We start from the raw sequence: 284,942 nt of genomic DNA, 5'->3' as shown, positions 1-284,942 counted from the left end.
GTCGTCAACAGGCTCATCACAGCTATCTGCCAATCACCCATTCCCACCACCCTTCTGAGTAATACCCCTCCCCACCTTCTCACTATATAGAAGGGTCTGGTAACTTTCATAGAAGGGTCTGGAACTTTCTTTCAGTGTATCTGAAGAAGTGTGCATGCACACGAAAGCTCATACCAAGAACTAACTTAATTGGTCTTTAAGGTGCTACTGGAAGGATTTTTTTTTGTTTTCCCTGAACAGGGCTGCCTTCAGATGTCTTATTTCCTTGACATCTGATGGGAGGGCGTTCCACAGAGTGGGTGCCACCACCGAGAAGGCCCTCTGTCTGGTTCCCTGTAACCTCACTTCTCACAGGGAGGGAGCCACCAGAAGGCCCTCGGCGCTGGACCTCAGTGTCCAGGCAGGACAATGAAGGCGCTCCTTCAGGTATACTGGACCGAGGCCGTTTAGGGCTTTCGAGGTCAGCACCAACACTTTGAATTATGCTCGGAACAATAATAATGATAACAAAGCAAAATGAATGTTACAGTCATAGCTGTCAACGTTTCCCTTTTTTTAAAGGGAAATTCCCTTATTCCAAATAGAATTCCTCGCAAGAAAAGGGAAAAGTTGGCAGATATGGTTACAGTTAGAAACAAGTCAATGAGAGACTGAGAAGACAACAGTGCTTCTAGGCATGTACAGAGATCTCTATATAGGACAAAGGCTCTCCTGTGATTTGGGTAATCACCACCGGATTGCAGCAGCGGTAGATTAGGCCACACCAAAGCCAGATCTCTCCATCTTGGCCCATTTTCTAGGCCAGCCATCCAGGAAAGGACATAGGCTCAGCTCTGACTGGTTTTTCAAGCGATAAATCTCTCTGTGGCAGAGTCAATGTTGAGTGCTTGAAAAGTCTCTTAGCCAGAGATGGAAGGACCTTGGAGCAACCGTAGGGCATTTAAGGCAGGGATGAATGTGTGCAGGATGGGCCCAGACAGGTTTTCCCAATGGAGGGAATTTGCCATGGGAATGTCCCTGCCCACAGAATGTCTGTCTAGGGGACATGAACCTTCTGACGCAGCATCACAAAACCATGCAAGCTTGTTGTCACAGCAGGCAGGCAGTCATCTGGGACTCCAGACAGAAGAGTTGGACACCCCTGAAGACCTCTGCTTCGTTTTATGCATTTTTCAAAACACATACACGTATGCATGTTTCTAGCCCTCATTGAGGCTCCTTCTCAAGTTGAAAGCAGCAACCTAACCCGAACTATGGAGAGGTGATATGCTGTTGTTGTTGTTTAGTCGTGTCCGACTTTTCGTGACCCCCTGGACCACAGCACACCAGGCACTCCTATCTTCCACTGCCTCCCGCAGTTTGGTCAGACTCATGCTAGTAGCTTCAAGAACACTGTCCAACCATCTCGTCCTCCATCGTCCCCTTCTCCTTGTGCCCTCCATTTTTCCCAGCATCAGGGTCTTTTCCAGGGAGTCTTCTCTTCTCATGAGGTGGCCAAAGTCTTGGAGCCTCAGCTTCAGGATCTGTCCTTCCAGTGAGCACTCAGGGCTGATTTCCTTCAGAATGGAGAGGTTTGAGCTTCTTGCAGTCCATGGGACTCTCAAGAGTCTCCTCCAGCACCATAACTCAAAAGCATCCATTCTTCGGCGATCAGCCTTCTTGATGGTCCAGCTCTCACTTCCATACATCACTACTGGGAAAACCAGAGCTTGAACTATACGGACCTTTGTTGGCAAGGTGATGTCTCTGCTAGCCATATTTGCTAGCCGAGGTGATATGCTAGCCATATTTTAATATCCGAAGGCCGTTCCATGGATGATGGAGAGGAGGCCTGTTTGCTGCCTGGTCCAGAGGGTAGGACCACAGATTCAAAAGGCAAGGAAGGGAAATACAGCGAGTATCTGGAAAAGCAGTGCCCTCAAATTGATACCTGGACTTTGTCTTGACTAAGTTCTGCAAAATAAATCGGGGCATGAGAATGTAAGATAAAGAGAAAAATAGAGAAGAGGAATCGAGAAAGAAACAGTTGACTGAGTTTACAACCGGACCCACGCTGAGGATGAAGGAAGTCAAATAGAAATGAATAAGAACTGAAATAGAGATGTATCTGTAACATCTGCTTTGCACTTGTAGCTGTAGTATCTTTTTGTTGGTTTGTTTTGTGAGTGTTGTCTGTGTTGGTGTCGGTATAATAAATCAAAAATAAAGAAAGAAAGATTAAAAAAAAATAAGGCAAGGAAGGAGATCCCAGCTCCACATCTGGGAGAAGTTTCTAACAGACCTTCACTGGCAGAACAGACACCTTGGGGAAAGCGGAGGAGGTTTTTAAACAGAGGTTGGAAGGCTGTCTGCCAGGGATGCCTTTGTTGTGATTCGTGCATTGCAGAGGGCTGAACTCTTCCAACTCTATGATTCTACTCCATGAAAACCATAGACCGAGTCATCTCCAGAAAATGTTGCTCACCACATGTATCCACAGTGTTAATGAACCACATTATCCCGAACTCTCTGGAACTCTGCCCCTGCAACCCTGAAGCCCAGATGTTTTCTACTACAACTCCCATCAGCCCCAGTCAGCACAATCATGGGACTTGTAGTCCAGAACATGTGTGCTATTCCGACACACTGGCCCTTTAAGAACAGGCCAGCCTCCCAGCTGGTCCCAATTTCCCCTGCAGCATACCTGTCTTTGGTGCACCTGCTGGAGAATCGTATAAGACCGCATAAATTTAATAATAATAATAATAATTTATTTATACCCCGTCCATCTGACTGGGTTTCCATAGCCACTCTGGGCAGCTTCCAACAAAGTATTAAAATACAGAGGTCTGTTAAATATTAAAAGCTTCCCTAGACAGGGCTGCCTTCAGATGTCTTCTAAAAGTCTGGTAGTTGTTCTTCTCTTTGACATCTGTAGGGCATTCCACAGGGAGGGTGCCACCACCAAGAAGGCCCTCTGCCTTGTTCCCTGTAACTTGGCTTCTCGCAGGGAGGGAACCGCCAGAAGGCCCTCGGAGCTGGACCTCAGTGTTCAGCAGAACAATGGGGGTGGAGACGCTCCTCCAACGACTGAGGTCATTGAGGGCTTTCAAGGTCAGCACCAACACTTTGAATTGTGCTCGGAAACGTACTGGGAGCCAATGTAGGTCTTTCAAGACCGGTGTTATATGGTCTCGGCGGCCGCTCCCAGTCACCAATCTAGCTGCCGCATTCTGGATTAGTTGTAGTTTCCGGGTCATCTTCAAAGGCAGCTCCACGTAGAGCGCATTGCAGTAGTCCAAGCAGGAGATAACCAGAGCATGCACCACTCTGGCGAAACAGTCTGCGGGCAGGGAGGGTCTCATCCTGCGTACCAGATGGAGCTGGGAGACAGATGCCCTGGACACAGAACTGACCTGCGCCTCCATGGACAGCTGGGAGTCCAAAATGACAATAGTAAAATACAACAGTCTATTAAACATTAAAAACTTCCCTAAACAGGGCTGCTTTCAGATGTCTTCAAAAAGACAGTTCGTGGGCCGGACTGAAAAGGCGATTGGGCCGCATCCGGCCCCTGGGTCTTAGGTTGCCCACCCCTGATCTAGCCTCTTCTGGGCAGGTCTTCCGGCCTTCTCCAAGAAACGGAGAAGGTTCTTCAAAAAGGGATGTGATTTATGAGAAGTTGGGTGGGTGGTTTAGGCCAAAATGAAAGGAGAAGGGAAGGAGCTCAGGATGGCTTCGTCTTTTTGGGGATTCAGGTCTCATGCTGCCTTCTTCCTGTGGAAAGATGAGCCAGTTTGGTTTTCTGGGGATGCAGTTTCTCCCAGAAACTGATTCCCTTCCAGGAATCGGCTCCAGCGGTGGGAGAGGTTTCTCCCAACGTCTTAATGGAGCACATTGAGTCTGCCTTCGGCTACTGGGGAAACCCCTGGCACTGAGCGTTGTGCAGAGAGGCTGGGCCAAGCCAGTCTGGAAATACCCTTCTAGGAGGGAGGCAGCGCAGTGCTCCGTCGGCAGGCCTACAACATGTGCTTTCCGGCTGTCAAGGAAGCAGGGAGTGTTTTGGAAGGGGATTGCCTGCTCTGCTTCAGTCGGATGTCGCAAGGAGATGGTTTATGGCACAACAGAGCCGGGAGGGGGGGGGAAGAGGAGGGAGGAGGAAAAAACCCTCCAGCTGGTGCCTGTTTGCTATGAATGACCATTTCCACAACCCAAAAGGACAGCGGTTGCCAGGATAGGTTTCCCTAGGTGGCGGAAGGCAGGAAAAGGAAAACAAATCTGCTCTTGGAAAGGCGCCAGCCTGCTGGGTTGATTAAATTTCAGCGCCTTTGCAAGGGCTGAAATATCGACGCAGGCGCCTTTCAGAGATCTGGAGATATCAAGGATACCATCACTTAAACAATGCATTAAGCAACAGGCGATTAAATAGCCAGAGTTGGTCAATCGTCTGCCGAAGGAGTAATTAAAATTAAAATCGCCTTGGACGTTGCTTGTGTGATGGGAATTCTGAGGTCTTAGTTATATGTTAAATGTTCATAAGTGTACCGACCAAGATCAGCACAGGAAGACCGACCTGGAACCATTTTTGATTCCCAAACTGACCAAATGTCAAGGTCAAAGGAAAATGGAAAAGACTCCCCATTGTCTTTTCCTTCACAAAATCCTGTCTTAAGGGTATGTCTGTGTTTGAATAGGGTGTGAGCCTGTGACCTGGCCCAGGAACTAAGTATTTATCATTACAAAAGACTGGCCAGGCTCCCCAGGGTATCCAATCAAGTGAGCATTAACAGGTAACCTGCCAGACAGGAGATAAACAACACACTCAGATTTCTGCTGTAGACCACCCTTTTCTGTGATGTAGGTATGATGTATCTGGGGATGTATCTTGAGCTACCCCTCCTTCTGTGGGGAGTGCTCTTGGACTCCAGGGCGGGCAATTTAAAATGTCTATTTAAGGACAAGCACACCTTTGTTCTGGGTCCTGCTCCTTTCCTGCGTGTGAGGGGAGCACCCTGTTGCAACAGTTAATAAAGATCAGGCTTACTAGCTGCTTTGCTTCTCAATATTCTCTGGTTGACCTCTGTTATTTTCCCCGACTGATGGAGAACCTACAAAGGACTCTATAAGGGCTCTTGTGTCCCCCATAAGGGAATAAGGGCAGATTTTTGTTTATTACAGATAGATAGATGATAGATAGATAGATGATAGATAGATAGATAGATAGATAGATAGATAGATAGATAGATAGATGATAGATAGATAGATGATAGATGATAGGGTTTTTTCAGGTGGGCACCATTGCCATTGTAAGAAAATGGGGGGAGGCATTAATGGTGAGTTCTGGCCCCCTTTTTTCTAAAAAAATAGCACCAAATAGATATAATCATTACCGTATTTTTTGCTCTATAAGACTCACTTTTCCCCTCCTAAAATAAGGGGAAATGTGTGTGCGTCTTATGGAGCGAATGCAGGCTGCGCAGCTATCCCAGAAGCCTGAACAGCAAGAGGCATTGCTGCTTTCACTGCGCAGCGATCCCTCTTGCTGTTCTGGCTTCTGGGATTCAGAATATTTTTATTCTTGTTTTCCTCCTCCAAAAACTAGGTGCGTCTTGTGGTCTGGTGTGTCTTATAGAGCGAAAAATACGGTATATAATGAGTCTGGCTGGGGCAACCCAGTGAGGTGGCCGGCATGTAAATCATAAAATTTTGTTGTTGTTGTTGTTAACCTGCCAATCCACTGTGCTCAGCAATACCAGTTTGATCTTCCAAACCACTTAACAGCAGTCATGACTGGTGTCGCAGAGCATAGCTATGAAAGTTTGCAAGGAAATTCAAGACTGGGGAGGGGGAGTCTTGGAGGTTTCCCATCAATCCGCTCCTGCTGGAGCGGGGCCTTCCTAGTGACGTTTCCAGGGGTGCAGGAGAAGCCGACATAGGTAGAAGAGTGACTAGTGGGGTGCCACAGGGTTCTGTCTTGGGCCGGGTCTTATTCAACATCTTTATCAATGACTTGGATGATGGACTCAAGGGCATCCTGATCAAATTTGCAGATGACCCCAAACTGGGAGGGGTGGCTAACACCCCAGAGGACAGGGTCACACTTCAAAACGACCTTGACAGATTAGAGAACTGGACCAAAACAAACAAGATGAATTTTAACAGGGAGAAATGTAAAGTATTGCACTTGGGCAAAAAAAATGAGAGGCACAAATACAAGATGGGTGACACCTGGCTTGAGAGCAGTACATGTGAAAAGGATCTAGGAGTCTTGGTTGACCACAAACTTGACATGAGCCAACAGTGTGACGCGGCAGCTAAAAAAGCCAATGCAATTCTGGGCTGTATCAATAGGAGTATAGCATCTAGATCAAGGGAAGTAATAGTGCCACTGTATTCTGCTCTGGTCAGACCTCACCTGGAGTACTGTGTCCAGTTCTGGGCACCACAGTTCAAGAAGGACACTTACAAACTGGAAAGTGTCCAGAGGAGGGCAACCAAAATGGTCAAAGGCCTGGAAACGATGCCTTATGAGGAATGACTAAGGGAGCTGGGCATGTTTAGCCTGGAGAAGAGGAGGTTAAGGGGTGATATGATAGCCATGTTCAAATATATAAAAGGATGTCACATAGAGGAGGGAGAAAGGTTGTTTTCTGCTGCTCCAGAGAAGCGGACACGTAGCAATGGATCCAAACTACAAGAAAGAAGATTCCACCTAAACATTAGGAAGAACTTCCTGACAGTAAGAGCTGTTTGACAGTGGAATTTGCTGCCAAGGAGTGTGGTGGAGTCTCCTTCTTTGGAGGTCTTTAAGCAGAGGCTTGACAACCATATGTCAGGAGTGCTCTGATGGTGTTTCCTGCTTGGCAGGGGGTTGGACTCGATGGCCCTTGGGGTCTCTTCCAACTCGATAATTCTATGATTCTACCCTGACCGCCCTTGCGACACTGCCAGAGGTCTCCCAGCCCACGCTTCCGGAACGGCGCACCGCGTCACGGATGCCCTGAAAACCGAGGACACCTCCAATACCCCCCTTGTGGTGCCGGGCTGCTGGCCTTGAGTGGGCGGGGGTGATACCGAGAGCGAAACCCTCTGTATGATGACCAGTGACCCTTGTGCATTGCCGCTGCGTCTAAAGATAGGGCAGCGTGTTTGCTAAGGGTTTACACATTGACAGAACTCCAGGCGGGCACAGAAAAACCAGCCGTGAAATTGTGAGTAAGCACCGCGGTACCGAAACCCTGATGACCCCCCCGGTTATTCACCGTCTGAACCTGACTGTCTGTCTGCAAGCAGCAGCTGCTGTCTTTGACCCATTCCTAGTCCTGAGTTTTTTGGCAAATGTTCTTTTATTTTTTAAACCACAAACAGGATCTGGGAGGTCCGGGGGCCGGGAAACATGGAGGCGGGCGCGAGATAAGGGTTCAGTTGCTGGGAAATTAAAATCTTGCTTCTTGTTATCAAGCGTCCTTGGGTTGGGACGGGTTTGTAGTCAAAATAGGGGGGTGGGAATATAAGAAAAACCAGACTGAGCTTTGCTGTTGCTCTGTGCTTGCTAGGAAGGGGTAAACAGAAGGATTCTGGGAAGTGAGAGGCCATATTGTCATGCTTGGGTCTGGTCTATGGCTGAGCAGGCCCTGGAGGATTCTGGGAAATGAGAAGCCATATTGTCATGTTTGGGTCTGGTCTATGGCTGAGCAGGCCCCAGAAGATTCTGGGAAGTGAGAGGCCATATTGTCATGTTTGGGGCTGGTCTATGGCTGAGCAGGCCCTGGAGGATTCTGGGAATTGAGGCCATATTGTCATGCTTGGGTCTGGTCTATGGCTGAGCAGGCCCCAAAGGATTCTGGGAATTGAGGCCATATTGTCATGTTTGGGTCTGGTCTGTGGCTGAGCAGGCCCCAGAGGATTCTGGGAAGTGAGAAGCAACCTTAATAGTCACAAAGAATTATGGGAAAGGAAAAGGCCCTGCTGGCGACCAGGAAACGGATCGTTTCAGTTCCTTTGCGAATCCCGGCTCAGTTCTCCTTTCTGGGCACTTGCATAACATCTTCTCAAATGTCAGCGCGGAGAGTTAGGCGAGTGGAGGAGGGAATCTCCCACAAAAGAAGTTGTTGACTTCCTCTCTGAGCTGGGAGAGGAAGTTGGCCGTGCGCACAGGAAATTGCGCTCGCAGCATGTGTGTGTGTGTGTGTTATTGCCTTCAAACTTCTGCCGAATTTCAGCGACTCCCAAGCAAAACAAAACAAAACAAACAGCCCCGGAGAAGAAGTTGCGGGCAGAGTGCGCACAAGATGGGGGAGATACCGGGTTCAGATCTTACCGCTGACGCTCACTCGCTCAGTGGCGTCAAGGCAGTTGGGCCACGCAGTCAAAACAGCACGCATGACCCCCTCAGAGCAGCCCCTTCGGTTGCCTGGTGCCCTCTGGACTACAACTCCCATCTTCAACCCCCTCCTGGTTGCTGATCACCATGACAGCTAAAGAATATGCAATCGTTAACCTGTGAGGGAACTGCCCTCGGAGCTGGACCTCAGGCCCTCGGAGCTGGACCTCAGTGTCTGAGCTGGACGATGGAGGTGGAGACGCTCCTTCAGGTCTACTGGGCCTTTGAGGCCATTTAGGGCTTTCAAGGTCAGCACCAACACTTTGAATTGTGCTCTGAAACGTCCTGGGAACCAATGAAGATCTTCCAGGACTGGTGTTATGTGGTCTCGGCAGCCGCCCCCAGTCCCCAGTCTAGCTGCCGCATTCTGGATTAGTTGTAGTTTCCGGGTCACCTTCAAAGGGAGCCCCACGTAGAGCACATTGTAGTAGTCCAAGCGGGAGATAACCAGAGCATGCACCACTCTGGCATAAGAACTGAGGCAGGGTGGAGAGAGAGAGAGAGACAGCCCCAAGTTCAGGCAAAGGAGAAGAAGTTAGGGCAGACTGCAGAGGGACGGACTGATCTGGCTCTCCTGAAATCTACGTGATGCTGCCTGGGCGCTGCTTCCTCTAGCTGAACACCTCCTTCTCTAAGACATTATCTGGAAGTGCTCTTCTCACACCCACAGGTCTCTCCGCGCTGGGAAAGCACCCCTGCCGTGCAGATGCCAGTGTCTGGCCCTCCGTGAGACATACACATCTGACTCATCCCATCCTGCTTGGCTGGGGTGACACGGGGCCAGGGCAGCCTGAGGAATTGTTTGGGGACGGTTCTGCAGATACACTTGGATGAAGAAGAAGAAGAAGAAGAAGAGTTTGGATTTGATATCCTGCCTTTCACTCCCCTTCAGGAGTCTCAAAGCGGCTCACATTCTCCTTTCCCTTCCTCCCCCACAACAAACACTCTGTGGGGTGAGTGGGGCTGAGAGACTTCAAAGAAGTGTGACTGGCCCAAGGTCACCCAGCAGCTGCATGTGGAGGAGCGGAGACGCGAACCCGGTTCCCCAGATTACGTGACTACCGCTCTTAACCACTACACCACACTGCCGTGGTGAGAACAAGACTGTTTGGCGGGAGGCAGAGGGAGCCACGTTTTGGCTTTTCTAGATGCTGAAGCTGAGGCTCCAAGACTTTGGCCACCTCAGGAGAAGAGAAGACTCCCTGGAAAAGACCCTGGTGTTGGGTTCCAAGTTGTTTGAGTACTAAGGCATTTGAGCAGGTACAGGCAAACTCGGCCCCCCAGATGTTTTGGAACTACAATTCCCATCCTCCCTAGCTAACAGGACCATTGGTCAGGTATGATGGGGATTGTAGTCTCAAAACATCTGGAGGGCCGGAGTTTGCCTATGCCTGCGTTTGAGAATGAAGGTACCACTGTATGCATTTAAGGCAAGGCCTTATATTTAAATGCAGACTCTTATATTTGCAGAGCAATGACAGACCTAGACAGCATCTTAAAAAGTAGAGACATCACCTTGCCAACAAAGGTCCGTATAGTTAAAGCTATGGTTTTCCCAGTAGTGATGTATGGAAGTGAGAGCTGGACCATCAAGAAGGCTGATCGCCAAAGAATGGATGCTTTTGAATTCTGGTGCTGGAGGAGACTCTTGAGAGTCCCATGGACTGCAAGAAGAGCCAACCTCTCCATTCTGAAGGAAATCAGCCCTGAGTGCTCACTGGAAGGACAGATCCTGAAGCTGAGGCTCCAAGACTTTGGCCACCTCATGAGAAGAGAAGACTCCCTGGAAAAGACCCTGATGCTGGGAAAGATGGAGGGCAGAAGGAGAAGGGGATTGCAGAGGACGAGATGGTGGGACAGTGTTCTCGAAGCTACCAGCATGAGTTTGACCAAACTGCGGGAGGCAGTGGAAGACAGGAGGGCCTGGCGTGCTCCGGTTCAGGGGGGTCACGAAGAGTCGGACACGACTAAACGACTAAACAACAACACCCCTCCGAAGGAGCCTTGGCAAGAAAAAACACACATCAGAGTTGTTAAAGCCAGAGCGGACAGGAATGTGACAATCCGGGAGTAGTGCCAAGTCCCCACCATGGCCTCGAGCTAAAGTCAGGACAATGAGCCTGACCGTTCCCCGATACCATACACAATTCTTCTTCGGCGATCACTTGTAGCCAAGTTTTAACATGGTTTTAACTGTGAGTCCGTAAGTGACTGTGGAGGCCAATTCTGGACCCACACGTCCTTCCACAGTGGGGACATGGGTTTCCGGGTGGGAGCTGATCCCGGTGTGGATTTGCCAAGTGTGCCTTCCTCCTAGCACGTTTCTCCCTTGCGTCCTGAGTTCGAGTGTCTTAAAATCCCAGGACACCTTTGGTCAAGGCTGTTCTCCAACTGGAGTGCTCACAGGCCAGTGTTTCCCAATTGTTGGTGTTTATACTACATTTTTAAAGCTTTGCCTTGAGAGAGTTTTAAACCTCTTTTGCTGATCACTAGCATTACACTTTCCATTTTTAAGTTTGGAATAGAGTAGTTGCTTTGGAAGACGATTATCAGGCATCCGCACAACACGACCAGTCCAACAAAGTAGATGTTGAAGAATCATTTCTTTGACACTAGTGATCTTTGCTTCTTCCAATACACTGGTATTAGTTCGCCTGTCTTCCCAAGTGATGAGTCAAATTCTTTGGAGACACTGTTGATGACCTTAAAACCCCAAACCTCCCTCTTTTGTCCTAATCCTACGGCACAAGTGAAACCAACTATTAAATGCATGCTTAAATGAAATACCATTATTTTTAATGAAAAAACTCCACATTTTCTGTGAATGGGTACCGACTGACCAATCAGGATGGTTAGATTTTGACAGACAGCCAATCAGATGTTCCAAACAGCTCCCTCTAGTGTCTGGGACATGCAATCGGCAGGGAATCACTGCAATGCTGGAAAGGCAGCCCAGCCTTTTGAATGGTTGATTGAGCGCCGCCCTGCTGGGCAGACAATGGAATTGGATTCATAAAATTCTCATAATTCTCATAAAATCAATGCTTTAAGTAATTCGCTCCATTCCAATGGCATCTTACTCCGAATTGGAAGGCAGATCTTAGGCATGGCCTTCATCCATAATCCTACAGGCGTATGGTCATGTCAGCGATGCGGGTGGCGCTGTGGTGTAAACCACTGAACCTCTTGGGCTTGCCGATCAAAAGGTCGGCAGTTTGAATCCCCGCGACGGGGTGAGCTCCCGTTGCTCAGTCCCTGCTCCTGCCAACCTAGCAGTTCGAAAGCACACCAGTGTGAGTAGATAAATAGATACCACTGTGACGGGAAGGTAAACAGCGTTTCCATGCGCTCTGGCTTCCATCATGGTGTCCCGTTGCACCAGAAGTGGTTTAGTCCTGCTGGCTGCAAGACCCGGAAAGCTGTCTGTGGACAAATGCTGCTCCCTCGGCCTGAGAGCGAGATGAGCGCCACAACCCCATAGTCACCTTTGACTGGACTTAAGGGGTCCTTTACCTGTACCTTTACCTTTTATGGTCATGTCACGTACAACTCACTCCTTCCCAGGAGGAAGTGGAGTAAGGAACAGGAGGTGTTAGAGAGCAACAATGAACCAGACAGAAATCCCAAACTCAGGAAAATCCAGAGGACAGAGAGAAGTGTACAGTGGTACCTCGGGTTAAGTACTTAATCCGTTCCGGAGGTCCGTTCTTAACCTGAAACTGTTCTTAACCTGAAGCACCACTTTAGCTAATGGGGCCTCCCACTGCCACCACACAATTTCTGTTCTCATCCTGAAGCAAAGTTCTTAACCCGAGGTATTATTTCTGGGTTAGCAGGTACCACTGTAAATTGTTTTATTGTTCTTTGGGAAGATGGTACTTAATTTCATTTAAAGCCTACTAAATATTGTTCCAGAGTAGATTCCAATGTATAGTTAGCAGAGTGAAAACTTAAACACATTGCAGGATTCCCAAAAATAGACCAGAGACAATATTTCATCCAGCAGAGCTTTACTGAAGGCAAATGAGCATAAAGGTCACAAATCCAGTGCTATCAGGATTGGCCCTGTCCATAAGAAATCCCGTTGCAGCAGACTTAAATTAAACTTACAATAACTTATAATAAGTCTAGAACTTTAACACCATATACAGAAAACCAGAACATAAGAGATATAGAAAGCGAAAGAGAGGGAGACTCAGGCTCCTTCTGGCCCTACTGTTATAGTCAGCATGACTTGCAGAAGAGATAACAGAACCAGTTTAAACCAACTGTACTCAACTCAACAACCTATGGGTAGGCAAACTAAGACCAAGGGGCTGGATCCGGCCCAATCGCCTTCTAAATCCGGCCCATGGATCAGCGTGTTTTTACATGAGTAGAATGTGTCCTTTTATTTAAAATGCATCTCTGGGTTATTTGTGGGGCATAGCAATTCGTTCATTATTATTTTTTTCAAAATATAGTCCGGCCCCCCACAAGGTCCAAGGGACAGTGGACCGGCCCCCTGCTGAAAAAGTTTGCTGACCCAAACAATCATGAACCTTATACTTGTTTCTCCCACAGAGAGAAGCTTCCAGTAGCTTCCAGAACCCTCTTGAATTAATCAGAATAGGAAAGACCTCTACACATCAGATCAAAACTTTCTGCACTAAGAAATGCAAACGGGAACTTCAAAGGTGTCAGGAAATAGGGGTGATTGACAGGAGTTTAAAGATCAGCACCAACACTTTGAATTGTGCTCGGAAACGTACTGGGAGCCAATGCAGATCTCTCAGGACCGGTGTTATGTGGTCTTGGCAGCTGCTCCCAGTCCCCAGTCTAGCTGCCACATTCTGGATTAGTTGCAGTTTCCGGGTCACCTTCAAAGGTAGCCCCACGTTGAGCAGTAGTCCAAGCGAGAGATAACCAGAGCATGCATCACTCTGGCCAGACAGTCTGCGGGCAGGGAGGGTCTCATCCTGCATAGCAGATGGAGCTGGTAGACAGCTGCCCTGGACACAGAATGGACCTGCGCCTCCATGGACAGCTGTGAGTCCAAAATGACTCCCAGGTTTAGTCGGGAATCTCCCTTCTTGTTGTTTGAAGCCACTGATTCAGGTCCTGCCCTCTGGAGCAGCGGAAAGCAGCATATCTTAATGCACACACAATTCTGCCTGGATGCTGAGGTCCAGCTCCGAGGGCCTTCTGGCGGTTCCCTCCCTGCGAGAAGCCAAGTTACAGGGAACCAGGCAGAGGGCCTTCTCGGTGGTGGCACCCGCCCTGTGGAACGCCCTCCCACCAGATATCAAGGAAATAAACAACTGACTTTTAGAGGACATCTGAAGGCAGCCCTGTTCAGGGAATTTTTTAATGTGTGGCATTTTAATGTATTTTTAATCTTTGTTGGAAGCCACCCAGAGTGGCTGGGGAAACTCAGTCAGAGGGGTACAAATAAATTATTATTATTTAATTTATTATTATTATTTTATTAAAGCAGCAAAAACAGTCTGCCGTGAGATTGCAAGCTCCGTGGGGGCAGAGCGCTGGGCTTTGCTCTCAGAGGACACTTCTACGGCAGCCTTCGCCAACCCGGTGCCCTCCGGGTCACCTGATCCAATGGGGGTGCTGTGGCGAGGCCTGGGTTTCTGCAGCCCAAGGTGCGTCAAACCCTGTGCAGGGAGCGTATTCAACACCAGCAACTCACGGTGCTGCTGAGACCGTGACTCGCCGGTGTGTGTGTGTGTGTGTGTATTTGCGACCGCTGTCTTTGTGCTTGTGGAGGGGTGGAAAGGAGGGGTTGACTCATCCCAGCTGCTCCGAAGAACCAAACAAAGCAAAAACCGAACCTGGAATGTGCTGAGAACAGGATGAGGGTGTGCTTGCGGGTGACTCATAAGCGCAGAGACGTCAGGCCTGGGAAGCAGGGGTGTGCCTCTGATGAGTGTGCAGAAAGCACAGAGTTTGTGCAGAAAGCACCGAGTTTGTTTTTCGCAAGCTGCGGATCGCCAAGCACTTTGGTTCCAACCCCCGTCCTCCACAAATCATCTCAGAAGCAGCACCTAATTCCCCAAATTAGGTGCTCAAGGCACTTGTACAGGCTTAGAGATGTGGCTTGTTATTATTGCTTGGTAGGTTCTAGAGCATGGGTAGGCAAACTAAGGCCCGGGGGCTGGATCAGGCCCAATTGCCTTCTCAATTCAGCCTGTGCACGGTCTGGGAATCAGCGTGTTTTTACATGAATAGAATGTGTGCTTTTATTTAAAATGCATCTCTGGGTTATTTGTGGGGCCTGCCTGGTGTTTTTACATGGGTAGAATGTGTGCTTTTATTTAAAAATGCACCTCTGGGTTACTGTATTTTTCGCTCTATAAGACGCACCAGACCACAAGACGCACCTAGTTTTTGGAGGAGGAAAAGAAGAAAACAAATATTCTGAATCTCAGAAGCCAGAACAGCAAGAGGGATCGCTGCGCAGTGAAAGCAGCAATCCCTCTTGCTGTTCTGGCTTCTGGGATAGCTGCACAGCCTGCATTCGCTCCATAAGACGCACACACATTTCCCCTTACTTTTTAGGAGGGAAAAAGTGAGTCTTATAGAGCAAAAAATACGGTATTTGTAGGGCATAGGAATTTGTTCATCCCCCCCCCCAAAATATAGTCTGGCCCCCCACATGGTCTGAGGGATGGTGGACCGGCCCACCGCTGAAAAAGGTTCCTGACCCCTGTATTTGACTCTTGCCACAGCAAGCGTGCTTCACCTGCTGTGTTACTGCCTATATTTGCAGCCATTTACAGCGCAGGTTCCCTGGTAAGGTGGTGGAGGAGAGGGAAGCAACGTTCCTGCATGCAGAAGAACTCAAACCACTTTTAACTCTGGAAATGGACCTCCACCCCTCAGTGAAAAAATAGGCTGTGCTGGTCCTGATTACTCCTCCCTCTTCCCGCGGTTTTGCAGCACTCGTATCTAAAAAGGAAGGTGCAGCTAGAGGCAGCTGTGTCTACTCACTAGTAACTCTGCATATGGGGCAAGCTTCTCCCCCCCATGGGCGATCTGCATGTTAGCCAGATGGAACCTTTGGCACGGGTTCCGGTAAGTGCAGAGAGCGCTGCCCGTGGCATGGAAAGGGCACTAGGTTCTTTCTCTTTAGTATTTCCTGATTAAGAAAACCACACCGACTAATATGATCTGATTGCACGATGCGTCAGCGTGGGAAGCCTGGGCCGAAATCACGTTCTCAAGGTGAACCCGGTGCCCCCGTTATGTAAGCGCCGCAGACAAAGACGGCGGCAATTAGCAGTTTAATAACATGCCATTAGCAATAATAATCCTCACATAATCTAGAGAGGGCTGTTTTCCACAACCGGAGAGGCAGCTTTTGCCGTCGTGTCTACATGGGTGCGAGTTTCCCGCGGTGGTTAATTTAGACATCCTTTAAGTAACAAAATACAAATCGTTTCCAAATGTGTGGGCCTCCCGCCTGACGTTTTGCCGGCTTCCCTTGTCCTGGAAGGACCTAGTGCTGGCTGTGGACATGCTCAGAGGCACTCTTGCTGTGCGCCTTTACGGCACCCGATGGCTAAAGGAAGCCTGGCGATTCAGTGGCGTGCTGCGAACTCATGCCTGAATCTGTAGTCAGGAAAGGGAAGTGATAACACAGTATCGGGCATGAGAGTCAGGGCTTCGCGTTTGGTTGCTGTTTTCGGAAAGGCCTCTGTGGTTTGACATAAGCGGAAAAGGGGTCATGAGGAATCCTGGATGCTTCTCACAGCTCAGAAGACAGAGCGATGCCATTGCAAATGCAGCACAACGGGAAACAGCCCGAAATCTCACACTGTGTGCTTGGCACCGCTCATCCCGGGGCAAAGCTGTAACAGTGACAATTGCGCCCCATTTGAGATTTTGACAGGGACCTGAAACCCCAGACACTTCCTACGTATTATTTATAATTCCTTTATTACACATACAAAACTGGGGCCATCGTTTTCAAGACAAGCCACCTTTGCGCCGTGAGTCTGGCAAATCTGGAACCGGACTTGATAATCAAATAACGCTGATATTCTTTAGTTGGACTTTGTTGTTTTAATGTGCAAATGTGCTTATTCTGCATGCCTGTTTTATGGTTTCGGTTTTTGTCTCTTAATTTTAATCTGTTGCTGTAACTCTCCTTTTTTATGCACATCTTGAAATGAAAATTTTTAAATCCCTACAAAAATGTAAGAGAGACAGAATGGTTTAAATTAGGGGAGCTCACCCCGTCGTGGGGATTCGAACCGCCAACCTTCTGATCAGCAAGTTCTAGGCTCTGTGGTTTAACCCACAGAGCCACCTGCGTCCCATTCCTGGAAAGTTGGAGGGCTGGATTTAGAAGGCAACTGGGGCCGCATCCGGCCCCCGGGCCTTAGGTTGCCTACCCCTGGTCTAATATCTATGAATCTAAGATGAACTCTGCTGGTTCAGAGCAAATCTGCAGCCTGAGACAGGCTGACCTGGAAGGCAAAGGCCCCATTTATATACCCTCCAACATTTCTCTTATGAAAATGGGGGTGTCCTTTTATTATTATTATTATTATTATTATTACCCCACCCATCTGACTGGTCGCCCCAGTCACTCTGGATGGTTTCCAACAGATATAAAACGTAATAAAAATGAAACATGTGTTATAAGAATTTAAGATCACAAATATATAAATTAAATATTCATAAATTTACTAGGCAAACGCATACACAAAAGTATGTAACCGCGTGTCTGAAATAGTACGGGAGAACAATCCTGAAATCATTTTGACTCTCCCAAATTGACCTCAAATGTTTCTCTGCAAGGAGGAAGGACATGGGAAAACCTCTCCATTGTCTTTTGTTTACCTGTCTTTAGGGCATATTTGTGGATGAATAGGGTGGGCCTGTGACCTGGACTCAGGAACTAAAAGTATTTACCATCACAAAAGAATGGCCAGGCTGCCCAGGTAAAGCAATCAGTGACCACTGTCAGGTATCCTGGCAGACAGGATTTCTGCTGTAGACTGTCTCCTTCTGTGATGTATGTATGATGTTTTGGGGGGTGGTCTTGGGCTACAGGGTGGGCAATTTCAAAAATCTATATAAGGGCTTGCACACCATTGTTCTGGGTTCCTCCTCCCTCCTGCGTGGGGCGCGGGTGAGGAGCCTGTTGCAAAAGTTTAATAAACATCCAATGAGCATTGGGACACAGTTGGTTTTTTTATCTTGTATTTTAATCCTCCCCCCCCCCCCGAGATCTGGTGATGAAAAGCGGTATATAAATTTAATAAGTAAATAAAGAAATGGCCACCAACTGGGATGGCTTTTAAATTGTTGTTGTTTAGCTGTTTAGTCGTGTCCTCTCTTTGTGACCCCCTGGACCAGAGCACGCCAGGCACTCCCGTCTTCCACTGCCTTCCGTAGTTTGGTCAAACTCATGCTAGTAGCTTCGAGAACACTGTCCCACCATCTCGTCCTCTGTCATCCCCTTCTCCTTGTGCCCTCCATCTTTCCCAGCATCAGGGTCTTTTCCAGGGAGTCTTCTCTTCTCATGAGGTGGCCAAAGTCTTGGAGCCTCAGCTTCAGGATCTGTCCTTCCAGTGAGCACTCAGGGCTGATTTCCTTCAGAATGGAGAGGTTGGATCTTCTTGCAGTCCATGGGACTCTCCAGAGTCTCCTCCAGCACCAGAATTCAAAAGCATCCATTCTCCGGCAATCAGCCTTCTTTGTGGTCCAGCTCTCACTTCCATACATCACTACTGGGAAAACCATGGCTTTAACTATATGGACCTTTGTTGGCAAGGGCTTTTAAATAGGATTAGACAAATTAACGGAGGATGAAAGCGCTATTAATGGCCGCTAACCGTGATCTCACTGGATTGTAAGCGATGGAGAAAAATATCTCTTTGCAAACTTAAAAGTGATTTCTCTCCAGGCTTCGCACTGTGAGAGCTTGTCCCCAGACTAAATAGCTGGAAGAAATAAACACATAGCCCGCGCTACAGAATGGGAGCTCAGCCTTACAGAAAACTGATTTATGAGTCGCTTTTCTGGGAATTGCATACCCGAAAAGGAGTGTGTGTTATTGACGCTCAAAATCAACCAAAGAAATTGTATTATTTCAAGTGCTTCCAGCTGCAGATTCTCTGCTGGCGATGGGAGGAGTGTAAAGGAGACTTATGTGTGAGGAAAAGGAGAATCTCCTCCAAACTTCTCACAAGATGCAAAGGAAGATCCTTGAGAAGAACACAAAGACACACAAAGTCACACACACACACAGGAGAAACACAGCCAGCTCAGCACTGCCCCCTTCAGGTCAAGAGGGTACAGCAGCCTGTTTCTGGGTCAACCTGGGCGGTGTGCCAGGTTCACTTCCCAGAATCCTTCGGGGCGATCAAGCCTCTTTTATTTCCCAGAATCCTTCAGGACTTGCTCAGTCAGAGAACAGGACCGAACTTTGCACGAGATATAAAAGGAATGCGTGGCCTCCTTTTCCTGTTAATCATAAACCAGACAATATTCGTACACGTTGAGACTATTAAGGTCCCGGTGATGGATATCAACAAGATAAGCCGATGCTGAACAAACCGTACGCTTTGAACGTTAAACTTGTACGTGCAGCACAACACAAGTGTGCATCGCACAAGGGCGTTGCTGCATTTGCACGGGGCTCACTTACAAAAAGTATCACTGCACGTAAGACGCAGACCCTCCAAGTGTCCCTGTTTTCCAGGGACAGTCCTGGATTCACAGAAAAACCACCCTGGTTTCTGATTTGATCCTGGACCCTGCTTTTCCTTAGGGCATCGCTATTCTCATCGGAGAAATGTTGGAGGGTATGGAGTTATACGACTCCGCGAGCCGAGGAAATAAGTAACTATACAACCTTTAGAAGACATCTGAAGGCAACCCTGTAGAGGGAAGGTTTTTATTTTTTTAAAAAATTAGTTTAATGTTTGATTATCTGTTTTATATACAGTGGTACCTCGGGTTAAGTACTTAATTCGTTCGGGAGGTCCGTTCTTAACCTGAAACTGTTCTTAACCTGTACCTGAAGCACCACTTTAGCTAATGGGGCCTCCTGCTGCCACCGCACGATTTCTCTTCTCATCCTGAAGCAAAGCTCTTAACCGGAGGTACTATTTCTGGGTTAGCGGAGTCTGTAACCAGAAGCGTATGTAACCTGAAGCGTATGTAACCTGAGGTACCACTGTACTACAAAAGCCATCCTGGTTTCTGATTTGATTCCGGAATATCCTGCTTTTCCTTTGTCCTCCCCTGCATGTCTCAGAGAACCAGTGCTTTTTTTAAAAAAAAAAAATGTTTAGGGGTACTGATGTAAACAAAATCTCCTTTTCCCTTATGGGGTATCCAAGAGCCCCTATAAAGTCATTAAGTGGGTTCCCTATCAGTAATGGGTTCCCTATCAGTAGGAGCACACTATTGGTGCTGGAGGAGACTCTTGAGAGTCCCACGGACTGCAAGAAGATCAAACCTCTCCATTCTGAAAGAAATCAGCCCCGAGTGCTCACTGTATATATCCCAAGGTACCACTGTATGCTGAAAGCTACCCAGAATAGCGGACACAGGTGGCGCTGTGGGTTAAACCACAGAGCCTAGGACTTGCCGATCAGAAGATTAGCGGTTTGAATCCCCACAACGGGGTGAGCTCCTGTTGCTCAGTCCCTGTTCCTGCCAACCTAGCAGTTCGAAAGCAAGTCAAAGTGCAAGTAGATAAATAGGTATCGCTCCAGCGGGAAGGTAAACGGCAGTTCCGTGCGCTGCGCTGGTTCGCCAGAAGCGGCTTAGTCATGCTGGCCACATGACCCGGAAGCTGTACGCCGGCTCCCTCGGCCAGTAAAGCGAGATGAGCGCCGCAACCCCAGAGTCGGCCACGACTGGACCTGATGGTCAGGGGTCCCTTTACCTTCACTTATTATTAGCAGATTGTTAAGGTCCTCCGTGGGGTATACCAGAAAGGTCCTGTAGGTATGAGGGTCCTAGGCCGTATAGGGCTTTAAAAGCCCTCCTGAACAGCCGTCCTTTTAACGACAATGGTGGGTCCCAAACAGCCCCAGAGTGGACTGACAGCAGGCTTTAATCTAGGCAGGCCCCTTTGCCCCCGTGCCAACTTGGCCGGCGATCTCGGAAGCCGCGTTTGGCACCGTTTCGGGAACGAGCCGTCGGAAAGCCCAAACCAGGCTCTTTTCCCAGCTTGCTGACACAGCTCTGGCCCTGTGGCTTGGCAGGAGGTGCCTTTTTCCAATAGCTCACAGGCGCTTTTGGCTCGCGGGCCCAACGAGCTCGAAAAGGGGAGGCCAGGAAGCAGCCTAGAGAGGTGCAGCCGAGCCGTTTGGGGACAGGCTGTTCCCTTGCGGTTTCCTCTGCAACCCGCGGCCAGAGACGGGTGTTGGTGGTGCAGAAGGGTGTGAGGTGGGTGGGTGGAGGAATGAGACATCACTGCAACCAGGGGGGAGGACCCAGGAGACGGCTGGCAGGCTGGACAATTTTGTCTCTTAGCAGCAAGAGGCGTTCCTTCTTGAAATATATATATATAGAGAGAGAGAAAGGATCTTCCAGTTGTGATGCAACAGCTGCTTTTCCGGCCATAGCTCCTGGGACTGAACGTCCCCTTCTTGCTCTGCCTGCCTGCCTGGAAAAAAACTATTGCAAAACCTTCCTCCTGGGGAACTCGAAGATGGACTGGGTGGGGCAGTGAGAGGACAGAACAGCAGAGAAGACTGCATCCTCGTTTTTCCACCAGTTGGTCCCTTACCTTTCCCGCCCCGACCTGGCCACAGTGATCCATGCGACGGTCACCTCCAGGCTTGACTACTGTAATTCGCTCTACGTGGGGCTGCCCTTGAAGCTGTCCCAGAAACTCCAGCGGGTGCAGAATGCCGTGGCAAGGCTCCTTACCATGGGAGCATATTCACCCAGTGCTTTTCCAGCTGCACTGGCTCCCGGTCGAGCACAGGGTCAGGTTTAAGGTGCTGGTTTTGACCTTTAAAGCCCTTCACGGCCTAGGACCCTTGTACCTATGGGACCGCCTCTCCCGGTATGCCCCACGGAGGACCTTAAGGTCCATAAATAGCAATGCCCTAGAGGTCCCAGGCCCTAAGGAAGCTAGATTAGCCTCAACCAGAGCCAGGGCCTTTTCAGTGATGGCTCCGGCCCGGTGGAACGCTCTGTCTCATGAGACCAGGGCCCTGCGGGATCTGATTTCTTTCCGCAGCGCCTGTAAGACAGAGTTGTTCCGCCTGGCCTTTGACTTGGAATCAACTTGATCCCCTCCCCCCCTTCCCTTTTTCCTTTCTCCTCCTCTGATGGAACTCCTATTTGGGGACTTCCCTGGCTTTTTTCTGGCCCACGTAGGACCAGTCTGGAAAGTTAGCCTTGGTGAAGATCTGACGTTTTCATCCCCCAAAAAGGTTTTTGATTTGAGTTTCTACTGAAATGAGACTGTATTTTAATGTTTTAATGTTGTATTTTAATCTTGTTTTTAAGTTGCATTTCAATCAATCTGTTTTTATATCGGGTGTTAGCCGCCCTGAGCCCGGTCTTGGCTGGGGAGGGCGGGGTATAAATAAAATTTATTATTATTATTCTCCCCATGGCCAAATACCTCTAAGAACTTACAAGTTCGGATAGACTGCCTCTGGACCTGGAGGTTCCATGAGAACCTAAAGAAGCTGAGGTTTGGGAACAGAAATGTGGACCTTGATGTGTAATAAGGGATGTGTGGAGCTTGGAATTCCCTTTCCCACCTCTCGCCCTGGCCAAATACCTCAAAGAACGGGCACAGGCAAACCCGGCCCTCCAGATGTTTTGGGACTACAACTCCCATCATCCCTGGCTAACAGGACCAGTGGTCAGGGATGATGGGAATTGTAGTCTCAAAAACATCTGGAGGGCCAAGTTTGCCTATGCCTGTCGAAGAACCTACAAGTTCAGATAGACTGCCTCTGGACCTGGAGGTTCCATAAGGACATAAGAGCCTTCTGGTTCAGGCCAGTGGCCCACCAAGTCCTGCATTCTCACAGTGGCCAAGCGCCCCTAAGAACCTCCGGATGTAGATAGACTGCCCCAGGACCTGGAGGTTCCATAAGAGGAGTCTTGCTGCCAGATTACCGTATTTTTCGCCCTATAGGACGCACCGTCCCATAAGGCGCACCTAGTTTTTTCGGGGGAAATAAAGGGGAAAAAATTATTTTCCCCCCCCAGGCGCGGGGCTGGGGAGGCCCGAGCTTCCCCCGACCCCAGCCCCCAAACAGGCAGCTCTCTGCAAGCCGTGGGAGCCCAGCGCTGGCTCCCGCTGCTTGCGGAGAGGTCTGCAAAGCCTGGAGAGCGAGAGGGGTCGGTGCACACCGACCCCTCTCGCTCTCCAGGCTTCAGCGAAAGCCTGCATTCGCCCCATAGGACGCACACACATTCCCCCTTCATTTTTGGAGGGGGAAAAGTGCGTCCTATAGGGCGAAAAATATGGTAGGTCAGTGACCCATCTAAGGCCAGTGACCATGGCCAACTGGCTGGCCTGGGAAACCTGCAAGCAGGATTCAAACACAGGACCCCTCTCCCGTCCTGCGGCTTCCAGCACCTGGCACTCAGATCCATTGCTGCCTCAGTCTGCGTAGACAGAGCACAGCTATTGTGGCTCACAGCCATTGATAGACTTGACTCAGGTAGGTAGCCGTGTTCGTCTGATGCAGTCGAAATATATTTAAAAAATGTCCAATAGCACCTTAGAGACCAAAGAAGTTTGTTCTGGGTATAAGCTTTTGTGTGCATGCACACTTCTTCAGACACAAATAAAATTTTTTATTGATAGACTGAGTCAGTTGAGGTTTGGGAACAGAAATAGGACAGGGATGTGGGGCTTGGAACTCCCCTTCCCACCTCTCCCTCTCATTTTACTGCTTCAGAACATTGGCCAGACCAGCTAAATGGAACCTCCTTGGACTGCAGCAGTCTACCAGATGGAAGCCCATCACTGTCATTTGATGCTTGTGAACTTCAGTGGTGGGTGGGTGTATCCCAGCCATTCGCTGCTGGAAACGTTAACACACAGAGATAAATGCAGTTTGGTTTCATCCCATGAGGGCACCTACCTCCGGGGGTGAAGTCAAATGGCTGTGTTAGCATCACTGAGGCTGAGAGGCAGCGATTGTCCCAGGGTCACAGCCACAGCTTCATGGCCGAGTGGAGATTTGAACCCCGTCTCCCAGGTCCTAGCCCAACGCTCTAACCACTATGCCACACTGGTTCTCATCAAGAAACTGGCTCTCAGCCTTGTTGAGCAATGCCCAGAGTTCCACGGGTTCCCCTGCTCTGATCTAAACGAAAGCAACCAAGCTGGGAATTTAGAGAAGCAAAATGAACACTTTATTATTATTATGAACAAAATGGATTGGGGAAATAAATCACAAAGGAATCCTTTGCTGCTGTACAAAGTAACAGAACTGCCTTGCCTTGGTCACCAAGACTGGCAGCGTGGAAGAGAACGAAGCTATTTGAAAAGGTTAATGGGTTGGATCCGGACCTAGTCTTTCTTAGAGTAGGCCCATCGAAATCAATGGAATGTAAGCTGGTCCTGGTTTCTGCCAGTGGGTCTGCAAAACAGGACAGCTAGTGCAGAAGAGTGAACTCAGAAGGAAGTCCCACTGAAACCAGCAGGAATTACGCCCAGGTAAACCTGTGAAGGACTGCAGCCTGAAGTCTGGACCAAACTCCTTTTTTTTTCTTTTAATCTTGATAATCATAAAAGGACACACGCTAGAAAACTAAAGACAGAAACTGAGAAAGTCTTCCACAACAGGGGATAGGCCAGGTCTTCTCTGCGGTGGCAAATTCTCCTTCTTGCACGAAAACAGGGAGCAAAACCAACGAGAAATGGAAAAGGACACGCTCCCAAAGGGCAGAAAAAAATTAAATGGTGAGCGGAGAGAATGCAGCGATGAAAACCAGACAAGATTGCAGTCCCTCCCGGATTCATGTGTGAAGAGACATGCTTGCAGGGTCTCTTCTCCTGCGAGAAATAATTTAATCCTGCCAGGGGCACCCAATTTATGGACAGCAGGGTAGAGACAGGTTGAACTAAGACTACTGGGTCAGATTTCTCCTTTTGTATTCGTTAGGAAAGGAAAATCCACAGGCGGGAGTTCTGCACATGGTTTCAGGAAATCTCCTTTGCAAAATTATGCATTTGATCAATCTACAAACTTACACACAGATTCGCACAGGCCCATCTTCCAGAAAAAAAGTCAAGGTGTGAGATTTAAAGGAGGAAATCAAAAGGGAACCGCAGATCCTTTCCGGGAGGGAGGTTTCTTTGTGGAGAGGACACCGCAATGGCAGGCGGAAAGGTTTGCCTAAGGAACCTGCAGAACTGTGGGGGGGTTAGCCTTGCAGATTTGTTCCTTATGGGTGGTCCTCAAGCATCTCTCTCCCGAAAGAAAGAAAAAAAGAGCAAAAATATTGACTGGCCAGCTCCAAAAAAAGACCCGCAGATTCCGAGGCCCCGCAGATCAGGAGAATTTTAATTTGTCGTACTTCCACAGCATCCTTCTCTGACAAGTGAACTGTTTCTAAGCGAAAAGGTTTCTGTGCATCTAAGTTGAGCTCCGGGCGTTTCGGTTAGAAGTTGTGGAAGATGTGAAATCAACGCGGACCCAGATGGAAACAAGTCCTGTCGGGAACCTGAACAGAGGACTCAACGTGAAGACCTGGGCAGACTGGGAGGACTTTGCAAAGGAAGGAAGGAAGCAGAAGAGGTAGGACAAGGAGGCTCCCTGCTCCTTGTCCGTCTGTGTTGACAGGACTGCCTCCTTCTGGTCATGTGGGGAACTGACTCTGACCCAGCGGTCCAAACCAAAACGTCCGGCAGGAACAGTTTGCAGGCGGCCCTAAAGGACGCCCTGGGAGGGGGCCTTTCCCGTGATCTTGTTGGAGCACTCCAGGAGGGCGTTGTGGATGTCTTTGGCGCAAGAGATCTGGGACTTGATCATGCTGAGGTACTGGGTGTAGGGCAGGCTCTCCGCCTGGACCGCGTCCGGCTTGGTGGCTGTTGGCACGAGGGTCGGGGAGTGCTTGGCGCTGTCAAAGCTCTGGGAGAGGCACTCGTAGGCCAGGCGCTGAGGAAGGGGAGCGGATCGGAAGGAGAGAGAGTTAGGAACTTGGCCTCGCTGAATTGGGCTGGGTATTCCAGCATCCTTTCCCCCCGAAACTGTGACCCAAGGAATAAGGCAGAGCAAAGCGCTTCCCCTTGACAGTGGCGTAGCGTGGGTTGTCAGCACCCGGGGCAAGGCAAGTAATTTGTGCCCCCTAACCCGTGGATTTGCGCCCCCTAACCCTAACCCCCAGATGTTGCGCCCGGTGCGGCCGGCCCCCCCCTGCACCCCCACGCTACGCCACTGCCCCTTGATGCTAGTCCCTGGCGCCTGCTACCAAGGGGTAGACTGCCTCTGTATATGGAGGACCCATTTAGTACTCAAGGATAATAGCAGCTGATCAGTCTCTCTGTCTAACCAGGGACCCGGGGGCTTCATTTAGACTGTGAGAAAAAGGTCTGGGGAAAAGCTGGGCTTTTAAGTTTTCAAAAAATGGATAAGAGCATCACACTCCTGGGCAGCTATCTCAGATGGTGGCAAATACCCCACAGGAATATCGGTGTGGCTGCAGGAGCAGGGAGACATTTCCCCGCTTATGGTGGGAATGCCGCCCCCCCCCCGACATTTTAGAAGAAATATATACAGTCATACCTCGGGTTACAGACACTTCATGTTGCGTTTTTTTGGGTTACGGACACGCCAAAACCCAGAAGTATCGGAATGGGCTACTTCCGAGTTTTGGCAGTTGCCCTTTGCGCAGAAGCACTGAATCGCAACCCGCTCGTGCGCAGACACGGCACTGCGGGTTGCGAACGTGCCTCCCGCACGGATCACTTTCGCGACCCGAGTGTCCACTGTAAACACATTCCCCATTCAAGTCTCCCCACAACTTTCCCTTTTGAATCAGAGAGTTTTAGTGTTAGGAGGACCCCAAAATGCCATCTAGTCCAACCGCCTGGAATGCAATTTAATTTGCAGGGCAATCAAACAGCAGCTTTCCAACCTAATAAACTTCTTAACGTAGCTGCAACGAGTATCTCTTTGGCCCAGAAATGGAAAGCACTACAGGACTTAAAACCTTGCGTTGCGGTAAAAGAATATGTAGACTCTGGCTACTGCAGAGAAAACAACTTGCACATCGTGCGTTTCTAAGGGTATGGAGATCCCAGAACACTCTTACGTCACTTATGGGATCTTATTTCCTACGTGCCCAATGCAGATATGCAAAACTCTCCTGAGCCTTCATGACGTTTCTTGCTCCTCTTATTTTTGCTCGTTTTATCTGCTGTTTATTTGAAGAACACAACCTCTGTACGGCTCCTCTGTTTTGTAACCTCAATTGTGGGGTTTATTTGCGCTTCTGAATTTACATCAGTACAGAACTGCACAAAATAAATAAACCCAAGTCACAACCTGCAGCACCAAGCAGAGATGGATTCCGTCTCCCACCTCGGAGCGAAATCCAGACTTCCGGGCTGCAACACCAAAGCCGGATTTTTGCGCCCCACTCCCAACCCTGCTGCTTCTTTGCCTGACGAAAGAGATCTGGAGGACTTGGAAAGCCTGCTCGCTATTTTCCAGCACTGGGGTTGCTCCTAATAACGACGCTGCCCAGCTGTGAATTTGGGATTTAATTTCTTACTGTCTGACCTTTGCTTTGTACGTGCCTGTTTATTTGTCTTTCAGTGCTCCCAAGCGAATGAACTTGCGGCGATGAATCTCGCCAATTAATGATGTGCTGTGCAAAAGAAAAAGGAGGGAGCGTTTCATAAGGCCTGATCCTGCTGCCAATATGGGACATTCTTGGGACACTCACCAGGCACAACTCCAGCTGGTCACACAAGGCGTAGAATTCCTCGAGGCTCTTGTCCACTCTCTGCACGGGGCCGTCGTTGCTTTTCCTAGAAGGAGAGGAAAGCCGATCTTTGATTTGCATTTAGGGGAGAGGGTGAGGGGAGGAAGAAGCAGGGCAAGGGGGTAGGGGCAAAAACTCACTGTCCACTGTCGATGTTGGTGTTCTGGATGAAATTCTGGGCAGCCACTTTCATCAAACTCTGCAAACGGAAGAGGCAGAGAGTACAGTATATCAGATTACAAATCGGGGGCGATAGACAGCTGTGGCAGGAAGAGGGCATATCTACCAAAGACCCACACGCACACCCCTCTGGAGCCTGGCCAGGTGTGCAAATATCATCGTACCATACGCTAGTGATTTCTTAAAACGGTGCAAAGTATTGGTTTTAGCATGAAGCAAACAAGCACGTTTTTGAGACCAAACGCCTGATCTGGGCTCGAAAGGGCAGTTTGCCTGGCAACTTCTCAGCGGCTCTGTGACGCTGGGAATCAAGATGGTTAGATAACCAAACCGCTAATTGGGAATGAATTAAGGCTGTGGGCCTAGCCACCTGCTCAGTGGCTCTGTGACAGCAGCCTGAGAGGGTGTTTATTGGAACAAAGAGTGGCTATTTTGGCTGGACCCCCAACACCCCGCGTGGCAAACGGCATGGGTGGATGGGAGCAACATCTGGAGGGCCACAGGTTCTCAGCAGCACCACTGGACTCCCGGGTAGGGTCTGACAAGAGCAGAACAGAGTGTGTTGACATCATCATCATCATCATCATCATTATTATTATTATTATTATTATTATTATTATTATTATTTCTGTATACTGCCCTTCATCCATAGATCTCAGGGCAGTTCACAACATTAAAATACAACAGGACACCCATTAATCTGAACCTTTTATTGAGGGTGAAAGAGGAGAGCGCAAAATATGGTCTGAAGCTCAACATCAAAAAAACGAAGATCATGGCCACTGGGCCCATCACCTCCTGGCAAATAGAAGGGGAAGAAATGGAGGCAGTGAGAGATTTTACTTTCTTGGGCTCCATGATCACTGCAGATGGCGACAGCAGTCACAAAATTAAAAGACGCCTGCTCCTTGGGAGAAAGGCGATGACAAACCTAGACAGCATCTTAAAAAGCAGAGACATCACCTTGCCGACAAAAATCCGTATAGTTCAAGCTATGGTTTTGCCAGTAGTGATGTACTGAAGTGAAAGCTGGACCATAAAGAAGGCTGATCGCCGAAGAATGGATGCTTTGGAATTCTGGTGCTGGGGGAGACTCTGGAGAGTCCCATGGACTGCAAGAAGATCAAACCTCTCCATTCTGAAGGAATGCTCTGGTCCAGGGGGTCACGAAGAGTCGGACACCACTAAACGACTAAACAACTAAACAAAAACAGGCTTCTGCTGATGCAGCCTAGAATTGCATTTCCTTTTTATCGCTGCTGCATCACAGTGTTGGTTCATGCTAAGCGTGCAATCTACTAAGACCATACCCCTGCCCAATCCTTTTGGCAAGCCCTGCTGCCAAGCCAGTTGTCCCCAATCCTTTCATTTGGGCACCTGCTTATTCCTTTTGGATATCTTTTTATTATATGTATGTAACAACTGCAGCATGGATGCTAATAGCCCAGAGAGGAATGGCAAACCAAACTGTTAGACTATGCTGAAATGGCAAAACTGACCGGAAAGCTCAGGGACCAAGAAGAGAAAAACTTCCAAGAAAGAATGAGAAAAGTTTCTAATTTATTTAGGAGACCACTGTAAGCAGATGAAAATGCGAGCAGGGTTTTAATCTTGCTCGTAATGTAACAAATACTATGGACAATATGGATAGATATAAAGTAGAGATTACGAAATAATATGCAGTTGAAAATGTTGACACGAGGACCCATGGAGGGGATGGGGGAAGTCTCGAGATTGTACTCTGAATCTTCAGGTTACAGACGCTTCAGTTTACAGACTCTGCTAACCCAGAAATAGTGCCTCAGGTTAAGAACTTTGCTTCAGGATGAGAACAGAAATCGTGTGGCCCCATTAGCTAAAGTGGTGCTTCAGAACAGTTTCAGGTTAAGAACAGACCTCCGGAATGAATTACGTTCTTAACCCGAGGTGCCACTGTAATCTCTTTATACGGATGTGTATTTGGTATGGTTATAAATTTATATTTGTAAAACCAAATAAAAATGTTTTTTTTTAAAAAAGGAAATGTTTTTATTATTACGCAGCTTCCTATTATGTTCCACAGAAACCGAGCCCCAGGGCACATTAAATTCTACCCCAAGGCCACAGCGAGTCAGAAATAGCTGGCTGGGAGCAAGCAGCGATTCCGAGAGCTGCGGTTTCGTTTCCAGGACCTCACGTGGTCAGGAAACGCGAGGGCAAGCTCAAAGGTATCAAAACAAAACACACACAAAACCACCCAATCCTGGAAACCTGCCTGCCGATGCCTCCGGGTCCAAGCCGAAGCCTGTTCCGTTTCTCGTTCTAGGGATATTGACACAGGGATAAAGGTGCCCTCACCCCACCCCCGGGGGCTCATCCTGCCACGCTGATTCATTTACCAGAAGCCTTGGACACGAGCCCTGGGGGCGGTGAAGCATCCCTTCCCCACCACTGGACTCCTGGTTTTTTTGTTCCTCCGGCTCTCTTCGCCCCCGCGCCACACAGACCAAAGGAGGGGAGGAAAAAAGTTACCGCTTCAGCAATTCATATATTTGGGCCAAGGACTGACGCTTCATTCTTTCGGAAAGAGCCAAGAGTCGTTTCAAAACGCGGGGATAAAGATAAAAATAAAAAAAGTCTGACTCGGCAAAGGGCTTTCCGGGAAAAACAAAGCAAAAAGCGAAACCACATGTTTGCGAAACAGAAAGGGAAGGGAGGGCTGTGGAAGAGAGACCGGAGCAGGGGAGGCAGGAGGAGCTTGCCTCAGTTCCCAAGAGGGGAGCGATGCCTAGGGGTTAGAGCTGCGGTTTCTCAAAGGTGGGCAGCTAGCTGCTCTGCAGCTTAGGTCAAGCGGTCTGGAAGAGAAGATGTAGGTAGTTGGCTTTGGAACTGGGGAGGGAGAACAGAAGGGCCTCGCTGGGCTATCAGCTCACAACAGCCATTGCATTTCACGCTGCCCTACCTGCCCCACATTTGAAGAACCAGTGTGGTGTGATGGACTCAGGAGAGGGCTCAAATCCCCCACTAAGCAATGAAGATGACCGGCAGTGACCGGCAGTGACTGCCCCGCTCAGGCTAGCCTAAGTTTCCACCAACGGTGTCTCCGAAAAATTTGACACATCACTTGGGAAGACGGGCAAACTAATACCAGTGTACAGTGGTACCTCGGGTTACAGACGCTTCAGGTTACAGACTCTGCTAACCCAGAAATAGTACCTTGGGTTATGAACTTTGCTTCAGGATGAGAACAGAAATCGTGCTCTGGCAGTGCGGCAGCAGCAGCAGGAAGCCCCATTAGTTAAAGTGGTGCTTCAGGTTAAGCACAGTTTCAGGTTCAGCACAGACCTCCGGAACGAATTAAGTACTTAACCCGAGGTATCACTGTACTGGAAAAAGCAAAGATCACAAGTGTTGGAGCAATGATTCTTCAACATCAACTTCACTGGACTGGTCGCGTTGTGCGGATGCCTGATGATTGTCTTCCAAAGCAACTACCGTATTTTTCACTCTATAAGACGCACCAGACCACAAGACGCACCTAGTTTTTGGAGGAGGAAAACAAGAAAAAAATATTCTGAATCTCATAAGCCAGAACAGCAAGAGGGATCGCTGCGCAGCGAAAGCAGCAATTCTTCTTGCTGTTCTGGCTTCTGGGATAGCTGTGCAGCCTGCATTCACTCCATAAGACGCACACACATTTCCCCTTACTTTTTAGGAGGGGAAAAGTGAGTCTTATAGAGCAAAAAATACGGTTCTCTATTCCGAACTTAAAAATGGAAAGCGTAATGCGGGTGGTCAACAAAAGAGGTTTAAAGACTGTCTCAAGGCAAATCTAAAAAAATGTAGTGATGGGAAGTTTTGCTTCTGCACATGACTCTGGCAAACCGCTCTAAGCTGAATGTTCAGTTCACATTAAGTTCATGAAAACATTGTACCCAGACCTGTTCTTAATGCATGGTTGACCACATGTACGGATGAATGCTATATCAATCACTAGTAATAGTTTAAGTCTTTCTATATCAATCACTAGTAATAGTCTAATAAGGAGGTTTTCACGCCTGTCCAATTCTGTGTTCCCTTTCCCAACCTTTAATCTATTGATGATTAATGCTTATATGCAACCTTTGCATTGTATTTGTGTTAACCAATCAGCAACAAGCACATATGTGGCAATGCTGTAATATTCAATAAAAGGGACTCCCCGAGACTTGCTCGAGAGATGCCTCCCATATGACACTTGCCATTCGTCTGTCGTTTATTTCAACCCAACATTGTAGTATATACCGTATTTTTCGCTCTATAGGACGCACTTTTCCCCCTCCAAAAATGAAGGGGAAATCTGGGTGTGTCCTATGGGGCGAATGCAGGCTTTCGCTGAAGCGTGGAGAGCGAGAGGGGTCAGTGCGCACCGACCCCTCTCGCTCTCCAGGCTTCGGGAACACATCCGCACCCTAGGCAGCCCTGTGGGAGTTCCCGCAGGGCTGTCTAGGTTGCGGATAGCAGCCTGCTTCCCAGAGCGTCGGGCGCCCTGAAAGCAGAGTGCCTGGCGCTTCGGGAACACATCCACAGCCTAGGCAGCCCACGCTGCGGATAGCAGCCGGCCGCCCGGCGGGCGGGGTGCCCTGAAGCAGAGCGCCCCACGCGCAGGACAGACATACACAGCATGGGGAGCCCTGCAGGAGTTCCCCGCAGGGCTCCCCACACTGTGGATAGCAGCCTGCCGCCCGGCGCGCGGGGCGCCCTGAAGCAGAGCGCCCCTCGCGCCGGGCAGACATCGGCCAGCCCCACAAGCTCGGGGGACAGCAGGGAGGCGCAGTGCCGCCATCCCGTGTTCCTCGACCTGGTTCGGTTTCCCCGACCTGCTTTTGGGGGGAAATAAAGGAATTTTTTTTCCCTTTATTCCCCCCCCAAAAAACTAGGTGCGTCCTATGGGACGGAGAGTCCTACGGGATGAAAAATACGGTACACCTGGGTTTGGCAGAGATGACGAGCAGAATCCGAAACCAGGGAAGAGAAACAGCGGAGGAAGATTGGAGAAAATTCAAGGACTATCTAAAGAAATATAGCAAAATTAATGAGTGTTAAAATGACGTGGGATTAGAAATTATGTGGTTAGTAGCGGTAACTGTTAATTTAAGGAGAATAAGCAATATTAAAAGTAAGCTAAAAAGTGAGGGAAGGATTTGCTGGAAATAAATCTGAAATTGGAATACAGAAAGGGGAGGCAAGAGGAAGTCGGGAAAGTAAGGTATAAGAAATTAAGAATTGAACTTATATGTGTTTTTTGTTTTCTATGTTCTGCGTTGTGTTTTCTATGTCTTTTGTTTTGTTACGATAAAAAATTTGTTGAAATCTTAATAAAAATTTTATATATATAAAAAAGAAACATACGGTACACCGACAAAATAAAATAAAAAAACATATGTTCCCGCTCTTAGGGACTAGAAACCCACCTAAGTAAACGCACAGAGCTTAAGCCCCGCCCACCCGCTTTGCCCCGCCCCTCCGTCTCCACGGGAACGGCCCAGTAGCCCCGCCCCTTTCTCTGGCCCCGCCCCTCACCTGCAGGCTCTCCTTGAGCTGCGGCAGCAGGAGGCGAAAGCGCTGCACGGGGTCGAAGTCCTGCGCCTGCGCGGGAGGCTGGAGCCCGCCGGGAGCCTGGCCGACCGTTAGAGAAGCCGCTCCGGCCGCGGCCTGCGCCGAGCCCGGGTGCCCGCCTGCCGCCGCCGCCGCGCCGCCGCCCGAAGGAGGCCCCACCTGCGCCTGCAGGAGCGTCAGCTGCGCCGGCTGCGCTTGAGGCGGCTGCTGAGGCGCCGCCATCTTGACTCCCCCTCAGCGTAGTTCCTCTCGACTACCTCTCCCGGCATGCAGCGCGGGGCGCAGGCGCGGGAGGGGAGGATCCCGGCATGCATTGCGCACGAGAACTCTCCTGATTGGCGGCGGCGGGCGCTATGTGCCCCACAATGCATTGCGACCAGGACTCCATTTCCCGACATGCCATTCGGGACGGCTCCTTTCTGTGTGAGGGAAGGGCGGCTATTTCGCGCTATGGCAGTTCCCCTCACACTTGTAGGTCCCAAACAATGGATTTCCCGCGCGCATAAGCAGCCCGCGACGTTTTCCCTTTTGACCGGAAGTGGCTTGAAGAAGCAGCCAGGACTACATTTCCCAGCGGGCTCCGCGGCGGAGTTATTAAGCCCCGCCCCCCGTTGACTGGCATAGCCTGTTGCTCCTGAGGGGGGTTCGCGATGGCGCCAACTATCCAGACTCAGGCGCAGCGGGAAGAGCCCGGGCACAGGTAGGGGTGACGTCACTGCCCTCTCCCGGACGCCTGGGTCCCCTGTGGAAGAGGGGAGGGGGAAGTGGGGAGGGGTCTCCTGCTCCCTCTCCCCCCCCGCCCCCCCAAAGGGTTCTCAGAGGGGGAGGGGCTGAGCCCGGACTCCTGGGTCCCTCTGCCAGGCGCCTGGTTCTTAAGTCCCTTTGAGTCGTTTCCGTTAAAAACTGAGGAATAAAGTGAGAAATAAAGCAGTAAACAGAAAGTAAGAATAGTATTTAGGTCTCATTTTAATTCGTCTCAAAAACTGCTTTTAACGCTGTGTTTTGATGCTGAAAACCCCCTTGGGACCTTGGGGTGAGAGACAGGTAAGGAACAATGCCACTCATAATATGGACAAGCTGAAAGGTGGGCAGAGAGGGGCGACCAAGACGATCAAGGGTCCGGAAACCAAGCCTGATGAGGAACGGTCGAAGGAGCTGGGTAGGTTTAGCTTAGAAAAGAGGAGGCTGGAGGGAGATACTATGGCCATCTTCAAATACAGGTGAAACTTGAAAAATTAGAATATTGTGGAAAAGTTCATTGATTTCATGAATGCCATAATCATCACAATTATAACAAATAAAGGCTTGACATATCTCGCTTTGCATGTCATGAGTCCATCTCATATATTAGTTTCACCTTTTAAGTGCAATTACTGAAATAAATGAACTTTTCCACAATATTCTAATTTTTCGAGTTTCACCTGTATCTTAAAGGCTGACACCTGGAAGGTGGTGCAAACTTGTTTCCTCCTGCTCTGGGGGGCGGGGGGGGGGCGGGTAGGGCCTGAACCAATGAATTCAAAAGGAGATTCTGACTAAACCATTCCACCAAGTCTCATTTCTTAGGTGCCGGCATCTCTCTGCTAAAGTATCAGTAACCCCATCTCTCTTTTTCTTCAGGCCCAACTCCCACCGGGCGCTTCCTGAGAGGTAAGGATCACCCCCTCGCCATCCCTCACCTCTTGCTTGGAGCGTGGCAAGTGGTCTCACCTCCCTTTCTCTCTTTTCCCTCTGCAGGTCGGGGGTGGTGTGTCGCGTCAAGTATTGCAACAGTCTCCCCGATATCCCCTTCGACCCCAAGTTCATCACATACCCATTTGACCAGAACAGGTGAGCAAGGAGAGGCTCAGATGTGAGGCTGTCATTTTCTGCACATTAGCACGTCCACAGTGGATCCTCCGGGGTCTTAAACAGACCAGACTGACTTTTCTGCAGCGCATGGCGAGTTAATTCTGAAGTTAAATCTGCAGGTTATCAGGCTGCAAAGCGTCGAATGGTTATGACCTCTTAAGTCTGCATGTGAAAATAGATCATAGAAGATGTGCAATGCTTATGTGAAAAGTTACACAGAGGAAACAAAAGTGAATGGGCAGTCATTAGTTGCTAAAATAGTTTTTTTATTTTACAAAATCTCTTTTAAGTAGGTGCTGTTTTATCTGCTCACATTTTTATATTGCCAAGTTTTATCCTTCTTTCTGTTAGTTTACTGATAGCTGCTTTAGGCATCATTTATGGAAAGGCAAGATCCATTCAGCATTTTGGAAAGGTGCCCCCATTAAATTGGATTGCAGATTGAAAGAATGGTTATTTTTGTGGAAACCACATATTGCCAGTTCATATTCTCTCCTGTGTCAGAGAGAAAGGAGAATGCGCCCACTAATCTCTTTCAGCTTCTGCCTTCTGGAAGAAGGTACAGGGTTATAAAGACTAGGACTAGCCGCCTGAGAAACAGTTTCTATCCAAATGCGATTTTAGTTCTAAACACAGTGTAAGGTAGTCTCTGTGGGAGTATATTGTATTTAATTATGGGGTATCAGAGTTTTTAGGGGGTCAACCAGGCTGGGATAGTTGGGATAGCAGGCTTGTTGGTTTTTGAATGTCTGATGTAGATTTTTTTCAATTTCGTTGTTCTGTATGGGACAATGACAATAAAGATTATCGTATTGTAAATTAGTGTTCAGAGGCATATTTTTGCAGATTAAAACTCATAATTAGAACTGCCCTTTAGCTGGAGAACAGTGCGGGCTTTTTTATGACTTACCCATGCAAAATTGGAAAATGCTTGTCCTTGTAAATTTTGAAATAATTATCGTCCTTTGAAATTCTGCTTATTCATTTTCCGCTGCTTGACCTGCCTCTTGCTGCTGTCACCTTCCAGGTTTGTACAGTACAAAGCCACCTCTCTCGAGAAGCAGCACAAACATGACCTCCTGACTGAGCCCGACCTGGGGGTCACCATAGATCTAATCAACCCCGATACATATCGCATCGACCCCAACGGTGAGAGGAGTCGCGGGACCGGGGAATGCTAATAACCGTGCGCGACGTGGGTGGCACTGTAGTCTAAACCACACAGCCTCTTGGGGTTGCTGATCAGAAGGTCGGCGGTTCGAATCCCTGTGACGGGGTGAACTCCCGTTGCTCGGTCCCAGCTCCTGCCAACCTAGCAGTTTGAAAGCTCACCAGTGCAAGTAGATAAATAGGTACCTCTCTGGTGGGAAGGTAAACGGCATTTCCATGCGCTTTGGTTTCCGTCACAGTTGCGCCAGAAGCGGTTTAGTCATGCTGGCCACATGACCCGGAAAGCTGTCTGCGGACAAACGCCGGCTCCCTCTGAAAGCGAGATGAGCACCGCAACCCATTAGTCGCCTTTGACTGGACTTAACCATCCAGGGGTCCTTTACCTTTTTAATAAGGCAGTTGTGGGTTCCGATTGTGGAGATGTGACTGATACATTTTGGATTCCCATTACGCAACCTGCTTGATGTCACACACAAATACTTAGTGTATTAGGATGCCAGTTTTTAAATGTGGTTGCCCATCCGTCTGTTTCGGGAGGCAATAGAGGAGTGAAGTCAAACCGAAGTTCAAGATACAGATAGGTAGCCGTGTTGGTCTGCCATAGTCAAAACAAAAAAAATTCCTTCCAGTAGCACCTTAAAGACCAACTAAGTTAGTTCTTGGTATGAGCTTTCGTGTGCATGCACACTTCTTCAGATACCGTTGGAAAGGTTAGAGAGTTTCTTGTTTTTCTGTTTTTTCAGTAGCTCCAGTTGAGAGTGGTAAATGTTTTGTTTTTCCTTTTGGAACTCTTGCCAAGCTTGGTGGTTCCTGATAGAGTTGTCCAATACAAGGAGTTCCTCCTTTATTAGCTTCTGTTTAGAGTAGAGAACGCTGATCAGATGTTTGAGCAGCTTCTTAGAGAAAGTGTTGCATAGTTTTCTTGCATATTCAGTGGGATACGTGGATTGTAGAGGGTTCTTAATTCTAAGACCCTTGGGTATAATGTCCAGGTCCTTGCATTTAGTAAGAAAGAAGATATCAGTCTGTACCTGTGCAAGTTTCTTGGTGAGGTTGGTGGACTTCCATTTCATGCGGCTCAATGTGGTGCCTTCCATAGTTCCAGTTACAGATAGGTAGCCGTCTTGGTCTGCCATAGTCAAAACAAAAAAAATTCCTTCCAGTAGCACCTTAAAGACCAACTAAGTTAGTTCTTGGTATGAGCTTTCGTGTGCATGCACACTTCTTCAGATACCTGAAGTTCAAGAATTACCTACAGCACCTACTTTGGCTACAGAGACCGATATGGGAGAGACATGTTTTGTTGCAGCCGGGGCAGTTGAAGACGTCCAGTTGTGCTGCTGCAGATGCACCATGATGTTTCTTCTCTCTTCGCTTCTCCCAGCGGTCATTTCTCCTATGCTCATTACATGAGCTGACTGTCTCCAGTCACTGCGGTTGTCTGCAAGGAATTCCCCACAAGGCCTGGGTTGATGTCCATGGCAAAAAAAGCCCACTTTACGATTGGTACATCTTAATGTGACTGCATCAGGCTCTCATGGATGTGCTGAAGACAATCAGAACTCCAGGAAGTCTGGCCAGAGGCGGATCCCCAGGATTTGGCTGAAATAGCTAGACCAGGCTAGGTGTGTAAATAAGGGGTAACAGCCTTCGGCCTCTAACCACTGCTGCACCTTCTTTGGCTTCTTGCAGTTCTTCTAGATCCCGCCGACGAGAAGTTGCTGGAGGAAGAGATCCAAGCGCCAACCAGTTCCAAGAGGTAATGGTTTTCACCCGGGCCGGGATTCTAAACCCGAAAGCACTCCTTCCAACTGCAGGCGCCTGCGAGAAAAGCCTTTTCTGCTCTCCGTTGTGTCCCTTATCTCGCTTCCGATCGCTTGCCCATCAGCGGCTTTGTTTGAACACCCACTTCCCTCTTTAAAAAAAAAAGAAGCATGATCTGCTTTTCTCCCCTGGGCAATTTGGCTCCAGGGACCACACATGCACACCATAAGACACACAGACATTTCCCCTTAATTTTAGGAAGAAAAAAGTGTGTCTTATGGAGCAAAAAATACAGTATATATTAGGTGGGAAAAATACTCTTAGAATCATAGAATTCTAGAGTTGGAAGGGAACCCTGAGGGTCATCTGGCTCAACCCCCTGCAATGCAGGAATTCTGTCCGCAAGCATCCCTGGGTGGGCTGGAACCACCAACCTTCTGGTTAACAGCCAGTTGCACTGACCTGTTGCACAGCAGGAGGGCTCTTCATTGCCAATAATAATAATAGTAATAAAATTTATTTATACCCTGCCCTCCCCAGACAGAGCTGGGCTCAGGGTGGCTAACACCAGTAAAATTACAGTAAAAACATAATGGGGGGGGACCAATTTAAACTACAGGTTAAAATACAATTTAAAATGCAGCCTCGTTTTAATATTAGCCCATAGATCAAAACCATAAGGGGAGGGAAACCTAAGGGTCAGACTGAGTCCAAGCCAAAGGCCAGGCGGAACAGCTCTGTCTTGCAGGCCCTGCAGAAAGATGTCAAGTCCCACAGGGCCCTGGTCTCTTGTGACAGAGCCTTCCACCAAGTCGGGGCCAGTACTGAAGAAGTCCTATGAAGTAGCTCAGTGAAATGAAGCAACTTGTACATTTCTGTTGCCAGTAGGAGTGGCCAAGGATAACCCAGCAGCTTTTCCTTCCTAGGTCTTTCTCACAGGTGTTGCAGACCATCTTGAGGGCTGGGAACGTGGCTGTGGGAATTGGAGGCTTGCAGTACTCAGAAATGCCTCTGGAGGGAGACAAGAGACGGGGATTCTTCCTAAAAAAAAATAAAAATCTCTTTCTCTTTACAGATCCCAGCAGCATGCCAAGGTGGTGCCATGGATGAGGAAGACTGAATACATCTCCACAGAGTTCAACCGCTACGGCGTCTCCAACGAGAAGCCGGAGGTTAAGTGAGTAGAAATTAAACATATTTTTAAAAGCTGCTGTTTCAACATAAAAAAACAATAGTGACGAACGTGATAAATCTTTGAGTTTCTGGACCAGGCTTTCAAAGCTTCCAGAGATCTGTTTCAGCCAGTTTCCCACAGTTCCTCCAGAGGACCGCTGTGGCCTTCCTTTACCTGGGTAAACGACTCCTTTCTGATACATATTTCTTTCCTGGTTCTCAATCAGGATTGGCGTGTCTGTCAAGCAACAGTTCACAGAGGAAGAGATCTACAAGGACAGAGATAGCCAGATTGCGGCCATCGAGAAGACCTTTGAGGATGCTCAGAAGTCGGTGAGCTGCCCGGGGTGGTTCCTTTTTTTGGGAAGTGAAACCGCTGTCCTCTCACTTTTGTAAAGGGGATGATGATAATTGACAGATTGATGGACTCATCCTGAGGTTCCAGGGCGGGTTAAGTATTAAAACACAATAGGTAAAGGGACCCCTGACCATTAGGTCCCGTCGTGGCCGACTCTGGGGTTGCGGTGCTCATCTCGATTTATTGTCCGAGGAAGCTGGCGTACAGCTTCCGGTTCATGAGGCCAGCAGGACTAAGCCGCTTCTGGTGAACCAGAGCAGCACACAGAAACACCGTTTACCTTCCCGCCGGAGCAGTACCTATTTATCTACTGGCACTTTAACGCGCTTTCGAACTGCTAGGTTGGCAGGAGCAGGGACCGAGCAATGGGATCTCACCCCGTTGTGGGGATTCAAACCGCCAACCTTCTGATCGGCAGGTCCTAGGCTCTGTGGTTTAACCCACAATACTATTAATATTAAATAATATTAATTAATACTATTAATATTAAAACACAATACTCAGAGCTTGAAGCTGCTCACCTAGCCAGGAAATGCAGAGGTGAGCAGCAGCATAAATATATTTGCTGTGTCCCTTTGGGAGGACAATGCTTTTCGGGGATTTGGGGGCGCAGTTCTGAGAAGCTTATTGGTGTCCTTGCCTCCGCTGGCCTCACCCACATTTCTCACTTCCAAATTCTACCTCCAGATCGCTCAGCACTACAGCAAGCCTCGGGTCACACCGGTGGAGGTCATGCCTGTCTTCCCTGACTTCAAGGTGAGATCGAAAGAAGGGACAGTTGGATTATTTTATTTTGATTATTATTATTCTTTATAATCACTCTTTCCTCCAGGGACATCGAATAACACAAAAAAATCAGTCAAAAATCTAACTATAACATACATCAAAATCATCCTCCATTAGTTATGCATAACAGTATATTCTTTTGTCCCTATTCATTTATCCTAATTTTTCCCTCTCCCTTCCTCCCTCCCCTTGTTCTCTCTTCAAATCTTTAACCATGTGCACAGATTAATCATTCTAATTTGGATGCTTCGGTTGGCTCCCCCCTGTGCTATCCAATTCCTATAACTTGCCCATTTATTCAAAATCTTTTGACCTTTGTTATCCCTTGTTTCTTCCCTCATTACCTCTTCAAATACATCAGATTGTATATGTTCAAAACCATAGTCATTCCATTTTTCCATTGTCCATTTATCCTTTTCTTTCCATCCTGGTGCAATAACAAGCATACCAGCTAAGATCATAATTTTATTTTTTTATTTTTTTCACTTCCATGTGCCTTTATTCCTTTTTTTAAAAAAATAATATTTATTAAAGTTTCAAAAAATTACAAAAATAAAAAAGAGAAAAAGAAAAACAGAAAATACAAAATACAAAAAAATTAAAACAATTAAAAACAAGTCAATCCTCCTCACACCTCTCTTTTTTGTATTCTAGTTCAATTAGTTATTTCAGCAAATCCTTTCCATCTTTGTTTTAATCTTAATAATTTATCTTAATATATTGTAACTTACATTCTGACCTGTTGACAATCCATTTTTACTTAATCCTTTATAACATTACTGCTAAAACCACATAACTTCATTTCAGCATCCTTCTAACATTCCTTAGTTTTACAATGTTTCTGTAGATAGTCTTTAAATTTCTTCCAATCTTCTTCTACCGACTCTTCTCCCTGGTTTCGGATTCTGCCAGCTAAGATCATAATTTTATACCAATCTTGCTCTTTTCTTTCTATTTTACTATTCCTCAGTATTCCTGAGATAAGCATTTCTCTATATACCGTATTTTTTGCTCTATAAGACTCACTTTTTCCCTCCTGAAAAGTAAGGGGAAATGTGTGTGCGTCTTATGGAGTGAATGCAGGCTGTGCAGCTATCCCAGAAGCCAGAACAGCAAGAGGGATTGCTGCTTTCGCTGCCCAGTGATCCCTCTTGCTGTTTTGGCTTCTGAGATTCAGAATATTTTTTTTTCCTGTTTTCCTCCTCCAAAACCTAAGTGCGTCTTGTGGTCTGGTGCGTCTTATAGAGCGAAAAATATGGTATGCGCATATACCCCTAACTCTTGACCGCAGTGCCAGCACTTAGGACTCAATCCTTTAACTATGTATGGGGGCAGGTGGGTCTAAGATGTTTGGGGCTTTGTATATAGCAGCCCTGCTCTCGCCACTAGGCCTCTCTCTACCTGCTCTGTTCCTATGGTTTTTCGGCTGCGAAGCTTCATTTCCTGTTCATTTGCGAAGGGTCCGGAGGCAGGGAGAGCGAGATTAGAGAGGTGGTGGGCTCTTGGCAAAGATGGATGAACCACCGAGCACTTATTTAGGCCGGATTTTTAACATTTAGTGGTCACAGATTGCTCAGGTGGGCGTTCCTTTTCTCAGCCGAAGTATATTAAAGATCCCAACAGAACAACTATGCAACAAGGCAGGAGGGATGCCTTATGTCCATTAAGTATAGAAGCAGGATTGGTTTTGAGGATCTGATCAAAGACTTTGCATTTGGAAAAAGTAGGGGAAAACTTTTTGGATACAAATAAAGCGGAAGTACAGATGTACCTTGGTTCTCAGACAGAATGCGTCCCGGGAGTCTTGTTCGACTTCCGGAACTGTTCGAAAACCAAGACGTGGCTTCTTGCATCCTGCAGCCAATCAGAAGCCGCGCCGGATGTTCGGCTTCTGAAAATCATTCGAAAACCGGAATGCTCACTTCTGGTTTTCGATCATTCGGGAGCTGAAACGTATGAGTTCCAAGGCGTTTGGCAACCAAGGTAGAACTGTATACAAAAATGAACATTATTTTCCATGTTGCCGTGGGTTTTGTCTCGTTTCCAGAAATAAAATATTATCTTGTGGTTTATAATTGCATATATTTGGGGTTAGATAGATATGGGGGCAGCAAAATATTTTAAGTGCTTTGGGGATATAAAGGTCTTAATCAGGGCCTCTCTGCCTAAGAGGAGAGTAAGACTCAGGGGGTGGAGTAGTAGTCACAGAGCCCCTTCGCCCTGGTTCTCGCATCCACTCCCTGTTTTTCCACGCAGAAGCCCCTCATTTATTCTCCTCGGACCGCACAGTCAGGCCCGTTTGGGGCGAACCCTGGAGCATAGCTGTCAACTTTTCCCTTTTCTTGCGAGGAATCCTATTCGGAATAAGGGAAGTTCCCTTAAAAATGGGAAACGTTGACAGCTATGTCCTGGAGGGGTGGGGATGAGGCACTTCTAGGCCCTGCCAGCTGTGTGGGGTTCTTGCCGTGCCGTAAGCTGTTCTTCTTCCGCCCTTTGCCAGATGTGGATCAACCCCTGCGCCCAGGTCATCTTCGACTCTGACCCAGCACCCAAGGACACCAGTGGGTCAGCCGCCCTCGAGATGATGTCCCAGGCCATGATTAGGTAAGGAAAAGCAGCTCTCTTCACGGGAGACGGGAATTATTCCAAGCCTCACTTGGAGAAGCTGTGCTGGGGGTTGAACCTGAGGCCTTCTGCATGCTGGGCAGGTGTCCTGCCACCAAACCATAGCTGTCAACTGTCCCTTATTTGGCGGGAAAGTCCCTTATCCCAGCGCCGTGTCCCGCTGCTGTCCCTTATTGATGATGTCCCTTAAATTTCCCGGGTTTCAAAGGAAGCAGCTCCTCTTCCTCCCTCCCTCCCTGCCGGCCAGGGAGGAGGGAGGCTCCAACTGGGTTGCTTGGCTGCGTTGCTCACCCAATAAGGAGTCTAAGAACGACTGGGGGGGTGGAGCTTGCATGCCTTGTGCCCATCAAATCGGCTGCGTTGCCTGGGGACTCGCCTTTGCTCAGCGCTTCCCAGCGGAGAGGTGACGGTGGTTTTCCTTGCTGCATCCCCTTTGCCGGGTTGCTGCGCTGTGGAACCACCGCTTGAGGCTTCGTCTGGCTGCTGGCTGGGCTTTCTGCCTTTGGCTCGGAGGGGCTCAGAAGTTGAACATACCTGTGCCCCTTGGAAAATCCCTTATTTTTGGCTGCTGATCCCTTATTTTCAAGGTTGGTGGTCCCTTATTTTCAAATCTGTAATTTGACAGCTATGCACCAAACTCCAGTCTCTCCATGACAAACTGGTTTGCTACTGGATTCCATGCAAGAGATAACCTTCCTTCCTTCCTTCCTCTCTCTCTCTCTCTCTCTCTCTCTCTCTTTCCCCCACCCCCCACTCCAGGGGCATGATGGACGAGGAAGGGAACCAGTTTGTGGCCTACTTCCTCCCTGTGGACGACACGATGCGCAAACGCAAACGGGACCAAGACGAAGAGATGGACTACGCTCCCGAGGATGTGTACGTGTGCCAACTGGGAGGGCGCACGTGTTGTCTGGTTAAGAAAGCTAAACATTACAGGGAAACTTTTTTAAAAAAAAATCCCCGCGCTTGGAAAACCAGCATGTCAGGCGTGTTTCCTGCCCAAGCCGTCTCCCTGACACACTACCTTTTTCATGCGGGGACTTGTTTGCTCAAAATTCATCTTAAAAAGAGATAAGCCTGTTTACAAATTATAAGGGAGGGGAAAAGGTCAATTATTATTTCATCCAAAGTGGCCAGGAAGTCTAGAGTGGACTGCAGGGTATCATAGCCCCATGAAATGGAAGGCTCTTTTGCAGGTACAGAGATTGTGCTTGCAAATCTGTCAGAGGCATTTTCAAATACAGTGGTGCCTCGCAAGACGAAAAGAATCCGTTCCGCGAGTCTCTTCGTCTTGCGAAGCAAGCCCATTAGCGGATTAGCGCTATTAGCGGCTTAGCGGATCAGCTGATAAGCGGCTTAGCGGATCAGCTGATAAGCGGCTTAGCAGCTTGGGGAAAAAGGGGGGGGGGAGGAACTCACAAGACATTTTCGTCTTGCGAAGCAAGCCCATAGGAAATTCGTTTTGCGAAGCACCTCCAAAACGGAAAGCCCTTTCATCTAGCGGGTTTTCCATCTTGCGAGGCATTCGTCTTGCGGGGCACCACTGTAACATCAGAGGAACTCCAGGCAGGGGCGTGTGGCTCAGCCTGTGGTCTTCGTGAACTTCAAAACTCTCAAAGTCTAAAGGATCATAGGAAAAGAGGTTCTCGATTTCTGGATAGTCTTCAGTAACCATGCTGCTGCTTTCAACTCTGTTTGCAGTTTCAGTAGCCTTTTTCATAGAAGACTTTTTTTTTCCTTTTGGGAAGTTGCTCTTTGTTGTTGTTAAAGGCCTGTTCAAATTTCCTAGAACCTCCCTGACAGGCTGGAATGCTGCTGGATTTATGTCCGCTGTCCTTCCGACAAGTGGAGTCTTGGGCCAAGACCTTTCAGCAAAACTCTTTGACGGTGCAGATACCAATTGCACCCGACCCTTAGAAGAAGCAACCGCGCCAATGTCATCATTCTCTCTTTCTATGTACCATAGTTTTCTCTCTATACCAGACCACAAGACGCACCTAGTTTTTGGAGGAGGAAAACAAGGAAAAAAATATTCTGAATCTCAGAAGCCAGAACAGCAAGAGGGATCGCTGCGCAGCGAAAGCAGCAATCCCTCTTGCTGTTCTGGCTTCTGGGATAGCGGCGCAGCCTGCATTCGCTCCATAAGACGCACACACATCTCCCCTTACTTTTTAGGAGGGAAAAAGTGAGTCTTATAGAGCAAAAAATACGGTAAATTTGTGTTGCCATCATAGAATCATAGAGCTGGAAGAGACCCCAAGGGCCATCGAGTCCAACCCCCTGCCAAGCAGGAAACACCATCAGAGCACTCCTGACATATGGTTGTCAAGCCTCTGCTTAAAGACCTCCAAAGAAGGAGACTCCACCACACTCCTTGGCAGCAAATTCCACTGTCAAACAGCTCTTGCTGTCAGGAAGTTCTTCCTAATGTTTAGGTGGAATCTTCTTTCTTGTAGTTTGGATCCATTGCTCCATGTCCGCTTCTCTGGAGCAGCAGAAAACAACCTTTCTCCCTCCTCTATGTGACATCCTTTTATATATTTGAACATGGCTATCATATCACCCCTTAACCTCCTCTTCTCCAGGCTAAACATGCCCAGCTCCCTTAGCCTCTCTTAAGGCATCGTTTCCAGGCCTTTGACCATTTTGGTTGCCCTCCTCTGGACACGTTCCAGTTTGTCAGTGTCCTTCTTGAACTGTGGTGCCCAGAACTGGACACAGTACTCCAGGTGAGGTCTGACCAGAGCAGAATACAGTGGCACTATTACTTCCCTTGAACTAGATGCTATACTCCTATTGATGCAGCCCAGAATTGCATGGGCTTTTTTAGCTGCCGCGTCACACTGTTGGCTCATCTCAAGTTTGTGGTCAACCAAGACTCCTAGATCCTTTTCACATGTACTGCTCTCAAGCCAGGTGTCACCCATCTTGTATTTGTGCCTCTCATTTTTTTTGCCCAAGTGCAATACTTTACATTTCTCCCTGTTAAAATTCATCTTGTTTGTTTTGGCCCAGTTCTCTAATCACTTTGACATCCAAGGATTGCTGCCTAAAGGAATCAAAGAACACTAAAAGCGATAACACCACCAACCTTGGGGAGGACCTTCTGACAGCAAGGGCTGTTCAGCAGAAGAACGGCCTCCGATTCTCCTTCCTTGGAGGTTTTTAAACAAGAGATTGGATGGCAATGCTTTGAGAATTCAGCTGTGATTCCTGCGTTGGACTAGATTACAGTTCTGTGCTTACATTTTGAATGAGCCTGGCTAGAACCGTTTGCCCTCTCAGCCGATGGGATTATTGGAAGGGGACAGGAGAACACCTCGGAATGAATATGGGGCTGCACCAAAGCCCTCACCCTTTTCTTTCTATCCTTCTCCTCCAGGTATGAGTACAAGATCGCCCGGGAATACAACTGGAACGTCAAGAACAAAGCCAGCAAGGGCTACGAGGAAAACTACTTCTTCATCTTCCGGGAGGGCGACGGAGTCTATTACAACGAACTGGAGACCAGGTGAGGCAGAGGGAGAAAGTGAAGCCTTTTGGGGGGGGAGTGTGCTGGTGGCCAGGGAGGCCTCCAAGTAAAAGGTTCTGGGGCTATTGGGGGGCACGGTGTTGGTGATGGTGCTATGGCCAGCTGCAGCCGCCCAGCCTTTTTCCTTTCTCCACTGAGCACATGGTTAACCTGTGGAACTCCCTGCCACAGGAGACAGGGATGGCCACCAACGAAGACGGCTTTCAAACAGGATTAGGCACTTTTATTTATGTATTTCTTGTTTCTTGTTTGCTCCCTTTGTATACTGCCTTTCATCTGAAGATGAAAGTTTGTGGCGTAAAAATGCAAAAGGGAAGCACAAAATAGATAACGAAAACAAAGACAAAAGCAAAACAAAAACAAATGATGAAGGAAGAGAAAGATATCGGTGGCTACTTGCCATGATAGCTATAATAATAATATTTTTTTTATTTATATCCCGTCCTCCCCATCCGAAGCCGGGCTCAGAGCGGCTAACAACAATAAAAGTAACACAGCATTCTAAAATCAATTCATTTTAAAATCAATTCAGAATCAAATTAATGGCAATCATTGGGCTAGAGTTTTATGAGGATCACCAAAGGAGGGGGTCAGGCTGTGTCTTGGCCCAAAGGTCAGACGGAACAGCTCTGTCTTGCCCTGCGGAAATATGTCAAGTCCCGCAGGGCCCTAGTCTCTTGTGACAGAGCGTTCCACCAGATCGGGGCCATATCCGAAAAGGCCCTGGCTCTGGTTGAGGCCAGCCTAACCTCCCTGTGGCCCGGGACCTCCAAGATGTTTTTGTTTGAAGACTATAAGGTCCTCCATGGGACGTACCAGGAGAGGCGGTCGTGTAGGTACGAGGGTCCTAGGCCGTATAGGGCCTCTGCTTCCCTGGTCAGAGGCGGTAAATGCTTCTGAACGCCAGTTTCTGGAAATGGCAGGAGGGGAGAGTTGCTACTGTACTCAAATCCTGCTTGCGGCTTTCCCATAATGGCACGTTAGGATCTCATGGAACCTCCAGGTCCAGAGGCAGTCTATCTAGACTTAGAATCATAGAGTTGGAAGAGGCCACAAGGGCCATCGAGTCCAACCCCCTGCCAAGCAGGAAACACCACCAGAGCACTCCTGACATATGGTTGGGGTATTTGGCCACTGTGAGACTAGATGGGCCTGATCCAGCAACCTCTTCTTACTCCTTTCCCTCCAGTACATGTTGCATCTGAGCTGTAAGTCCTGCGTGGCACGGGGTGGGCTGGATGACCTTTGGGGGTCCCTCCCAATAATTTGAATTTATGAAATAAGGGCTTCCCCAGAGATACCCCATTGTGTTCCCTCTGCTGGCTGCCACTATGACCCCGCTAAGCGGTGCAGGCGGCCCCGGCATGCAACCAGCCCCTCGCCGCCACCATGCCACCGGCACCCGAGGGCTGTATCCTGCCGCCAGGGCGTGTGTGAATGCGCAGAGGGAGTCGGGCCCCTGCTCCCTCCTTAACCTCTCCCTCCCCGTCGCAGAGTGCGGCTGAGCAAGCGGCGAGCCAAGGCCGGGGTCCAGTCGGGAACCAACGCCGTTCTGGTGGTGAAGCACCGAGATATGAACGAGAAGGAGCTGGAGGCCCAGGTAAGGCTGGCGTGGAGAGACCCAGGGGACCCAGGAATCCTGGCTCTCAGCTTCCACCCCATCTCTATTTTCTTACTTTTTAAATTTTTTATTAGTTTTTCAACATAATCATTTTCAACAATAACTAAACGTACTTTTACATCTTATACATTTTTTTTTTACTTCCATCAATCACATCTGAATTTTTTCCAATCTATTCATTTGATTTACATTTCTTATTTTCACTATTACACTTAGGTCTCATATCTAATATCTCTCTTCTTTCTCTTCTTTGTAACTCTTCGTACATTTCTCCTTACAAAACTTCTAGCGTAATTTGTTGATTACAGTTGCTCTTCAAATAATTCGTATATTTCTTCCAATCTTCTGTAAATCTCGGGTCAGGCAGGTTTCGAATCCTTTTTGTCATTTAATCCAATTCTGCGTAGCCCATTAATTTTGTCTGCCATTCTTCTTTCATCAGAATTTCTTCTTGCTTCCATTTCTGGGCTCACAATACTCTTGTTGCATATAAAAACAATTTTACATCCTGTCGATTAATATCCTTACCTATAACTCCAAGTAGAAATGCTTCTGCTTTTTTTAGAAATGTATATTCCAACATCTTTTTCAACTCATTATGTATCATTTCCCAGAAGTTTTTTACTTTCTTACATTCCCACCACATATGATAGACTTAGGTGGAAGGCCCTGCCTCTTTGTTCTGACCTGCCTCTGACTCCAGCCCTGGCAGGAAGGCCAGTGGAGTTGCTGGAAGCCAGCGGGGGGCGAGTTCTCCTTCCCCAAATGCCCCCTAACTCCCAGCTCTGTCCCCTGCAGGAAGCCCGCAAGGCCCAGCTGGAAAACCACGAGCCGGAAGAGGAGGAGGAGGAGGAGATGGACCTGGGCAAAGAGGCCCAAGGCTCAGGTAGGTGCCAGCTTGGCAAAATCTCTCCATGGTGCCCCCTCTGCTCGCTGCTGAAGATGCCTGTGTGGCCAGGCGGCCACATTGCGGAATTTGCAGCCTCTGCTTTAAAGAACTCCCCCTGCATTTTGGTACCTGGTGGAACATTCCAAAGCAGCTCCATTGCTGTTGCCTCATTGGCTGGCGCAGCGGCATCCATGTTTCTTAAAGGGGGAGGTCCTGCCTTCCATCATGACCCTCTTCGTTTAAAGGGATGGGAACCGTATACAGTCATACCTTGAGTTACAGATGCTTCAGGGTGTTTTTTGGGGGGTTACGGACCGCCAAAACCCAGAAGTACTGGAACCGGTTACTTCCGGGTTTTGGCGGTCGCGCATGTGCAGAAGCGCTAAATCGCACTTTGCACATGCGCAGAAGCACAAAATTGCACTTTGTACATGTGCAGAGGCGCCAAATCACAACGTGCGTGCGCAGACGCGCCACTGTGGGTTGCGAACATGCATCCTGCACGGATCACGTTCGCAACCCGAGCGTCCGCTGTATGTTGTGTTTACAGAAATATTGTGAAGAAGTGGACTCACTAGCAGGGTTTGAGTAAACACTTAACAATTAAGAAAACGAGCCTGAAAGTCAAGATGTAATAGTGGGGAAATAATAAAGGGCAAGATGTAATATGGAAAAGTATGGTACAAAACGATAAGATTGTAACAATATCAAATTAAAAGATTATAAAATTAAGGTTGAATAAAACAGGCAGGAGAAGTAAATAAGGAACCAGAAGAGGAAGTTGAGGGAAGACATGGGCGAGGGGAAAGGGATTTATATATACTTTTTGTGATAAAAATGAGTGTGTTGAATATAAAACTGTACAACTTAATAAAAAACTATTTAAAAGATAATAAACGGATGTTCCCAGCCCGTCCTCCCGCTTTAGGGTCCCCAGATGTTGTTGGACTACAACTCCCATCATCCCTGAGCTCTGGCCTTGCTAGCTAGGGGTGATGGGAGTTGTAGTTCAACAACATCTGGGGACCCACAGGTTGAGAAAGGCTGAGCTAGAGCATTGGGCATGGAGAGAGCAGGGTTCAAATCCTACCAGTTGCCCATGAAGCTTACCCTATGGCCCCCGCGGGGGGTGGGGGAGTAGCCACTGCCTCTCTCTCTGCCCTTACCCTACCTCAAAGGGTTGTTGTTGGATTAAATGAGGGGGAAGAGTCACGTACTGCCACCTTGAGCCCCTTCGAGAGAAACGCAATCGGTCCCCCTGAAAAGCCAAGCTTTCCCCCTTTTTCCCCCTGCCCTCCATGTGCTCACCTCTCTCCTTTTTCCACTCGCCCTAGACGAGGAGCCGGAGAAAGGCAGCGAGAGCGAGAAGGAGGCCAGCGAGGCGGAGGAGGGCGAGGAGGAGGAGGAAGGGCGCTCGGCCAGCGAGAGCGAACGGGAGGCCAGCGAAGGCGAGGGGGCTCCGGCCGAGGAGAGCGAGGAGGACGAGCGGGCAGCCCGAGACAAGGAGGAGATCTTCGGCAGCGACGACGACGAGGACGAGGACTCAGAGCAGGAGGGGGGCCAGCGCGACGAAGGCGAGAGCGGCAGCGAGGAGGACGACGAGGAGGAGGAAGACGAGGAAGGGGGTGGCCGGCGCCAGCAGCGCCGCGCCAGCAGCCAGAGCCCCCTCCAGAGCGGCAGCGAGGACCGCTCCAACCACGAGGAGGAGGAGGAAGAGGAAGGGGAGGCCAGCGCCAGCGAGGCCCCGTCCGAGTCCAGCGAGGAGGGCAGCGACAGCGACTGAGCAGGCCCTTTCGGAAGTCAACTTCACCCCTCTCCTGTGGGGAGCACACCTGGGAATGGACGGTACTTACCTTGGCTGGCTGGCTGTTATGTCCCAGTTAAGCCCAGAGGATTCTGGGAATTTTCTTTCCTCCCAGCGAAAGAGGCGGATCGGAGGGCTGCCTCCAAGCCACCCGTTTGTGCCGATCTTCCGCCTCCGCCAGAGAACTCTTTGCCGCAAACCTTCTGCAGGAACGACTGGCGTTTGGGGTGTGCGGTGGGACACAGACTCAGTCGCATTTGGTTCTTCGGCTCCCCTTCTTGTGTTGTTCTCCCCGCTTTCCCGCTGTACATAATGCGCCACGCGGCAGCTCTCTCTCTCACCCACCCCAAAATAAAGTTTTTTGCTTCCTGAATCTCCACTCTCTCATTAATCAGGGCCACTTGCAACATCGTTGGAGCAAGTGTACTTATTTACAGCCATACCTCATGTTACGCTTGCTTCAGGTGGAGCGTTTCCAGGTTGCGTCCCGTGGCGACCCGGAAGTAACGGAACCGGTTACTTCCGGGTTTCGTTGCATGCGTGCAAAACGACATCACGAGCATGCGGATAAGCGGCGAATCGTGACCCGTGCATGCGCAGATGCGGACTGCGTTCTGTTCAGGTTGCAAACGGGCCTCCGGAATGGATCCCGTTTGCAACCAGAGGTACCACACTATTTCGGAAAATATTTGCCTTCCGCTCTTTCGTAAAAATTCATCAAATCGGGATACAGCAATAAAACCATCCTCTAAAGCAGGCATCTCCCAGCCTGCGGCCCTCCAGATGTGTTGGGACTACAACTCTCATGATCCCTAGCTAGCAGGACCAGTGGTCAGGGATGATGGGAATTGTAGTCCCAAAACATCTGGAGGGCCGCAGACTCGGGGATGCCTGTTCTAAAGTCATAAAAAGTTAAATGCAGACCATCAGAAAACCATTGTGGAAGGTTGTTGTCCTGAATTGCCTGCATAGGAATAGAAAGGAATTCAGCCGGTGTATTACCAGTTGGCACAGAAGGCACCTGCTGAATATCCAGTGGCAGAGAGTTCCACAGGACTGGGCCAACAGCACCAAAGCGTTTCTTGTTAAGTGACTCTCGCGAACTTGGGGAATGCAAACAACACTCCTGTGGATCTCGGTGATTGAGATGGGATCTATGAGGATTCGTGCGATTCCTGAGGCACCCTGGACCTAGGTTGTTCAGGGCTTTGTAAACTTGGATGAAGGAGGGGAGGGGTTGCTTGTCAAGCTTGCCCAATGACACCAATCGGGAGCGGGAGAGCTGGTAAGACTTGGGGACAGCATTCGAGATGCTTTGGGCAGGATTGGAGAACCCAGAACAAAACTCGTGGCTTCAGCTGAAATCGGTGTGAAGTTCTGCATTTGGGCCAGAAGAGTCAGGCTAGCAAGTGTCTAGGTAGCAGCACTTGTGGAAATGATCTAGGGCAGGGGTTCTCAAAGGGTGGGGCAGGAGAGGATGGCAATGGGGCAGGAAGGTTCAAGGATAATCAAGGAAACATTTAAACATTTCCGTTATATAGTATAAAAAAAATGTTTCCCTTTGCAGAATATGGATAGGTACCTTTTCAACCCTAGAGGAGTTTTCCAATGTATTTCTTTTCCATAAAAAAAAAAAAATGGTGCAAATTTTAATTCTGAAAGTTTGGCCCAGAGGGGGGGGGGGGAGTTTGAGGACCACTGATTTAGGGGATTTTTTTTTTTTAAGGAGAGCACAATCTGAACAGGGGGAAGCAGTGTAATGCGACTAATTTCTCTGCTCTGCAAGGCCTGTATTGCATATTTTGCAAATAGCTGGAGATGTTTTGGGAACAGCTGAAGAATATTCAGAACCTGGCAATTTGGGGAAGACTTGGAAAGGGGCTAGGAGAACCAGATGGTGTTCTGGCTCCAGGTTCAAGTAAAAATGTCTGTGTTCCTTTGACGGTGAAGACAATCCTAGCTTTTAAGAAATTTGGTTGATTCACCTATTTACACCTTCCGTCTGCGTGGAAGGAGTCCTGACGATGTAACCTGGTCATTTCAAGAGCTGCTTGTCCCCGCAGCAGGGCAACCCTGGAGTCCGAGGCATCTCTCCCAATTTTTCCCATGGACGATTTTGTCCATCTTCTTCGTAAACCGCTTTGAGGGCTTTTGAATTTTACGAAATATGAGTAGATAAATCCCGCATGGGCGTGGTCTCATTTCCAGTTTTATCCTCTCCCACCCTCTTTGAGTCTCTGCCCCGCTCTGCCATCGCAAAGAACCCCAAGGCCATGGCGCGCCGGCCTTTTGCGCTTGATGGTGGAAGAAAAAGTGGGGCGCGTTAGGAAGGAAGGAATCTAAAAGGGGGGTGGGTGGGGTGCAAACTGGGGGTCGGGTCTCCCCCCCCCTCCGGCGGACACGCGCCTTGGAGAGCGCCCTCGCCCCGCCCAGGCAGCCCAGAAGGACCCAGGAGTCCGGGCTGGCGAGGGACCCTTTGGGAACGCAGAGCGGCTGGACCAGTTCTGGCGCCATCACCGTGGGCTACAGAAAGCCTGCCTTTCCAATATGATGGCGCAAGAATTGGTCCAGCCGCTCTGCGTTCCCAAAGGGTCCCCCGCCAGCCCGGACTCCTGGGTCCTTCTGGGCTGTCTGGGCGGGGCGAGGGCGCTCTCCAAGGCGCGTGCCCGCCCGAGGTTTCTCTTCGTCTCCTCCGGCGGCAGGTGGCGGCGCTGCGCCAGGCAGGCAGGCGGCGCGCTCTCGCTGCCTTCGCGTCTCTCGTTGCTTCCCGGACGCCACCCAGGAAGCGGTCTCGATCGGGGCAGGGCGAGCGCGCCTGGACGCGCGGGGCTTCCGGGGAGCCGGAGATCCAGCGGCCTGGGGAGGCGGAGAGGTTCCGGGGCTCGCCGTGCGCCTCCAGAACCTCGGAGAGGAAGGATACCTCCGGGGTCGCCGGCCGGTAAGGGGCGCGCAGCAGAGCGCACGGTGCGCTAGGGCGCGTTGGAGAGGCCTGGGAGGTGGATGGAGGCGCGGGGGTTCCCTTTTGGGAGCTCTGAGCATGTGCAGAGTGCCTCCCACGGGCGAGGCCCTTGGGTGGATGGAGCCACGGTGAGGCGGAGATGAGGAATGCGGGGTGTGAGCAGGAAGGTGCGCCGGGTTTCGGGGTGCGCCTCTGGGGCGCCCTGCGCCAAGCCTCGCTGCTGCATTTGAAACGCCGATCCCAGCTGCGGAAAGGCGGAAAGGGTCCGGCGCTCTGCACACGCCCAGAGGCCCACAGGTGAGCTGATTCCCCCAGCCTCACTCAGGTACCCTAAAGAAAGGAGTTCTGCGGCATGGAGGTTGAAGTTTCGGGTTAGGGTTCAAATCTCCCACTTGGCCCTGAAGCTCCCTGGAAGATTTTGAGTGCCAGTCGCCGCCTCGCAGGGTCTTTGCGGGGATAAAATGAGTGGGAGAACCGCTTTGCTGCCTTGCGTCCTTGGAAGAAAAGGTGTCAAATTATTGTCTTTCTCCTCTTCTGATGATATCTAAGGCAGCATCTGAGTTCGTTTATCCTCTCCTGCTATTCGCCTTTCCTAGCAGACCTAGAAAGCAACCTCTTGTGAAGGCAAAAGGGGGAGAAAATGTAAGCAATGTGGCAGAAAGGTGGTCTGTAAATGGATTATTGAGGAGGTGGGGACACTTCCACCTGTTGCTGTCTCTTTGTTCCCAATCAGTGGTCTTCTCTCTGTCCTGCGCAGGTGCTCCGTGTGAGGAAGGAGAGAGACGCCTCGCCCCCCCTTCCATCACCTGATTAATGGATGAGCTGAGCAGGGCAAGGAACCCCATTTGCAACTGTAAGCTCACCCCAAGTTGGGATGGTCTGATGAGGAGTAGGGGGCTGCGATGGGCAGCAGAGGGATTTCGTCTCTTTGTTGCATTTATACCCTACCTTTTCCTCTGAGGTATCATACGTGGTTCTGCCCTTCCTTCATTTAATCCCACGATGACGACCCTGTGAGGTAGGTGAGGTTGAGAAGCAGCGGCTGGCGCCCAAAGTCACACCCAGTGAGTTTCATGGCTGTCCCAGGCCCTCGTCCGATACCATAAAGGTAAAACTAAAGGGACCCCTGACCGTTAGGTCCAGTCGCGGACTCCTCTGGGGTTGCACGCTCATCTCGCTTTACTGGCCAAGAGAGCCGGCATACAGCTTCCGGGTCATGTGGCCAGCATGACTAAGCCGCTTCTGGCGAACCAGAGCAGTGCGCGGAAACACCGTTTACCTTCCCGCTGGAGTGGTACCTATTTATCTACTTGCAATTTGACGTGCTTTCGAACTGCTAGGTTGGCAGGAGCAGGGACCGAGCAACAGGAGCTCACCCTGTCACGGGGATTCGAACCGCCAACCTTCTGATCGGCAAGTCCCAGGCTCTGTGGTTTAACCCACAGCGCCACCTGCATCCCTAGTCCGATACTCTAGTTCCATCAAAATAAATAAATTCTCCAGTAGCACCTTAGAGACCAACTAAGTTTGTTCTGGGTATAAGCTTTCGTGTGCACCCACACTTCTTCAGATACTCTAGCCCAGGCATAGGCAAACTCTGGCCCTCCAGACGTTGCGAGACTACAATTCTCATCATCCCTGTCCTGTTAGCTAGGGGTGATGGGAATTGTAGTTCCAAAACATCTGGAGGGCCGGAGTTTGCCTATGCCTGCTCTAGCCCCGTGTTTCTCAAACGTGGGTCCCCATCTGGTCTTGGACTACAACTCCCATCATCCCTCGCTGGCAGGACCAGCGGTCGGGGATGATGGGCGTTGTAGTCCAACACCATTTGAATACCCACACCCACTATGCAATACTGACTCTTTGGAGCAGGGAGGGGGCAGTGTTGAAATAAGCTTGAGCCAGAGAAGTTGGCGAAGGGGGAATGAAATGTGGGGCAGAAGAGAGAGAGACAGGTGAGCTTGCGGTTTGCATTTGTGAAGGGAAGCTGGACTCCAGCTGTGGGCTAAGGCAGCAACAGCAGCCTCCTTTCAGTTGGTTGGCATGCTAGCTTTGGGTCCTGATGGGACCTGGACTCCCAGCGTTGTAACAAGAGCTCTGCAGGATCCAGCCAGTGGCCCCATTTAGTCCAGCAGCCTGTTTTCACAGTGGCAGTGCAGGATTAAACCCTTTGGACCAAGAGATTTACAGAAGATTGGAAGAAGTATATGAACTATCTGAAGAGCAATTGCAACCAACAAATTACGCTAGTAGGACTACAAGAAGTTTTATAAGGAGGAATATACAAAGTGTTACAACGTAGAAAAAGATAGAGATATTGGTTATGAGTTTTAAATGTAATAGGGAAAATGAGAAATGCATACTAAGAAATAAGAGTGGAAAATTTTAAGACAGGACTGATGGAAGTAAAAAAATTGAATGGCCTTCTCTGTGGTGGTCCCTAAGCGGTGGGACTCCCTCCCCACAGAGATGCACCTGACGCCTTCATTGCACAGCTTCCAGAGGATGCTGAAAGCACAACTTTATACCCTGGCTTTTCCACCCTCAAATTGGTTGCACGTTGTCTTAAATCATTAAAAACGCAGCAGTTTTTAATGACCTTATGGTGGAGGTCAATCAATCAAATCTATCCATCAACATGTGGCACCGATGACCTGATGACTTCTCCAGCGTTCGAAATTCCCCAGGCGCGTATCTCTGCTGGCACAGGTTCACTTACAACTACGTGGAGGTTTCTCCACAATTACCAAACCTCTGCCTTAGTCCAGAGTTAATGTCATTTCCAGTTCCACTGTGTGTTTCTCCTTCTTTATTGGGAGATGTGAACTGTTGTAAGAGTGAGCGACAGTCGAGCAATGCGGTTGAGAGCACATCACAGAATCGTAGTGTCGGAAGGTATCTTGGGAGTCATCTAGTCCAACCTGCTGGCGAATAGACATTTGTGGTGTTGTGGCAACTGTAACCTAGGTTTAAGGTTACAGGGAACCAGGCAGAGGGCCTTCTCGGTGGTGGCACCTGCCTTGTGGAACGTCCTCTCACCAGATGTCAAAGAGAAGAACTACCAGACTTTTAGAAGACATCTGAAGGCAGCCCTGTTTAGGGAAGCTTTTAACGTTTGATGCATTACTGTATTTTAATATTCTGTTGGAAGCCGCCCAGAGTGGCTGGGGAAGCCCAGCCAGATGGGCGGGGTATAAATAATAAATTATTATTATTATTATTATTATTATTATTATTATTATTATTATTATTAGTTGCCTAGCTTATCTTACCCGAGTATCTAACACGGGCTCTTTCTTCCCTTGCCCAGGTCCTGCTTCCCACGCCAACGCCGCCACCATGTGCTTCCCTCGGCGCATCCATGTCCACCTCTCTGTGCGCCTGCAAGATGCTCCTTCCCTCTAGCTCCTCCCCCCGTGGGGCCATGTCGCAGGAGGGTGGTGCCCGGCCGAAAGCCAAGCAAGATGCGGCTCCTGGCACCCGTCCCGCCAGCCGCTGGAGAGCCCGAGCGAGCCGATCCCTGGAGAGGCAGAGCCTTTCGCCGCCGGAAGCAGAAGCAGATGGAGGAGGCTCTTCTGGGTCGTCAGAGCCCGTCGGCAAAGCGGTGGGCCGCTCCTTGCGCCAGAAGCTTCAGGCGGCAGTGGGGCAGTGCTTCCCTCTCAAGAGCGCCTCCCGCTCGCCGGACCTCTCGGCGCAGCGCAAGATCCACCTGCGGGAGCTGATGCTCGACACCTGCCCCTTCCCTCCCGGCTCAGAGCTTGCGCGCACCTGGAACCTCATCAAGCAGCACACGGCGCCCGTCTCCGAGCAAGAGGCCCTGGCAGCGCCACCGCCGTGCTCCGATGACGAGGACGACCGCCTGCGGGAGCGGCGGCGCATCAGCATCGAGCAAGGCGTTGAGCCGCCGCCGGACGCCCTGATCCACACCTTCGAAGTGACAGCACAGGTTAACAACCCCCTCTACAAGCTGGGGCCCAAGCTGGCGCATGGCATGAGCGAGCTGGCCGGCGCCGGGTGGGCGGCGCTGGCGGCGACGGACGAGGAGGACGAAGAGGAGGAGGAAGAGGAGGTGGCCGCGGGCTCCTCTTCCTGCGCCGTGGGGCTGCCGCCCGACGTGCGCATCCACACCCAGATCGACTACATCCACTGCCTTGTTCCCGACTTGCTCCAGCTGACGCAGCTGCCCTGCTACTGGGGCGTGATGGACCGCTACGAGGCGGAGGCTCTGCTGGACGGGAAGCCCGAGGGGACGTTCCTGCTGCGCGACTCGGCGCAGGAGGACTACCTGTTCTCGGTGAGCTTCCGCCGCTACGGCCGCTCCCTGCACGCTCGCATCGAGCAGTGGAACCACAACTTCAGCTTCGACGTGCACGACCCCAGCGTCTTCCACGCGCCCACTGTGACCGGGCTCCTGGAGCACTACAAAGACCCCAGTGTCTGCATGTTCTTCGAGCCCCTGCTCTCCGTCCCCGTCAACCGGACCTTCCCCTTCGGGCTGCAACACCTCTGCCGTGCCGTCGTCACCTGCTGCACCACCTACGACGGCATCGGCCGCCTGCCCATCCCCAACACCCTCAAGGCGTATCTCAAGGAGTACCACTACAAACAGAGGGTGCGCGTCCGGAGGCTGGACGCCTGGTGGAGCTGACCGGGGAGTCCGTGGCTCCCATTTCCAGCTGGTTAGCTCTCTCTCTCTCTCTCCCACCACTGCCCGTTTGACTCGGATACTTCTGTCCCCTCTGCCCCCAGCAGACGTTTTAATCCATCCTGCTCCAGGGTCGCGAGCGTGGGCGCTTTCCTCCGCGAACCGGGTTTCGTTCCCGCGGCCAAATTGCATGGCTCGCTCTCGAGAGATCTGGGAACCTACAGGGAGGACATCTCTTGTATCTGCAGAAGAGTGGAGAAGCCGGACTTTGGCGGCAGCTAGGAAGGGACCTTGGAAGCAGCCTTATAGAGTCTACACTGACTGGCAGCCGTGTCTGGCCGGGGTTTCGGGCAGGGGATGTTCTGAGCTGGACATAAAGGTGCCGCTTGGGATCGAACCTTCTGCAGGCAAAGCAGGTGTTCTGCCAGCTGGAGGACCCCTGCCTCCCCGTCCCCTGGCCTGTTCCGGCCCAAGCACCCATGCCCCCAGTTTGGGTGCTGCTTTGGCACTGGCCAGAGGTCAGTCCCTTTGCTGTTTCCTACTCCACCAAGTGTTTATGTGTCTGTCAAGTGCATTAACCGGGTTCTGGGTGTGACCTTTGCCTTTCGAGAAACTTCCAGCCACATGCAGAGTGCCCTCACCTCCTCTTTCCCCAGGAAGCTGTGGTTCCTGTATCGCTGCGGGTGGGGCTAGATGACCCTGGAGTGTCCCTTCCAGATCTGCGGTTCTGTGACCCAGTTGGCTTACACACACTCTTCTTCCCGAGCTCACACCACTGCCGAATGGGAACCGGGTGAGGTGGGGTTAGGGTTTTGAGTCAGCGACTGACCGTTGTGGGTGGCAGGGGATAAATTAAAAAAGCACAAAACTTGAAACACGAGTTGCTTCTTCCAAGACAGGCTTTCGAACAAATTCCACGCAGGACGGGAATGGACCGAGACTCTTTTATTTGGCAAGAGTCCTCCTCTTGACTTCGTCTTTAATCCATCCCCACAAGCCCGAATCCTGGGCTGCTGCTTTTGCCCCCAATGCAAGGGGGGCAGAGGGGTTGAGGAATTTGGAGGCGCTGCTCTCAGGTCTTCTTTGGAGGGCCAAGGCAGCAGCTTTTGGCCAATCCAGCCAATTTGCCACCGGACGTTTCCTCCTGCCAATGTGGATCAGCTGAGTGGCGATGCTTTTAGAAGAATGGACTGCCCAGGTGGTGTTTTTTGGGTGGAGGGGCAGGTCGAGTGAAATCTAGGTCTTGCACTCCCCTCTACTGCCAGAAAAGGACTGCTGCTACTGTCTGTCTATCTGACTGTGTGTGTGTGTCTTATTAAACAGCTTTCTTTTTTTGTCTATACCTGCTTGCAAATGACGCTTCCCTAGCATCGCATCCTGGGAATGGTGTAGGGAGGGAGATGCAGGTGGCTCAGATCCCTGGATCTTGAGGAGGCATATGCACTCAGAAAACACAGAGCCGGTGCTTGTTAATGCACAATGTAAGAAGCTGCCGAATCAGGTCAACTGCCCATACAACCTCTCTTTAAAATCAGAACCAGTGAAGGCGGTGAAGGTCCTGTGTGAGGGCCTGGAGGCGGTTGGAGGATGGATGGCGGCTAACAGATTGAGGTTGAATCCTGACAAGACAGAAGTACTGTTTTGGGGGGACAGGAGGCGGACGGGTGTGGGGGACTCCCTGGTCCTGAATGGGGCAACTGTGCCCCTGAAGGACCAGGTGCGCAACCTGGGAGTCATTTTGGACTCACAGCTGTCCATGGAAGCACAGGTTAATTCTGTGTCCAGGGCAGCTGTCTACCAGCTCCATCTGGTACGCAGGATGAGACCCTCCTTGCCCGCGGACTGTCTCTCCAGAGTGGTGCATGCTCTAGTTATCTCCCGCTTGGACTACTGCAATGCGCTCTACGTGGGTCTACCTTTGAAGGTGACCCAGGAACTACAATTAATCCAGAATGCAGCAGCTAGACTGGTGACTGGGAGCAGCCACCAAGAGCACATAACAGCTGTCATTGGCTCCCTGGAAGTTTCCAAGCACAATTCAAAGTGTTGGTGCTGACCTTGAAAGCCCTAAACGGCCTCAAAGGCCCAGTATACCCGAAGGAGTGTCTCCACCCCCATTGTTCAGCCCAGACACTGAGGTCCAGCTCCAAGGGCCTTCTGGCAGTTCCCTCGCTGCGAGAAGCCAAATTACTGGGAACCAGGCAGAGGGCCTTCTCAGTAGTGGCACCCGCCCTGTGGAACACCCTCCTATCAGATGTCAAAGAGATAAACAACTACCTGACGTTTAGAAAACATCTGAAAGCAGCCCTGTTCAGGGAAGCTTTTAATGTGTGACATTTTAATGTATTTTTAATCTTTGTTGGAAGCTGCCCAGAGTGGCTAGGGAGACACAGCCAGATGGGTGGGGTACAAATAATAAAATTATTATTATTATTATTATTCTGCAGTCTGGCATCCTGTTACCACGGCGGGCAACCAGATTCTGCTTCTGGGAAACCTGTGAGCAGGATCCGAGCACAAGGGCAACTCTCCCCTCATGTGGTTTCCATCGAGTGGTACTCTGGAGCATCGCTGCCACAGACTGTGGAGGCAGAGTAGAGCCATTCTGGCTAGCAGCCCCTGATGGCCCTCTCCATGAATTTGTCCAATTCTCATTCAAAGTCGTTCCGGTTGGTCCCTATCTCTGTGGGAGGGAGTTCCATAGACTGTGCCCAAGCTGGGACACAGCACCTTGCAGGGAAAAGGCACTTGAAATGGATGCTGGAACCAACGAACACCCTGCTTTGCAGCTGTTTTAGACCCAGAGACCACATGCAGTCCTAAACATCTGGGTGGGGGGCAGCGGCTGGCAAAGGGACATGGAAGGGAACTGGGTGAGGGGCTTACGGAGGGGTGCTGGGGTGGAGAACAGGGGAGCATGCCAGAGGGCACAGTGGCTGCCTTAGGAGCAATGGCGGGAGATGGAGAGGGCAGGCTTGGTGCGCAGAGTTTGGCGCATGGGCTCTTGCGCTTTACACTGAGTCAGAGCCTTGGCCAGCTCAGTGCCGTCTACGCTGAGTGGCGGAAGGCTTCCAAGCTGGGAGTCTCTTGCCGACTCTTAACTGGAGGCGCTGGCGCGGACTGAATCCTTCTGCAAGCTGGTCCGATGCTCCGGCGCTGAGCTGTGGCCCTCCCGCCCCAGGCTATGAAAAGACCAGGCAAGCAAGCGTTGGAGGGCCCCGTGAAGTCGCAGGGGGGAGGATGAGAAGAGATGGGTTACCGTGGGGCTCTGAAGCTGCACCCGGTCCGGAGGAAGCCCAGAAGCTGCCTGGCTCACGGCTGTCACAGGTGAATCAAAGGCGCACCCAAGAACCCTTTGCCCCCGAGTGTTGAGGGCGAGCCTGGAGAAGGCTGAGCGCGGATGCGAGCGCCACCTCCAAACATCTGAAGGTTTGCCGCATGCAGCAAAGTTAGGATAGAATCAGGGTTGGAAGGGACCACGTGGGTCATTCAGTCCAACCGCTGCAATGCAGGAATCTGGGACTTGAACCCAGAACCCAGAGGTTACGATTCTCACGCTCTGACAGAGCTGTTTTGTTCTCTTCTGCTCCAGAGGGGAAGACCCGAACCAGCGGATTCAAGTGGCAGGGAAGGAGATTCCAACTAGCCCAATGGTTACCATTACAGTGGTACCTCGGGTTAAGTACTTAATTCGTTCCAGAGGTGTGTTCTTAACCTGAAACTGTTCTTAACCTGAAGCACCACTTTAGCTAATGGGGCCTCCCGCTGTTGCTGCGCCGCCACTGCACGATTTCTGTTCTCATCCTGAAGCAAAGTTCTTAACCCAAGGTACTATTTCTGGGTTAGTGAAGTCTGTAACCTGAAGCGTATGTAACCTGAGGTACCACTGTAATTTGATTCTGAATTGATTTTTAGAATGAACTGATTTTAGAATGTACTGTATTTTTCGCTGTATAAGATGCACCAGGCCATAAGACGCAACAAGTTTTTGGAGGGGCAAAACAGGAAAAAAAATATTCTGAATCCCAGAAGCCAGAACACCAAAAGCGATCACTACGCAGCGAAAGCAGCAATCCCTCGTGCTGCTCTGGCTTCTGGAATAGCTGTGCAGCCTGCATTTGCTCCATAAGACACGCACACATTTCACCTTACTTTTTAGGAGGGAAAAAGTGAGTCATAGAGGAAAAAATACGGTATTTCAATTAACTGACTGTGATTTTACGTAAACTGTTACTTTTACTGTTGTTAGCTGCTCTGAGCCCGGCTTCGGCTGGGGAGGACGGGATATAAATAAAATGTTATTTTATTATTAACAGTGGAGCACACTTCTCGGAAGGTGAACTGTCCTCCGTTGGAGGTTTTCAAGGCAGAAACTGAATTATTTGATTCCTGCATTGAAGCGGGTGGACTGGATGACTCTAGGGGTCCCGTCGATCTCTGCAATTCTGTGACTGGTGTTGGGTTCCTGATCCCACCAAGATCCCTGCTGGGTTTGAGGACGCTTCGCCCCTCCACCCCCAACAACCGAACGAGAAGGTTCATTGCAACAGCATTTGCTGCTCAAACCAAATGAAATTCTGGAGGAAAAGCCAAGAATCCCTTTGACTGGGTCTTGCCCTCTTGTGAGGAGACACGGCTGTCAAGAACCAAGGAGGGAAACCCAGACGGTTCACTCAGGTCCGTCTTCCTTCTAGAGCAGCGGTTCTCAGCCTGCGGGTCCCCAGATGTTGTTGGACTACAACTCCCATCATCCCTGAGCTCTGGCCTTTCTAGATAGGGGTGATGGGAGTTGTAGTCCAACAACATCTGGGGACCCACAGTTTGAGGCCCGCTGTCTAGAGCATGGGTAGGCAACCTAAGGCCCGGGGGCCGGATCCAGCCCAATACCCTTTTAAATCCGGCCCACGGATGGTCCGGGAATCAGTGTGTTTTTACATGAGCAGAATGTGTGCTTTTATTTAAAATGCATCTCTGGGTTATTTGTGGGGCCTGCCTGGTGTTTATACATGAGCAGAATGTGTGCTTTTCTTTAAAATGCACCTCTAGGTTTATTTGTGGGGCCTGCCTGGTGTTTTTACATGAGCAGAATGTGTGCTTTTATTGAGACTGCACCTCTGGGTTATTTGTGGGGCATAGGAATTCGTTCATTACTATTATTTTTTCAAAATATAGACCGGCCCCTCACAAGTGGACTGGCCCCCTGCTGAAAAAGTTTGCTGACCCCTGTTCTAGAGGGTGCACAACCCAGCAGAAAGATCTCCCAATTTACAGGGGGTTGGAAATCCTATCCGATCCTACGTTTCCCACGAGGTCCGTTGACTAGGAACGAATAGGAGTTGTGCGGATCAGGGCTGCAAGCCTTCAAGAGAGTTGCCTCTGGTTGTAAGTTCTCCCAAGGGGTCTTTAAGGAGGAAGGTGTGTTTTGCCTGCGTAGCCCAGCAACCCGCCATCCCGGCCTCTTCCATGGGTGCAAAATGGTGCTTGGGTCCCGTCCCCCCCTTTTGACATGAACTCAACTGCAATGGTTTTAACCCTTCACCCCCCGGTCGGTGAAAAAGGCTTTGATAGTCCTGCTACCCATAAGAAGGAATTCAGGTGCCCACACCCCCTCCCTATGTCAACCCGCCGCCCTCCCCACACAAAAAAACCCCCAAACCAAAATAAAAATAAAAAAACCCAAACGTTTTAAAAGAAATTAATACAAAATAAGCACAGCTTTATCATAGAGGTTAATAAAAAAAGAGCTAATACTTAAATTCTGTATGCCTTTTACAAAGCAAAAAACTGGAAAGAGGGAAAAAAGCGGTAAAGGAGTCCAACAAAGCAATCTAAAGTCAGAATTTGGATATTTTTTTTTTGTAAAACATTTTGTGGTTTTTTTTTTTAAATAACGTATTCATGGTTACCAGCCATAGTCATAACAAAAGTTATTCATAATAAAATGTATCTAAAATAACATTTCTATCTGAAACAGGAACCTTGTCTCTCTAATTTTTTTGTTGGTTTTTTTTTAAAGAAATAGTTCTCTCAGGTCTGCTCTTCTGGGTTTTTCTGTATGCTACTGTTCTGTATACATTTTTTTCGGGGGTGGGGTGGGGTAGGGAGGGAAAGGCCTTTTTTCCCAATATTTAAAACAGGTCTCGGAGGGCGAGAGAGGGGAGAGGAAGAGGAGAACGATGGAAAGGTCCTCTGTACCTAAGAGCCTGCCAAGGTCAGCTTTTGGAGAACGGGGAAAGGGGTTGGGGGGTTTTTTTGCCCATCATGCGAAAAACAGTGGCTTTGGGGAAGAAAGGCACACTCACGCACCCAACTCGCATGCACACGCACAAACAAAGTCGGGGCGCAAGGGAAACTAGCAAGGCGACCCTCCCGCAGACCCCCCACCCATCTGACAAGCTGCCTTGGGCATCCTGAACCTTTGAAGAGCCTCCCCCCAGCGCCAAGCGTGGATGGGGGTCTTGAAAAACCCTTAGGATGTCTGTTTCACCCTCTGCCTGCACAGAAAGGCCTCCCATTAGTTGTTTTCTTATTTTAAAAAAAGAACAGCCAGCGTCTCAGCCCCTCTGAAGGCGGCAAAAATCACGCCCCCCCCCCCCCGTTCTGCAGCTGTTTCGATGCAGATTGCTGGCCCCAAATGGCTGGTGGCGGGAGGTTTGGAAGTCCGGAGGGTCCCAACGCAGCCGTTTGCCCCCCTGTAGTGTTCTGTGTAAATGCCAGCATGGAGAAACCGTCTACCCGCCTGGCGTTAAAAAGGAGAAGCCTTCTGGTCCCGTTGGGATTCCTGCCCAGGAGGTCTTTCGGCTCCCCAACCCTGTTGGAGGGGGTGGCGGTGGGGATCTCTCAGATCCCTCAGCCACCAATTGCCTCCCGGGCCAGCGGGTGTGAGGCTCTCGGCTTGGCTCCTGCAAATTCATCAGCACCGTGAACCCAACCGCCTGCACCCAGGAGTGCCGCCAATCACTCGTAAGCACCAGAAAACCGCCGCAGAACTTGGGGCGGTGGTCGTCCCGCCCCCCCCCCCCAGTGCTCAGGGACCCACCATGGCTTTTGCTGTGACCCACTCAATCTTTCCACCACACCCCCCACATAAACCCGTCTCAGGGAAGACAGACAAGACCACTGTGCACCCCCAAATGTTAGGAAAATGAACGGCCGAGCTTCCGAGACCCGCCAACAGAACTGCTCCTCCTCTTCCACCAGCCTTCGGACGTTCCCCCCCCCCCGCCTTGCAATTATGGGAGGGAGAAGAGAAAATTCACCTTGCGCCGGACACAAGGAACCCATAGCAGCTGAACCCAGAAAAGAACTTTGATCCTAAACCACAAAACTGCCGTCTGACCCCCCCAAACCCATTTGAACTGCTTCAACGAAAGTAGGTCCGGCTCCCCAACCAACGCCCTGCACACCCGAGAAGCGGCCGCCGACGAAGGGGTCCAAAACCCCAGCGCCCAAAGGGCCACGACACTCTCACTCTAGGGGTGGCGGTGGGGCAGCACAGAAGTCTCTTCTCAACTGCCACCTGCTACTCTCCTGCCCAGTTCCCCAAAGGCCGTCTTCTCCAACCAAGTGCGCCCCCTCGACCCGTTTCGGCAACAACAACTCGCACCGGGTCGGGAGAGGGCACTTGGGTCCGGGGAAGGCCGCCCTAAGAGGTAGCATATGGACATCGTTTCATTTATATATCTATATATATATTTATATGTATGTATGTATAAAAAGAACCAGGGGGCAAGCCTGCAAAGCTGAGCACTCCGGTGTGGGGCTGCGCCGCCCCCCCGCTGCATCCTGCCCTTCTCCACCTGCTCTCGGGAAAGGGGTGGGGGGAGTATTAGAGGCACTTAAAAAAACTGTGTCAGTCACCTGCAGCACCAATGCCTTCCTTCCCTCCCCACTAAGACTCTTCCTCCTCCTCCTCCTCTTCCTCCTCCAGTGCCAGGTACGGAAAGCTGTCAGCTGGGTTAGCTCAGACGGAAACCAGCTCGCCCAGGTAACCCCACGATGCCCCTCCCGTGTCCTGGCCGCTGATGGGGCAGGCATCAAAAACATCCGAAATCCAGGTACCAGTCTCATCACCGTGGCTGGTCTGTTTCAAGAGGAGGAGAGGAAGGAGGAGGAGGAGGAAGAAGAAGGAGAGGCGGTCGGAGGGGGGCGAGGGAGATGAGGGAAAGAAAAAACGAGAAAAGCCCCAAAGGGAAAGGGGGCGACATGACCCAAATTCAGCCTCCTCCGCCCACCTGCCAGTTAAACTTCTAGGAGCCTCCTGCCCACCTGCTCCCTTGCGCACGTCGACGTATTAAAAACCAATAGCTGAAGTTATAATAATAATAAAAAGTAGGGGGAAAAAATATTAGAACACAGTAAGACGGTGAGATTGTAGTGACAGCTTTTTCTCCCCCTCCGTCTCCCTTCCGGTGGCTGGGAACTGCTGGAGGTGGTTTCGTGGGGGAAGGGGTTCGCCCCTCCCCCCCACAGCAAACACACCCCTGGGAGATGAGGGGCTTATAACAAAAAACAAAAACAAGGGGTGGGGAAGGGGAAAAAAAAATAAACAGCCACCCTAAAGCTTCTCAGGAACATCAGCAGATGCAGCTTCTTTCAAATGGTGGAAGTCTTGTCGGTGCCATCTGCAGAGAGAGAGAGAAAGAGAGCGCAGAATTATAGCAGGTGGAGGAATAGATGGGAAAGTACGTTGGTTCCCAGTTTCTGAGCACAATTCAAAGTGTTGGTGCTGACCTAGAAAGCCGTAAATGGCCTCAAATGCCCAGTATACCTGAAGGAGCGTCTCCACCCCCATCGTTCTGCCCGGACACTGAGATCCAGCTCCAAGGGTCTTCTGGCGGTTCCCTTATTGCAAGAAGTGAAATTACAGGGAACCAGGCAGAGGGCCTTCTTGGTGGTGGCGCCATCCCTGTGCAACGCCCTCCCATCAGATGTCAAGGAAATAAACAACGATCTGACTTTTAGAAGACATCTGGAGGGAGCCCTGTTTAGGGAAGATTTTTAATGTTTAAGGTTCTATTGTGCTTTTTTATTTGCAATGCAACAAGCTTTATTAATAGATTTTATTGTGCTTTTAATATTTCTAAAATATTTTAATATTAACTGTCTCAAACTATGTAAAAGGAAAGGTGGAAATCTGGATGTAATAAAAGCAGGAGCTGGTGTGGTGCAGCGGTTAGAGTATTGGATCGGAGCCTGAGAGACCAGCGTTCGAATCCCGCCCCCCTTGGCCATGAAGCCCCCCCCCCCCAGGTGACCTTAGGGTCCAGTCGCTGCCTCTCAGCCTAGCCTTCCCTGCAGGGTTGCTGTGGGGATTGAATGAGGCGTAAGCCGCCTTGAAGTCGCTGGAGAAAAAGGTGGGCTAGAAATGCAGTGAATAAATGAATGAAAGTCAAAGAAGCCCCTCACCGCCCAGTGCGTGCTCCGTCATGCTGAGACACAGGGACTCCAGCGTAGGGTTGATCTCCAGGTCTGTTCCAGGGAGCTGGCAATCTGGAGGGGGGAAACGAAATCGCAGGCGGTCACTGCCCATTCTGACCCAGGTTCACAGAATCAAAGAGACGTAGAGCTGGAAGGGATACTCCAGGGTCATCTAGCCCAACCCCCGGCAACGGAGGGCTCTTTTGCCCAACGCGGGACTTGAACCCACAATCCTGCGATTAAGAGTCTCACGCTCGGCCCCGACTCAGGTATCCAGTCTTGTATGCTTGGTCAGTGGGAAAGTCAGTGGGCAAGGACAGTGCTCCCCCTTGCCTCCACAAAGGTTTAAGTCAGGGGTCAGCAAACTTTTTCAGCAGGGGGCTGGACTTTATTTTGAAAAAGAAAATGAACGAATTCCTGCCCCACAAATAACCCAGAGATGCATTTTAAAGAAAAGCACACATTCTACTCATGTAAAAACACCAGGCAGGCCCCACAAATAACCCAGAGATGCATTTTAAAGAAAAGCACACATTCTACTCATGTAAAAACACCAGGCAGGCCCCACAAATAACCCAGAGATGCATTTTAAAGAAAAGCACACATTCTACTCATGTAAAAACACCAGGCAGGCCCCACAAATAACCCAGAGATGCATTTTAAAGAAAAGCACACATTCTACTCATGTAAAAACACCAGGCAGGCCCCACAAATAACCCAGAGATGCATTTTAAAGAAAAGCACACATTCTACTCATGTAAAAACAAGCTGATTCCCGGACCGTCTGCAGGCTGGATTCAGAAGGCGATTGGGCCGGATTTGGCCCCCAGGCCTTAGTTTAACCTACCCATAGTTTAAGTCCTGCAGTGAGATCTTGCAGCAGCTGCTCTATGAGCTGCCGGTAGTTACCCAGAAGCAAGGAAAAAGCAGTCTGCATGTGCCCAGTGGCACTCATTGCCTGCATTCCAGCCCTGTGCCTGTTTTGTTTGTGGCTAAATTTTTCTGAGAAGAACCAAATGGCTAAGCAAATGCCCCTTTCTTGACACTGAAGGCAAGAATCTGGCTGACTCACCCTGTGGGAACATGAGGATGGCCTGGGGGGATGTGTGGACGGGGAGCGAATGGGTCCGCTGGACAGAACTGCGACTCTGGCCCGGCATGCTGTTGCTGCCCCCGGGGTTGGCAAACCACAGGTTCTTGGAGGGGAAAAGAGAGTTTGATTTAAACAGGGGGGCAAAGCGGAGAAACAAAACACACACACATACACAAACACCAAAAACCACCCCTCCCAGTAGGTGAGTTACTGCCATGGAGCCGAGGGAGAGGGGTGAAGTCTGGCATGTCCCAAATACCGTATTTTTCGCCCCATTGGACGCACCGGACCATAGGACGCACCGGACCATAGGAGGGGGAGAACAGGGAAATTTTTTTTTTCTTGTTCTCCCCCTCTAAAACAAGGTGCGTTCAAGGTAAATTCACCAGAGCTTGTGGGGCTGGCGGTGGGGGGAAGCACTGCTTTCCCCCACTGCCAGCCTCAAAGATCCCTGAAGCCTTTGGAGCGCAGCGCCCCGCTGCCCTGCAGAGGCTTTGCGCGCAGCCATCCCCAAGCTAGAGCAGCGAGACGGAGCCCTCCGTCTCGCTGTTCTGGCTTGGGAACAACCTTGCTAGCTTCCGCAGGACAGCGGGGTGAAGGCACCCCGCAGCCCTGGAGAGGCTGTGCGCGCAGCTGTCCCCAAGCTAGAGCAGCGAGACGGAGCGCTCCGCAGTGCTCCGTCTTCCTGTTCTGGCTTTGGGCTTAGCGGCGCAGCCTGCATTCACTCTATAGGGCGCACACACATTTCCCCTTAATTTTTGGAGGGGAAAATGTGCGTCCTATAGAACAAAAAATACGGTAAGTCTCGCCTGCAGGTTTCTGTTTGGGGCACCTGCCTGGTCACTGCGAGACCAGGGTGCTGACCCGGCTGGGCACTTCTTCTGATCTGGCCACAGTGATCCACGCAACGGTGACCTCCAGGCTTGATTATTGTAACTCGCTCTATGCCCTTGAAGCTGCCCTTGCAAGCAGCCCTTGAAGCTGCCCTTGAAGCTGACCCAGAAACTCCACTGGGTGCAGAATGCCGTGGTGCGGTTCCTTACAGGGTCCTCGCCACGGGATCTCATTCACCCAGTGCTTTACCAACTGCACTGGCTCCCGGTGGAGTACAGGGTCAGGTTCAAGGTGCTGGTTTTGACCTTTAAAGCCCTATGCGGCCTAGGACCCATGTACCTAAGGGACCGCCTCTCCTGGTATGCCCCATGGAGGACCTTAAGGTACACAAATGACAATATTTTGGATGTCCCAAGTTGCAAGGTGGTTAGATCGGTCTCAACTAGGGCCAGGGCCTTTTCAGTACTGGCCCCGACTTGGTGGAACGCTCTGTCCCAAGAGACCAGGGCCCTGCGGGACTTGACATCTTTCCGCTGGGCCTGCGAGACAGAGCTGCTCCGCCTGGCCTTTGGTTTGGACTCAGTCTGACCCTTATGTCTTCCCTCCCCTTAGGGTTTTGATCTATGGGCTAATATTAAAATGAGGCTGCATTTTAAATTGTATTTTTAACCTGTACTTTAATGGGGGCTGCTCCATCTCCCTCGTCTCTACAACGCAGCTTTCGGCAACCTGGTGCCCTCTAGGTGTCTGGGGCTACAGTTGCCGCCTGTGGGGCCACAGACAGGAAGGAGGCGAGTTGTAGTCCAGAATACCTGGAGGGTACTTGGCTGGCTACCCCTGCGATAGGCTGTCAGCCAAGCCCCTGGGGTTGCACCGGAGTACAACACAGTCGAGACCTTCCTTCCACAAACATCTTTTTCGCAAGCTGCTGTCAGCAAAAGGCAACTCCACGCATTTTGCTCACTGCTTATGTCCCTGTAAGATTATTTCCACAACAGAGCACGTTGAATGTCCCTGGTAAGAAATCCTGTTTTCAAAACACACCAAGCGGCACAAGTAAGGCGGCTTAGAATGCCCCCCTCTGAGGGAGCCCTTTTGGGTTAATGGAGAGGTGGCCAGGCTGCCTTTCAGAGGCATCCTGTTACCTTAAATAAAGGTAAAGGGACCCCTGACCATTAGGTCAAGTCGCGGACGACTTTGGGATTGCGGCGCTCATCACGCTTTACTGGCCGAGGGAGCCGGCGTACAGCTTCCGGGTCATGTGGCCAACATGACTAAGCCACTTCTGGCGAACCAGAGCATTGCACAGAAACACTGTTTACCTTCCCGCCGGAGCGGTACCTATTTATCTACTTGCAACTTTGACGTGCTTTCGAACTGCTAGGTTGGCAGGAGCAGGGACCGAGCAACGGGAGCTCACCCTGTCATTGCGGGGATTCGAACCGCCGACCTTCTGATCGGCAAGCCCTAGGCTCTGTGGTTTAACCCACAGTGCCACCGTGTCCCTTCCTGTTACCTTAGCGCAGGGCTATAAAGGGAGCCCTCCCTCCCTCCCATCCCTTTCTTACCTGCCGCCCTTGGCTCCCAAGGTTCGGGCTGGTGAGGGCATGCCGCGGGGAGACTCCGCCGATCCCCACAGGGCTCAGGATCCCCAGGCGGCTGGGAGGAATGGCGCGGGGGGGCATCTGGAACTGCCGCTGTCCTCGGCGGGCCACCCCCACCCCCACAGATCCAGCTATGGGGAGAGAATTGGAACCAAAGGCCCATCTACAAGAGTACCAAAGCAGGGAGTGGGGGAAAGAGAGAGAGAGAAGTCAGTACCATCACTTGGGAATACAGGTAGAATTTCACAATAAGGCTGGCCACCGTTACCGTAGCTCTAGTGGTCCCCAAATGTTTTCTGGCCACTAGCCCCCTTGGTTCCAGAATATCACCCCGAGTGCCCCCTACCCCACGCTAGAAAGAGCATCATTCAGAATAGCGGTTCACATGACCCACTGATAACAACACAATAAAATTCAAAACGCTAACCATTAATTGCACATTTATTCAATACAGTGGTACCTTGGGTTAAGAACTTAATTCGTTCCGGAGGTCCAACTGTTCTTAACCTGAAGCACCACTTTAGCTAATGGGTCCTCCTACTGCTGCCGCGCGATTTCTGTTCTCATCCTGAAGCAAAGTTCTTAACCCGAGGTACTATTTCTGGGTTAGCGGAGTCTGTAACCTGAAGGGTATGTAACCCGAGGTACCACTGTACCTGATTCAAACCATTTAGTTTAAGTAATTCAACAAAGCTGATGAACCCGATCCAGTGATTAAAAACTTCAAATCTGATAGCCATTTGCACCCCCAGTGCTTCCCTGCCTTGCAGGCCTAAGATAGCAGGGCCCGGACTGACTCCAGCTACAAAAGCTGAGGCTGCTGAACAGACTCTTTTGGGTTTGGTTTTTCATTGGGGAGCCAGTTGCTGCTGTTTTTGATATTAATTTTTTTGTATCTGTATTTCAAACCTTACTACGAATTATGTGGAAATTGTTTCATTTGGTTGTATACTTTTTGAGGTTTCGTTTATGGTTTAGGAGCGCTATTGCCAGGTTTGCAATTATGTAAATCTTGTTGATGCTGTAAGCTGCCTTCAGCGTGGTTTTGTCTAATGAAAAGCGGCATACAAAGAAAATTGTGTATGGATGTACCACCCACTTTGAGAACCACTGCTGTAGTATAAAGCAGCCCTGGGCACCCTGGGGAAGGGACATAGCTCAGAGGTAGAGCATCTGCCTTGCATGCAGAAGGACTTGGGTTCAATCCCTGACAACCTCTTCTGGTAGGCCCGGGATAATAATAAAATAAAATAATTCATTATTTATTATTTATACCCCGCCCATCTGGCTGGGTCTCCCCAGCCACTCTAGGCTGCTCCCAACAGAATATTAAAAACACGATAAAACACCAAACATTAAAAACTTCCCTAAAAAAGGGCTGCCTTCAGATGTCCTCTAAAAGTTAGATAGTTGTTTATCGCTTTGACATCTGCTGGAAGGGCGTTCCACAGGGCGGGCGCCACTACCGAGAAGGCCCTCTGCCTGGTTCCCTGTAACCTCACTTCTCGCAATGAGGGAACTGCCAGAAAGCCCTCGGATCTGGACCTCAGTGTCTGGGAGGCTGAACGATGGAGATGGAGACGCTCCTTCGGGTATACTGGGTCTTTGAGGCCATTTAGGGGTTTAACAGGTCAGCACCAACACTTTGAATTGTGTTCAGAAACGCCCTCGGAGCCAATGTAGCTCTTTCAAGACCAGTGTTATGGGGTCTCAGCGGCCGCTCCCAGTCACCAGTCTAGCTGCCGCACTCTGGATTAGTTGTAGTTTCTGGGTCACCTTCAAAGGTAGCCCCACGTAGAGCACATTGCAGTAGTCCGAGCGGGAGATAACCAGAGCATGCACCACTCTGGCCAGACAGTGTGGGAGAGACTCTCTTGCCTGAAATCCTGGAGAACCACTGCCAGTCAGTGTGGACAATACTGAGCTCAATGGACCAATGGTTCTTTAGTGGTGTCCGACTCTTTGTGACCCCCTGGACCAGAGCACGCCAGGCACTCCTGTCTTCCACTGCATGGTCAAACTCATGCTGGTACCTTCGAGAACACGAGAACACCACCTCGTCCTCTGTCATCCCCTTCTTCTTATGCCCTCCATCTTTCCCAACATCAGGGTCTTTTCCAGGGAGTCTTCTCTTCTCAGGAGGTGGCCAAAGTCTTGGAGCCTCAGCTTCAGGATCTGTCCTTCCAGTGAGCACTCAGGGCTGATTTCCTTCAGAATGGAGAGGTTGGATCTTCTTGCAGTCCATGGGACTCTCAAGAGTCTCCTCCAGCACCAGAATTCAAAAGCATCAATTCTTCGGCGATCAGCCTTCTTTATGGTCCAGCTCTTACTTCCATACATCACTACTGGGAAAACCATAGCTTTAACTATACGGACCTTTGTTGGCAAGGTGATGTCTCTGCTTTTTAAGATGCTGTCTAGGTTTGCCATAGCCTTTCTCCCAAGGAGCAGGCGTCTTTTAATTTCATGATGATATTATTATTATTATTATTATTATTATTATTATTATTATTATTATTATTATTATTTTCCCCACTCCTCACACAGACCAGACACACACAACCCGCGCAAAAGGTAAACCGCATTCCTAAAAGACGAGCAGGAGGCATCAGAAAGCAAGCCCACGAAACCACTCTCCTGTGTTTTGAATAGGGTTGTCAACCGATCAATGGCTTTGATCAAAACTGTTAAAGAGCCAGGCAGTTGAGATTTACATATTATTACCAACTCCACAATAGGGGATTGCTTTCATAGGATGCTGACTTAAGCGACGACAGTTTCCCTTAAGCATGAAAGGAATAATTTGATGAGATGTTGCCCCTCCTTTTCAGGCAAGGTGGAAAGTCATTTGTATTGTTTCAGAGAATTCATTAAGCCGCAATGCCCCAACCCTTTTAAGCGTTCCCGAACTTAGGCAGCTGCTTCCAAGACAGCTCTGACAGTGTTGTGGCTCTATTTTCATCAGCAAGCGAGAGAAAGGTATGTTTTGTCATAATAGCAGTTAGTACCTCAGCTGCTTGCAAGGCACTAAAGGAAAGTGTTGCTCTTCTGAGCAGAAGTGTTTGCTTGCAAGCTGCTTTGCGTTGCCTTTGGCAAGAAAGAGCCACCAACAAATTTAATAAATAGTAAGATAATAACAATGCTTTTGAATTATGGTGATTTGAATTAATAATAAAGATGCTTTTGAATTATGGAGCTGGAGGAGACTCTTGAGAGTCCCATGGACTGCAAGAAGATCCAACCTCTCCATTCTGAAGGAAATCAGCCCTGAGTGCTCACTGGAAGGACAGATCCTGAAGCTGAGGCTCCAAGACTTTGGCCACCTCCTGAGAAGAGAAGACTCCCTGGAAAAGACCCTGATGCTGGGAAAGATGGAGGGCACAAGGAGAAGGGGACGACAGTGGACAAGATGGTGGGACAGTGTTCTTGAAGCTACCAGCATGAGTTTGACCAAACTGCGGGAGGCAGTGGAAGACAGGAGTGTTGTTTTTATTATTATTTTATTATTGTTATTGTTTTTATTATTGGTTGTTAGCCGCCCTGAGCCCGGTCTTGGCTGGGGAGGGCGGGCTAGAAATAAATTTATTATTAATAATAATAATAATAATAATAATATTATTATTATTATTTGCTCTGGTCCGTAGGGTCACAAAGAGTCGGACACGATTAAACGACAACAACAAGATAATAACAACAGCCGCATAAAACCCTAGCTTCCAGCCTTAGAACCCTCTGTGGCAGGAGGCTGCCCTGCCCAACCCAGGACCCTCCTGGCCTAATCCTGTCCCTTGAACTCACCCTTTCTGCGGACGGTAGCCTTGCATGTCCAGCACGGCCTTCCTGGGAAACGTCCGGAGCAGCTTTAGCACCTGCTGCTTCCAGGACAGGAGCCTTTTCTTCTGCGTCTCTGTGAAAGCCTGGAGGGAGAGCACAGGAGGGCAGGCGTGAGTTGGGATGGGCAGAGCGGGCGGACATGGGGCCCTAACCCTCTCCGGGAAGCCCAACGCCTACCTCGTGCATCAGGCATTTCTCTATCAGCTGAAGGTAGCTGGTGATGTTCTCCTCGTCCGGTCGGGAGACCAGCAACTGCGTACACACTGCAGGGGAAAGTGGAAGAAAGGAACTGAAAATAAAACTGCTGCTGTCGTAACGCCGTTAACACAGATCTACGGGGCAACCACAACTGGAAAACTGTGTGCGGCTGCGGTCGCCTCGCCTCAAAAAGGATACTGCAGTCAGGAAAAGGTTCAGTGATCCACACGACAGTCACCTCCAGACTGGATTACTGTAACTCACTCTATGTGGGGCTGCCCTTGAGACTGACCCAGAAACTCCAGCAGGTGCAGAATGCCGCGGCAAGGCTACTTACGGGGTTCTACTTACGCTTTAAAGGTTAAAACCAGCACCTTAAACCTGTTCCTGTACTCCACCGGGAGCCAGTGCAGCTGGTATAGCAATGGATGAATGTGATCCCATGGCGAGGACCCCATAAGGAATCTCGCCGCGGCATTCTGCACCCGCTGAAGTTTCTAGGTCAGTCTCAAGGGCAGCCCCACATGGAGTGAGTTACAATAATCTAGTCTGGAGGTGACCGTCGCATGGATCACAGTGGCTAGGTCAGGGCAAGAGAGGTAAGAAGCCCTGCTGCTAAGTTTCAGATCACCCACCCATCGCACAGGTCTTTGGAAACACGAGTGGTCTGCATGTCCATTTTAACTTCGGGGGCCCTGGGGCAAGAGGCCCTGCAGGCCGACAGACTAAAGCAGTGTTAGCACGGAGACCCGGCCATTTCCAAAGACCAACCCTAAACCTAAGAGGGACTGTGAGGTGTTAAGAGGGTTCACTGGGCGGCGCAAATCCTATCGCTTCAGGCCTGGTGGCAACCCGGAGCCCTCACCTTTGCCCATCACCCGGGTGAACTGCCCTGCAATGTCCCCCTCGGCGATGGGCGCCGCCCCCGACTCCCCGTCGCAAGGGGAGCCTGTCGGGGGCAGGAAGGTGTCGGTGGCCGGGTCCTTGTCCTCGGAAGGGTTGCCGCTCTTGTCCAGACACAGCTTGGTGGCTCCGCGCTGCTCCGCTGGCAGCTGCTGCTGCTGCTGGCTCTCCTTGGACGCTGCCATGGCCTGCAGGGCGTGGAAGGCCTTGATGGGGGTGATGATGATCTGCTGCAGCTCCTGGAGGGCGTTCCACAAGTTCCCACCTTCCAAGATGTCCTGGGGGGGAGGGGAGGGAGAGAAAAAGGAGAACTTGAAGAGGGGATTTTTTCCGCAGCTCAAGACTTGGCGGGGGAAATGGAGGAGGAGCGGCTGGAAGCATTAAGGGAAATGAGCTTATGTCGAAGTTAATTTGGATTTTTGTACTTGTGGACTAGAGTATTGTTTAGGGACTTTCGATGGGAAGCATATTGTTTATTAGTGTGTATACATTCGTATTGTTAATTGTTTTTTATTTTTTTTAATATGTTTTCATTATTTTTATTATGTAGTTTGTGCTTTGACTAATTTTTATTGTGTATTTTGTGCTTCATATATTGTAACTTTATGTTGTGAACCACCCTGAGACCTACCGCTGTATACAAATTATTATTATTATTATTATTAGTGCTTTTTTTCTGAAACAAATGTTTAGGAGTGATCTCATTTTCCTACTCATATTGAAATACTGCCCCCTCAATGAGGCCAAACTTAGATTCACAAAATGTTGAGGGGTACGTGTACCCCTGCGTACCCCGTAAAAAACACTGATGATGGTGATGATGATTACCGTATTTTTTGCTGTATAAGACTCACTTTTCCCCTCCTAAAAAGAAAGGGGAAATGTGTGTGCGTCTTATGGAGCGAATCCAGGCTGCGCAGCTATCCCAGAAGCCAGAACAGCAAGAGGGATTGCTGCTTTCACTGCGCAGTGATCCCTCTTGCTGTTCTGGCTTCTGAGATTCAGAATATTTTTTTCTTGTTTTCCTCCTCCAAAAACTAGGTGCGTCTTGTGGTCTGGTGCGTCTTAAAGAGCGAAAAATACGGTATTTAGTTACACTGTTATTCTAAATCAGATTTTGGACGCACTTAGCTCCTATTTTAGACACCCTGTCTTTCCCACAGCTTCAGGATACTAAAATGACTATTCTGTTCCATTTCATACAGGAAACTCGCACCCAAGAGGGGGTTATGTTCTGGGGATGGAACCTACACATAGGACCATCCCCTTGGAAGCACCCCATAACCACAAGCAAGACAGAGAGCTATTAAGGGAAAACCCTGTGCAAAAAGAGCTTTTGAGTTCTCCGCCTTCCATGCATTTAAATCTGTATGATTTCAACCACATCAAGCTGAAATCACACGGGTTAAAGTGTGCATCAGCTGTGTTACCGTTAAACTTACAAGACCCTCGGAAGCCCAGCCCTGCCTCTCAGCAGCAAAGTCTCCACCTTCAACTGGCTCTCTTACCTTCTCCAGAGACTTCAGGACGCTCTGCCTCTCCCGCAGCTTCTGGATGCTCAAGGCGATTTTGTGCCTCGCTCCTTTGGTGACGTTCTGGTCAGGGAAAAGAGGGACAGCTGAAATACCCACCAGCAGAGGCAGCTCCCGCCCAGCCCACGGAGGAAGAAGCGTGTTTGAAAATGCACAGCAGCCCTCCAAGAATGGATGGTCTCAAGACAATTTGAAAAGAAAGACAGATGTTAATCAATTAAGTTAATTTTATTTGAAAGTAGTATTGGAAAACTGCAACGGTGACCTATATGGAAACTCAGCTAGGGGGATTCAAGGAAGTCGTTTAACAATGATAACAAAATTGGGCTTTTAAGAGTGAGAATGTTTGTTTGTTTGTTTTTTATATTGTAATGTTTTCTTATTTGTTTGTTATAAATTTGGAAAATTAATTAAAAATTGGAAAAAGGGGGGGGGGGGAGAATGGATGGTCTCAAGCAATATCCACCTTTACAAAACAGCCACAGAAGCTCTAAGCATGTGTGAGAATAACAGTGTCATGTTGCATAAAAAAACTCCTACGCCTCTAAGATTTCCTTTGGGGGTGGCAGTCCTCAAAGTTGTAAGGAAAGGCTTAAAGGCCTGTGGGGATGGGAAGTTATTCAAATTTAACAAATAATAGTAATAATAATAATAATAATAATAACAACAATAATAATAATAATAATAATGGACGCGGGTGGCCTGTAGCTTAAACCACAGAGCCTAGGACTTGCTGATCAGAAGGTGGGCAGTTCAAATCCCCGCGACGGGGTGAGCTCCCGTTGCTCGGTCCCTGCTCCTGCCCACCTAGCAGTTCGAAAGCACGTCAAAAGTGCAAGTAGATAAATAGGTACCGCTCCGGCGGGAAGGTAAACGGCGTTTCCGTGCGCTGCTCTGGTTCGCCAGAAGCAGCTTAGTCATGCTGGCCACATGACCCAGAAGCTGTACGCCGGCTTCCTCGGACAATAAAGCGAGATGAGCGCCGCAACCCCAGAGTCAGCCACGACTGGACCTAATGGTCAGGGGTCCCTTTACCTTTACCTTTAATAATAATAATGGCTTCTCAGAAACCCAAAGGGCCCCTGGTAAGAGGTCTTCCAACAACTCTAGACATGCTTTCCCCCCCCAGAACCCCCCCCACTTGCAAAGCAGTCGCCCCCAGGACTCTGGTTTAAGCACCTTGTGCAGTACCTGCGACTCCAGGTGTTGCTCTGTGAGGGTCATCATCTCTTCGTAGGTCATCTGGGAGAAGAGGGCTGCATATTTGTGGAGGCGAAGACTCTTCAGCCACGAGGGGACATCTGGGGAGAGCGGTAGAGAGGTTAAGACACCTTTAGGGGACAGCCTTGTGAGTGAAGCAATGTCACGGAGTGTGGAATCTAGGCAAACTGTTTGGGTCAGGCCCTTGCGGCGCAACAGAAGCGAAGTTGCCAGAACCATGTGTATTAATAAAACTTATAGACCATGTCGTTTTATGCTGATTGAAAACTGAAAGGTTAAGGGGTGATATGATAGCCATGTTCAAAAATATAAAAGGATGTCACATAGAGGAGGGAGAAAGGTTGTTTTCTGCTGCTCCAGAGAAGCGGACGCGGAGCAATGGATCCAAACTACAAGAAAGAAGATTCCACCTAAACATTAGGAAGAACTTCCTGACAGTAAGAGCTGTTTGACAGTGGAATTTGCTGCCAAGGAGTGTGGTGGAGTCTCCTTCTTTGGAGGTCTTTAAGCAGAGGCTTGACAACCATATGTCAGGAGTGCTCTGATGGTGTTTCCTGCTTGGCAGGGGGTTGGACTCGATGGCCCTGGTGGTCTCTTCCAACTCTATGATTCTACGCTTCTAAAATATTTTAACGTCTTTCGGGGGGTGTTTTCTTGTGCTGAAAGCCGTCTTGGTCTCCCTTTTGAGAGGAGTAGAATAAACTCCCGCCGGCCTCATCCTGCACGGCCAATGGTCAGGGATGACGAGACACCTGAAGGGCAACAAGTTGGGGAAGGCTGTCCAGCACAGCTGAAGAGTAGTAAAAAACTGAGTGCCAGGGAACTGTCCTAGGAATGAGGCATCTCAGAATGGGGAGTGTTCTTACCACCCTTGGTCAGGGCTATGTCTATTGGCATAGCAGTGTCTTTTAAACAAAAGGACGTTTCCCAGGTAACAGGGTCTACAGGAGGGGCCAAGGCTAAGCATATGTTTTCAACTCCCATTGGGACCACCAAGTCTCTGACTGCTGCAGACTCAGCAGCCTCAACCTGGGGCTGAACAGGCAAGAGGTGTGTCTGTATTTAACTTACACACAGACACACAAATGTACAGGCCAGGCAACTGATTCCTCCTGAGCTTCCTGGGCATGAGAACATGGCAAGCCAAGAGGGACTGAAGAGAATGGGCATTTGTGCCATTTTACAAAGTTTTTTGGAGGGAGAATGGACTGCTCAAAGACGCAGCTACACATACACGTCTGAGGACTCCTTTTGCAGAATCCTCAAATCCCGTTATCAGGGCTGGTGCTCAGCAGCTCTTTCCGATATTTTGAATTACTATAACTGCATTGTTTTGATGATTTCGTAAGAATTGCAGAACTGTAGCGCTGGAAGGGACCACAAAGGTCATCCAGTCCAACCCCCGGCAATGGAAGAGTCCTTTGCCCAACATGGGGCTCAAACCCACGAGCCTGAGTGTCTCATGCTCTACCGGTTTGGCTCTACTTCTATACCTGAAGGAGCGTCTCCACCCCCATCGTCCAGCCCAGACACTGAGGTCCAGCTCCGGAGGGCCTTCTGGCGGTTCCCTCATTGTGAGAAGTGAGGTTATAGGAGACCAGGCAGAGGGCCTTCTTGGTGGTGGCTCCCGCCCTGTGGAATCCCCTCCCACCAGATGTGAAGGAAATAAGCAGCTATCTTATTTTTAAAAGACATCTGAAGGCAGCCCTATTCAGGAAAGTTTTTAATATTTAACGCTGTACTGTTTTTAACACTTGATTGGGAGCCGCCCAGAGTGGCTGGGCTGGGCCAGATGGGCGGGGTATAAATAAAAAAATATTATTGTTATTATTTCTGTGTTTGATATTACAGCAGCTGCAATGTTTTTAATGCTACGGCGATTGTTGTGAGCCGCTTTGAGCTCAACATTGCTGTTGGAAAAGCGGAATACAGTCATACCTCAAATTGAAGTAGCTTTTCAGGTTGCGCTCCGCAGTGACCCGGAAGTAATGGAGTCAAAATGATGTCACGCAACATGCGCGGAAGCGCCAAATTGCAACCCACGCACTCGCAGACGTGGGATGCGTTCGCTTCTGGATGCAAATGGGGCTCCGGAACAGATCCCATTCGCATCCAGAGGTACCACTGTACAAATATTAAATCGAATCAAGCTGATTTGGTAGAACGGGGTTTCCAGCAGTTTGGGGTCTGGCATTCATCTTTGAGACCAGCCTCTGACCCAGGAGGACAGAACCACAGTCCACCAAAGTGGCCATCGAGTCCAGCCGCACCCTCCCCCTCCCCGAAGTACCTTTCATGCCGCTGCCCTCCTCCTGGAAGGTGTTTCGGCTGCCAGACTGCTCCTCCGTCTGCTCGCTGCCCGATGAGGCCACGCTGCTCTGGGGCGAGAGGGGAGCGTGCTCCCCGCCGGGGATGAAGGCTGGCCGGGCGCCCATCTCGTCCACGCTCATCCACTCGCTGGGGACCTGCTGGCTGGTGGGGATGAGGGACATGGAGCGCTTCAGCGGGCTGGGGTGGATTTGGCAGGGGAGAGCTGGAAGGAGGGAAGAGATGGTTAGGACCTGCCGACAATGGCCCCACACTTGGCCGCAAAATCATCAGGAAGCCTTCAGCAGCTTAGGAGAGATTTCAGGACGAAGGAAAGTTTACAAATTCTGAACCTGTTGAGTGGCTGTACGACCCAGAATGTAGGTTCATTTGGTGAACCTGACCGGAAGGAAGTTTGAGCAGGAATACACCGAGAACCACCAATTTGTCTTCTGAGGTCCTTCTTCGTGTGCCCCCTGTACGGGAGGTTCGGAGGGTGGCAGCAGCTTTTCAGTGGTGGCTCCCCATTTGTGGAATGCTCTCCCCAGGGAAGCTCACCTGGCACCATCAATGTATATCGAGCACAATTCAAAGTGTTGGTGCTGACCTTTAAAGCCCTAAACGGCTTCGGCCCTGTATTTCTGAAGGAGAGTCTCCACCCCCATCATCCAGCCTGGACACTGAGGTGAGATTACGGGGAACCAGGCAGAGGGCCTTCTCGGCAGTGGTGCCGCCCTGTGGAATGCCCTCCTGCCAGATGTCAGAGATAAACAACTATACGTCTTTCAGAAGACATCTGAAGGCAGACCTGTATAGGGAAGTTTTTAATGTCTGATGTTTTATTATGTTTTCATATCTGCTGGAAGCCCACCCAGATAGGTGGGGTATAATAATAATAATAATAATAATAATAATAATAATAATAATAATGTATTCAGGCACCAGGCAAATTGATTACTTTTTAACCAGGCCTTTGGTTTTTAACTATCTATGGTATTTTAGTGTAGGTGGAATGTTTTCATGTATTTTCTTTTCTGGTAAGTTGCTTTGAGTTGACATGGCAAAACAAGCAACTAATACATTTAATAATAATAATAATGTTCAGGCAAGGAACTGGAATGACCCAACTGGCTGACTAGGCCTCAAGGATCACCCAACCAAAAAGGTTTCACACAGTCCTTTGCAGTGCCTACAATTCTGAAATGTTTTCCTAGCTCTGGCATGAGGATAGGAAAGGAAGACACACAGCTTTTGATATCAACAGACAGATTCCTCCTAGAGATGAGAAAGCTCCCTCTGGCTTGAGATAGATAGCTCAGTTTATCTCCAAGCCGTTTCACCAAAAATTGGGAAATATTTTGGTTAATTTCCAAGCTAATCAGAATTGGTTAACTGCTTCCAGGGGGAAACCTTTTAGAGCAGCAGAAATATTTTTGCAGAAAGGCTGCTCCTGAGGGAACTGCTGCGGTGGGGCAAGAACCTACCTTAGTGAATTGGGAAGGTCTTCTATGTCCCAAGACACAGATTTTAGATTTTTTTGCAAAAAAACACCCCCTCCATCACCCTCCCAAGCAAGATGGCACCTGTTTCACAGACCCTCCTCGCCCTTCCGCCCTGCCTTCCGCACCTGTGTTTGCGTTGCTCCCGATACTGTTGATGGCTGACGGCACGGATCCAGAGGAATGGAAGGACATGTGCCCATTTTCCCGCGGCGGCTTCTCCTGCCAGCCGTGCCCCAGGTCTCCGAGGCCCGTGTCCACGGGGCCCTGCCACTCGTCCGAGCCCTGGCGCGAGTGGTAGGCCGTGTCGGGGCGCCCCCTGCTCTGGCCCGAGTAGCCGCTGGAGAGGCGTTCCTCCAGGTGGTTGAGCCACAGGGCCAGGGAGTTGCGGTCGTCCAGCGTGGTGGCCGGGTGGATGAGGGCGTAGGAGAGGAGCTGCCGGCTCTCCTCGATGAAGAGGTTGCTCTCGATGGAGTAGGCCAGCACCTTCTGCAAGAGCTTCATGTACTCGGACTTGGCATCCGTGTTGCCAGGCTGGAGGAGAGGCAGGTGGGAGAGGAGCAGGGAGACTACTTTGTCCTTGGGCTCTTGGTGCCACTGACTGATGACAGCTGTTGCGGTAAGAGAGAGAGGCAAGTCAAGAGAATATCTGGTGCATGATTGATTGATTTCGGTTGATTTGATTGACATCCTAAAAAGGTAAAGGTACCCCTGCCCGTACGGGCCAGTCTTGACAGACTCTGGGGTTGTGCGCCCATCTCACTTAAGAGGCCAGGGGCCAGCGCGAGCCAGAGCCGCACACGGAAACGCCGTTTACCTTCCCGCTGGTAAGCGGTCATCCTATGCCCTCTTAAAATGTGTCAGGGGGGTTATTGCTGTTTTCATTTTGATTATGTGCTTTGTTCCATTTTATTTATGCATACATACATACATACATACAGTGTACCTCGGGTTACATACACTTCAGGCTACATACACTTCAGGTTACAGACTCTGCTAACCCAGAAATAGTGCTTCAGGTTAAGAATTTTGCTTCAGGATGAGAACAGAAATTGTGCTCCAGTGGCACAGAGGCAGCAGGAGGCCCCATTAGTTAAAGTGGTGCTTCAGGTTAAGAACAGTTTCAGGTTATGTACGGACCTCCAGAACGAATGAAGTACTTAACCCAAGGTACCACTGTACACACATACATACATACTTTTCAAGTTTATACATTTCGCTAGTTTTATACATTTCACTCATTTTGACATTTCAAAACTTGACTTCCATCCCCCTCTTTCTGCGATTCCTTAAACTTGTTTTTATTATCTTCTGCATATCCAAATTAACTTAATTTATTCAATTATTCAACTTCTTTAAATATATACTCTTATAAAATTGCAGGTTGCTACAATGACCCTGTCAATGTTTTTATCTGTTTCTATTTTATCTGTAAATATTCAATAAACCATTTCCATTCTTTTATTAAAAAAACTGTTATCTTGATTTTCCGGTAACTTTCACTATTTCTGCATATTTCCACTGTATCCATTCTTCCTTTACTGGGACTGCTGCTTCTTTCCATTTTGGGGCCAGTAACATTCTTGCCGCTGTAGTTGCATACATGAATAAGTTTCTGCAAGTTTCTATAGTTTCTATACATTTTAGGTAGTTCTGTCCCTATAATTCCCAAAAGAAAAGCTTCTGGTTGTTGTTTTCTTTTTAACAAAGGTTACTTTAAACATCCTTTTCATTTCATTATATATCATTTCCAAGAAATGAATTGATTATGTACTTTGTGGTTTTATATTCAGATTTTAGCTTTCTTTATCTCCTGCCCTCAGGAAGAAGATATAGAAGCATGATTAGTCACACCAACAGGGTAAAGAACAGCTTCTATCCGTGGGCTGTTAGGCTGCTGAATGAAAAGATAACAACAAGGCAACGGGTTTGGTGGGTGTGCGTCAGTAAACGAGGGAAATTAAGACTAAGAGAGCTGAGTGGGAGGGGGTGCTCGTGTAATCTCAATGTATACAAATTGTACAGGTGACAATAAAGTATTTCAATTTTTTCAATTTCAATTTTAGCCTGTGAACCGCCCTAAGACTTGCAGTATAGGGCGGTATACAAATTACTGCATTTTTTGCTCTATAAGACTCACTTTCTCCTTCCTAAAAAGTAAGGGGAAGTGTGTGCGCGTCTTATGGAGCGAATGCAGGCTGCGCAGCTATCCCAGAAGCCAGAACAGCAAGAGGGATTGCTGCTTTCACTGCACAGCGATCCCTCTTGCTGTTCTGGCTTCTGAGATTCAGAATATTTTTTTTCTTGTTTTCCTCCTCCAAAAACTAGGTCCATCTTGTGGTCTGGTGCATCTTATAGAGCGAAAAATACGGTACATAAACAACAATGACGAGCCACTTCCAGGCACTCCAGTGTAAGCCTCTGTGAATTGAAGCAAGACCCTCCACACCAGATAGCCTGATGGCTTAGCTCAGAGGGCATCATGGGAGGGGCGTTTAAAGCCACCCCACCCCACCTCTTGCCCCTGGAAGCCTTGCAAGCAGCTGCGGGAGAAGGACACCGAGCAACATCAGTTGCTCTAGGAATAAGGAGAAACTGTGAAGCTCCCTTATTATGTTTTGCTATTGAATGCTGCACGTTGTTTAATCATTCCGGTTACACTTAAGGTACAGTGGTACCTCCAGTTGTGGACAGGATCTGTTCCAGAGCTCTGGTCAGATCCCGAGGTTTCTGCAACCGGAGGGACCACTTCTGCACATGTGCGCACGGCGAAACCTGGGAAAATACTTCCAGGTTAGCCACGTTCGCATCCTGAAGGATACGCAACCGGAGGTGTGCCTATCTAGAGGTACCACTGTACTAAAATGTGGGGGTTTTTAAGTTATTATATTTTTGTTTTGCTGTGCTCTTGTAAAATTGGTTATTGTACTTTTGTGTTGTGAACTGCCCTGAGAAGGATAGTATACAAATTTGATAAAGAAAACCATAATAATACAGGCAGCCCCCTGTTTACGCAGGGGTTATGTTCCGAGGCCCTGAGCACATCGGTAAAATTGTGTATAACTGAAACCCACTGAAATAGCCTGCAAACACCCCGTTCTGCACCCTCCCTTTCAGTGACGTCTTTATGACGTTTCCAGGTCACGTCTGGGTTCAGCACAATACGCACAATCACAATCATACTGAATGTGCATAAACAAGTGGCTGCTTGTAGTAAGTTTTCGTAGTGTTTGTTTGAAAGGCATTCCTGTTTTTCTTTGTTGTCAGCTGCTTTGAGCACCATTTTTTGTGTGTGGAAAGGCAGCATACAAATAAAACGAACGAATGAATCAATTTACATAGCACCACGGTGGTGTTTTTCAGACAGTGATGCTGGAAGCCACAGGTGAGGAAAGAGTGCTCGGATCCTGCCAACGCGTTCTCCAATGGGCCATCTGGTTGGCCACTGTGAGAACAGGATGCTGAACTAGATAGGCCATTGGCCTGATCCTGCAGGTTCATCTTACATCCTTATATTTGAACGAAAGCACCTTCAATTGTTTCTGGAGTGTGTAGAGCAGGCACCCCCAAACTTGGTCCTCCAGATGTGTTGGGACTACAATTCCCATCATCCCTGACCACTGGGCCTGTTAGCTAGGGATGATGGGAGTTGTAGTCCCGAAACATCTGGAGGGCTGAGTTTGGGGGTGCCTGGTGCAGACAGAGCTGCCGTTCCACAGAACAGGAGCAGGTACAGTAAAAGCCCTGCTCTTGGTTACTTCGGAGCAGGCTTCCGAGATTTTCAGAACTTGCAGGAAAATCAGGCTCTTCTTTAGGACCACCTTCCCCAAGTCGAAGCCCTCCAAATGTTTTGGACTACAGCTCCCAGCAGCCACCTGGCTGGGGTTGCTGGGAGTTGTAGTCCAAAGCATCTGGAGGGCTTTATCTTGGGGGGTGGGGGTTGATTGAGGGTGCTCTGAATTGTCTCCTGGCTTTATGTCAGCAGCTTCCGAAAGAGATTCAGTGAATTCAACCTCATTCCTTTTGCCTTAATCTTGGGCTACACTATTATTACAGAGCTGTAGGAGTTGCATTTTGCCTCACAGATAAAAGGGAGGAGCTTGTGTGTGTGTCAGTTGCAAGGGTGGGGGTGGTGAAGGGGGTGCGTGCGCTTGGGGAATGGAGCTTAACTGAGTGGCATGGAGTTCTCACAGCTTAGCAAGATCCAGCCGAACTTGTGAGGACATTTGGTCCTTATCAGGCGTTTGGCAAAAGGAGGCAGATGCCACGGGCTGATCACCCCCAAAGTGCATGCATTATGCACTCCTAATCTGCAAATTATCCGAGATTAGTTATAGGAGGTCTACTTTTCCTCAGTGTTCAGTCACGAGTAAACTGAGGCGGGGGGAGCTCCTTGACCCATTTGCAATTTTTAGGCGAGCACTTAAATGCAAAGTGTGAATCAGGGAGAACGTGCATTTGCAAACATGTGCACCGGAGAGGCCCACTCACAGAGCCGGAATTAGCTGCAGCTAAACCATATGCTCTGAGCAAACGCAGGTCTTCTATCTATCACAGTGTGCGAAGTGGTGCGAGGGGATGAATCACAGAGCTTCATGAATAAGGAATGGATACATAATTTTATCTCCTCCTTTAATATCAGAATGCCGAGTCACCCAACAAAAAACGACTGGCAATAGGTTGAGACCTGTCAGAAGTACCGTATTTTTCGCTCTATAGGACGCAATTTTTCCCTTCCAAAAATGAAGGGGAATTGTGTGTGCGTCCTATGGAGCGAATGCAGGCTCCTTGGCTTCAGCGATAGCAACACAAAGCCTCCAAAGTGATGAGGGAGCGCTCCCTCTGCGCTCCGGAGGCTACGCGTTGCTTTCGCTGAAGCCTGGAGAGTGAGAGGGGTCGGTGAGCACTGAAGCCTTTGGAGTGCAGCGGAACTCGCACAGTGCTCCAAAGGCTTCAGGTTCCTTTTGCTGAAGCCAGGAGAGGAAGACTCTCCTGGCTTCAGCAGAGAGGGAGAGCTGCGCAGCGCCCCTTCAGCGAAGCGGGAGGAGAAATGGAAGGGGCTCCGTTTCTCCTGCCGCTTCACTGAAGGGGCACTGAGCAGAGAGGGGAGATTTTTTTTCTCTTGTTCTCCCCCTCTAAAACAAGGTGCGTCCTATGGTCGGTGCATCCTATAGAGCGAAAAATACGGCACTTTTAACACAATACACAATTAATCTATGGAATTTGCTGCTTCGAAACAGCCATTAGCCATGGGGAGTTTTCTGAAGAACTGGACCTCTTCTTTGTGAATCTGCTAAACACCAGCTCTGAGACACCACAGCTAACTGGAGCCGTGCTCACATGAATACCAGGTGATCAGGGTTCGAAATTAGCCAGGCGCCAGGCGCGTTTTGTGACAGGTAACTTGCCTTTCGCGAGGAAGCAGAGATACCCGGACAGCTGGTTTAGCGCGTAACATCACCATCTGGCTGGCAACACTTTCTTCATCGCTCTGCCCCTCAGTCTTTTTGGTTGCCCTTTTCTGAACCTATCCCATCTCTACAAAACCCTTTTGGAGGTGAGCGACCAGAGCGTGCCCAACCCAATTAAGGACCCGTGGCAATAATGCCACATAAGCAGATGGTCTGGATCCATTCGGACTGTGAGGATGTTAGACGTAAGTTCCAGAGGGAAAAAAGAGCTGACCTACCTGCACTGTTGGCCTCTGACTCCAGAACGTGGATCTCTGTGCAATCTGCCAACGAGTGCTCCAGGCACAGCTGCAGAAAGCGGGCTTGAGTGCGAGAGATACGCTTGAGGAGAGACAGCAGGGCCACCGTCTGCTCACATTCATTCCAACCTTTGAACCAGCCAGCAAGGATGCCCACCTGGTCCCGGAACATCATGGTGGCTGGCACCTCGGGTTCGGTGGCAACTCACCCACAATGGGGTCAAGGAAGCACCAGGGTTTGGGGTGGGGTAGGGGGGAGGGACCCCTCACATGGTTTCAACCTCAAGTCTGGAGGCTCGGCAGAAGGCCACAAACCAGAACACCGACTTTCCCGTTAGCAGAGAAGCAGAATGGCATGGAAAGGGAGGCTTAGCTGTTCCGAAGATCTTTGGGTTCTTTGGGGATTATTCCACTTCAGCAGGATGTCTCAGAACCCCCCTGTAAGACAGAAAGAGAGTCAAGGATGAGGATCTTTGCATCCCTCCCTATTTGTCTGCACAAAGCATGATTTAGCACTTCTGCGCATGTGCAACTGCCGAAACCTGGAAGTAACCCATTCCGGTACTTCCGGGTTTTGGCAGGTCCGTAACCCGAAAAAAAACGCAACCTGAAGCGTCTGTAACCCAAGGTATGACTGTATATACTTTGATGATACTGCAGGAGCCATACAACTTGAACACCCGAGGCAAGAAACAACAGCACCTGAAAGTGACTTGGCCTGAAGGCCTTGAAAGGAGTCAAAAGCAAGATGAAAAGCATGAGTTACCTCAAAGACACATGTAACTCCCCCTGCCAAAAAACCCCATACCTATTACATAACTGAATGCCTGGGAATTCAAAAGAATGCCAGTGTTGCTGGATAAAAGCTCCGTTAGGAGACTCTTCCTGCTTATCAGTGCAGAGGAAAGAACCAATTACGGATAATTTTACTATCTGCCTTTCGAATGATAAAAAGCACAAGCAGAAAAATCCAACGAATTTCCTAAAAAACTACGGTAACTGGCATGAACACAAAATGCTGTATCCGTGAGCAGAGCACAGCACAGCTTTCCCCACCGTGTGGGCACTGCCTCGGGTTTAAACAGTTGTGAACTCTTCGAGAGAGAAGCCTGTTTCTATTAAAGCCCTTATATAAAGAGAGAGCATCTGTCTTTAAGAGAGAGAGAGAGAGAGAGAGAGAGAGAGAGAGAGAGAGAGAGAGAGAGAGAGAGACTGAGGAAATGGCTGTCTGGATCCCTCTATCCTCTGGACACTATAATTAGAGCCAACCAAAGCAAATGCCGTCCCCAAGAAAAGCCACCAGGAGAAGTCTGGAGGAGCAGCAAGGCAGCTGGCCCTAATTATACCTTCAGAGGAGGAAGGAGGCACATCAAATGCCACACACAGCTACGTAATGTGGAGGAGGGAGCCGCTTGGGTCTGCAGGTAGAGACCCAAAGCTGGGCAAGGGGCTGTGCCAACAGCTGGCAAAGCCATCCGGACGCTGGTCAGGGAGCAAGACAGGTTGAACTCTTCTCTGTGCTGTGACACCTTGGAGATGGCACATCCTGATGCCATCAAATGAAGGTGGTGGGGTTAATACTAATACTACTACTACTAATAATAATTTATTTATACCCCGTCCATCTGGCTGGATTTCCCCAGCCACTCTGGGCAGCTTCCAACAGAACACCAAAATACAATAACCAATTAAACATTAAAAGCTTCCCTAAACACGAGTTGCCTTCAGATGTCTTCTAAAAGTCTGGTAGTTGTTTTTTCTTTGACATCTGGTGGGAGGGTGTTCCACAGGGTGGGTGCCACCACTGAGAAGGCCCTCTGTCGCCTGATTCCCTGTAACTTGGCTTCTTGCAGCGAGGGAACCACCAGAAGGCCCTCGGCGCTGGACCTTAGTGTCCGGGTAGAACGATGGAGGTGGAGATGCTCCTTCAGGTATACTGGACCGAGGCCATTTAGAGCTTTAAAGGTCAGCACCAATAATTTGAATTGTGCCTGGAAACGTACTGGGAGCCAGTTTAGGTCTTTCAAGACTGGTGTTATGTGGTCTCGGCGGCCACTCCCAGTCACCAGTCTAGCTGCCACGTTCTGGATTAGTTGTAGTTTCTGGGTCACCTTCGGAGTTAGAACGAACAGCCTGCGTGAGGGCTTTCTGTTGATGGCAGTGGAGGGGGCTACCATCAGTGGGGATTCAGCCTGCATCACTATCATCCAGCCACGCTTCTGAACAAGAAGTTCTGTACTGGGGCAGTGGCGCTGTACTCATCTCCTGGTGCCAGGGCCGGCCCGCCCATTAGCTGTGATTAGGCAGTTACCTCAGGTGGCAGGCTGGGGAGAACTCAGAGGAGCGCACTGCTCGCCGCCTCCTGTGCTTGTTGCTTTGGATGCCACTGGCTCAGGGAAATGCTGGCAAGCGGTGGTGGGTGCCATTTTCTGTTTTGCCTCTTGTGGCGAAATGTCCGGCCCTGGCTGGTGGAGCTTCTTTTGGCCCAGGCAAAGAGAGACCTCTGCCTCGTCCAAACCCAATGCAGTGGGTTGTGGGGCTGGAATGCAGCCCAAGAGAATGAAAGTGAAGCTGAAGCCTAATTCTACTTTGCGGCCCTCAATGGCCTCCGCCCAGTATACCTGAAGGATATACTGCCATTGTTCAGCCTGGACACTGAGGTCCAGCTTTAAGGGTCGTCTGGCAGTTCCCCCACCGTGAGAAGCAAAGTTACAGGGAACCAGGCCGAGGGCCTTCTCAGCAGTGGCGCCCTCCTTGTGGAACACCCTCCCATCAATAGACATTATATAATGTCTATTGTCTATTAATGTCTATTATATAATAGACATTACAAATTTCCAGATATTGGGTTGCCTTCAGATGTCTTCTAAAAGTCAGATAGTTGTTTATCTGACTTTTAGAAGACATCTGAAGGCAATCCCATATTGGGAAATTTTTTAATGTCTATATGTTCTACATTTTTTAATGTGCTGTAAGTCTCCCAGAGTGGCTGGGGAAACCCAGACAGATGGGCAGGGTATGAATAATAAAATAATTGTTGTTGTTGCAGGCACTGTCCACCAAGAGGGAAAACATTATCAACACTCAACCAGGGCTCTGACCGGCTTTGCAATCCAGACAGGATTCGGAAACCCCCAAAGTTTCTGAACATATGATGGCAACAGCCCCAAGCTTAAAGAACGTAAGGGGGGTCTTGGTGGATCAGATTGAAAGGTCTATCTAGTTCTAGTCCAACATCCTGTTCTGGCAGTCGCCACCCAGGAATTCCAAAGGGAAGCCCACAAGGAGGACCAGGGTGCAACAGCACTCTCATCTGCAACTCCCAGCGAATGGCATTCAGAGGCATGTTCTCCCCCTGGTCCTGGAGATCATTTGTACTAGTCATCGTGACTAGTAGCCATGGGGCTAGCTTCAGCATCCAATTTCTCCCCGAACCACAACCCTGTAGAGCAGTGGTTCCAGATTAGCTAAGCACTGTGGACCGCCAGTTGTTCAAAAGCCAAGCCATGGGCCCTCTACTTTTGAAAATGTTGGCATCTCTATGGTAGGTTTTGCTATGTGGATGGTGGCACAGATCTCCTGGAGTCTGTGGACCATCAACTGGGAGCCACTCCTGTAGAGCAATTGTGCCTAAAACTTTCGATACTAGCTACAGGTGGTGACTATTTTAGGCACGTCCAACTGAAGCACGATTGCTAAAGCACGGCTACTTTGGGACATGGAAGAGGGCAGAAAGGGGGCATAATGGGGGCCAGGGACAGACATCCCCATCCCACGCGAAATGGTCGCTGCCTGTACTAGGAGTTTTGCTTTTGGTTTACAATGGTACCTCGGGTTAAGTACTTAATTCATTCTGGAGCTCTGTACTTAACCCGAAACTGTTCTTAACCTGAAGCACCACTTTAGCTAATGGGGCCTCCTGCTGCTGCTACGCCGCCAGAGCACAATTTCTGTTCTCAACCTGAAGCAAAGTTCTTAACCAGAAGCACTATTTCTGGGTTAGCAGAGTATGTAACCTGACGCGTATGTAACCTGAAGCATATGTAACCTGAGGTACCACTGTATAAGATATGATACAATAATCTTTATTGTCATTATCCCATACAGAACAACAAAATTGAAAAATCTACATAAAACATTCAAAACCCAACAAGCCTGCTATTCCAACCTAGTTAGCCCCCTAAAAACTCTGATACCCCATTTTTAAATACAATATACACCCATAGAGACTCCTTACACTGTGTTTAAAACCAAAATTGCATTTGGGTAGAAACTGTTTCTCAGGCGGCTAGTCCTAGTCTTTATAACCCTGTACCTTCTTCCTGAAGGCAGAAGCTGAAAGAGATCATTTCCGGGGTGTGCACTATCCTGCGCTATCTCTTTCTTATGGCACCTGGAAGCATAGATTTGATCCAAGGTGGGTGCTAGTGGCAGCTTTTCTCTCTGAACCCCAAAGCGGTAATGTTGAAACTGAAGTCTGCTACCCCAACAAACTGGCAACCCATTGAATGGAGGCAGCAGGATGCACCCTATGCGGCGTGTGGCTACCTGCCCCGATCCTGAAACATCCAGGTATCTTAAAAGGCCAGCACGTCCCTGGTTCTCACAGTTGAGCAATCAAAACGTGGGAACAGGGCTGCCAAGAGCTACAAAAAGGACTTTTACACCAGAATGCAAAAGGCCCGATTCAAAATGAGGTTTCAGGGCTCAGGAGGATGTGTGGCACCATTTCGTGCATGAGAGGCCAGTGACGCTACAGCTCTTGATCACAGCAACAGGTGGGACTTGAGAGGAAGAGTCAGGTCTGTATTGGCACACTTGTAGCTGACCCAAACTGTGCTAAAGAATAAAGCAGTGAAGGTGATCGCCTCATTAGGAAGAAAGAACACTGGCCGGGAAGGGAGAATCTTGATGGCTTTCCCTGCTTTACTATCTGTAGTTTGGCTAGCTTTAGCTTTCACATACTGCTCAGCCAGAAAGGAGCCCACACAAAAAAGAGCAATAAGGTTTACCCTGAATTAGGGCTCATCCACACTCTTGCTTGACTTGTCAGACCCGTGGAAAGTCCAAAAAAAGCAATTCTGCTTAGCCAAGCTTCAATTCAGCAGGTAAGACTGAACTTTCGCAAGGCACAGCCGTGGAACAACGAGAAAAGCTCTTGAACCCGGAGGAATTAATCGGTACACAATATGATCAAAATATGGTTCAAGCAAAAGTGTGGACAAGCCTTTATTTGTTCACGTGACCCTTTCTAGGTGATTTCCAGAGGGGATGGGGCAATCCAGTCCAGTGGGCAACATGCAAATAATAAAATTATAACTATTAAATTATTACCTACCTACCTGTGCTTTAGTTAAAAAAAAACCCCATCAAAGTTTGGGTTTTTTTAATAAAGTATTTATATACCACTTTATCATGTAAAGAAAAATATCAAAGCGGTATACAGCAATAATACATAAAATATATAATAAATTTAAACAATTAGCCATTGTGCAAATTTATAAAGAACTCTGCGGTATCCTCCCCACAAAGTTACCAGTGCCCTGGTAACCAAAAAGCTTTGCCTGAGCCTAGCCCAATACTGATGTACACACACAAGCCAATTACTCTCTATGGTAGCGCATGCAAGCAAACGGCTTCACAGCTGAAGTGTGCAGAGGAAGGACAAGTGAATGGAAAGCCCAGAAGATAAACAAACTTGCCAATCCCAGCCTGTCATGTAATGCAGCCTGCAAAGCAGCTCATGGAACGACAAACTGGATGATGGCCCTCAGCGCCTACGTCGTCTCATGCACCCCAATTTCCAAGCCCCTCACAAAACTCCCAGAAGTTAAAAACCCAACTAATTGTGAAGTGCAAAGTTTACTCTTTAAGCAGAGGCTTGACAACCATATGTCAGGAGTGCTCTGATGGTGTTTCCTGCTTGGCAGGGGGTTGGACTTGATGGCCCTTGTGGTCTCTTCCAACTCTATGATTCTCTACTCCCTTGGCACTAGTTGGGTCTTCTTGCATTCAGGTAAGAGACACACCCACCTTAAAACAGGGTCCAGAACAAGTTTCCAAAAGACAGTTCAGAATGAGACTTATGGGTCATTTTATAATCTAAGGACAGTCAACAGCAGCGCATCACAAAATATATTTCGAGTCAGATAAGCTTTTCCCCAATAAAGCCTTTTGACAGGCCCTTACATATTCACAGCTGTCATGGACACAGAATTTGGGACCACGTTACTAGTGATCTAGAGCATTACAGTAACAGATGACCTCTCCATCCAAGTTTCTTAATCTGCTTTTGCTCTCTGGTTGCAGTTTCTAGGCAGGCCGAAGAATGGCAGAATCTCAGCCTTCTTATCTCTTGTCCTGACAAATCTGGTTACAGAGTGTTAAATGCAAGATAGGAAGCCTGAGGGGAAAACACAAAGGATGGAACCACAAGCTTCAACCAACCAATAAGGCAAGAAACTTTTGACAACAGGGTTGCCAGTATATATCATGCTTGGTGTTAATAGTTTGTACTGTCACCAGTGACTCCCACAATTGCAGACAAGGCTCCTCGAAAGGTTTACTTGTAACATGTGTGAAAGAAAGAAGCATGCCTACAATTTTCAATCAAGAAAAAAAAGTGCACCCATCACCAAAAGTTTGGGAAACTTTGGCCTGGTCATACCAGTCATTAAAGTTCCCTCTTTGCAATATTAACCTGAAGACCCGAAAATAAATGTTCTAAAAAGCACAATTACAGTATAGTACAAAAAGAGAGAGAGAGACTTTCTTCCATACACAAACCCTTTCCGCCAGTGATCCCAAGGTATACAAAGAAAACAGCAAGATGTATTGGAGGAGAAGTTAAGCGATTATTTCAGGAGTTAATATTTCACACCTCAGGTGTTGCCATCAGTTTATCTCCTTCAGGCAGGGCAAAACAGCTTTCCACTTCTATACAGGGAGACCAGCATTGTAGTTTATTGATTTAGCAACACAAATAGAAAGCTCTCTTAGAAACCATTCAGAACAAATGGCTGAAAAGAAAGATGGGAGGAAGCCCCAGTACGTTGAGCCTTGAAGTTCAGAAAGTACAAGACTCAAATTGAAAGTGTACCAGAAAATTACACCAAGCCCATCAGGGTCATGTGACCAGGAAGAGCTAAATGTGCAACCACCACAAGGTACCAATAAGCCTGCCAAATCCCACCCCCAATGTGTTCAATTCTTGCAGAGAGATGCTCAAGTTCTGCACCAATAGCACACGTTGACCCCTCTGAGGAGTTGAAGGGTCACCATTCAGCCTAAGTCAGAGCATCCATTTATCTAAATGCCCAGAGGAAAACTGGGATTTCTATACGGTAAACGTCTTTCCAACCACCTTACAGGTGTCATAAAAGCAACCAATGAGTTTTCATCTCATTGGGCCTTCTGGCAGTTCCCTCATTGCAAGAAGCAAGGCTACAGGGAACCAGGCAGAGGGCCTTCTCAGTAGTGGCGCCCACCCTGTGGAACGCCCTTCCAGCAGATGTCAAAGCGATAAACAACTACCTGACATTCAGAAGACATCTTAAGGCAGCCCTGTTCAGGAAGTTTTTAACGTGTGATATTTTACTGTATTTTTGGTTTCTATGGAAGCCGCCCAGAGTGGCTGGGGAGGCCCAGCCAGATGGGCGGGGTATAAATAATAAATTATTATTATTATTATTATCTATTGGAGGGGAGAAAGAACACAAGCTTTTGGACTGGGATCATCAGGAAGCAGTCTGAACATACATTTTGCTGCAACAGTTTAAACCTGTGCCTAGGGATAAGAATGTTCCGGCTCTCTTGGAGAAGCCTTTCAAAACTCTCAGGAAACAAACTGACCTGGGAAGAAATTTCCCAATAAGACCCTTAGGTGAACAATGGGCGCAGCTGCTTCATTATGATGTGCCCATTTGGTCTAAGGAGTGGCGAGGAGAGGAGAAAATGATGAAAGGCACTTTAAGATCCTTCCAAGTTGTGTTCCAGATGAGAGAAGACAAGGGAAGCTGCTTCTCTGGAGGTGGGGAGGAGGCTTGCTGAATGTGGAAAGTTCCTGGGCCAGGAGAGAGGTAAAGCACTAGATAAGCGTATCATTGGCTGGATAACTGGATTAATAGTTAATGCCCAAACCAAGCGAGGGAGCCTTAAATGTTACTTACTGTAGAAAGAAGGGATTTTAAGTGCAAGGGGCTACTAATGATTATCAGCACAACTCCAGGGCTTTGGGGAGGAAAATGTGTGTGAGGAAAATGCCTAGATTTAAAGAGGGGAATGTTGACTTCTGGTCAAAAGGTGGAACTGATGATGGAATGGGGTGGGGAGAAAAGGATGGATGATCTAGGTTAGGAAGGAAGGAGGGTATTCAGTCTCACCTAAAACAAAACACCCAGTATTGGGGCTGGGGTGGAGCTAAGAATGGATACCACAAATTGAGATTGAGAGAGGTGGAAATGACAGCCAGCTGTTGAGAGATGCTCTAGCGCTAGATTTTAAGCACTGAGTGAGCAGCAGGACCGGAGCCTGTCAAGGTCCTCCCTCTAATTTCTATGACTCCAGAACTCACCTTAGTGATTGAAGGTGGAGGAGTCCTAAGAGATGGAATACAAACAATGGAGGAGAAAGCACGAGAACACAGCTAGATCAGAGCAAAGGCACACCCAGCCCAGCATCCCTCAGGAAACAGGGCCTGAAAGCAACATCACCATCACCAATCCAACCCTGCCAATCTCCAGGATCTGGTCTGTTGAAGTGCACTGAACCCTTAGCACAGGAGGTTCCCCCTTACCCATCACAGGTCCTTGGATGTTGAAATACCCCAGTTGGTAGAACATGGGACTCGTAATTTCAAGGCCATGGGTTTGAGCTCCATATTGGGCAACAGATTCCTGCACTGTGGGAGTTGGACAGCATGACCCTCATGGTCCCTTCCAACTCAACAATTCTATGAGCCCCACCTGCACCCAGATATGTCCAACCCTCTCTTAAACCCAGCTTTAAAATTGGGGTGGGAGGGAGAGAAGAGTATTAAATATATTAAGAGTATTAAATAAATTACTGTAAATATATTAAATTTGGGAAAGTGATAAAAGGGCGTGCAACAGGAGCTGGAATGTGAGGGGTGGGTGAGAGACAAGGAGGGAGAACAGGGGTTCAGGCCCCCCATAGTGCGTATATAACATAACATACATGCATATCTCTATACTGGGGGTGGCGAATAGAAAGGGATTTAACACCTTAAACTGGGAAAAGGGTAGGTGGGGGTGATGGGGAGCTGGAATGTGATGAGGTGGGCAAGGGGGGGGGAGGGAAAACTGGGGCTCAGTACCCCCCCCACCAAATTTGCACATGAATGCCTCTATATGTGGGGGCAAAGGGGAGGAGGGTTTATACCTTAAACTGGGAAAGGGGTGGGTGGGGGTGATGGGGAGCCGGGGCTGGAATGTGATGGGGTGGGCATGTGGGGAGGAGGGAAAATGGGCTCAGTACCCCCCCCCCCGCACGCCAAATTTGCACATGACTGCCTCTATATGTGGGGGCAAAGAGAAGGGGATTTAACACCTTAAACTGGGAAAGGGGTGGGTGGGGCTGGAATGTGATGAGGCGGGCATGTGGGGAGGAGGGGAAACGGGCTCAGTACCCCCCACCCCCTGCCAAATTTGCACGAATACCTCTATATGTGGGAGTAAAGAGAAGGGGACTTAACACTTTAAACTGGGGAAGGGGTGGGTGGGGGTGATTGGGGAGCTGGAATGTGATGGGGTGTGCGAGTGGGGAGGAGGGAAAGCTGGGGCTCAGTACCCTCACCCCCACCCAATTTGCACATATGTGGGGGCAAAGGGGAGGAGGATTTATACCTTAAATTGGGGAAGGGGTGGGTGGGGGTGATGGGGAGCTGGAATGTGATGGGATGGGCAAGTGGAGAGAAGGGAAAACTGGGGCTCAGTACCCTGACCCCCACCCAATTTGCACATATGTGGGGGCAAAGGGGAGGAGGATGTATACCTTAAACTGGGGAAGGGGTGGGTGGGGGTGATGGGGAGCAGGGCCCCTCCCAGCCCCCCCTAAAGTGTGTCTATTTCCACATCTTTACACTGGAGGGGTGGGTGGGGGGCTTGGGAAGGGGCGTGTCCTCTGTCCAGCCCCTCCCACTGGGGAGGGGGAGGGGCCCTCAGGGCGGGGAGGGGGTGGGGGAGGGGGCGAGGCCCGCGGCTCCCCCTCAGGGCCCGCTCCCCCTCCGCCGCCGTCGTCGTCCCCACCGCTCCCCGGCGCCTCACTCACCGTCTCTGCGGCCCACTGCGGCCCCTCCGGGGAGAGGCAGAGGGAGGCGGGCAGGCAGGGCCGGCGCAAACACGCAAACACACGCACAGCGCCAGATACCACACACTCCAGAGGGCGGCGCGCGACGTCACAACGCACGGCGACGTCAGCGCGCCCGCGCCGGGACCCGCCCTCCGCTCCCCGTCCCTCTTCCCCCGCTCCAGTCCGCGGCGCCGTCGCCCCGCTACGTCACCTCCTCCCCACCTCCCTCGCCTCTCTATTGGCTAGGGCTGCCGCGCGTCAAGCGCCGACGGGCAGCTGCCCCAGCCAGTCAGCGGCTTCCTCAGAGTTGTCGGGCGGGGAGCGTGAACTCCCACCTCCTCCAATAGGAGAGCGGAGCTTTCCAACCCCTTAATCGGGGGGAGGGAGAGAGATCAGCCCCACCCCACGCTTTTTCTGCCGCCAATCAGCGGCGGGGGAAGGCGGGCTTTGAGCTCCCGAGCCGCCAATGAGCTGGCGGGAAAGGGCGGTGGGGTGGAGACGGAGGCGTGGCTTCCGAGATAACGCTCCGCCCCCTGCGCTCCCTTTTCCCGCCCAAAGCGTCTCCTCAGGCAACGACATTCCCTCGCTTTCAATTTTCTGAGGAATTTAAACCGCCCCTCACAAATATGGATCTACTCGGTCCGATAAACAATACATTTTAGGCCCATATTCCGAACAATAGTGTATCAAGCACTACGTGCCCGTGCGTGTGTTCCATTTATATATTGAAAAAATAAATGAAATAATAGTTTTGGGTTCTGAGAGACCAAATGTTACCCGACATAAATTTATTCGTTCTTTTACTTCTGAAAATAAAGAAGAATGTTAAACTGGCCGTTGCCCTCAAAGGGAATAAAACCTGTTCATATATCCAGTCATAACTAGAAATGGGAAAATTTTCCACAAGTGGACTGACAGCATAGTTTGTAAACTAATACAAAGTTTATATGTATTGCATAAAACGCATAAAACAGAATAAAATGCATTTCACCTTCAAAATAATGAGTAAAAGCTCGTAAATTTTCCCCACAAACTTCATCACAGTTTGGCAAACGGCCTTAACTGGAAAAATCACACAAATTAAAAAATGTCCCAAGGGCCCAAAAAAACAACAATGAAAGAAACGTGATAATTTCTATGATATATGGTATGGTTTTATTGTATATACAAAGAATGAAGCACATGAAAGTGAATTAACCCCCAGTTTACAGCACAGTTTGTCGAGTATAGACCGGATAGGGTTTTATTTCATTTTATTTCCCACAGTCCATTTCCTGTAACAGAAAGTAAACAATACAATAAGGCGAAACACGTCTACGTTAGTGGAAAAGTCTATTACGGCTTGCAGGCTATTAGTACACGGCTAAGCTCCTAATATTGAAAATAGATTTTATATACAGTATTTATTTTTCGGATGAGCTCTTAGATCCTAATAACTTTCATTTGCTTCAGCTTTTATATGCCGGAGACGCTTGTCCTTTTCCCTTTCCTGTGTTTGTTCATATTTTGAAATGCAATAAAAACGCAATCTGAAATAAAAGGAAATAAAAATAGAATTCTATGATTCTACGTCCACAACAAGCAAAGAGGGATTTGTAAAGAAACCCCACAATTCTCTTTGCCAAGGCTCTTAAAAAATCCCTGTTTGACAATGGCATGAACTCGCCATCCTAGGAGCTTTTTAAGCAAAGATTGGACAATAATAATAATAATAATTTTATTATTTATAGCCCACCCATCTGGCTGGGTTTCCCCAGCCACTCTGGCTGGCCATCTGCCATGTTGATCCAGTTGAGATTCCTACATTTCAGGGGGTTGGACTGGATGACCCTTGGGGTCCCTTCCAACTCTGCCATTTTATGATTCTGTGACCTAAGAAGTGGGGAAAGACCCAGCTCAAGGGTGTTTCCAAAGTCCGTGTCCTCCAATGGAAGTCGGTAATTTAGCAGCCATGGCTCAACCTGGGAATATAACAGGTGGACTAAAGCTCAGAACGAGCCCAGGCTTGCAAAAGAGGTTAAAAATAATAAGAAAATTGTTGCTGTTTTTTCCCCCCTGGCTGTGTCTGAAGCAAGAGGAAGACCATGCAAGTAGTAGGTCCTCTGCATGAAGATGGAAATTTTCTATTGGGTAGATAAATAGGTACCGCTCCGGCGGGAAGGTAAATGACATTTCCATGCGCTGCTCTGGTTCACCAGAAGCTGCTTAGTTCTGCTGGCCACATGACCCAGAAGCTGTACGCTGGCTCCCTCGGCCAATAAAGTGAGATGAGTGACGCAACCCCAGAGTCGGTCACGACTGGACCTAATGGTCAGGGGTCCCTTTACCTTATCAAAGCTAGATCACTCAGTCTCCTTCGGATGTTATTAGGCTGGTAACTGAATCCCCCTGTTCACGCTTACTTTCTGCTTGTGTCTGTCCTGTTGAAAGGCCCAGCCTGCTTTGAGTCTGATCCTGAACCCTCTAGGATCTTTCTTGCCCTCTGCCTGTGGCTTCCCCTTTCGTAACTGCAAATGGAAACCTTTAACTTCTCTCTGGACTCCTCCCTACCACCAGCAATGACTTCCGCCCCAGCGGCACACACTCTGCAGCTGTCAGGAGTGTGTGCCTGGCGGTGTTTCGCAAGTGCTGATGTTGAGCAGAGTGTGTCCTAACTAAAGCAAGAGCACAGAGATCTGCACATCCTGTCAGAAGGGCCAGCGGCTGAACCCAGAGCTGCAGCATTTCAGCTGACACGGAGAGACCTAAGGCAGAATGGTTAGCTGAAACAATTCTTAACGTGGGTCAGAAACAGTGGGTAGTGGGTGGTGGGCAGATTCTGCGCCATACTTGTGTTGAGCTGCTTTGAAAGTTTGCTTGTTGAAAATCTGACCTCTTTCCTTGCCACTCAGCCCTTCCTCCTTGTTATTATGCAAATAAGATGTCCAAAATATAGTGTTTCTAGCCTTTTCTTGTTCCAAAATTCTGCCTCCGTCCTTGAAGCTCTTGTTGTGGCTTGGAAGCCACATCTTGACAGTTGGCAGACATGAGCTTCCTGTGTGGTGTGTGCAAGCCTGAGTGGCAGATCAACCTTTCAAAATGAAGGGACCTTCTGGTGTGGCGTTTGATAGAAGAATGAACACACTTAAAACAACAGCAAAAAATATAGATTGTGGATTATGAGAAAAGGTGCTGAGCCTTGTAGGACCCCTTCAGCAATGGGAAGAGCTGCCGAAGGGCAAGACCTTCTCTCAAAGTGCTTGAGAAAAGTTGGGACAAGTTTCTGCTTGGGATAGTTTTCTGTTATAAGAGACCCTGTTTGTGAAGAAGTGAGCTGAGATATGGGTGGACAGCACCCTAATAGAGACCCAGAGGTTTATCCACTGTGGCACCAAACTGTGTTTTGCAAGTGCTGTTAAGCAAGTGTTTTGCAGAGGGAGCTGGGAAAGTTGAGTAATCCAAACAAGCCAACACACAGAATAAGTATGGGAAGAAAATATGAATCCCTGTGACACAAATGTGGTGGGTAAATAACAAAAGGAATGAGCTGGGTCCTCTCTCCAGCAGAGAGCGCCAACAGTAGCAAAGCTTAAACTCACAAAGTTAAGCAGCACTGTAAAGTGTTAGGACTGTAGACTGTTAAACTTTTTGCATAAGTCATTTAGTCCCTTTGCAAACTGCTTCCCTCTTTCTGCCTCTCTTGCAATGAACCGACCACACTGTTAAGTAAGTTTAAAATGCTTTACTAACAAAACATTACAAAGATCAGGTTCATGCATTTATCTAAGCAGCAGCAGGAAAGACACAGGCAGAATACTCTTGGGTGGAAAATACAGAAAGATAGCTTCAGACATGTGCTCTAAGCTTGGAGCTTTCTTACGCAGGTCTTCCTTGCTCAGATACATCGTGCAGAGAGGGGGAGAAATGAACAGGAAGAGAAGGCTTCTCTTCCTTCCTCATCAAAGAAGAGGGGGGCATGAGTCTAGGAAATGCAGCTCTATTGCCTTAACCCCTTCATGCACTGACTAGCAGGTCATACATAGTTAAGTCTGATTGTAGTTTCCCACAATTAGTTCTAGAGGAGATGAGACTATGCCATGGTCATCAGGGCAATGAAATAACAAGGAGAATGGCCTGCTTGATTGGAGGAGAAAACCCACATTGCTTTTTCCATTGCAGTCAGATTCTCTGGTTGTGTGTGACGTGGACCCAGAGCTGAAGGAGAAACTGAAGAAGTTCCGGTTCCGGAAGGAGACTAACAATGCAGCCATAATGAGTGAGTTTGCTATAGCGCATGCCATCTCCCTATTTTCCCCCTAAGATTGGGGGCTATGGTATTAGGGCTTGGCACACCTGCCATAGGAACATAGGAAGCTGGAATCAGACCACCTAGCATGGTAAACTAACTGACAGCTGTCTAAACTGAGTGACAATGGCTCTTCTCCCTTTCTGGCAGTGTTCTCTCCCAGTTCTACTTGGAACTGCGATTGGCATTTAACTACTCCTAAATAAATAAATAAAGGGACGCAGGTGGCGCTGTGGGTTAAACCACTGAACCTAGGACTTGCCGATCAGAAGGTCGGCAGTTCGAATCCCCGCAATGGGGTGAGCTCCCGTTGCTCGGTCACAGCTCCTGCCAACCTAGCAGTTCGAAAGCACGTCAAAGTGCAAATAGATAAATAGGTACCGCTCCGGCGGGAAGGTAAACAGCATTTCCGTGCGCTGCTCTGGTTCGCCAGAAGCAGCTTAGTCATGCTGGCCACATGACCCGGAAGCTGTACGCCGGCTCCCTCGGCCAATAAAGCGAGATGAGCACCACAACCCCAGAGTCGGCCATGAGTGGACCTAATGGTCAGGGGTCCCTTTACCTTTACCTTTAAATAAATAAATGAATAAAAATTGGGATCTTCTGCATACACAGCAGATGCTCTACTACTGAGCTACAGCTCTTTCCCACCCAGTGCAAAACAGATGGGCTGCCCCACATCTCACAAGTGAGGATGGCAGTCCCCTAAGCAGGCATCATAAACAGCTTAGTACAAGGTGGTACCTAAACACTGGTGCATTTCAAGCCTTTGTGCTTCGTCAGGGAGTGCTTTAAAAAAGAAAATAGAAATGAACGCAGTTCTCTGACAATGCGGTGTTTGTTTTTTCTAACCTGAGAAGCCTGAGGCATACCAGATTGAAATGTGCTGGGGATCTGTGCACCTTTGTGCACATCTGTGGCTTTGATGCTGATGGAACTTCTCTTGGCAGCTGCATAGGCAATTCTTAACTGCGGTTAATCAGGTGTCACTGATAAACTAGAAGGGGGTGTGAAACGAGCTGTTGGCTGTAGTCCTTCTGCATACCATTAGGCCACTACTTAAGGGCCATTTCAGTCTCACCAGCAGTTCTCTGGCTCACAACTCCCCCCACCTGCCCCGCAAGGTAATTTGTGAAGGTGAAGGAGCTTGGGATTGGCTTTGATGTATTTATTTATTCGGTGCTCTTGTATCATGCTTTAAGTCACCCAAGTGACCTCAAAGCAGTTTCCATACCAACAAATAAAACAAAAATCATTAAAAATTCACGGGACACAATTAAAATATCAATAACGAAACCACAAAAGATCAGTGCTATAATGCAGAACAGACTCAAGGCACAAAACAGTCTAACCTATGGCCTCTGGAAGCTGGAGAAAAACAAACGACTTTTCAGTAAGCAGCAGCAGCAAAAACCCATCAGTATCACGGGAACATAGGGATATCGGACGCTGCCTTATACGGAGTTAGGCCATAGGACAGATTTCAGGACAGATGAGAGAAAGTCCTTCCTTCATGCAGCATATAGTTAAACGGTGCAACTCCCTCCCAGAGTCGGCGCTGATGGCCACCAATCTAAAAAAGTAAAGGTAAAGGACCCCTGACAGTTAAGTTCAGTCGCAGACGACTCTGGAGTTGCGGCGCTCATCTTGCTCTATAGGCTGAGGGAGCCGGCGTTTGTCTGCAGTTTTTCCAGGTCATGTGGCCAGCATGGTTGACAGGAGCTGGGACCAAGCAACAGGAGCTCACCCAGTCACAAGGATTTGAACCGCCGACCTTCCGATTGGCAAGCCCAAGAGGCTCAGGGGTTTAGACCACAGCGCCACCCACGTCCCTGGCCACCAATCTAGATGGCTTTAAAAGAGGATTAGACAAATTCATGGAGGAGAATGCTGTATGGAGGAGAATGCTGGCTCTTGTGCTCAAATCCTGCTTGCGGGTTTTCCATAATGTGAATCTGGCTTGGCCAGTGTGACTAGATGGGTCCTTGGCCTGATCCAGCCCACTTCTCTTATATCCAGCTTGTTAAGTTGTGGGTAAACATATCAGACAACAGCGATTCTTCAAGCAGCTCTTGTTTATTCACAGGCCAGAACTGAACTGAACTGAAGGGTTCAGCCAGCCTGCTTATATAGAGGTCCGCTACAACGCAACAGTAGCCACTTTCTGTAACTATCCAATCACTGAACGTCACCTTCAATCCCTTATTTGCATATGTGGACCTGAGTGAAAACTATCTACAGTAACCCCCTGCTGGCCCAGGGTGAGAACTTCAGTACATAACACATCTAGCTCAGTATTTTCTACAGTGGCTGGCAGTGGTTCTCCAGGGAACTTCCGCATGCAAGGCAGATCTTTCTAAGAATGGAGGTGAAATCCCCTTACTAGGTTTTTGTCTCCTCTCTCCTCAGTGAAGGTGGACAAAGACAGGCAACTGGTGGTGCTGGAGGAAGAATTCCAGGTATGTAAAACCTTTCCACTTCTTTTTCCTATTTAAAATGAGAATCATTCCTCCTGCTTTTATTTCTTTTAAGCACCCTGATTCAGGTCAAGTTTTAAAAAGTACCCCTCATTCGAATTCAGAGGCTGCAAACGAAGGCTGATAGGCTTCAGGTTGAAGCAACACAAAGGTGTTTTTATACCGTATTTGCCTGAATATAAGCCACATCTTTAAAATTGAAGGGGGTGGGGGAAGAAAAAACCCCTCAAATATAAGCCACTCCCTTCCTTGCTGGTCCTGGCTACAATGGGGGGGGGGGGAGCTGCAATGCGTTTCCGATGGCCTTTCCCCTTCTTCGCTCTCTCTCTTCCTGGCCTTGGGGGAGAAGATGGTGCCGCTTCCCCACGCTCCTGGTGCTGTTTGCTCCACGCTCCTGGCTGCAGACTGTAATGTGGTGAATATAAGCTGCACTTTAACTTTGCACGGTCAGAATTTGTGGGGAAAGTGCGGCTTATATTCAGGCCAATACTGTACAACGTGCGCGCGCACACACACAAATTCCAGCCTTCCCCAACCTGGTGCCTTCCAGATTCCAAGCATATTGGACTTCAGTGTTGTTATGTACTGAGTTGAATAGGATTCAGAATGCAGCAGTCTGATTGGTCCTAGAACAATAGGATTCAGAATGCAGCAGTCTGATTGGTCCTAGAACAATAGGATTCAGAATGCAGCAGTCTGATTGGTCCTAGAACAATAGGATCCAGAATGCAGCAGTCTGATTGGTCCTAGAACAATAGGATTCAGAATGCAGCAGTCTGATTGGTCCTAGAACAATAGGATCCAGAATGCAGCAGTCTGATTGGTCCTAGAACAATAGGATCCAGAATGCAGCAGTCTGATTGGTCCGCAGGAGCCACCCAATCCAATTCCAGGTGGAAGTGACTCCGCAACCTGATTGGCCTACAGGAGAATCCCAGAATTAGCCAATCACGTGGGGCCCTTTGTGTAAATAATGTATACAAAGCAGACATTTGGGGGGGACTTCCATTCCTCACTACTATGAGCTGAATAAAGAGCATGAAATCCACACTCGACTCTGAGTATATTTCAAGTGTGCTGACTGAGGCTGATGGGAGTTGTGGTCCAAAACATCTGGAAGGCACCGGGTTGAGGAAGGCTGGTGTGCTACACCCCCATCGCAGGTGTTCTGCTGCACAGACCAGGGCAAATGGCTCCAGGTGACTCATATATGTGACGCCCAACCACACAGTGTAGGGAGAGGCAAGCAACCCTCTGAGGTCACATGCAGGCTTACATGAACTGAGGAAAGTTCTCCCTAGCTACCAGGTGTGGCGATCAGTTAGATTCTGACTATGGGGAGAAGGCTTCAGATTTCATCGCAACACTTATCTAATCGTTTACCTGCAGTGTTCGTACGCTGTATAAAAACAGCAGATTTCCCCCCCCCCCTACAAAGCCAGCAAGTGATTGAGCTGCAGACTTTGTTGTGACTATAAAGTGAAGGCATTACAGAGTGGGGTTTTTTTTTTTCCTGGAGAAAAGCGTAATTGTCTCCACTACAGACAAATGTAAGGCTTGAACAAGCTACTCTGCCCAATCATAGTCTTGTTGTTGGGAGGAGGTGGAAAGCAGGGATGTTGAACACTAAATAAAGACCGTGCGGAAGCAGAAACCTGCTTTTTTATATTGCAGGAGAGTGGAACTGTAATCAACCGGTTCTCTCACACACATATAATAATAATAATAATAAATTTTATTTATATCCCGCCCTCCCCAGCCGAAGCCGGGCTCAGGGCGGCTAACAACACCAAAATAGTGCGACATTATAAAAGCATTATAAAAATTAATTAAAATCAAGATTGATGGCAGCCATAAAGTTTTGTAAAGGTTGCCAAAGGAGGGAGTCAGGCTGCGCCCTAACCAAAGGCCTGGCGGAACAGATCTGTCTTGCAGGCCCTACGGAAAGATGTCAAGTCCTGCAGGGCCCTTGTCTCTTGTGACAGAGCATTCCACCAGGTTGGAGCCGCAGCCGAAAAGGCCCTGGCTCTAGTTGAGGCCAGCCTAACCTCTCTGTGGCCTGGGACCTTCAAGGTGTTTTTGTTTGAAGACCGTAGGTTCCTCTGTGGGGCATACCAGGAGAGGCGGTCCCGTAGGTATGAGGTACGTAGGTAAATGTGTGTGCACACACTTACTTTTCACTTCACTTCACTTCAGCCTGCGACAGCAACTGAATTCCCAACTCTTCCAGCAACTGCCTGGAATCTGACATGGAGAGACATCTCCTTTTCCCCAAAGAAATTGCGTCAGCTCCTCCATTCCACCTTCCTGCATTCTTGACATGAATTTTGTCGGTACATTACAAATTACGAGGCTGGGTTAAAAGCAAATTGAATTTCAGATCAAGTTTAATATCTCAGGGGAGCGATGTGCTGATGGCGTCATTTGCTTTCATATTTAATTCAACACGTTATGCAAGAACCCTCACACGCATTAGCGAAATGTTAATCAAATGGCAGCGCGGAATATCCACTCCGCTGTGTTTTAGGGAAGCAGGAAAACTAGCGGCGGGGGTTTCAAGGGAAAATCTCTTCCCATTTATTAAAATATGAAACGACTGGCAAGTTTTGCTTGTCAAAATGGAAGCCCAGCAGCGCACACTTTCCAAGAAAGGAACTGATGCCTAATAACATTCCACTGAAATAATCCAGGAGGGTCCTAGCCTGGGAATGGAAGCTTCTAAACAGAGTCAGCTTGTTAGGGGATCCTAGAGCCACAGCTTGCTGAAAACAATGGACTGGAGGGTGAGTTTGTCCAAATGTCAATTAGTGCTCCCTTCTCAGTTCACATCACGTAGTTCTTGTGCCTGCTGGCGTCATCTGGCAGCGCTTCCAGATGGTCACTGTTTTGGGGTAGGATCCAGTGACGTCATCAGGGCCGTTGTAAGCATATCGTAGGCGAAAAAACCAAGTGGCTTTTAAAATACAGCCAATTAGCCAAATGGAAAAACTCCTACCAGGCACCTTGCGGCGACCAGCCGAAGCCCATAGCAAAGTCCGAATCCCAACCCAGAGGGCGGGTGGGTGGGAAAACCGCAGCAGCTGTAAGGAAAGAAAGGGGCGAGCTAGGGCTGCCCCGACCTTAAATGCGCGTGGTGCAAAGCTCCCTCTGCCCCCCCCCCAGTGTTTCCCAGAATTTTTTAGGGAAGACAGCGCTGCAGGCAGGGCTGGAGGAAGTGGACAGCAGCTGGAGGGCAGCTTCTCTGGTGGAGAAGAGGCAGAGGCTGGACGCAGTGCCTCCTGGCTCAGCTGGCAGCTTCATGCCACGGTGGCTACGGCAGACGGAGGCTCCAGTGCGGCGCTGCTTCAGCGTGGCATGGCGGAGGTGGGCAAGGGCAGTGAGCTGGTGCTGGGAGGCGCCGCATCCAGCCTCCACCTCTTTCCTGGCGCCCTCCAGAACTTGGTGCTCCACGCCACCAGCCTCTATGGGTAAGATGCCACTGGATGTCACGACAAAACCAGGGTGCTCAATTACAGTTGACTTGGCACCTTTGCACAGCAAACTCACTCCCTCCCCCTCGGCCCCCAAACCAAACTTTTTGCGATAAGGAAAGTTAAAGAGAATTGCATGGGATAACAATTGCTTGGTGCAGCTATACTCGCCTCACAAACAAATCAGAACGGACACTCAATAAATAGCCAACTTCACTTAACCTTCCTGCACCCTTGGTGCGAACAAATAAGGATGAATAAGGCTCAATCAACAGGCCGCCAACAAGTGACTTTACCCTTAGCTTTTCAGGCTCTGAGGAGGCCTCGTTTATATCCACCTTCCAGCCTTGCCCTCCCTCTCGCTGCTCTTGAGCACCAAAGTCTGCAATCTCATGCATCAGGAGTGTGGAACCCATTGCTCTCTAGAAGGTGCTGGACTTCAATGCCTACCAGCCCCAGTTAGCACGGCTTGGGGTGAAGAATGGTGGGAGATGTAGTCCTGCAACATCTGGAGGGTCACAGATTTCCCCATCTCTGCTATATGCATTTATCTGGAAATAAATTGAATTCAATGGGATTTCTGAGTGTGCATGCATAGGATTATTCACAAGGCTGGTGAAGGAGGGCCAGCTTCTGCACCTTTAACAAACAGACTTCCAGTCTCCCCCTTGCTTCAATTTATTCCCATTGGTACAAGGTGCCCAAGACTCGGCTGCATCAAAGGACACAGCAGTCTTGAACAGGAAGGCTGTCGATCCTTCCAGCCATCTTGTTTGTACGTATGTGGCAGCAAGCTCTGCTTAATTCTGATCCTTTGCCAGTTCATTACAGGGCTTGTGGTGCCTGCTTGGCTGCAGCAAAGAGGATTAGATAATGGGCTAATTCAGAAGAAAAGAACTTGTGAGCCCTTCCTCCCTTTAGCAGCAGAGATGAAAAGGCAGTGGGAAGCAGCAGTCTTCGGTGAGGGAGGTGTGCATGCTCCTTCCTTTTCCTCCAATCATCATCATCATCATCATCATCATCATCATCATCTATTTTTTGTACCCCGCCCATCTGGCTGGGTTTCCCCAGCCACTCTGGGCGGCTTCCAACAGAGATTAAAAATACAGTGCTACCTCGGGTTAAGTACTTAATTCGTTCCGGAGGTCTGTTCTTAACCTGAAACTGTTCTTAACCTGAAGCACCACTTTAGCTAATGGGGCCTCCCGCTGTCGCCGCACGATTTCTGTTCTCATCCTGAAGCAAAGTTCTTAACCTGAGGTACTATTTCTGGGTTAGCAGAGTCTGTAACCTGAAGCGTCTGTAACCTGAAGTGTATGTAACCTGAGGTACCTTGAGGACACCTTGCGGGGCTGTTCCTCTCCTATACACCCAGATAGAGCAGTGTTTCCCAACCGGTGTTCCGCGGCACACTAGTGTGCCGCGAGATGTTGCCTGGTGTGCCGCGAGCGAGTCCAAAAAAGGTTGGGAAACACTGGTTTCTCTTTCAAAAAGGAAACGTGGGTTAAAGCGGTGACGCCGCCTCCCACTCACTTTCCTGCTCTGGCTTCCCTAACAGTTTTCCGAGTTGCGTCACTGGATCCAGCCCCCTTTTCCACATGTGACACGGGGCTGGAGGGAGGGAAAGAGGGCTTTACGTCGCGCACAAAGGCAGCCTCCTAGAAGTGCTCTGGGCCGGCGCCGTTTCACCGAAGGCGCCGGAGGACCCCCACCCTCAGCTCCTTCAGAAAGGAAGCCCCGCCCCTCGGCTCCCTACGCCGCCAGGCAGCTCAGCTGACTGACGAGGACGTTCTGCGGCGGCGGCCGCCGCACAACCACCGCAGTTGCTGGCAGCGTCCGCAGCGCAATAAGTAACAGCGCCTGGTGCTGCCAACTCTTTCTCTCTCTCTCCCGCCCCGCCCCCAAGCTCTCGCACGCCCCGCGTCAACATCGCCGCGCGCAGCTTCCCGAGCTTGAGGCCAGCCGCTGCACGCACGCGCCGGCTCGTAATCGGCTCCGGTTGTTGCCTTTCTCCGCCGAGGTCGGTGGACCCCGAGCCTAGGCTTCCTTCCCGCACCCCGCTTTCCGAAGACCGCACACCAGTTGGGCCAGTACATATTCCCCTCCCGTGACTAGAGCGGAATAGCCCTTTCTCTTCTTCCCCAACCCTTGTTGTTGGAGGAGTCCCTCAGTCCCTCGCTTTGCTGCCTCCTCCCCCCCCCCCCAAAGCTTGGAGGTTCCCCGGCAAGGGGGAGGGAAAAAAACAACCCCGCTGACGTCACGGGGCTGTAATGGTGGTGTGCCTCGAGATTTTTTTCATCAAACAAGTGTGCCTTTGCCCAAAAAAGGTTGGGAAACACTGAGATAGAGGACAGAAACCTTTCAGCTACCACTGAGCCACAGAGCCTTTGTGCAATGTCAGAAGTGACAAGCAAAATTCAGCATCGCCGTGGGGGGTGGCAATCTGGGTGCAGCTGCCTGGAATGCTGGGTGGGAGCAATGGCTAAGCAGAGTGCCACCCTTGGCATTCGGTGCCAGAGATTGGAATGTCACCTGTCACCTGTACACACCTTTCAACCTGCGCACAGGCATAGCATCTGAGCTCCACCCTTGACAGGGAATAGCCAGAGAGGAATGGCGGAGGAGATGCTGTACTGCATAGACCTGGGTTCAAATCCCTACTCTTCTGCAAAGCGCATTGAACACTACCCGCCTGGGTTTTTCCAGATGACCTATTTATTCAGCATTCATCCTTAAGTGTCTTATTGTTTCCCAAGGGTTTATATACCACTTGATTGTAATGAAACCTCAAAGAGGCGCTGACAGAAAGAATAAAACAATAAAATTATCAGTAATAAATAGTTATAAAACAACGATTTGAACCATTCCAAACAGAATTGAAATCAACGATAAGCTAAAAGCTGGATTAAAACAAACGCCAGCGTTCTGTATCTGGATAGGCTTGCTTAAACAAAAATGTTTAATTGTTTGGCACCTGTTTTGGCAGGCGCCCAAATGAGTGCAGTGAAGGCACCTGCCTGGTGACGACAGGCAGGGAGTTCCAAAGTGTGGGTGCCACACTAAAATATCAATGTGTAAGAAGTGCAGAATGAGTATTATGTGACACTTGTACCAGTGCCTGATCCTTGGATCCATAGGTGCCACCTCCCTGGGTCCCTGAGTGCCCGAGCACTCACAAATTCTCTATGAAGAAGCCGGGCACCCACAAATTTTGGTGCCAGGGCCATGCACGCTACATGGCACCCACAGTCCTGGGGCCAAGCTGGCACTCCCGCATGGATCAATGAGCTCAAGTGGGCACATATAGGATAAAGTGATCTCCTCTGAAGGAGTGGGTATGTAGCTTGCAGGTCCTTCTGGATCCCTTGCTGTTACTTGAGGCTCAGGTGGCCTCAGTGGTGTGGAGTGCCTTCCATCAGCTTCAGCTTGTGGCCCATCTGCGCCCTTATCTGTTGTCTAGGCTCCACTCCTGTTGTCTATCCTCTAGGTTAGATTACTGCAATGCATTATATGTGGGGCTGCTTCTCCAGAGTTCAGGAACTTTAGCTAGCGCAGAATTTGGGGCAAGATGGACTGAGCATATCACACTAATCCTGGCTCTGACTGCATTGGCTGCTGATTAGTTTCTGGGCCCAATTCAAAGTGTTGGTTTTGACCTATGAGGCGGGGTAGGCAACCTAAGGCCCATAGGCCACAAGCGGCCCCCGGAGGTCGTTTAACTGGCCCACAAACTGCCCCCAAATTGAACTGCCCGCTCAGCGAGTCCCCGTGCACTGCGCTAAACCGGCGCAGTGCAGCACGGGGGCTTGCTTCCGCAGCGCCAGAAATCGCGTCTGTGCAGACACTGGAAATCGCATCTGCGCAGATGCTGGAAATTGCAGGTGTGTGCGTTCACACACACACACACACAATCCGGCCCACAGTGGGATTTCCACTGGAGTGAACCAGCCCAGGCAAAGCAAACCTTACCAACCCCTGCTATAAGGTCTTAAACAACTCAGGACTGCAAAACTTCAAGAATTGCCTTTCCTTATGTGAACCAACCCCTGACCCTGCAATCATCATCTGAGGCCCTTCCTCGTGTGCCTCCACAACAGATCTAGAGGGTGGTAAAATGAGAAGGGGCCTTTTCTGTGGTGACTCCCTGCTTGTGGAGTGTTCTCCCCATGGAGGCTCACTTGGAGCCATCATTACATATCTTTAGGCTGAAATGTCTTGCTTCAACCAGGCCTTGGGCTGACTGACATTCACCCTGATAGGCTTGTGGGGAGTTTATTTCCCTTCCTGTTAATCACTCGCTCGTCCTACACTATTCAATTTGCCCATCACTTTCCAAACTGCAAACAGCCACAGTTTTTGAAAAAGTGAATTGTTGTGCAGGGGGTGGGGGTGGGATCTCATCCCTTCCTACGCAGCTACTCCCCTTGGGAAGACCCTTGCCTACAAAACTGACGCCTGATTTTTGTGATCTTCTTTAGGACATTTCTCCAGAGGAGCTGAGAAGCGAACTGCCAGAACGCCAGCCTCGATATCCTAAGTGTTGTTTGAGTGTGTTTGTGAGAGGGGGATGGGATGGGGGACAACTGCAATTCCTTTCGCATTCAAAGGCATAATACCCATTTTGAGGCAGTTGCATGATATAATTCACACGCAACTGGAGCAGGAACCAAAGATGCTTTTGGACTAATAAGGCCAGTCCTGGGTGACCTGAGCTCTTTTTCACACATGGTGTGGACACAAACCTTTTACGACTGGGCTGTCAACAGCTACTAACTGTGATGGCTCTACTCTGCCACCAGAGTCAGAGGCAGCAATGCTGGGATCCACAGGAGGGGAGAGTTGCTCTTTTCCTCACGTTCTGCTACCTGGATTCCCACGGGTGACCACATTGAGAACAGGGTGCTGGGTTAGATGGGTCGTTGATCCTGCAGGCTCTTCTTATGTCCTTATGCTGCGTTCTTAGGACAGGAAGTAGCCCAGTGCCTACTGGGAAAATAATAATAATAATAATAGCAATAAATTTTATTTATACCCTGCCCTCCCCGGCCAGAGCCGGGCTCAGGGCAGCTAACACCGGTAAAATCACAGTAAAAAACATGATGGGAGGGGGAAAAACAATTTAAAATGCAGGTTAAAATGCAATTTAAAATGCAGCCTCATTTTAAAAGTAGCTGATAAATCAAGACCATAAGGGGAGGGAAACATAAGGGTCAGACTGAGTCCAAACCAAAGGCCAGGTGGAACAGCTCTGTCTTCCAGGCCCTGTGGAAAGATGTCAAGTCCCGCAGGGCCCTGGTCTCTTGTGACAGAGCGTTCCACCAAGTCGGGGCCAGTACTGAAAAGGCCCTGGCCCTAGTTGAGTCCAATCTAACCGCCTTGCGACTTGGGACCTTCAAAATGTTGTCATTTGTGGACCTTAAGGTCCTCCGCGGGGCAAACCAGGAGAGGCGGTCCCGTAGGTACGTGGCTCCTAGGCTGCATAGGGTTTTAAAGGTCAAACCCAGCACCTTAAACCTGACCCTGTACTCCACCAGGAGCCAGTGCAGTTGATAAAGCACTGGATGAAAAGGAGAGAGAGAAAAAAGAAAGGGGGGGGGACACTGGGGAATGAGATTTGTGGATTTCCGCATCCAGGGAGCTCCAGAGCCTAAGGTGTCCTCACAGAAGAAGCTCTTTTCCACCCCTTTGCCAGTTGGAGACAAGCTGGTCCAGTTTCTTCCCCCCCTCCCCAATGTCTACCTTGCCATGAGATGCCCAGTTGCTTCCTTGACTGTGCCTGTGTGTGTTTACATTTGTAGTTTACAGCTATAAATACGTCCACGATGATGGCCGGGTCTCATACCCTCTCTGCTTCATCTTCTCCAGCCCAGTCGGTGAGAACCAGTGACTTCCTCAACTGAGGGTGACCAAGGGGTGGGATTCTCGGCTTCCTGTCCAAAGAGTTGAGCTTGGTGTATGTCGAGAACAAATGTGAAGCGTTGAGGGCGGTGGGATGGGGGGAGGCCTGTAGGGTTCGATTCTGAGTTGGTGCAGCACCAAAGGGCCAGGTTTCAGGGCCCTGGGCCTCCCCGTAACAACAGCCAAGCTGATGGGCATTGTAACCACAAACGTTCTGGATGAGGCCAGGTTGGGGGAAGCTATTACTGTATAACTGGCATTACTGTGATAATGGCCGTGTTCACACCATGCATTTTTAATAAAAGTTGTTATTAAAATTTGTAAGGACAAAAAGGGGAAACTTTTGCACAGAAACAATAGTAAACCTTGGGGGGAAAGCATAATAATAATAATAATAATAATAATAATAATAATAATTTTATTTATACCCCGCCCTCCCCAGCTAGAGCTGGGCTCAGGGCGGCTAACACCAGTAAAATTACAGTAAAAACAAGTTGTTGTTGTTTAGTCGTGTCCGACTCTTCGTGACCTCCTGGAACAGAGCACTCCAGGCACTCCAGTTTGGTCAAACTCATGTTGGTAGCTTCGCGAACACTGTCCCCTTCTCCTTGTGGCCTCCATCTTTCCCAACATCAGGGTCTTTTCCAGGGAGTCTTCTCTTCTCCTGAGGTGGCCAAAGTCTTGGAGCCTCAGCTTCAGGATCTGTCCTTCCAGTGAGCACTCAGGGCTGATTTCCTTCAGAATGGAGAGGTTTGATCTTCTTGCAGTCCATGGGACTCTCAAGAGTCTCCTCCAGCACCAGAATTCAAAAGCATCCATTCTTTGGCGATCAGCCTTCTTTATGGTCCAGCTCTCACTTCCATACATCCCTACTGAGAAAACCATACCTTTAAATATACGGACCTTTGTTGGCAAGGTGATGTCTCTACTTTTTAACATGCTGTTTAGGTTTGTCATTGCTTTTCTCCCAAGAAGCAGGCGTCTTTTCATTTCATGACTGCTGTCACCATCTGAGTAAAAACATAATAGAGGGGGGGGGGGGGAACCAATTTAAAATACTGGTTAAAATGCAATTTAAAATGCAGCCTCATTTTAAAAGTAGCCCATAGATCAAAACCATAAGGGGAGGGAAACATAAGAGTCAGACTGAGTCCAAACCAAAGGCCAGGCGGAACAGCTCTGTAACATGAGGTTCAGCAGGAGGAGGTGGAGCAATGGCCATATTTCCCATGCGAGTGGGAACTTAGGAATTCACGTATAGGTTTGCGAAATGAAAAATTAAAGGAATGAAAGAACGAAGAGATAGCTCAGTCGTGGGTTCGAGTTCTGCATTGGGCAAAAGATTCCTGCATTGCGGGCAGTTGGGCTACATCCTTTCCAGCTCTGGTTCTATGATCATAGATTCCCTTGCTTCCTAGTTTGTTGTAGTCCAGGAGAAACACAAAGATAAAGAGAATCCATCTATCTAAACATACCGTATTTTTTGCTCTATAAGACTCACTTTTTCCATCCTAAAAAGTAAGGGGAAATGTGTGTGCGTCTTATGGAGCGAATGCAGGCTGCACAGCTATCACAGAAGCCAGAACAGCAAGAGGGATTGCTGCTTTCACTGCGCAGCGATCCCTCTTGCTGTTCTGGCTTCTGAGAGTCAGAATATTTTTTTTCTTGTTTTCCTCCTCCAAAAACTAGGTGCGTCTTGTGGTCTGGTGCGTCTTATAGAGCGAAAAATATGGTACTTTCGCAAGTCCACACCTTGGAACAAACAGGATGGACCATACGGCCATGGGCTTCTTCATTTTGAAATAAAATCATGCCATATTGCAAAACCATTGGCACAGAGAGTTGTTAGGAGACCCTGATTCCCTTCCCAGAGCGGTTTAATACTTAACCCCTCTTTGCAGGGAACAGAATTACAGTCCTGGGAGGGCAACAGGGGGCTTCTCTCAACACCCTCAAAAAAAAAAACCCTACAGCTGTCAGAAATTCTCTGGGGGAAGTCATCTCTGTTTAAAGTTGTATAATGGTGCTTCAAATGTATGGTGAGATCGCGGCCAATGTCTTTGAACATTCCAAAGTGCTTTAAAAACGAGTCATTTGAATGATTGAACGCCAGTCATTTGCTAGGTTTCCCCCCACCCTACCGGTGGAAAAACCCAACAAATCCCACTTCTGTCGCAGAGAGATAAGGCAGTGCCCTTTAGCACCTGTCTGCCTTGGGTTCAAATCCCAACGTCGCCGTAGCAGGAACTTGTTTTGTGGCCTTGGGGAAGTCCGCCTCTCTCCACCTCAGCCAGTCCTTAACTCCCTGACCCGCTGTGGATCACAGCGCCCATTGTGAACGAGAAAATGAACAGTCATTGCAACTAAAGGAGCTGCCTTCTCCTTTCCCCTTGCAGGGTGCAAGCCGGAGCAGCAGATGATGTACGCCGGGAGCAAAAACAGACTGGTGCAGGCAGCTGAGCTCACCAAGGTATTCCAGGCACACTTCTTACCTCTGGTTTTGTCCATAGCTGTCATGCGTCCCTTATTTGGTGGGACAGTCCCTTATCCCAGCGCCATGTCCCGCTGCTGTCCCTTATTGATGATGTCCCTTAAATAAGCTACTGAAGGTAATGGGGCCCTTTCTATATCCAGCTGACCTTTGTCAACAACAAATTGTTGCTGTTTTTTGTGTTGAATATGCTATATGGTAATTTATGGACCTACTGTAATAGGTATCTAAAGCCATTTGCACGCAACAAAATATGTATTTTATAAAAGTAATTGTTGATCCCTTATTTTGGCTGCTGATCCCTCATTTTCGAGGCTGCTGGTCCCTTATTTTCAAATCTGTAAGTTGACAGCTATGGTTTTGTCCCTGATCGTCTTGGCATTGTTTTTGGCCTCTCTTCCTGCCAGAAACAACCCCCTCCCCAGCCTCTTGGGATTCTAGAGAGCAGCCTGGTTGCCTGGCGCAACCCGGAGAACGTGCATGTAACCTTAAACCCCCCAGGAGAAGTGGAAGAGGATGAGGCAACTGTGCTTTCTCGCTTACATCTTCCTCTCCCCCTTTCCCCATGCCTATATGTGGCTTTTTGGTCCTGGGCAGCGGGGGATTCTTGTTTTGGGTGCCAGAACCGGGGTTCAGTTTCTAGACCAGGGGTAGGCAACCTAAGGCCCAGGGGTCGGATGCGGCCCAATCGCCTTCTCAATCTGGCCCATGGACGGTCCGGGAATCAGCGTGTTTTTACATGAGTAGAATGTGTGCATTTATTTAAAATGCATAATAATAATAATAATAATAATAATAATAATAATAATAATAATACTTTATACCCCGCCCATCTGGCTAAGTTTCCCCAGCCACTCTGGGCGGCTCCCAATCAAGTGTTAAAAACAATACAGCATCAGACATTAAAAACTTCCCTAAACAGGGCTGCCTTCAGATGTCTTTTAAAAATAAGATAGCTGCTTATTTCCTTGACATCTGATGGGAGGGTGTTCCACAGGGCGGGCGCCACTACCGAGAAGGCCCTCTGCCTTGTTCCCTGTAACTTGGCTTCTCGCAGCGAGGGAACCGCCAGAAGGCCCTCGGAGCTGGACCTCAGTGTCCGGGCAGAACGATGGGGGTAGAGATGCTCCTTCAGGTCTACTGGACCAAAGCTGTTCAGGGCTTTAAAGGTCAGCACCAAGGCTTTGAATTGTGCTCGGAAACGTCTTGGGAGCCAATGTAGGTCTTTCAAACCCAGTGTTATGTGGTCCCGGTGGCCACTCCCAGTGCATCTCTGGGTTATTTGTGGGGCATAGGAATTCATTCATTATTTCCCCCCCAAAATATAGTCTGGCCGCCCACATGGTCTGAGGGACAGTGGGCTGGCCCACGGCTGAAAAAGGTTGCTGACCCCTGATCTAGACCAACCCTTGAAGCCAAGGAAAGATAGACCGCCACGTCTTTCAAAATGTGCAATATATTAAATAATAAAATCCTCACCTTAGCCCAGTAGTAGGGCACCTGCTTTGCATGCAGAAGTCATAGAAACATAGAATTGTAGAGCTAGAAGGGACTCCCAAGGGTCATCTAGTCCAACCCCCCAATGCAGAAATCCCAGCCCCAGGTTCAGTTCCCAGATTCTCTGAGTAGGACTGGGAGGAGACCTCTGCCTGAAGCCTGGAAGCCGCTGTTACTCAGCATTGACATTACTGAGACCAATGGTCAGACTGGGTGTAAGGTAGAATTAACGTATTTTTCGCCCTATAGGACGCACCAGCCCAGAGGACGCGCCAAGTTTTTTTGGGGGGAAATAAAGGGAAAAAAAATTTTCCCCCAGGCTCTTCTCCCCACCGCTCGCCTGCAGACCATGTCCAAGGACAGTGGGAAGACACGCTGCGCCTCCTCGCTGTCCCCGGAGCTTGCGGGGCTGGCGGCGGGGAGAAGCGCTCTTCTCCCCACTGCCCGCCTGCAGACCAGGTCCGGGGACAGCGAGATGGCGGCGTTCCGCCTCCCCGCTGTCTCCCGACCTTGTGGGGCTGGCGCTGCGGCTCTCCTGAAGCCTGGAGAGCAAGAGAGGTTGGTGCGCACCGACCGCTCTCGCTCTCCAGGCTTCAGCGAAAGCCTGCATTCGCCCCATAGGAGGCACACACATTTCCCCTTCATTTTTGGAGGGGAAAAAGTGCGAAATAGGGCGAAAAATACGGTATGTCCCTACTCTGCCCCAGCCAGCTCCTTGGCTACCTGGGAAAGGCAGGGAAGGATGCTTGGCCACATTCTCAGCCTAGGCAGATCGCCTTCTCCACCTGACTGCTGCTCTGTTTCCCCCCAGGTCTTTGAGATTCGGTCCACAGACGACCTGACGGAGCAATGGCTGAAAGAGCGCCTGGCCTTTTTCCGCTGATTGGTAGGGTATTCCTGGAGGGCTGGACCTTCAGTAAACTCCCCACTCATAGCAAGCCCTGTAATCTCACCCGCGCCCCCCCCATTTCACCCTAGAGATACCACTGCACCGTGGGTGTATGTGGAATATAGGGAAATGTAGCTGACCTATTGTCTCCATGACCAGAGCCACTGGCTTCCCCCTGCAGAGGAATTAAAATGAAATAAAGTGATTGGGCCTAATTCTTCTTTTCTTTTTGCATTGCGCTGAGCCTGTGTTCTTTATGCTTGAATTGTGATCTTCTAGGGAGGGACATCTGGCCGCTAGCTAGCCTTGGGCCTCCTCCAGGATCATTGAGCATTTATGCTGATTTGCTTGCACAAAGCTTACCCAATGCCTGGTTTTCAGTTGAGCATTTGTTCTGATTTGCTCGCAGGGAGGTTATACAACAATGAGCATTTGTCTTGGTTGCAGCCTTACTTGTTTGTGTGTGTGGAAGTTATATGTTTTCCTGTTAACCAGTTTTATGTGGAGGTTATATGTTTTCCTGTTAACCAGTCATTCAGCTTACACTTTTAGTGGATTTTTTTTAAAAAAAAACACTGGCTCAAGCAACAGAGCACTTTAATCCACTGCACATACCTAAATTTTTGGTATGCAATTGAATGCCTCCCACAAAATACTGACAGGTTTATCTCATTTTGGTCATGTGCACACCACACATTAAAGCACATTTATAACAGTCATGAATCCACAGCACTCTTAATAAACTACACTTCCCATGATCCTTTGGGGCGGAGCCATGTGCTTCAAATGCACTTTAAATGCATAGCTTGCCTTTCTCCCCCACCACAGTGCAACCTTTCACCACCTGGTGGCGCCTTCTGTCCATTAGATGGGTGCCGGGTGGGACAGTCAGATGTTTCCTGTCAAGTTCTATTATATCAGGGGTCGCCAGGCTTTCAATATGAGGTCTCACGTCTCAAATAGCTGGGGAGACGGATGACGTTCACAAGTGCAGCTTTTCAAATTGCAGAAGGGCTGTGGCAACAGAAACTGCACACCTGCTGAGAGGATTTCACCACAGGCTTGCCACATCGTCACAGGTGCCTCGGGAACAGAAACATCAGAGCAGTTCCTAAAGCACCATCTTATCGCCACCCACCCAAATCTCTGTCTTACTTGACTTATTTCCTGCCCAGTGCAGAGGTAAGAAAGAAGGTGCTTTTTAGAAGCTGTGTAATGAAATGATCCTACACGTATCAATTTGTGTTGTGTGATTGTCCTCACAGTGGCTAAATTAGGTGACTGCGTGGCCAAAGTACTGGAAAAAGGCAAATACATTTCCTTCTCTTGACTTTGTAGTTAATTCATGTGTTACTTTAAACCACCAGAGGGCATGATTTTGTCTAGTAATCTAGCCAGCTCTTGCTTGTAACCTCTCTATCTAAGTTAGCTCCAACCTTAAAACAGGAGCCATTATGTTTGCTGCTCTCTCCGGAGAAGATGTCTGCTATTTTCTTTTTATCATCTTCACTCATGCTGGTAAATAGTTCCTGCATGAATAAAGCCTTTGAACTCCAGAAACTGTAAGCAATCATTCCAATCTAATCCACCCAAACTGCAAGATCTGATAACCCAAAGTAGGTCCAGAAAAAGGCAACTGAAAGAACTACATTTTAAACATGTCTTTTAGGAAAGCATGCTTGGAGCTGTCCAATTCCTCCCCACCACCGGAAAAAGTGGCTGCTTGGACCATCTGATCTGGATCAGGGCTGTGTGGAGGGGTGTGTGAAAGCCTTTCTGCCCTGCATGATCCTCCCCACTCCAAAGTCACCTCCCCAGCTGCTCTGGGCCCCTAAAGGTGCTATTTCCAATAACTTCCTCTTGGTCAGACTTGGCTGGGCAGCCATCCATTCTGCTTGAGCCTGCTCCTTCTGGCTCTCTCTGCTTGCTTGCTTGCCTGCTTCCTTCTTTCTTAGTCTCACAGGACTTCCCCATCGCCCTCAGTCCTGGGTCTCATCCTGCTCCCTGCACCTTCCGCCGGCTCAGCATCTTGGCGACACCTTCCAGCCGTGCCGTGAAGCTGATAGCTGATACGACAAATAAAAAGGAAAACACTTCTTTTATTTCATGCGCCATTAATTCAGGGAATTCATCGCTGCAAGATGGGGCTGTGGCAACAAGCCTAGATTAGGCCTATTCATAGAGGTGCCGAGGTCTCCCAATGGCTATTAACCTTGATGGCTAAGTTAGGCACACATTCCCCTTCAATAAGGAACCGTGCGCTGCTCAAAAGATTCTGAGGGACATCTCATTGACCACTGCACCGAGGATGCGTGCTGGACCAGGTCAGCTTCTCCTGGAAATGAGTAGAGGAGCTGGGCGGAGGGAGAAGGGAGAAGAGCAAAGAAGATGAGTCGGAGAAGAAAGGTTTTAAGGAGAAATATTAGGCTGGTGAGAGATATTAAGCCACTGTAGTGCTATTACTACCCCCAAAAGATGGGAGACAGATTGTCCCCGGCAGGAAAACTCTGCATTTCAGAGATATATCACCCCCTGGAGACCTCCATGAGGGAGAGCGATGGCCCCCCCGAGGGATTCATATCCTCCAGAGATCGGGGGTAATTATTGCTTCGTTTATATAGATGGAACGAGCTTCCCTCCATCTACCCGCCAAATTAATCTGGAAGGCGATTAAGCAGCCTGCCATGGGTAGTGCTTTCTGCTGAGCGGTTTGCTCTTCGAAGGACAAAAGGATGGAAGAGGAGAAAGGGGGGGTATGATTGTGTGTAAGTAACATTACTTAACATTGATCTGCGGTCTGGCTGATCAGCCGTTGGGGCAGGACCTGAGCCGACGACGACTTGCTCCAGGAAACTGGGTCTGGATATTTGCACACTGTTCACAAGCTGCATCGCATTCGCCCGAGGGAAAGAAGCAGGTTTCTGGACCTGGGAGGCGTGGAGCACAGCTTACGAAAGCCATTTGGGTTGCTAAAAGCTGGGAGTGCCAGAAGGACCTGTGCAACTGCCCACGACAATGCCGGATTCTGCATACAACCAGTACATAGCTGTCAACTTTCAGATTTGAAAATAAGGGATCAGCAGTCTCGAAAAATAGGGACGCAGGTGGTGCTGTGGGTTAAACCACAGAGCCTAGGACTTGCTGATCAGAAGGTTGGCGGTTCGAATCCCCGCAACGGGGTGAGCTCCCGTTGCTCGGTCCCTGCTCCAGCCAACCAAGCAGTTCGAAAGCAAGTGCAAGTAGATAACTAGGTACTGCTCCGGCGGGAAGGTAAATGGTGTTTCCGTGTGCTGCTCTGGTTCACCAGAAGCAGCTTAGTCTTGCTGGCCACATGACCCGGAAGTTGTACGCCGGCTCCCTCGGCCAGTAAAGCGAGATGAGCACCGCAATCCCAGAGTCGGCCATGACTGGACCTAATGGTCAGGGGTCCCTTTACCTTTACCTTTTAGTCTCGAAAATAACGGATTAGCAGACTCACCTGTCCTGGGGACAGTCCACGGGATATCTAACAATCCGTGATAGCAGCGGGAAGCAGTGGAAAATGGCGCTGGAATAAGGGAATTTCCTGCAAAAAAAGGGAAGGTTGACAGCTGTGGACCAGTATAAAGTAAGCAGCACATAAACGGCACACAAAACACTAAAAAAAAACCATTCTACGTTCTAAATCTTATATTAATAATCCAAAAATTGAGAGAGCTATGTACAATATCTACTACAGAAGCCACAAACAGAAAACTCATTCAAATGGTGTCCAAAAGGAAGATACGGTCTTTAAATGTTCCTTTAGCCAGGCTCCTGTAGATATCAACAAAGGTAAGCTGGATCAAACAGAGTGTCGGTGGTTACGCTCAAGGGTTAAATATCAACGAGGATAAGTTTGATCAAACGAAGTGTCGGTGATGTTGCGCACGATTCTGTATACAAGCCACAGGGCCTGGGGACAATTTGGACCCTAATCCTGGCACCTCAGCTGCCAATTTAGTGAGAAAGAAAATGAAAAGAAGGTTGTACGAATAGCTTGCTGGGTCAGGGCAATAGCCCGTCTAGTCCAGCATCCTGTTCTCACAGTGGCCAACCACATGCCTGTGGAAAATCTATAAACAGGATCCGAGCGCAAGGGCAACTCTCCCCTCTTGTGGTCTCCAGCAACAGGTATTCAGAAGCAATACTGCCAGAGCACAGCTATCGCAGCAAGTAGCCATCAATTTTACTTTCTTGGGCTCCATGATCACTGCAGATGGTGACAGCAGTCACGAAATTAAAAGACGCCTGCTCCTTGGGAGAAAGGCGATGGCAAACCTAGACAGCATCTTCAAAAGCAGAGACATCACATTGCCGTCAAAGGTCCATATAGTTAAAGCCATGGTTTTCCCAGTAGTGATGTACGTAAGTGGGAGCTGGACCATAAAGAAGGCTGATCGCCTTGATGCTTTTGAATTCTGGTGCTGGAGGAGACTCTTGAGAGTCCCATGGACTGCAAGAAGATCAAACCTCTCCATTCTGAAGGAAATCAGCCCTGAGTGCTCACTGGAAGGACAGATCATGAAGTTGAGGCTCCAAGACTTTGGCCACCTCATGAGAAGAGAAGACTCCCTGGAAAAGACCCTGATGTTGGGAAAGATGGAGGGCACAAGGAGAAGTGGACGACAGAGGATGAAATGGTGGGACAGTGTTCTCGAAGCTACCAGCATGAGTCTGACCAAACTGTGGGAGGCAGTGGAAGACAGGAGTGCCTGGCGTGCTCTGGTCCAGGGGGTCATGAAGAGGCGGACACAACTAAACGACTAAACAACAACAAGCCATCAATAGCTCTCTCCTCCACGAATTTGTCCAACAACCCTCTTTTAAATTCATCCTAGTTGTGGGGCCATCACTGCCTCCTGGGGGAGCGACTTTAACTTTGCGGACGTCCTTCCTTTTATCTGCCGTGCATCTTCCAACATCCAGCTTCCTTGGAAGTCCACCAAAATCATTCTTTCTCATTTTTTCTCTCCACCCTGCGAGGAACTCTTCCATTAATTTATCCCTGGCAATGTCAGCTTGGATCAAGTCACTGTCATATCGTGTGAAGTCTTTATGTCAAACCATGTGAACCATGGAGAGCGGCAGATCTGATGAGCCTCATACCCTCGCGAAGATGACAGTCGGGTTATTGGATGGCTGCTCTGTGGGGCCAAAAGGAGGGGGCATGTTTGATTTACGGGGCAACCATCAGGCAACATGACGCTTCTGAACATTTTTAACCTCTTCGGAATACATATTTTCTAATTGTTATTTGTCCTTCAGGGTGGGATGCAGTAGAAATTTCCTTTGAAACTCTTTGAGTAGGCAGTAACAGGGAGAAGGAGTGCCAGCTTGGCACTGCGACCGTGGGTGCCCAGGGCCGCGGGTGCCATGTAGTGTGCATGGCCCTGGCACCAAAATTTGTGGGTGCCCAGCCCCTTCATGGGGAATTTTGTGGGTGCTCGGGCACCCAGGGCCCCAGGGAGTTGGCACGTATGATGGGAGAGCAGATACAGTCCATCAGTAGGGACAGCAGTCTGGGGTGACTGCATACATCAGTCTCAGCAACCCATAACCTGCAAGTGCCTGAAGGAATGACCAAAAGTGACCATGGTCAGAAGCATTTAAGCTTCTGAAACGCCAGTTCCTAGGAATCACTGGCTTAGAGAGCCAGTGTGGTGTAGTGGTTAAGAGCAGTGGACTCGTAATCTGGTGAACCGGGTTCGCGTCTCCGCTCCTCCACATGCAGCTGCTAGGTGACCTTGGGCTAGTCATACTTCATTGAAGTCTCTCAGCCCCACTCACCTCACAGAGTGTTTGTTGTGGGGGAGGAAGTGAAAGGAGAATGTTAGCCGCTTTGAGACTCCTTCGGGTAGTGATAAAGCGGGATATCAAATCCAAACTCTTCTTAGGAACATCAGGAGAGCTTGCTGGATCAGGCCCACCTGGTCCAGCATCCTGTTCTCTTTTCTTTATATACATAATTTTTTTTTTAACAAATCATTTTCAACAATAATTAAACATACTTTTATATTAAAGCAGAGACATCACCTTGCCAATGAAGGTCCATATATTTAAAGCCATGGTTTTCCCCGTAGTGGTGTATGGAAGTGAGAGCTGGACCATAAAGAAGGCTGATTGCCGAAGAATGGATGCTTTTGGATTCTGGTGCTGGAGGAGACTCTTGAGAGTCCCATGGACTGCAAGAAGATCAAACCTATCCATTCTGAAGGAAATCAGCCCTGAGTGCTCACTGGAAGGACAGATCCTGAAGCGGAGGCTCCAAGAGTTTGGCCACCTCAGGAGAAGAGAAGACTCCCTGGAAAAGTGGGAAGACAAGCAAACTAATACCAGTGTACCGGAAGAAGCAAAGATCACCAGTGTCGAAGCAATGATTCTTCAACATCAACTTCATTGGACTGGTCATGTTGTGTGGATGCCTGATGATCGTCTTCCAAAGCAACTACTCTATTCCGAACTTAAAAATGGGAAGCGTAATGCTGGTGGTCAACAAAACAGGTTTAAAGACACTCTGTAGGCAAATCTTTAAAAAATGTAGCATAAACACCAACAATTGGGAAACACTGGCCTGCGAGCGCTCCAGTTGGAGAACAGCCTTGACCAAAGGTGTCCTGGGCTTTGAAGACACTTGAACTCAGGACACAAGGGAGAATCGTGCTAAGAGGAAGGCACGCTTGGCAAATCCACACCTGGCAAATCCACTGCTGCCCAGAAACCAATGTCCCCAATGTGGAAGGACGTGTGGGTCCAGAATTGGCCTCCACAGTCACTTACAGACCCACTGTTAAAAGCATGTTTATGGAGGACGGTCTTGCTCGGCTTCTTGCCAAAGAAGAAGAAGATTTTTGGGGGTCAGGGATTTTTGCAGGTTATGGGTTTCATATACCGGTACTAATAGTAACACCTTCAACTTGGTTATGTAGCAAACCAGCAGGCAGCGCAGATCTTTGAGCCCAGCAGTTATACGCTGCAGCTTTCAAATGCAGAGTTCAGGCTGGCCGGTGTGGAGCCAGCCGAGCCAAAGACTCCTTGGAGAGATCTAAAAGGGCAGGCCTCACCTTCTCTCCCAGCAAAGGCAGGCAGAAAACAGAGCCGCCTCTCTCCGCAGAAGGGAACCGGGGACTTGCAGTTGTGGCCTGCGGGCAGCAGGGGGCATGGTTACCCAGCCCATGGCTTTAAAGGGAAGAGGGGCTGGGCTTTCTGTTGATTAGGATTACTGTTTGTCAACGTGGAGGAGGGAAAAAAAGGAATTAAGGGTGATTTATTTATTTATTTTGCTAGCTGCAGGAGCTAATGCCTAGAGGAGGAGGAGGAGGAGGAGGAGGAGGGGGGAAGCCATAGATCCCTTTCTAAAAAGAAAGCATTGCTCAGGCCTGCTGAAAGGATATGGAACAAGGAATGCTATTATTATTATTATTATTATTATTATTATTATTATTATTATTATTATTATTATTATTATTTATCATCATCATCATCAATTTATATTATGATTACACTTCTATTGGGATGCGGGTGGCGCTGTGGTCTAAACCACTGAGCCTAGGGCTTGCTGATCAGAAGGTCGGTGGTTCGAATCCCTGCGACGGGGTGAGCTCCCGTTGCTCGGTCCCTGCTCCTGCCAACCTAGCAGTTCGAAAGCATGTCAAGTGCAAGTAGATAAATAGGTACCACTGCAGCAGCAAGGTAAACGGTGTTTCCGTGCGCTGCTCTGGTTCGCCAGAAGCGGCTTAGTCCTGCTGGCCACATGACCCGGAAGCTGTATGCCGGCTCCCTCGGCCAGTAAAGCGAGATGTGCGCCGCAGCCTCAGAGTCATCTACAACTGGACTAGATGGGCCGTGGGCCTGATCCGGTAGGCTCTTCTTATGTTCTTAGCACTGCAGCTGGAAGGAAGGAAAGAAGGAAAGAAGGAAAGAAGGAAAGAAGGAAAGAAGGAAAGAAAGAAAGAAAGAAAGAAAGAAAGAAAGAAAGAAAGAAAGACTGTGTTCTGCATGTGCAGTTCTGCATTTTAATATCAGAGCCCCATCATGACTGACAGGATAGCCCTTGTCAGATATCCAAAGGCCTGTCCCAAGGAAAATGCAGCAAGCTTGTTTTCTGTTGCACCTGCACTGCAGCTTTTGTTTTTTCCAATCTAGGGACTCAGGTGCGTGCAGGTAGATTCCTAAGCACCTGCAACGCACCCCACACTTCGAGAAGAGCGCCGGCCTGTGCATTTTACAAGCATTCATGAAAAATGAGATTTTGCAAAGCCTGGGAATGCACACGCACTTGAAGATGTGGAGGTGTGGAATTAATGCTAGATATATATGTATTTGTCTGCGAGTGAGTGCGTGTGTGTGTGAGTGAAAGAGAGAGGGAAGGCAAGCAATCTTGCTCTTGCAAATCAGAAGATTAAGAGATCTGAATGTACGGATGCAAATAAGGCAAGCAAGCCGGAATCCTGCCTTGTTCAGAATCCACTTCTCCCGTGAATCGGTTGGGCTTAACCCTTCGTTCCTCATCCCCAGCGAAAACAAAGCCTGGCTGAGAGAGTGATTCAATTAAGATAGCTGGTCCCACCTCTCCATCTGTGAAGGTAGCTGGCATACAACTGAACGTTTTTTATGGGGGGTGGCGGCGGATGCTGATAGGAACACAAGCGTCATCGTTACAAACAAGACAGTCATCTGCACAACGATTGCGGCAGGAGGAGACGACCACACCAGGCCGCAGATAAAAGGAATTTGGTGCTGTTCCTGCATTACAGGGGGTCGGACTACATGACCATAGGGGGAACCTTACAACTCTACGGTTCTGTGAATCGAAGAGAAGAATTGGTTAACGTCCAGTGGTTCCTCCAGGTGGCCACTTTATTGAGCATTCGTTCTGATTCGCTTTCGCGGGGGTGAAATTGCATGTCCGGGCACCGTGACACACCTCCCCATGCATCAGCGTTAAATGGTCACTCGTGACCACGATTGTTTGGGTTCAGATTAGGCCACAACTTTATTGATTGCAGATGTAAGTGGCTTTGGCTCAGGCACTGGGTTAAGCCATGGGTAGGCAAACTAAGGCCTGGGGGCCGGATCCAGCCCAATCCCCTTCTCAATCCAGCCCACGGACGGTCCGGGAATCAATGTGTTTTTACATGAGTAGAATGTGTCCTTTTATTTAAAATGCATCTCTGGGTTATTTGTGGGGCCTGCCTGGTGTTTTGACATGAGTAGAATGTGTGCTTTTATTTAAAATGCATCTCTGGGTTATTTTGGGGGCATAGGAATTCATTCATTTTCTTTTTCAAAATATAGTCTGGCTCCCCACAAGGTCTGAGGGACAGTGGACCGGCTCCCTGCTGAAAAAGTTTGCTGACCCCTGTCCTATAAGAACAGACGAAGAGTTGCTGGATCAGGCAGATGATGATTTTTAAAGCCATTTAGGATGGGGGCCATCACAGCCTCCTGTGGGAGTAAGTGCCGTAATTGAACCATGTGCTACCGAAACTGACCCAACCGGTAGTGGAGCAGCTGTAAGTGATGGCCCAGCTGGAGGCAACGAGGGAATCCCCACAACTGTGCCCCTGAAGGACCAGGTGCGCAGCCTGGGAGTCATTTTGGACTCACAGCTGTCCATGGAGGCACAGGTTAACTCTGTGTCCAGGGCAGCTGTCTACCAGCTCCACCTGGTACGCAGGCTAAGACCCTACCTCCCCGCGGACTGTCTCGCCAGAGTGGTGCATGCTCTAGTTATCTCACGCTTGGACTACTGCAACGCGCTCTACGTGGGGCTACCTTTGAAGGTGACCCGGAAACTGCAATTAATCCAGAATGCGGCAGCTAGACTGGTGACTGGGAGTGGCCACCGGGACCACATAACACCGGTTCTGAGAGATCTGCACTGGCTCCCAGTACGTTTCCGAGCACGATTCAAAGTGTTGGTGCTGACCTTTAAAGCCCTAAACGGCCTCGGTCCTGTATACCTGAAGGAGCGTCTCCACCCCCATCGTTCAGCCCGGACACTGAGATCCAGTGCCGAGGGCCTTCTGGCGGTTCCGTCATTGCGAGAAGTGAGGCTACAGGGAACCAGACAGAGGGCCTTCTCGGTAGTGGCGCCCGCCCTGTGGAACGCCCTCCCATCAGATGTCAAAGAGATAAAGAATTACCTGACATTCAGAAAACATCTTAAGGCAGCCCTGTTCAGGGAAGTTTTTAATATGTAATGCTGTACTGTTTTTAACACTGATTGGGAGCCGCCCAGAGTGGCTGGGGAAACTCAGCCAGATGGGCGGGGTATAAATAATAAATTATTATTATTATTATTATTATCTGGAGCCAGGGCAGGATCAGGCCCCTGACTCGGCCCAGCTGGTGTTTGCTGCTGGGGAACCTCTGCAGGCTGGGACTCTTCAGGATCAGGCCTCAGACTTGGTTCAGAAGATGCCTGAGGCAAAGGATCTGGTGCAAATTGAGTCTCCTCTGGTTCCGAGTCCCAGGCCATCACACATGGAACAGAACTTGCACACCAAGTTCCTTAACTGTAATTCCTGCATTGCAGGGGGTTGATGACCCTTGGGGTCCCTTCCGTGAATCTATGACCGTTCTCTTGAAATTGAAACGTGCCTTGTGTTTCCAAGCATTCCTGAATGCTTAGCTTTGGAGTGTGCTGAACAGGGCACCCCTTCTCCAGAGTGACCTTAGGAGCCCATTCTCAGCGGCTGAGTCACCTGCTTGCATTCTGTCTCTCTCCAAAGGGGGGAAGACCTCTTGCCAGGGGCTAAATCACTCCTCTTTTCATGCTGGTTGGGCAGACAGGGACCCTGGGGGGGTATTAAACCACTGCACCTCTGCCCCACACTTCTGAATGCATTTCCCCATACATTTAAAGCACTTGGTGCCACTCTGGGGAATCTTGGGAACTGTAGCTTACCCCTCGCAGGGCTACAGTTCCCCAACACCCTGAACAAACTGCAGCCCCGAGTTGCAATCCAAGCAGGGCTATGGCAAAAGACTCCTGCCAGATGAAATCTTTATAAATCAGCTTTCTCCTGTTCCCCGTAGCAGTATTTCCAGCCCCCCAGGGACGTGGATGGTGCTGTGGTCTAAAACACTGAGCCTAGTGCTTGCTGATCAGAAAGTCGGCGGTTCGAATCCCTGTGACGGAGTGAGCTCCATTTGCTCTGTCCCAGCTCCTGCCAACCTAGCAGTTCAAAAGCATACCAGTGCAAGTAGATAAATAGGTACCACTGCAGCGGGAAGGTAAACAGTGTTTCCGTGCGCTCTGGTTTCCGTCACGGTGTCCTGTTGCTCCAGAAGCGGTTTAGTCCTGTTGGCCACATGACTCTCCGGAAACCTCTCTGTGGACAAATGCCAGCTCCCTTGGCCTGAAAGTGAGATGAGCGCCGTAACCCCAGAGTCGCCTTTGACTGGCCTAACCGTCCAGGGGTCCTTTACCTTTTTACCTTTATTTCCCAAAAGCATTGTGTGTGTGCGCACACACACACACACACACAGTGCTTTTTTCTTTAATAATGTTTAGTGACACTCTCATTTTCCTGTTGTTGTTGTTTAGTCATTTAGTCGTGTCCGACTCTTTGTGACCCCCTGGACCAGAGCACGCCAGGCACTCCTGTCTTCCACTGCCTCCCGCAGTTTGGTCAAACTCATATTAGCAGCTTCGAGAACACTGCCCAACCATCTCATCCTCTGTTGTCCCCTTCTCCCTGTGCCCTCCATCTTTCCCAACATCAATACTGCCCCTCAATGAGGCCAAACTAAGAGTCACAAAATGTTTAGGGGTATGTGTCCTCCTGAAAAAGCAGTGTGTTTGTGTGTGTGAAATCCATTCCCCGCCTCCTGGCCTAGGAACCCCCCCTCCTCCTTCCCCAAATCCTCTTGTCTTCGAAACCTACATGTGTTTTTCTTCCCTCTTCTCTCTCTCCTCTTTCTCTCTCCCCTCCCATTTTATTTTTTTTAAAACCACAGTGGCTATGGATGGTGCATCTCCATGGAAACAGGCTTGCTCCTGATGGTGGCTCAAGCCATCATAAATGTCTCCTGTTCTTTCCGAGTTAGCCCCTTCCCTCCCATCTCTCTCGCTCTCCATCTCTCCACCTTATCCCCAGTCCATCTGCTACAGATTTTGTGTGTATGTGCATGAAACGCGGGGAGGAGGGCTGGGCGTGCGGGGCAAGGAACTACTTAAATTTCCGAAGGCAAATAGATTTTCTCCAGCTCCGCCCAGACAACCTGTTTCCCCTGCTGGCCACTCGGACACCCTCTTCCACGGCCCACCATATCCTGTATCCAAAAGATGGGGGGTGCTTGGTTTGGATCAAGCCGTCGTCACCCAGCTCAGATTCAGAAAATTCAAGGCAGGGGAAAGAAAATCCTACAAGTCCTGGACATGCCATGAAGCTTCTGTGTTGGAAGATTTGGGGGCAGGTCAAAGAAAGGACATCTCTTTAGCTGAGATTCCTTCATTGCAGGGCGTTGGACTAGATGACCCTGGGCCTTGGATTTGTTGCAGGAATTTATATATAGGTGGGGGGGGTTGCTCCTCCAGCAGATATCATGCACATGCAGCCCACTACCAAAATCAGCACAATCGCTTTTGTGACTTGTCCCCACAAAACACTTCATCACAGTTTCTTCCTATCTATTCCAAGGGCCTTTGCTGCACGATACCAAATGTAGGAATTCACTGATAAATGCATCTATGTACTGGCTCACTGGGGAAACTTCAGTTACAGATAGGTAGCCGTGTTGGTCTGCCATAGTCAAAACACAAATTTTTTCCTTCCAGTAGCACCTTAAAGACCAACTAAGTTAGTTCTTGGTATGAGCTTTCGTGTGCATGCACACTTCTTCAGATACCTTCTTCAGATACTGGGGAAACTTCAGAAATTCATATAGACCTGTGAGCTCAGCCACTCAGCAGCCCCTCTGCCTGAGTGATGATCCCTGGCCTCCTGATACCTGAGTGCCAGACAGGTAGGCATTCCAGAAATATCAAACCCAGATGAAGACAAAAGGGTGGGATTAACTTGGCTGGGAAACAGGGAAATGTAAATATCTCTTTTGTTACACTTGATGGGTGTTTGGTGGAGGGCAAGGGGAACCATGGGGCAGGGTCCAGGATGCTCAGATTACTGCCACCAGACCTCCCCTTTCATGATGTAACCATGATGGAAGAGCGATGTAGTTTGGGGGGGGTGTAACATGGGGATTAGCAGCTAATGAAAGTTTGGGTTCTCTTGTGTTTGGGGCTTCCACCTTGTTCTACCTTGTGGCAGATGGGAGTCCTGTCGCGACAGTCTTCAATAAAGACCAAGCCGACTGGCTGCTGTTTTGCTCCGGTATTCCTGGCTGGGGTCCTTGCTTTTTGTCCAAGGGAGCCCTCAGATTTCTCCATTAACAGGTTCCCTTCCAGCCATAAGATTCTGCGATTCGGGTGGCACATAGCTGAACTGCGGAACTCACTGCGGCTGGAGGCAGAGATCCTTCTGAGTCCAAGCTGCAAGATATGCTCGGGTCTGGACTGAGGATTTCCCACTGTTTGGCCACTTTGAGAACAGGACGCTGAACCTGATGGGCCCTTGGCCTGATCATAGAATCATGAAGCCAGAAGGGAACCCCAAAGGTCCTCTAGCTCAACCCCACTGCAATGCAGGAATATCAGCAAAAGCATCTGTGATAGATGGCCACCCAACCTCTCCTTAGAAACCTCTGAGTCCAGCAGGATGTTCTTAGTGGTGAGCATGCCAGACTACTAGAGCCTGGGAGACCAGGGTTCAAATCCAGCTCACTGAGCAACTGCCTGTCAGCGTCACCTATCTCACAGGGTTGCTGTAGGGGTGAATCAAGGGGGGAACTGTGTACGCCAGCTGGAACGCCTTGGAAAAAAAGGTGGGAAATTGGTGCTAATAATAATAATAAGAATAATAATAATTATAATAATAATAATAATAATTTATTTATTTATACCCCGCCCTTCCCGGTTCAGAAAACCAGGCTCAGGGCGGCTAACAACAAATTTAAAACACTTAATTGATGCAACGAAAAACAGCATAAAATACAGTATAAAACGTGAATGACAATAAATTCAGAATTCAAATATCAATTTAGGGGGGATCCATCCAATAAACATTGGATGATCACCAGGGCTAGCTGGCTAAATTAGTCCTATTTGGGCCAGCAAAGAGACCAGGGGAAAATTAGCTGTGGGATCCCAGAGCAGGTAATCTTCACAAAAAGGGGAGGGGGGAGGGAAGGAAGGGGAATAAAAGATCAGGCTAAGTTCAAATTGAAAGCCAGGCGGAATAGCTCTGTCTTACAGGCCTGGCAGAAGGAGGTTAAATCCTGAAGGGCCCTGGTCTCATGGGACAGAGCATTCCACCAGGTCGGAGCCATCACTGAGAAGGCCCTGGCCCTGGTGGAGGATAGTCTGACTTCCAGGGGGCCCGGGACCTCTAAACTGTGGTTATTCATGGACCTTAAGGTCCTCTGCGGGGCAGACCAGGAGAGGCGGTCCCGTAAATACGAGGGCCCTAAGCCACAAATAAAATGATAAATACAGTAGTCATAACGATACTCAGTGTTTAGAGAAGGGAAATGGGCAAGCTTGGGCCTGAGGTCTGAAAGTGGCCCCCAGCCTTCTCTGTCTGGCCCTCAGGAGGCTCTCCTCAGGCCACGCCCCCTCGCTGGTCCTCATTTCTCCCTCCCTTTAGTGTTTTTTGTGTAGAATGTGTCTTTGAATTCTGCGCATGCCTCTGGGTTGCCTGGATGGAGGACTCAAAGTGACCTTTGTCGTTCCACTCGCTCAGTCCAGAAAAGATCCCTTCCCCTAGTTCAGGGGAAAGTCCTCTGTACATGCTCAGAGGCACGGTGCCTTTGCTTCAGAGTTCTTGGTGGCTGCTTTCCAGGGTGCTGCGAAGGTTTCGCCATTGAACGCTCGGCAAAGAAAGCCGGAACAGGCATGAAGTCACCATCATTCGTCGCAGAAGGGGATTGTGGGGGGCAATGCTGCCCCCCAATGATGTTTTACATTTCTGGGTGATCCCAGCCACGGAGGTTCTGATCTGCTGGTCTTGTGATGAGCAAATGGGATTTCTGCAGAATTGCCTCTCTATGGGTTGAATCTGGCCCCTTTTTTGGGGGGGGGGTCCGACGAGGTGGGTCTCAATTTACCCTCCTTCCTTCCAAAACACCCCCCACCAGCCCTAACCCAGAAGCATCCCCCCCCGCCGCTTCCTAACACTTGTCTCCATTTTAAGAAGAACAATGCCACCGCCACCGGTTACCATGGCAACCGGTTGACAGTCCGGCTTAGTTTAAAAACCGCAATCCGTCCAGCTGGTTCGCCGGCGTGGGGTTCCTGTCCGTCCTGCTGCCCACCTGAAGCTGAGTCCTGGGGGGGCACCCTGAGGTGCAGGGACTGAGATGGCACTAGGCCCCACATGGGAGCACCTATGGGGCAGAGTAAGGAGGCCATCTCTTTTCCCACAGGTCCCCTGGCCGCCACTACTAGGGCCCAAACCTGTGTCCTGGGAACGATTCAGGCCAAGCAACAGTGTTGTAAACACAAATCTGCCCTTTTTCCCTTATGGGGGACACAAGAGCCCATATAGACTCCTTACATAGGTTCCCTATCGGTAGGAGAAAATAACAGAGGCCAAGCAGAGAATATTGTGAAGCAAAGCAGCTAGTAAGCCTGATCTTTATTGATCTGTTGCAACAGGGTGCTCCCCTCACACGCAGGAAAGGAGCAGGAACCCAGAACCAAGGTGTGTCCGCCCTTATATAGACATTTTAAATTGCCCGCCCTGGAGTCCAAGACCACCCCCAGAAACATCATACGTACATCACAGAAGTGGTGTAACCCAAGACCACCCCCCTCAAACATCATACGTACATCACAGAAAAGGCGGTCTACAGCAGAAATCTGAGTGCGTTGTTTATCTCCTGTCTGACAGGTTACCTGTTAATGGTCACTTGACTGGATACCCTGGGGAGTCTGGCCAGTCTTTTGTAATGATAAATACTTAGTTCCTGAGCCAGGTCACAGGCTCACCCTATTCATACACAGACATACCCTTAAGACAGGATTTGTGAAGGAAAAGACAATGGGGAGGCTTTTCCATTTTCCTTTGACCTTGCAGAGAAAACATTTGGTCAGTTGGGGACAGTTTGGAAATCAAAAAAGGTTCCAGGTCGGTCTTCCTGTGCTGATCTATGTACGTGCTTGGTTGGTACACTTATGAACATTTAACATATAACTAAGACCTCAAAGAGGGACTCAGGTGGCGCTGTGGGTTAAACCACAGAGCCTAGGGCTCGCCAATCAGAAGGTCGGCGGTTCGAATCCCCGCGACGGGGTGAGCTCCCGTTGCTCAGTCCCTGCTCCTGCCAACCTGGCAGTTCGAAAGCACGTCAAAGTGCAAGTAGATAAATAGGTACCACTCTGGCGGGAAGGTAAACGGCGTTTGCGTGCGCTGCTCTGGTTCGCCAGAAGCGGCTTAGTCATGCTGGCCACATGACCCAGAAGCTGTACACCGGCTCCCTCGGCCAGTAAAGTGAGATGAGCGCCGCAACCCCAGAGTTGGCCACGACTGGACCTAATGGTCAGTGGTCCCTTTACCTTTACCTTAAGACCTCAAAATTCCTATCACAACAGAGAGGTCAGAGCGGACAATTCCTTCCGGTAGCCATTTACCACTTGGGCTAGCCTTCATCCCCATCTCTGTTAAGGAGCTGTCGCACGCCACTCCATCCCATCCTTCTTCAAAGTCACGGGGTGGGGGGACGGACAGCTAATTCTGGCCCTCCTGCACATATGATTTTTTATCCAAGTTTGAAAATTACAAGGGGGAGGAAATAGCAGAAGGAAAAGGAGACGAGGACAAGAGCTCTGGGCAGCATCAGCGCAGACACGGAACACAAGCGACGCATGAATTAGCGTTGCGCTTTCACAAATAAATGCTTCGGAAATGAAAATGGTAATTAATGCGCAGTGGATTGAGCCAAAATGTTAATCTCCGTTCCCTTGCTTTCTTATCGCGCGCAGAGATATGATAAGAAGGAAATAAGATAAAAGAAGAAGAACAGGGGAGCATCGTGGGTTATTGATTGCATTTCCATGCGATCCATGTTATAGCATAAGGCATCTCTTTCTCAACCGAAAGCAGCCAAGTTTGGTTGTTGTTCTTGTTTAGTTGTTTAGTGGTGTCCGCCTCTTCGTGACCCCCTGGACCAGAGCACGCCAGGCCTTCCTGTCTTCCACTGCCTCCCGCAATTTGGTCAAACTCATGCTGGTAGCTTCCAGGACACTGTCCCACCATCTCATTCTCTGTCATCCCCTTCTCCTTGTGCCCTCCATCTTTCCCAACATCAGGGTCTTTTCCAGGGAGTGTTCTCTTCTCATGAGGTGGCCCAAGTCTTGGAGCCTCAGCTTCAGGATCTGTCCTTCCAGTGAGCACTCAGGGCTGATTTCCTTCAGAATGGAGAGGTTGGATCTTCTTGCAGTCCATGGGACTCTCAAGAGTCTCCTCCAGCACCAGAATTCAAAAGCACCAATTCTTCGGCGATCAGCCTTCTTTATGGTCCAGCTTTCACTTCCATACATCACTACTGGGAAAACCATAGCTTGAACTATACGGACCTTTGTTGGCAAGGTGATGTCTCTGCTTTTTTATTGCTCCTTAATATCCCTATGGGTTTGGGGGGGGGGGAAATGGGGCGAATGTCCCAAAAACTATTGTCAAATAGTTTATGTATCAAACTATTTATGTATGCAACAACAGCAGCCAGAATCCTATACGCGCAGAAATGGGAGGAAGGAGAAGTTGCAACTGAGGAAGAATGGATCTTTAAAATTAATGGACTACGGGGGAAATGGGGAAATTGACAGCAAGAGTAAGAGATCAAAACGACGAGCTTTTTATTGAAGAAGGGAAACCCCCTTTGGACTAGCTGAGGAAGGATTGTAGCCAAAGGAAGCTTTGAGCAGGATTCAAAATTTAAGCAGAGGAAACGAGAACAATTGTTACAGAGGAAATGCTGTAGGTATGAAATTTATGTATGGTACATAAGACCATAGCTGTCAACGTTCCCCTTTTTTAAAGGGAAATTCCCTTATTCCGAATAGGATTCCTTGCAAGAAAAGGGAAAAGTTGACAGCTATGCATAAGACAGCAGAAAGAAAGGGAGGGAAAGGAGGGAGGGAAGTCAAACTGTTAAGGGAAATATGTATTAAAGTTGAAGTTTGATTTGCTAAAGTTTCTGAAACCTAATAAAAGTTCAATATAATAAAAATAAAACTGGTATCCCCACCCTCTACAAAGCATCGTTTTGTTGCTGAAGAATGGGCTGTCCAAGACAAACCCACCCCAGATCCCCCAAAGGTGCTGTTTACTTCTTGGAAAACCTGCAATAATGGCATGGTGAGGGGTGAGTCTTCCAATTTGGGTTTCTCGTATCCCCAGTATTTCTCCACATTTCCGCATCTCTTTGCGGATCTTCTAAAGTCCTCGCGAAAACGCCGCCTGCAGATCAATGCAAATTTCTCCCAGCGCCCAAATTTCTGTATGCAGTTTTGCCAAGGAGACGGGCGCTTCTTCAGGGTCAGGTTTAAGGTGCTGGTTTTGACCTTTAAAGCCCTATACGGCCTAGGACCCTCATACCTACGGGACCGCCTCTCCTGGTATGCCCTGCGGAGGACCTTATGGTCAGCAAATAATAATAATATCTTGGAGGTCCTGGGCCTCAAGGAGGTTAAAGTGGCCTCAACCAGGGGCAGGGCCTTTTCGGCTTTGGCCCCAGCCTGGTGGAACGCTCTCATCACAGGAGACCAGGGCCCTGCGGGACTTGATATCCTTCCGTAGGGCCTGCAAGATGGAGCTGTTCCGCTTGGCCTTCGGTCCTGGCCCAGTTTGACCCCCTCTATGGGACCCTGTAAGTTACCTCTTTGGCTCATATGGGACCAACATGTGTAAAGGGACGTGGGTGGCGCTGTGGGTTAAACCACTGAGCCTAGGACTTGCCGATCAAAAGGTTGGCAGTTTGAATCCCTGCGACGGGGTGATCTCCCATTGCTCGGTCCCTGCTCCTGCCAACCTAGCAGTTTCAAAGCACGTCAAAGTGCAAGTAGATAAATAGGTACCACTCCGGCGGGAAGGTAAACGGTGTTTCCGTGCGCTGCTCTGGTTCGCCAGAAGTGGCTTGGTCATGCTGGCCACATGACCCGGAAGTTGTACGCCGGCTCCCTCGGCCAATAAAGCGAGATGAGCGCCACAACCCCAGAGTCGGTCACGACTGGACTAATGGTCAGGGGTCCCTTTACCTTTACCTTTATGGGACCAACATGGATAGCTCACTCTGATGAATACTTGAGGTTCCCGACCCCTATGGTTTTAATTTGTGGACAGTCATTTAATTTTATCCCAATTCTAATTTTTAAGCTGTATTTTAATTAATTGTTTGATTGTGTTTTAATGTATTTGATATTTGATGTTAGCCGCCCTGAGCCTGGTCTTGGCCGGGGAAGGCAGGGTATAAATAAAAATTTACTTACATACTTTTTGTGTTCTTATGGAACCTCCAGGTTCAGAGACAGTCTATCTCAACTCCTCAATTCTATTGTGAGAATAGGATGCTGGGCTAGATGTTTACGGGACGAATTGTAAACAGGCATCCCAGAATCCTACCTGAATTGTTGGCTAGCTGTCCTGACAGGTAGACGATCACCAGTCATGCAGGCAAGGACCGGTTGTGAATTACATAGGTCTAGAGGGGAAACACTCTGCACATGCTCAGAGGCCCAGTGGCCCAGGAAAGCAATGCCTGCTGAGTCCTGGCTCAGACTAAAAGCCTGTTCCCAAGCAAGGGGGGAAGGGAGGGCTGTTTTCACACCGAAAGCAGAGGAAAAACACACATTTTTTTCTGGGTCAGGGTCTCCACAAGAGCTAGCAGGTGGAGTACCAATTTAGTGTAAATCAGAGAGACCTTCAGCTGACTTTGCAAGGCAAGAGTCGGCGTGACTCACACAAATCTTGTCCTAGACCTGATTCCAGCCTTTGTGACAGACAGGCCTCAGAGATTTCTGTTGTCAGACAATGCCTTGCCCCCCCCCCCCGCAAGAAAAACCCGCTCCAAGTGTGAGACTGAGCCCGGTGGGGATCGGTTTCAGCTTATTCGCTGCTCCCTGATGGTGGCTTGGAGCCATGCGCAGAGTGCCCGAACTAGGCCAGGTACTCTATATCGTTCACAGCTTCGCAAGGATGCAGCTGTCACTCTAGCAGCTGGTGGAGGCAAAGGAAAATCTAGGGCAGAGACGTGAGCTCAAGCCATAGGGCCTGCAGTTCAACTTCAAGCCCCCTTGCGGAGGGCAGAGGCTTGGGAAAGTCCAGGAAAGGGTAACCAGGAGGAAATGGAACAACTCCCCTCCAAGGAAAGAGTTTTGGGCACATAGTTAGACTGTGGAACTCACTGCCACAGTAGGTAGTGATGGTCAGCAACTTGGATGGCTTTAGATGAGGGTTATTATTATTACTAATAGCTCAGTCGGTAGAGCACAAGGCTCTTAATATAAGGGTTGTGGGTTTGAGCCTCCACACCAGACGAAAAGATTCCTGCTTTGCAGGGGGTTGGACTAGATGACCCTCTGGTGTCTCCCAGCTCTAAAATTCTATGATTCTGATGCTTTATGTTTTGTACCCCCACCCATCTGACTGGGTTGGCCAGCTGCTCTTTGGGCGGCTTCCAACCGAACGTAGGAAATCATAACGAAACAGCAAAGAGTAAAAGCTTCCCATTATGGGCAAATGAGGCGGGAGTGGTCCTGTGTTCGAGTCCTGCATGTGGGTGTCCCATTGGCGCATCTGGCTGGACTGGCTGGGCCACTGGCCTGATCCTGCAGGCTTGTGATGGCCTGAGAATCGGATTCAGAGGCTGAACCTGAGGGATCCCAACCTGCACAGGATTCGCCGCCACCAGAACCAGCTGAGCCGGGACTGGGGCTTGAGCCTGAAGGGTCCTCACCTGTGCCGGATCCTCAGGTGCAGGCATCAGCTGAGTCTGCTATGGCTCCGGAGGTGATGGAGGACCCATTGCCTGCAGGTCCTCCACTCTCAGACCCGTCAGGGGAAGCTGAGGTTGTCTCTGGGTCCGGTAACCCTCCTGTCTCTCCTGAGCTGCAGAGGCTCAGGGCAGAGAGGTGGAGGGAACTAAGTTCTCGCAGGAGGAGGGCTCGCCTCCAGGCCAGGAGAGGCATCTGAGGATCCGGGCCGCCCTAGGCCCCAGAGGAGATAAAAGCCAGCCAGCCCAGTCCCAGGTTGCGGGAGCAACATCGTTGGTAACCTGTCCCTGCCGGCACCCTGTTCTGCTTTCTGCCAGAGTTTCTGAGCACGCCTGACTCCCTGCCTTGGACGCCGCTTCAGCCTTGGGCCGGACATGGAGCACGCCACACGGTAACCCCCCTGGACCAGCACAAGGCTCTTCTCATGTTCTTATTTTCCGAAGCTCCCTTGCAGAGTCCTGGCAAAACAGGACCTCGGAGAGCTCCGAGCGAGTCTTGCCCTGTTGTCGCTCTGTCTTGCTAAAGCAGGTGGAAGAGGATGTTGTCCCAGCGGGGAGCAGAAGGCAGCTGAAGGCTGATGTAGGCTGACAAACCCTGCAGCTCAGCGCCCCCCCCGGGAGGATTTTGCCAAGCTGTGAAAAGGGCTCTGGCGTGATTTTGCAGACCTTGGCTTCTGTGAGGTTGGTAGATGGAGGCTCATTCAGGGAACTCATCCTCTGAGCCAAAGAAAAAGGGGGGAGGGGACAGGGGTCAAAGCTGTGTCTTCTGTCTGTGAGGGCCAGGAGTCACGAAGGCCACATTTGGATTTGTTGCACTTTAATAAATTTAATAATATTAATTGTTGCACCAATTAATAAATAATAATAATAATGAAATTTTATTTATACCCTGCTCTTCCCAGTTCAGAAAACCGGGCTCAGGGCGGCTAACAACAAATTTAAAACACTTACCGTAATTGATGCAACAAAAAACAGCATAAAATACAGTATAAAGCGTGAATAACAATAAATTCAGAATTCAAAAATCAATTTAGGGGGGAAATCTATCTAATTGCAGCTGTGGTGGAACAAAGAGCAAAGGCCTGCATTGTAGCTCTAAAACCTTAGACACTAAGGTTAGACACTAAAACCTTAGACACAAACCATTGTACACTAAGGTTACCAGATTTTTTTCACTGAATCCGGGGACACTTTTCAACTTCAATGGGTTTTGTCAGGGGACTGATTTGTAAATCCGGGGACTGTCCCCAGGAAACAGGGACATCTGGCAACCTTAGGGTACACAGTACTCGAAACGCGGCCGCGCCATCGGTTTGTATAATGGCTGCGTTATGATACAGGCTGTTTTATTTTCATTGCCTTCCCTAATGATCCCTAGCATGGAATTTGCCGTTTTCCATGGCCGCTGCGCACTGCGTAAGCCTTGACACAGACAAATGCTCTCCTTCTCCCGCTGCCCCAAAGAGAGGCTGGGGAAGCCTGCCGGTGACTCATCCCTCCCCTCCATCACCCCCCCCAGCCCCACTTCTCCCCTCACCCAGAGGGTGTGGCTGTGACAAGGCTGGCACAAAAGTCAGCAAGAGCCCTCAGTGCTTTGCATGGCGGAAAAGGTCAGCGCCGACAGCCGCAGCGATGCGAGGGGTCCGCGAGGCACAAGCTGACATTAGCGGAACAGCAGAGAAGGGGCATTTGATGGGGGGGCAGAGAAGGGGAGAGAGAGAGAGACCCACACGACTGTCGAGAGGAAGGGGGGAGAGTCTGGCAAGCAGGGGGCCAAGGTGGAGGAAAGGGACTTGGCTGCTCTCAATGCCAATGCAATGCGCCCTAGCCTCAGGATTGTACCAGCGCTAGTCCTGCTCAGAGTAGACCCACTGGAATTAACCCCGGAAGCTGCCTTCCGCTGAGAACCTTTTGAATCCATCAGGGATGCTTGAGTTGAGATTCCTGCCTTGCAAGGGGTTGGAAAAGATGACCCCAGGGGTTCCCGTCCAGCGCCACAGTTCTCTGATTCTATGCGTGGAAAGTGGCAGAGGTTCTGCCACAAGCCCATGCTTCATTGCTTAAAAATAAGACCGCCTAAGAAGAGGGACGCGGGTGGCGCTGTGGATTAAACCACTTGCTGATCAGAAGGTCGGCGGTTCAAATCCCCGCGATGGGGTGAGTTCCCGTTCCTCGGTCCCTGCTCCTGCCAATCTAGCAGGTCGAAAGCACGTCATGTGCAAGTAGATAAATAGGTACCACTCCGGCGGGAAGGTAAACGGCGTTTCCGTGTGCTGCTCTGGTTCGCCAGAAGCAGCTTAGTCATGCTGGCCACATGACCCGCAAGCTGTACACTGGCTCCCTCGGCCAAGAAAGCGAGATGAGCGCCGCAACCCCAAAGTCGGCCATGACTGGACCTAATGGTCAGGGGTCCCTATACCTTTAAGAAGAGTGAATTATGGTGCTGGAGGAGACTCTCAAGAGTCCCATGGACTGCAAGAAAATCAAATGCATCCATTCTGAAGGAAATCAGCCCTGAGTGCTCACTGGAAGGACAGATCCTAAAGCTGAGGCTCCAAGACTTTGGCCACCTCATGAGAAGAGAAGACACCCTAGAAAAGACCCCGATGTTGGGAAAGATGGAGGGTGCAAGGAGAAGGGGACGACAGAGGACGAGATGGTGGGACAGTGTTCTTGAAGCGTCCAGCATGAGTTTGACCAAACTGCGGGAGGCAGTGGAAGACAGGAGTGCCTGGCGTGCTCTGGTCCAGGGGGTCACCAAGAGGCGGACACGACTAAACAACTACAACAACAACAACAACAACAACGAAGAGTAAATTTCTTTCTCCCAATGCCCAACCACCAGCTATTACAAGGTGGTGGTGAATTATCCTTTGTTGGAGGTTTTTAAACAGAAGTGGGAGGGGGCCTTATAATTGCTTTGGCAATAGATGATGCATTGAAATCTCCAGCCTTGGAGGTTTTTCATGTGGGAATGTTCAGGGTTGCAGGAGAGGATATATTGTTTGATTCCAACTTGTGTTAACAAGTTCACAGTTTAGCAGAGTAACATTCCCCTTTTTAAACTCACAGCGGATGTGTTGGCTCAGGCTCGCTAAAGCCTCTATAATAACTGTTCTGGTATTTCCCCCTTATTCCCTCATAAAAGATAAGACATGGCACAGTCTTCTATAAAAGTATAAAAAGAGTTTACTTACATTCTGTTCACAGTCGGATCCCAGAAAGCAGACTTAGCTTAGAAAAGTAACATACACCTGGAAACTATCTCCTAAGGAGACAGTCCCTTTGTCCTCTCTTGGCTGGAAGAGAGCATCTTTGGCTAAGCAGATGTTGCTTCTTCGATGCACGTAGTCAAAGAGAGAGAGATGGCTGCCCTGCCCTGTGCTTTTGTCGTTACCTGCACAGGTGAGGCCACGTCCACCTCTAGTCCCATGCGGAGGAAGTCTGTCCCAGCCCACAAGGAAACAGGAAGTTTACCTGCTGGCTGGACAAACATTCCTCCCCATGTGTAAACATGTTCACTCTAGGAAGGTTGTACTTGACTGCTCTTGGGTTTCACATCCCACAATCTCCTCTTCGGTTTCCAGCAACTCGTATTCAGAAGCATAGCTGCCTCCTCTATGAATGAATGAATGAATTTTATTATTACGGTCACAGACCAGTTCCGGCTCACTTACAATATCAGGAAAATCATAAAACACAACAGGAAGACATTGAATTGCAATTGGGTATAACGGAGGCAATTCAGATATAGCGGCAGTTAAAAATATATATTAAATCCACTGTTTATTAGAGCTTTTAAGCCAGATGTATTGTGAGGAGGCTGTGGTGAGGCAGAAAAAACATTGTGCGTGCTCAGAAGCACCCTCTGCAAATGGGGTGTCCCCTGGCTCAGTCCTCCTGACTCAAAAGAAGTCCAGGTTTAAGTTCTGACCACACTGCGCTTTAACAGGAACAAGCTCAGTTGGTTAGAGCCAACTGGATAACGCCAAGGTTGCAGGTTTGATCTCTGTATGGGACAGCTGCATATTCATGCCTTACAGGGGACTGGATTAAGATCCCTTCCAACTCTAGAATTCTATGATTCTATGATATAACCTCTCCATTCTGAAGGAAATCAGCCCTGAGTGCTCACTGGAAGGACAGATCCTGAAGCTGAGGCTCCAAGACTTTGGCCACCTCATGAGAAGAGAAGACTCCCTGAAAAAGACCCTGATGTTGGGAAAGATGGAGGGCGCAAGGAGAAGGGGAGGACAGAGGACGAGATGGTGGGACAGTGTTCTCGAAGCCACCAGCATGAGTTTGACCAAACTGCGGGAGGCAGTGGAAGACAGGAGGGCCTGCGGTGTTCTGGTCCAGGGGGTCACAAAGAGGCGGACATGACTAAACAGTGGCGTAGCATGGGGGGTGCAGGGGGGACCAGCCGCACCGGGCGCAACATCTGGGGGTTAGGGTTAGGGTGCGCAAATCCACGGGTTAGGGGGCGCAAATTACTTGCCTTGCCCCGGGTGCTGACAACCCACGCTACACCACTGCGACTAAACGACTAAACAACAACAACATGATATACAGCCTGTTACGGAAAAATCTAGGTGCGAGGCTGCTCAGTCCCCCAGCTGGTCGGGCAGAGCCCGCGGGTCCCTGCGGAATAAAGGAAGGAGTCCAGCCACCAACCGGAGCAAAGAGCTGTAGACCAACGTTTGTTGCGCAACAGGTTCAAAGAGGAATTTTGCACCCCGAGGATGGGGTGACAAGGACTTTTAAAACTTTCCCACCATATCCCAGAATACAGTTCATACAGCATCATTGCTACATCACTGACATGTCACAAAAGGGGAGGGGTAGGCAGGGGTTCCACTAGTTTAACCTTGGCAAACATGTCCAGACAAGTCCTTGGTACAAGATTAGCATAAGCAGACATGGCAGGGCAAGACCCAGGTATAAGATGAGCATAGGCAAATATGTCTTAAGTACCCACCACCCAAAGTACAATAGAAGTTCCTTTTCCTGTCTGGCCCCTTGGCAAGTCTGGGGATGGGATTTGGCTTTCCTTGGCCAACAATCAGCCCAGCAATTGTCACCTCTGGTCACTTCCTGGAGTCCTTTTTCAAGGGGAAAATAGCTTTGGAATGGAGGAAACTGGCAAAGGAGTTGATTTTATATGATTTTTAAAGCTAGCTAACTTCCCTGAGCCGTCAAGTTGAAAGGATACATTCAGGCATAATATTTGTAACATTTAACAACTTTAAAGATGTGCCCCCCCCCGTAATTTCCGTAACACAGCCCCTTCCTAATTACAGTGAAGATGCATCCAGGCTCTTTTCCTTGAATAAATGGACATAATCTGGTTCTCCCCGCCCCTGTCCATCTCTCCCTCAATGTCTGCGCCTTTCTCCCCGGCTGACATTCTGCTGAGTGTGGCCATCCACAGCTGGCTTCTCTGTGCTCGGTTGTTGTCAACACCAACCAAAGTAGGTCACCGAGGAAGAAGGGCGGCAGAGACGATTGACGGAGCTGGCACCGCAGCATCAACCCGGGGCAGCTTTCAATGAGACCCAGCATGAGGAAGGAGACTCTGGATCTCAACCTGTTCTGTTGTACAGTGGCACCTTGGGATGAGAACGGGATCCGTTCTGGAGCCCTGTTTGCATCCTGAATAGAACATAAGACGCGACGGCGCGTCTGCGTGGGTCGCGTTTTGCCACTTCCGTGCATGCGCATGTCGTCATTTTGAGCGTCTGCGCATGTGCGAGTGTCGAAACCCGGAAGAAATGCGCTCCGTTACTTCCCGGTTGGAGGGACGCGGGTGGAGCTGTGGGTTAAACCACAGAGCCTAGGACTTGCGGATCAGAAGGTCGGCGGTTCAAATCCCCTCGAAGGGGTGAGCTCCCGTTGCTCGGTCCCTGCTCCTGCCAACCTAGCAGTTCGAAAGCACGTCAAAGTGCAAGTAGATAAATAGGTACCACTCCAGTGGGAAGGTAAACAGTGTTACCGTGTGCTGCCCTGGTTCTCCAGAAGTGGCTGGCCACATGACCCGGAAGCTGTACGCCGGCTCCCTCGGCCAGTAAAGCGAGATGAGCGCCGCAACCCCAGAGTCGGCCACGATTGGACCTAATGGTCAGGGGTCCCTTTACCTTTACCTGTACTTCCGGGTTGCCGCAGAATGCAACCCAAAAGCTCTCAACCTGAAGCACATTCAACCCAAGATATGACTGTACTGGGCACCAAGACCTAGGATGTTGCAACTAGGACCTAGTACATTGTTTGTCAACCAGTATGCTGGGTTACCCTGGGGAGATTTGAGGAATGTTTGGGGGAGTCCGGCGGGGAGCCCTGTCCTTTCATTAACTTGCAGCCGAGGTCTTCCTGCATTATTATAAAATAATAATAATAATAATAATAATAATAATAATAATAATAATAGTTATAATTTACATCCTGCCCATCTGGCTGGGCTTCCCCAGCCACTCTGGGCAGCTTCCAACAAAATATTAAAATACAGTAATGCATCAAAGATTAAAAGCTTCACTTAAAAGCTGTTATCAGAATTTTAAGGCCTCAAATATATAATAAATAATCATAAATGCACACATCTAAATATATAAACAATGTGTCTGAAATAGTACAGGAGAGCAATCCTGAAGCCATTTTGACTCTCCCAATGACATCAGATATTCCTCTGCAGTAAGGGAGGCAAATGGGGAAAGTCTTCCCCTTGTCTTTTCGCTTGCAAATCCTGTCTTAAGGGCGCATTTTTGTATGAAAAGTGTGAGCCTGTGATTGGGATTCAGAAACTAAATGTATTTACCATCACAAAAGAATGGCCAGGCTGCCCAGGTAAAGCTATCAGTGACCATTGTCAGGTATCCTGGCAAAGCAGGATTTCTGCTGTAGACTGCCTCCTTCTGTGATGTATGTATGATGTTTTTTGGGGGGTGGTCTTGAGCTACATGGTGGCAGTTTCAAAAGTCTATATAATAAGGGCTTGCACATCAATGTTCTGGGTTCCTCCTCCTTTCCTGTGTGTGAGGGGAGCACCCTGTTGCAACAGTTTAATAAAGATCAGGCTTACTAGCTGCTTTGCTTCTCAAGTATTCTCTGGTTGGCCTCTGTTATTTTCTCCTACCAATAGGGAACCCGCGTAAGGACTCTATACGGGCTCTTGGGTACCCCATAGGGAAAAAAAGAAGCAGATTTTGTTTACATCATCTCTGTTTCTCTTTCTCTCTGAGGAGCATTCAGGGGAGCTAGCGGGGACAGAATGGGGCAGCAGTGGCATAGCGTTGGTTGTCAGCACCCAGGGCAAGGCAAGTAATTTGTGCCCCCAACCTGTGGATTTGCGCCCTCTAATCCTACCCCCCAGATGTTGTGCCCGGTGCGGCCGGCCCCCCTGCACCCCCCACGCCACGCCACTGTGGGGCAGGGATGGGGCGGACCGGGGGAATCCCCACTTTTCGTGCTTCCTGTAAAGGGACCCCGGTGTGTGTGGCATCCACAGAGGAGCTACAGGAAGAATGTGGTTGGTCAAGGGAGCCGTGGACTCAAAAAGCTTGAAACTAAAGTTCGAAACCTACTGAAATGGATCACTTCCGTTTGAAACCTAGATCTTGTATAACTGAATCCTTTCTTGCTGTCTCCTTTATGTGTTTCATATAGTTGTCGATAATGCAACCAACTCTGAAAGTGGTCTTTGATCTCATCGTAATCTCTTAATTTCCATTTTCCATCATGTTCCTTTAATAAATCAACATATGTGAGCCATTTTCCTTTCTTTCCACGTGGTTTGAGCAGTAATGCTTCATGTGGTGTAAGCCACCACGGGGTCTTTTGTTCCAATAAATCTTTGTATCTCTCCCATACTCTCATTAGTGATTTCCTAATTATATGGTTGTAAAAACTTCTATGAATCTTCCCTTTCCCGTACCATAAGTATGCATGCCAGCCGAATCTGTTGTCATGTCCTTCCAGTTCTAATGCCTCTTGCTTATCCAATCTCATCCAGTCCCTGATCCATACCAAACAAGCAGATACGTAATACAATTTAAGGTCTGGGAGGGCAAACCCGCCTCTATCTTTTACATCTGTAAGTATTTTATGTTTTATCTTTGGCCTTTTGCCCCCCCCCCCCGATAAATTTTGAAATCTCTTTCTGCCATTTTTTAAAACATTCGTCTTTCAGGATGACTGGTATTGCTTGAAAAAGAAATAGCATTTTTGGCCGTCGGGGTGTGCCAAATGTTGAGCTCGCTAAAATCTGAGAGACCAAAGCCTGCCCTTCAGGGGATGGAGTGATCAGGCTTACTAGCTGCTTTGCTTCTCAATATTCTCTGCTTGGCCTCTGTTATTTTTTCCTACAGATAGAGAACCTACAAAAGGACTCTATATGGGCTCTTGGGTACTCCATAAAGGAAAAGCAGCAGTTTTGGTTTTTTTACTTGTTGTTGTTGTTTAGTCATTTAGTCGTGTCCGACTCTTCATGACCCCCTGGACCAGAGCACGCCAGGCCCTCCTGTCTTCCACTGCCTCCCGCAGTTGGGTCAAACTCATGTTTGTAGCTTTGAGAACACTGTTCCACCATCTCGTCCTCTGTCGCCCCCTTCTCCTTGCACCCTCCATCTTTCCCAATATCAGGGTCTTTTCCAGGGAGTCTTCTCTTCTCCTGAGGTGGCCAAAGTCTTGGAGCCTCAGATTCAGGATCTGTCCTTCCAGTGAGCACTCAGGGCTGATTTCCTTCAGAATGGAGAGGTTGGATCTTCTTGCAGTCCATGGGACTCTCAAGAGTCTCCTCCAGCACCAGAATTCAAAAGCATCCATTCTTCGGCAATCAGCCTATCACCTTATAATTCTCATAGCATGCCCATGGCTAATAGCCACAATGGCTGCTCCCTGCCTCCACATTCAGAGGCAGCAATGCTTTTGAATTCCAGTTTCTGGAAGCTGCAGCAGGGGAGAGGGCTTTTGGGGTCTGATCCTGCTTGTGGGATTCCCATAATGGGCATCTGGCTGGCTGCTGGACTAGACGGGCCCTTGGCCTGGTCCGGCAGCCAAGCTCTTCTGACGCACTTCTGTTCACCCGCGCATACAGAGCACGACACACTTTTAAGAGTCGTCTACAACGTTGTGCATTGTCTTCTTCAGGATTTCACATCCTGGAACAAGCATGTCTAATGTACGAGAATAAGCGAGGACTTGTGTAACACCGTTACTTTAGGGCGCGTGGTGCTGAATTATTAAGGTGTGAAGCAGTACGCCACTTTTGTGTCCTGGTATTGGGGGTAATCCCAGGGATTTAATTAGATGTAGCTCTGGAGATCTGATCTGAAGAGACACCCCGCTCTCCTTTTTCCTTGTAGCTGAGGAAGAAGAAAACCCGAGTCCCGTTCGCCTTGTTGCTTCTCTGCTTCCTCAAGCCGACTGATCTCATTGCAGGCACCTGTCTCCTTAGCTTTTCATCTCTCTCTCTCTCTCTCTCTCTCTCTCTCTCTCTCTCTCTCTCTCTCTCTCTCTCTCTCTCTCTCTCTCTCTCTCTCTTTTCCACCTCTGCAAGGATCCTGCGCTGCGCAATAACTCCGGGGACCTGCCACTCCGCTCCCGATGATTAATGCACTCCCGTCCCCGGCGCACCGACTCTGCTTTGCAAGGAGCCCTAAGTGTGATTGATGAACCCCCGTCGCCGGGAGCAATGCTGCGCGATTCGGGGCAGACGGCTGGCCGATAGGTTTGCTGATTTGCTGCCATTGTACCCCAACTTTTCCCTCCCGGGAGCTCAAGTTGGCACACATGGTTCTTTGCCCCATCTTCATTTATTCCCGTAACGACAACCCTGCGAGGTCGGGCTGAGAGGCAACACCCAGTGTGTTTCCTGATCCGGTGGGGATTTGAACCCTGGTCTCTCCCAGGTCCTAGTTTGACACCGCTAGGCCACCACTGGCTCCCGTGATTAGCACTGCAGGAGCGCTTCTGATCCCTGGTCCTGAATGGGGCAACTGTGCCCCCGAAGGACCAGGTGCCCAGCCTGGGAGTCATTTTGGACTCGCAGCTGTCCATGGAGGTGCAGGTGAATTCTCTATCCAGGGCAGCTGTTTACCAGCTCCATCTGGTACGCAGGATGAGACCCTACCTGCCCGCAGACTGTCTTGCCAGAGTGGTGAATGCTCTGTTTATCTCCTGCTTGGACTACTGCAATGCGCTCTATGTGGGGCTACCTTTGAAGGTGACCCGGAAACTGCAATTACAGTATTTTTTTATCCATAACACTCACTTTTTTCCTCCTAGAAAGTAAGGGGAAATGTCTGTGCGTGTTATGGAGCGAATGGCGGGGGGATCTGCTGCAGTGGTGAGCAGAGGATCCATGGTTCCCCTTCCTTCCCTCCTCCGTGGCTCGCTTTGAAACAGCAAAGCGGGAGAAGAGCCGCTGAGTGGGGAGGAGAGAGGGACAGAGAGCCTGCTTCTTTAAAGGAGCAAAGCGGGAGAGGAGAGGAGCTGCTTACACGAATGTAAGCAGCTCCTGTCCGGTTGGTTCCTTTAAAGCAAGCAGGCTCTCTGTCCCTCTCTCCTCCCCTCCTCAGCGAGCCAGGGAGGAGGGAGAGAAGCAGAGCCTGCTTGCTTTAAAGGAGCAAAGCGGGAGAGGAGAGGAGCCTTCTCCCCTTATACCCCTCTCCTGCATTATTAGCAGCATCCTTCTCCACCCACCCCACGCGTGCTTCTTGTCCCTTGAGCGCTTTTCCTTCCCTCCCCACTTAAAACATGGTTACATAGCACGGATCCACATGGATCCTCAGGATTTTTGCACTGGGTCACCCCAAATTCACCATCAGATCACATAGCATGTCTATGGCTACATCTTGCACCAAAAAAATAACGCACCCACTGTTGCCTGGGGCCGCAGTGGTGCAAAAACATGGTTACAAAGCATGGATCCACATGGATCCTCAGGATTTTTGCATTGGGCTACTCCAAACTGACTGTCAGATCACATGTCTGTGGCCACAGCATGAACCACAAAAATCACACACCCACTGTTTCGTTTAGAATATTTTTTTTCTTGTTTTCCTCCTCTAAAAACTACGTGCGTGTTATGGTCGGGTGCGTGTTATAGAGCGAAAAATACGGTAATCCAGAATGTAGCATCTAGACTGGTGACTGGGAGTGGCTGCTGAGACCACATAAGACCGGTTCCCTCAGCCAGTAAAGTGAGATGAGCACCGCAACCCCAGAGTCACCCGTGACTGGACCTAACGGTCAGGGGTCCCTTTACCTTTACCTTTAGGGCTCAATCAGAGCAGCGTCTGGCTAGCAGTAAGATCAGCTTGCATTTTGCTATAAAAGACAAGGCAGCTTGGCACGGGATGACGATGTTTGGGGCACCCAGAGAGAAAATATTTATCAGCATCTTTGTAATAGACTTGTTTCCAGGTGACCTTTCTGGCAACGAAGGGAAGGGATACCCCGCCAAGAAAGAGCCAATTTCTTCCCCACAGTGCAGCCAGACTCATATTTAAACCTGGCCCGATTCAATGCGCATCTTGAAAATTTGAAGAGCATTGGGCAGCCTTTATGATGCTTGTCTTTGCCATGATGGCTCTGGGGACGGAGGGATGTTGGTCCTTATGGTTCCCAAACTGCCAGAGGGAGAAACCTGTTAGAATTCCTGTTCCGTGATTGCAGTCATGGGATTGTTGTCTATCACATGACGGTGTATGTTTTGACTCCACCTCGTGGGAAGTGACGGAGACAGGATGTTTGTGTTCCTGTGCTCCGTGAATTGGGACCATTGTCCTTTGTCCTTTTCCTCTTTGATGCTGTCTGATGCTAGAGAGAGAGAGGGAGCCACGTTGCAGTGCTCCGTGTGTGTTTATATGTAAATGAAGTAGATTAGCCAAAATGCTGAGTTGCTGAGGTCTGTTATGAAAAGCTGTGAAGACTCTGCATCGGTCGCTGTGATGTTCGGGCAGACTTCTCCTCCTCCTCCTCCTCCTCCTCCTCCTCCTCCTCCTCCTCCTCCTCCTTCTTCTTATGTCCAGTCAAAGGCAACTCTGGGGTTGCGGCGCTCATCTCGCTTTCAGGCCGAGGGACCCGGCGTTTGTCCACAGACAGCTTTCCAGGTCATGTGGCCAGCAGGACTAAACCACTTCTGGCACAACGGGACACCATGACGGAATCCAGAGTGCATGGAAACGCCGTTTACCTTCCCGCCAGAGCGGTACCTATATATCTACTTGCGCTGGTGTGCTTTCGAACTGCTAGGTAGGCAGGAGCTGGGACAGAGCAACGGGAGCTCACCCCGTCACGGGGATTCGAACCACCGACCTTCTGATTGGCAAGCCCAAAAGGCTCAGTGGTTTAGACCGCAGCACCACTGCATCTCTAGGGAAAAAGGTGCAGCTGGGACTCACCTAGATTTGTAAAGAAAAAGCGATTTATATGTGATATATTTTTGAATTCTGGTGCTGGAGGAGACTCTTAAAAGTCCCATGGACTGCAAGAAGATCCAACCTCTCCATTCTGAAGGAAATCAGCCCTGAGTGCTCACTGGAAGGACGGATCCTGAAGCTGAGGCTTCAAGACTTTGGAAAATTTCAGTAAAAACATAATAAGGAAAGGAAAAAAAGAAAAAGAAAAAACAATTTAAAATGCAGGCTAAAATGCAATTTAAAATGCAGCCTCATTTTAAAAGTCAAAACCATACGGGAAGCATAAGGGTCAGACTGAGTCCAAACCAAAGGCCAGGCGGAACAGCTCTGTCTTGCAGGCCCTGTGGAAAGATGTCAAGTCCCGCAGGGCCCTGGTCTCTTGTGACAGAGCTTTCCACCAAGTCGGGGCCACTACTGAAAAGGCCCTGGCCCTAGTTGAGACCAATCAAACCACCTTGCAACTTGGGACCTCCAAAGTGTTGTTATTTGTGGACCTTAAGGTCCTCCGCGGCGCATACCAGGAGAGGCTGTCCCATAGGTATGTGGGTCCTAGGCTGCATAGAGCTTTAAAGGTCAAAATGTCCCCTTAAGGCAGGATTTCTGAGCACAGAGACAAGGACCTAGGCTTTTCCCATTTCTATCCAAACTGCAGAGGAATATTTGAGGTCACTGTTAGAGTCCAAATGTTTATCCTGTTTATCCAGGACTGTTTATCCTGTACTGTTTCACACACGTGGTTTAGATATTTATGTATGTGTTTGCCTGGTACATTTATGAACATTTATATCTTAGACCTTATAATTCTCATAACAACACAATCAATTCTGTTGCAGATCATTTTCACCCCCCTTGCCCCCAGACACTTCCAGCACAGGATCCGTCCCAGGGGAGGGGGGGGAGTGTGTACGGGCTCCTTGGAGGCACGTTGCAGGATGACGCCCCCGAAGAAGACGCTTTGTGCCCAGCTCAGGCCGACAGCCTGCAATTAGAGAGATAACAAGGGAGCAATTATTGTTTGAGCGCAAATACCTCTCTCTTAATAGACAATGGCGTCTTCTTTTTCTCCCCTTAAAAATATCTGCCGGGGAATGTAGGTTGGGACGTGGGAGGGAGAGAGAGAGAGAGAGAGAGAGAGAGAGAGAATAGAAGTGGGTGCCACTTTGGGGTGCGGGGAGAAGCCCACGCCCAATCACACCCTGTGGGATCATGAAATCACAGAATTTAAGAGTTAAAAGGGGCACCCAAGGGTCATCAAGTCCAACCCGCTCCTGCAACTCAGGAATCAAAACTAAGCACAACCTTGATGGCAGAAAGTGAGGAGGAATTAAAGAACCTTTTAATGAGGGTGAAAGAGGAGAGCGCAAAATATGGTCTGAAGCTCAACATCAAAAAAACGAAGATCCTGGCCACTGGTCCCATCACCTCCTGGCAAATAGAAGGGGAAGAAATGGAGGCAGTGAGAGATTTTACTTTCTTGGGCTCCAGGATCACTGCAGATGGTGACAGCAGCCACGAAATTAAAAGACGCCTGCTTCTTGGAAGAAAAGCAATGACAAACCTAGACAGCATCTTAAAAAGAGAGACATCACCTTGCCAACAAAGGTCCGTATAGTTACAGCTCTGGTTTTCCCAGTCGTGATTTATGGAAGTGAGAGCTGGACCATAAAGAAGGAGGATCGCCGAAGAATGGATGCTTTTGAATTCTGGTGCTGGAGGAGACTCTTGAGAGTCCCATGGACTGCAAGAAGATCAAACCTCTCCATTCTGAAGGAAATCAGCCCTGAGTGCTCACTGGAAGGACAGATCCTGAAGCTGAGGCTCCAAGACTTTGGCCACCTCATGAGAAGAGAAGTCTCCCTGGAAAAGACCCTGATGTTGGGAAAGATGGAGGGCGCAAGGAGAAGGGGATGACAGAGGACGAGATGGTGGGACAGTGTTCTCGAAGCAACCAGCATGAGTTTGACCCAACTGCGGGAGGCAGTGGAAGACAGGAGTGCCTGGCGTGCTCTGGTCCAGGGGGGTCACGAAGAGTCGGACACGACTAAACGACTAAACAACAACAACAGGATCTGCCCTGTTGATACAGGATGGGAGCAGTGAGCTTCGGGAGTTAGAAATTTCACACTGCAAATAACCCCCAGATTTGGGTGTGTGTGTGTTTGTTCGCGTTTGTCCGTATGGCTCTCCAGGTTTGATTCTGGTCCAGCAGAAACTTCGCCAAGATTCTGGCTCCCGGCCAGCTTGGACTCCGGGTGTGTTAAAAGCATTTCTAGATAGAAAGGCCCCTTTTATTTTTATTTTTTTAAAAAGGAAAGACTTCAATGTGTTTTTCCAGAAGAAAAGAAAATGACATTCACAATAAACGCAGCAAGCAGAGTTTAAAACGACAGTTTGATGTCAAAGAGTTTCAAGCCGTAGAAATGTTTTTCAGTGCCTGGCAGATAAGCAATAATAACCCCCACCTCATGTGTTTTCAGGAACAAAAGACAGGGGTGCAGATTATTTTATTACTTATTCGCTGCATTTCCATCCCACCTTTTTCTCTAAGGAGCTCAAGGTGATGAACATCGTTCTCCCCAATCCTCATTTAATCCTCACACTAACCCTGCGAGGTAGGGTGGGCTGAGGGGGCAGGTCTGGTGTCTAAGGTCACCCAGTAGACCTGAAGGAGCATCTCCACCCCCATCGTTCTGCCCAGACGCTGAGGTCCAGCTCCAAGGTCCTTCTGGTGGTTCCTTTGCTGAGAGAAGCCAGGTTATAGGGAAGCAGGCAGAGGGCCTTCTTGGTGGTGGCACCCGCCCTGTGGAACGCCCTCCCACCAGATATCAAAGAGAAAAACAACTACCTGATATTTACAAGACCATATGAAGGCAGTTGGTTGGATAGTGTTTTTCGAGGTTACCAGCATGAGTTTGACCAAACTGCGGGAGGCAGTGGAGGACAGAGGTGCCTGGCGTTCTCTGGTCCATGGGGTCACGAAGAGTCGGACACGACTAAACGACTAAACAACAAACAACAGTGAAGGCAGCCCTGTTTAGGGAAGTTTTTATGTGTGACATTTTAATGTATTCTTAATCTTTGTTGGAAGGGACGTGGGTGGTGCTGTGGGTTAAACCACAGAGCCTAGGACTTGCCGATCAGAAGGTCGGCGGTTTGAATCCCCAAGACGGGGTGAGCTCCCATTGCTTGGTCCCTGCTCCTGCCAACCTAGCAGTTTGAAAGCACGCCAAAGTGCAAGTAGATAAATAGGTACCGCTCCGGCAGGAAGGTAAAGGGCGTTTCCGTGCGCTGCTCTGGTTCGTCTGAAGCGGCTTAGTCCTGCTGGCCACATGACCCAGAAGCTGTACGCTGGCTCCCTCGGCCAGTAAAGCGAGATGAGCGTCGCAACCCCAGAGTCGGCCACGACTGGACCTAATGGTCAGGGGTCCCTTTACCTTTACCTATGTATTCCATGCTCTGTGTTTGCCTGAGCTTGAGTCTGGACTAAGAGATCTGAGCTTCTGCGTTCTGATTCAATACATGATGTCCAATCACAGAACAGTTTCAGGATTTGGGCTTCTGCCATTAGCCCTTGAACTCTGGGTCGTTTAGACCCTGTAGCTCAAGGCCACCCCTCCATACATCATACATACATGGCAGGCAGAGGCTGTCTACAGCAGAAATCCTCTCTGCCAGGATACCTGATAATGGTCACTGATTGCTTTACCTGGGCAGCCTGGCCATTCTTTTGTGATGGCATATACAGTACTTTTAGTTCCTGAATGCAGGTCACAGGCTCACCCTATTCATACACAGATACACCCTTAAGACAGGATTTGCAAGCAAAAAAGACAATGGGGAGGTTTCCCCCATTGCCTCCCTTACTGCAGAGAAACATTTGAGGTCAATTTGGGAGAGTCAGAACGGTTTCAGAACTGTTTTTCTGTATAGGGTAAAGGGACCCCGGACCATTAGGTCTAGTCATGACAGACTCTGGGGTTGCGGCGCTCATCTCACTTTACTGGCCGAGGGAGCCGGCGTACAGCTTCCGGGTCATGTGGCCAGCATGACTCAGCCACTTCTGGCAAACCAGAGCAGCGCACGGAAACGCCGTTTACCTTCCCGCCGGAGCGGCACCTATTGATCTACTTGCACTTTGATGTGCTTTTGAACTGCTAGGTTGGCAGGAGCAGGGACCGAGCAACAGGAGCTCACCCCGTCGCGGGGATTCGAACCTCCGACCTTCTGATCGGCAAGTCCTAGGCTCTGTGGTTTAACCCACAGCGCCACCGGTACTCAGGCTCACCCTATTCATACACAAATATGCCCTTAAGACAGGATTTGTGAGCAAAAGACAATAGGATGGCTTTCCTATTCCCTTCCTCCTTGCAGAGAAACATTTGAGGTCAATCTGGGAGAGTCAAAACAGTTTCAGAACTGTTTCCCCGTACACGTGGCTTATATATTTATGTATTTGTTTGCCTGGTACATTTATGAACATTTATTTTATATCGTAGACCTTATCATTCTCATAACATATATATATCTATTTATCCCCCCACCCTTTCTTGGCAGAGTCTGCAAATAAGGAAATTAATTAAAAAGCAAGGAAGGGAAATGTATCTGGGCATTAGTGAGCAAGGAGGCTCTTGACGCCTAGGCCTGCCTGAGCATACATTACAGAGATGAGCACTGATGCTCTTTCTGTGCCTTTTCCCAGACGCTGGCTCTTGAATCCTGGCGTTCGCGCCAAGTGTGACAAGAGAGGTGTGTGTGTGGGGGGGGGAACCTCTCAGATCCTGAGATGCAAACATTTCCTGCATCATCTCCTCTCATTACCCCCCAGGAAAGGAAGAGGAATCTCCCACGGAGCTTGTGGCAAGGGCACCTCCCTTGAGATTTTAACGCCCTTTGCAAATTAAAAAACGCTATGGAAACAATGTTTGCCATAATTAGGGCTGTCGGCTGATTAAGGAGGTTTTCCTTGATTAATCGCCTGCTCTTTAACTGATTAATTAATCTATTAAATGTAAATAAACTTGCTTATTACCGAAACCTCAATCAAGGTACTTCCCCCCCCTTTCTCCTGGAGATGATGAAGGAAGCCTGATAATTCATAACGTATAAGCTAAATTGCCCATTATTGGAGGGAAAAGCCACTTTTAAGATTTCGTTCCTTACAAAAAAGAAAAAAAAGCAACACCTTGCTTCGTAATGCGAACCCCGTTAAAATCGGCCCCAAACGATTAATCAACGCAAGCTCGAAAGGATTAATCTGCAGATTAAACCAATTACCCAAATCTGTGGTCCTTCTAATAGCAGCTATTAACGTGAGCCTTTAATTGAGGCAAGGGGCATCTGAAGTTGGCAATGATTGTACTCTATAAGAAATCCCTGCTTTATAGAGGGTTGCAGGGCTTAACCTTCCTGGCGCCCTTCATATACCGTATTTTTCGCTCTATAAGACGCACCAGGCCACAAGACACACCTAGTTTTTGGAGGAGGAAAACAAGAAAAAAAATATCTGAATCTCAGAAGCCAGAACAGCAAGAGGGATTGTTGCGCAGTGAAAGCAGCAATCCCTCTTGCTGTTCTGGCTTCTGGGATAGCTGCGCAGCCTGCATTCACTCCATAAGACACACACACATTTCCCCTTACTTTTTAGGAAGGAAAAAGTGAGTCTTATAGAGCAAAAAATACGGTAATTTGAACAAAATGCCTGTCAGCATAACCACAGATGAAATAATAGCAGAAGAGCTTGCAGGATGGGGCCAATGGCCCATTTTGTCCAGCATCCTGTTCTAATTGTGACCAAATACCCCCAAAACCTAGGAGTCTAGATAGACTGCGCCTAGAACTGGAGGTTCATCACCACCACCACCATCTATTATTTCTACCCTGCCCATCTGGTTAGGTTTCCCCAGCCACTCTGGGCAGCTCCCAACAGAATATTAAAAACACGATAAAACATCAGACATTAAAAACTTCCCTAAATAGGGCTGCCTTCAGATGTATTCTAAAAGTCAGATAGTTGTTTATTTCCTTGACATCTGACGGGAGGGCGTTCCACAGGGCGGGCGCCACCACTGAGAAGGCCGTCTGCCTCGTTCCCTGTAACCTCACTTCTCGCAGCAAGGGAACCGCCAGAAGGCCCTTGGAGCTGGACCTCAGTGTCCGGGCTGAAAGATGAGGGTGGAGACACTCCTTCAGGTATACTGGACCGAGGCCGTTTAGGGCTTTCAAGGTCAGCACCAACACTTTGAATTGTGCCCGGAAACGTACTGGGAGCCAATGTAGGTCTTTCAAGACCAGTGTTATGTGGTCTCAGCGGCCGCTCCCAGTCACCAGGCTAGCTGCCGCATTCTGGATTAGTTGTAGTTTCCGAGTCACCTTCAAAGGTAGCCCCACGTAGAGCGCATTGCAGTAGTCCAAGCGGGAGATAACCAGAGCATGCACCACTCTGGCGAGACAGTCCACGGGCAGGTAGGGTCTCATCCTGCATACCAGATGGAGCTGGTTAGACAGCTGCCCTGGATGCAGAATGGACCTGCGCCTCCATGGACAGCTGTGAGTCCAAAATGTCTCCCAAGAATGTAAGAAGGGTCTTGCTGCTGGATAAAGGCCAATGGCACATCAAGCCCAGACTCTTGTTCTCACAGTGGCCAACCAGGTGCCCATTATGGAACACCTGTAAGCAATATCTGAGCGCAAGAGCCCTCTCTCCTCCTGCAGTTTCCAGCAATTGCTATTCAGAGCATTGCTGCCTCTGAATGTTAAGAGGAAGAAGAAGAAGGAGGAGAAGAAGAAGAAGAAGAAGAAGAAGAAGAAGAAGAAGAAGAAGAAGAAGAAGAGGAGGAGGAGTTTGGATTTGATATCCCACTTTATCACTACCCAAAGGCGTCTCAAAGCGGCTAACATTCTCCTTTCCCTTCCTCCCCCACAACAAACACTCTGTGAGGTGAGTGGGGCTGAGAGACTTCAGAGAAGTGTGACTGGCCCAAGGTCACCCAGCAGCTGCATGTGGAGGAGCGGAGACACAAACCCGGTTCACCAGATTACGAGTCCAGCACTCTTAAGCACTACACCACACTGGCTCTCTAGAGCAGACAGAGCACAGCCATTATGACTGACAGCGATCAGCAGCCCTCCCCACCATGAATTTGTCCCACCCTCTTTTAAAGCCATCAGCAGAGACATCACCTTGCCAACAAAGGTCCGTATAGTTAAAGCTCTGGTTTTCCCAGTAGAGATGAATGGAAGTGAGAGCTGGACCATAAAGAAGGCTGATCGCCGAAGAATGAATGCTTTTGAATTCTGGTGCTGGAGGAGACTCTTGAGAGTCCCATGGACTGCAAGAAGATCAAACACATCCATTCTTAATGAAATCAGCCCTGAGTGCTCACTGGAAGGACAGATCCTAAAGCTGAGGCTCCAAGACTTTGGCCACCTCATGAGAAAAGACACCCTGGAAAAGACCCTGATGCTGGGAAAGATGGAGGGCACAAGGAGAAGGGGACAGCAGAGGAGGAGATGGTGGGACAGTGTTCTCGAAGCTACCAGCATGAGTTTGACCAAACTGCGGGAGGCAGTGGAAGACAGGAGTGCCTGGCGTGCTCTGGTCCAGGGGGGTCACGAAGAGTCGAACACGACTAAATGACTAAACAACAAAGTTGGTGGCCATCACTACTTCCTGTGGCAAGGAGTTCCAAAGTTTAACTCTGTGCTGAGTGAAGGACTTCCTTTTCTCTGCCCCGAATCTCCCAGCATTCGCCTTCCTTCGATGGCATCCACTGTGCATTTAAAGCACACACCCCCTCGTAAAGAATTATGGGAACTGTAGTTTACCCCTCAAAGAGCTACAATTCCCAGCAGCACCCTTAACAAACTACAGTTCCCAGGATTCTTTGGGGTAAGCCACTTGCTTTTCATATGTATGCTATGGCTGGGGGCAAAAGATCAACTTCATGATTTTATTTAATTCTGTAGTTATTTCATAAAAAATTATATACTGCTTGATTGCAAACATACCTGCCTGCCCCCCGCAATGGTGTATACAATAATTTAAAGCTGTAAAACCAAGAAAGATTCACAACCCTACTTTAAATATATACATGTTAAGATACTGGAACAGATTAATATGACCTGTGTGAGTGTCTCGAGGCGGTTGGGGGATGGATGGCAGCTAACAGATTGAGGCTGAATCCTGACAAGACAGAAGTACTGTTTTTGGGGGACAGGAGGCGGGCAGGTGTGGAGGACTCCCTGGTCCTGAATGGGGCATCTGTGCCCCTGAAGGACCAGGTGCGCAACCTGGGAGTCATTCTGGACTCAGGGCAGATGTCCAGGGCAGCTGTCTACCAGCTCCATCTGGTACGCAGGATGAGACCCTCCCTGGCCGCGGACTGTCTTGCCAGAGTGGTGCATGCTCTGGTTATCTCCCACTTGGACTACTGCAATGCGCTCTACGTGGGGCAACCTTTGAAGGTGACCCAGAAACTACAACTAATCCAGAATGCGGCAGCTAGACTGGGGACTGGGAGCGGCCGCCGAGAACACCGGTCCTGAAAGACCTACACTGGCTCCCAGTACGTTTCTGGGCACAATTCAAAGTGTTGGTGCTGACCTTTAAAGCCCTAAACAGCCTTGGTCCAGTATACCTGAAGGAGCGTCTCCATCCCCATTGTTCTGCCCGGACACTGAGGGCCTTCTAGCGGTTCCCTTGCTGCGATAAGTGAGGTTACAGGGAACCAGGCAGAGGGCCGTCTCGGTGGTGGCGCCCATCCTGTGGAACGCCCTCCCACCAGATGTCAAAGAGAAGAACAACTACCAGACTTTCAAAAGACATCTGAAGGCAGCCCTGTTTAGGGAAGCTTTTAATGTTTGATGTATTACCGTATTTTAAAGTTGTTTTGGAAACCACCCAGAGTGGCTGGGGAAGCCCAGCCAGATGGGCGGGGTATAAAAAAATAAATTATTATATTATTATTATTATGACCTCAGCTTTCGAAGCATCTAGGTAAGCTTGTCTAAGCAAGAATGGTTTGACATCAATAGGCAGGGAGTTCCAAGTGCGACCACATTAAAGAAAGAAGCTCTTACGAATTACGTGGCACCACAAATAAACCAGCTTCTCTTCTTTCCTCCTTGTTGTTTTCACTGGTCTGACTCCATCTGCGCTCCCTCGAACCTTGGCTCTGAAGCAGGCTGCCCCCTCAATTTCCAGCTTCCGTGCCGACTCAGCCTGATGACCGCCGGTGACTCAGCGGTCTTCTTCAGCTCCCGGAAGCGATCATGTTCCCTGCGGACTCACGGAGGCGGGGGAAGGTGTGAGAAAGTCACCGGTCGGTGGCGCGTGTGGAGACAGCTTTTGTACATCACTTGTCAAAGGGTGTGATGCATTCATTGCTCCACTGTGGGCAGGAGGAGAGGAGCACTGATGCTAAAATATTATATATATATATTCATATATATATACAGTCATACCTCGGGTTACAGCTTCTTCAGGTTGCGTTTTTTCGGGTTACAAACCGCCGAAACCCAGAAGTACCAGAACGGGTTACTTCCGGGTTTCGGTGGTTGCACATGCGCAGAAGTGCTAAATCGTTCTTTGCGCATGCGCAGAAGTGCCAAATCGCAACCCCTTTGTGCGCAGACACGGGTTGCGAATGGTGCCGGTTGCGAACGTGCATCCTGCACGGATCACATTCGCAACCCAAGTGTCCACTGTACAGTGGTACCTCAGGTTACATACGCTTCAGGTTACAGATGCTTCAGGTTACAGACTCCGCTAACCCAGAAATAGTCAAGAAGGTGGTTTCTCCATGTGCTTTAGAGGGAAGTGAGGGGCAAGTGGGAAGGCAGGCCCCCTAGGAGAAGGAAAACTCTGACCCCAAACCTTCGCTGCCTTGCGGGATATTTTCGGGAGAAGAAAAAGCTTAGGAGTAAACCCTTCACAAATCTGGAGTGGTGTCCCTAAAATGGCTGGATGGCACCTTGTCCACCTTCTTCTGGCAACTCCTGAAGCCAAGCTGGTAACAAAACCAGTCCGCTGTCCCTCAGACCATGTAGGGGGCCGGACTATATTTTTTTTTTTTTGGGGGGAAATGAACAAGGGGTGATGAGCGGCATGCAAAAGGGCTCCGGAGAGGGGCTGCTTTAAATGGTGTCTGCTCAAGAGGGGTGTTCAGCAGCTCCTGTGTCTTGCGAGTGGCAGGGGCTGGCGGCGGCAGAGGGACGATGAACGGCGTGCGAAAGGACTCTGGAAAGGGGCTGGCACCAACAAGGCCCAGCCCCCTTCCTCCTCTAGGCAGGGCAGGGAGAAGCCGGGAGGAGGGAGGAGGCACCGGCGCCGCTGTGTGAGGGAGAGGGAGGGAGAGGGAAAGAACGCGTGCACTGGTGACCCAAGTGGTGATTTCTGGACTGTCCGCAGGCCTTAGTTTGCCAACCCATGTTTTAAAGACACGTCAAAGTGCCCAACCCCTTAGCCAAAGACCACCCAAAAGCATCATGCCAGTGTCCCAGAAAGAGGCAGTCTACAACAGAAGTTGTAGAGTGTGACTTCTTTCCTAGGGCTGCTATATGCCTGGAATTCACCCATCGATAACAGCATCCCGGCGGAATTTCCTCTAATTGGCGAAATGCCCGAGAAGACCCAGACACATGGCAACCCATGTCGAGAGTGTGGGGTTTTGGGAGAATTTCAAAAAAGAAAAACACTCACAAACTTCACACCCTCCCTCCATTTTTGCTCAACAACTTTGTCCCCTCAAGAACTTTTGTGTCCGAATTTTCACTTTTGGAAATACGGCAACCCTATTATTTCCTGTCTGTCAAGATACCCGATTGCGTTTCCTGGTCAGCCTGGGCTATTCTTTTGAGATGATAAAATAGCTTCGTTCTTGAATCCAGTTCACAAGCCTATGCTATACACAAAACAAAATATGTCCTCAAGACAGGATTTGAAGGGTTTGTAAGTGAAAAGGGCTCTTGGGAAAGGTTTTTCCAAGATACCTCCTTCTGTGGAGATATACCGGTAGTTGGGGTCATTAAGAGACAATATGGCTTCAGGATTGCTCTCTCACTATTTCAGACATGTGGTTTATGTACTCTTGTATGTGTGTGTGCTTGCGAACATTCATTTTATTTATGACACCTTAGAATTTTTACAACACGGTATATCCTAAAGGCATATCCAATAAGACAGGGATCTTGGACAATGGGAAGGGACTCAACTATGGGGAAAAGGGGCAGGATTTGGGACTGCTTTGGAAAGGTAAGAGGGGACATTATAGAAGTGTCTGTTGTTGTTATATCATTTAGTCGTGTCTGACTCTTCGTGACCCCCTGGACCAGAGCACGCCAGGCACTCCTGTCTTCCACCGCCTCCCGCAGTTTGGTCAAACTCATGTTGGTAGTTTCAACAACATTGTCCCACCATCTCGTCCTCTGTCGTCCCCTTCTCCTTGTGCCCTCCATCTTTCCCAACGTCAGGGTCTTTTCCAGGGAGTCTTCTCTTCTCATGAGGTGGCCAAAGTCTTGGAGCCTCAGCTTCAGGATCTGTCCTTCCAGTGAGCACTCAGGGCTGATTTCCTTCACAATGGAGAGGTTTGATCTTCTTGCAGTCCATGGGACTTTCAAGAGTCTCCTCCAGCACCAGAATTCAAAAGCATCCATTCTTTGGCGATCAGCCTTCTTTGTGGTCCAGCTCTCACTTCCATACATCACTACTGGGAACACCATAGCTTTAATTATACAGTATGAATCTTTGTCGAAAAGGTTGATGTCTCTGCTTTTTTAAATGCTGTCTAGGTTTGACATCAATTTTCTCCCAAGAAACAGGCCTCTTTTAATTTTGTGACTGCTGTCACCATCTGCAGTGAACATGGAGCTCCAAAAGGTAAAATCTGGAAAAGCTATCTCCCTCCTCTCGTAACACCGGAACTCACAAATGTCAATGAAGTTCAGTGGTGGAAGATTCAGGATGGATAAAAAAGGCCTCCTTCATGGGGTGCAGAATTAATCTGTGGAACTCCCTCCCACAAGGCGCAGGGATGTCCTAAAACCCAGGCAGCTTTTAAAGAGGAACGGAGAAGAAGTCTATATTCCAACAGTTCTGGGAAGCCTGAGGTTAAGGCAGACAGTCTGGCTTGAAATCCGCCCTGAGCATGCCACCTCCAGACTGCCTTGTGCGTTTCTGGGCCATATTCTGGTTCAGGCGCAGACACACGCATGCACTCTTGCAGCGGGCTGGACTAGATGAACCCCCGGGGTCCCTTGCAGCTCTTCAGTTCAGCCATTCTACGATTCTTCCCACCCAACGTCTCTCCAGCAAGCTGCCAGGACAATTTTCCCGCTGCCAGGGTGGCAGGTCAGCGAGAAGGTGGACCCGGGTCTACCGCTCGGGCGGCCCATCTCTGCACTCCGAAATTACCCTCAGCGAGGGGAGACTGACAGCCTTCCACGGATAATTTACTCCTTTTATGAAGTCTCCGGCGCACAAGTTTCAACTGCGGGTTAATTGAGCGGAAAGCGCTCTGCTGGCAGTGCCACTTAAGCCTGCGGAGCTGAAGGGCTGCCTTGCCAGAGATACGGGGTGCGGGGAGGGGAGACAATAATAATTAAAAGACGAACCCTTCTGAGTTCCTGCTGTGACTTCCAGCCAGGCCTCAGTCAGCCCTGGGCCCCGGCTCATTGGGAAATGGGGGCAGTGCCAGACTCAGACTGCCTGCACCCGCTTGCCTTCTTAGAATTAAAAAAATCCAGACGGTTGGAAGGGAACCCCAAAGGCCATCTAGTCTAACCCCCTACAAGGCAGGAGGTGCAGCTGAAGAATCCCTGGCAGGTGGACATCCATCCTTGGTTTTAAAGCCTCCAATGATGGAGAGTAATAATAATAATAATAATAATAATAATAATAATAATAATAATGTTACGGTAAAATCTGGGTGCGAGACTGCTCTGCCACCCAGCTTGTCGGACTAAGACCGCGGGTCCTTGCGGAGGAAAATGAGCTCAGCCGGAGACAGGAGCAAGCTGCAGAAGATCCAAGTTTATTGCGCAACAGGTTCAAGGCGAGATTGAACAGCGAGAAAGGGGTGACATGAACTTTTGAAACTTCCCTCCATGTCCCAGAATACAGTGCAAAATACATCCCAGTTACATCATGAATACATTAAGAAGAGGTTGGGTTACACAGATTACATCATGAATACATTAAGAAGAGGTTGGGTTACACAGGATTAACATATGGAGGAGGGAGGGGGGAATATGCCGAGTTGGAGATATGCGCAGATAAGCACATCCTGATGAGAAGACAATGGTCCATGTACTGGCATTTCCTGGAGGAAAGGCTTGGCAGAGTGATTTGACAGGATTAGGGTCTTGACACCTTGCTTGAGGGATTATGGAGGACAGGGAAGGTGTCATGGAGTCCTAGAGAAATTGAGGAAATTGGCACGTTGATTTTCTATGAATTTTATTGATTTTAGTCCCTTTTGACATTGACAATTGGAAATAAATGGATATATTGTAGTGAAGAAGAAGGTGAAGAAGACATGCCCCCCTTCCGTATCAATAATAATTTATTATTTGTACCCCACCCTTCTGGCTAGGCCTCCCCAGCCTCTCTGGGCTGCTTCCAACAAAGATTAAAAATACATTAAAATGTCACACATTAAAAACTTCCCTGAACAGGGCTGCCTTCAGATGTCTTCTAAAAGTGTGGTAGTTGTTTATCTCTTTGATATCTGACGAGAGGACGTTCCACAGGGTGGGTGCCCCCACCGAGAAGGCCCTCTGCCTGGTTCCCTGTAACTTGGCTTCTCGCAATGAGGGAACCGCCAGATGGCCATCGGAGCTGGACCTCAGTGTCCGGGCAGAACAATGTGGGTGGAGATGCTCCTTCAGGTATACAGGACCGAGACCATTTAAGGCTTTAAATGTCAGCACCAACACTTTGAATTCTGCTTGGAAACATACTGGGAGCCAATGTAGGTCTCTCAGGACCGGTGTTATGTGGTCGCGGCGGCCGCTCCCAGTCACCAGTCTAGCTGCCACATTCTGGATTAGTTGCAGTTTCCGGGTCACCTTCGAAGGGAGCCCCACGTAGAGCGCGTTGCAGTAGTCCAAGCGAGAGATAACCAGAGCATGCACCACTCTGGCCAGGCAGTCCATCCTGCGTACCAGGTACCAGGTACCGCTGCTCCATCGACAACCCAGTAGGGTTGTGCGGATGCCTGATTATCGTCTTCCAAAGCAACCACTCTATTCTATTGAGAGCCAGTGTGGTGTGGTGGTTAAGAGCGGTGGACTCGTAATCTGGGGAACTGGGTTCGCTTCCCCGCTCCTCCACCTGCAGCTGCTGGGTGACCTTGGGCCAGTCACACTTCTCTGAAGTCTCTCAGCCCCACTCACCTCACAGAGTGTTTGTTGTGGGGGAGGAAGGGAAAGGAGACTCAGCCCAGGGTTACCAGCAACCAAATCCTAAGAGGAAATCCGGCCCAGTGTCAAAAGACATGACATTATTATTACTATTATTATTATTTACAGCTCGATCTCAGTCTGTGGTCAATTCCAATCTGCATTCAGCCCTGCCAACATGGGGGTTGGACAGGAGGTAATCTGGATTAATTCCTCCGGAAAATGGGTGCCCTCCATGGGTGCTCCGCTTCCTGCTCCGCAATCCCATCCCCATTGATTCCTCATTCACTAACCCAGCCCCCCAGCCCACCCCACCGCCTCGCATCCTCCTCCGCCCCCCATTTCCACTCCACTCATCCTCCTCGCCTGCCGGGCTCGCTTTTTCCTTCTCCGCCCACCTCTTTAATCCTCTCTGTGTTGTGTTTGCCGGAGCGTGAACTGCCTTTTCTCTCCCGAATAGGGGGCGTGGAGTGCCAAAAATGCAGCGCTGCGCACACCGACACCCACCGACGGAGCTTTCTCGTGCGTCCTCCTCCCTCCTCTGCGCGCTTTCCTCCTCCACCTCTCTGGAAAATTTACCTGGAGCAGAAAGGCAGCATCACAATTTTCAGACCGGATTACTGGTTTTCTTGGGGGAGAGTCGTTTTGTTGTTGTTTAGTCGTTCAGTCGTGTCCGCCTCTTCGTGACCCCCTGGACCAGAGCATGCCAGGCCCTCCTGCCTTCCACTGCCTCCCGCAGTTTGGTCAAACTCATGCTGGTAGCTTTGAGAACACTGTTCCACCATCTCGTCCTCTGTTGTCCCCTTCTCCTTGTGCCCTCCATCTTTCCCAACATCAGGGTCTTTTCCAGGGAGTCTTCTCTTCTCATGAGGTGGCCAAAGTCTTGGAGCCTCAGCTTCAGGATCTGTCCTTCCAGTGAGCACTCAGGGCTGATTTCCTTCAGAATGGAGAGGTTGGATCTTCTTGCAGTCCTTGGGACTCTCGAGAGTCTCCTCCAGCACCAGAATTCAAAAGCATCTATTCTTTGGCGATCAGCCTTCTTTATGGTCCAGCTCTCACTTCCATACATCACTACTGGGAAAACCAGACCTTGAAGTATACGGACCTTTGTCGGCAAGGTGATGTCTCTGCTTTTTAAGATGCTGTCTAGATTTGTCATGCTTTTCTCTCAAGAAGCAGGTGTCTTTTAATTTTGTGACTGCTGTCACCATCTGCAGTGATCACTGCCTTGCAGTGGCAAAGGGCCTTGAATAACTCAGAGAAGCTATGAGCTACCGGTATATCAGGGCCACCCAAGATGGACAGGTCATAGTGGAGAGTTTTGACCAAACGTGATCCACCTGGAGCAGCAACCGGCAAGCCACTCCAGTATCCCTGCCAAGAAAACTCCATGGACAAAGACAACAGGGAGGAGTCGTAGAAATGTAGAAGTGGGAAGGGACCCCCGGGGTCATCTATTCCAACCCCCTGCAATGCAGGAATCTGTTGCCTAAATTGGACTCGAACTCACGACCCTAAGATTCTCCTGTTCTATCCCAGAGGGGTAATGACTGCTTTGATCAACGGAACCAGCACTGTTCCACATTTCCCAGAACTTGATATTTTAACGCGGCAGCAGTTACACTTGGAACTCCCTGCCTCTTGAGATGACGTAGGCGCCTTCACTGTACTCTTTTCAGAGCCTGCTAAAAACATTCCTGTTTAGGCAAGCCATTTACTTAGAAAGTTTGGCGCAAGTTTTAATCTGCTTTTAAGTTGATTGTTAATTTAGCATTTTGAAAAGTCTTAGATTATTGTTGCTAATTCCCCTTATGGGTGATGTGATGGCTTTATCTTTTATAATCCACTTTGAGGTTTTTAAACAGTGTAAATTTTATGAAATAAATGATAAAATAATAAAGATGGCATTATTATTATTACCATTGATCTATTAGGTGCCTTCCAAGCTACCGTCGAGGTAATTTACACATAAGATAATTGAAATTACAAATACGACGAAGGCATTTTAAACCCTGACAAGTGGACAGTTGTAGTAGAGACTCCTTTACCCTCTGGAAAAGCAAAATGTTTTTTGCCGCTTCCAAGAACACACAGCTTTTAGTCCTCTGTTAGTGAAAATAACCTACAAAAGTGCATTATATTAGGCAAGATTGCTTGGTAAAAATGTGCCTTAAGAGGCTAAATTGCATCGGAGCGTGTGCAGATTAGAAGAAATTCACACTTAAACGCTGATGAATTTTCATGAGGAGTTTTTAAAAATGTATCACAGCCGTGTCAAAACCCAGAGAACTGAATTCAGGGCTTGGAGAAACAGGAAGCAGAGAGAAATTAAGAAGAACCTTCAGGATCAGGCCAAGGTGGATCCCTCAGACCAGAATCCTGTTCTCACGGTGGACAAATACCCCTCAGGACCTAGGGATCCAGATAGACTGCCTCTGAACCTGGAGGTTCCAGAAGATGCTGACCACCAGATGAGGCCAACAGCCCATCTACTCCAATATCCTTTTTTTAACAAAATATTTTTTATTAGTAATTTCAACATCGCATTTTATAAAAAACCCCCACATATCATCCTTAAATCCCCTCTATTTTCCCCCTCCCCTCTCCCCCCAAACATGACCCCCCTTCTTTCCTTCCCCCCCCCCAGACTTCCCTCATCTCCTCTCTCTGGTTTATCAACATATGTTATTTTTTGCACATTACAAAACTGTACAGATCCTTAATTTATCTCTCTGAATGTTATCAATGAAAAGTTTGTGAATGTTTATTCAGAACATGCCAAGGAATCCAGTTCATTTTGTCGTTTCTTTAAATACTTTGTAAAAGCTTCCCGTTCATCCTTAAAATCACAGTTATCCTTGCCATGTAGTTTGTCTGTCAATTTGGCCAGTTCTGTGTAGTCCATCAGTTTCTCTTCCCATAGTTCTTTCGTCAGGAATTTCTCGTTCTTCCCTCCTTGTGCTATTAAGACTCTTGCCGCCGTGGTCGCATACATGAAGATATTTTTCAATTTCCTTGACAGGTCTTTCCCTACAATCCCTAACAAATATGCTTCAGGTATTTTTTTAAAAAAAAGTTAGTTGGAACATCCATAAAGAAGGCTGATCGCCAAAGAATTGATGCTACACCAGCGTGGTGTAGTGGTTAAGAGCGGTAGTCTCGTAATCTGGGGAACGGGCTCCTCCACATGCAGCTGCTGCGTGACTTTGGGCCAGTCACACTTCTTTGAAGTCTCTCAGCCCCACTCACATCAAAGAGTGTTTGTTGTGGGGGAGGTAGGGAAAGGAGAATGTTAGCCACTTTGAGACTCCTAAAGGGGAGTGAAAGGTGGGATATCAAATCCAAACTCTTCTTCTTCTTCTTTTGAATTCTGGTGCTGGAGGAGACCCTTGAGAGTCCCATGGACTGCAAGAAGATCCAACCTCTCCATTCGGAAGGAAATCAGCCCTGCGTGCTCACTGGAAGGACAGATCCTGAAGCTGAGGCTCCAAGACTTTGGCCACCTCAGGAGAAGAGAAGACTCTCTGGAAAAGACCCTGATGTTGGGAAGGATGGAGGGCACAGAGGACGAGATGGTGGGACAGTGTTCTTGAAGCTACCAGCATGAGTTTGACCAAACTGTGGGAGGCAGTGGAAGACAGGAGGGCCTGGCGTGCTCTGGTCCAGGGGGTCACAAAGAGGCGGACACGACTAAACGACTAAACCACAACAGCCCATGAGGTTGGGTGGAAGTACCAACCCATCACAGCTACCCTCGAGGAGAAATGCAAGGCAAAGGCCAAGATTCATTACATGCCCCAGCAAGACTTGCTTAGCCACAATGGCAGCTAGACGACCCAGCAGGTGGCCACGTCCATCAATCACCAATACCTTTGGCTCCACCATGGCTGCTCCTTGGCGGCTGAACGAAAAAGAGGCTCCACCCAGCACACCATCCAAGTCATCTATAAAGAAGTTGAACAACGATGGGCCCAGGACAGAACCTGTAAAGGGAATTGGGGTTGCTCGTGCGTAAGTGGCCGCTGCTTTTGGCAACGTTCCCTGGCTAAACTTTTCCCTGGCTGCATAGCACTTTCTCCGTGGTTGTGTCAGTCACTGGCAGAATCCGTCAGTGGGCGTTTCCTGAACTTCTTCCAGCATAAAAGCTCTTTGACACCAAGTCGCCGCCTAGCCTCCCTGAGCGGAAGTTTTCTGCGCAGAGTGGGTGTGGCCAGCGGAGGTCCTGGGCTCTCCCCGCTGGCCTCTGTGGAAGAGTCTTGGAGCCATCTCTCCGACGTCCCTTCTGGCTCTCTATTCTTCCTGGTGTCACACTGATCTCCTTCCTCCGAGGAAGTCTTCCCTCTGTCCCTGCTGGGCCCTTCTCCTGCATCACTAGGGAGCCTCACCTCCACTCTTGGCTCCGATGGCAGTTCCCTGACAGAACCCTATTCGTCACTTTTCCCCAGGATGATGAGGAACCACTAAGGAGTACTCTTTGAGTTTAGACAGTCAACCAGCTAGAAATCCACCTAACCATAACCTCATCCAGTCCACATTTTACCAGCTTCTCCGCAAGAGAAGGGGAGGGAATGCTCAGGAGCTGGAGGGGTGATAAGGAAGGCAGGGAATCTGAAACAACCCATTAGATCTTTGGCAGAGGGGGCCACTCTTTAAAACGCTCTTTTAAGGAGGAGGAAGAAATAATAATACCGGCTTGGAAGAATTTATGCCGATATAGTACCTTTCTACTTTTTTGCATAATTGGCCCTCAGTTCTCCAAAGTGCATGTGTCGAGTGCAGGATTTGTGCAATTTATCCACTTCAGTGCACTTTCATTACCTAGGCATTTTTTAAAAATAAATGAAAACACCAAAAAACAACAAGACCCGCGCCCCCCCAAACTCTTTCCTTGCACATGAGAAATATGTTCTTGGACATATTTCACACACGGAAAGCAAAACCATTTACTTAATCACAAGCTTGCGAGGCAGAACCTCCCAGATGTGCCCCATTATCTATGGGGTTAATTCATTCCAGTGAACAAGGCCAGGGAGAAGGAGGCGGAGGTTGGTGCCTATTTATGCTTACGGGAGTTGAAGGTGCTCATTAAATCTATTTGCACTATAAATTGAAATCCACAGGAACTCTCCCTGGTCCTGAAACCTTCAATAATAAGAGCTCTTTAATTTGCTGGGGTTTTGGGGGGGGGCATTGAAGAGGAGGGGCGACAGTTTCTTGGCCAGAGCAAATTTGGAAAAAAACAACACCCTGAGATTTAGCGGGAGAGTTTCTCCCCAAGGCCCTACCTTCAATGCCGAGGTTTTGTCACGGGTTCAAAATCCTCCCCTTTCCCCAAGGGTTTTAAAAGAAATGTTTGTGTTCATTGCTTTAGTGAAGGTAAAGGTAAAAGGACCCCTGACCATTAGGTCCAGTCGTGGCAGATTCTGGGGTTGCAGCGCTCATCTCGCTTTACTGGCCAAGGGTGCCGGCATACAGCTTCCGGGTCATGTGGCCAGCAGGTCTAAGCCGCTTCGGGTGAACAAGATCAGCGCACAGAAACACCGTTTACCTTCCCGCCGGAGCGGTACCTATTTATCTACTTGCACTTTGATGTGTTTTCAAACTGCTAGGTGGGCAGGAGCAGGGACCGAGCAACGGGAGCTCAGCCTGTTGCGGGGATTCGAACCGCCGACCTTCTGATCGGCAAGCCCTAGTCTCTGTGGTTCAACCCACAGCGCCACCCGCGTCTTGCTTTAGTAAGAACATCAAAAAGAGCTTTGCAGGATCAGGCCAGTGGCCCACAAAACCCAGTATCTTGTTCTCACAGTGGCCAAACAGATATTCCAATGGGAAATCCAGCTGCAGGTCTTCGGTGGAACAGCATATCTTCCCATCTACGAGTCCCAACAGCTCATGTTCAATGGAATATAGCTTCTGATAGGGCAGGGAGAACTCCACAGTTTAAGAAGGATGTTGACAAGCTGGACCGTGTGCAGAGGAGGGCGACCAGGATGGTGAAGGGTCTGGAAACCAAGCCTGATGAGGAATGGTTGAGGGCGTTGAGTTGGGTAAGCTTAGTGAAGAGGAGACTGAGAAGAGATAAGATAGCCATCTTCACAAGTAGAATCATAGAATTATAGAATCATAGAGTTGGAAGAGACCCCAAGGGCCATCGAGTCCAACCCCCTGCCAAGCAGGAAACACCATCAGAGCACTCCTGACATATGGTTGTCAAGCCTCTGCTTAAAGACCTCCAAAGAAGGAGACTCCACCACACTCCTTGGCAGCAAATTCCACTGTCGAACAGCTCTTATTGTCAGGAAGTTCTTCCTAATGTTTAGGTGGAATCTTCTTTCTTGTAGTTTAGATCCATTGCTCCGTGTCCGCTTCTCTGGAGCAGCAGAAAACAACCTTTCTCCCTCCTCTATGTGACATCCTTTGATATATTTGAACATGGCTATCATATCACCCCTTAGCCTTCTCTTCTCCAGGCTAAACATGCCCAGCTCCCTTAGCTGTTCCTCATAAGGCATCGTTTCCAGGCCTTTGACCAAGTATCTCAAGGGCTGTCGCATGGAAGGTGGAGCAAGCTTGTTTTCTCCTGCTACGGAGGGTAGGACTTGAATCCATGGCTTCAAGTACAGGAAAGGAGATTCCGACTCAACATCAGGAAGAAGTTTCTGACAGGAAGCGCTGTTAGTGGGATGGGCTTTCTTGGGAGGTGGTGAACTCTGCTTCCTTGGAGATTTTTAAGCAGAGGTTGGGTGGCCATCTGTCAGGAGTATATGCAGGAGCCAGTCCCTGTGACCGGTAGCTATTTGCAGGATTGGGGCCTTCCTAAGTTTGTTTTGGAGAGGCAAGGCGCGGCCGCACAGGTGAGACCTGGTGGCAAGAGCCGGGAAGGGATATAAGGTCAGTATTTCCCTTCGGCTCTTTGCCACAGCAACACATTTCCTGCCTTGCTGCGTTTGGCTTCTTGCTTCCTGATCCTCGACTTCGTGACTCCTTGGTTCTCAACCCTCGGGCCCCTGACTTCATGACTCCTTGCTTCTCAACCCTCGGACCCCTGACTTCGTGACTCCTTGCTTCTCGACCCTTGGACCCCTGACTTTGTGACTCCTTGCTTCTCGACCCTCGGACCCCTGACTTTGGGACTCCTTGCTTCTCAATCCTCGGACCCTCAACTTTGTGACTCCTTGCTTCTTGACCCTTGGGCCCTTGACTTTGCGACTCCTTGCTTCTGGACTCTCATTCCTGCTCCCACCCAGCCATCTTGCCCCCTCATCCGGGACTTCGATCGCCCGTAGACCGGACTGTGACACCATCAGTGTTAGAAACTGAGATATGAAAGCTAGGAGCTAAATGGCACCTTTAACCTAGGTTATGGGTGCAACAACACAATATCTAGGCATGCTTTTTGATAACAAGAATACAAAGCTGAAAATGAATGAACTGCAGCTAAAATATTATGTTCATTTTTCACATGGTCTAGTCCTTTCTGTGCCCACCTCCCCAATATTCTTAAGAGGGTCTCTTCTCCAGTCTTCAGAGAATAGCTGGAAATGGGGAAGCAGAAAAAGCTCCTCCTTTCCTTCCACTCTGCAGTTTTAATCTGAAATCTTAGCTGCAGTTCTGCGCCCAAAGCTCAGAAACTGCTTGCGCTAATGAAATTCCCTGTTGCAAAATGCGCCTGGAACAATGGGAGTTTTGAACACTGTCTGTCGTGGATGAGATTCCTGCATCTCAAGGGGGTTGGACTTGATGGCCTCTGAGATCCCTTCTCAACAATGCCATGACTCCAAGAACGATTCAGCTCCTCTCTCGGTTCCTCTGCCTCGAGTGACGCAAAATGACTGCCTGCTTTATTTGATTCTTGCACGTTGGTGGGACCGCTTGAAGGTGAAAATGGAAAACGAGTCTCATGGCAGCTCGGCGTGGCTGGAAGATTTCGGCACCGTCAGGGGAGGGGAGGCAGAGCTTTTGTTCACAGGTGTTCACTCACAAATGAGATCTTGGCTGTGGATTTTCGCTCGGGCTGAGAAGAGCCAGGCTTTGCAGAAGCAGCCTGGCCATGGGGAAATGTGCTTCTGTCACAAGATGGTCACCAGACACAGTCTCTTTCTCTTTCTCATTTTCTCTCTCCCTCTTTTCCCCTCTGTCAGGTCAGGGGAAGAACTCTGTGCGATGGAGAAATCAAAATTGGAAACAGAATTGTTAGATCCTAAAACTAAGAATTTGTCAAGAATGTATAACTTGCTGTTGAAATGGAACACTCAGGATGAAACGGTGAAATCAGCTATGATTAAATGGGCTCAAGATGTTGGACATAACATTATGATGGCTGACTGGGAACAGTTATGGACCAGGTATTAAGTTTATGGCATGTAATGCCTTAAGAGAGAATATAATGAAAATGATATACAGGTGGTACATGACACCAGTCAAGCTTGCAAAAATCTATCATCTACCCGATAACAAATGTTGGAAATGTAAAGGGACTGAAGGTACATTCTTTCACCTTTGGTGGACATGCCCAAGGATTAAGACTTTCTGGGAGATGATCTACAATGAAATGAAAAAGGTATTTAAATATACTTTTCAGAAGAAACCAGAGGCCTTTCTCCTGGGCATGGTCAGCCAATTGGTGCCAAAGAAGGATAGAATTTTTTTTATGTATGCAACAACAGCAGCAAGATTATTCATCGCAAAGTATCGGAAGACCCAAGATTTACCCACCCAGGAAGAATGGCAGATGAAAGTGATGGACTATATGGAACTGGCGGAGATGACTGGCAGAATCCGAGACCAAGGTGAAGAGTTGGTGGAAGAAGATTGGAGAAAATTTAAAGTTTATCTACAGAAACATTTTAAAATTCAGGAATGTTAGAAGAATGTTGGAATGAAGTAATGTGGTATTAGCAGAAATGATACAAAAGATTAGGTAAAAATTGACTTTTTAATTGACTGTTGAAAGACCAGAATGTAAAATTATACTATATTAGGATAAACTATTAGGATAAAAACCAAGTTGGAATCCCTCTTGCTGTTCTGGCTTCTGGGATTCAGAATATTTTTGTTGTTGTTTTCCTGCTCCAAAAGCTAGGTGTGTCTTGTGGTCTGGTGCGTCTTATAGAGCGAAAAATACGGTAAATGAATGAATTCCTATGCCCCACAAATAACCCAGAGATGCATTTTAAATAAAAGCACACATTCTACTCATGTAAAAACACCAGGCAGGCCCCATAAATAACCCAGAGATGCACCAACTCTACAGATTCTGTGATTCCATCGGCTTCTGCACAACCTCCTGAGTGCCAAATGCCAGAGGTAGAAAAAGCATCAAATGTAATTTTTACTTTGGAGAGCTTTCTGGATCATGCCAGTGACCCACCCAGTCCAGCAGTGTTAAAATGGGGCACTCCTATAGGAAGTGTGCAAGCAATTTCTGAGCGCTATAGAACACCCCCAAAGGCGCTTTCTCGTTTCCCTGAAACCTCTTTGTTTTCCGCGAGTTGTAACTGTGCCACGTCCTCCGTTACTGCTGCAGAAACATCTCTATCCACCGGCTAACGATCCATGCAAAATGTCAGCCAGACACAGTCGATACAAAACCTTCCCCTGTTAGGAGAGAGATTTTTTTCACTAAGTCTTTTTATAGGCTGGGACGGCTCGGAGAGCATCGCCAAAGATGAAAGGCAAGCTGGGCAGATTTGCAGTGTTTTTGGTCTAAGGTGTGCCCAAGAGATCTCCCCACCAGGAATATCGCTGGTGTTGTTTCACTTGGGTTGGGGGAGACTGTCTGGATTCGACGGCGGCAGTGGGGGAACCCCAGTGTTAACACCCAGAGGGGAACGGACCCAGAACCTGGAAACCCAATGCTTACAGAGAAGTCCTAATTTATGGCCTTGGAGTTCCCAGCTTCTGAGCTTTGGTTTTCCCCCAAAAGCGAGTATCTTGGTCTTTTGATAGTTGATTTTGAGACATTCAGATTCACAGTATGCTGAGAGCTTCCTTAGTGCTCTTTTGAGTCCAATGGGGGTTCTAGATAGAATTACCGCATCATCGGCATATAGCAGGACCGAAATATGCCAATTTGCAAGCTTTGGCGGGTGGACTTCTAAGTCATTGAGTGCAGATACTAAGTTATTTAGATAGAAATTACCGTATTTTTTGCTCTATAAGACTCACTTTTTCCCTCCTAAAAAGTAAGGGGAAATGTGTGTGCGTCTTATGGAGCGAATGCAGGCTGTGCAGCTATCCCAGAAGCCAGAACAGCAAGAGGAATTGTTGCTTTCACTGCACAGTGATCCCTCTGGCTGTTCTGGCTTCTGAGATTCAGAATATTTTTTTTCTTGTTTTCCTCCTCCAAAAACTAGGTGCGTCTTGTGGTCTGGTGCGTCTTATAGAGTGAAAAATACGGTAAATAGTAGAGGGGCCAATAGGCACACTTGCCTGACACCTTTGAAGGTTTTAATAGGGTCCGTTAGGTGTCCTGGGCAGCTGCACCTGACTCTAAGAGCCGTGTTTGCGTGCAGTGCCTGAATTAAGAGCAGGAGCCTTCTATCTATATTGGTACCCTGTAGTCTGTCCCAGAGTCTGGTTCTGGAGACTGTATCAAAGGCTGCTTTTAGATCAATGAAGGTGGCGTATAGTGAGGCCTGCCCTCCTGATTTGTATTTGTCGATGAGCGTTAGGCAGTGATCTGTCGTGGACCTTCCGGGTCTTAAGCCTGCTTGTTCTATTGCCAGGATATCTTCGTTCTCTAGCCATTCTGTAAATTTATTAAGGAGGTGCTTTGCGTAGAGTTTACTGATCACACTTAATAGGCTAACCGGCCTATAATTTGCTAGGTCCCCTCTGTTGCCCTTTTTATAGATTGGAAATATTATGGCTGTTCCCCATTCCATTGGGATGCGGCCAGTGTCATCTATGTAGGTGAAGACGGTGGCTAAAAGACTGCCCGTGCTTTTATCATTTTTGGCGTAATGCCAACTAGGCCTGGGGCTAGTCGAATGTATGGCCTCATTGTTCCACAGCACACCTCCAGACTTAAGGCTGTACTTCTGGACCGTGAGGAGCAAATGATGGTTGGTTCTGGGCACCACAATTTAAGATGGATGTTGAGAAGTGGGAAGGTGTGCAGAGGAGGGCAAATAAGAGGGTTTGGAAACCAAGCCATATGAGGAATGGTTGAGGGAATTGGGTATTTGTGATGGCCTGGGACTCGGGCTCGGAACCAGAGGAGACTCAGTCCACACCGGATCCTCTGCCTCATACAACATTCTTATTCTGATCCTAGGCCTGTTTGGTACTTTCAAGTGTTTTCTACTTCTCTTCTATTACAATATTTAACTAAATAATCTTAAAATTTCTTCCAATCTTCTTGGTATTCCTCTTCTTTCTGATCGCGGATTCTTTGTCTGCCAGCTCCAAAAACTCCAACATCTTCATCTGCCATTCTTCTACCATTGGTATTTCTTGAGATTTCCAATTTTTAGCTAATAGCAGTTGTCAGAGCTGCCTCCAGGTCCCAGCTCACAGAGGACCAACGCTAGCCGGTTGTAATGTACAAAAGTCTTTATTGAAGTTCAATTTCCATTTACAAGCTGCAGCGTGCAGCTCTACGTCTAGAACCTAGACCGGCGAAGCTCCATCTGAGTCTCTGCCCCCTATACACCAGTTTAAGACCCTGGCCTTACTCCACCTCTTCCGTTGTTCTTTCCTCCTCTGGGTCCGTCTGCCCCCCGGGGTCTCCTCCTTCCTGGACTCCTCTGACGCTGACCCCCCCTGACTCTTGTCCCTCCTTTCGGCGGGCTTTAGGACCTGGCTCCCTATCCGGGCTACCTGCTGTGCCGCTCGCCTGTACATTTGAACTTGGCGCGCGCGCCCAGTGGGCAACCTTCCTCTTGACCGTTTCCGCGCTCTCCGATGGAGGCGTGGTCAATCCTGACTCATCTCCTTTCGCTGGTGGTGAACACCCTGGTCCCGATACCTGGGACTCCTCCCCCCCACTGCGCTCTGGTGGGGAAGCTGGTCCTGATTTCCAACTGCTGCTCTCTGAGTCCCCTCTGGCCCCTTCCTTCTGGGGTGTCCCCCTAGGCACCCCCCTTGCCCTGGCCATAGGCGCCCCCTTCTGTGAATCTTCCGATTCGCTGGAGAGACTCAGGGAATCCCTCGGACCACTGTCATCACCTACGCTCCCCTCGGATTCCTCCCCCTCGCTCTCCATTTCCTCCCTCTCCTGTGCCTCTGCTGCTGAGCCCCTGACAGCAGTCTTGCCGCTGTAGTGGCATACAGAAATAATCTAACATCTTCTTTGGGGCAATTCCGCTCCTATTATTCCAAGTAAAAAGGCTTCTGGTTTCTTTACAAATGTATTTCTCAACATTTTTTTTAACTCGTTATAACTCTTTTCCCAGAAGTCCTTAAGTTTGAGTTGGAAATTGTGATGGCCTGGGACTTGGGCTCGGACTCGGAACCAGAGGAGACTCAGCCTGCACCCGATCCTTTGCCTCGGGCATCATCTGAACCAAGTCTGGGGCCTGATTCTGAAGAGTCCCAGTCTGCACAGGTTCCCCTGCAGCAAACACCAGCTGGGCCGAGTCAGGGGCCTGAGCCTGCCCTGCCTCCAGATGCGGGGATGATCTCGTTGCCTCCAGCTGGGCCGTCACTTACAGCTGCTCCACTACCAGTTGGATCAGGAAAGGCTGAAGCGGCCTCTGGGTCTAGTCACCCACTGACGTCTCCTGAGCTGCAGAGATGAAAGTCTGAGAGAAGGAGAGACCTGAGTACTCGCAGGAGGAGTGCTCGCCTTCGGGAGAAACAGGGAGGTGAGTCGCCGGGGGATCAGGACTGGCCGCTATCCCGACAGAGATAAAAGGCTGTCAGACCCCGCCCCAGGTTGCGGGAGCAACATTGCTGTATGCCAGATCCTGCCAGAGATCCTGTACCTGTCCTTGCCTGGTTTCCTGCCTTGGTCCTTTCGGACTGACTCCTCGTGGAACCTCCAGATTCTAGACTGGTCCTGGACCGCATTTCAAGGGATACCCCCGGACCCAGCACACAAATCCTGGTTGGTTCTGGGCAACACAATTTAAGAAGCTGGAAGGTGTGCAGAGGAGGGCAACCAAGAAGATCGAGGGTCTGGAAACCAAGCCATATGAGGAACGGTTGAGGGAATTGGGTATGTTTAGCTTGGAAAATAGGAGATTGAGAGGAGAGATGCATAGCAGATGGCCATCCAACCTCTGTGTGCTGGTCCGGTGGGCTAACCGAGAGGCGGGGTCCGAGTCCAGTCCGAGGTCGAAGTTGCAGTACGGAGGCAGTCCGTAAAAGTTGAAGCTAGATGCAGGGCAGGGAGTCGGGTGAGGTCAGGAGCTCCAGCAGGATAGCAGGACAGGGTTTAGGCAGGAACTGACAACCAATGATGTTGCTCCCGCAACTTGGGACTGGGCTGGCCAGCTTTTATCTGCCCTGAGGCACAGGGCAGCCCCGATCCTCAGGTGACTCGCCTCTCCTGGCCTGGTGGCGAGCGCTCCTCCTGCGGGAACTTAGCTCCCTCTGCCTCTCTGCCCTGAGCCTCTGCAGCTCAGGAGAGGCTGGAGGGTTACCGGACCCAGAGGCAACCTCAGCTTCCTCTGACGGGGCTGAGAGTGGAGGACCTGCAGGCAAAGGGTCCTCCATCACCTCAGGAGCCAGAGCAGACTCAGCTGGTGCCTGCACCTGAGGATCCAGCACAGGTGAGGACCCTTCAGGCTCATGTGCCAGCCCCAGCTCAGCTGGTTCTGGAGGCGGGGACTCCTGTGCAGGCTGGGATCCCTCAGGTTCAGCCTCCGAATCCCAGGCCATCACACTCTGTCTAAAAACCTCCAAGGAAGGAGAGTAGGTTCCACCTTCAAACAGTTCTTATCGCCAGGAGGTTCTTCCTGATGTTGAGTCGGAATCTCCTTTCTTGAAGCCGTTGACGCCATATTGGACAGCTGCGTATTCCTGCATTGCAGGGGGTTGGACTAGATGACCCTGAGAGGTCCCTTCCAACTCTTGGATTCTGTGAGGTAGACCTTTGACTTTCTCCAGCAGGGTTTTCCTTTGATGTTCCTGCCAGCTTGCTTTCCATCTTTCCTGCCTGCATCTGCCGCCAGCCGACTGGCTGATCTCCTGCCTCCTCGCCTTGCCTCTTGCTCCCTTTGGAAGAATCCCTGACCGTCCAATGACCCAGCCTCTGCCCAGCTGTTTCCTGATCCGTGCCAATCCCAGATCCCACCGGCCCCTCTCGCGCCTGCCTTTGCCTCCGCTGCCGGTGACCCGTCACTGACGGGTGAAGACGGCCTTTCTGCTCTCTCTGCTGTTCAAAGGCAGCACGATGTCCTCTCCTCACCCATCCACCTCCTCCTTTTTTTAAAAAAGCCCCAAACTCTCTTTAATTAAGTTCTGAGATATTTAATCATCCGAGGAGGCAGAGGAGGTATTTGTTTAGCCTCAGACAGCCTCCCAACCCCATTGCCTCGCAAGCGGAATTGAACACAAATAAAACATTGACTGATGTTTTAGGGGCTTGTGCAAAGCAGATCTCGATAGCGTTTGTTTGTTAATCTATTCTGAAAGGAGGTCTGGAGTGTTTTTCAGGGCTGAGCTCTGGATCGTATTTGTGGTGAGGGGGCTCGCTGCCGGCAAGTGTCTCTGCCAGGGTCCTACTCGAGTGTAGGCTGAACTCCTGACCATCACCTCCTTTCTTCTTGGGTGTCCTCTGTTCAAGTGCCCATCACACACGCCTTATGCCACCCTCCCCCTCTTCTTTCTTGAAACACATGACTTGATTATAGAAGCGTAAGTTTCTCTGAGCATATGCAGAGTGGTTTCCCAGCTCACACCCGAGAGAGAAGATTCATAGAATCATAGAATCATAGAGTTGGAAGAGACCCCAAGGGCCATCGAGTCCAACCCCCTGCCAAGCAGGAAACACCATCAGAGCACTCCTGACATATGGTTGTCAAGCCTCTGCTTCAAGACCTCCAAAGAAGGAGACTCCACCACACTCCTTGGCAGCAAATTCCACTGTCAAACAGCTCTTACTGTCAGGAAGTTCTTCCTAATGTTTAGGTGGAATCTTCTTTCTTGTAGTTTGGATCCATTGCTCCGTGTCCGCATCTCTGGAGCAGCAGAAAACAACCTTTCTCCCTCCTCTATGTGACATCCTTTTATATATTTGAACATGGCTATCATATCACCCCTGAACCTCCTCTTCTCCAGGCTAAACATGCCCAGCTCCCTTAGCCGTTCCTCATAAGGCATCGTTTCCAGGCCTTTGACCATTTTGGTTGCCCTCCTCTGGACACGTTCCAGTTTGTCAGTGTCCTTCTTGAACGGTGGTGCCCAGAACTGGACACAGTACTCCAGGTGAGGTCTGACCAGAGCAGAATACAGTGGCACTATTAGTTCCCTTGATCTAGATGCTATACTCCTATCGATGCAGCCCAGAATTGCATTGGCTTTTTTAGCTGCCGCGTCACACTGTTGGCTCATGTCAAGTTTGTGGTCAACCAAGACTCCTAGATCCTTTTCCCATGTACTGCTCTCAAGCCAGGTGTCACTCATCTTGTATTTGTGCTTCTCATTTGTTAATCTATTCTGAAAGGAGGTCCCTTTAATTTCAGGGTCATGGTTTTGAGCCCCTCCTTGGGCAAAACGTTCCTGCATTGCAGGAGGTTGGACTAGATGACCCCTGTGGCCCCTTCCAATTCTATGATTCTGGGATTCATTGAGTTACAGTACTGCCCTCCAGAAATTTTGGGCCAGGCTGGGAGTAGTAGTGGCAGCATGCCTCCTGTCAAATACTGGAAGTCCCACTCCCTTTGAGATTGATTGATGGCATCCACAGGAAGCCCCTTCCTGGGAGTTGTGGTCCCAATTGCCTTCTCAATCCGCCCCACGGACAGTCCAGGAATCAGCGTGTTTTTGCATGAGTAGAATGCAGTGGCGTAGCGTGGGTTGTCAGCACCCGGGGTAAGGCAAGTAATTTGCGCCCCCTAACCCGCGGATTTGCGCCCCCTAACCCCCAGATGTTGTGCCCGGTGCGCCTGGCCCCCCCTGCACCCCCCACGCTACGCCACTGGTAGAATGTGTCCTTTTATTTAAAATGTGTTATGTACTGAGTTGAATAGGATCCAGAATGCAGCAGCCTGATTGGTCCTAGAACAATAGGATCCAGAATTCAGCAGTCTGATTGGTCCTAGAACAATAGGGTCCAGAATGCAGCAGTCTGATTGGTCCTAGAACAATAGGGTCCAGAATGCAGCAGCCTGATTGGTCCACAGGAGCCACCCAATCCAGCTCCAGGTGGAAGTGAATCTGCAACCTGATTGGCCTACAGGTGAATCTTGGAATTAGCCAATCACGCGGGGCCCATTGTGTAAATAATGTATATAAAGCAGATATTTTGGGGCAACTTCCATTCCTCCTCACTACTATGAGCTGAATAAAGAGCATGAAATCCTCTCTCGACTCAGAGTACATTTCAAAATGCATTTCTGGGTTATTTGTGGGGCCTGCCTGGTGTTTTGACATGAGTAGAATGTGTCCTTTTATTTGAAATGCATGTCTGGGTTATTTGTGGGGCATAGGAATTCATTCATTTCCCCCCCCCCAAATATAGTCCAGCCCACCACATGGTCTGAGGGATGGTGGACTGGCCCACCTCTGAAAGAGTTTGCTGACCTCTGCCCTAGATGTTTTGTCTCCCTTGTGGTAGAATCCAGGATACGCAAGGTGCATGGCCCCTCTGTGAGCATGCGATGGACCGATGGATCAATGGTACAAAGTTGTATTCTTCTAAGTCAAAATATGGGACGTGATTGGCCATATCAAAGCATGTGACCCCCTCTACAGTGAGGTCATGCCGCAGTGGCCCAATAGGGTGAAGCTTTGAAGCAGTTCTGGACTGCTATGCACTTGACTGGAACTGGTTCAGCATCTGTGGCAGACTCAAAAGGGGTGGGACTTCTGCAATCTGACAGGAGGCGGGCTCCCCCAGCCTTCCGAAAACATCTGGTGGGCACTAAGTTGAGGGACAAAGGTCCGTATAGTTCAAGCTATGGTTTTCCCAGTAGTGATGTATGGAAGTGAGAGCTGGACCATAAAGAAGGCTGATCGCCGAAGAATGGATGCTTTTGAATTCTGGTGCTGGAGGAGACTCTTGAGAGTCCCATGGACTGCAAGAAGATCCAACCTCTCCATTCTTCAGGAAATCAGCCCTGGGTGCTCACTGGAAGGACAGATCCTGAAGCTGAGGCTCCAGTACTTTGGCCACTTCATGAGAAGAGAAGACTCCCTGGAAAAGACCCTGATGTTGGGAAAGATGGAGGGCACAAGGAGAAGTGGACAACAGAGGACGAAATGGTGGGACAGTGTTCTCAAAGCTACCAGCATGAGTTTGACTAAACTGAGGGAGGCAGTGGAAGACAGGAGGGCCTGGCGTGCTCTGGTCCAGGGGGTCACGAAGAGGAGGACACGACTAAACGACTAAGCAACAACAACAAAGTTGAGGGAGGCAGGTGCAAATTTTGTCCGCTGAGCACAAGAGGGAAATCACTCTGCATATGCTCAGAGAAACTCCAACTTTTGCGATCGATTCAAGCATTTCAACAAATACTAGACTACTGCTGATGTCGGTCACAGAGATGTTGGAAAGAAAAGGCCACAAAGAACTGGTTCCAGGCATTCCTAATTCTCACCACCTCTCATTTCAGAACTCCCCCCCTCCACATTTAGGGAACAGTTCTGTTGTTTTCGATAATGGCCTGGGTGTTAGCCCAGGCAACAATTTGCCCCTCTCAAGCGTAAACTTCCATTAACTTTGCAAATGGGATTTTCTCTCCTCCCCCAACAAAGCTAAGCGAATTACCCTCTTTGAAGATAATGTTTGTGGAGGGAAGGGATCCTTGTTAATTAGAGGAAAAAACGGTTAAGAGAATTTCAAAACATGTTGCTCTGCCCAAATCTTCCTCGTCTGCTTTCCAGCGGCCAGGGAGCGTTTTCATGGAAAGTGTTTGGCTTTTGGAGGGATTTTGGAATGAATGTGACTTGAGGGAAGGGGAAATGGTACAGTCGTCCTTCTTCCGAGCACATTGGCCTGGTTATGTGACCAGCCTGGTTACGTGATGTGATAGGAATTTTATGGTCTTAGATATATGGTAATGTTCATAAGCGTACCAGCCAAGCACGTACATAGATCAGCACCTGAAGCCATTTTGATTCCTAAACTGAGCAAATGTTTTCTCTGCAAGGTCAAAGTGGGAAACCTCCCATTGTCTCTTTCCTCACAAATCCTGCCTTAAGGGTATGTCTGTATATGAATAGGGTGAGCCTGTGACCTGGCCCAGGAACTAAGTATTTATCATTACAAAAGACTGGCCAGGCTCCCCAGGGTATCCAGGGTATCCAGTCAAGTGAGCATTAATAGGTGGCCTGCCAGACAGGAGGTAAACAATGCACTCAGATTTCTGCTGTAGACCGCCTTTTCTGTGTTGTAGGTTTGATGTTTCTGGGGGTGGTCCTGATCTACAGGGAATTTCAAAAGTCTTTATAAGGCCTTCCATGACATTTTTCTTGGTCCCTCCTCTCTCCTGTGGGTGAGGGGAGCACCCTGTTGCAACAGATCAATAAATATCAGGCTTACTAGCTGCTTTGCTTCTCAATATTCTCTGCTTGGCCTCTGTTATTTTTCTCCTACCAATAGGAGACTCTATATGGGCTCTTGGATACCCCATAAGGGAAAAGGGCAATTTTTATTTACAACAGTGACCCACTTTGTGGGGGGCATGGACAAATAAATAAATAAATAATTCATATAAATAACTGTTATAGAAAAATCTAGGTGCGAGGCTGCTCAGTCCCCCAGCTGGTCGGGCAGAGCCCCCGGGTCCCTGCGGAATAAAAGGAGTCCAGCCACCAACTGGAGAAAAAAGCTGTTGACCAAAGTTTATTGCACAACATGTTCAAAGAGGAAATTTGAAACCAAGGATGGGGTGACAAGGACTTTTAAAACTTTCCCACCATATCCCAGAATACAGTTCATTAAGCATAATCACTACATCATTGCTACATCAGAAAAGGGGAGTGTTATCCATGATTAAGGGACGCGGATGGCACTGTGGGTTAAACCACAGAGTCTAGGATTTGCCAATCAGAGGGTCGGCGGTTCAAATCCCCGCGACGGGGTGAGCTCACATTGCTCGGTCCCTGCTCCTGCCAACCTAGCAGCTCAAAAGCACATCAAAGTGCAAGTAGATAAATAGGTACCACTCCGGCGGGAAGGTGAATGGCATTTCCATGCGCTGCTCTGGTTCGCCAGAAGCGGCTTAGTCATGATGGCCACATGACCCAGAAGCTGTACGCCGGCTCCCTCGGCCAGTAAAGTGAGATGAGCGCCGCAACCCCAGAGTCGGCCACGACTGGACCTAATGGTCAGGGGTCCCTTTACCTTTTTATGCATGATTAACATAGGAGGAATGTGTTGGGGCAACAGGCGGGATATAGGATATGTATTGGGAAGTATGGTACATTCTAAGCACCTACTACAAAGGGACAATAGAACTTTGGTTTGCATAGTCTGCCACCTGGTAAGTCCAAAGAAAAGCCTTTGCCCAGCGATTGACACCTATTAGTACCTTCCTGTGAGTAGGTGATGGGGACCAAGTGGTTTCCAAGTCCTTGGCCCATGAAGCAAATTGGCGGTGGAATGAAGGAAACTGGCAAAGGAGTTCATTTTATATGATTTTTAAAGCTAGGTAACTTTCCTGAGCTGTCGAAAGGATACATTCAGGCATAATATTTGTAACATTTAACAACTTTAAAGATGTGCCCCCTCCCCATAATTTTTGTAACATAACAAATTCATAATAAGAACAATGAATTTATTACCTGCACATCACCCTGAGACCCCGGAGTGGGCGACAACATTAAAACATCCCAGGGGGCTGGACTACATGACCGTTTGGTCCCTTTCCAATGCTGCCATTCTGTGATTTTATACATTAAATAGCTGAGATAAGGAAGAGTATCCTTACTGTCCCCTGTATAGCCACCTCCGTCACGGTCTCCCGTATTTACGATTTTTCTGAACAGAAAGGCTCCTGCTGTTTCACCCAGTTGAAATAAAAAATTAAGGTCTTATGTATATAATAAATGTTCATAAATGTACCAAGCAAACACGTACGGTAAATATATAAACCACATGTCTGGGGCAGCACAGGGGAGTGGCCATGAAGCCATTTTGACTCCCAAACTGAACAAATGTTTTCTCTGCAAAGTCAAATGGAAAAGCCACTGTCTTTTCCTTCACAATCCTGTCTTAAGGGTATGTCTGTCTGTGGGTGAGCCTGTGACCTGGCTCAAAAACTAAGTATTTATCATTACAAAAGACTGGCCAGGCTCCCCAGGGTATCCAATCAAGTGAGCATTAACAGGTAATCTGCCAGACAGGAGATAAACAACACACTCAGATTTCTGTTGTAGACCGCCTCTTCTGTGATGTATGTATGATGTTTCTGGGGGTGGTCTTGGACTCCAGGGTGGGCAATTTAAAATGTCTATATAAGGGCGGGCACACCTTGGTTCTGGGTCCTCCTCCTTTCCTGCGTGTGAGGGGAGCACCCTGTTGCAACAGTTCAATAAAGATCAGGCTTACTAGCTGCTTTGCTTCTCAATATTCTCTGGTTGGCCTCTGTTCTTTTCTCCGACCGATGGAGAACCTACAAAGGACAGATTTTCATTTATTTCAGAGTCCAGGGCATCTGAGCATGTTCTGAGAGCTGGTCCCTCGCAGCCTAGCCACTCCGGTCCCCAGCCCCGATCCTGCGCCAGCCCCTCTCCTTTCATGGAGAAAAGCCTTCTTGAGGGGTCCAGGGGAGATCCGGGCTCCCCCCTGGTGTGTAATATTCCGCCCCGCCTAATGAACAAGGACTTCCGGCTGGAAGAGGCAGCCCACGACTTTCGCCGGCAGCTCGGAACAACACGTCCTGGATGATTTGTCACCATTATCCCTCGGCACTCGTTCTCTCTCCCTGGCTGCCGCATGGGCCATCAGCACCTTCTGGGGCTAAGGGGAGCTGACAGGCCTGTTATTGGGTTCACGGCAATGCCGTACTCCCTTAGAACTGCGCAGAAGGAAGTCTTCACTCCGCCGGAGACGGGCAATGCTCGCCGTGCCTCTGGGAGCAGTCGAAGTTTCTTGCTTGGCAGCCCAGGCTGGGAAACGGAGGCCTAGGAATCTGCGCAGGACGGCCTTCACCAAGCCGGAGCCCCCCAGATGTTTAATAATAATAATAATAAGAAGAATTTATTATTTATACCCCGCCCATCTGGCTGAGTTTCCCCAGCCACTCTGGGCGGCTCCCAATCAAGTATTAAAAACAATACAGCATTAAATATTAAAAACTTCCCTGAACAGGGCTGCCTTCAGATGTCTTTTAAAGATAGGATAGCTGCTTATTTCCTTCACATCTGAACGGAGGGTGTTCCAAAGGGTGGGTGCCACCACCGAGAAGGCCCTCTGCCTGGTTCCCTGTAGCTTTGCTTCTCGCAATGAGGGAACCACCAGAAGGCCCTCGGCACTGGATCTCAGTGTCTGGGCTGAACGATGGGGGTGGAGACGCTCCTTCAGGTATACAGAACCGAGGCCATTTAGGGCTTTAAAGGTCAGCTCCAACACTTTGAATTGTGCTCGGAAACGTACTGGGAGCCAATGCAGATCTCTCAGGACCGGTGTTATGTGGTCCCGGTGGCGACTCCCAGTCCCCAGTCTAGCTGCCGCATTCTGGATTAGTTGCAGTTTCCGGGTCACCTTCAAAGGGACCCCCACGTACAGCGCATTGCAAACGTCCAAGCGAGAGATAACCAGAGCATGCACCACTCTGGCGAGACAGTCTGCAGGCAGGGAGGGTCTCATCCTGCGTACCAGATGGAGCTGGTAGACAGCTGCCCTGGACACAGAACTGACCTGTGCCTCCATGGACAGCTGTGAGTCCAAAATGACTCCCAGGCTGCGCACCTGGTCCTTCAGGGACACAGTTGCCCCATTCAGGACCAGGGAGTCCTCCACACCCGCCCACCCCCTGTCCCCCCAAAACAGTACTTCTGTCTTGTCAGGATTCAACCTCAATCTGTTAGCTGCCATCCATCCCAGTTTGGGACTCCCACTCCCACCAGCCCCTGGGCAGCAGGGAAGCCTGAGTCTTCCGTTCTGGTTCGAATCGGAGTGTTGCTGCCAGTCAGTGCCTGCTGAGCTGGATGATCCAATGTTCCGGCTCTGAATAAGGCAGCCTCCCCTGTCTCTGCTATTCAGAACCTTATTCAGAACCATCTTTAGTGTTAGATGGTGGTTTGTAGTACAGCGGTGCGGGAATGTTGAGGAAAGACGGAGAGTAAATATTGAATAAATGTTATCCCTCCTCACTCACACCAGTGAGCAAGTAGCAGAGTACATTCCCTTGCACATTTCTGGAAACAAGTTGATGGATTCCTTAGAACATGGATAGGCAAACTAAGGCCTGGGGGCCGAATCTGGCCCAATCGCCATCTCAATCCGACCTGCGGACGGTCCAGGAATCAGCGTGTTTTTACATGAGTAGAATGTGTCCTTTTCTTTAAAATGCATCTCTGGGTTATTTGTGGGGCATAGGAATTCATTCATTATTCCCCCCTCCCAAAAATATAGTCTGGCCCCCCACAAGGTCTGAGGGACAGTGGACCGGCCCCCTGCTGAAAAAGTTTGCTGACTCCTGCCTTAGAATCATTTTCTGAAGGCAGGCTTTGTCTTGCGGTTATAGTTACATTTGCAAGGAAAAAGAAGTCTGAGTTAGGCCTCCGACTTTCTACCTTGTGGCTTCCGTCCTCTGTAAGGATGAGCCGTGTGCTGCTGGCTAAGAGCCACAGAGAGGAAGATGGCAAAAAAAGTCAAAGACGTGGGAATGTTCAGGGATGCAGAAGAGGATATATTGTTTGATTATAGCCTTTCCAACTAGTGTTAACAAGTTCACAATTTTAGCAGAGTAACATTCCCCCTTTTAAACTTACAGCGGATGCGTTTGCTCAGGCTCGCTAAAGCCTCTAGAATAACTGTTCTGATATTTTCCCCTTATTCCCTCACAGAAGATAAGACACAACACAGTTTTCTATAAAAGTATAAAAAGAGTTTACTCACTAACATTCTGTTCACAGTCGGATCCCAGATGGCAGACTTAGCTTAGAAAAGTAACATACACCTGGAAACTATCTCCTAAGGAGACAGTCCCTTTGTCCTCTCTTGGCTGGAAGAGAGCATCTTTGGCTAAGCAGATGTTGCTTCTTCGATGCACGTAGTCAAAGAGAGAGAGATGGCTGCCCTGCCCTGTGCTTTTGTCGGTACCTGCACAGGTAAGGCCACGCCCACCTCTAGTCACATGCAGAGGAAGTCTGTCCCAGCCCAGAAGGAAACAGGAAGTTTACTTGCTGGCTTGACAAACATTCCTCCCCATGTGTAAACATGTTCACTCTCGGAAGATTGTACTTGACTGCTCTTGTGTTTCACATCCCACATTCAGAACCTTATTCAGAACCATCTTTAGCGTTAGATCATGGTTTGTAGTACAGCGGTGTGGGAATGTTGAGGAAAGACGGAGAGTAAACATTGATTAAATGTTATCCCTCTGCACTCACACCAGTGAGCAAGTAGCAGAGCACATTCTCTTGCACATTTCTGGAAACAAGTTGATGGATTCCTTAGAATCATTTAATCTGAGCAATCTAATCTGGATTGTTCCTGGTAAGTTTCCCCCTTTATTTCCCTCTTGAAATAATAATAACATGACAGTCTTGTTTAAAAGTGAGAGTAACGTTTACAGTGAGAGTTCAGTTCACAGTAGTTTTCTGAAGGCAGGCTTTATCTTGTGGTTACAGTTACATTTGTAGAGAAAAGAAGTCTGAGTTAGGCCTCCGACTTTGTACCTTGTGGCCTCCATCCTCTGGGAGGATGTGCCATGTGTTGCTGGCTAAGAGCCAGCAGAGAGGAAGATGGCAAAAAAAGGCCAAAGAGCCAAAAGAGGAAGATGGTTGTGTGACTGGCCCTTTTATAGGGTCTGCTAGGGCCATGCCCATCTACCTGGTCACACACAAGGGAAGGGTGCTCTGTCTGGAGCCACATTCCCTTGTGCGTCCACTCTAGGCAACAGGAAATGTTGGTATTTGACTGCTTCAGTGATGATACATCCCACATTTGTGGGGAGGTCTGAGTTTTCCGTTCTGGTTCATATCTGTAAGTTGCTTCCAGTCAGTGTTGAGCTGGGTGGGCCAATGTTATGACTCTGAATAAGGCAGCGTCCCCTGTCTCTACTATTCAGAACCTTATTCAGAACCATCTTTAGCGTGAGGCAGAGGTTTCTAGCTCAGTGGTAGGGTACCTGCCTGGCATGGAAAAAGTCCCTGGTTCAACCCCTCAACATCTCCAGGGGACCAAGACCACTGCCTGAAATCTTGGAGTGTGGTTTTCCATCAGTATATTGAATCCTCAACTAGAATATAAGATGGGGGGACACCTGGCTTACTAGCCATACATGTGAAATGGTTCTAGGGGTCTTGGTGGACCACAAGATTAACATGCGTCAACAGCGTGATGCAGCAGCAAAAAAGGCTAATGCTATTCTAGGCTGCATCAAGTGAGTTATAGTGTCCACATCAAGGGAAGTCATTGTTGTTGTTGTTTAGTCGTTTAGTCATGTCCGACTCTTTGTGACCCCATGGACCAGAACATGCCAGGCACTCCTGTCTTCCACTGCCTCCCACAGTTTGGTCAAACTCATGCTGGTAGCTTTGAGAACACTGTCCCACCATCTCGTCCTCTGTCGTCCCCTTCTCCTTGTGCCCTCCATCTTTCCCAACATCAGGGTCTTTTCCAGGGAGTCTTCTCTTCTCATGAGGTGGCCAAAGTCTTGGAGCCTCAGCTTCAGGATCTGTCCTTCCAGTGAGCACTCAGGGCTGATTTCCTTCAGAATGGAGAAGTTTGATCTTCTTGCAGTCCATGGGACTCTCAAGAGTCTCCTCCAGCACCAGAATTCAAAAGCATCCATTCTTCGGCGCTCAGCCTTCTTTATGGTCCAGCTCTCACTTCCATACATCACTACTGGGAAAACCAGAGCTTGAACTATACGGACCTTTGTCAGCAAGGCTTTTTAAGATGCTGTCTAGGTTTGTCATTGCTTTCCTCCCAAGAAGCAGGTGTCTTTTAATTTCTGCTGTCACCATCAGTCATAGTCCCACTCTCTTCTGCCTTGGTCAGACCCCACCTGCAATACTGTGTCCAGTTCTGGGCACCACAATTTAAGAAAGGAGATTGACAAGATGGAACATGTACAGAGGATGGCAACCAAGATGATCAAAGGTCTGTAGACGAAGCCTGATGAGGAACGGTTGAAGGAGGCTGGCTAGGTTTAGCCTGGAAAAGAGGAGACTGAGAGGAGATATGATGGCCACCTTCAAATATCCCAAGGGCTGTCACAGGGAGGATGGAGCAAGCTTCTTTTCTCTTGCTGTGGAAGGGAGGACTCGAACCCATGGCTTCAAGAAAAGAGATTCAACATCAGGGAGAAATTTCTGGTGGTAGGAGCTGCTTGACAGTGGAACATGAGGAGATTTCACCCCTCCCATATCCAAGAATCTCCTGATGTCTCTGCTGATTCTCCAGAGAGGAGGAGCAGTGTTCTGCTCTCTACTTATTCTGCTCCAGCACCACATCAAAGAGTCAGTCAGTCAGTCAGTGTGTCGGAGAGAGAGAGACTGAGTGTTAGAGATCGTGTGTAGAGATAAGGTTGCTGCTAAGAGCAGCTGCAGAAACTCAGTGTAGTGCAGCATTCATTTATGCTTAGACCTCATTAAGCTCTGTATATAGTTGTATAATAGTTGTAGATAGAATAAAGAAGATATTCTACAGAGCTGCTCTCCGAGTCGTTTATGCTCTGCTATACTCTGCTGTGTGACGACTGTCTTCTTGTGGGAGTGAATCTGGTGCTCACAACTCTAAGCTGTGAGTCCACAGCACTTTGACCTGTTCCTGTGCAGAAGGTGGTCTCTGGAAGTGCTACCCAGCACGGCTAGCCCAGTCGGGGCTGAAGTGCATGAGTCCAGTTGGTGGTACTGGCTCAAGGGCGATGCTGACAGAACAAACTCCCTCAGAAGGCTGTGGACTCTCCTTCCTCGGAGATTTTTTCTGCAGAGGTTGGATGGATGCTTCAGCTGAGATTCCTGCATTGCAGGGGACTGGACTAGATGATTCTTGGGGTCCCTTCCAACACTACAATTCTATGGTTCTATGAGAACGACGAATGGTTTGTTTGTTATTTGTTTATTCTGACCCATGAGGACTGGATCCTTGACTCGGCAGTACAGTGCCCCTGCTTTGCAAGCGCAAATGCCCAGCTTTAGTCTCCAGCACCATCTCCAGCTCAGGCTGGGAGCTTATCCTGACCCCACACCTGCAGAGTGGTAATTGTAGACATTGCTGAGCTCGATGCACCAACAGAGCAGCTGCCGGCCAGTGTTGACAGCTCTGAGCTCAATGCACTGATGCTGTGTCTTGGCACGAGGCACCTACCTGGAGAGCTGGCCACTGTTGATAGCATTGATCTTGAGACACCCTTTATTATTAGTTTTTGGCATAGGACTCCGCCCTGGAGAGCGGCTGCCGGCCAGTGTCGACAGTACTGATCTCAATGCACTGATGGCACGAGGCACTTTCCTGGAGAGCTGGCCAGTGTTGACAGCCCTGAGCTTGAGGCATGCATATTTTTATTTTTATTTTGGCATAGGACCCCGCCCTGGAGAGCGGCTGCCGGCCAGTGTCCACAGTTCTGAGCTCGCTGCCCCAGCATAGGTTGCCCGGTTCCTTGCAACAAGCAACACACCTCCATCCTTTGACGCTTCCGCTGGGCTGCCTTGCGGTTTTGCCTCCCTCTTCTCTGCCAGAACATCCTCTGCAAGCCCCTGGCCATGCGGGACGGTCCTCACGGAGCTCAGCGCCTCTCCCCCTGCAAGAGCGGGCGGTGTATATACCGTATTTTTCACTCCATAAGACAAACTTTTTTCCTCCTAGAAAGTAAGGGGAAATGTCTGTGCATGTTATGGAGCGAATGGCGGGGGATCTGCTGCAGTCGTGAGCAGAGGATCCATGGTTCCCCTTCCTTCCCTCCTCCGTGGCTCGCTTTGAAACAGCAAAGCTGGAGAAGAGCCACTGAGTGGGGAGGAGAGAGGGACAGGGAGCCTGCTTGCTTTAAAGGAGCAAAGCGGGAGAGCAGAGGAGCCTTCTCCGCTTATACCCCTCTCCTGCATTATTAGCAGCATCCTTCTCCACCCACCCCACATGTGTTCCTTGTCCCTTGAGTGCTTTTCCTTCCCTCCCCACTTAAAACATGGTTTCAAAGCACGGATCCACATGGATCCTCAGGATTTTTGCACTGGGTCACCCCAAATTCACCATCAGATCACATGTCTGTGGCCACAGCATGAACCACAAGATCATACATCCGCTGTTTCGTTATATTTTTTTTCTTGTTTTCCTCCTCTAAAAACTATGTGCGTGTTATGGTCGGGTGCGTGTTATAGAGCGGAAAATACGGTATATATATCAGGACACCCGGGCCTGTTGCGCAGAGCCGGTGCGCCCTCCCTCCCGCCTGCCCGGGTCCCCCCTCTCCTCTCCGCCTCCCTCCCTGCCTCCGACTCTGTCTGCGAGCTCCATCTAGACTTCATCTATCATGTTTATGTGGAAGGGAAGAGATTAGCTCTCTCGACCAATTTCCCGCCTCACACTCCTCCGTCTTGGGGGCCTCCAGAGGCGGGAGCAGATGGCAGAGTGTGTGCGCCAAGCTCTCCAGCCAGAGCCACTAATGGGCTTCCCAGCCTCAAGCGCGTGAGGAGCGCACGTCAGGCGACTCTTACGAGAGACGCCGAGGATGAAGATGACTCCACTCCTGGGATCGCGGTGCCAGGAAAAATGGGGGGGGGGGAGGGTGAGAGGGCGGCGGCTGGTGCTCTATTCCTGCCCTGAAAGAAGATGCTTCTTTAGAGCTCTCCATCCTGCCCTCTCTATTATTGTTGTTGCTGTTGTTGTTGTTTTTTAGTCATTTCCGCCTCTTCGTGACCCCCTGGACCAGAGCACACCAGGCACTCTTGTCTTCCACTGCCTCCCGCAGTTTGGTCAGACTCATGTTTATAGCTTCGAGAACACTGTCCCACCACCTCGTCCTCTGTCCTCCCCTTCTCCTTGTGCCCTCCATCTTTCCCAACATCAGGGACTTTTCCAGGGAGTCTTCTCTTCTCATGAGGTGGCCAAAGTCTTGGAGCCTCAGCTTCAGGATCTGTCCTTCCAGGCATCATCATCATCTTCTTCTTCTTCTTCTTCTTCTTCTTCTTCTTCTTCTTCTTCTTCTTCTTATTATTATTATTATTATTATTATTATTACATTGGTACCTCGGGTTACAGACGCTTCAGGTTACAGACGCTTCAGGTTACAGACTGCACTAACCAAGAAATAATAATAATAATAATAATAATAATAATAATTTATTATTTGTACCCCGCCCATCTGGCTGGGTTTCCCCAGCCACTCTGGGCGGCTTCCAACAGAAATGAAAAATACACTAAAATGTCACATATTAAAAACTTCCCTGAACAGGGCTGCCTTCAGATGTCTTCTGAATGTCAGGTAGTTGTCCATCGCCTTGACATCCGGTGGGAGGGCATTCCACAGGGCGGGCGCCACCACCGAGAAGGCCCTCTGCCTGGTTCCCTGCAACTTGGCCTCTCGCAGGGAGGGAACCGCCAGAAGGCCCTCGGAGCTGGACCTCAGTGTCCGGGCAGAATGATGGGGGAGGAGACGCTCCTTCAGATATACTGGACCGAGGCCATTTAGGGCTTTAAAGGTCAGCACCAACACTTTGAATTGTGCTCGGAAACGTACTGGGAGCCAATGTAGGTCTTTCAAGACCGGTGTTATATGGTCTCGGCGGCCACTCCCAGTCACCAGTCTAGCTGCCGCATTCTGGATTAGTTGTAGTTTCCGGGTCACCTTCAAAGGTAGCCCCACGTAGAGCGCATTGCAGTAGTCCAAGCGGGAGATAACCAGAGCATGTACCACTCTGGCAAGACAGTCCGCAGGCAGATAGGGTCTCAGCCTACGTACCAGATGGAGCTGGTAAACAGCTGCCCTGGATACAGATTTGACCTGTGCCTCCATGGACAGCTGTGAGTCCAAAATGACTCCCAGGCTGCGCACCTGGTCCTTCAGGGGCACAGTTACCCCATTCAGGACCAGGGAATCCTCCACACCTGCCCGCCTCCTGTCCCCCAAAAACAGTACTTCTGTCTTGTCAGGATTCAACCTCAATCTGTTAGCCGCCATCCATCCTCCAACCGCTTCCAGACACTCACACAGGACCTTTACCGCCTTCACTGGTTCTGATTTAAAAGAGAGGTAGAGCTGGGTATCATCTGCATACTGATGAACACCCAGCCCAAACCTCCTGATGATCCCTCCCAGCGGCTGCATGTAGATGTTGAAAAGCATGGGGGAGAGGACAGAACCCTGAGGCACCCCACAAGTGAGCGGCCAGGGGTCTGAACACTCATCCCCCACCACCACTTTCTGCACACGGCCCAGGAGGAAGGAGCGGAACCACTGTATGACAGTGCCCCCAGCTCCCAGCCCCTCAAGACGGTCCAGAAGGATGTTATGGTCGATGGTATCAAACGCCGCTGAGAGATCCAGCAGAACTAGGAAACAGCTCTCACCTTTGTCCCTAGCCCGCCGGAGATCATCAACCAGTGCGACCAAGGCAGTTTCAGTCCCATGATGAGGCCTGAATCCCGACTGGAAGGGATCCAAATGGTCCGCTTCTTCCAGGCGTGCCTGGAGTTGTTCAGCAACCACCCGCTCAATCACCTTTCCCAAGAATGGAAGGTTTGAGACTGGGCGATAATAATAATAATAATATCTTTATTGTCATTGCCCCTTCTCGGGGACAACGAAATTACTTACCTCAGATTAAGAACTTTGCTTCAGGATGAGAACAGAAATCATGCTCCAGTGGTGCAGCAGCAGCAGCAGCAGCAGCAGGAGGCCCCATTAGCTAAAGTGGTGCTTCAGGTTAAGAACAGTTTCAGGTTTAGAATAGACTTCCGGAATGAAGTATTTAACCCAAGGTAAAGGTAAAGCTAAAGGTAAAGGGACCCCTGACTGTTAGTCCAGTCGTGGCCAACTCTGGGGTTGCGGCGCTCATCTCGCTTTACTGGCCAAGGGAGCTGGTGTACAGCTTCCGGATCATGTGGCCAGCATGACTAAGCCACTTCTGGCGAACCAGAGCAGCGCACGGAAATGCCGTTTACCTTCCTGCCAGAGCGGTACCTATTTATCTACTTGCACTTTGGCGTGCTTTTGAACTGCTAGATTGGCAGGAACAGGGATCGAGCAACGGGAGCTCACCCCGTTGTGGGGATTTGAACCGCCGACCTTCTGATCGGCAAGTCCTAGGCTCTGTGGTTCAACCCACAGCGCATCTGCGTCCCTTAAACCAAGGTACCACTGTATTATTATAAAAAATAATAATTAAATTTTATTTATATCCCGCCCTCCCCAGCCGAAGCCGGGCTCAGAGTGGCTAACAACAGTAAAAGTAGCACAGCATTCTAAAATCAATTCATTCTAAAATCAATTCAGAATCAAATTAATGGCAACCATTGGGCTAGAGTTCTGTGCGGATTACCAAAGGAGGGGGTCAGACTTCGCCTTGGCCAAAGGCCTGGTGGAACAGCTCCGTATTGCAGGCCCTGCGGAAAGATGTCAAGTCCCCCTAGTCTCTTGTGACAGATCATTCCACCAGATTGGGGCCACAGCTGAAAAGGCCCTGGGTCTGGTTGAGGCCAGCCTAACCTCCCTGTAGAGACATGGGTGGCGCTGTGGGTAAAACCTCAGCATCTAGGGCTTGCGGATCGCATGGTTGGCGGTTCGAATCCCCGCGGCGGGGTGAGCTCCCGTCTTTCGGGCCCAGCTCCTGCCCACCTAGCAGTTTCAAAAGCACCCCTAAGTGCAAGTAGATAAATAAAGGTAAAGGTACCCCTGCCCGTACGGGCCAGTCTTGCCAGACTCTAGGGTTGTGCACTCATCTCGCTCTATAGGCCCGGAGCCAGCGCTGTCCGCAGACACTTCCGGGGCACGTGGCCAGCGTGACGAAGCTGCAACTGGCGAGCCAGCGCAGCACACAGAAACGCCGTTTACCTTCCCCTGGTAAGCGGTCCCTATTTATCTACTTGCACCTGGGGGTGCTTTCGAACTGCTAGGTTGGCAGCCGCTGGGACCGAACGACGGGAGCTCACCCCACCGCGGGGATTCAAACCGCCGACCATGCGATCGGCAAGTCCTAGGTGCTGGAGTTTTACCCACAGCGCCACCCGCGTCCCATAAGTAGATAAGTAGGTACCGCTTTATAGCGGGAAGGTAAACGGCGTTTCCGTGTGCTGCGCTGGTGCCGGCTCGCCAGAGCAGTTTCGTCACGCTGGCCACGTGACCCGGAAGTGTCTCCGGACAGCGCTGGCCCCCGGCCTCTTAAGTGAGATGGGCGCACAACCCTAGAGTCGGACACGACTGGCCCGTACGGGCAGGGGTACCTTTACCTTTAACCTCCCTGTGGCCTGGGGTCTCCAAGATGTTTTTTTTTGAAGACCATAAGGTCCTCCGTGGGACATACCAGGAGAGGCGGTCCCGTAGGTACAATATTATTATTATTATTATTGAAAAAGAGGTGCTGGGTCTCACCATGAACACCACCAACAACTACAACAATAACAATTTATTATTTATACCCTGCCCACCTGGCTGGGTTTCCCCAGACACTCTGGGTGGCTCCCAACAGAATATTAAAAACACGACAAAACATCAAACATCAAAAACTGCCCTTGTTCTCTTTGATTGGCAGTGGCAAGGGCAACCAGCTGGATCTGAGTTCCGGAGAGTTCCGGCTGGGGAAAAAAAAGCCCTGATCATTATTATTACTATTAGAATTTGTATGCCGCCTTTCGCCTGCAAGTCTCAGGGCTGTCCACAACATAAAAACACAAGGTAAAAAACACAAAGCACATAATAGCTGGGATAGTATGAGACTCTTGATCTCAAGGTCATGGATTCGAGTCTCACATCGGGCACAAGGTTCCTGCATTGCAGGGGGTTGGACTAGATGACCCTTGGGGTCCCTTCCCACTGTTCAAGTCTATGATTCTAATACAAAACAAGAGCAAAGCAAACTAGGCCGAGAACGTGGCCGGGCCAAGGGCTTTGTCTATTTATTTCACAGAATTTATACACCGCTCGACTGCTAAAAAGCAACAACCTCAAAGCGATTTACATAAAAGACGAAAGCGATAAGATTCTCAATAAGGAAAAATATAGCAACCGTAATTTTAGGCTTTCGGAAAGCTAAAATAAGACTCAAGACATCTGGGTAGGCTTGCGTCAGCCGAAATGTTTTTAGCAAGTGCCAAAAAAAGTACAGTTCCTTTCTGAGATCACTAGGCAGGGAGTTCCAAAGTGCAGGTGCCGACAGATTGACTTCTTATGAATGTGGAATGTATAATATGTCGCACCTGTAACAGTTCCAGTTCTGTCAATCAATCAGGTCGGCATACATGGAGTAAGGAGATCTCATTCATAACTGAGTGAGGATTCGAACCCTTGCCTATCAGGTGCTCTAACCACTACACCACATTGCAAGTTATTTATTTTTATTAAAAACACCTTAACATTACTTCTAAGCCACCTTGGATCTTGAAAGGTGGGATATAGAAATAACTGTTGTAGAAAGGTGCTTTCATCAGCTGGTCCATCTGGCTGTCAAGCAGAAGGTTGGTGGTTCGAGTCCACCCAGGGATGGCTGCGGGCACGATTCCTGCATTGCAGGGTGCTGGACTAGATGATCCCTGGGGGTCCCTTCCAACTTTACGATTCTCTGGCCTGTGATCTGATGAGTAAGAAACAAGTGAATTCTGGCCAGCTGGATGCCACAGGGGCTGAGCGAGGAACTGGAGCGCCATTGCGGCTTAAAGCGTAGGAACTGTGCTCCAGGAATTATGCCAGCCGCATTTTGCAAACTCCTCAGCTGCCTTTAGGTCAGAGAAGCTCTGGTGTCAGCCTCAGTCTTCCTCATCTGCATTATGGGGATAATCACGCAGCTCTGTCCTCCTCGGATTACCTAGCGGCTCCGTGCAAAGGCCTTAGAACAGGGGTCAGCAAACTTACTGCGCCTCGGGCCGGTGTCTCCAGCGCCGATTGCATGGTGGGCCGGAGGGCGGGCGAGTGCATGCCCATACGCGTGCGCACACCCTATTTCCGGCGCACTTCCGGGTCGGAGGAGCACCGAAAATAGCTTGTGCACATGTGCATGTCGGAACCTGCGCCCGGCCAAGCTGATAAAGCTCAACTTCCTCCGGCCGAGTCCTTCGGAATCGCCACCGATGTGATTAATGACCGGAGCCTCTGATAAGGCTCCAGGCACTCACCCCATTACACAGAGTATCAAAGCACGCAGGGAAGTGATGAGATTTATGGCTACATCGCTAGGCTTTATTTATTTATTTTATCTTATGGAGTTCGCCGATTGGGTCTGTGTTGCTCCCGGACAGGAGGAAGGAAGTCAAATGACACCGAGGGTTGGTTCAGAGAAAGAGTTCTTTATTTCTGCTCTCCGGAACAGCAGAAAGGCACTTGTGTGGTGTGTCCACAGCAAGTCCAAAGAAATGAGAAGTTTCATGCAGTATATATATCCTACAGGCACCCTCTCCCTCCTTCCCCAGGAATCCAACCACGTCAGCCTATACACGCAGGTTGACATCACATATGTTCCTGCTCCGGTATTCTTAACCATAAAAGTGTATTCCTTCTTGTACTTCTGACCATAAGAGGGTATTCCTGTTCCTACCCTTATCTTGGAGCAAGAGGTCACCAACTCCAAGAACACACTCTGGCGCTGTTCCCGGACTAGGTTTGTGTGTCAGGATGTAAGATAAGACCTAGACATGTCATCCCTACTCCACTGGAACAGCCAAGGTCACTCATTGCCGTCACAGACTGATAAGGGAGAGAGCTTTGAGCACTTGTTTATACAGCTGTGTTCTTGTTATGCATTTGCTCAACAGCTGAAGTTTATGCATTTTAGGAATGCGTTCTTGGAGAAAGAAGAAAAGGGGTTGGGGTTGGGTCCTGTTTCAAACTGACTGCGCAGAAACCCATTCCTTCACAACAAAGGAACAGGAAACCACTAACGTCACATCCGTCTCCCGTGAGACTTCCAGCAGTATGGAATGTGTGGAATGTAAACAGAGTCTTGTGACTCCAAAGCACTTCTCAGTGGCAACACACAGAAACTAACATCGCACAGGCCTCCTCCGACCCGGATGTGCACCGAAAATAACGCCTGCGCATGCGCACAAGCTATTTCTGGTGCTCCTCCTACCCAGAAGTGGGCAGCCGCGCAGCGCAGTGCCGGTAAGAGCGGGCGGCGGGGGTCATGGCGAGCCGCATAAACGAGTCCCACGGGCCTTATCCAGCCTGGGGTCCTTAGTTTGCAGACCCCTGCCTTAGAAGAACGCCGGTAATGGAATTTGCACCTGCGAAAAATGTCACCACGGGGAGGCGATTGCTGCTTCTCTTTCAATGACAGTACCAGTCAGCTCCTGTTATCAGATGTGGGCGCCCCCCTCACCTTGGCAGCCAGAGGGAACTGGGGCATGCGAGGGGAACTGGCTGGCTGGCACACACACCCGTCTTGCAGACATTTCTCCTCTCCGGGCCTTGATGTGAGACGATCCAGTGTCCATTAGCTTCCTTTCCCCGCTTTCCTAACAAGCTGTGCTCCCTCTGACTGCTCTCTGCCTCCCCTCTCAAACAGGCTTCTGGTAGATCAGCAGACTCCGCCTGCCTTCAATATTTAAACAGTCCAAGGATCCTAATGGAATCCACTGGGAGGGACCGCCGATAAGCGATGGCAAATGGAACGATGTGGCTGCCCTCCTACAGGGGTGTTTGGAGAGGTGATTTAAATAGCATACATTAGTGGCATTTGGGTTTTTTCCCCAGCCTCTCTCTGAAAAAATAATCAAATCACAGGCCTGCAAGCTTTGCTGGTGATCAAGTCGGCTGCTGAACAGAAAAGTTCTCAAGCTTGTCTCCTGCCCCAGGGATATTGCATGCTGTTCCCCAGCGGCTCAGCAGAGAAACAACATCTTCAAATCAGCCTAGGCTTCCCCAACTGGGTGCCCTCCATAGATTTTGGGATGACATCTTCCATCAGTCCTGGCCAGCGCAGAGATGCTGGATGCGATTGTTGGTGTCCTGGCTCTTGCTGGAGGTAGGACTCGAACTCAGGATCTCTGCTGAAAGCTTCAGTGCTGAAATCAGGAGGAATCGCTGCATTGCAGAAATGGAAGGGACCCTCCAAAGGCCATCTAGTCCAACCCCGTGCAATGCAGGAACCACAGCTAAAGAATCCCAGACAGACAGCCATGCAACCAACCAACCCCTGTTGAAAAACCTCCAAGGAAGGACTTAGAAGGTTTTAACAATATTTTTGGATGGCATGCATATTTGTGGTATGACAAGGTCAAAGCTCATAAAGCCTTTAAAAATCATATTGTCAGGAAAGCATTATATAATGTCTGGATTAGATATAAAGACTTGCTGGAAAATAAAACCCCAAGGTGGTTGTCGCCAATGGAGGCAAAGGCTGTGAAAAGGCTCAATATGGAGTCCAAGTGGCCGAAATATTGGGAAATTTTGGAACAAGAAGGGGACAAACTGAAATTGCAGAGCTTTGAGAAATTAAAAGATAAAGTGCGAGACTGGCTTCATTATTATCAAATAATGGAGGTTTATAAGTTGGACAGGAAAATTGGCTTCCAGGTGGAAAAATCAAAATTGGAAACAGAATTGTTAGAATCCAATACTAAAAATTTGTCAAAAATGTATAACTTGCTGTTGAAATGGAATACGCAGGATGAAACGGTGAAGTCAGCCATGATTAAGTGGGCACAAGATATTGGTCATAACATTATGTTTGCTGACTGGGAAAAGTTGTGGACCACCGGTATGAAATTTACGGCATGTAATGCCCTAAGAGAGAATATTATGAAAATGATTTATAGGTGGTACATGACCCCAGTCAAGCTTGCAAAAATTTACCACTTGCCTGACAATAAATGTTGGAAATGTAAAGAAAATGAAGGTACAATCTTTCACCTCTGGTGGACGTGTCCAAAGATTAAGGCGTTCTGGGAAATGATATATAATGAACTGAAAAAGGTATTTAAATATACCTTTCTGAAGAAACCAGAGGCCTTTCTCTTGGGTATTGTCGGCCAATTGGTGCCAAAGAAGGATAGAACATTTTTTATGTATGCTACAACAGCAGCAAGAATACTCATCGCAAAGTACTGGAAGACACAAGACCTACCCACCTTGGAAGAATGGCAGATGAAGGTGATAGACTATATGGGACTGGCAGAAATGACTGGCAGAATCCGAGACCAGGGGAGAGAGACGGCGGAAGAAGATTGGAAGAAATTTAAGGACTATCTCAAGAAACATTGCAAAATTAATGAATGTTAGAATGACGTTGGTTTAGAAATTATGTGGTTTCCAGCTGTAATGGATAAGTAAAAAGAAAAGAAAAGTTACAAATTAAATGAAAATTAAGGGAAAGGATTTGCTGAATTAATAAATTAGAAATTGGAATACAGAAAGGGGAGGTATGAGGAAGTCGGGGAAGTAAGTTATAAGAAAACAAGGGATTGAAATTATACTTGTTTTTACTTTTGTCTGTTAGTATTATTGTTTGTATTATTGTTTGTTTTGTTTTTATATAATTTTTGAAACTTTAATAAAAATCTAAAAAAAAAAAAAACCTCCAAGGAAGGAGAGTCCATCATTCTTGTTTAGACAAGTCTACCCAGTTGAAACAATTTTGATTTGTTTAGTATCTTTACTTTTGTACGTTTTAAAGTAGGGTTGCGATTCCCCCCCCCTTGATTTTTATCGTTTTATCTTTTTCTAAACCTCTTTGAAGTTTCTTGCAATCAAGCGGTCCATAAATTTTATCAAACAAAAACATAATCTTCCAACTGATTTTTAAAAAAAATAATTTTATTTTTCGGTTTTTCAAAAGAAGTTTATGGATGTTCAAAAATCACGTGCACATATATTTGACTTCCCTCCTTTTGTGGTTTCTTTTAAATTTTAATTTTCGGACTGCATGTTCCACATTACTCCATCTCTAGGTTATTCTTTAGTATCGCATAACAATCTGTTTAACTGCTTGTTTTACGTTAATCCTGCTAATGAGCTTATTTGCATACATGAGTTTTTCAAATATTCCACCAATATCCCCCAATCTTTAATAATTCCCCCCTCCTCTTAGTTTCTTGTTACACTGGTTAACCTTGTCATTATGGCATAAACCATTCATTTTATAAGCCACTCTTCCTCTTTGAGGTTTCTTGAAATCAACCGGTGCATAAATTTTATCAAACAAATAAATACGAATCTTCCATATGACAGCTGTTCAGATGTTTGGAGATGGGTACTCTATCTCTCAGCCTCCTCTTCTCTGGGCTAAACATACCCAACTCTATCAACCATTCCTAATAATATTTTATTTATATCCCGCCCTCCCCAGCTGAAGCCAGGCTCAGAGCGGCTAACAACAATAAAAGTAACACAGTTTACATAAAACCACAATCAATTAATTGACATGCATTCTAAAATCAATTCATTCAACAATCAATTCAAAATCAAATGAATGGGAACCATTGGGCTAGAGTTCTGTGAGGATTACCGAAGGAAGGAGTCAGGCTGTGCCTTGGCCAAAGGCCTGGTGGAACAGCTCTGTCTCGCAGGCCCTGCGGAAAGATGTCAAGTCCCGCAGGGCCCTAGTCTCCTGTGACAGAGCGTTCCACCAGATCGGGGCCACGACCGAAAAGGCCCTGGCTCTGGTTGAGGTCAGCCTAACCTCCCTGTGGCCCAGGACCTCCAAGATGTTTTTGTTTGAAGACTGTAAGGTCCTTCGTGGGGCATACCAGGAGAGGCGGTCCCGTAGGTACAAGGGTCCTAGGCCGTATAGGGCTTTAAAAGTTCAAACCAGCACCTTAAACCTGTTCCTGTACTCCACTGAGAGCCAGTGCAGCTGGTATAGCACTGGATGAATGTGATCCTGCGGCAAGGACCCCGTAAGGAGCCTCGATGCGGCATTCTGCACCCGCTGGAGTTTCTGGGTCAGTCTCAAGGGCAGCCCCACGTAGAGCGAGTTACAAAAATCCAGTCTGGAGGTGACCGTTGCGTGGATCACAGTGGCTAGGTCAGGGCGAGAGAGGCCCTTGATCATCTATCCTTCTCAAACTCGGGTACCCGGAACTGAGCACAGTGGTGAAGATTGGATTCTATAGCTGAGATTCCTGCATTTGCAGCGGGCTGGACTAGATGTCCTTTGGGGACCCCTTCCAACTCTTACACTCTATGATTCTGTGGGGCATTAGGAAGACGCAGCCTCTGTCCAGAGTGCTGAAACCACCCAGGCAGCATGCACAGACAACCCCCTTTCCCACATCCCTTATTTTGGGCGGATGTTTCCCATCTCCCAGTGGCGGGATGCGCTGTCTCAGCCGCGCACACAAAGCCGAACGAGGCCTTTTCTCTGGGGGATTAACAATGTGCGAGGGCGGCGCAAACAAAGCGTACCCTCCCCGCTCCTGCCAGAGCCGAGCCAAGCTTGCCTCCGCAATCTAATAAATCAGTGGAATAAATGTGATTGATGTACTAGATCAAATAAGCCAATAACACTTGCATAATTGCGGAGGAATTTGCATCAATTATTCCGCTGGAGGTGAATTTGACTTTTGGAGTTGGGGAAGGGTTGGCTACGGATGTCGGCAGGAAGCATGGCCTCAGCTGGATTCCACCAGGCGCATGAACCCCACGCAACCCTCTAACTCAACCCAACCCCACTGCCCCATTTCTTACAGCCTCCACACATAATCCGGTCATCTCTCAGGTCCCCAAATTCCGCTTGGAAGCGAGGAGGCCAGAGTCGGTGGAGACAATCTCAATAATGAAGTGTGCATAATCCTATTAGTCAGTGAACTCTTCCTCCACCTCTCTCTCTCTTTTGCTGGAGAAGAAAAGGACACAAAGCTGAGCAATTGGAGACCCAGGGCAGAGCTTTTTTTGACATTAATTCTGAGCAGATGGAGCTGGAGGCTTCCGGGGGCCAAGCGAGAGCCCAGCTTCTTTGATCGGGATTGAATTTACAAGCGCTCTTTCCTCCCTTTCCCTTTCTTTCCCGGCAGCTCTCAGGCGTACAAGGGTCCCGCTGTTCCACTGCCCCACAGGGGACAGCAGGGCTGTCACAGGAACAAGCGGGAGAGCGAGGAGGGGAACAGGTGTGGAGCGTGAGAATATAAGAGGAGTCTGGCTGCTGGATCAGGCCAAGGGCCCATCTAGAGGCATAGAATTCAATCGTAGTATTGTAGAGTTAGAGGGACACAGAGCCTAGGACTTGCTGATCCAGTTCAAATCCCCACGACAGGGTGAGCTCCTGTTGCTCGGTCCCTGCTCCTGCCAACCTAGCAGTTCGAAAGCACGTCAAAGTGCAAGTAGATTAATAATAATAATAATAATAATAATAATAATAATAATAATAATAATTTATTTGTACCCCGCCCATCTGGCTGGGTTTCCCCGGCCACTCTGGGCGGCTTCCAACAAAGATGAAAGATACACTAAAATGTCACATAATAAAAACTTCCCTGAACAGGGCTGCCTTCAGATGTCTTCTGAATGTCAGGTAGATGTTTATCGCTTTGACATCTGATGGGAGGGCATTCCACAGGGCGGGCGCCACTACCGAGAAGGCCCTCTGCCTGGTTCCCTGTAACTTGGCCTCTCGCAGTGAGGGAACCGCCAGAAGGCCCTCTCTGGCAGGAAGGTAAACGGCGTTTCTGTGCACTGCTCTGGTTTGCCAGAAGTGGCTTAGCCATGCTGGACACATGACCCGGAAGGTGTACGCCAGTTCTCTTGGCCAGTAAAGCGAGATGAGCGCGCAACCCCAGAGTCGGCCACAACTGGACCTGATGGTCAAGGGTCACTTTGCTGTTGTTTAGTCGTTTAGTCGTGTCCGACTCTTCGTGACCCCATGGACCAGAGCATGCCAGGCATTCCTGTCTTTCACTGCCTCCCGCAGTTTGGTCAGACTCATGTTTATATCTTCCAAAACACTGTCCCACCATCTCGTCCTCTGTTGTCCCCTTCTCCTTGTGCCCTCCATCTTTCCCAACAACAGGGTCTTTTCCAGGGAGTCTTCTCTTCTCATGAGGTGGCCAAAGTATTGGAGCCTCAGCTTCCGGATCTGTCCTTCCAGTGAGCACTCAGGGCTGATTTCCTTCAGAATGGATACGTTTGATCTTCTTGCAGTCCATGGGACTCTCCAGAGTCTCCTCCAGCACCAGAATTCAAAAGCATCCATTCTTCGGCAATCAGCCTTTTTAATGGTCCCTTTACCTTTACCTTCTATTTCAGAGTTAGAAGGGATCCCCTGGGGTCCTCTAGTCCACCCCTCTGCAATGCAGGAATCTCAGCTGAAGCATCCGTGACAGACAGCCGTCCAACCTCTGCTCAAAAGCCTCCAAGGGAGATCGTTCCACTCTCAAACTTACTGTCAGAAAGTTCTTCCTGATGTTGAGCCGGAATCTCCTTTTTTGTAGCTTGAAGCCATGCGTTCGAGTCTTGCCCTCCAGAGCAGCAGAAAACAGGCATGTTCCCTCTTCCAGATATTTGAGAACGGCTTTTACATCTCCTCTCCTCTTTCCCAGACTAAAAGTCCCCAGATCCTTCAACTGTTCCTCATAAGGCTTGGTTTCCAGATCCTCGATTCTCTTGCTCACCCTCCTCTGCAGCCGGCTGTTGGGAACATGTGTCCTTGTTGCAAGTGTTGGGATGTGACCAAAGGCCGGTGGTTCTGCATGGGGAAGAAAGCAGATAGCGAGAGGGACATCCTTCCTCTCTCAGGGGAGGAAAACATTTCTATGGGAACGGAACGCATCCCTTTTACTTTGGCCCTGGCGCTGTAGCAGAGGCCTCCATGAGAGATCTCTGTTCTTGGCCTCCTCTGTTCCAGCCAGAGGCTGGCAGTATCATCCTCCGCTGATGGAGGGCAGAGCGAGGGGTGACGCCCAGAACATCTGTGCACCTTCCTTACGGCGCCACGCACATGTCACTGTCGTGCAGGACTGGGCGCCCTTGGCATGAGCTGCAAGCTGCTTCCTGTGCCATGGAGGGCTCTGTGCGTGCTTGCAGGGGAGGGGGGCAGAGAGAGCCTAGGAGAACAGATGGAGCAAAAACAGACAGCTAAATGAAACCAGAGCAGCCAGCTCACTCACCTGCCAGGCATCTTGATACCTGAGCGAGTTTCCAAGAAGCACCTGGAAGGCTGCAGATGTCCCACACCTGGACCCACAACTGCAGCTGCTCCCCCCATGCAGTCCTAGACTGCATCAACAGAAGTCTTGTCTCTGGATCAAGGGAAGTAATGGCACTTTTAATATTTTGTTGGAAGCCACCTAGAGTGGCTGGGGAAACCAGATGGGTGGGGTATAAATATATTATTATTATAATTATTACAGTGGTACCTCAGGTTAAGAACTTAATTCATTCTGGAGGTCCGTTCTTAACCTGAAACTGTTCTAAACCTGAAGCACCATTTTAGCTAATGGGGCCTCCTGCTGCCGCCGCACAATTTCTGTTCTCATCCTGAAGCAAAGTTCTTAACCCGAGGTACTATTTCTGGGTTAGTGGAGTCTGTAACCTGAAGCGTATGTAACCCGAGGTACCACTGCAGTATTATTATTATTATTATTGTTGTTGTTGTTGTTGTTATTATACCTCTCTGACTGGGAGTGACTGCCAAGACCAAATAACACCGGTCCTGACAGACCTACATTGGCTCCCAGTACGTTTCCGAGCACAATTCAAAGTGTTGTTGCTGACCTTGAAAGCCCTAAACAGCCTTGGTCCAGTATACCTGAAGGAGCATCTCCACCCCCATCATTCTGTCCAGACACTGAGGTCCAGCGCCGAGGGCCTTCTGGCGGTTCCCTCATTGTGAGAAGCAAAGTTACAGGGAACCAGGCAGAGGGCCTTCTTGGTAGTGGCGCCCGCCCTGTGGAACGCCCTCCCACCAGATGTCAAGGAAATAAACAACTATCTGACTTTTAGAAGTCATCTGAAGGCAGCCCCCTTTAGGGAAGCTTTTAATGTTTGATGTATTGCTGTATTTTGATATTTGGTTGGAAGCTGCCCAGAGTGGCTGGGGAAGCCCAGCCAGATGGGCGGGGAATAAATAATAATTTATTGTTGTTGTTGTTGTTGTTGTTGTTGTTGCAGGGGCTGGACTGGATGACCTCCTGGTCCCTTCCAACTCTACAGCTCCATGATTCTAAGGCAGGCACTGGAGAGAGAGGGAATACTCTATAAGCAGGCAGAAGGAGGGCAAGTTGCAGAAACAGAGATCTGCCCGGGTTGGAAGGCAGATGAAGAATCCATTGTAATCCTCTGCAAGCCTCTTTTGGCGGACAAGCTTTTGGAGGACGTGGGGGAGAAGAGTCCCAGGTTTTTGTCAGTCTCCTTAAGAAATAGCGGGAGGGGGGAATCAGGCATGTTGCCATGGTGATCTCTGGAACTGGCTCCATTCATAAAATTGCAGGTGCCGAGCGCAGAGATATAGCCAATTGCTAGATCTTTCTCTGCCTGAGCTGCAGCGCTGTCTTGAGAGGAGTGCACAGAGAAGAGGAGAAAGCCATGAGTGTCCCCACCTCACAAGGTTGTCGTAAAGTCCCCTTCCCCAACCTGGTGCCCTCTAGCCATTCCACCATCGAACAGCTCTTGCCACCAGAAAGTTCATCCCGTGGTTTAGGGCTCGTCTATGCTTCCACTTGTCATGCTGTTTACCCCTGGGGAAATCCATTCTTTGGCGCAGAATCGGAGCAAAGGGCAACTCGGGTTTGGTCCAGTTGACATTTGCTCCAGTTCAGCACCAAAGAGCAGGTTTTCTCCTGGGTAAGGAGCAATGCAAAGGGAAAGCGCTCGGATCTGTGCCTAGAAATTGTGGGCCATGCGGACACTTTCTCCCTTGAGCTCCTTGGAGGCATGGAAAAGTTGTTGTTGAGTCGTGTCCGACTCTGGACCAGAGCACGCCAGGCATTCCTGTCTTCCACTGCCTCCCGCAGTTTGGTCAAACTCATGCTGGTGGCTTCGAGAACACTGTCCCACCATCTCGTCCTCTATCCTTCCCTTCTCCTTGTGCCCTCCATCTTTCCCAACATCAAGGTCTTTTCCAGGGAGTCTTCTCTTCTCCTGAGGTGGCCAAAGTCTTGGAGCCTCAGCTTCAGGATCTGTCCTTCCAGTGAGCACTCAGGGCTGATTTCCTTCAGAATGGAGAGGTTCTGCCGCCCTGAACATTCCCACATATTTGGCCAGTATGAGCAGGGGGAGATGTCTTAGGGGGGTCAGAATAAGAAGCGCCCCTCTTCATCCCAACAGCTGGTGGGCAACCTCCCTTGGCAAGGCTGAGGCTGTGGCTTTCCTGCGCAAGCATGTTCCTGCCTCCACACAGCTGGTCCTGGGTGGGCCATTGGGCTAATCCAGGCGTGTGGGACGCAGGGACAGGCGAACCTCTGCCTTGTCCAGCGATAACAGGGGATGTCAAAGCAGATTGAGAGGCAGTTTCTCCCTGATCGGATGTGGCAGAGGTTACAAGGAACGAAAGCGGCAGAATAACCAGTTGGCCTTCCCGCATGCCAGCTCTGGAGAATCGGAGCAAAACGCTTGGAAGGCTCATCTGTAGCAAAAGCAACAGCTGCTTCTGGGGCAGACATAGGCTTTCTTGCCTGGCCAGACAGAGTCTCGGGGCTGCAATCGGTTGGAAACCACAGAATTGCAGACTTGCTGGGTTTTTCCGAAGGATAAAACGGTGAAACGAAGAAGAATTCACAACCGTACTTTGATACACGCAGAAGTTAAAATAGGAAAACAGATTAGAAGGGGCTCAGCTTTCTAAGAATGTACCCCCCAAAAAGTACAGAGAAGGCACCTGCTTTGTATCAAGAGGCAGGGAGTTCCAAAGTATAGGCACTGCCGCACTAATCAACTGTTCTCTTACAAATGTGGAAAGGGGTATTATGTGGCGTCAGTCGCAATTTTGCTGATCAAAATGGTCCAGTGGCCGCACATGAGGTACAGCAATCTCGCAGGTAAACTGGCCCCCAGTTTGTCCGGGCTTTGTATACCAACAGCAATACCTTGAAACTGACCCAGCAGCAAATCGGCAACCAGGGCAGATCTCTGAGCACAGGAGTTATATGTGGACAAGGCCTCGCTTCTGTCAGCAATCGTGCTGCGGCATCCTACACTGACTGCAGCTTTGGGATCCTGCGCAAGGGAAGCCCCACACAGAGAGCATTGCAGTAATGAGAGGTGATCTCTCCTCCTTCCTCACAGCTGAGTCTCTGCTCCTCTCACCAGGAAGGAGAGCAAGAGAGGGGCAACATGGTGGAAAGGTTATTGGGCTACCGGATACGACCTGAAAATATCATAACTGGATTCAGTTAAATGGGGAAAGTGTCTTGGTCAGACGCCACTTGTTATGTTCTGAGCAGAATCCTAGAACAATAGGATCCAGAATGCAGTGGAAGACAGGAGTGCCTGCACATATTGTTCTCTGCATATTATAAAATTGTACATATCATTGCCTTATCTATCATGTATTCAACTAATAAATTTGTGGGTGTTTATTCAAAAAACCTGCCAAGGAGTCCAAATCATTTTGTTGTCTTTTTTGGTAATTTGGAAAAAGTCCCCATTTTCCCTTAAAATCATGATTTTCCTTGTCATAGTCAACAACCTTTTTCAGCCATGGGCCGGTACACCGTCCCTCAGACCATTTGGTGAGCCAGACTATATTTTCAAGGGGGGGGGGGAAATGAACGAATTCCTATGCCCCCCCCGAAAACCCAGAGATGCATTTTAAATAAAAGCACACATTCTACTCATGTAAAAACATGTTGATTCCCAGACCGTCCAGGGGCCGGATTTAGAAGGCTATTGGGCCACATCCGGCCCCCGGGCCTTAGGTTGCCTATCCCTGGTTTCCAGTAATTGGTATTCAGATGCTTTTCTGCCTGAGAGTGTGGCAGCAGATCACAGCCACTGTGGCTAGTAGCCTTCGATAGCCCTCTCCCCTGTGAATATGTCTAATCCTCTTTTAAAGCCATCCAGGTGGATGGCCATCACTGCCTACTGTGGCAAGGAGTTCCGCAGTTTGCGCTGCGTGAAGAACTCCTTTTTGAAATTTGTCCTCAATCTCCCAATGTTCAGCTTTAGCGGCTGTCCACGGTTTCTAGTGTTATGAGAGGGAGTGGGGGGCGGGCGGAAAACCCCTTTTCTCTCTCTCTACTTTCTCCATCCCAGGCATAATTTTATAAATGTCTATCATTCTGCCTATTACTCTGCAGAGCAAGAGGACAGCAACCCGAAATCGACCCCACTTGATCAAATTCCAGCAGGTGTTCAAAGTTTTACTTAAAGGAAAAAAAGAAAAAGTCAAGAGAGGAATTCAAAGTGCATTCTGAGCACAAGCTCTGCGTAAAAAGGAACCAGAATTCTGAAAGTCGAAGGGGCTCCGAGGGTCATCTAGTTCAACCCCCTGAAATGCAGGAGTGAATGAGACCATTGGCAGTGTGGTGTAGTGGTTAGAGCAGCCCTTCTCGACTGTGGGTCCCTAGATGTTGTTCAGCTACCACTCCTCTCATTCCTAGCCAGCATGCCCAGTGCTGGAAGATGGGATTCGTAGTGCAAGGACATCTGGGAACACATGATTGAGAAAGACTGGGTTGTTGTTGTTTAGTCGTTTAGTCATGTCCGACTCTTCGTGACGTCCTCGACCAGAGCACACCAGGCACTCCTGTCTTCCACTGCCTCCCGCAGTTTGGTCAAGCTCATGCTGGTAGCTTCGAGAACACTGTCCCACCATCTCGTCCTCTGTCGTCCCCTTCTCCTTGTGCCCTCCATCTTTCCCAACATCAGGGTCTTTTCCAGGGAGTCTTCTCTTCTCATGAGGTGGCCAAAGTCTTGGAGCCTCAGCTTCAGGATCTGTCCTTCCAGTGAGCACTCAGGGCTGATTTCCTTCAGAATGGAGAGGTTTGATCTTCTTGCAGTCCATGGGACTCTCAAGAGTTTCCTCCAGCACCAGAATTCAAAAGCATCAATTCTTTGGCGATCAGCCTTCTTTATGGTCCAGCTCTCACTTCCATACATCACTACTGGGAAAACCATGGCTTTAACTATACGGACCTTTGCTGGCAAGGTGATGTCTCTGCTTTTTAAGATGCTGTCTAGGTTTGTCGTTGCTTTTCTCCCAAGAAGCAGGCGTCTTTTAATTTTGTGACTGCTGTCACCATCTGCAGTGATCATGGAGCCCAAGAAAGTAAAATCTCTCACTGTCTCCATTTCTTCTGTCTCCATTTCTTCTATTTGCCAGGAGGTGATGGGCCCAGTGGCCATGATCTTCGTTTTTTTGCTGTTGAGCTTCAGACCATATTTTGCGCTCTCCTCTTTCACCCTCATTAAAAGGTGGTTTAATTCCTCCTCACTTTCAATAAGCCTAAAATCAGAGGCAGAAAAATGAACTTTCTGCCTGCTTGTTTGTTTGTCGTGAGTCCATGCAATAGGTAATTTCTGTTTAAAAAGGCGCTTTCTGAACCTGAGGAGGCACAAATCACAGCGTGGAAGAGGACAGCAGTAAACATTGAAGTGCTAGGATTTTTTTTCTTTTGAAATTTTGCTCCCATTGATAATTTTGCGCGCAGGGCCACTGACCCCACCCCCATTGCTATGCCACTGGTTTTTAGGACCATTTGTTTGACACCCTCCCTGGCAGTTGTTGGCATGGTCCAGGTTTTGGGTCCTTCCCAATGGAGGGAGCTGGCAAAGGTCACAAGTTTAATCTGCACATCAAGTGTGCGGGGGTCCCTCCTGCCTGAACCCCCAGAGAGGGGCAGCCAGTCTCCAGCCCTCCCAAACGGCTGCATGGGTCCACGTTGGCAAAGGTGGCTACGGGTGTATCCCTTGATCTCGCTTCAGAATGGACATTCTTGGCTCTTTGTACATAGACAGCATCAGTCAGTTCTATGGCCTGCGCAGCACGTAGGACATTCCATTTTTATTATATAGCAGTGGAAGCAGCCTCAGTACATCATTCCACCTGCTCAGATCTCAGCGCTGGCCTCTTACAAACCACTCACTTTTGCTTTTTTCCTCCTCCTCTCCATCTTTTCTTCCATCTTTTCTGAAACAGCACCCTCCGACAACCGGCTTAATTACCAAAATTCATTAGCCAGCACTTAATTACACCCGCCATGTGCTGACTTAGCTGAGAAGACATCTGATTAATAGCGTGTAAGTTAGGCTGGGAATCGTGTTCCATAATTAACCGAAAGCCGCTCCGCTGTGTAATATTAATGAGCTCCTTTTGACTATGCAAATGGGAGCAGGCAGGGAGGAAGGCGATTGGACAAGGGGCCCTTGAGGGGGTTGGGGAGACGGGCAATGGGCGATTAACTCTGGATCATTCACAATGGGACATCTGGAATCTCTGCGTTGAGTTGAACTCATCAGTGTTGCGGGGACAGTAAATCCCTGCCCTCATCACCCCAAATATTCTTCCTCCTGTCTCAAAATTTAGACATTTATCCTTTCTCAGGTTTCAAAGGGCAGTAAGGGCAGTTCCTGGAATAATCACTTCATTTCATTCATAAATTTGCAAGTATTCTGGTTCTGCCAGTGTTATGTACTGAGTTCAATAGGATCCAGAATGCAGCAGTCTGATTGGTCCTAGAACAATAGGGTCCAGAATGCAGCAGTCTGATTGGTTCACAGGAGCCACCCAATCCAGCTCCAGGTGGAAGTGAATCCGCAGCCTGATTGGCCTACAGGAGAATCCCAGAAATAGCCAATCACGTGGGGCCCATTGTGTAAATAATGTATATAAAGCAGATATTGTGGGGGAATTTCCAGTCCTCCTCACCACTATGAGCTGAATAAAGAGCATGAAATCCACTCTCGACTCCGAGTATATATATATATATTTTTAAGAATAATTTTTATTAACCAACCAATCACATCAAATCAAACCAAATTACATAAATTCCAGATTACACAGCCAAATTTTAAATTTTTGTTGGGGGTACCCATATTTCAAGTTCCGAAGGGGATCCAATCAACTTCTTGCTTCTTGCTGCTGTTTTAATGTCCACAAATCTGACCATATGATGTTCACAGTACTGTCCAGTCCTTTCTTCTTGTTTTTCCACATCTCTTGTTGTTATTTTCAAATATTTTTCCTTTCTCTTTGTGACCTCTGATAGTCTCCACAAGCTGGTTAAAACAGTTTGTAATCCTGCGTGGATATTATTTTTTTATCCAGTAGCCATAGCCAGACGTTTTCCATATAACATCACTTCCATAAATCAAAACAGTCTTAATATCATTAATCTTCACAAATCTGCCTCCTTTCTCAAACCCAAACCTGCACTTTTATTATTCTGATTCTGTGAAATTCGTAACTTGCTTACATTTCATCAGGGAAATGCAATGGAAATGGAGGGATGATTGTGGCACTGTGGTCTAAATCACTGAGCCTCTTGGGCTTGCCGATCGGAAGGTTGGCGGTTCGAATCCCCGCAACGGGGTGAGCTCCTGTTGCTCTGTCCCAGCTCCTGCCAACCTAGCAGTTTGAAAGCACACCATGGCAATTAGATAAATAGGTACCGCTGCGGTGGGAAGGTAAACAGCGTTTCCATGCGCTCTGGTTTCCATCACGGTGGCCTGTTGCGCCAGAAGCGCAAGTCCTGCTGGCCACATGACCTGGAAAGCTGTTTGTGGACAAACGCCGGCTCCCTCGGCCTGAAAGAGCGCCGCAACCCCAGAGTCACCTTTGACTGGAGCCCATACAGAGTCCTTTTGTAGGTTCTCTATCGGTAGGAGAAAATAACAGAGGCCAACCAGAGAATATTGAGAAGCAAATCACAATGTGGGGAAAACCATGAAGTCAGCCCATGCCTCTACAGAGCTCCATCCTTATTTCAGACATTGTGATAGATCCTTATATTGCGATGTTTAAGGTAAAGGGACCCCTGGCCATTAGGTCCAGTCATGGCCGACTGTGGGGTTGCTGTGCTCATCTCGCTTTATTGGCCGAGGGAGCCGCGTAAGCTTCCGGGTCATGTGGCCAGCATTGTGATGTTTAGCTGGTAGGTAAAGGACCCCTGGACGGGGTCCAGTCAAAGCGCCACCCACATCCCATATGGGCTCTTGGGTACCCCATAAAGGAAAAGGAGCAGTATTTTCTTACAACAGCTGTCTGTGGACAAGTGCAGGTTCCCTTGGCCTGAAAGCGAGATGAGCGACACAACCCCATAGTTGCCTTTGACTGAGGGTTAAACCACAGAGCCCAGGACTTGCCAATAAGAAGGTCGGTGGTTTGAATCCTTGTGTCGGGGTGAGCTCCAGTTGCTCAGTCCCAGCTCCTGCCAACCTAGCAGTTCGAAAGCACCTCAAAGGGCAAGTAGATAAATAGGTACCGCTCCGGCGGGAAGGTAAATGGCGTTTCCATGCGCTGCTCTGGTTCGCCAGAAGCGGCTTAGTCATGCTGGCCACATGACCCGGAAGCTGTAAGCCGTCTCCCTCAGCCAAGAAAGCGAGATGAGCGCCGCAACCCAAGTCAGCCATGACTGGACCTAATGGTCAGGGGTCCCTTTACCTTTAACTGTCCAGAAGTCCTTTACCTTTACCTTACCTCATCACCATTCCTCCAAGGGTTTTCCTTAAGAGAACCTCCCCACACATCCCTTAAATTCAAGAGAAGTGTCTTTGTTCCACTGTGCGTTCCATTCATGTGGGGTGAGATTCGGTGCCAATGCCCTGTGTGTGTGGGGAGAGAGAGCTGTGGATGGGAGGCAGAAGATTTGAGAGGGAGACGGAGAGGTTTCGGTTCTGAATTCCGCAAGCAGATGGTGGAGTCCGTGGCCCCAGGAGCGTCATCCTTCCCTGTTGTGGCGTGAGATCAATGGCCAGGAACTCCCGCCTTCTGCCTGAACTGCTCTGCACCTCCGACAGCTCGCCCAGCTGGAGGAAAATTAAAACTGGAGAGAGACGAGTACAGCCAAGGCTGGGGCCTTTTTTTAGCCACCAAAAAAAACCAACTATTTTCTTTTTTAAAATGCTTTTCAGATTTATACATTTCACTAATTTTGCAATCACTTTAACATTTCCATCCTCGACTTCGTTCCCCCTCTTTCTGCAGTTCCTTAAGTTTATTTTAAATATCTTCTGCATCTCCAAATTAACTTAATTTGCTCGTTTATTCGTCTGCTTTAAATATATACTCTTATAAAGCTGCAGGTTGTTACAGCAATCCTGCCAATCTGTTCACAATTTATCTGTAAATATTCAAAAAAACCATTTCCATTGCTTTAAAAAAAGTTTGTTCTCTTGATTTCTTATTTTCCTGGTGAGTTTCGCCATTTCTGCATATTCCATGTGTATTTGTATCCATCCCTCCTTTGCCGGGACTTCTGCTTCTTTCCATTTTGGGGCGAGTAACATTCTTGCCTAGACAGCATTCTAAAAAGCAGAGACATCACCTTGCCAACAAAGGTCCATATAGTTCAAGCTCTGGTCTTCCCAGTAGTGATGTATGGAAGTGAGAGCTGGACCATAAAGAAGGCTGATCGCCGAAGAATGGATGCTTTTGAATTCTGGTGCTGGAGGAGACTCTTGAGAGTCCCATGGACTGCAAGAAGATCAAACTGTAGCACCTCTGCTTGTGGTTAACGCTTAGCTGGAATGAAATATTCAACGCAGCAATAGAGAAATTAAAATATTAATTTATTTGTCAGACAAATAAATGAGAGGCACAGTGGTATATGGTTACCAAGCTCTGGCCTGGCCTCCTGCCATTCTGGCCAGCACTTATATTCCCTTAATCCAGCCCCCTTTGCTCCTCCTGTGGCTGCCTCTGTCCAATCAGCCTGGTTGGAATTCCTATTGGCTGTTTGGTAGAACCAATCACAAAAGATACACCCACAAAAGATACACCCATTTCCTTGCCCTTATAAGGGAGACAAAGAGCTATATATATGACATATAAGTAATAATATATCTTACATGGAATCTTAATTACCAGCTCACCTCTTGCCCTATTGCCTTCTAAAACAAATGTTTAATCTTACATTTTTATGTTCAACAGATGTCAAGGATCTTGAGTTCACATCAACATTGAAAGATTTCCTTCATTTAAGGTTTCTAAACAAATGCCTGACAACTATATATCAAGAGTGCTTGGATGGCGTCTTCTGTCTGGCAGGGGGGCTAGGCTGGTGGCTGACTTAATTTCAGGATAAATACAACTCTTACAACCATATGAAATAAGAATCTAGCATTCCTTAAATCCTTTGCATAATTACATTTAAGCCAATATATTTAAGCTAATATATTTCATACATTATCATAGGTAGCCTCTTAAAAGAATAAAGCTTCTCAAAGTAAAAAGGAAGGAACTCAGTAAAAAACAGCTTTTAAAAGAAGCCTCTTTAGTTTACACTCCTCCTTTCACCCCCCTTTCCAGCCTAAAAATAAAGTAGAAAGAAGCTTCTTCTCCAGCCAAGCCAGTTGCCTTTCCCCAACATTTTATTGCCCTTTTTAACTCTCTCAGTTTGAGAAAGAAACAGCTTTAGAAGATTTCCTAAAAATGTTCTCTTTTTTCTGTCAGCTAAATGTTTTTCCCATTTGCTTCTGGCCTTAGAGAATTCAGCTCAAGGTTTAACGTGAGGCCCATTGGTATCATTTTACTTATTTACCCATTCTTAATAGTGTTTTTTCAGCCTTGGGGCAGCATATGTAATTCTCCCTTTTTATGACTTTGAGAATTGTTTTTTCTACCATAAATCAATGGGGCCCTCTTGTCTTAGGAGAAAACCTCTTGCCAAGGTTTTTTCTGCCTGGCATGAAACATTTTGAAAATCTAAGCCCATTTAATTTAGGAACCTGATCAAGATATAAGCCAATATAAGTCTTGATTAAAAATGCAGTCTATATTCAGATGCCACATTCCCCCCTTTCAAGCTCAAGGACCTTCATCCCAAGTGTCCTTGATAGCTTGACCTTCATCATATTCCTGAGGTAAAGCTCTGTATAGGGCCATGATATGAGGTAGAGTTTCATTTGAAACCATCTTGCTAATTGTACTTCTAAAACATGAAATGATACATGGCATCATACATAAAACCATTACCACTACTGTCAAGAAAAACAAGCAAGACAATAGTATCCCTTTAAGTCCTGTGACATTAGGTAACCAATTGGTGAGCCATCCCATATCCCATCCTTCCCATGTTTGTACTGGGACATGTGCTATATTCTCCATCTTTGTAGCCAACACACGGATTGCCTCACCATTATCTGAAATGTTAAAGCAACAGGCATTCCCTGTCAAGTTCAAGACTCCACATAAGCCTCCCTGCCTGGCAAGTACATAATCCATTCCCATTTTCAGCTGCAAAATGGCGGCTCTACTTTCATCCAACTGTTGTGCAATAAGTCTCAAACTCTGGGCCGTTGCATTGGTTACAAGTTCCACTACTGCTTGCAATCGAATTATTCTATTTAGATTATAAATAGGATCCCGTGCCCCTTGTATGAGCTCACCAGGATTCCAGGAGGCAGGATCATAATAGGCTATAATGCGCTCTGGCGGCCAATCATCAGTACCGCTCCAACTTTGGGTACTTCCTCCTGCTATATGAGAAATATCAGCGTTTCTTCGTGTACGCTTGGCCGAACTAGTGGGCATAATCCACATTGGTGGTAATACCCAACCCAAGAAACAAGTCCCACTCCATTTGGAAGGGAGTTTCTTGTATGCCCATTCTCCACATATCCACCACAACCATCGGGTCTGAGGTTTTTGGTACGTGGAGTGCATAAGGCGAAATATCAAAAGGGGTAGAGAGTTCACAGTGCAGTATGTTAGATTGCCTTTTTCTGTCACAGTTATGTTCCACACCACTTTCCATGCATGAATAAAAGGAGGTGCACAGGGCAAGGTATTCCGAGTTCGATACGTAGTACCGTTTGCCCAGGTTTGACTATTCTTAATATAATCCCAAGTATAGTGACAATGAGAAGAGCCTATCATGGTAGGATCAGCTGCATCTGATGATTTATGCACACAGATTTCCCCTTGCACAGGTATAACTCGTATTGGTTTAGTTGAGTTCCATCCGGGGAAATTCTGTACTTCTGTTTGGTGTGGCATTTCGCTTACCATACCAATGGCACTTAATGGTATTGGTAATAAGGGCATACCTCCCTCTGAATCATCTGGCCCAAGAGAGCAAACAAGGCAATTAGTCCTATTTGCAACATTGGCTACCATCTCAGCTAAGCCTACCCACATATTGTGGTCATGGCGGAATCCATATTTAGCAAATTTGGTCAGATTCATGGACCCTTCCCCTTCCCAAGGGATCAGGATTAATAATGAAATCATGTTGATGTCTAGCATATGCATTCCTTCCACAAAAGATTACCTTATTGTGATAGCAAATAATTATTAGCCCCAATATAATTCCCCCAATGACAGAAATGGGGAACCACCAAGACCAAAACATATATCCCGAGGATCCCCAATGAGTAATATCACTTATAATTGTTCCACAAGGGGGCAGTCAATCGATTGTATAAGAGAATCTTCCCGTTCACAATCGCTGGTTTAGACGCTCCTCAAGCTTCAGGCGTGCGCAGGTCAGCCAGCTTCCAGGTTGTGGCTGCAGCAGGCCGGTCGTCAAATGTTGCCCGTGACCTAGCCCGTTCCCGGTAGGGCTAGATACAGGGGTTTTTGGAGAGAGTTAGTTTTAAAGGATTAGAGGGGTCACCTTTGCATGTCCAACTGCCTTCGGACTTCTTCAAACGAGAGTGATGAATCCAGGGGGTCACCTCAGCTACCTTCACCGCTGTTGGAGTAGAGAGCAAGACGGTGTAAGGTCCACGCCATTTAGGTGCAAGTGGATCGCGTTTCCACTCTTTCACCCATACGCTATCGCCAGCCTGGAACTGATGAATCGGCTCAGCAATGCTGCACGGCGTGCGTTCGAGGGCCCACCTGTTAAGAGAAACAAAAACACGGGAGAGAGACTGCACTTGTCCCTGTGTCACATGGTCTCCTATTTGTTTAAGGTCAGCTGGAATATCCTGAACAAAGGAGGGCGGTCTCCCATACAGGAGCTCAAAAGGTGACAACTTAAGTCTTTTTGTGGGTGCACACCGAACACGAAACAGTGTTATGGGTAACACATCTACCCATCCCAATCCCGTTTCCTGGGTTAATTTTGCCAATTGGGTTTTCAGAGTCCGATTCATTCTTTCAGTTTTCCCTGAACTCTGAGGCCTATATGCTGCATGCAGTCTCCATTTTACTTGTAGGACTCGACATACATCTTGTACTACTTGATCAATGAACGCTGGCCCATTATCACTTCCAATGCATCTAGGTAATCCAAACCTTGGGATCAATTCAGTGAGGAGTCTCTTAGTTACCTCTCGTGCTTTTTCAGTTCGGGTGGGAAAAGCTTCAACCCATCCGGTAAGAGTATCTACAAACACAAGGAGATACTTGAATCCCTTAGAAGGGACCAGCTCTGTGAAGTCCACAATTAGGCTTTCCATGGGGACGTATCCCACATGCTGAATTCCAGGAGGTTGTACCGGTCCCTGCCTGGGATTGTTTTTAGCACAAAGAACACATTTCTGTGAAATGCAAGTTGCTAATTGTGATAGGTTAATAATATACAACTTCCGACTGAGACTCTCTCTGGTTGCAGTACCGCCAAGGTGAGTAGATTCATGATAATTTCTTACAATTGTGCCTGCTAGATGATGAGGTACATAAATCCTATTGTCCGGCAGGATCATCCAACCGTCCTTCACAACCGCTCCTTCCTGTTCAGCCCACTTCCTCTCTTCTGGGGTATAGTGAGGTTTAACTTCTTCTGGAACTACCTCTGGTATGAGGGCTGCTATAAATCCTCCCACAGGCTTTTGGGCTGCCTCTCGGGCTGCTTTGTCAGCAGCATGATTTCCTCTGGTTATTGGATCCCTTCCTCGTCCATGACCTTTGCAGTGCATTACAGCAATCTGTTCTGGAGCCCATACTGCTTCTAACAGGATTTCTACTTCAGGTCCATATTTCAAGGCCTTCCCGTGGGCTCCGATTAGACCTCTTTCTTTCCATAGAGCTCCATGTGCATGCAGGGTTAAGAAGGCATATTTAGAATCAGTATAGATGTTTGCCTTACATCCAGCTGCCAACTGCAGAGCTCTAGTTAAGCCTATAAGTTCAGCTTTTTGTGCTGAGGTGCCAGCAGGCAAAGCTTCAGCTTCCACAACTTCCTCATTGGTGACCACAGCATATCCTGCTCGTCTGGCACCTTCATGCAGGTAACTGCTACCATCCGTATAATATACAACATCTGGATTTTTCAATGGCTCATCTTTCAGATCAGGTCTACTGGAATAAACTTCATCCATTATTTGGAGACAATCATGTGATTCTTCATCATCTACCTCTGGTAGGGGCAGCAAAGTCGCTGGATTGAGCATATTCACTACTCGTAGATGAATCCTGGGATTTTCACACAATAGGCCTTGGTATCTAGCCATCCTTGGGTTCGTTAGCCAATAACTACCCTTATATTCCATGAGTGTCAGAACAGCATGAGGTACATTCACATACATCGTCTGGCCAAAGGTAAATTTATCAGCTTCTTTGACAAGGCTTGCAGTGGCCGCTACTGCCCTTAGGCATGGAGGCCATCCTTTTGCTACTGAGTCCAATTGTTTAGACAAATAAGCTACTGGACGGTTCCAACTTCCTAGTCTCTGGGTCAGGACTGCCGCTGCAATCCCATTCTGTTCATGTACATACAGCTGAAAGGGTTTTTCCGAATTAGGCAGTCCAAGGGCTGGTGCCTCCATAAGTCGTTGTTTGATAACTAAAAAGGCTTGTTTCTGCTCAGGTCCCCATACGAATGGGTCCTTTTCTGCACCTCGAGTGCTTTCATGTAAGGGCTTGGCCAGACTGCTGAAATCAGGTATCCATAGTCTACAAAACCCTGCTGTTCCCAGGAATCCTCTAAGTTGTTTTCTTGTGGTAGGTTCCTTGATAAGGCAAATAGCTTCTTTCCTCTCTGGTCTCAATGCTCGTTGTTGGTGTGAGATGTCAAAGCCCAAATATTTGACCTTTTCTAAACATAACTGTGCCTTTTTCTGGGAAACTCGGTAGCCAGCTTCCCAGAGCAAGTGGAGCAGTTCCTCTGTCCCTTCTTTACAGGTATCAAAATCCTTTGCCGCTAATATAAGGTCATCTACATATTGCAGAACCACCTTTTCTCCCGGTATTGAGGGGTAACTTGTTAGATCCCTCGCCAAGGCAGTGCCAAATAAAGTTGGGGAATTTTTGAATCCTTGGGGCAATCTTGTCCAGGTTAGCTGGCCTTTTGTTCCTGTTAAAGGGTCTTCCCACTGGAAGGCAAATATAGGTTGGCTCTGTGGTGCCAGCCGGCAACAGAAGAATGCATCTTTCAAGTCCAATACAGTAAAAAATGTTGCTTCTGGTGGGATCAAACTCAGCAAGGTATATGGGTTTGGTACATTTGGGTGCAAGGTCTCGATAGCCTGGTTTACGAGCCTTAAGTCCTGCACTGGCCTGTATTCATCTGTCCCAGGTTTTCGAACAGGCAAAAGGGGTGTGTTCCATTCTGATTGGCAAGGCTTAAGCAGACCATATTTTAATAGGCGGTCCAAATGTTTCTGGATGCCCTCTGCTGCTCGCCGGGGTAAGGGATATTGCTTTACAGATACAGGGGTAGCCATAGGTTTTAGGGTTACTACAATTGGAGCTATATTCTTAGCCATTCCTGGTGGGCTATTTTCGGCCCATACTCCTGGTGGCACCTGTAGAGTTCGGAGGAGCTTGTTTAATTCTGTATCCAATGTGGGTTGGACTTGCAAGGCTGACATTAGGCGCCATGATTGTTCCTTAGGTACTGAGAGGGTAATTATTCCTGCTGCTTTTGATGGCAGTTTCATTTCTGGACCTCGAGGAGTGAAGGTGATTTGGGCCTGCAATTTGGACAGCATATCTCTGCCTAAGAGAGGTATTGGACACTCAGGTATATACAAAAACTGATGGGTTAAACGATGTCCCCCAATCTGGCATTCCAAAGGTTGGAGGAAAGACCTCTTAGCTGACTGTCCAGTGGCACTTTTAATGACTACACTTTTGGATGCCTTTTTCTGCAATAGTTCTGGGAGTACTGAGTATTCAGCCCCAGTATCAATCATAAAGTCTATTAAATGGCTCCCTAATTGAATCGTGACCGTGGGCTCCTGGAAGCCTAACTTTATGGAGTCCGGTCGTTCCTAGTCTTGGGTAAAATCCTCTTCTGCCAGTCCAATAAAATTGTCTCTACTCCGTCCCTGTCCTGGTCTCTGATATCTTCCATCTCGGATCATTCCCCGTCCCCGTCCCTGGTTTCTTGGGCCGGAGCCTGGGCCTGGGCCTGGGCCTGGGCCTGGGCGTACTTCTTCCAACCTCAAGGGTTCAGGACACTCCCGCTTCCAGTGACCCTCCTTCTTGCAATTTGCACATTGATTCCTTCCCAATGGTGGATTCCTTCCTCGCCCTCTCCCTCCATTTAAGGGGCGGTGGTCTTGCTTCACTGCTGTGGCTAGCATCACCATCTTTTCCTTCTGCCACTTCTTCTTCTCTTGTTTCTCAGCCTCATCCCTATTCCGATAAACTCGGCGTGCAATGGCCATAATTTGGCTCATCAGCATCCCTTCCCATCCTTCTGATTTCTGAATTTTCTTACGAATGTCAGAAGCACACTGGGCCACAAATGTAGCCGTAATCATTCTGCTGTTTTCAGGGGCTTCAGGGTCAAAAGGAGTCCATATACGATAGGCTTCCTGCAGCCTCTCTAAAAAGTCTCCCGGACTCTCATTTGGTTTCTGTTCTACTTCTGAAACTTTAGACATATTAGTGGGCTTCTGACATGCCCTGCGGATACCTTGCACAAGCGTCTGGCGGTAGGTGGTAAGTCTGGTCAGGTGAATTGCATTGTTTGGATCCCAATTAGGATCTTCCAAGGGAAAGTTGTCTTGGAGATGACGGTCAATATTAAAAATATTTCCCACTCTGGCCTGCTCACGCAAATATATCTGTGCCTTTTCAATTATGTCTCTCCTTTCCTCAGTGGTGAAAAGAGTATTTAGGAGCTGGCGACAATCTGTCCAAGTAGGGCTATGAGTATTTACTATTGAAGTCACCAAGTCCATCATAGCCTGAGGTTTTTCTACAAAAGATGGGGTGTGTGTTTTCCAATTCATCAGATCCGTAGTTGTGAATGGAATGTACTGCAGGGTCGAAGTTCGAGGTGGCCGTGGTCCGGGTTGCCCGTTAACCAGCGCAGGCTCCTCAAGTGCATCAAATACTCTTCTAAGAGGGGCTACTACGTGACCTTTCTCTTCACTTTGCTCTAGGGGCCTCAAATCATAAGGGATGGTATCTGTTCCAAGGCGTTCTTTTAGCAGCTTTATACGCCTGGCTGTATTGCTTGCTGACCGATCAAGGTCTCCCTGTAACTTCTGTAATATTTCTCTAGGACTTGGATGTACAGGGGTTTGGGGTGGGCAATCAGTTGTTCCACTAAAGGAGACTTTAGATGGAGGTCTATTAGGAGTCACAGGTGGAATAACCACTTCTGCTTGGGCTTTATTATAGGACTCCAATGCCTCCTGAAGATATTTATCATAATCTATCAAGGAATCAAGCTCTGTGACTCCACCCCCATTATTCATTCCACTTTCTTGCCTCGGGGTTACAACTGGTGGAGTGTTTGGATTAGGCTCCCTTCGATGTGGAGCATAGGGGGGAGGTGGAAGCACCTCTTCCTCTGGTCCCTCAAAAATGGGTTTAAGTTTATTTGGCAAGATTCCTTTCCTAGCTTCAGCTTTTACAGCCAATAATTTGCATCGTTGGACTTTGCATTCCCTTATCCATGGAGGATTTTTATTTAATGTGCTCAGCCAGGAATCTATATATGGAAATTGTTCTGGGCACCCTCCAGTTTCTTTGGCGATATCAGACCAAAGTTTGCTTACTAAATTTATATCAAAGGTTCCCTGGGATGGCCATTCAGTATTTTGTTTTGGCCATTCTAGTTCACATAACGTTCTCAAGCGCTCTGGCGTCATTTTGACTCCATATGCCCCTGAGAAGGCTTTCTTAAAATTATTTAACATACACTCAAGAGGTGTATTTTCCCCCTTTGAACCCCCAACTCCCATTGTATGGCCCTGTGAAGTATCCACTCAGTCACTCACAGACACGCTTTGTGGGTTTCCTTGCCTAGTGAAGTCGCCTTACTAGGAACCGAAGTACTGCCCACTCCACACTCAGGTCAGCTACAGATTGCTCTGTACTTTCTCACACATACAATGCGCTGGATACTTCACCACACTCTACCTCCCAATTTTCCCTTTTCCTCCACCAGACCACCATCTGATGTACCCAACCACCTAGCGTACTCAGTTTCCCCTTACTGAGACGCAGAAGTTTGATCAAGACTTCTCTTCCTCCTAATTAATTGGAGGGCCAAAAATCCCTTTGTGCACTTACCCTTGGTTGGTTCCCTGTTTCCCCCGGTTCCGTCGCCGCCAGTGAGCAGGGTATCAGACAGACGAGTCTTCTGCGTTCCCCCTGGAAAAATTTACCAGTGCGCGCTTTGGGTAAGCAGTTGTCCTCTCTCTTGTACCCTGCCCAGTAGGGCGAAGGGGCTGCGTTCCAGCAGACCACTTATCCGAGTCACAGGGCACCATAAAATGTAGCACCTCTGCTTGTGGTTAACGCTTAGCTGGAATGAAATATTCAACGCAGCAATAGAGAAATTAAAATATTAATTTATTTGTCAGACAAATAAATGAGAGGCACAGTGGTATATGGTTACCAAGCTCTGGCCTGGCCTCCTGCCATTCTGGCCAGCACTTATATTCCCTTAATCCAGCCCCCTTTGCTCCTCCTGTGGCTGCCTCTGTCCAATCAGCCTGGTTGGAATTCCTATTGGCTGTTTGGTAGAACCAATCACAAAAGATACACCCACAAAAGATACACCCATTTCCTTGCCCTTATAAGGGAGACAAAGAGCTATATATATGACATATAAGTAATAATATATCTTACATGGAATCTTAATTACCAGCTCACCTCTTGCCCTATTGCCTTCTAAAACAAATGTTTAATCTTACATTTTTATGTTCAACAGATGTCAAGGATCTTGAGTTCACATCAACATTGAAAGATTTCCTTCATTTAAGGTTTCTAAACAAATGCCTGACAACTATATATCAAGAGTGCTTGGATGGCGTCTTCTGTCTGGCAGGGGGGCTAGGCTGGTGGCTGACTTAATTTCAGGATAAATACAACTCTTACAACCATATGAAATAAGAATCTAGCATTCCTTAAATCCTTTGCATAATTACATTTAAGCCAATATATTTAAGCTAATATATTTCATACATTATCATAGGTAGCCTCTTAAAAGAATAAAGCTTCTCAAAGTAAAAAGGAAGGAACTCAGTAAAAAACAGCTTTTAAAAGAAGCCTCTTTAGTTTACACTCCTCCTTTCACCCCCCTTTCCAGCCTAAAAATAAAGTAGAAAGAAGCTTCTTCTCCAGCCAAGCCAGTTGCCTTTCCCCAACATTTTATTGCCCTTTTTAACTCTCTCAGTTTGAGAAAGAAACAGCTTTAGAAGATTTCCTAAAAATGTTCTCTTTTTTCTGTCAGCTAAATGTTTTTCCCATTTGCTTCTGGCCTTAGAGAATTCAGCTCAAGGTTTAACGTGAGGCCCATTGGTATCATTTTACTTATTTACCCATTCTTAATAGTGTTTTTTCAGCCTTGGGGCAGCATATGTAATTCTCCCTTTTTATGACTTTGAGAATTGTTTTTTCTACCATAAATCAATGGGGCCCTCTTGTCTTAGGAGAAAACCTCTTGCCAAGGTTTTTTCTGCCTGGCATGAAACATTTTGAAAATCTAAGCCCATTTAATTTAGGAACCTGATCAAGATATAAGCCAATATAAGTCTTGATTAAAAATGCAGTCTATATTCAGATGCCACAAAACCTCTCCATTCTGAAGGAAATCAGCCCTGACTGCTCACTGGAAGGATGGATCCTGACGCTGAGGCTCCAAGACTTTGGCCACCTCCGGAGAAGAGAAGACTCCCTGGAAAAGACCCTGATGTTGGGAAAGATGGAGGGCGCAAGGAGAAGGGGACGGCAGAGGATGAGATGGCGGGACAGTGTTCTCGAAGGTGCCAGCATGAGTTTGACCAAACTGCGGGAGGCAGTGGAAGACAGGAGTGCCTGGCGTGCTCTGGTCCAGGGGGTCACGAAGAGGCAGACATGACTAAACGACTAAACAACAACAAACATTCTTGCTACAGTAGCATACATGAATAAGTTTCTATAGAGTTTAGGTAGTTCTGTCCATATAATACCCAAAAGAAAGGCTTCTGGGTGGTTTTTTTTTTTACAAACATTATTTCCAACATTCTTTTCAATTCGAAAAGATCTATTTCAGTACACAAAGCCCTCCTGAAGCTGATTTCTACAACTCAGGAAGCCTTTACGTGGAAGGACGTGAAACCCACATGCACTTGCATTTCACTGCGTGCTTGGAAATAGATTCCTGGAATCTATTTCCAATAGATTCCAGGAAATAGATTCCTGGAATCTATTTCCACTGCGTGCTTGGAAATAGATTCCTGGAAATGTGGGGTTGGAAGGGACCCCTAAAAGATCTAGTCCTTCTTCTTCAGTGTTTGTTTACAAAGCTATTGTACTACCAACCTTACTGCATGCTTGTGAAACATGAACCACATACAAACGCCGTCTCCAACTCCTCGAAAGATTCCATCAACGGGGTCTCTGGAAAATTTTACACCTCACTTGGGAAGACAGGCGAACTAATATCAGTGTACTGGAAGAAGCAAGGATCACCAGTGTTGAAGCAATAATTTTTCAGCATCAACTTCGTTGGATTGGTCGTGTTGTCCAGATGGCTGATGATCGTCTTCCAAAGCAACTACTCTATTCCGAACTTAAAAATGTAAAGCGTAACTTTTTACATGAGTAGAATGTGTCCTTTTATTTAAATACATCTCTGGGTTATTTGTGGGGCACAGGAATTCATTCATATATATTTTTTTCAGAGTACAGTCTGGCCCCCCACATGGTCTGAGGGCCGGTGGACCGGCCCATGGCTGAAAAATGTTGCTGACTCTTGCTGTGGACCTTTCAGCTCCCTCTAGCATTGCTTTCTGGGCAAGAAGCCAACTCTTGTCTCCTCATTTGCGGAAGCCTGCTCAGGATTCGCACGGTGTCCCCGCTGCAGTATCTCAGCCAGAAGCTTGGAGGCCACCCTGGCGGCTTCTCACGTGCACTTCCTTGCCTCCTCTCCACCCGCCACCCACCATCCGCGGCATATAAAAAGTGATGTTGGGTCAGAAGACAGGCGCTAAGTGAATTCAGCACATCTGTGCGATGTATTATGCAGGAGGAACATAAGACAGAGGTGGTCTCTTTCAAGATGCCACAGGCAATGGAGGCGCAACCCAGGCTCGGTTTTGACACTATCGCAACCACCACAGCCCACAGTTAAAAAATCCATGCCCCAAGACTCTCCTTGGATGTGTGCAGACTTAACTCTTTCTCTAAAACCATTTCCTCTTTGTTGTTGTTGTTTAGTCTTTTAGTCGATCCGACTCTTCGTGGCCCCATGGACCAGAGCACACCAGGCAATGGAGTTGAGTCTGGGGTTGCGGTGCTCATCTCGCTTTATTGGCCGAGGGAGCTGGTGTACAGCTTCTGGGTCATGTGGCCAGCATGACTAAGCCGCTTCTGGCGAACCAGAGCAGCACACGGAAACGCCGTTTACCTTCCCGCTGGAGTGGTACCTATTTATCTACTTGCACTTTGACGTGCTTTCAAACTGCTAGGTTGGCAGGAGCAAAGACCGAGCAACAGGAGCTCACCCCGTCGTGGAGATTTGAACTGCCAACCTTCTGATCAGCAAACCCTAGGCGCAGTGGTTTAACCCACAGTGTCACCCACGTCCCATAAGAGGACTTACCAGGAACCTAATAGCGAGAGGCTTTAACAGGCCTGCAGCCAGCTACCCACTGGGAATGTAAAATAGAACTTGCTAGTGCAAATTAGGAAGGATATTAATAAACAACATATCCTCTCCTGTCTCTCCTGCCTCCCTGAACATTCCCACAAGAGGGAGAAGAGGAAGCAAACGGGGAAGAGGAGGAGGTGTCAGAAGCTGGAGAGGCAACAGGGCTTAGTGAGCAGGAGAGCAGTCCAGCCTCAGGGGCAGGAGGGGAGGCCGGAGAAGGGGCAGGGGGAGCAAGAAGCAGAGATGAGTCAGACTGGTGAAGAAGCCAGGGGGGTCTTCCCCTCCTGCGGTGACTAGCTCCCTTCCACCCTGGTCTCGCAGAACTTGCAGAGGTCTGAAGAGGGTGGAGCAGAGACAGATGAGGTGAAGAAGTCTCAGATTGCTTGGGAAGGAGCCAGAGGAGGAGGAGGAGGGAAAATGGGGACCTTCAGTTCTCGCAACTGCCTCATTGGGGCAAGACCTGGTAGATGAAGGGAACGCAGTGGATGTAGCCTACCTTGATTTCAGCAAGGCATTTGACAAGGTGCCCCATGATATTCTTGTAAAGAAGCTGGTAAAATGCGGTCTTGACTATGCTACCACTCAGTGGATTTGTAACTGGCTGACTGACCGAACCCAAAGGGTGCTCATCAATGGTTCCTCTTCATCCTGGAGAAGAGTGACTAGTGGGGTGCCACAGGGTTCTGTCTTGGGCCCGGTCTTATTCAACATCTTTATCAACGACTTGGATGGTGGACTCAAGGGCATCCTGATCAAATTTGCAGATGACACCAAACTGGGAGGGGTGGGTGGCTAACACCCCAGAGGACAGGATCACACTTCAAAACGACCTTGACAGATTAGAGAACTGGGCCAAAACAAGATGAATTTTAACAGGGAGAAATGTAAAGTATTGCACTTGGGCAAAAAAAATGAGAGGCACAAATACAAGATGGGTGACACCTGGCTTGAGAGCAGTACATGTGAAAAGAATCTAGGAGTCTTGGTTGACCACAAACTTGACATGAGCCAACAGTGTGACGCGGCGGCAGCTAAAAAAGCCAATGCAATTCTGGGCTGCATCAATAGGAGTATAGCATCTAGATCAAGGGAAGTAATAGTGCCACTGTATTCTGCTCTGGTCAGACCTCACCTGGAGTACTGTGTCCAGTTCTGGGCACCACAGTTCAAGAAGGACACTGACAAACTGGAACGTGTCCAGAGGAGGGCAACCAAAATGGTCAAAGGCTTGGAAACGATGCCCTATAAGGAACGGCTAAGGGAGCTGGGCATGTTTAGCCTGGAGAAGAGGAGGTTCAGGGGTGATATGATAGCCCTGTTCAAATATATAAAAGGATGTCACATAGAGGAGGGAGAAAGGTTGTTTTCTGCTGCTCCAGAGAAGCGGACACAGAGCAATGGTTCCAAACTACAAGAAAGAAGATTCCACCTAGACATTAGGAAGAACTTCCTGACAGTAAGAGCTGTTCGACAGTGGAATTTGCTGCCAAGGAGTGTGGTGGAGTCTCCTTCTTTGGAGGTCTTTAAGCAGAGGCTTGACAACCATATGCCAGGAGTGCTCTGATGGTGTTTCCTGCTTGGCAGGGGGTTGGACTCGATGGCCCTTGTGGTCTCTTCCAACTCTAGGATTCTATGACCTACTGGGAAGGGCTGCTGTGAGGCCTAAGCTGTTTTGTTTCTTTGAATAAAGAGTTGACTATAATAATTTATATCCTGCCCATCTGGCTGAGTTTCCCCAGCCATTCTGGGCGGTTCCGAATTGAGTGTTAAAAACAATATAGCATTAAATATTAAAAACTTCCCTAAACAGGCCTGCTTTCAGATGTCTTTTAAAGATAGGATAGCTGCTTATTTCCTTCACATCTGAAGGGAGGGTGTTCCACAGGGTGGGCGCCACTACCGAAAAGGCCCTCTGCCTGGTTCCCTGTAACCTCACTTCTCACAATGAGGGAACCGCCAGAAGGCCCTCGGTGCTGGACCTCAGTGTCCAGGCAGAACGATGGGGGTGGAGACGCTCCTTCAGGTATACAGGACCGAGGCCGTTTAGGGCATTAAAGGTCAGCACCAACACTTTGAATCGTGCTTGGAAACATACTGGGAGCCAATGCAGATCTCTCAGGACCAATGTTATGTGGTCCCGGCGGCCACTCCCAGTCACCAGTCTAGCTGCCGCATTCTGAATTAATTGCAGTTTCCAGGTCATCTTCAAAGGGAGCCCCATGTAGAGCGCATTGCAGGAGTCCAAGCGGGAGATAACTACAGCATGCACCACTCTGGTGAGGCAGTCCGCAGGCAGGGAGGGTCTCATCCTGCGTATCAGATGGAGCTGGTAAACAGCTGCCCTGGACACAGAATTGACCTGTGCCTCCATGGACAGCTGTGAGTCCAAAATGACTCCCAGGCTGTGCATCTGGTCCTTCAGGGGCACAGTTACCCCATTGGGGACCAATGAGTCCCCCCCACCCGCCCGTCCCCTGTCCCCCAAAACAGTCCTTCTGTCTTGTCAGGATTCAACCTCAATCTGTTAACCGCCATCCATCCTCCAACCGCCTCCAGACACTCACACAGGACCTTCACCGCCTTCACTGGTTCTGATTTAAAAGAGAGGTAGAGCTGGGTGTCATCTGCATACTGATGAACACCCAGCCCAACCCCTCTGATGATCTCTCCCAGTGGCTTCATATAGATATGAAAAAGCATGGGGGAAGAGGATGAAACCCTGACGGACCCCACAAGTGAGGGGACTGAACACTCAACCCCCAACACCACTTTCTGGACACGGTAGAGGGACCAACAGTCTTCCTTGGTGTAAGACCGGTTCCTATGTTGCTAAGATCTGGGGGTCTCCCTTGGGGGGGCACGTGTGACACCCCCATTTGAGGAGGCCTGGATGCCAGCCTCTTTCTGCCTTTAGACCAGCTCTGGAGATCCTTTTCCATCCCGAGGGCCGCATTCCTTTCTAGGGAGCTTTATGGGGGCCACAGGCTGGTGGTGGGTAGGGCCAAAGCAAAAGTGGGCGTGGCTAAAAGCACAAGTGGGCAGGGCAATGTATGCAAGAGGCCTTCCTGCCAGACACTCAAGTGAGGGGGGGCGTGAGACCCAAGGGGATGTCCTGAGGGGCACAGAGAAGGGCTGCAGGGCCTTCTTGTCCACATACCCTCCAACATTTCCCTCTTCCAGGGGTCAGCAAACTTTTAAATCAGGGGGCTGGTCCACTGTCCCTCAGACCTTGTGCGGGGCTGGGCTATATTTTGAAAAATATAAATACCATGCAAGCTGGTCCCGCAGCTGCCTCCAGACCTGGAATAGGAACGCACTCTGCATGCGTTCAGGAGCATGTCTCGGTGCCATGTCTCGGAACTTCCTGCAACCAATCTGAAGCTGTGTCAGCATCACCGCCTTCCCAGAGCCAATCAGAAGCCGCGCCAGCGTTGCCGCCCACCCAGGAGTCATGCCAGCGTCGCGCAAGTCAGTCCCCGTGCGGCGAGGCATCCGCAGTGCGCAGGGACTGACCGAGTGGGAGGCAGGGTCCGCGGGCTGGGTTTACGAGCCTGGGGACCACATCCGGCCCCCAGGCCTTAGTTTGCCAACCCCTGTCCTATTCCATAATAGTTTACGGCTTACAATATTATATAAAAACATAATAAAAGATTAAACGTTAAAGAAACTTCCCTCTGCAGATGTCTTCTAAAGGCTGTAGAGTTACTTATCTCCCTGGCTCAGGGGCCGCATGACTCCATACCCTCCAACATTTCTCTGATGAAATTAGGAACATCCTAAGGATAAGCAGGACATTCTGGGATCAAATCAGAAACTGCTTCTATAAATCCAGAGCTGTCTCTGGAAAAGAGGAACACTTGGAGGGTCTATCTTTGCCATGTCTACCTTAAAAAACCAGGCTGAAGCTGTCCTCTCCGGACTCTCCACACAGGCCTGATCAGGAATTTGTTATGAATCGGAGCACTGTTCACCTCTTGCCTCCAAATTATTATTTTTAATGCTAATTTGATTTAATTCTTGCTTGATCGTGCCTTATTATCATCTGAACCGCGGAACAGCTTTGAGAACCTCCCCCTCCCCGCCGTTTTAGAAGCAGCAGCAGCGATATACACCTTTAGGTAGCAATAAATAATAATTTTAATAATTAAACCGTTCTGGGACGCCCAATCCCATGTCCTGCAGGTACCCTGATATTAAAGGCTGGCGAGGCAGCCAGGCAGCCAGCGGCAATGATCAGTGAAGACCGCAGGAAAAAAGAAAGGGAGGCAAAGGGCAGCATCTCTGCCACATCCTCGGGGGAGGCATAACTCTGGTGGCCCCTGGCCTCTGAGCTGCTGGCGGAGAGCAAAACTCTCCTCAACACAAGCTCCGACTCTTGGCAACGGTTGCTCCCTTCAGCCCCCCACCTCCTCTACCTGCTGCCGACACCTCTCCCAGCTTAATTAAAAGCGGCTAAATTGAGAGCATTAACTACCTGGCACACAGACAGGTGAGAGGTTGGGTTTGTCCAGCCGGGCCCCAGGGATCTCTTATAGCGCGTGGAGCTGAATTAAAACAAGGAAATGGGTGTGAGGGGGGGAAACTCCTCTCAGAACTTGTTTTTTCTCATTAGACAGCTTGGAGAGGAACACGCAGTGCTGGCTTCCAGGAGGAGGAAGTGTGTGTTTGGGGTGGCAGGCAGAAATGCAACAGGTGATGCTTTCTCCCTCCCCAGCCCTGCCATCGCGGCGCCTGGATGCTGAGGGAAGCTTGTTTTGCTGCACCAGGAGCAATGTGGTTGCTTAAAGCACTGGTTCTGGTTCTTATTGGGTATTTTGTGTTTTTTAACTTGTATTTTTGTGTTTTAACAATGAGTCCGTAAGTGACTGTGGAGGCCAGTTCTGGATTCACATGTCCTTCCACAGCGGGGACATAGGTTTCCGGGTGGGAGTTGATCCCGGTGTGGATTTGCCAAGCGTGTCTTCCTCTTAGCACGTTTCTCCCTTGCGTCCTGAGTTCGAGTGTCTTCAAAGCCCGGGACACATTTCGTCAAGGCTGTTCTCCAACTGGAGCACTCAGAGGCCAGTGTTTCCCAATGGTTGGTGTTTATACTACATTTTTTTAGATTTGCCTTCAGAGCGTCTTTAAACCTCTTTTGTTGACCACCAGCATTACGCTTTCCATTTTCAATTTTGGAATAGAGTATTTGCTTTGGAAAATGATAATTAGGCATCCGCCCGACATGACCAGTCCAACAAAGTTGATGTTGAAGAATCATTGCTTCAACACCGGTGATTTTGGCTTCTTCCAGTACACTGGTATTAGTTCGTCTGTCTTCCCAAGTGATGTGTCAAATTTTCCGAAGACATCGTTGATGGAATCTTTCAAAGAGCTGGAGATGGTGCTTATAAGTGGTCCATGTTTATAAGTAAATATATATATGGATAAATCCATATGGATATGGATATATATATGGATAAATAAATAAATAAATCATAATAATAGTTACTGTTCTTAATGTTTTCAGCAATGTATTATTTTTATAGCTTCTTTATCATTGCTTTGCACATTCTTTGCCAAAATTTGTCTTCCTTTCTGTTCTCTTCATTTGGATAAGTCAGACTATCCTCCACTAGGATCAGGGCCTTTTCAGAGATGGCTGCGACCTGGTGGAATGCTCTGTCCCAGGAGACCAGGGCCCTGCAGGATTTAACCTCCTTCCACAGGGCCTGTAAGACAGAGCTATTCCGCCTGGCTTAAAATTTGAACTTAGCCTGATGTTTAATTCCCCTTCCTTCCCTCCCCTTTTTATGAAGATCACCAGCTCTGGGATCCCATAGCTAATTCTCCCCTGGCCTCCTCACTGGCCCAAACAGGACTAACTTAGCCAGCTAGCCCTGGTGATCATCATCTAATGTTTATTGGATGGATTTTCCCCCTAAATTGATTTCTGAATTCTAAATTTATTATTGTTATTCATGTTTTATACTGTATAGGATTCCGCTTTTTCGAAGGAAGACTTCTTGCCCCTAAAAGCCTTTTGGACTCTTGCTTCCCAACCTTTCTGATCTGCAGTATACACTTGAGTTGAACTTCTGACATTGCACTCTTGGGAAAACTCCCAAACATTTTGGAGCCATCTCACCCTCCTGACTTGGCCTCGCAACTTCCTTTTTTGGCCAGCCTCCTCGTTTGGACGCGGTTTCCTCTTTTGAAATCGAACATGACCGTGTTGGATTTCCTTGGCGGTTCAAATGCATTCTCTTACTTCTTGCAGTGCCTCCGGATTCTGAGAATTGCCCCCTCCTAAACACAGAAGCCCCTCTGCTTTCCACTCACACTGTTTCCCTTCGGCAACGAGACAATTGACCAGATGCACATCTTCTGAGAGTTATTGTATTATTTGCCGAGACGAACAGGACCATCAATAACAACCGCCTTCTTCGCCTCTGGCCTGCCCGCCCTTTCTGGCCCAGGGAGGGCTTCCGAATACACGCCAAGCTCTTGGTGCTTTATCTCTCCATTCATAAACATCAGCGGCAGCCTCTGTCTTCGCGTCACTGTGTTTGGCTACAGCTCATGCATATGGATGTGCTCGGCGGAAGGGCTCTTATTCTCTCCTCAGCCCGCGCAGCTTCTGATTAGCCGGCGCAGGAAGGCAACCCGCAGGAATCCCCCGCGCAGCATGTCTAACTCAGAAATCTTGGCCTGAGCTGAATGGACGGCTCTTCTGCAGAGGAAGGGAGAGTTCGAGGGGGTTAGAATCATAGAATCATAGAGTTGGAAGAGACCACAAGGGCCATCGAGTCCAACCCCCTGCCAAGCAGGAAACACCATCAGAGCACTCCTGACATATGGTTGTCAAGCCTCTGCTTCAAGACCTCCAAAGAAGGAGACTCCACCACACTCCTTGGCAGCAAATTCCACTGTCGAACAGCTCTTACTGTCAGGAAGTTCTTCCTAATGTTTAGGTGGAATCTTCTTTCTTGTAGTTTGGAACCATTGCTCCGTGTCCGCTTCTCTTCACAACAAAGAATGGATGCTTTTGAATTCTGGTGCTGGAGGAGACTCTTGAGAGTCCCATGGACTGCAAGAAGATCAAACTTCTCCATTCTGAAAGAAATCAGACTTGAGTGCTCACTGGAAGGACAGATCCTGAAGCCGAGGCTCCAAGACTTTGGCCACCTCATGAGAAAAGACCCTGATGCTGAGAAAGATGGAGGGCACAAGGAGAAGGGGACGGCAGAGGACAAGATGGTGGGACAGTGTTCTCAAAGCTACCAGCATGAGTTTGACCAAACTGCGGGAGGCAGTGGAAGACAGGAGTGCCTGGCGTGCTCTGGTCCAGGGGGTCACAAAGAGGCGGACATGACTAAATGACTAAACAACAACAAAGCCAGGCCGGTGGGGAGCCTACGAGTGGCTGGCAGCGTCGCCCAGGCAAGGCAGCGCTGCCCAATTCCTGGTTAAACAAAGGCAGCTGGACCCTCCTAGGGCTCCCCTGGCGCCGGCACGGCATCTACATGGCAATAAATAAATGAATCATATTGAAAACAATTCTTCTGCCTCCTCTGGAGAGGCCTGTTAAGAGCCGAACAAGTATATCGCCAGAATCTAGGTCAGCCGCTTGCCAGGAAATGTTTGAGAAGCTGCCTATTTCTCTCTCCTTTCGGTGGGAATAGCTCGGCTCGGGCTCATTTCAGAAGAGCCGTGGTGCAGCTCCCTGTTAAGCACATGAGAAGAGTCAATAATAATTTTATATACAGTGGTACCTTGGGTTACATACGCTTCAGGTTACAGACTCCACTAACCCAGAAATAGTGCTTCAGGTTAAGAACTTTGCTTCAGGATGAGAACAGAAATCATGCTCCGGCGGCAGCGGGAGGCCCCATTAGCTAAAGTGGTGCTTCAGGTTAAGAACAGTTTCAGGTTAAGAACGGACCTCCGGAACGAATTAAGTTCTTAACCCGAGGTACCATTGTATATATATATATAAAATTATTAGGTTGTTTTTTTAACATACTCTTTTCAACAGTAATTAAACATGTTTCTACATCTTATTCCATTTTTTTGACTTCCATCAGTCCTGTCTGAAAATTTTCCAATCTCTTAGAATACATTTCTTATTTTCCCTGTTACATTTAAAACTCATAACCCATATCTCTATTCTTTATCTACTTTGTAGCACTTCATCTATTCCTCCCTCCTTACAAAACTTCTTGTAGTCCTACTAGCGCAATTTGTTGGTTACAATTGCTTTTCAAATAGTTTATATACTTCTTCCAACCTTCTGTAAATCTCTGGTCCCGCAGGTTTCAAATCCTTCCTGTGATTTTGTCCAGTTCTGCACAGTCCATTATTTTCATCTGCCATTCTTCTTTCGTCAGAATTTCTTCTTGTTTCCATTTCTGGGCTAGCAATACTTTTGCAGAGAAGATCCAATAATAATTGACTTGCGAACATACGAAATAACAGTGCACCTCTAAGCATGTGCAGAGTCCTTTCCTGGTGGTATCTGCACAAGATCCGGCACTTAAGCCTAATAAAACCACCTTATTTTCTGTCCGTGAGCAGGATTCGAACACAGGAGCAACTCTCCACTCCTGCAGCTTCCAGCAATGGGCATTCAGAGGCATTGTTGTCCAGGACAGCGGAAGTAGAGCAGAGACATGGTGGCAAGCAGCCATCAGGAACTCTCTGCTCCATGACTTTGTCTTTTGAAGCCAACAAGGTAGTCGCCGCCTCTTGTGGCAGGGAGTTCCACAGTTTAACTATGCGCTGAGTGAAGAAGGACATTCTTTTGTCTGTCCTGGATCTTTCAACGTTCAGTTTCGGTAGCACATGTGAAATATATTCAGAGTCGCAAAGTGATTTCATGCTCTTTATTCAGCTCATAGTGGTGAGGAGGAATGAATGAAAGTCCCCTCAAAGTATCTGCTTTATATACATTATTTACACAATGGGCTGCACATGATTGGCTAATTCCGGAATTCTACTGTAAGCCAATCAGGTTGTGGATTCACTTCTATCTGGAGCATGATTGGGTGGTTCCTGCCAACCAATTATACTGCTGCATTGTTCTAGGCCCAATCAGACTGCTGCATTCCGGACCCTATTGTTCTAGGACCAATCAGACTGCTGCATTCCGGACCCTATTGTTCTAGGACCAATCAGACTGCTGCATTCCGGACCCTATTGTTCTAGGACCAATCAGACTGCTGCATTCCGGACCCTATTGTTCTAGGACCAATCAGACTGCTGCATTCTGGACCCTATTGTTCTAGGCCCAATCAGACTGCTGCATTCTGGACCCTATTGTTCTAGGACCAATCAGACTGCTGCAGTTTGGATCCTATTCAACTCAGTACATAACAACATGGTTCAGTTATGGCGCTTGTTCCCACAGGAGGCTGTGATGGCCCCCATCCTGAATGGCTTTAAAAATCATCATCTGCCTGATCCAGCAACTCTTCGTCTGTTGTTACAGGACAGGGGTCAGCAAACCTTTTCAGCAGGGGGCCAGTCCACTCTCCCTCAGACCTTGTGGGGGGCTGGACTATATTTTTTTTGGGGGGGGGATGAAAGAATTCCTGTTGTTGTTTAGTCGTGTCCGCCTCTTCGTGACCCCCTGGACCAGAGCACGCCAGGCACTCCTGTCTTCCACTGCCTCCCGCAGTTTGGTCACACTCATGCTGGTAGCTTCGAGAACACTGTCCCACCATCTCGTCCTCTGTCGTCCCCTTCTCCTTGTGCCCTCCATCTTTCCCAAAATCAGGGTCTTTTCCAGGGAGTCTTCTCTTCTCATGAGGTGGCCAAAGCCTTGGAGCCTCAGCTTAAGGATCTGTCCTTCCAGTGAGCACTCAGGGCTGATCTCCTTCAGAATGGAGAGGTTGGATCTTCTCGCAGTCCATGGGACTCTCAAGAGTCTCCTCCAGCACCAGAATCCAAAAGCATCCATTCTTCGGCAATCAGCCTTCTTTATGGTCCAGCTCTCACTTCCATACATCACTACTGGGAAAACCAGAGCTTTAACTATACGGACCTTTGCTGGCAAGGTGATGTCTCTACTTTTTAAGATGCTGTCTAGGTTTGTCATTGCTTTCCTCCCAAGAAGCAGGCATCTTTTAATTTCATGACTGCTCTGCAGTGATCATGGAGCCCAAGAAAGTAAAATCTCTCGCTCCCTCCATTTCTTCCCCTTCTATTTGCCAGGAGGTGATGGGACCAGTGGCCATGATCCTTACATTAGGACACATTTTACTCCTGTGAAAACACACTGATTCCTGGACTGTTCACGGGCTGGATTTAGGAGGTGATTGGGCTGAATCCGGCCCCCGGGCCTTAGTTTGCCTACCCATTTTATAGGATGCCCACAGTTTCTGGGATCACCGAAGAGCGTCAGGAGAGGCCACAATTAAAGGTAAAAGTAAAGGACCCCTGACCATTAGGTCCAGTCGTGGCCGACTCTGGGGTTGCGGCGCTCATCTCGCTTTATTGGCCGAGGGAGCCGGCGTGCAGCTTCCGGGTCATGTGGCCAGCAGGACTAAGCCGCTTCTGGCGAACCAGAGCAGCGCACGGAAACGCCGTTTACCTTCCCGCCAGAGCGGTACCTATTTATCTACTTGCACTTTGACGTGCTTTCGAACTGCTAGGTTGGCAGGAGCAGGGACCGAGCAATGGGAACTCACTCCATCAACCGCTGACCTTCTGATCGGCAAGTCCTAGGCTCTGTGGTTTAACCCACAGCGCCACCCACAGGCCACAATTGGGTCAGCCAAATGGGGGACCAGCGTCCTCCGCCAGTACCCTGTTCTCACCTTGGTGAAGCACCTGCCCCATCGGGGAGCCCAAAAGCAAGACCGGCGCGCCATAGCTCCCTCATCACTAGTGCTCCCCAGCAACTTGCACTCAGAGGCTGAGCACTTCTGTCCCTTGAGCATCGATTCAGCCATCTCTGTTTAATAGATGCAGACGAGTTTTCCCTCCTCCACGAAATCTCTTGTTTATGGAGCCACTGAAGCTTGTAACCAGCTCTGCTCTGTGGCAGCAGATCCCATACATTATTTTCTGCATTTTGCAGAGGATTTGTGTGCTGGCGTGCCCTTTCTCTAGTCGCTCCCTAGAGCCAAATTCTAGCGTTATGGCGGAGTACTGGGCACCCCCTCTTCTACTTTTTGCAAGGTTTTAAGAAGCTGTTCTCCTCCCCCTGTTTCGGTTGCACTACCCTGAGCCATTTAAGAAAAGGTTCGACACGCTGGAAGCTGTGTAGGAAGGCGACCGAGATGATGAAAGGCCTGGAAACCGAGCCTTGTGAGGAAAAGTTGAAGGAGCTGAAGGTATCTTTAGCCTGCGGAAGAGAAGACTGGGGGATGACAGGAGAGATGTCTTCAGATATCTAAATAGCTAGCTTGCGAGAGCATCCTGGAGCTTAAAAGTTCTCCGCCTTGCTTGTGGGGCAAGGCACAGAGCGAACAGCTCTGGAAAGGTAAGTGTGCTTGTGTTGGGGCAGTTGGAGGGGGCTGGACTAGATGACCCATGGTGTCCCTTCCAATTCTATGTGATAAGAATTTTAAAGTCTTAGATATATAAGAAAAGGTAAAGGGACCCCTGACCATTAGGTCCAGTCGTGGCCGACTCTGGGGTTGCGGCGCTCATCTCACTTTATTGGCCGAGGGAGCCGGCGTACAGCTTCCGGGTCATGTGGCCAGCAGGACCAAGCCGCTTCTGGCGAACCAGAGCAGCGCACGGAAACACCGTTTACCTTCCCCCAGGAGCGGTACCAATTTATCTACTTGCACTTATACCCCGCCCATCTGGCTGGGTTTCCCCAGCCACTCTAGGCAGCTCCTAACAGAATATTAAAAACACGATAAAACATCAGACATCAAAAACTTCCCTGAACAGGGCTGCCTTCAGATGTCTTCTAAACGTCAGATAGTTGTTTATTTCCTTGACATCTGGTGGGAGGGTGTTTCACAGGATAGGCGCCACCACTGGGAAGGCCCTCTGCCTGGTTCCCTCTAACCTCACTTCTTGCAGTAGAAGGTCCTCTAAGATGGACCTCAGTGTCCGAGCAGAATGATGGGGATGGAGACGCTCCTTCAGGTATACTGGGCCTAGGCCTTTAGGGCTTTCAAGGTCAGCACCAACACTTTGAATCGTGCTCGGAAACGTACTGGGGCCAATGCAGATCTCTCAGAACCAGTGTTATGTGGTCCCGGCGGCCGCTTCCAGTCACCAGTCTAGCTGCCGCATTCTGGATTAATTGTAGTTCCCAGGTCACCTTCAAAGGTAGCCCCACGTAGAGTGCATTGCAGTAGTCCAAGCGGGAGATAACTAGAGCATGCACCACTCTGGTGAGACAGTCTGCAGGCAGGGAGGGTCTCATCCTGTGTACCAGATGGAGATGTCCATCTTTTCCTCTGAGAGGTGTTGGAGGGTATGGAATTGGCAGGAGGCCGCACTGCTCTAATGGGATTAATGCCTTTGGTTCCTTCTCTGCGAAAGCCATCCATTTAGATGTGCTCTCTCTCTGTCTCTCTCCCCCCTTCATCATTCTTCCTCTCTGTGTGTGTGAGACAGAAAAAGTCCAAAAGGGAATAATCCTGCAAAATGCCAGCGTCAGCCGGGAGGCCTGAGCGATGCTGAGTGGATCAGATTCGCTTCTCCACCTGGGCACTGGTGGGTCTCTCCCCTGTTTGGAGTTTGCTCTTTTAAATTAATTACATTCCTTTTCTTCCTCCGCGCACGAAAGCAAGGAGGAGGCATGTAGCCCGTCACATCAGCTTAGCCTTCCTGCGCATCAGGCCAGGAGCTGAGGCAGAGGAGCTACACGCAGCTGACGTCCCATGTGCTGTGTGCAGGAAGGCGCTCCCCACCCTCGGGCGCCATCGCCTCCAGGTTTGCCTGCCTCACCAGGCGCTGGGAACCGGAGAGGCGTCCATTTGCAGAATGAAGAACAACCGACCGCCTGTCGGGACCAGAGATGTTCACCCCAAAATGGTGAAATTGGTATGAGCACACGAAAGCTCATACCAATAACAAACTTAGTTGGTCTCATAGAAGTTTCCGTAGTGTAGTGGTTATCAGGTTCGCCTAACATGCGAAAGGTCCCCGGTGCGAAACCGGGCGGAAACACGTACGTTTCTTTTCAGGGACGTGGGTGGCGTTGTGGGTTAAACCACAGAGCCTAGGACTTGCCGATCAGAAGGTTGGAGGTTCGAATCCCCACAATGGGGTGAGCTCCCATTGCTCGGTCCCTGCTCCTGCCAACCTAGCAAAAAAAGAGTGCATAGCAGGCTTGTTGCAAGAGGTCTTGCCTCAATCTGCTGGTTCTGAAACTTCAGCAGGCAGCTTGCCAGAGAGCACGAAAGGCCCCACCAGCCAGGAGAGAGGGGTGTTGTGAGTGACATATTCCAGCAGCTCATCCACGTATTCTTGCGCTTTCTGCACTGTCTGGCGGCTCTGGGCCAGGAGGGTGCTGGGGAGGTCCTGGAAGGATCTGACCGTGGAAGCGGCAGCATGAAGTTCTCCAGTGCTTTGGCCGACTTTCTGCACCTTATCCTCCAGGCTAGAAGGGAATCCTTGGATGCTGGACACCAGGGTTTGGCTAACGGTCTGCAGACGATGGATCAGGTACTGAAACATTGTCAGGGTTTGGCTTTCTACCTGTAGCTGCACCATATCTTTGTTATCCTTTGCTTCTGGGTTTGCCTTGTTCCATTCGATCAACATCTGGCTAAGCTTCTTTTCACCCTCATGAAAGGTCTGTCCCACACCTTGTTTCATGTATTCAATCATGTGAATTATCTGCTGGAGCTGGGAGAGAGACTCGTGGATCCTTTGCCTGGCTCGCCTGATCTTCGCCACAGCGTGCAAGTAGGCCCTTTGGCGGAGTCTGCTTGAAAGGGAGCCCAAGCGCACCAGATATTCCTGCTGCTCACACTGCTGCACCGGAACCACATTGCCATCCTTTGCAGCTGCTGTAATCTCAGCCAGTTCTTCATCTGTTATGGGGAGATATTCATCTATCAGGTCTTCAGATCTGCCAAGCATTGCCTCAGCACCACTGACAGCTATCTGGCCCATTCTGGATTCCATAACGGTGGTCAGACTCTGGCCAATAGCAGACTTGGTTGCTTCCATGCCATCCTGCACAGCTCCTTTCGTCATGCCAACCTAGCAGTTCGAAAGCACGTCAAAGTGCTAGTAGATAAATAGGAACCGCTCCGGCGGGATCAGAAGGTCAGCGGTTCGAATCCCCGCGATGGGGTGAGCTGGATGGATTGAGGAAATATAAATGTAAATGTATGGACGGATGGCGAGCAAATGGTGTGGGCTTTGGTACATCTGTATTGTAATGAAATATGTGAAAACCAATAATAATAAATAAATAAATATTTTTTAAAAAAAACACACACCCAAAAACCCAAGAACAACTCTTCTCCTCTTGTGTTTTCCAGTGACTGAAAATGATTATAAAACAATTTTATAACTTTGCTTCTCAATTTCTGTTGTGTCATTTTGCACCCTGCGACTTGCTGCTGTTATTATTATTTTTATTGATTGCCGTTTAGAAATTGTTTATTGCAATGGTTCAGAGTGATTCTCTGCTTCCTTGTTACGTGGGGCTACCTTTGAAGGTGATTCGGAAACTACAACTAATCCAGAATGCGGCAGCTAGACTGGTGACTGGGAGCGGCCGCCGAGACCATATAACACCGGTCTTGAAAGACCTACATTGGCTCCCAGTATGTTTCCGAGCACAATTCAAAGTGTTGGTGCTGACCTTTAAAGCCCTTACTGGCCTCGGTCCAGTATACCTGAAGGAGCGTCTCCACCCCCATCGTTCTACCCGGACACTGAGGTCCAGCTCCAAGGGCCTTCTGGCGGTTCCCTCATTGCGAGAAGCAAAGTTACAGGGAACCAGGCAGAGGGCCTTCTTGGTGGTGGCGCCCACCCTGTGGAACACCCTCCCACCAGATGTCAAAGCGATAAACAACTACCTGACATTCAGAAGACATCTGAAGGCAGCCCTGTTCAGGGAAGTTTTTAACGTGTGATTTTACTGTATTTTTGGTTTTTATGGAAGCCGCCCAGAGTGGGTGGGGAGGCCCAGCCAGATGGGCGGGGTATAAATAATAAATTATTATTATTATTATTATTATTATTATTATTATTATTATTATTATTTGCTGATGTTTAATTTTATTGCGTTCTAACGGATCGCTGGATATTACTTTATTTGATACAAGTTGTTAATTTTATTTTTATTTTATTTTTACCAACAACCAAAACTCAAACAGTGAAAACCCCCAGGCGATTGATGCATACATTGGGTATGCATAATCAATCATAACATATTCAAATCAACCATAGGTACAATTCTATATACCTCAACACTCCTCCCTCCACAAGGTTTATTTAACTTTTAATGTTTTAATTGCCCCAAATTGTTCAAACAAGTTGTTAATTTTAAAGTAATGCTTTTATGAGGAAAATTTTTGCGTTGGATCGGTTTGTTATAAGGTGTGTGATCTTCGTTGTTTCTTCAGTTTGTAAGCCGCCTTCTGTATTGTAATATAGAAAGGCAGCATGCAAATTAAAAGTGAAAGTGGTATTCAGAAGGATTGCTTCCATCCTGGTTTTGTTGTTGTTTAGTCGTTTAGTCGTGTCCGCCTCTTCGTGACCCCCTGGACCAGAGCACGCCAGGCACTCCTGCCTTCCACTGCCTCCCACAGTTTGGTCAGACTCATGCTGGTAGCTTCGAGAACACTGTCCCACCATCTTGTCCTCTGCCGTCCCCTTCTCCTTGTGCCCTCCATCTTTCCAAACATCAGGGTCTTTTCCATGGAGTCTTCTCTTCTCATGAGGTGGCCAAAGTCTTGGAGCCCCAGCTTCCGGATCTGTCCTTCCAGTGAGCACTCAGGGCTGATTTCCTTCAGAATGGAGAGGTTGGATCTTCTCGCAGTCCATGGGACTCTCAAGAGTCTCCTCCAGCACCAGAATTCAAAAGCATCCATTCTTTGGCGATCAGCCTTCTTTGTGGTCCAGCTCTCACTTCCATACATCACTACTGGGAAAACCAGGGTTTTAACATTATGGACCTTTGTTGGCAAGGTGATGTCTCTGCTTTTTAAGATGCTGTCCAGGTTTGCCATCGCCTTTCTCCCGAGCAGCAGCAGTCTTTTAATTATCGTGGCTGCTGTCACCATCTGCAGTGATCATGGAGCCCAAGAAAGTAAAATCTCTCACTGCCTCCATTTCTTCCCCTTCTATTTGCCAGGAGGTGATGGGACCAGTGGCCATGATCTTGGTTTTTTTGATGTTGAGCTTCAGACCATATTTTGCGCTCTCCTCTTTCACCCTCATTAAAAGGTTCTTTAATTCCTCCTCACTTTCTGCCATCAAGGTTGTGTCATCTGCATATGTGAGGTTGTTGATATTTCTTCCGGCAATCTGAATTCCGGCTTGGGATTCATCCAGCCCAGCCTTTCGCATGATGAATTCTGCATATAAGTTAAATAAGCAGGGAGAAAATATAGAGCCTTGTTGTACTCCTTTCCCAATTTTGAACCAATCAGTTGTTCCATATCCAGTTCTAACTGTAGCTTCTTGTCCCACATAGAGATTTCTCAGGAGACAGATGAGGTGATCAGGCACTCCCATTTCTTTAAGAACTTGCCATAGTTTGTGTGGTCGACACAGTCAAAGGCTTTTGCATAGTCAATGAAGCAGAAGCAGATGTCTTTCTGGAACTCTCTAGCTTTCTCCATAATCCAGCGCATGTTTGCAATTTGGTCTCTGGTTCCTCTGCCCCTTTGAAATCCAGCTTGCACTTCTGGGAGTTCTCGGTCCACATACTGCTTGAGCCTGCCTTGTAGAATTTTAAGCATAACCTTGCTAGCGTGTGAAATGAGTGCAATTGTGCGGTAGTTGGAGCATAGGCACAACCAGATATTCGTAGTTGAGCCCTGTTTATTTAAACAATCCCACTGTATCTTTTCCATGTTTTTAGGTTTTCGCCTTATGAAGCTGGTCAATTTGGCTAGCTCCAGGTACTTGCATAGTTTGCTTAACCGATCTCTTTTTGTTGGTATCTTGCTTCCTTTCCAGGCTCTTCTCGTGTCCTTACGTGCAGCCTCCCCCACAACACCCCAGCTCCCTTCTTCAGCTACCTCTTCGGCTGTGGTTTGCGGCCTGCAGCTGGAACATCCTTGCCTCCGGGCGAGAGCAGCAAAAACCCATGTTGCATTGAGCGGGACTGGCAGAGAACACGAGCGAGGTGGGAAAGGCAGGTGTCTGTCGGGAAACAGGGACTGCTTCCAGGAATACCTGGAAAGGATGACTGGCGGCAGAGAGAGGAGCCCGCGTTCCAGCAAGACAGGCAGATCCGGCCTCCCATCGCCGTCCCCCCTGCTTCCTGCTTCCAGAAATCCAGAGTCAAGCTGAGATTCGCTGATGCATTTGGAGCAACCGAGTAACCCCAGCCTGTCACTGCGACTTAGGCTGGAGCAGAGGGGGAAATGGCTCGGAAAAACGAGATCCGCCATCTGGGGTGGGCAGAGGAGATGGGGAAGGGGGCGTCCCTAGGCTCTCGACAGCCTTCTTGCGCAGCCTGCCCATCTTGTAGGCTGGCTTGCCCATTTTTGAAGAGCCTTGGCCTGCCCTGCCAGCAGAAAGGGCAATACAAGACCGGAGGTGGTGTGAAATGGGGGAACCAGGAATGCTGGTCTCCACTGGTAAAAAGCGTGAGGTTCCTGCTTTACAGGGTTGGACTTTTTAGCCCTACTCAGAGTAGGCCCACTGAAATTCATGGACACGGCTAACTTAGGCCTTTGCCATGTAATAAACAAAACTCTGCCCTTATTCCCTTATGGGGGACACAAGAGCCCTTATAGAGTCCTTTGTAGGTTCTCCATCGTTCGGAGAAAAGAACAGAGGCCAACCAGAGAATATGGAGAAGCAAAGCAGCTTGTAAGCTTGATCTTTATTGAACTGTTGCAACAGGGTCTCCAAACACCACACGCAGGAGGGAGGAGGAACGCAGAACGATGGTGTGCAAGTCCTTATATAGACTTTTGAAATTGCCCGCCCTGGAGTCGAAGACCACCCCCAGAAACATCATACATACATCACAGAAAGGGCGGTCTACAACAGAAATCTGAGTGCGTTGTTTATCTCCTGTCTGGCAGGTCACCTGTTAATGCTCACTTGATTGGATACCCTGGGGAGCCTGGCCGGTCTTTTGCAATGATAGATACTTACCGGTAGTTCCTGAGCCAGGTCACAGGCTCACCCTATTCCTACACAGACATGCCCTTAAGACAGGATTTGTGAACGAAAAGACAATGGAGAGGCTTTTCCATTTTCCTTCGACCTTGCAGAGAAATATTTGAGGTCAATTTGGGAGGGACAAAATGGTCTCAGGACTTTTTCTGTGGGGTTTCAGACATGTGGTTTATATATGCAGTTATGAACATTGATCTTTTATATACATATTCAATTTTTTATTCAGTCAATTTATTGATTTTCATATTTTTAAACAAATCAGTATCAAATCTAGGTGCTAACTTAGGTCTTTGAATCCCATCAGGACTTCTCTGCATAGAGCTGTGTGGCCTATAACCTTCTGCGTGCGTTTTTTGTTTTAAGGCTGACATGTAGGTCTCAGATACACAGGTATCAGGCTGGCCACTGTGATTCTGGAGTAGATGGGCCATTGGGCTCATCGAGAAGAGGACTTCTGATACTATTTAACTCTGGTGAACGACATGCACATTTTGGCTCCTCTCCAAATTCTTCCATTCCTGCTGTTTCCTACAAGAACTCTGTAGCATGGTGCCTTCCCCTCCTCCTCCCTCCCAGGCCATTTTCCTTTTGTGCTGTGTCTCTTAGATTGCAAACCTGAGGATCGGTACAATTTTCTTGTTGATATTTGAAAGTCAGCTTGGGAGTCTTGTTTCGGCTGCAGAGCAGGATAGAAATGCAAGATTTATAGTGATACCTTAACCCAGAAGTAAGTGTTTCTGAACGTTTTTTGGAAGCCGAACGACCGATGAGGCTGTTTCTGGAGCGTCTGCGCCTATCAGAAGCCACGCCTTGGTTTTCGAACATTTCGGAAGTCAAATGGACTTCCAGAACAGATTAAGTTCGAGATCCAAGGTACCACTGTAGTTGGCGCTTTTGGTTTTGCTATTTATTTTGCGTTTTTGTTTCTGAGGCTTTTTTGGGTCAATTTGTTATTGTGACTGTGTGGAACCCAGTTCAGCTACTGATTGATTTTTTGATTGATTGATTGACTGATTGTCTGATTGATTGTATGACTGCGGAAACAGATAAAAGCCCCCAGTCCAAACAATGACTATCATCAGAGCAAGTAAGAAAACATTTTTTTTTTAAAAAATCATCATCTACAATACTGTCTTACTTGTTTCATAGTACAGCACATTGATTCTTGCTTTCATTTTATGGATCAATGGTCTCATTAGGTAGTAAAATTCACGTTAAATGGCTGTTTTAGGGGTTGTTTTTAAAAGTCTGGAACGGATTAATCCATTTTGAATTACTTCCTACGGGAAAGCGCGCCTCGGTTTTGGAACGCTTTGGTTTTGGAACCGACTTGCGGAACGGATTAAGTTTGAGAACCGAGGTACCACAGTATTTGAAAGTCGGCCTGGGAGTCTGTTTCGGCAGGATAAAAAAAGCAAGCTTTATTAACAAATTAGCAGAAGTGTGTGTGTGTGTGTGTGTGTGTGTGTGTGTGTGTGTGTGTGTGTGTGTTCAAATGACAGTTTGGCTGAGAAGATGGGCAGAAGCAGTCCACACTGCAACAATTTTGTTGCCGCACCCCCTCCCATATATATATATATAAAAATTTTGCATGCACATTTGGAGTGTGGGAATTTACATGCAGAACTTCCTCTCCCCTGCAAATCCCTTCCAGCTCTGATGCGTAGGACTCAAATCATTTCTGATTGGCTGACCGCTCTTCGATGATGGGGCGGTAGGAGCTTTCATTAGGGATGGTTTGGCATAAGTTGATTAGCAAACTCAGTTTCGGCGGGGGCGGGGGGGGGTTGTCTCTTTAAAACGAAACCAAATGAGCAAAACGTTGCAATTGTTAAACATCAATGTCATTTTGGGATATCGGATTAATTGAGGCCAGGGATCATGCGGATCTCGCCGAGCTGTTAAATCCAAAGCAAAGGATACTTGGGTGGGTGGTGGTGTGTTTGGCAACGCAGCACCCCCCCCAATTGTCTTGCTGCATTGCACTGGTTAGAATGTTGGACCGTGACCTGGATGGGTGGATCTGGGTTCGAATCCCCACTCAGCCGGTCGTTGCCTCTCAGCCTAACCTACCTCGCAGGGATGTTGAGGGGAATTAAATGAGGAGGGGATAGAAAGGCAATCCAAACAAACAAACAAACAAACAAACAAACAAACAAACAAACAAACAAGATCAGTGCTTCATAAGCAGTGGGATTACCCTGGAGCTCAAAAATCAAAATCAAAATGGAGGAAGGTACCGTATTTTTTGCTCCATAAGACTCACTTTTTCCCTCCTAAAAAGTAAGGGGAAATGTGTGTACATCTTATGGAGCGAATGCAGGCTGCGCAGCTATCCCAGAAGCCAGAACAGCAAGAGAGATCGCTGCTTTCACTGCGCAGTGATCCCTTTTGTTGTTCTGGCTTCTGAGATTCAGAATATATATATTTTTTCCCTCCTCCAAAAACTAGGTACGTCTTGTGGTCTGGTGTGTCTTATAGAGCGAAAAATACGGTATTTTTTTGAACTCTGTAAAATTACCAGCCAAATTCTCTACTTAGAGGCCAATTCTAGCCCTCTTCTAAAGTGGAAATGATAATAATTATGGAATTCAATAGAGAGAATTATTAGTGACGGGACTGGGTCCAGTGAGGCTGGAACCATCTAGTCATTTGAAGTGGGGTTCTGTGGCCCCCAAGAAGAATTGGTTCCCCCCCCCCCCCAAATTTGGGACATAGCATTCTCTGAACGTTTGACACAACACAGGTGAGTCATGGAGGGTAAAATGTAATGGGATAATTTTGACATCGCATGATTTCCCTTCCTTAATTATATTTATAATTCTCATATTTATGAATATAATTATGAATTATATTCATAATTCTCCCCTGAGACCACCGGCCCCAAAACAGCAGTGAAAATAATGGCCGTACTGTAGAACACTTTCTATGTTTATTGACAATTTATTTCATTCGGGTTGTTTTCATATGTTCCTTTTGGTCATATGGTTTTAAGGTGTACATCTGTTTGATAGCCATGAGAAGAATTTTCTAACATACTTCTATAAAAAATTCAATAAAGTTTTCATGTATGGATATAGTTGCTGGCATCTGTCTGTCTCAAGAGGCAATGGAGTGTTGTATAGAACAAGTTTTGGAGGTGTAAAGAGAATCTGGGCACCTTTTATTACATGTGGTGGAATTGCAAAATAATCAGAAGCTATTGGGAAATGATTCATAATGTTTTGTTTTTTTATAAATATTTATTGAAGTTTGACAATTACAAAGAAAGAAAAACAAACAGTAATAATAATAGAAAAGATTACAATGCTTCAAAAATACAGGAAAATACAATGATAAAAAAAGAGAGAGAAAAAAGAAAAAAGAGAAAACCCCGAAAACAATACAGCTAAGCAATAACATTTAAAAACAATAACATCCAGTATTTTCATATCTTTATCTTTCATTTGCTTATTTCCATGACTTCCTCACACCTCCCTTTTTGTATTCTTAATTCATAATTGTTTCAGCAAGTCCTTTCCCTCTTTCTCAAATTTTATTCCATAATTTATCTTAACGCAATTTAACCTTAAATTATACACTTTAACCCATTAACAATCCATTTCAACTTAATTCTTTATAACCTTTCTGCTAAGACCATGTAGGTTCATTCCAGCATCTTTCTAACTCATTAATTTTACAATACTTTTTAAAATATACTTTAAATTTTTTCCAATCTTCTTCCATCGACTCTTCTCCCTGGTCTCGGATTCTGCCAGTCATTTCCGCCATTTCCATGTAGTCCATCAGTTTCATCTGCCATTCTTCCCTGGTGGGTAGATCTTGCATCTTCCAATACTTTGCAATAAGTATTCTTACTGCTGTTGTGGCATACATAAAGAAAGTTCTATCCTTCTTTGGCACCAAGTGGCTGACCATGCCCAGGAGAAAGGCCTCTGGTTTCTTCAAGAAGGTATATTTAAATACCTTTTTCATTTCATTATAGATCATCTCCCAGAATGCCTTGATCTTTGGGCATGTCCAGCAAAGGTGAAAGAAAGTACCTTCTGTCTCCTTTCATTTCCAGCATTTATTATCAGGCAAATGGTAAATTTTTGCAAGCTTGACTGGTGTCATGTACCACCTCTAGATCATTTTCATTAAATTCTCTTTTAAGGCATTACATGCCGTAAATTTCATACCAGTGGTCCATAACTGTTCCCAGTCAGCCAACATAATATTATGTCCAACATCTTGTGCCCATTTAATCATAGCTGATTTCACCATTTCATCTTGGAAAATGATTCATAATGAATTGAAAAGAATGTTTAAGATAGCTTAAACATTCTTTTCAATTCATTATGAATCATTTCCTAATAGTTTCCCATCTTTTGTTAAAAGACCAGAAGCCTTCTTGCTAGGTAGTACAGGTCAAGACTTGCCAAAAGAGTGGGGGAAAAACTATTTATGTACACCACAAGAGTTGCAAGAAGGTAAGAAGGTTCTTTTTATCATATGTGGTAGTCTTGTAGTAAGGTTAAAGCTTACCGGGAAATGAATCGAAAAGGATGTTTAAAATAACGTTGGAGAGAAATTGAGTTGAGAAACAAGATTAAGGGTGCATATTGATATAGGAATGATATAGGAATAAAATGTAAAGAAATATACAATCACAAGAGTACATTCATTTGTAAAAAAAAAAATATACAACGAGATTGTACAAATATTATTTTGAAATGGCTTTATGTCTTTGTTTTTTTCTTTTTTCTTTCTTTAGATACGTAAATTTGGTATATAAACTTTGTATACATGTTGGAAATTATATTATAATATGCCCTGTAATGAAATATGATAATGTATACATTGTGACATAAGAACGATAATAAAAAAGAAAGAAAAGAAAATGGAAGTTGATTTTTAAAAAATAAAAATAAAAAATAAAATAACTTTTGTAAAAAAAAACCATATAGATATAGATATAGATATAGATAAATTCCCCCATTTAATATTATATATTCACATCATCGCTGTCCACTACACCACCCTGGCTCTTAGAGCCTATTGACTTCCTTCCCTCCTGCCTCAAGGCTTTCAAAATTAACCTTTATAACATTGCAATTCATACGTTTTCCATTTCTAATTACCCTCATTACAGAAGGACTCAAAATTTAAATAAAGATAGAAAGATAGAAAATTTCTCATTACAAGCCTTCGGACGACCCTGCTTGTGTTGTTAATTGCTTACAGTGATCTTTCAGATATTGCATAAATTCACTCCAAACCTTTTGAAATATTGATGGTGCTGGTTTTGGATTTTTCCCATCAGCTTCGCCAGTTCTGCAAAGTCCATTATTTTCACCTGCCCCTCTTCTGTCATTGGTACTTCTTCTTTTTCCGTTTCTTACCATAGTTGTTGCAGACATGAACAGTCTTTTAGCTTCCCTTGGTATCTCTTCACCCAGTATACCCAGTAAGAAGGCTTCTAGCTTTTTAACAAAAGTATTTTAAAAAGATTTTCTTTAACTCATTATACATCATTTCCCAGAAAGCCTTTGCCTCTTTATAGTCCACCACATGTGGTAGAAGATACCTAGCTTTCGTTTTGGAAATTATAGAGACAGACATACCCTAAACTGTAGAGAAACGTATTACAGCGGCAAGAACGCTACTCACCCCAAAATGGAAAGAAGTCCCAGCGAAGGAAAAATGGATACAAAAACCTATGGAATATGCAGATATGGCAAAACTCGCTGGAAGAATAAGAAATCAAGACAACAAACTTTTCATAAGAGAATGGCAAGGGTTTATTTGAACATTTACAGATAAATTGCAAACAGATAAGAACATTGGCAGGATTAGTGCAATAACCTGTAGTTTTATAAGAGTATATACTTAAAGTAGATTAAAAAATGAGCAAATTAAGTTAATTTGGATATGCAGGAGATATTAAAAATAAAGTTAGGAACCGTAGAAAGAGGGGGAAGGAAGTCAAGTTTGGAAAGGTTAAAATAAATGAAATGGATAAACCTGAAAAGCATTTTAAAAAAATCTTTTTAAAAAAAGAGTTGCAGGAAGGATCAGCTCCAACCATTTTAGGGACGCCACTCTGGATTTGTGTGGGGTTTACTCCTGACCACTTTCTTCTCCTGAAGATATCTCACAAGTGCCAGGAGTCCAGGTTCCCAGCTTGATAACACAGTAAGCGTAGGTAATTAAAAAGGAGGACTTGTTGCAAAAAACAACAACAACAGATAGCTCCGGATGGCTTGGACAAAGCTTCCGGCATCATTACTCAAGATGACCCTTCTGAAGGCTCCTTCTGGTGTCTACAGAATATATTGAACCGATGCCCCTTGCGTCTCTTGTTTTGCTTCCTGTCTAGCAGCCCTCCCATTCATCAACTCCTCAGACTTTTTTTTTTTTAAGCACAGGAGGTTTTATTGTTGAAACACAAATGGAAAAAAGACACCCCAAGTTACATCAGAGAATACAAAATAATTTGAAAAATAAGCCCCCCTCCTGTGGCGCATGATAGTCTCCCCCTGCCCCCCAAACACACTGCACATTTATTCTGTTGGACAACCACAGCGAAATGAATTGATACCTTCCAGCAGCAAAAGTCAGCTGCAGGATGCTCTTACTGTCTATATTGAAACTGCCCAACATGCACAGTCCCAACATCCTGGTCTGTTTCAGCTGTTTAAAAACAACATCACTGTAATGGGAATTAGGGTTGCTTGTGCGTAAATTCCAAACTGCTCCAAGCTGGTAGTATAGCTGGACCTTTCCCCGGTTTGACAGCCCTAAAACGCGACTGTCTCAGTCACTGGCAGAATCCGTCAGTGGGCGTTTCCTAAACTTCCTCCAACATAAGAATTCCTTAACAGACAACCTCCTCCTCGCTTCTCTGCGCGGAAGCCTTCTGCGCAGAGTGGGTGTGCCAAGCGGTGGTCCTGCACTCTCCTCACTGATCTCACTGGAAGAGTCTTGGAGCCTCCCCTCCGAAGTACTCTCAGCCTCTCCTTTCTTCCTGGTGTCACCTTGGTTTCCTTCCCCAGCGGAAGCTCTCTCTCTCTCTCCCCTTGCTGGTTCCCTCTCCGGCATCATTCGGGAGCCTAACCTGTCCACTCGGCTCCGATGTCAGTTCCCTGACAATCACCATCATTGTGTTCCCAGAAATGAAGATTTGGTTTCATAAAGATTCTGTTAAAGAGAGCTTTGTAAGCGCATAAATTGGCTTGTATAAAAACCACATAATTAAACATGCTCTTGTACAATTTTGGGGGGCGCGGGTGGCGCTGTGGGTTAAACCACAGAGCCTAGGACTTGCCAATCAGAAGGTCAGCAGTTCGAATCCCCGCGACGGGGTGAGCTCCTGTTGCTCAGTCCCTGCTCCTGCCAACCTAGCAGTTCGAAAGCGCGTCGAAGTGCAAGTAGATAAATAGGTACCACTCCGGCGGGAAGGTAAATGGCATTTCCGTGCGCTGCTCTGGTTTGCCAGAAGCGGCTTAGTCCTGCTGGCCACATGACCCGGAAGCTGTATGCCGGCTCCCTCGACCAATAAAGTGAGATGAGTGCGCAACCCCAGAGTCGGCCACGACTGGACCTAATGGTCAGGGGTCCCTTTACCTTTACTGTACAATTTTGCCATTTCGGGTGGAAATCACCCGCGCAAAGACACAGGCTCCAAACGAGGGATGCAGCTTCCCAAGGGGCAGAGAACTCCCATCCATATCAAGTAATGAAGAAACTTGATGTCGGATCGTCAGCTTCGTAAACAGCTGCACATTTTTTTCCAGGTTGGCTCCCTGCCAACCTCCGCCATCCTATGTCAGCATTTCACCTTTTGTTAACCGGGTCTCGATGTATCCGATCCACCTCTCCAGCACCGTCAGCTTCTCGTTGAGCATGGCCAGGTGTGAGCGGCAGGACATGTCGAAGGAATTGAGGAAGTCCGCGATCTTCTTGATGGAAATGGTGGTCACCTCAATGTACTCGCGGTTGGCCTAGTCCTGGTGGATCTTGTGCTGAACCGGGTCCGCCTGGACCGACATGACCGACTGCTGGGAGCAGACCACCCCCCCCACTCCTCGGACTTATTGGATCAGCTCCAGCCTCTTCCTTTTCGAGAGATTATCTCTGAGTCTACTCGCTCCTATTTGTGCTTCCTGTGAGCTTTGGCTGTGTTCTAGTCTGTTGTCAGCTACTGCCTTATCAGCTGGCCCATCAAGGTCAGGAAGAGTCGAAGTCTGCAGCTGCCCGCTCTCCCCTGCCTGGCTCACATCTAAGCCTCTCTGTTCCTGGCTGCTTTCTGCAGTTGGCTGCAAACCTTTGCTGGGAGCTGGCTCATTCCTGACACAAGGCAACAGAGGTTTGAGGATCAGAGTTTTCCTTCACCTAGACGTGCTCCCTTCCCAGGTGGATGAGCCCCACCTGCCTCTCACTTCCCTCTGAAGCACATGCAGAAACCGCCTTCTTTCTTTCTTTTTTTTTTTTCACTTTCAAAACACAGTACTTTTATTCTCCTGGAAAGGCAGCTGTATATTACGAGTGATTACTTCAGAAAGCAGTTTTGTGGTCTTAAAAGTTTTGCTGTTGTTGTTGTTGTTTAGTCGTTTAGTCGTGTCCGCCTCTTCGTGACCCCCTGGACCAGAGCACGCCAGGCCCTCCTGTCTTCCACTGCCTCCCGCAGTTTGGTCAAACTCATGCTGGCAGCTTCGAGAACACTGTCCCACCATTTCGTCCTCTGCCGTCCCCTTCTCCTTCTGCCCTCCATCTTTCCCAACATCAGGGTATTTTCCAGGGAGTCTTCTCTTCTCCTGAGGTGGCCAAAGTCTTGGAGACTCAGCTTCAGGATCCATCCTTCCAGTGAGCACTCAGGGCTGATTTCCTTCAGAATGGAGAGGTTTTATCTTCTTGCAGTCCATGGGACTCTCCAGAGTCTCCTTCAGCACCAGAATTCAAAAGCATCCATTCTTCGACGATCAGCCTTCTTTATGGTCCAGCTCTCACTTCCGTACATCACTACTGGGAAAACCAGAGCTTGAACTATACGGACCTTTGTTGGCAAGGTGATGTCTCTGCTTTTTAAGATGTAACTTAAAAGTTACAGTCCTTTAAGTGTTAAAGCTTTCTCCACAACCACACGTTCCTTTGATGTTTGGGTTATTGGAAACCAATTCACTGGACAGTTTGTCTTCTATATAGTCCATTTCAGTTCCTAGAAATGTGAGTCGCGCTTTCGTTTCAATATTCTAACACCATCCTGTACTACGTCCTCATCAGAGTCTTCCTTTGATTTTGTGTATTCTAGTGTATAAGAAAGCCCATTTACAGTCTCTTGTATGGACACCAACTTTAATGCCTCCATGGTCATGTTTGTCTTTAAGCAGCTGTTTTATCTTCTGCACAGATGGGGTCAGTTTAAGGGTGGCTCTAGTGGCCTGAATCTTCCTCTCGCTCACAGACCGAACGGTGGATCTGACCATGGAAGAGGCCATCTCTCCTGCTCCACCCTTTCAGCCCATCCTCCGAAGTTGTCCATGGACACGGCGGATGGAGTGACACCCAGAAACTGCCTTCTTGACCACTGGACCCCCACTTGGTCTCTTCTTTTTTTAAAAAATAATAATAATATTTATTACTTTTAAAAGTTACAAAAAAGGAAAAGAAAGACAAAGAAAGACAAAAAAAGAGAGAGAGAAAAGGAAAAACAATACAATACAATATATAAACAATACAAAATACCTGAACCCATTAAACTAAACACATAAATGAAGCAAAACAAAAACAATTTAAAAACATCCCTCCTTTTGCATACTCTATCTTTCATTCCCTTGTTTCCTCGACCTCCTCACACCTCCCTTTTTGTATCCTAGTACTTGTTTCAGCAAATCCTTTCCATCTTTCTCTATTTTCTATCATATTATAAATAACATATTTTTTAACCTTATTTCCCATTAAAACTAAATTACTTATATATACTTAACTTCTTATAGCATTTCTGCTAAATCCATAAAATATCATTCCACCATTTTTCTAACAGTCATTACTTTTACAATATTTCTAAATATACACTTTAAATTTTCCAGTCTTCTTCCACCATATCCTATCCCCGGTTTCGGATTCTGCCAGTCCTTTCCGTCAGTTCCATATAGTCCATCAACCTGGAGATCTTATGTCCGAGACTCTTAAATCTTTTCCAAGTCCCTTCTGCGGATCTTCTTCATATTCTTTAATGCTCAGGAGCAAATCTTGGGAAAACTCCAACCTAACAGTACTTTTATTCCTTCTGGACAGTTCAGCCAAATTTCCATGGTTAAAACTAAAGTCCATAAAGTGTTTCAGGACGTATTTCAGGATTCCTCCAAATCTAAAGGCCCCCAGAACTTCAAACTCCTCCAAACCCAAGCCCATGTCCCAAAAGTCGGTCAATCCCTGGATAGAGGGATCTTTCCAACTTTCCTTCTTCAGTCCAAGCCGGGATCCAATCCTCAAAATCTGACTTTTGCTAGATTCAATCATGGAAGACCTCAATTTATAATCCTCAATTTGCTTCTGAAAAACTAAGGATCCCGCTTGTACTACTTTAGGTTTCACAACAACAGCTTTCTCCTTTTCCTCCACCATTTGTCCTGCCAGGGTATATTCCTGTGCTGAGTCCTGAATTGTTTCTGTATTGGTACTCGCTTTTTGACTCAAATTAGTCACTTGGTCTCTTCCACTCAATCTGCCAGATCCTGTCTTCACACGCAGGAGAGGTCCCACCAAGCGTTTGAGACCTATCGGCGCCCCTCACCTGGTTTAGCTGGTCAGTTGGCGTGCGATGGCCTGGGATTCGGACTCAGATGCTGAACCTGAGGATCCCAGCCTGCACAGAATTCCCCGCCTCCAGAACCAGCTGAGCCGGGGCTGGGGCCTGAGCCTGAAGGGTCCTCACCTGTGCTGGATCCTCAGGTGCAGGCACCAGCTGAGTCTGCTCTGGCTCCTGAGGTGAGTGAGGACCCATTGCCTGCAGGTGCTCCACTCTCAGCCCCATCAGAGGAAGCTGAGGTTGCCTCTGGGTCCGGTAACCCTCCAGCCTCTCCTGAGCTGCAGAGGCTCAGGGCAGAGAGGCGGAGGGAACTAAGTTCCTGCAGGAGGAGGGCTCGCCTCCAGGAGAGGCGAGTCACCTGAGGATCGGGGCTGCCCTATGCATTGGGGCAGATAAAAGCTGGCCAGTCCCAGTCCAAGTTTTGGGAGCAACTTCATTGGTTGACAGTTCCTGCCTGAACCCTGTCCTGCTATCTTGCTGGAGCTCCTGACCTCACCCGACTCCCTGCCCTGCATTCAGCTTCAACTTTTTCGGACAGCCTCCATACTACACCTTTGACCTCAGACTGGACTCAGACTTCGCCTCTCAGTTAGCCCCCGGGACAAGCCCACGAAGCCGTTCCTGGGGTGTGGGGTATGTTTGTGCATGCTTTCACAAGGAGCAAAGGGTCTGCTATGGACCCCCACTAACCCCCCTGGATTTATTCTGAATTGGTGTCCAATGACAAAAACTTCAGAAGCCGCTGCACCTGTCATACAAGATTAATAATAATAATAATAATAATAATAATTTATTATTTAAACCCCGCCCATCTGGCTGGGCTTCCCCAGCCACTCTGGGCGGCTTTCAACAAAATATTAAAATACCGTAATACATCAAACATCAAAAGCTTCCCTAAAGAGGGCTGCCTTCAGATGTCTTCTAAAAGTCTGGTAGTTGTTCTTTTTGACATCTGATGGGAGGGCATTCCACAGGGCGGGTGCCACTACCGAGAAGGCCCTCTGCCTGGTTCCCTGTAACTTGGCTTCTCACAGCGAGGGAACTGCCAGAAGGCCCTCAGTGCTGGACCTCAGTGTCCAGCAGAACGATGGGGGTGGAGACGCTCCTTCAGGTATACTGGGCCTTTGAGGCCGTTTAGGGCTTTCAAGGTCAGCACCAACACTTTGAATTGTGCTTGGAAACGTACTGGGAGCCAATGTAGGTCTTTCAAGTTCAGTGTTATATGGTCTTTGCAGCCACTCCCAGTCCCCAGTCTGGCTGCCGCATTCTGGATTAGTTGTAGTTTCCAAATCACCTTCAAAGGGAGCCCCACGCAGAGTGCATTGCAGTAGTCCAAGCGGGAGATAACCAGTGCATGCACCACTCTGGCCAGGCAGTCCGCAGGCGGATAGGGTCTCATCCTGCGTACCAGATGGAGCTGGCAGACAGCTGCCCTGGAAACAGAAATGACCTGTGCCTCCATGGACAGCTGTGAGTCCAAAATGACTCCCAGGCTGCGCACCTGGTCCTTCAGGGGCACAGTTGCCCCATTCAGGACCAGGGAGTCCTCCACACCTGCCACATTCCACAGAAACACCCCATTGCATGTCAGCTCCCAAAGAGGACTCTGAGTCAAAGACGGAGATTCAATTTAACTGGTGTCCAATTAGAGATAGCGGACTATTTGGCAAGTGTTCTGAGGGTGTCCAGCCGGTGGATCTGGCTTCCTTTCCAGGGGAAAATTCAGAGACGAAGGTGGTTTTGTTATTATTGGTCTCTGTTATGTATTGAGTTGAATAGGATCCAAAAAGCAGCAGTCTGATTGGTCCTAGAACAATGCAGCAGTATGATTGGTCTGCAGGAGCCACCCATTCCAGCTCCAGGTGGAATTGAACCCGCAACCTGATTGGCCTACAGGAGAATCCCAGAATTAGCCAGTCATGTGTGACCCATTGTGTAAATAATGTATATAAAGCAGATTTTTTTGGGGAACTTTAATGCCTCACTACTATGAGCTGAATAAAGAGCATGAAATCCACACTCCGAGTGTATTTCAGTCTCTCTCTGTGTGAACTGTTGCTGCCGAAAGCTCTCTAGTCCAGACCTGGATAACGTCCAGCCTAGATTTCTCATTTTGGAGGCCTGGTCTGACACCACAGACACCAGTGAATTGCAGTGATTTAAAAAAAAGACCCTCCGTGGTTCAGTGTGGAAAGACCCTTTAATTACATTCTGCTTCCAGCCCAGCAACTTGTCACGGCCTCATTAACACCCTAGTGGGTGGTGGAGACACAACCAGCTTTGCTCCCTATGAATCCGGCTTTGACAAAAACCACAGCGCTCAAGGCAGCTCGCCTAACACAACCACCCTGCTTAAAAAAGTATCCTCCTGGGCTTGTTTATCAGCTTGGGGTGTTACTCGGAGGCTGAAGGGAGGTCGGAAACAACACCCCCCACCGAAAACAGGGAGCAAGCGATCAGTGGCCAAATGCCCCAAAGAACCTAGGGATCCAGATAGACTGCCCCTGGAGCTGGAGGCTCCGTAAGAACCTAAGCAAAGCCCAACTGCTGGATCAGGCCAAGGGCCCATCTAGTCCAGCGTCCTGTACTCACAGTGGATACCCCCACGTTGGATATGTGGGGAACTGGGTGTCAGTCTGGGGTGTGTCTAAAGAGCCACCCATACCTAGCTGCTGACAGGTGGATATTTGTGGATGTAATAAATGAAATTTAAGGTCTTATATATATAATAAATGTACCAACCAAGCACGTACATAGATCAGCACAGGAAGACCAACCTGAAACCATTTTGACTCCCAAGCTGACCAAATGTTTTCTCTGCAAAGTCAAAGGAAAATGGAAAAGCCTCCCCATTGTCTTTTCCTTCACAAATCCTGTCTTAAGGGTATGTCTGTCTGTGTTTGAATAGGGTGAGCCTGTGACCTGGCTCAGGAACTAAGTGTTTATCATTACAAAAGACTGGCCAGGCTCCCCAGGGTATCCAATCAAGTGACCATTAACAGGTAACCTGCCAGACAGGAAATAAATAACGCACTCAGATTTCTGTTGTAGACTGCCTTTTCTGTGATGTAGGTATGATGTATGGAGGGGTGGTGGTCTTAGATTATACACCTTCTGTGATGTACCGTATTTTTCGTCCCATAGGACGCACCTACTTTTTTGGGGGGGAAATAAAGGAAATTTCCCCCCTTTATTTCCCCCCCAAAACCAGGTCAGGGAACAGTGGGATGGCGGCGCTGCGCCTCCCCGCTGTCCCCCGAGCTTGTGGGGCTGGCTGATGTCTGCCCAGCGTGAGGGGCGCTCTGCTTCAGGGCGCTCCGCGCGTCGGGCGGCAGGCTGCTATCCACAGCGTGGGGAGCCTTGCAGGAACTCCCGCAGGGCTCCCCACGCTGCAGATGTCTGCCTGGCATGAGGTGCGCTCTGCTTCCGCACTGACGCCTCTCGCTCTCCAGGCTTCAGCGAAAGCCTGCATTCGCCCCATAGGACGCACACACATTTCCCTTTCATTTTTGGAGGGGGAAAAGTGCGTCCTATAGGGCGAAAAATACGGTATGTATGATGTATGGAGGGGTGGTCTGGAGCTCCAGGGCAGGGCATTTAAACTATCTATATAAGGCCTTGCGCACCATTTTTCGAGATCCTCCTCCTTTCCTGAGTGTGAGGGGAGCACCCTGTTGCAACAGTTCAATAAAGATCAGGCTTACTAGCCGCTTTGCTTCTCAATATTCTCTGGTTGGCCTCTGTTCTTTTCTCCGACCGATGGAGAACCTACAAAGGACTCTATAAGGGCTCTTGTGTCCCCCATAAGGGAATAAGGGCAGATTTTCGTTTATTACAATACCCACATGTTGGATATGTGGGGAACTGGGTGTCAGTCTAGGGTGTCTGAAGAGCCACCCATGCCTAGGGAAGGAGAGCTGCTGACAGGTGGATATTTGTGGAAAGGCAGCGTTGCTTAGTGGTTAGAATGTCAGATGAGGATTTGACACCCCCACCCCACTTGGCCCTGCAGTCCCCTTGTTGACCATGGGGCCAAGTCACTACCCCTCAACCTGACCTACCTCACAGGGGTGTTGTGGAAATTAGATGAGGAAGGGGAGAATCATGTACCCCAACTTGAGCGCAGCAAATAACAATTGGTGGAGGGAGCAGGAATCAGAGGCTGCCTCGTTTGGTTTTAATTTCAAATTCCAGGTTCTCTAGGAGTGCAAATTACAGATGCCGAGCGTCTTAAGGACGGATCCCCGCTTTCCTTCAGATGCCAAAAATTCAAAGCAGCTCACCACAAAAGAGTCAGAAACGATAGAGCACAATCAAGGTGTCAATCACTATCAAAGACAAAACGCGACAGGAACCATTGGGAGGCGGCAGAAAAATAAAAAAAAGTCAGGGAGGAATGACAGGAAACATTTTGTGGTGAAGCATCAGCGGGAGATACAGACCCGAAAAGGCCTCTCCCCCTGTCTGGATGAGACAGTGTCCGTACTTAGAGGGAGCAAGGAGATTTGCAGAACAAAAACTACACATTTAGAGAGGGAACCTTTGACATTTGTCAAAATGCACAGGAAGGAAGGAAGGAAGGAAGGAAGGAAGGAAGGAAGGAAGGAAGGAAGGAAGGGAGGGAGGGAGGGAGGGAGGGAGGAAGGGAGAAAGATGGTCGCTCACCTGCATTCAAGAACCTGGAGAAGTTCACACCCATGCACTAAGCTTTGTTGTTTAGTCGTTTAGTTGTGTCTGACTCTTCGTGACCCCATGGACCAGAGCACGCCAGACACTCCTGTCTTCCACTGCCTCCTGCAGTTTGGTCAAACTCATGCTGGTCTCTTCGAGAACACTGTCCCACCATCTCGTCCTCTGTCGTCCCCTTCTCCTTGCACCCTCCATCTTTCCCAACATCAGGGTCTTTTCCAGGGAGTCTTCTCTTCTCATGAGGTGGCCAAGTCTTGGAGCCTCAGCTTCAGGATCTGTCCTCCCAGTGAGCACTCAGGGCTCATTTCCTTCAGAATGGATAGGTTTGATCTTCTTGCAGTCCATGGGACTCTCAAGAGTCTCCTCCAGCACCAGAATTCAAAAGCATCCATTCTTCGGCGATCACCCTTCCAGCGTCATAACATTTATATGCCTGTTGTTTTTGTCCATGGAGTTTTCCTGGCAGGGATACTGGAGTGGCTTTCCAGTTCCTCCTCCAGGTGGATCAAGTTTAGTCAAAACTCTCCTTCAATCTGAACATAGAGATGGAAAGATTCGTCATTACAGAGGCACAGTTGTTAAAATTATCGGACTTAACTGAGATGGAGAAATTGACGTGTTTCATCACAGAAAAACATTATCAACATTTGCTAATGATTGGAAACTCCTTATAGACATAATCTGGGATTGAAGACTGAAGATAATATTGGTTTATAGAAATAGGAATTAAGGTTGTCATATTTTGAAGAGCAAAGGAAAGGATGCTATGACGGCCATTCAAAGCAAATAAATGCAATTTGTTTCGAATTTCCCCCTGAAAAAGAGGACATGGCCTGGAAAAAGAGGACACATGGCAACCCTAATTGGTATTATCTCTGAATGCATGTGTTGGACAATTTTCTACATATAGCTGACAGACTAAGAATTAGAAGTTCCCTTTTTTTGTTCCCTCTTTCTTTTCTTTCTCCTTTTGGTTTGTGTTTTTATTCAGGTTAGTTTTTATATTATCCTTGATGAAATGATATTTGATACAGTGGTACCTCGGGTTAAGAACTTAATTCATTCTGGAGGTCCATTCTTAACCTGAAACTGTTCTTAACTTGAAGCACCAGGTTAGCTAATGGGGCACGATATCTGTTCTCATCCTGAAGCAAAGTTCTTAACCTGAGGTACTATTTCTGGGTTAGTGGAGGCGTCTGTAACCCGAGGTACCACTGTATTGACCTTTGTGTTCTTTCCCCCAAAACTTTAACAAAATCTATTTAAAATAAAATAAAAAATCTGAACACAGGGAGCTGAGTCAGGGACGTAGGCCATCCAAGCTCAATAATGTCCACACGGACTGGCAACATCGAAGGAAGGGAAGGAAGGAAGGAAGGAAGGAAGGAAGGAAGGAAGGAAGGAAGGAAGGAAGGAAGGAAGGAGAATCTGAAAAACCAGGGCTGATTTCTACCTCCTTCCTTCCTTCCTTCCTTCCTTCCTTCCTTCCTTCCTTCCTTCCTTCCTTCCTTCCTTCCTTCCTTCCTCTCTCTCTCTCTCTCTCTCTCTCTCTCTCTCTCTCTCTCTCTCTCTCTCTCTCTCTCTCTCTCTCTCTCTCGCAACTGCTCAGTCAGTCTCTACCCTGTTTGCCAATTGCCGTCCAGAGCTTACCTTTTCTCCCCCCCAACAACACGAAAATAAGATATGTCAAGAGAGATGACCTGGATTGCTAATTACAGCCTGGAGGCTAGGATGCGATGCTAATTGGCATCGCTCTCCTTCAGGCAAACAAAGCCCTCCCTGATCAGCGCCTGCTTCGCAGGGAAGCATCTCTCCTTTCCAAATCAGAGCTGCCATGGCGCTCTCTCTCTCTCTCTCTCTCTCTCTCTCTCTCTCTCTCTCTCTCTCTCTCTCTGCCTGCCTACCTAACTACAAACACTTTATATGGGCTGCGGCCCAGTTTGCGTGGCGAAGGTGGTGATGGTGGTCCAGGGCTCCCCTGTTTGCTTCTGGAGTGCGTTCTGGTTGCTAGGCAACATTGCCTCCTCCTGCTCCATGGATACCACTGGGCTGGGCCAGCAAGGATGTCAGAAAAGGACCGAGCCACCTTAAAGGGATGCTTTGGCTGCGATTCCGGCATCGCAGGGGGGTTGGACTAGATGGCCCTCAGGGATCCCTTTTCAACATTACAGCTCCCCGTTTCTACGACGGGGTCGCCCCTCAATAGCTGGATTCCTTTCTGCTGCTCTGCAACGACCTGGGATGCACAACAGTGCAAGCTGGGACAGGAAAGTAAAAGCAGGGGTGGGGACCCAGGTGTCCGGAATTGTTTTTGAGTTTGGGGTGGCTGTTTCTCAGGGATTGTTTAGCTGGGGTTCCTGCATTGCAGTGGGTTGGGCTAAATAATAATAATAATAATAATAATAATAATAATAATAATACAATTTTAATTATATCCCACCCTCCCCAGCCAAAGCCGGGCTCAGAGTGGCTAACAACAATAAAAGTAACACAACATTCTAAAATCAATTGATTTTAAAATCAATTCAAAATCAAATTACCGGTAATGGCAACCACTGGGCTAGAGTTCTGTGAGGATTACCAAAGGAGGGGGTCAGGCTGTGCCTTGGCCAAAGGCCTGGTGGAACAGCTCCGTCTTGCAGGCCCTGCGGAAAGATGTCAAGTCCCTCAGGACCCTAGTCTCTTGGGACAGAGCATTCCACCAAGTCGGGGCCACAGCCGAAAAAGCCCTGGCTCTGGTTGAGGCCAGCCTAACCTCCCTGTGGCCCAGGACCTCCAAGATGTTTTTGTTTGAAGACCGTAAGGTCCTCCATGGGACATACTAGGAGAGGTGGTCCCGTAGGTATGAGGGTCCTAGGCCGTGAAGGGCTTTAAAGGTCAAAACCAACACCTTGAACCTGATCCTGTACTCCACCGGGAGCCAGTGCAGTTGGTAAAGCACTGGGTGGATGTGATTTCGCGGTAAGAAACCCGTAAGGAGTCTCGCCACGGCATTCTGCACCCGCTGGAGTTTCTGGGTCAGTCTCAAGGGCAGCCCCACATAGAGCGAGTTACAATAATCCAGTCTGGAGGTGACCGTCACGTGGATCACAGTGGCTAGGTCAGGGCGAGAGAGGCAAGGAGCCAACTGCTTAGCTTGGCGGAGATGAAAAAACGCCGCCTTTGTTATAGCTGCAATCTGCGCCTCCTTGGAAAGGGAGGTGTCGAAGATTACACCCAAACTCTTAACGGACGGTGCTGGCACTAATTGCTCCCCCACAAGAGATGGGAGTTGCCCCCCCATCCCATATCGTCCCGCCCCAGCCAGAGGACCTCTGTCTTTGAAGGATTTAACTTAAATCGGCTCCCATGTAAACATCCAGCAACAGCTTCCAAACATCTGATCAGTGTGTCTGGGGCCGAGTCAGGATGGCCATCCATCAAGAGATAGAGTTGGGTGATGGACCATGTCGAAGGCTGCTGACAGGTTTAAAAGAATCAGCAGCCCCAACCCGCCTCGATCCAGCTGCCTACGGAGATCATCTGTTAGGGCCTACCAAGTGGCGATAGCGACGGCAAAGAAGACTTTCTTCACCGCCTCTATTGCATTTGCAGAAAATAGTAGCAGGAGACTCTTTCAGGTGGTCCGCAATTTAACGGAACCACCTTTACCACCGGGGCCTTGTAAAGACCCCAAGATCTCCTGCAACGATTTTGCAAAGTTTTTTGCAGATAAAATCACTCATATTCGGAAGGAGCTAGACACCACCGTGGGAGCAGGGCTGGGGCGGGAGAGTGCTAGAGCCCTGTCTGGTCAAGTTGCATGGAATCAGTTTCAATCCGTTACCCCCGAGGATGTGGACAGGCTGCTTGGACGCGTGAAACCAACCACCTGTCTCCTTGATCCTTGCCCATCCTGGCTAATAAAAGCAAGCCGGGAAGGGCTGGGCGATGGGCTCTGCGGGGTGGTGAATGCTTCCCTCTGTGAGGGAACATTCCCAGATCCACTGAAAGAGGCGGTCGTTAAACCGCTTCTTAAAAAACCATCTTTAGACCCGGCCAGTATGGCCAACTATCGCCCAGTCTCAAATCTTCCATTCTTGGGCAAGGTGATTGAGCGTGTGGTTGCTGAACAACTCCAGGCACGCCTGGAGGATGCGGACCATTTGGATCCCTTCCAGTCGGGGTTCAGGCCTCATCATGGGACCGAAACTGCCTTGGTCGCACTGGTTGATGATCTCCGGCGAGCTAGGGACAAAGGTGAGAGTTGTTTCCTAGTTCTGCTGGATCTCTCAGCGGCCTTTGATACAATCGACCATAACATCCTTCTGGACCGTCTAGAGGGGCTGGGAGCTGGGGGCACTGTTATACAGTGGTTTCGCTCCTTCCTCCTGGGCCGTGTTCAGAAAGTGGTGGTGGGGGATGAGTGTTCAGACCCTTGGGCCCTCACTTGTGGGGTACCTCAGGGTTCTGTCCTCTCCCCCATGCTTTTTAACATCTATATGAAGCCGCTGGGAGAGATCATCAGGGGGTTTGGACTGGGTGTCCATCAATATGCAGATGATACCCAGCTCTACCTCTCTTTCAAATAAGAACCAGTGAAGGCGGTGAAGGTCCTGTGTGAGTGCCTGGAGGCGGTTGGAGGATGGATGGTGGCTAATGGATTGAGGCTGAATCCTGACAAGACAGAAGTACTGTTTTTGGGGGACAGGGGGCGGGCTGGTGTGGAGGACTCCCTGGTCCTGAATAGGGTAACTGTGCCCCTGAAGGACCAGGTGCGTAGCCTGGGAGTCATTTTGGACTCACAGCTGTCCATGGAGGCACAGGTCAATTCTGTATCCAGGGCAGCTGTCTACCAACTCCACCTGGTACGCAGGCTGAGACCCTACCTGCCCGCAGACTGTCTCGCCAGAGTAGTGCAGGCTCTAGTTATCTCCCGCTTGGACTACTGCAATGCGCTCTACGTGGGGCTACCTTTGAAGGTGACTCGGAAACTACAGCTAATCCAGAATGCGGCAGCTAGACTGGTGACTGGGGGCGGCCGCCGAGACCACATAACACCGGTCTTGAAAGACCTACATTGGCTCCCAGTACGTTTCCGAGCACAATTCAAAGTGTTGGTGTTGACCTTTAAAGCCCTAAACGGCCTCGGCCCAGTATACCTGAAGGAGCGTCTCCACCCCCATCGTTCTGCCCGGACGCTGAGGTCCAGTGCCGAGGGCCTTCTGGCGGTTCCCTCACTGCGAGAGGCCAAGTTACAGGGAACCAGGCAGAGGGCCTTTTCGGTAGTGGCGCCCGCCCTGTGGAACGCCCTCCCAGCAGATGTCAAAACGATAAACAACTACTTGACATTCAGAAAACATCTTAAGGCAGCCCTGTTCAGGGAAGTTTTTAATGTATGATATTTTAGTGTTTCCTGGTTTCTATGGAAGCCGCCCAGAGTGGCTGGGGGGGCCCAGCCAGATGGGCGGGGTATAAATAATAAAGTATTATTATTATTAGGGCGACCAGAGCCGTTTCGGTCCCATGACCAGAGCGGAAGCCGGATTGGAATGGATCCAGAGCATTACAGCTCCCCGTTTCTACGACGGGGCCGCCCCTCAATAGCTGGATTCCTTTCTGCTGCTCTGCAACGACCTGGGATGCACAACGGTGCAAGCGGGGGCAGGAAACCAAAAGCAGGGGTGGGGACCCAGGTGTCCGGAATTGTTTTTGAGTTTGGGGTGGCTGTTTCTCAGGGATTGTTTAGCATTGCAGCGGGTTGGGCTACATGACCTCTGGGGTTCCCTTCCAAATCCAGGATTCTACGAAAGCCACACTACAGATGCACAGCAGGCAGATGTGATGTCAAGAGGACAGATCTGGGAATGGCACAGTTGCAGACTCCTTCCCAGAAGTCTGTGCCTACCAGGAACCGGAGAAAACACCCCCCCACCATCACCACGCAGATACTCCTGATCTTGTCTCATTCTCCCTCCCTGAGTCACTCTTTGCAGGGCCTAGAGGGGATTAGCTAATGCTGGAGGGGGGGGGGTTGTGTTGTGTTGTTGTTGGCAGACACCAACTGGGACTCATCAGAAGATGCCTTCTAATGAATCAGACCATCTAAATGAGTATTAGCTGCAAAGCAGCTGGCAAGGCCGCCACCACACACACCAAGTCACAGGCAGAAGAGGAATAAATAATATATATTTTTTACAAATTGTCCAGTAGCATCTTGCTGTTGTTTAGTCATTTAGTGGTGTCCACCTCTTCTCATGAGGTGGCCAAAGTCTTGGAGCCTCAGCTTCAGGATCTGTCCTTCCAGTGAGCACTCAGGGCTGATTTCCTTCAGAATGGAGAGGTTTGATCTTCTTGCAGTCCATGGGACTCTCAAGAGTCTCCTCCAGCACCAGAATTCAGAAGCATCCATTCTTCGGCGATCAGCCTTCTTGATGGTCCAGCTCTCACTTGAGATCAACTAAGTTTGTTCTGGGTATAAGCTTTCGTGTGCATGCACATGAAAGCTTATACCCAGAACAAACTTGGTTGGTCTCTAAGGTGCTACTGGACCATTTTTTAATTTTTATTTATTTTGACTATGTTAGACCACGTTTAGGACGCGGGTGGCGCTACGTAGGTAGTGTTTGGGACGCGGGTGGCGCTACGTAGGTGGCTAACGTAGCGGGTGGCGCTACGTTAGACCACATTTGGGACACAGGTGGCGCTGTTGGGACGCGGGTGGCGCTGTGGGTTAAAGCCTCAGCGCCTAGGGCTTGCCGATCGAAAGGTCGGTGGTTTGAATCCCCGCGGCGGGGTGCGCTCCCGTTGCTCGGTCCCAGCGCCTGCCAATCTAGCAGTTCAAAAGCACCCCCAGGTGCAAGTAGATAAATAGGGATCGCTTACTGGCGGGAAGGTAAACGGCGTTTCCGTGTGCTGCGCTGGCTCACCAGATGCAGCTTCGTCACACTGGCCACGTGACCCGGAAGTGTCTCCGGACAGCGCTGGCCCCCGGCCTCTTAAGTGAGATGGGCGCACAACCCCAGAGTCGGACACGACTGGCCTGTACGGGCAGGGGTACCTTTACCTTTACCTTTAGACCAACACCGCTACCAACCTTAAGGCAAAAGAAGAGTCTTTCATAGCCCTACCTGGAAATGCTGCCAGAGGTTGAGGTTGGGGACCTGAAGAACATGAAAAGAGCCCAGATGCTGGATCACACCGATGGCTCACCTAGTCCAGCATCTTCTTCTCACACTGGTCCAATACCCCTAAGGACCTAGGAATCTAGACAGACTGCCTTTGGACCTGGAGGTCCCAAAAGAAGAGCCGTACTTCTGTCTGCCTCCTGTGGCAGCGTGTTCCACAGTTTAACTCTACACTGTATGAAGAAACATATTTGTTCTTAAGATCTTATCACGTGATGTTCAGAAAGCTACAATGCTGTTTCAGCTCATTGCATACATACATATTTTGGGAGTCTTGCATACATATTTTGGGAGTCTCCATTTAAATCTTGTTCACCTTGCATTTTACAAAGTTGCCCCCACACCAAGTGCTAAACATACAGGATGAGGGTTCAATTTGTTAAGACTAGTACCGAACCAAAATAAGACATTTACACGTACTGTACATTTCACGAGTAACACAAGGAAGTCTGGATAATGTAACAGTTTAGAATTATTTTGTAGCCAACACATAAAATAAAAGAAATTGGCCTAGCCAATGATATTTAGTTATATTGCATGTACAAAGGCAATGAAGATTATAAGCTGCTTGGTTTTGTCATTAGCACAATAAAAACAAACATTCAGGTTGGGGTCTGGAAAAATAGGATAACTTAATTACTTTTCTTGCACACAAAGGGAGAACAACAATTGTATGAAGAAGGAATACCTTGGGTGACCACAAGTTAGTGTTATGGGAGAGGGAAGGAAACTTCTCTCTGATCCTGGCTGCCCAACAGTCTCCAGCCACCGTGGTCAATGGTCTGGGGTGATGGGGGCTGGAGCACCACAGGAACCCCCCCCCACTTGTGAGAAGTCGACCATAGGCATAGCCAGGATTTATTTTAGGGGTGCAGGCTTTATGTTGTTGCAGGAACCCCCCCAATCATTCAGTTTGTACAAACACAACACACACACACACACACGACATACGTGACGCTTCTGTTATAAATTCGTAGAAAATCAGCCGTACATCGGATCTGTACCCTTCCACTTTTATTTTACACCATGAAGGAAGGACTATCAAAGGGGGGGAGACTTGACAGAAGGCAGCCATAATCCCCCAAGCCCGCAGGGAGCCCTCCCCAGTTGGCATGTCAACCTTGATGGTCCTAGACAGAAGATCATTACACTCACAAAGGACCTGCATACAGAAGTGGATTCAGAAACAAAGGACAGTGACCAGCCCTTCCCTCTGGGGGCAGGAAACAGTGAACTCCCCTTTGTCCTCAGGAATGTAATCATGGGGAAGGGAAAGGAGGAACTGGACAGGTGACAAGACACTCAGGTTACCACCACAACTCCTCCCTCAACCCCTCCTCTTTGTGATCTGTCAGTGATGTAGTTATGATGTAGTCTTAGGGGTGTAAGGTAAAGGTAAAGGTACCCCTGCCCGTACGGGCCAGTCTTGACAGACTCTGGGGTTGTGCGCCCATCTCACTTAAGAGGCCAGGGGCCAGCGCTGTCCGGAGACACTTCCGGGTCACGTGGCCAGCGTGACATCGCTGCTCTGGCGAGCCAGAGCCGCACACGGAAACGCCGTTTACCTTCCCGCTGGTAAGCGGTCCCTATTTATCTACTTGCACCCGGAGGTGCTTCCGAACTGCTAGGTTGGCAGGCGCTGGGACCGAGCAGCGGGAGCGCACCCCGCCGCAGGGATTCGAACCGCTGACCTTTCGATCGGCAAGTCCTAGGCGCTGAGGCTTTAACCCACAGCGCCACCTGTGTCCCACTTAGGGGTGTAGTAACTAATAAAAGTTGGCTTCTCTTTTGTTCTGGGTTTCCATCTTGTTCCACCTGGTGGCAGGTGGGAGTCCTGTCACGACAGCCTTCAATAAAGACCAAGCCTCCTGGCTGCTGTTTTGCTCTGACTATTCCTGGCTGTTGTCCTTGTTTTTTTGTCCAAGGAGCCCTCAGATTTCTCCGTCAACAATGTTGTGAGGAGGACAGAACAGAGTTGTCTGTGATGCAGTTGGTCAGTTAGTTTAATATTTTTATTTATTAACTTGATGGAGGGGGGCTAGCTACACCTCTGCACCCCCCCCCGGCTACACCCATGAAGTTGACTTCTTTATTTTTCCTCAACTTTGAACAGCCTGACAGGGGTTCAAGTCCCCCTGCCGAAGCTACGCTTGATTCCTAGGTTCCTGAATGATTGCCTTGCAAACTGATTTTTCTACAACCTGGCCTGAATCAAAAGCGAGGAGGCTGAGATCTGGCAGAAGAAGCTCCTTGGAAGTGCAATTTGATGACAGGCGAGCCCAGCGCAAGAAATAAATTTCAGAGGGAGGAATGCTTTGCATATGTTAAGGGGAAGGGAAGTCGGGCTCTTCAGGAAAAAATGAATACCTTGATCTGGGGGTCCCTGCCCCCTTTTCTTCCCGGTGCTTGCCTGATCAGTGGGGGGAAGGGACAGCTGTGATTCCTGCATTGCAGAGGGTTGGACTAGGTGACCCTGTGATTCTGTGGGTCTTGGAAGATTAGGCAGTGGGACCGGAGTGCAGGTTGCACACTTTTGAGCAAGGAATCAGGAGAAAAGAGCGTGTTCCATGGAGGCTATGCACATTGACCAGAGAATGTACAAAATTCAGTCGAACCTAGCTCCTTCAACCATTCCTCATAGGGCTTTGCTTCCAGTTCATTGAATATTTTAGTTGCCCTCCTCTGAACACGTTCTAGCTTGTTAACATTCTTCTTAAATTGTGGTTCCCAAAACTGGACACAGTATTCCAAATGGGTTCTGAAGAAGGCAGAATAGAGTGGGACTAAGACTTCCCTTGATCGGGATACTAGATTTCTGTTGATGCAGCCTGGAATAGCGTTAGTTAGTTAGTTAGTTAGTTAGGTTGGTTGGTTGGAGGGTTTTTTTTGCTGCTGCATCACAATTCTCATGTTCAGTTTGTGGTCCGCTAAAAAGCAGAGACATCACCTTGCCAACAAAGGTCCGTATATTTAAAGCTATGGTTTCCCCAGGAGTGATGTATGGAAGTGAGAGCTGGACCACAAAGAAGGCTGATTGCCGAAGAATGGATGCTTTTGAATTCTGGTGCTGGAGGAGACTCTTGAGAGTCCCATGGACTGCAAGAAGATCAAACCTCTCCATTCTGAAGGAAATCAGCCCTGAGTGCTCACTGGAAGGACAGATCCTGAAGCTGAGGCTCCAAGACATTGGCCACCTCAAGAGAAGAGAAGACTCCCTGGAAAAGACCCTGATGCTGGGAAAGATGGAGGGCACAAGGAGAAGGGGACGACAGAGGACGAGATGCTTGGACAGTGTTCTCAAAGCTACGAACATGAGTTTGACCAAACTGTGGGAGGCAGTGGAAGACAGGAGGGCCTGGCGTGCTCTGGTCCAGGGGGGTTACGAAGAGTCGGACAAGACTAAACGACTAAACAACAACAAGACCCCCAGATCCTTTTCACATGTACTGGCTAGTAAGCCAGGTGTCCCCCATCCTATATTTGTGCATCTGGTTCTTCCTGACTGAGTGCAGAACCTGACATTTGTCCCTACTGAAATTCATTTTGTTAGCTTGCGCCCAGTTCTCCAATCTGTTAATGTCATTGTGAATCCTGATTCTATCTTCTTTGGCATTAGCTACCCTTCACTGTTTGGTGTCATCTGCAAATTTGACGAGCATCCCCTCAATTCTTTCGTCCAAGTCATTTATAAAGATGTTGATCAACAATGGGCACAGGACAGAACCCTGCAGCACCCCACTGGTCACATTTCCCCAGGATGACAAGGAACCATTAAGGAGTACTCTTTGGGTTCAGTCAGTCTACCAGCTACAAATCCATTTAACAGTTACCTAGTCCTGACCCACTGGTTGAAGACCTATGCTGTATAGCAGGGGTTCCCAAACTTTGGGGGGGCAATCCCTCTTCAGCTCTACAAATTGATGATGATGATGTATATATATAATTTATATACCACCTAACAACAACAACAGCAATAACAATTTATTATTTATACCCCGCTCATGTGGCTGGGTTTCCCCAGCCACTCTAGGCAGCTTCCAACAAAATATTAAAAATACATTAAAACATCAGTCAAGACCTTCACCGCCTTCACTGGTTCTGATTTAAAAGAGAGGTAGAGCTGGGTATCATCCGCATACTGATGAACACCCAGCCCAAAGGACTTCTTCACACGGCGCAGAGTTTACCTGTGGAACTCCTTCCCACAGCAGGTAGTGATGACTGCCAGCTTGGATGGTTTTTTGAAAAACAGATTAGACATACAGTGGTGCCCCGCAAGACGAACGCCTCGCAAGACGAAAAACCCGCTAGACGAAAGGGTTTTCCGTTTTGGAGGCGCGTCGCAAGACGAATTTCCCTATGGGCTTGCTTCGCAAGACGACAGCCCATAGGGAAATCTCCGGGACAGTGGGGAAGCGCAGCGCGTCTTCCCCGCTGTCCTCGGACCTCCTCCGAAGCCTGGCGGCGGGGCGGGGACACCTCCTCCCGCCGCCGGGCTTCGGAAGGATGCCCCGATGCCGGGCGGCGGGGCGGGAAATCCTCCCTCCGCCGCCCGGCATCGGAACGATGCCCCGAAGCCGGGCGGCGGGGCGGGAAAGCCTCCCCCCGCCGCCCGACATCGGAACGATGCCCCGAAGCCGGGCGGCGGGGCAGGAACGCCTCCCCCCGCTGCCCGGCTTCGGGGCATCGTCCCGATGCCAGGCGGCAGGGCAGGAACGCCTCCCCCCGCCGCCCGGCTTCGGGGCATCGTCCAGATGCCGGGCGGCGGGGCAGGAACGCCTCCCCCCGCCGCCCGGCATCGGAATGATGTCCCGAAGCCGGGCGGCGGGGCGGGAAAGCCTCCCCCTGCCACCCGGCTTCGGAACAATGTCCCGAAGCCGGGCGGCGGGGCCGCGAAGCCTGGGCGCGCTGGCAACTCTCCGCAAGGAGCGCTCCCGCTGCTTGCGGAGAGGTCCGCGAAGCCTGTCCTGGACCTCTTCTGAAGGCAGGCGGGGGGCAAAAGTCTTTGTCCCCCCTGCCTGCCTTCCCAGGGGCTTTTAAATTGCCCCGGACAGCGGAGAAGTCCTCCGCTGTCCCGGGCGATTTTAAAATGCCGCCCGCCAGAAGAGGTCGGGGGAAGGCGGTTTCCATAGGAACGCATTAATTGATTTTCAATGCATTCCTATGGAAAACCGTGCATCGCAAGACGAAAAACTCGCAAGACGAAGAGACTTGCGGAACGAATTAATTTCGTCTTGCGAGGCACCACTGTATTGAGTTCTCTAAACTTTATTGGCATATCGACAAGATTCCAGGAAGCTTCAGTGCAATAAAATCACTCAGCAAAATCTGCATCTCACAATTCTTCTTTTATTCTTTTTGGGCGATCTCTCGTAGCCAAGTAAGATTGTCTTCCATAAACACGGTTTTAACAAGGAGTCCGTAAGTGACTGTGGAGGCCAATTCTGAACCCACGCGTCCTTCCACAGTAGGGACAGAGGTTTCCAGGCGGGAGTTGATCATGGTGTGGATTTGCCAAATGTGCATTCCTCTTAGTCCATTTCTCCCTTTCGCCCTGAGTTTTTGCTTCTTCAGAATCACTGACACCTTTGGTAAAGGCTATTATCCAACTGGAACACTCACAGGCCAGTGATTCTCAATTGTCAGTGTTTATACTAAAATTTTAAGGTTTGCCTTGAGAGCATCTTTAAACCTCTTTTCTTGTCCACCGGCATTACGCTTTCCATTCTTAAGTTGAGGATAGAGCAGTTGCTTTGGAAGACGATCATCAGACATCCGATAATGTACAACGTTTGCAAATCCTCATTCCATGTTGCAGAAACTTGGTTTAATATTAACAACAGCAACAACAACAACAACAACAACATTGAATTTTTGCTTCTGCAGAACAGGTCATATGTGACTTGGTCCCAAGTTCTCACTTGGTTCTGTTACGGTAAAATCTGGGTGCAAGGCTGCTCTGTCACCCAGCTCGTCGGACTAAGTCCGCGGGTCCCTGCGGAGGAAAATGAGCTCAGCCGGAGACAGGAGCAAGCTGCAGAAGATCCAAGTTTATTGCACAACAGGTTCAAGGCGAGATTGAACAGCGAGAAAGGGGTGACATAAACTTTTGAAACTTCCCTCCATGCCCCAGAATACAGTGCAAAACACATCCCAGTTACATCATGAATACATTAAGAAGAGGTTGGGTTACACAGATTAACATATGGAGGAGGGAGGGGGGAATATGCAGAGCTGGAGATATGCGCAGATAAGCACATCCTGATGAGAAGACAATGGTCCATGTACTGGCATTGCCTGGAGGAAAGGCTTGGCAGAGTGATTTGACAGGATTAGGGTCTTGACACCTTGCTTGAGGGATTATGGAGGACAGGGGAGGTGTCATGGAGTCCTAGAGAAATTGAGGAAATTGGCACGTTGATTTTCTATGAATTTTATAGATTTTAGTCCCTTTTGACATTGACAATTGGAAATAAATGGATATGAAAAGAAGAAGGTGAAGAAGACATGCCCCCCCTTCCGTATCAGTTCCAAGTTCTCAGCACATCTGGAGGGCACTAGGTTGGCAAATGGTGCCCTATAAAGTTATTCACTGGGCTAATGCCCTCTGACTCTGCGATTCACCCTCTGGGATGGGGGTGTGATCAGATCCACCCATTGCTCAGTGCTACCACTGCCTCCCGTCCTATCAATCAGTTATTGATCAGGAGGACGTTTCTCATTAACTACCCCGGATAAGCAGCTGGTTCTGCTGCCATCGCCTGAAGCCTTCCGGATTTATGCGTCATCTTGAGGAAAGGCATCGAGCGACCAGGGGCAAGCCTGTTTTATTAAGTAGGCAACCCCTCCCAAAAAAATACCCAGCATTAGCACAGACAATAAACACAATTCCCCGAGGATTTGTAGGCTATGATAGCAGGCGCTGCAAATCAAATACCACGCGGAGCCAGGAGGCAGCGTGAATACTTACACAATCCCAGAAAGGATAACCAATGAGATATTAAATTATTGTCAGAAAACCCAGGAGCAGATATACAGGGAAAGAAGAAAACAAGACTTTATTCCACGCGCGTCTGAGTAAAGTTTTCTAATGCGGAACTGTCTTCACAAGCCGGAAAGTGAAACAAGCTAGGGAAAAAAAGGGATATATTCTGGACTGTACAGAATAGTAGCACCCCCTGGGTGGAGGGGTGGGGCACTGGGAAGCAAGAGGGTGCCAATTGGGTGCTGGAGATGTGAATGATTGCCAGTCTTTGAAAAGCTGGTATCACTGGTTCAATTTCAAGCATTTGGTTGAATTGATGGAGCTAAATAGTTTTGATTGGGTTGTCGCTGTTTTTGTTTTGATTGTGTACTTTGTGGTTTCATATTCTGATTTTGTGCTGTGGACCACCTTGAATGCCTGGAGGCGGTTGGAGGGTGATGGCAGCTAATGGATTGAGGTTGAATCCTGACAAGACAGAAGTACTGCTCTTGGGGGACAGGGGGTGGGGGACCCCCTGGTCCTCAATGGGGTAACTGTGCCCCTGAAGGACCAGGTGTGCAGCCTGGGAGTTATTCTGGACTCACAGCTGTCCATGGAGGTGCAGGTCAATTCTGTGTCCAGGGCAGCTTTCCACCAGCTCCATCTGGTACGCAGGATGAGACCCTCCCTGCCCACAGACTGTCTCGCCAGAGTGGTGCATGCTCTAGTCATCTCCCGCTTGGACTACTGCAATGCCCTCTACGTGGGGCTACCTTTGAAGGTGACCCGGAAACTGCAATTAATCCAGAATGCGGCAGCTAGACTGGGGACTGGGAGCGGCCACCGAGACCATGTAACACCGGTTTTGAAAGACCTACATTTGGCTCCCAGCACATTTCCGAGCACAATTCAAAGTGTTGGTGCTGACCTTTAAAGTCCTAAACAGCCTCAGTCCGGTATACCTGAAGGAGCATCTCCACCCCCATCGTTCTGCCTGGACACTGAGGTCCAGCGCTGAGGGCCTTCTGGCGGTTCCCTCATTGCAAGAAGTGAGGTTACAGGGAACCAGGCAGAGGGCCTTCTCGGTGGTGGTGCCCGCCTTGTGGAACGCCATCCCATCAGGAAATAAACAACTATCTGACTTTTAGAAGACATCTGAGGGCAGCCCTGTTTAGGGAAGTTTTTAATGTTTGAAGTTTTATCGTGTTTTTAATATTCTGTTGGTAGCCGCCCAGAGTGGCCAGGGAAACCCAGCCAGATGGGAGGGGTATAAATAAATTATTATTATTATTATTATTATTATTATTATTATTATTCATTCATCTGTTCTGAAACTTTCAGCTTCATTCAGCTTCGCTTGATGTCCCCAAATTCCAGGGATGGAAACTTTTCTCTATCTGATGCGGAATTTTATAAGCTTCGATTATGTTGCCTCTTTCTGCTCCTAACTCAAAAGCCCCAAGGCTGCAGCCGTTCTTCACAGGGGAGTAGCTTCACCGCTTGTTGCAGGAAACCTCCCCCCCCCAATCATTTAGTTTGTACAAACTCAACACACACACATACACACACACGACATACGCGATGTTTCTGTTATAAATTCACAGAAAATCAACCGTACATTGGATTTACACCGTTCCACTTTTATTTTGCTCCATGAAGAAAGGACTATCAAAGGGGGATGGTTTGATACAGGGTGGCCATAATCCTTTGAGCGTACCAACACTTACTCAGGAGCCCTGCCCAGTTGGCATGCCAACCTTGATGGTCCCAGACAGAAGACCATCAAGGTCACAAAGGACTTTCATATGGGAGTGGATTCAGCACGGACTGAGACAAAGGACAGTGACCAGCCCTTCCCTCTGGGGGCAGGAAACTGCCAACTCCCCTTTGTCACCTGGAAAGTACTCATGGGGAGGGGGAAAGGGGGAACCAGCCAGGTGACAAGATACTCAGGTTACTTCCACAACTCCTCCCTCAACCCCTCCTTTTTCTGATGTGTCAATGATGTAGTCATGATGTAGTTGTGATGTAGTTCTAGGGGTGTAGCTTGGGGGATTAGTAACTAATAAAAGTTGGGGTTTTCTTTTGTTCAGGCCTTCCATCTTGTTCCACCTGGTGGCAGGTGGGAGTCCTGTGGCGACAGTCTTCCATAAAGACCAAGCCTACTGGCTGCTGTTTTGCTCTGGTATTCCTGGCTGGCGTCCTTGTTTTTTGTCCAAGGGAGCCCTCAGATTTCTCCATTAACACCCTCGATCATTTTGGCTTCCCTTTTCTGGACCTTTTCAAACTCAGCAATATCCATTTTTCAGGAGAGGCGACAGTCGACGTTTCAGAGGCTGGCAGTGGACGCAGCCCAGGCGAGATGAAGGCTCCCCTTTCTCGTTTTCCCAGCTTGCTTTATCCTGACCCTGCTAAAGATCTGGTTTTCCGCACCCACACTTTCCCTCTCCACTGGGCTTCATCTCACAGCACAGCTTCCAGCTGCAGATAAGTGCCTCACAATGGACCAGCTGGGTGTTAGGGAATCGCCGAGCACAAGAGATGGGAGGCTGCCGGCTTTGATGGCGTCGCTGCTTTTTGCAAACCTTCTCTGGCACACATGGAATCGATGCTCCCCTTGGCATCGAGGGGTCCACTGAGGCTCGGTCTCAGTGACATTGTTGCAGAGTCAGGGCCTGCCTATTCCACACATGGTGAGCACTGGAGCAGTTAAAATGATTTGGGGGGGCAAGCAAGAGCAACTTAGCTGGAGGCATCACAAAATCTGCAAGATTTTATTTTTTAAAAAGCAGGTTGCCTTCAAGAGGAGTCAAAGAATCAAAGGACAGTTTGAAGGGGCTCCAAGAGTCATTTAGCCCAACTTCCTACGATGCAGAGACGCAGGTGGCGCTGTGGGTTAAACCACAGAGCCTAGGGCTTGCTGAACAGAAGGTCGGCGGTTCGAATCCCCGCGACGGGGTGAGCTCCCGTTGCTCAGTCCCAGCTCCTGCCAACCTAGCAGTTTGAAAGCATGAAGTGCAAGTAGATAAATAGGTAGCACTATGGGGGGAAGGTAAACGGCGTTTCCGTGCACTGCCCTGGTTCACCAGAAGCGGCTTAGTCAGGCTGGCCACATGACCTGGAAACTGTCTGTGGACAAACGCTGGCTCCCTCGGCCTATAGAGTGAGATGAGCGTGCAACTCAAGAGTCATCCACTACTGGACTTAAGGGTCAGGGGTACCTTTACCTTTACCTGTGATGCAGGAATCCCTGAGAGATGCCCTTCGGACCTCTGTTTAAAAACCACAAATGAAGGGAACTCCACAACCTTCTAAGGGACTGCATTCCACTGTCAAATGGCTCTTACCATCATAAAGTTCTTCCTAACGTGTAATGGTTATATGGGGTTGCTCGTGCGTAAGTTGCCGCCACTCCTGGCTAGGTTACCTGGTTGAACCTTTTCTGTCTGGACAGCCCTTCACTTCGTGGCTGTTCAGTCGCTAGCAGAAACCGTCAGTGGGCGTTTGTGCTGGTCCCGGGGGTAGGTACCGTGGGTGTAAGCAGAGTCCACACGAAGAGGGGCGAGGTCCAAGGCGGAGAGCCGGGCGGGGAACAGGAACGCTGGAACAGGAGGCTGAGCAGGGAACAGGAGCACCGGATAGTCAGGAACAGGAGGCCGAGCAGGGATCAGGAACACCGGATAGTCAGGAACAGGAGGCCGAGCAGGGATCAGGAACACAGGAAGGTGCGAAGCCAACAACGACGTTGCTCCCGCAACCTGGGGCCAGGCTGACTGGGCTTTTATCCTCTTCTAAGGCCGGGGGCGGTCCCGGCCCCCAGGAGCCCCGCCTCCTCTGGCCTTAAGGCGAGCACTCCTCCTGGGGGCAACCAGTTCCCTTCGCCTCTCTGCCCTAAGCCTCTGCAGATCAGGAGAGGCCGAAGGGTTACTGGGCCCTGGAGGAGGCTCACCTGTGGCCACTGAGTCGTCAAGCCCCTCTGGGGCCAGAAGGGCTTCACCTGGGGCCAGCTCCTGAAGCTCTGACACAGGTGCAGGCTCTTCAGCATCTAGGCCTTGCCCCAGTTCAGCCGGCCCTGGAGGTGGGGACTCCAGTGCAGGCTGGGATTCCTCTGGTTCATCCTCTGAATCGGAATCCCAGGCCATCACACCATCCCCCCTCCCAGGCCCCCCCCCTCAACCGAGGGTCCGGACCCGGCTTGCCGGGGTACGTCGCATGGAACTCTCGGAGGCAGGCAGGTGCGTGGACATTGGCCGCTGGTTCCCAGGAACGGTCCTCCGGTCCGTACCCCTTCCAGTCAATGAGATACTGCAGCTTTCCCCTGCGGTATCGGGAGTCCAGGATGCGTTCCACCTCGTACTCAGGCTCTCCCTGAACCAACACCGGCTGCGGTCGGGGACGGTTCGGGTGGAACTCGTCGGGTGGGGCCACCGGACTCAGAAGGGACCTGTGGAAGACCGGGTGAACCTTCAGGGTTGCGGGTAACCGGAGGCGGAATGCCACAGGAGAGACTTGGTCCACGATAGGGAACGGGCCGGTGAAGCGGGCGTCCAACTTCCGCGAAGGTCGAGAGGGGTGGAGGTGGCGAGTGGAGAGCCAAACCAGGTCTCCGACGCGAAGCTCCGGCCCCACCTGGCGGTGGCGGTCAGCCTGGGCTTTGTACGCTTCCTTGGCCTGGTGCAGTTGCTCCACCAAAAGCTGTTGCTGGGACTGGAGCTCTTGAAGCCACTCCGTCACCGCCGGGACCGCGGATGCCGGCAGCACATCTGGAAACAGCCGTGGATGGTAACCGTAACTGGCCTGGAACGGGGTCTGCTGGGTGGACGCATTCACCGCGTTGTTGTAGGCGAACTCCGCCAATGCCAGGTGGTCGACCCAGTCATCCTGCTGGTAGCTGCAGTAACACCGGAGGTACTGCTCCAGCACCGCGTTCGCCCGTTCCGTCTGGCCATCGGTCTGTGGGTGGTAGGCTGACGAGAGGCAGACCTCTGTCCCGAGGGTCTGGTGCAATGCTCGCCAGAACCGGGATGTGAACTGAACGCCCCGGTCGGACACCACGCGCTCAGGTAGGCCATGCAGGCGGAAGACATGCTGAAGGTACAGCTGAGCGGTTTCCTTGGCTGTGGGTACAGATGGGCAGGGGGTGCAGTGCACCATCTTGGTGAAATGGTCGGAGAAAACTAGAAGGCAGGTACAGCCACGAGACGGGGGTAAGTCCACTACAAAGTCCAACGAAACCGTGTGCCAAGGGCGTGGTGGAACTGGCAATGGCTGAAGTAGGCCGGGGGGTCGCCCGGTAGGGCCCTTGGTGCGCCGGCAGACTTCACAACCAGCAACATAGCGAGCCACGTCAGCCTTCAGGCGGGGCCACCAAAACTCACGACTGACCAGATGGGTGGTCCGATACCGTCCAAAGTGCCCCGCTGCTGGGGCATCATGGGCCATCCGGAGAACCTCCAGCCGCAGTGGCCCTGGCGGGATGTACAGACGGCCGTGGTGCAGCAGAAGGCCCTGATGCAGGACCAGCCCCGGATACTGTGGGCTGGACCCTTCAGCCAGCTCCCGGAGTCGTTCCTGGGCCCAAGCGTCGATCCGCTGCTGTTCCCGCACCCGAGCCTGCAGTGGCTCCGCCTCCTGGGTGGCCAGGAATGCAGCTGGAGGTAGGATCGTGGTGGGTTCTGCTTGCTGTACCGTGTCTGCGTTGTCTTCAGGTTTCCGGGACAGGGCATCCGCCTTCTGGTTCTGAGAGCTAGGAATGTAGCGTATCCGGAACTGAAACCGGGAAAAGAACAACGCCCACTGGATCTGTCTTTGGTTCAGCTTGCGGGTGGTCTGAAGGTACTCCAGGTTCCGGTGGTCGGTTCTCACCTCCACCGGATGTCGTGCCCCCTCAAGATGGTGGTGCCAGACCTCAAAGGCCACCTTGGTGGCCAGTAGTTCCCGCTCCCACACAGTATAGTTATGCTCCGCTGGTAGGAGCTGGCGGGAATAGAAGGCACAGGGTAAGAGTGGCGCTTCAGGTCCATTCTGTTGAG

General features: G+C 48.8%; 4 protein-coding genes, 1 long non-coding RNA gene and 4 pseudogenes across 11 annotated transcripts; 3 read left to right on the top strand and 6 right to left on the bottom strand.

Moving 5' to 3' along the window:
* Nucleotides 1-23,696: 23,696 nt before the first annotated feature.
* MED29 (mediator complex subunit 29) lies at nucleotides 23,697-33,292 on the bottom strand. Its single transcript, XM_081922407.1, has 4 exons — nucleotides 33,020-33,292; nucleotides 27,439-27,497; nucleotides 27,260-27,344; nucleotides 23,697-25,467 (listed from the first exon to the last, which is right to left on the bottom strand). The coding sequence occupies exons 1-4, from the start codon at nucleotides 33,275-33,277 to the stop codon at nucleotides 25,240-25,242; spliced, it is 630 nt and encodes a 209-aa protein (XP_081778533.1). The 5' UTR covers nucleotides 33,278-33,292; the 3' UTR covers nucleotides 23,697-25,239.
* Nucleotides 33,293-33,634: 342 nt separating this feature from the next.
* Nucleotides 33,635-51,001, top strand: PAF1 (PAF1 homolog, Paf1/RNA polymerase II complex component). The gene is made up of 14 exons (XM_081922163.1): nucleotides 33,635-33,755; nucleotides 34,676-34,705; nucleotides 34,793-34,885; nucleotides 35,934-36,055; nucleotides 37,769-37,835; nucleotides 38,916-39,017; nucleotides 39,241-39,346; nucleotides 40,059-40,127; nucleotides 42,658-42,761; nucleotides 43,542-43,658; nucleotides 46,165-46,293; nucleotides 47,809-47,914; nucleotides 48,734-48,821; nucleotides 50,159-51,001. The coding sequence occupies exons 1-14, from the start codon at nucleotides 33,706-33,708 to the stop codon at nucleotides 50,605-50,607; spliced, it is 1,632 nt and encodes a 543-aa protein (XP_081778289.1). The 5' UTR covers nucleotides 33,635-33,705; the 3' UTR covers nucleotides 50,608-51,001.
* Nucleotides 51,002-52,814: 1,813 nt separating this feature from the next.
* On the top strand, nucleotides 52,815-59,572 carry LOC309375827 (suppressor of cytokine signaling 5 pseudogene; annotated as a pseudogene). The gene is made up of 3 exons (XR_014173320.1): nucleotides 52,815-52,941; nucleotides 53,232-53,566; nucleotides 56,898-59,572. The product of XR_014173320.1 is annotated as a suppressor of cytokine signaling 5 pseudogene (transcript).
* Nucleotides 59,573-64,061: 4,489 nt separating this feature from the next.
* On the bottom strand, nucleotides 64,062-98,831 carry SAMD4B (sterile alpha motif domain containing 4B). 2 transcript variants are annotated; one of them, XM_081922060.1, is made up of 13 exons: nucleotides 98,675-98,831; nucleotides 88,367-88,825; nucleotides 82,806-83,288; nucleotides 81,162-81,404; nucleotides 78,830-78,951; nucleotides 77,627-77,713; nucleotides 76,081-76,396; nucleotides 75,195-75,280; nucleotides 74,982-75,100; nucleotides 71,148-71,346; nucleotides 68,725-68,848; nucleotides 67,641-67,724; nucleotides 64,062-66,856 (listed from the first exon to the last, which is right to left on the bottom strand). In XM_081922060.1, the coding sequence occupies exons 2-13, from the start codon at nucleotides 88,560-88,562 to the stop codon at nucleotides 66,828-66,830; spliced, it is 2,088 nt and encodes a 695-aa protein (XP_081778186.1). In that variant the 5' UTR covers nucleotides 88,563-88,825; nucleotides 98,675-98,831; the 3' UTR covers nucleotides 64,062-66,827. The 2 variants fall into 2 exon arrangements, with proteins under 2 accessions (XP_081778186.1, XP_081778187.1); XM_081922061.1 differs by having other exon boundaries at nucleotides 78,842-78,951; nucleotides 98,675-98,830.
* Nucleotides 98,832-100,961: 2,130 nt separating this feature from the next.
* On the top strand, nucleotides 100,962-215,241 carry GMFG (glia maturation factor gamma). Of its 2 annotated transcripts, XR_014171087.1 has the most exons (8): nucleotides 100,962-101,452; nucleotides 102,854-102,950; nucleotides 105,390-105,439; nucleotides 113,406-113,457; nucleotides 114,720-114,800; nucleotides 117,222-117,295; nucleotides 119,625-119,903; nucleotides 215,232-215,241. XR_014171087.1 is itself a non-coding variant. In XM_081922478.1 (7 exons), exons 1-7 carry the CDS (start codon nucleotides 101,450-101,452, stop codon nucleotides 119,694-119,696), a joined length of 429 nt encoding a protein of 142 aa, XP_081778604.1. In that variant the 5' UTR covers nucleotides 100,962-101,449; the 3' UTR covers nucleotides 119,697-119,917. The 2 variants fall into 2 exon arrangements, 1 of the variants encoding a protein (XP_081778604.1); XM_081922478.1 differs by lacking the exon at nucleotides 215,232-215,241 and having other exon boundaries at nucleotides 119,625-119,917.
* On the bottom strand, nucleotides 153,933-155,867 carry LOC309375717. Its single transcript, XR_014171015.1, has 2 exons — nucleotides 155,723-155,867; nucleotides 153,933-154,166 (listed from the first exon to the last, which is right to left on the bottom strand). It is a non-coding gene; the product is annotated as an uncharacterized lncRNA (long non-coding RNA).
* A 29,053-nt stretch (nucleotides 215,242-244,294) lies between the features above and the next one.
* Nucleotides 244,295-256,443, bottom strand: LOC309375826 (perilipin-3 pseudogene; annotated as a pseudogene). The gene is made up of 2 exons: nucleotides 256,399-256,443; nucleotides 244,295-245,186 (listed from the first exon to the last, which is right to left on the bottom strand). The product of its transcript is annotated as a perilipin-3 pseudogene (transcript).
* Nucleotides 256,444-256,953: 510 nt separating this feature from the next.
* Nucleotides 256,954-257,347, bottom strand: LOC309375703 (putative protein BRICK1-B pseudogene; annotated as a pseudogene). Its single transcript has one exon. The product of its transcript is annotated as a putative protein BRICK1-B pseudogene (transcript).
* A 1,047-nt stretch (nucleotides 257,348-258,394) lies between these two features.
* LOC309375825 (iron-sulfur cluster assembly 1 homolog, mitochondrial pseudogene) lies at nucleotides 258,395-258,787 on the bottom strand (annotated as a pseudogene). Its single transcript has one exon. The product of its transcript is annotated as an iron-sulfur cluster assembly 1 homolog, mitochondrial pseudogene (transcript).
* Between the last annotated feature and the right edge of the window lie 26,155 nt (nucleotides 258,788-284,942).

This window comes from Podarcis melisellensis (assembly GCF_964234715.1).
Source record: "Podarcis melisellensis genome assembly, chromosome: 8".
NCBI classification, from domain to species: domain Eukaryota; kingdom Metazoa; phylum Chordata; class Lepidosauria; order Squamata; family Lacertidae; genus Podarcis; species Podarcis melisellensis.
Note: the sequence above shows the minus strand (reverse complement) of the source record. Positions and strands in the feature narration are given on the sequence as shown.

What these genes read in the sequence shown, in the direction of transcription:
- MED29 (XM_081922407.1), bottom strand. Translation starts at nt 33,277, where the DNA reads ATGGCGGCGCCTCAGCAGCCGCCTCAAGCGCAGCCGGCGCAGCTGACG. An exon ending in AGCTCAAGGAGAGCCTGCAG is followed by an intron (nt 27,498 to 33,019) that starts GTGAGGGGCGGG and finishes TTCCGTTTGCAG; the next exon opens with AGTTTGATGAAAGTGGCTGC. An exon ending in ACCAGCTGGAGTTGTGCCTG is followed by an intron (nt 25,468 to 27,259) that starts GTGAGTGTCCCA and finishes CCCCTTCCTCAG; the next exon opens with CGCCTGGCCTACGAGTGCCT.
- PAF1 (XM_081922163.1), top strand. Translation starts at nt 33,706, where the DNA reads ATGGCGCCAACTATCCAGACTCAGGCGCAGCGGGAAGAGCCCGGGCAC. An exon ending in ATATCGCATCGACCCCAACG is followed by an intron (nt 36,056 to 37,768) that starts GTGAGAGGAGTC and finishes GGCTTCTTGCAG; the next exon opens with TTCTTCTAGATCCCGCCGAC. An exon ending in ATGTCCCAGGCCATGATTAG is followed by an intron (nt 42,762 to 43,541) that starts GTAAGGAAAAGC and finishes CCCCCACTCCAG; the next exon opens with GGGCATGATGGACGAGGAAG.
- SAMD4B (XM_081922060.1), bottom strand. Translation starts at nt 88,562, where the DNA reads ATGATGTTCCGGGACCAGGTGGGCATCCTTGCTGGCTGGTTCAAAGGT. An exon ending in CGGGAGCAACGCAAACACAG is followed by an intron (nt 81,405 to 82,805) that starts GTGCGGAAGGCA and finishes CCCTCCTTCCAG; the next exon opens with CTCTCCCCTGCCAAATCCAC. An exon ending in CACCCGGGTGATGGGCAAAG is followed by an intron (nt 75,281 to 76,080) that starts GTGAGGGCTCCG and finishes TTTCCCCTGCAG; the next exon opens with TGTGTACGCAGTTGCTGGTC.
- GMFG (XM_081922478.1), top strand. An exon ending in CATCTTCTCCAGCCCAGTCG is followed by an intron (nt 114,801 to 117,221) that starts GTGAGAACCAGT and finishes TTCCCCTTGCAG; the next exon opens with GGTGCAAGCCGGAGCAGCAG. An exon ending in AGGCAGCTGAGCTCACCAAG is followed by an intron (nt 117,296 to 119,624) that starts GTATTCCAGGCA and finishes GTTTCCCCCCAG; the next exon opens with GTCTTTGAGATTCGGTCCAC.